The sequence below is a fragment of the Myotis yumanensis genome, unplaced genomic scaffold (assembly GCF_028538775.1).
Source record: "Myotis yumanensis isolate MYYU_CA2020_CCGP unplaced genomic scaffold, mMyoYum1.0.hap1 SCAF_19, whole genome shotgun sequence".
In the NCBI taxonomy this organism is placed as follows: Eukaryota; Metazoa; Chordata; class Mammalia; order Chiroptera; family Vespertilionidae; genus Myotis; species Myotis yumanensis.
In genome coordinates, this window is record NW_027223770.1 from 25,391,896 (window position 1) to 25,653,346 (window position 261,451).

Consider the following 261,451-nt stretch of genomic DNA (forward strand, 5'->3'; position numbering starts at 1 on the left):
TAGAGCCAGACGGCTCGGAATAGGAGCGGCACCAAGCTGGCGCCAAGAGCCACTCGGACCAGCAGGACAGACCAGCCTGTGCCCAGTGTCTACCAGCCGCCAGCACCGAAGAGAAAGTGAAATAGACTCTGCAACGTAGAACACGAGGCCTCGGAATATACCCAACAAGTGCAGAAGGTCTTCACGGATAAGCTTTCAGACTCTGAGAGAGAGGGCGAGTGAGCGGGGAATGCCGCTCCGTGGAGGGGCAAACTCAGTCAGTTCTTCCCAAATCTACAGCCAACACGGGCCAAGTCCGAATTCTCCCAGTATTGTTTTTAAAAAACTTAATTGATTGTGAAATTTACATGGGAGAGTAACTGCACAAGAAATGGCTAAGGCGATTCTTAAAAAGAGGAACCGGGCGGGGCGGGTGGGACTTGACCTGCAGACACCGACATGCGGGAGCCACCCCCCACAGCTTCCTGTTCCCACGGCACCGGGCACAGCACGGATGCTGCCGGCTGACCGTGTCCCCAGCCTCGTGGGCTGTGAGCGTCATGAGATGGGAATCTTGACTGTTTGCAGCATCCCCAGGGCGGGGCAGATAGCAAGTGCTCCTTAAACAGGGATTGAACGCATGAGTCTCCGGCCGGGAAACCCAGCTGGGGCCAAGGCCAAGGCGATGCCCTGGGCAGCCGGGGCGTGTGGCTGCCGCCTCCGACTGGGAGCAGGGCCTCCAAGACAGAACTGGGGAGAGCTGAACCCCGCGCCAGGACACTCCTGCTTCCTCCACACTCGAGTCCAGGTCACTGCCCCCGACAGGCCCAGGGAGAGGCCCAGGTTCCTCATCCCCAGGGGCGGGTGGGGCTCAGCATGAGGGTGAGGAGAGGGCACTAAAGAGGAAAACGTCAACGTGCAGCACAGAGGACAGGGCGACAAGAGCACCCTTTTTATGACGCTCGCCAGCATGATTTTAACGACAGAACCTGTAGTTCGGTCTCACTTAAGAATATAATCTTCCTATGTCCAAATACGACAACAGCAAACGGAATCCAGCCACAATCAGACTGGTAACTCTATGCCCACGTTGGGTTTACACAGAAATGCAAGGATGAGTCACTGTCAGGCAGCTTTTCATTGTAAATCATAGCAACCAGTTCAAGGAAGACTCTCCTGGCATATGGTGGACTAGTGCCTGACAGAGCCCCTTAAAGGCACCCATGAGCGGGAAAGATCACCAACAGGCAGGCCGGAAACCAGGTGGGTGTGGGAACCTTGGGGGGGGGGGGGGGGAGAGAGAGCGAGTGCTCTGAAGTCTGCTTCTCCCTCAGCCATTTACGGAGCCCACCGAGCCGAGCAGTCAGTCTCACTGCCTCGAATGGCCATCCCAAACTACGGCACCTCCTTTTGGACGGTGTCCCCCAGAAAGCTGGTCCCCCCCAAAAGCTATGCCTTCAATGTCATGGTGAATCAAAACTAAAATATAAGTAAACTTGCTTGTTTTAATAAATGTTAGTCCTAAGCAGAGCAGGAAAAAAAATCCCCTAAGAACCTGTAATCAGGGGTGGGCCCTCACTTGGTTTTGAGCCAATAAAACCTCAAGCAGAGAGAGAAGCAGAGGAATCCTTGGGGGGCGGGCGGGGAGGCCTCTCCTTCGTTCCAGGCCGATGGAGCCCCAGGTGTGACGTTGCAAGAAAAAGGAGCAGCTCACAGTATACTATGTCTAAACACACAAACAACACACAAGCTGCTGACCGAAATAACAGCAGAATGAGACATCAAACTCCTCCGTGTGATGAAACGATCAGACAATAGAAAATAAGCAGGTTAAACATTGAGTACAGTATTCAAAAAACACTACAGAACATCCAGAAATTGGAAAAAATCAGTAAAAATAACTTTATAACAGATCACGCAACTACAGAGTGTTAGTGACGTGGATATGAGATCTGAAGAAAGTATCCAGAATGCAACACTGACACAAAGAGGTAAAAAATGTCAGAGAGAAGTTAGAGACATGAGGCTGAAGCGAGAAGTCCCCACGCGTGTCTAATGGAGATGGAGCAGGAGCAATCTTTGAAGAGTTACTGGCTAACAGATTTCTGAGCACTCATGAGAAATACAATCAATCCCAACAGATCCTCATCATGGTAAGTAAACAGACAGCCACAGCTAAATACAACGCAGTGAAAATGCAAGGCCCTTAAAACACCAAAATCTTACAAGCAGCCAGATAGGGAGGGGAAACAAGATCACCTTCACGGAGCATCAAACTGAGGTTGACCCCCAAGGAAAGAAGACAATGGAGTGATAACGCCAAGCAGAGGAGATGTTAGCATCGCCAGAGACAAACAAAAATGTAGGAAAACAATAGTGTCTGTGCAGTTAGACTTTGGTGAGTTAAATATCATGTAAAACATCTTACAGGAATCACAAAAGGAATCAGAAAACTAAATTTCAAAAACGGGAAAAACATTGTATGTGACGGAGAAAATTTCTATCTAAAAGAAGGCTGGGAAGGAGTGGAAAAAGGGATGCAGCTACGGTGGATTAAAATTACAAAATAAGAGGATAGAAATAAGTCGATAATCAATGCATCAATCATTACACAAAATATAAGTTAAATGCTCCAGGCAAAAACAATATATGGAATAAAAACATCATCCAACTATATGCTATTTACAAGAATACGCCCAAACCGTAAATACAGGCATACCTGGGAGATACTGTAGGTTCAGGTCCAGACCACATCGATACAACAAGTATCACAATAAAGTGAACCACACAGGTTTTCAGGCCTCGGCGCCCATAAGAGTTGTTCACACTACACTGTCGTCTGTTAAAAGCATTCCATCCAGCAAATGCACATATCTTGATTTTAAAAATACTCTCTTGCTAAAAAATGCTAAGCATCATCTGAACCTTCAGCTAGTTGTCACCTTTTTCTAGTGGAGGGTCTTGCCTCCGTGCTGATGAAAATGCAGCTCTGTGACGTGCAATAAAGCTAAGCGCAATAAAACGAGGCACATGTGTGCAGACAAGACTTTAAGGCAAAAAACAGTACTAGATGCCAATTCCCAGAAAGAAAAACAGTCGCTTTATAATGATCAAAGGTAAAATTCACAAAGTTCTAAAACTCTTAGGGCACCCAATAGCATCTCAAAATAACGTGAAATGGACTTTCACAAGGAGAAACAGGTGAACCCACAATCATAATGGAAGACTTTAGCGTCCCTCTCCCAGTAATGAGAGCTCAGAGAGACAAACATATCAGCAAGGTTTCAAATAGCACAGTTAACAAACCCGACGTATTGAAAACAGCATGACACGTAAGTGCAGAAGATGTTTTTAAACACACATGGAACGTTGGTGAATATTGATCACATATCTGGGCTGGTCATAAAGCCTCAGCAAACTTGAAAGCAAACAGACCACATTCTCAGAACACAATGCAGGCATTTAAAAAGCAATAACACACAGATAATCAGGACGAAAACAGTTTCCTAATGCTAAGAAATACCATTTTAAGTAACTCATGGATCAAAGAAGAAAATAAACCAGAAAATACAGTTAAAAACTAAGCCCAGCTGGTGAGCATCATCAGGAGATTGAATTCCTGGTCAGGGCACATCCCCACTAGGGGAGAGCAGGAGGCAGCCGATAGATGTTTCTCTCTCTCCCTCTCCCTTCCTCTCTAAAATCAATAAAAAAACATATTCTTAAAAAACTAAAATACCATATAGCAAAACTTGTAGGATTTGAGTACTTAGAGGGAAATTTATAGCATTAAAAGCTCGCATTGTAAAAGAAGAAAGGCTAAAAAATGAGCTAAACATCTAATTTGAGTAAGAAAATAAATATCAGGATAAATTCAAAGGAAGGACAAGAAAGGAAATAAAAATCAGAAATTAATAAAAGAGAAAACAAACATAATAGAGAAAACCAAGAAAGCTGAGGTTGATTCTTATTAAAACTAAAATTGACCAACTTTATTGATCAGCAAGACAGAGAAGGGGAGGAAGAGAAGGAAAGAGGGAGGAAATGAATGAACCAAAAAACAGTATCTGGAATGAAAAGAGGAAATGAATACAGATGCTACAAACATTTAAAAATGAAGATATTATGAACAACTTTGTGCCAACCTTATTTGAAAACTGAGATAAAAATCCTAAAGTTATTGTAACTTAAAACTGACTCAAAAAAAAACCCCACAGAAAAACCTGAGCAGAATTATAACCATTTTTTAAATTTAAATCAGTGAAAAATCTTCCCTCACACAAATGCACACAAAACTCCAGACACTGCTTACCAAGAAATAACCAATCTTACAGAAACTATCAAACCCTCAAACCTAACGACGTTTACCTGCATGAAGGAGAGATGGCACATATGTACAATGGAATATTACTCAGCCATAAAGAAAAGAATGAAATCGTACCATTTAAGACATGGATGGACTTAGAAGGTCGTAGGCTAAGTGAAATAAGTCAGACAGACAAAAACAAATACCATATAACTTCACCTATATGTTGAATCTAAAGAAAAAAATAACAGAAACAAACTGATACAGTGAACAAACTAATGGTTGCCAGAGGGGAGGGGGGTTGGAAGACTGGGTGCAAGAGGTGAAAGGATTAAGAAGTATAAATTGGTAGTTACAAACAGTCACAGGGAATATAGTCAATAACATTGTAATAACTATGTGTGGTACCGGGTGGGTACTAAATTTACCGAGGGATCCCTTCACAAATTATATAAATGCCTCATCAGTATGCTGTACACAGGAAGCTAATATAAAATAATATTGAATGTCAACTGTAATTGAAAAATAAAATTTAAAAAACAGAAGAAAACTACTTCCACACTTTAAAGGCCATTTGCCAAAACCAACAGCCGACATCCTGCTCAGCTGTTCACAGGTGATTTCCATCCACAACACACATGGCTTTCAATCCACCTCAGGAACAAGACCGGGCTAATTGTTTAATTGCCAGCAAGCTAGCAATTAAATTGGTATACTGGCAAACAGGCAGGCTGTATCCACAAAACAGGTTTGTTTTTTTAAACCCATCAGAGTTCATAAGATAGAAAAGTAGATCATATTAAATCATTAGCTTTTTCTATATTAACAATCAGGAATAGAGATGGAAAAAATATCCCATTCACAATAAAACCATAAAATAGGAGTAAATTTAATAAGAAAATTATAGAACCCATATAAAGAAATTATAAAATCTTATTGGAGGATCTAAAAGAAGTCTAACAAATGGAAACCATTTTTATCGTCTGGGGAGCTTTAGGATCATAAAAATGTCAACGCTCCCAAAACTTACATCTAAATTTAATGCAATTATTTAAATCCCAATAGAATTTTTGGTTTGGGCAAGAATGGGAGAGAACTGAATAAAGTGAGTTTAAATTTCATGTGAAAGAATAAATTCTAAGAATAGCCTGGAAAAGCATTTTTAAAAGAAAAACAGGAGATCGACCCATCTAGATGCTCGTGGTGCCCTAAATTCTAGTTTCAGCTAGAATCTCACCCCTCACGTTGGAATCGCCTGTCCAGCTAATAACAGGATGTCTCCATTGGCAGGTCTAGGGGACATCTTAAACCCAACAGGTCCAACATCAAATAGAGCGACCAAGTAGTTCACTTAATAAATGAAGCTGGCACAAGTGGATTTCCATTTTGGGGGGAAAAAAACAAAAAAAACCCCAAAACTTGACTCCTGCCTTACCTGCTTATACCAAATACATCCCACAGGGCGCAATGGCGCAAAATAAAAACATTGCAACAAAATATAAGAGAACGTATCAGGGTGGCGGCGGGCAGGACTTTTAAAAGCATGAAAGGAAGCCCCCCAAACCCCCCAAAATGTTGACCTTTCAGAAACACCATACACCAAGCCAAGAGCAAACCAGCAGAAAACGAGCCAAAGTTGTGAAACCCAGAGGCCTCGGTGCAGAGGCCAGCAGGCCTCACCTGCAGGGTCACTTACCTGGAGCCGGGCTTGCAGCCTCCTTTCCGGTCTCCGCCCGCAGCTGTCAGCGCACCGCGCCACGAGGACATCCAGACAGAAACCCCAAAAGCTGGAGCACAACCTGGGGAAGGTCTCATCTACGCTCGGGCTTAACAGGCCGACTCCGGAGGGAAAATCCCCCCTTTCCTGCTTGGTGTGTGAGCCAGCCATCGGGCCGCAAGGCCTTCCACTCACCCTGGGGTCAGCCATCCTCCACGGGGGTGCGGGGACCCCGCCGTCTGGCCACGTTGCTCTCCCTGCACCAGCGCTGGGGCGCGGACGCCCGCCCATCAACCACGGGCACGTGGGCCGCCTCGATACTCCCAGGGCGCATGCGCAGGACGCAGGTGCACGTGCGGTGCAGCACATTGCGCAGGCGCCACTGATTGTGCAGTCACTTCCGGGGCGTGGAGAAGGGCACAGGGCGGCCTGGGAGAGGCCGGCGCCCGATAGGCCTCTGGGGAGAGATGGCCGGGCCCTGGCCAGTTTGAAGCCAGCGCCCGGGCTCCTGTTCTGATCCTGGATTTGGCAGGAGGAACGCAGAACTCCTCCTTCCGACAAATATGGTGTCAGACCAGCGCGGCCCCCAAGCCCGGGGGTAGCGGATGGGTCTGTGCGGGGCACAGCGGAGGGCAGCGAGCGCCCAGAGCTGCAATAGAGGAAGTGGCCGCAGGGAAGGAGGGACAAGCTCAACGTGTGGCTTAGAGTGGCCTCAGCTGCCCACGGAACCTGCCGCTGTCGGAGCAGGAAGTGGCCCCCGAGAATCCCACGGCGGAGTGGACAGGAGAGGAGGGCCGTGTCCTCAGGCCGTTCCCCTGCACGGACTCCCCACCCTCCAGGCCTGGCTGGCAGCCGCTGAGCACCCAGAGCCCGAGCCCGTGGAGGCTGGAGGAGCCTCCTCACCCTCGGGGGACACCGAAACCCGCCAAATGGTTAACCAGCCAGGAGGATGGCTATGGGGCTGAGGGAGCAGCGGAGCAATGGAGACGGTGAATCTTGGGGCCAGGGAAGCAAGGAGCCACTCACTATTCCAACTTCAGTGCCACCAACTCCGCATGACGGGCAGTCGTATGGGCCTCCGGATAAATTCCGGGTGGAGAACCGGCCTTGGGCTAAATAAGCTGGGGGACCTGTTCTACCACCGACGCCTTTATTTCCAGAAGGAATGGGGAGCCAGGCTGCAGTGATTTGCCGGAAGCCTTGGGAGTTGAAAGGAAGCCCTAGTTGGGCCTGGCACATTCCGAGTTCCCAGGTGGAACAGCCAGGCTGCGATGCCGTCGGGGAGCGGGATGTGCCTGGCCAGGCCCTCTGTCTGTCGGATCTGTCGTGCTTACTCTGGAAATGGCGCGCCCGGCAGCGCTGAGAATGGGCAGAGGACAGCCTGAGCTCCAGCCTGGGGAACGCATGCTCCGCCCCTGGCCAAGCTGCCCTTCATCTGCTCCGGAACCAAGTGCCAAGTGGCCTCTTGGTTCCCAAGGAAGCCACCAGGGGAACCGGAGGGAGCTCCAGGGGCCTAGGTGACTGCCAGCAGCTCCCTTCCAGCCTGGCCCGGCTGCAGAACCACCTTCTGCGGGGACAAGAGCCAGCGGAGGCACCACCCAGAGGCCAAGCCTTGTGTTCTCTGCACGTGGCAAGTCAGTCTGAGCTGCCATCAGTCGTGAACACTTAGAGGTCCTGGAGCTGTGACCTGTGGCCAGCACACGGGTCTGAATCCCGTAGACCTGGGGAACTGACCAGGAGGAGCCAGCAAGCTGTCATTCAGATGGATACCAAGGAGGAACCAGAGGTTTTCCTCAGCCTGTTACTAACCCATACCTTTTAGGAAACAAAAATGTCAAATCCTGCTCCCAATCTGGCAATAAACACAGTACTGATCCTAAAGTGGGGTTTTAATCCTAAATCCACGGGACTCTCTGGGGCGGAGGGGGAGGGGGGGATCATGTAAGGTGATCACTTTACTGAGGCCTTTGTCCCTGTTTTTCATCTGATTTTAAAAAATTGGTTTTAAGGGGGAAACATCGATCTGTTGCCTCCCATACGTGCCCAGTGAGGATCAAACTAACAACCTAGGTATGTGCCCTGACCAGGAATCAAACCCACAACCCTTTGGTGTAATGGTATGACATTCTAACCCCCTGAGCCACACCAGCCAGGGCTTCATCTGATTTTTTGTAAACTGTTTTGTAGAGTCCCTAACTCAAAATTCAGAATTACGGGCCTGTACCAGAAGAGAAATACAACTGGACAATGAAGATGCTCAATCTCACTTAAATTAGTTCAAACCAATTTAAAAATCCATCACTTTTTACTTTTCAGATTAGTAAAGGAGACTGCAGAATGAAGATGGTAGGTGCAGACGTGTGTGGGAAGTTGAAATTGGAAGTCTTTTCTGGAATGTATCTTAGAATTTTTAACAATCCACCATCTGACAGCCATTTCTCTTTGGGATTTACCCTATATACAGATGAGTTAACGAATATATACACTCAACACAGCATTTTTCTTAAATGTCAAAAACCGAAATGTTTATAAATAGGGGACTGTTAAGTGACAGTACACCCGTCAGTGAAGTGCTATGTGGTTGTTCAGAATAACACAGACCCATATGGGCTATTCTGAAGCAGCTTCCAAGACACAGTAAGTGGGGGAGAGAGAGCAGGGTGTGTGTGTGTGCTCGCACGCTCAGGATGGGTATGGTCTCCAGGGAGAAGTGGGAATCAGGGTGGAAGGGAACCTTGCTTTTCATGGTCCAGCCTTTTGTACTGTTTAAATTTTTACCATGTGCATGTGTCACTTAAAAAAATGCTCAAGAAAGCTCCCCATCCCTCCCCCACTCCTTAAAACCAAGGGCTGCTGCACTCATCCACCTCCTGCTGCCTGAACTAAGAAGGCTCTTCCTACCAGCCAGCCCATCTCCCTCCTCCCAACCAGCTCCACTGCGTTTTATCTTCTCACCAAGAATGGCAGGAGCTCTCCCGGCAAACGGGCTGCAGCCAGCACAGTGGGCGCAGAAGTCAAAGGTAAAACGTTAAAGAAATTCAGTTTCTGTGGGTGTTGACGATGAAGACATAGAACAATGAAGATGGTAGGGATGAGGGAGAATTTGAAGACAGTTTAAAGCCATCATGGTGGGAAGAAGAAGGGGAAGGTACTAGATTTTACTAAGAGAAGAAAACAGACTGAGTTCAGGAGTCTCACCAGTAGAAGTTTATAGTATTGCACTTTGATTACAGTGTGTAAATAAAAAATTTGAGTATTACTCTCTGGTAAAAACCAACTTCCTTTTAGATTAAAACAGGTTTGGGGGAAAAATGGACCAAATGCTGCTTGGGATGGAGAGAGAGCACTGGACCAGGGAGGAATCACCAGCTCAGAAACCCCAAAGCTCTTAGAGAAGCTTCCAAAGCAGCCAGGGTCACTCTCAGCGGTATTTCCCCAAACAACCCTCTCCCCCAGGGATATGGTTTGGGGACGCCTCTGGCCATGCACAAGAGGACAGACCCCCAATTCATGGGGCCTGCTTCCCTCCCCCGTGCCTCCCAGTCCTGAGACCTCAGGGCGGCGTGTGAGCCACCGCTGACATGGGGTGGGAGGTGCTGGTGTGGATCACAGACCAGTGGTTCACGGCCTTCAGAAAACCCCAAGTCTCCAAACAGAGGGGGGACAGTGAGTTGGGGGGGGATGAAACTGGAACTTTTCCATTAGCTCTTAAAGAGAAAACTCAGCAACTCCTGCCTTTGTATTGGACCCTGAGAGGCTGCTGGAGGGACAGCTGTATGAGGCTGGGACCAGGCAGAAGGGAAGCATGGTGCCTCTGGGAACCTAGGGCCCACCTCTGTGCCTGTGGGCAAGTGGGGCTCAGAGATCCCCTTCTGTCCGCCCCACAGCAGGGGCCTTGCTGAGCATGAGGGGGCCAGGCGGGGGAGCCATAAAGGAAAAAGCAGCATCAGGCTCTCTAGACCCTGCCCCACCAGAGTCGGAGGCCCCACCGCGTCAGTACCAGGGCTCTCCCACACACGAGGTCCTTTCCCAAAAGCAGCCCCGTGGAACCCGTGGAACCCGGGCATGTGGTGTGCTACCCAGGACAGCAGTCTGCAGCGTCCCGTCTGTCTGCTCTTCCACCTCAAGGCACCGAGGCGGGAAACTCACTGCCAATGACAACTGAGGAAGTCACTCCAGCAGCGGGGACATGAGGTTGAATGAGAGGGTCTTTCTTCCCAAGCTCTTAGACAAAGACCACCAAGGTGACAGCTGCTCAGGCCACACATCCCTGACCCGACAGGAGCCACACCTCCTCCTGACCCCTGGCCCCCTGAGCGTCCCCTGGATCAGCATCCCTAGGGGAGCGTTACTCTGGGGGGCTCTCTCCCTCCTCCATCCCTCAGATCCCACATGGCTCATCTTCTAGGAGAGAAGCCAGCCCTGCTGGAGCCTCTCCGGCTTCCAGATGCTGGACTTGCACCTCAGGAGCCAGGAGCCGAGAAGCAGCTCAGGCCGCACACTCTGCTTCTCTTTGCCCCAGAGCCACACAGAGAAAGCACAGTCTCACAGCAGGCGCAGCATCTCGTTTCTTTCAAAAAATAAATATTTATAAACTTAGGGAGGAAGATTCAAAGAATCAGAGCATTTTCCCTCCAAAAGCACAAATGTCCCATGTGAGTAAACCAATGTAAGTCCACCGACCCACTAATGCAACAGCCCCCACCCCCGGGAACTCTGCCTGAGGCAGGAGCCGGGAGCTGGTCTCTGGCTCTGAGCCCCTTAGTCCCCCTTGGTGATCAGGTCTTCGATGTAGGCGTCCAGCTCGTCATCTGTATTGATGTCAATGTCCTGAAACAGAGCAGGGCAGGGTCAGCTGGGGGCCATCAGGTGGTGGGGGGCCTGCCTCCCCACCCTTCTGTGGGGCCTGAGGAGTCCCCTCCTCTCCCCCACCCCCCAGCTGTTACTCCTGTCCCCTCTTGATCATCCCGCCCACCCCAACATCTGTGCACAGATGATGCCACATTCCTTCCCTCTGCCCAGCTCCACCCCAAGTTCCAGGTTGCCGTAGACGTGTTGCAGGCTTCTCGGGCTCAATAAATCCAAAACACAGCCATACCCCCCACCCCAAGTTGTTCCCATCTCAGTACAGGCCACCGCCTTCCCTCCGCCCACGGGCTCAAACCATAGGAATCACCCTTGTTTCCTCCCTTTCCCTCAGATATTAGAGATCTGCCCACTCCCTCCCTCCTCACTGTCATCATCCAAGGTTAAGGCCGCCAGCATCTCTCACCCAGACAACTGTGGGAACCTCACTGGAGTCCCGGATTCTAACCTCTAGCCATGCCAGGCCCTCCTACAACCAACCAGAGTAAGTGTCTTAGAGTGTAAACTGGATGATGCCAGTGACTTCCCACCTCTACAGGCCCACCGCGTCCACAGCCCACAACTCCTGCCTGAGGTCTGGGCCCTGGTCCGTCTCTGCCAGCAGCACTCACACTCACTCTTGCATGACTGGTTCCCCTCTCAGCTCAAATACCTCCTCAGAGAGACCACCCCTCAAGCCCTGGGAAAGTGGCCTCCCGTCTGCCCTGTTTCCTGCATGGCACTTCCTGCCCTGGAGTGTCGGGCTGTGAGGGAGGGGCCTTATCTTGCCTGCCGGTGGCCCCAGTACCCACAGGACAGGCGGAGCAGGCCCTCCCTCAGTGCTCACTGCCCAGGTGAAAGATGGAGACCCTACGGGCACTCTCCACTTTGGGGCCACCCAACCCCATCTGGGCGTCATCTGGAAAAGTGAGAACTTCTATTTCATGGCTGGGAGGAGTCTCAAACCAGGTTGTCCATTGAAATGTCTAAACAAGGGCAGAGTATGATACCGTGGGCCTGGCTGGGAGGAGGCCTAGGCAGCCGCACCACCTCAGCCCTCCTGGTCAGGATGCTGTGCAGCCAGGGTTGAAACCACAGATTCCTGTGAGTGGGGAGAAGGCAGCAAGAGGTGCCCAAGCCCCGCCCCCCGTTCCCCCAAGAGACCAGGTGGTCCAGCTGCAGAGAGAGAGCTGCCTGGCTCACCTCCTGCACCTTTTGCAGGAGAGCCACGATGTTGGTCCTCAGCTTCTGCAGCTTCTCCTCGGTCTCGCGGAGCTTCTTCTCGGAGGTGCGCAGGCTCTCCTCAGAGGCCTTGGCCCGCGAGTCGGCGCGGCTCTGGTAGGAGTGGCACAGGTTCTGCAGCCCCACTTCGTACTGCCTGAAGTACTCTTTCTGTCAGGGGGGAAGCCAGAGGGGGTGCATGAGCTCACAGGGGTCCCCAGGGCCCATCTAAATGAGCGCTGGTTTCCCCAGCTGGCTCAGCACAGGGCTCTGAACCGGAAGGGGTGTCAGACACAAGGGCCAGCAGCCTCTGGCTCCGGAGCAGAGAGACTGCGATGCCATCTTGTGGGGCTGCCACAGGACAAGGTCAGGATCACACAGGGAAGCACTTAGTGAAGTGCTCTCGCCCACAGCACGCCAGGAGTGACTGTGAGGATGATTCCGCCCATTCCCGGGGGCAGAAAGGACCCAGTCCCCGCTCAATCGTGCCTTTCCAACTTCACAAAAGCCCTGTCAGCAATCCGTGCCAAGCCATACCCACAACGTCGGACCAAAATTCTCTTCTACCCATTTCAACAAGCAGCAGGAGCAGCTCCAGGTGTGTGTAGCATATTTAGGCAGCATCCGTTTTTCCCATCTTCCCTGAGCCCCTGGCACTTCCAAAGGTTGGGGTGGGAATGTTAATAGTCGTTTTGGTGGACAGGGTAGCAGAGTACTTGTTTCAAATGAAACGTCACCTGGAATCCCAGTGAAGTTATTTAGGTCGTATGTCTTTGGGCTTTATTCCTTTTCTAAGTTCAACTTATAACATGATTTACTCATAAGTCACCAATAAGAAAGATAAAGCCATTTTAATGAACACGAAGTCATAACCAACAGGTCCTGCCTGACCAATACAGTCTTACCCACTCTAACCTTTCTTTCTTTCCAGGAAGATGTATGAAGTACCTAGCACCATTGGGTGGCTCCTGTCTACTGTTCGTTTGTTTGCTTTTTAATCCTCTATTGATTTTAGAGAGAGGGGAAAGGAGAGGGAAGAAAAGGTGGAGGGAGAGAAGGAGAGAGGGAGGGAAGGAGGGAGAGAGGGAGTGTAGGAGAGAGGGAGCGTGGGAGAAAGGGAGAGAGAGAGACATACTGATGTGAGAAACATTGATCAGATGCTTCGCACATGTACCCCGACCAGGGATTAAACCCACAACCTGGGTAAGTGCCCTGACTGGGAATCAAACACACAACCAGCCCTTTGGTGCACCAGATTGCGCTCCAACCAACTAAGCAACACTGGCCAGGGCCTGACTACTGTCTTTAAAAAGTGTTACTGGCAAGTAACTAACTGTGTTATTCACCTGACAATCTAGAATATTATCCTATTAAACCAAGATGGCAAAAGAAATCCAAGCTCTACATGATAAATACATTGGCAGCACAAAATACCCGTTCCAAAGTATTAAAGTTCAGTATATAATACCTTGAGTCTAACTGGGATTTACATTAGTTTTTTTAAATGTTTATTTTAAAGTAATTATAGATTTCCAAGCAGTTGTTATATTACCGAATGTATATGTACTGGAATCTAATTATCTGCAGGACCCCTGTGGCCTTATGGAACTCCTGGTCCAGCATGGTGGGAAAAATGACCACCATTTAGACTAACAAGAACATAATGAACACAAGACTCTGCTGTGTCCCTGATATTAAAAAAAATTAAAGTTTGAGCTATTTTAGGCATCATAATCAGGAGATCATGAAGTGACACACCTCTTTGTACAGAATAAGCTCACAGACTATTGTAGGCTCATCCGCTGCTGCTGACTCTGTTTCGTTGGAGCAGATGAGCCCGCTGCAGAGCTCCCACTGCATCCCGGCTTTGCTCTGAGTTTGGCAACAACTTTAAGCTAAAGCACCAAATCTGACAAGATGTCAGGCCAACCCAGCCGGTCCTATGGGCTGTCTGTAGAGTTAGGGCACGGAGCCTCCCCCGAGGCGTTCGTAAGTGCCAGCATCTTCTAGCCTCCTCGCTGGGCACCACCCCTCTCATCTCACAGGGAAGCTGGACGGCACCGTGAACAGGAAGACCCGTGTCCGCAGGAGCACCTGGTTCAAATCTGGGCTCTATCACGACAGACTTCACCTCTTGAAGGCTTAGTGTCTTCAAGTCCTCACCTCATTTCCTTTTTTAAAGTGGGATGGAGATTAAGCCCCATGTTTTTGACTTTGGAAAAGCTTATCAAGAACACGGCTGCCACATGAGGGCCCCACATGTTGAATATACTCATCTTGCAGTTCCAAGTCCAGCTCTCTAGAAAACTTCACGGTTCCACCATGAAACAGCCCACTTGATAAGGGTGACTCCCAGGTCCCCATCTCCAGCCCTGACCCAAATGCTAGTCCCCAGTCTCCACCTGCCCACTGGCCTTCACCAGAAATTTTAGTGCCAGTACTTCGGCCCAACACAATTAAATCTCAACTCATCACCTTACTCTGATGAAAGCCCTGCTTTCTCTCCCAGGTAACAGCTTTGTCATAAACCTCCAATTCCCTCAGGCTTGAGACACAGGAGGCATGTGGACTTCTCTCCTGTACTTGCCTCAGGCAATGACCAGTCTGTCCACGGCCTCTGACATGGCCTTCACCTGCTGGTCCACTCCCACCACTCTGGCTTCCGTTCCCTTTCCTCACGTCTGATCTTTACAACTGGACCAGCCTCCTTGCCCTGCATCTCCCATCCACCCACCCAACCCAACATGCTGCTACGCTCTTAGGGGCAGGGGCAGCACACTACGGCCCATGGACTAAATTAGCTTGTTGCCTGTTTTTGTAAATAAAGCTTTATTGGACCACAACCATATCCTTTCCTTTATGTATTGTCTATGGTGGCTTTCAGGCTACAATAGTGGAGTTGAGTAGCTGCGAGACACTGTGTAGCCTACAAAGGTGAAAGTACTTGCTAACTGGCCTCTGCAGAAAAAGTGGATTGACCGATGCCCAAGACATGGTTTAGATGGACAACTTCATCAGCTCAACCATCTGGCTGGCTCTCCCATTCCATAGTGTAAGTCACTGTGCTTTAAGACCAGACATTCAAGACCTATCACATCCTTGCCCTCAGGCCCCCTTCCTTCCTAAATACTCACCCACCCCCTCCCATCTGCTGCCTTGACCTCCCCTACATGCCCTCTCATCCCCGAGTCCCCCTGCCACTCTCTCGCCTCCCCCAGACTGCCCACTTCCACAGCATGTACCGCTCTCCACCTCATAGCCAGGTGCCCGGCAAAAACTCAAGTCTCCACTGACTCTTGAGCCCCTGGAAGCAGGACTCTTGCTGCTCCTCCCAGCACAGGGCCCCTCAGGGTAGGCGCCACATACGACAAATACGACTCGGTGCTCATTTCCACACCACAAGCTTCTCTCTACGTCCCTCTGAGAGTCAAGTTTTAAGCACTTTGAGCTCAAGTTCTTCACTATTGCCTGTGCCAGGTTTACCCCCTCTGCCCAGGTAGAGGAAGAGATGTATTCATCATAAAACGTCAAACCAGGCTACTGTCCGTCAGTGAGGACTCAGGCCAGGGTTTCATGACACCAGAGTCCTGTGCAGCTAAGCCACTTCTCTTCCCACTGTGTAGTCTCCTCCCCGTTCTCTTAGCATAAGAGGGGGAAGCTGGCTGGGAGGCACACAGCTGAGAGCTGGCACCACAAGCAGCACCAAGGGGGGCACGCAGCGTGCAAGATCCAAGGTCAGGGAGACTCACCAGAGGAAAGGATATCAGCTCATCTGAACTCATAGCACTCAGCTCCTTTTTGGAGATGGGGAAACTTGGAGGCAGGAAGTACCGTAAACAATTCCTAAACGAGAAAGCGGTGGGGGCAAGACGTCAGAATGGCAGGAGAGGAGAAAGCCACCGCTGGCCCTGGAGCAGCACGACACGCACCGGAGGATCTGGACGAGCAGGTCGATGGTCTCGTGGTTGGAGCTCGGGGCGGTGGTGTCAGGCTCAATGCGGGTGCAGTCAGAAGTGGAGGGATCTGTCACGGCCACAGCCGGCTGGGCCTCAACCGGCGGGGCTTTAGTGGACTCCTCCTCGCCACCGCCCTGCTGGGTGTCAGGGCTCTGATACTCCGGGGAAGGAGGCTTCATCAGCCGCACATCTTCACTGTCTTTCTCCACCCTGGAGAGGACAGTGTTTCTGTCGTGTATCCCCAGCTCCAAGGATGGGACACAGCCACCCCCTGCCCTGGCCAACTCAGTCCACCCAGCCTCTTCGAGGGGCATTACCAGCGGTCTCTTGGTGTTGTGTCTGTGGGCACGTAGTCAAACTTCACCTTCCACCGCACCGCATGCTTGCCCGCCTCCACAGCTGTGACGCGGCCGGTGTACCACTCCTTGTTCACACGCACCTCCACGTGCAGACCTTTATCTGAGAACGGGATGGAGCCCAAGTCAGAAAACTGACTAGAGTCCCCTACTCACTCACACACCTCGAGAAAGGTCATCCCAGGGTTTGCAGGGACAAGAACTCCTGGGTGCTTGTCCCCACTATGCCAGGGACATGGGACCCAGTGACCCTGGTCTCCTCCCCCATCTGTCATAAGAGTTCTAAAGAGCAGCAGGATGAGTGCCAGAGGTTTTAGTTCTAAGAATGCACACAAGGGTGGGCTTTCTTCAGAATTCTTGGAATTAGACTTGAAGCTACTGGAGCACCAGAGCCCAGAGCCCGGAGAGCCTCCGTGAGCACTGAAGGTCACGGCTGCTGGCTGAGGCCCCACTTCCCGCCTCCCCCACCGGCGGCCAGGTACCTCCCTCCACTCACCTTTCTGCGCCTTCTTGAGGTCAGCTGAGTCCTCCTCAGCACTGTCTGACAGCTGTGAGGAGAACAGAGGGTTAGAGCCCCTGAAGAGCAGACTTCTGCATGGCTGGCTGCCCAGGGTCATCAGCCGTCACCGCCATGCTGATTACATGGCAGTTTAAATCACCAGGACTTGCCAAGTGCCACTTATTAAACCACTATCTTAGGTGTCTACGCTTCTGTCACCTTTATAAACAAGATAGCGGGCGAGGGACAGAATGTCATGAACACAGAACGCAGGGGTTTAAACCTCCCCGATTCTGCGTCAATGTGACCTCCGACCTGGCACCCACTCTCCCGCAGGGTCCTACCTGCAACCACGTTTCCGTCATCTTTGTAAACTGCGCTGTGGAAGGCTCACGTCACAGCACAAACGGAGCTGTGCAGACTGCAGAGAACTTCCCCTCGACCACCTACCTCACTCAAGTCCTTCTTTTCCTCCTTCACAGTAATTTTGCCCCGCTTGGGTCTCTCCTTCCTCCTCTCAGCCTCTTCCTCCGCTTCTTCCTCGTCAGAGGCATCAAGAGCCCGCTTCCGACCAGGGGTGGCCTAGAGCGAGGCGAGAGGGAAGAGAAGGAGCCACGTCAGTCCCTGAGGTGCAGGAAGCTTCTCTCCGGCCTGAAGGAGCTTCAGAGCGAAGCTTGTGTGTCTCACTCTCCACCAGGGCTCAGGACACCTGACATCGCTCAGTGTATAGCAACTCCTGGCCCCGTGCCCCGAGGACTTGTGCTCAGAGCGGTCACCGGGGAAGGCTCTTAGTTCACTCCATACGGCCAGCTGTGACCTCCCTGAGACACAGCACCCACTGCTGAGCTGAGCAAGGCTGTGTCACCAGACCACAAACCTATGCTACAAGCATGAGGAGCCAGTGGAGGCCGTTCAAGTCTGTGACAGCCCGCACCTTGGAAGGAGCAGGGAAAAGCTGCCTCAATAAATAGAGTCACTTGCTCTGAGCCCCTGAGAAGTCAGTCCCTTCAGCTCTGGACACTGACTGCCCAGCTCCACTCCCACCCCACCGAGGGGAAGAGCATCTCACCGGGGGCGGTTTACTAGGGGGCTCCGGCTTCTTGACCACTGGCATCTTGACGGCTCTGGGGGTGGGGACCTCCCGCGGGCTCTTGGAGTTGGGCAGTAGAGATGGTGACAGCGGCTGCACCGGAGGGGTAGGCCGAGGCACAGTCTTGACTGCAGTGTTAACAGGCTTTCGGGGTGCCTCGGGTGGCTGGAGGAGCCTGGATGTACAGGCCTCCTCCCGGGCTGCCAAGGCAGGCGGCTTTGGGGTGCTGCTGATGGCAGGAGCCTTTCTGGTTGGCCTGGGAGTGTGAAGGGCAGGGGGTCTGCTCGGGGCATTCTTGATCACAGCAGGTAAAGGAGGTGAGCGAGGACGCTGAGGTCTACGTGCAGGTTCCTACAAGAAGCCCAAACAGAGTGAGAACACGGTCCTAGCACACGACACCCGAGGAAAAGCCCCTCCTGCCTGGGCTTCACTTCACCTCAGAGGAAGGTCTAGTGGTTACTTCCAGCGGCAGCTTCTTCAGGTCAGCCTGGGAGCGGATGGGCGTGGTCTTCTGCAGGACAAATGCGATGATCAGGTGTTACCTACCTTGGTACACTCAGGGAGACGCTCTTTGGATCCGCACCGTCCAGGTCAGTGGGGAAGAAAACGGGGGCCCAGCCCTACTATTACAAGCCTCCCGTTCTCACTGGGAGGACCCAAAAAACACAGACACCAACCATCTGCAATGGCAGGATTCTATATGATTAACCCAGCAACTCAGAGACTGGACTAAATTCTCACTAAAGCAGCCAAAAAATAAATAAATATATATTTAAAAATAAATATACTGCTGGTAAAAATTAACAGATCTTCAGAAGAATAACTTAGAAATAGTTTTTTAAAGCCACAGAATTTAATTATCCACTGAAAATATGTGTGTGTGTGTGTATACATCATATGACATCATAATCTCCTATCCCTATTAAAAATATACAGTATATGTATCTATGTGTATGCAGGCAAGTCAAAAAAAGCTGGAAGGACATGCAGTTAATGGTTGTTACCTCTAAGGTAAGCTATTCATTTTCTGAAGTTTTAAAACATTCATAAATGAATGGGACCACTTTGTAATATATAAATAAAAGTCTGCCTGTCTAAAATAATGATCAGGGCCAACATGAGACCAGTGAGCCTGGAGATTGGGGCTGAAAAGCCCTGGCAGTTCTCCTGGGCGAGTGGAGAGTGAAACTGAGCCCGAGGGAACAGGGGAGCCACTGAGAGATACACTCAGGGAGACGCTCTTTGGATCCGCACCGTCCAGGTCAGTGGGGAAGAAAACCGGGGCCCAGCCCTGACAGACATGACTCAGCCTTGCTCCGCCCAGGACCACGCACCTGCATGGCCTCCAGCCTCTCCTGATGTTGGCGAATTTTCTCTGTCAGCTGCTTCTGCTTCTCTTCCGGCGTCTTCAGGTCCTTTTTTAATGTCCCCAGGGGAACCTTCTGCTTCTGCTCAGAAGCCTCACACCTGTACAGAGAAGGTGCTAAGGAGACCGTGGGAAAACAGGCTCCACGTAGGCAGGGACCTTCCTCCTCAGCCAACTCACACCTTTCATCAGAGCAACCACCTCAGAATTCCCAAGTTCAAGGGATTAATACTCACTGCAGGACACACATATATTCTTATTTCTGGACACTTACTACGTGCAGCAAGACAGATGTAAAGATGTGAGCACTGATCTCAAGAAGCGTAGCGAGTTATTTACCCAAAGAGCGGAAAAAACATGGTGAGAGGATGGAGATACCCACAATCGCGTTAGAGAAAAGTGCTCACCGGTCCTGCTCAGGATCAGGGTTCATGGAGCAAACCCAGGTGTCAGGATACTCTTTTTCCACAGAATGCAGCTGGAAGGGGAGGGTCCGCCACTTCAGACACAAATCTGTGACACAGAAATCACACCCGCAACCCCAAAGTCAGCCGCGCCTACCAACAGTATCTGTGGTCAGCATCTTGGGCCTCCCAAGCCAGGCCCAAGGCACAGATGACCCTACTCGCCATTCAGAGTTTCATTCTGGCTCCCACTGTGCCTTCCTTACAGAACAGTAACTCTTCTCAGGGACAGTGACACCAGCAAGGACGGGAACTTCGTATCATGGACTCTCCACGCCCCCAGCCCCTCTCCCTCAGCACAGCCCTAAGACTTAGCTCCCAAGGCCATCACTGAACAGACTCATATCCCCAGTGGGACTATAAGACCATGAATGTCAGTCCGGCCAGGCCAGCATGGGGACAGGGGGTCATGGACTATGACGGGAAGGAGTCAGGAGGAAGTTCTGACACCAACTCACCACACTGGATGGTGGTGGGGATTTCCATAGACCTCCGGCGTTTGTAGCGCACATCACTGGATGGGGGATGGTTCCAGTTGGCAGAGAGGTAGCCATATTCATCCCAGAACTTGACGATTCCCCGCTGGGCTGGAAGGCAGAACCCACACATCTTGTTAGAAGGCAGCCTCTCCCTCTTCCTAATTTCACGCCCTCAGGCAGTGACAGTACCCTAAGGCTGGAGGTAAAGAGAAGCGGCATTACCGATGGCGATGTCCTTCCAGTACTGCGCCAGGTGATCCCCCATCGCCCGCAGCAGGTGCCGGTACTCCTTGGCATCAGCAAAGTCCTGCTTGTTGTGTGTAGGCTCCAGGACCAGGTAGGGCACATCAACGACTCCAACAACCCCGCCACATGCCCTGCAGGGAGAAAGACGACAAAGCCCCGTCACCCCACTGGCTGAAACCCCCCCAGCACCGGCCTTGGAAGCTCCCCTGGGGCAGTACTCACATGCCCCCTTCCAGCTGTGGTCCCACTTTCTCATACATCTTGATCAGGCGGCTGCAGTTGTATATGAACATGCCGTCCAGATCCCGGTGTTCAATGTTGACCCCAAAAATAAAATTCAGTTCCTTAGGTTCCTTAAGGGCTCTGAGAAGAAGAAAGATAAATTCTAGTAGACCAACCCAAACACCATGGTGTTTAAGAGGTGTTAAGCTTAAACTTGAGACATGTTTAGCAAAAAGCTTTGTATTTTCATTCTTTTTGACAAATATGTTTTTATTGATTTCAGAGAGAGGGAGAGAGAGATAGAAATATCAATGAGAGAGAATCATCAATCAGCTGCCTCCTACATGCCCCATACTGGGGATGGCGCCCACAACCCGGGCATGTGCCCTGACCCAGACTCAAAGCATGACCTCCTGGTTCATGGGTCAATGCTCAACCACTGAGCCACGCTGGTCGGGCTGTGTTTTCATTCAATGTGTAACCTGTTAGACTTGATAGGGACCGACACTGCGCAGTGACTCTAAGCATCCCTTACTAAAAGCATACGACTTTGGCCTTTGGTAACAAAACAGAGTTGTATTTAGGTGTGAATGGGATACTGTGAAGCTGCTGCTCCATGGTGAATAAACACAGGTTTTCTGCATACCTACTCCACTAATGTGACAGTAATAACTTTGAAAAGGCAAAAACTCACAATGAACAGGCATGTGACAGAAGAGACCATCATGTGATAAATGTCAACAGTATCACAGAAGCTGCAAAGCAAATGGAAGAGCAGTGGGCTCACTCAGGAAGAAACCTGAAACCTAGGCCTGTGTCAAGGAGCCAAGGAACAAGCCAGGAATGAACTCAAGGCCCAGAGCCCAGAGAGGATCCAGACACAGAGGTGGGACAGAGAGAGAATTTACTGAGCCAGGACAAATGCCCATTCAAAATGAAAAAGACCCAAAAGTCAATCTACAGCGTTATTCCGATAGCACCAGGTGGTAAAGTATAGGCACGTTTAAAACATTTTTTAATGTCCTATATAAGTTTTATACAATTAGCATTTTATATACTCTTTAAATGAAGGGGGGGGGAAGGAAAGGAAGAGAGGGAATAGGAAAGAGAAATAAAAAGAAGAGAGAGGGAGGGGAAGGGGGGAAAGAGAGGGGAGGAGAGAGACACAGACAGACAGGTGCCAGTGAGAAAGGTTTGGTGTTCAATTCAAGGTGCTGGCACTGCCCTGCCTTTTCCTAGCTCAAAAAGAACTGAACGAGGAAAAAACTGTTCTCCTACAGCGAACATCTGACCAGCATTAAGATTACAACATTGATGGTTTTCTCAAAGCAATCTTGGTGACAGAATAGCAACCTTGCGGGGTGGGGAGGGATTCCTCAAGCTCTTTGTCAACAATCAGTACAAAAGCTCCCTAATTTTAAAAGGTCGAAGGCCAGCCCTGGCACTCACCGCTGCTTGGCATCCTTGATCCGCTTCTTGACATCCGCTTCTCTGCGCATGGTGATGGCCGTGTTCTGCACCTGCCGCAACATCACCTGGGAACGAGCGCCAGCACCAGGTGAGGGGCGGAGCTCTGGCCACAGCAGGGAGCATGGTAACGCATCTAAAACTTCCCACTGCCCATCACATGGAGGCAACACCACCCCTGGAGACTTATTATTTTCTACAGACAATGGGGACAAACTCAAAAGCTGTGTTTCCCTTCGCCGGGCTTACTGACAACTGAAAGTCTACAGAGGTGTGTGTCAGCCTGGGAGATCAGAGAACTGCTCGGACCCGGATTGCTGTGTGACCTGGGACAAGTGCTGTTTTTCATTTCAATTTCTCTTTCCATAAACTGAGGATACTAAGTGTCCATACCTCATGCGGTTTGGGGATGTTGAAATGATTAGCCAAGATTTTACCATATGGTGTGTTCAATAGAGGTTATGCAAACATCATTCCATTTTTCAGCTTTAAGGCAAGGGGTTCTTGACTGTCTTAGGCTGAGCAAGGCCAGCTGTGGGATCCTACGGCCAGAAATGCTAGAGAACAGCTGCACTAGGCTGAGCCTCACCCTGGAGTCCCGTGTGAGGTCTCCACCCAAGCGTAGTTCTAATGCCCGTGCTTTGCTCTCCGCCTCCCGGGCCTTATCTTCAGCTGAAACACAGAAGAAACCATGATAAGGAATTCAAAGGCTTAAAACTCTCAGTCATCACTCTTGGATCCCACAGTGAAGTTCCCACTGGACAAGGATGGTGGTGGTGTGTGTGAGAGTGTGTGTGTGTGTGTGTGTGTGTGTGAGTGTGTGTGTGTGTGTGCACACTGCTGAGGAACAAGTGAGCTGGTGAGCAACTGCCCCACTTGGACTGCACGGTCAGTTCAAAAAGGAAAATCAACGACTCAAGGAAACTGGTACTATTCACATCTGAAACATGCTTTTCAAACATTCCAAGTGAATCAAAACAGGTCAAAAACTGCCCAAGGCAACCCAAGTTAAACCCTCAGCAGAAGCTAGAAGCTATGGGTCCTCAGCCAATCATTCTCCATGAAGAGCCAGGAAGCCCTGTTATCAGGACAGACCTTGAGATTTTTGCCCTGGAGTCATAAACACCAATTTCACAAATATTTGGGCCAGAGGGCACTGTGGGATTCTTCACTCTGGGCAAGCCCAGCAGTTGACATTGTTTTAGATGAAGAAGAGAGTGTCCGGAGAAAAACTGCTGAGAGGACTGGCCAGCACGGGGAGGGCTGCAGGAGGAGCTGCCTCAGTGGTGGATGGAGCTTTTTCCTAGATCTTGCTTTGGCGATAAGCCGTGTCCCAGGCGACTCCCACCTAACCCCTCCCGCACAGGGGACATTACCAATCCGTGCTACGTGCTCAGCTTTCTTCACTTCCTGCTCTGCCCGGGTCTTGAAGCGGCTTGATGTGTACTTGTACATCCTGAATGGGGAAAAGGCAGCCTAAGGGCCCGAAGAGTAGGGGGCAGGGTGGCAACCCTAGCAGCTCAGGAAGCGCCCTGACTTCCTGCTTCCTCCCAAGCTGCACTGTCCTGGCCCCTCATGGTGAGCCAGAGCCAAGCTTATTTCAGCAAAGAGACTCAATTCCGTACTCTACTTGCCGCTTGCCTCCGGATGCACTTTGATAAGCAAGCTCAGTGCTCCCCAGTTGTTATTAATCCCACGGCATAAACAAACCTCAGTAATAGGCCAGGGTTTTTGCTTTTCTCCTGTGTAGTGTCTACAGGCCCCTCGGCCCTGAAGCCAAGAGGCTCCAACAGCTCACTGTGCCAGGCAGGCACCCTCCACGTCACCGAGGGCACTCACACTCAATGAGCTTTGCCAGCCAATCTCCACAGCCCTTGGCCACCTGCCACCTCTATCCCTCCCTCAGGACCCACAGTAAACCGCAGGCAGGTAAAGGCCCCAACAGCCAACACTGTCCGAACCTGTCGCCTAGCATCTCTCCAAAACGTCCTGGGAGAGCGTGGCAGGGCGGGCAGGTCCCTACCTGGGCTTATACAGGCAGCACGAGAGCCTCTTGGTCTGCACCTTGTGCCCATGGATGAAGATCCTCATTCGGGGGTCGATATAGAGCACGGCAGCGTAGGCACGGAAGGAGCGCCGCTCCGGCTTCCTGGAGGTGACGGGAACAAAGCAGTGCGGTCACCCCCCCAACCAGCCCCCCAGGGTCCAGCAGGACCGCCTCTCAGCAGGCTCCCACCTCCCCACTCGCATCTCTACTTCTCCTGCCACCTTGAAAGTGTGCTCCCTCAGTGCTGGCACCACATCCTGGCCCCTCCCGTCCCCAGCACAGGCACCCAGACACCAGCCCCCGCCCTACCACTGCCCCACCACGGACCCGGCCACTCCTCTCCCCTCTCTAGGGCCTCCGTTTCTTCTGTCAAATCAAGGAGGTGCAGCAAGGAATCATCTTTTCCTTTGGCTTAGCTGAGGCCCTGCTGGCCTATTCATCCCTCTGCCTATGGCAAGGTGATGTGGAGTTCCCAGCTTCATGAACTCTAACACTGGGAAATCCAGCGAATGAACTCTTCCCTCTCTCCCTAAAGTCACTTCCTGAGCTTTCCCAACTGAGAAAATGGGTACCAGTTCCAGGACTTCCCTCCCTTCCCAGCCATACTCACGTGCCCTCTGGGGAAGTCTCTGCCATCTGGATATCTCTTGGATTTGAGACTATGTCTAGCTCTGGTTCTCCGTTATCCATGAGTTTGAGATTGAAGATGATCACCAGTGTTCCTGGGGAACAGAAATCCCTTCTGTCTGCCAGGTGCCCCCTGGACATTCCCACAACACCGTGGCTCTGGAGCTAAGGCTTCTAGGTGATGCGGGCTCAAAACCTACTTACCACTGTCCCCAGGAATCTTCATGAACTGAGTCATCACTTCCTCCTCGTTGTGGAAGGGCGAATACTTGTAGATGAGCTCTGTCTCTATGGAGAACTTTTCCAAGTTGTCTGTGAGAGGGTCCCGGGTCCGAGCATTCCAGGTGGGCAATGGGACTATCACCTATGAGTGAGCACAGGCAGACATTTCCCCTAACGTGTGCGTTCATTCATCTTATCCTTCCCCACACGTGAGGCCCAAGCTCCACAGCCTGGCACCAGAGGCTCTGTGGCTTCTGCCCCTTCCCAGGATCCAGCCTCACACCACTAGGTCCCCTGGGCATGCTGGGCTATGCCCTGGGGGCCTGTGCCAAGGCAGCTCCCTGCTCGAGATGTCTCTGGCCATTTTCCTAGTTTGGTAATAATTCTACTCTTTCCACTAAGGAAAGTATATTTGCAATTATGTAGTGAAACTGAAATTATACATAAACATAACTTACAACTCAGCAATTCCACTCCCAGGTACATATTCTAAGAGAAACTTTTGTACATATGTACCAGCCAACAACTAAGAACAGCAAAACAGCCACTACAAAGTGGATTAAACTGTAGCATATTTATACAATGGAATACTGTGGTGATGGAAATGAACAAAGGAACAGCTACCACCATCAACACAGATGAATCCCACAATGTTACATGAAAGAAGCAAAATAAAAAAACCTATGATGAGTGCATTTATATAAAACTCATAAATGCACAAAACTAAACTATTCAAGAACGCACATATGAGTGACAACATTATAAAGTAAAACAAGGAAACAGTCATCACAAAGTCACCTTAGGGCAGTTCCTTAGAGGTGCAACAAGCAACCTGATTGGTGGAAGTGCACTGGGGACTTCTGGCATCAGCTATGATGGTGGCTGCATGGGTGTTTGCTTTATTTATTCTCTAAACTGTACATACATTTTAACACACTCTTCTTTATGTATGGAATTTAATCTTATGTCTAAAGTATGTTTTAGAAATTTCTACCCTTGTCAATTATGCCTCAATAAAGCTGGGGGGAAATCCTACTCTTTCTTTAAAAACCCTCTCAAATGCCACTTCCCCAGAGGCCTCAGTGTGCTCTCCTCCCCCCACCCCCACCCCCAGTCAGCTTCTCAGGACAGTGGCTATCACATGGCCCACCGTGAGGAAAGAGCTCTGTACTTTAACAAGTGCCAGGGTGATAAACTGTTAGAGTTCTGGGACATTTTGCTGGTTTCTGAGAAGCTTCCTGCCTAGAGTATCCAACCCTAGGACTGGTTTGCACACATTCCGATGCAGCCAAAAATGTTTATTTTGAAATCTTGGCTGAGTTCGCACTGCAGTAACAATCCAAAACAGTGACCTTCTAGCACCAAGTAAGGAAAAAATTTCAACCTAGTTTTTTCACCAGGGAATTGAGCTCCATTTGTGTTCTGTGAGTTTGTACCTCACTCTGCACCTCCCATTCTTCACAGCAGTCCCAGGTGACAATGGCATTATTTCAACTGTGGGCATTCATTCATTCCCATTGGCACCCACCCCTGCCATCCAAACACTTCTCCTCTGTTCTGGTTCCCCCGACCACTCTGGCCACGCCTGTCTCCTGGCACGTTCTCCTCTCCCAGCCTTTAAATGGCCGCGTGCTTGAGATCCCAGGTCCTCTTCTCACTCCACGAGCTCCTTTAGTTGAGCTTATCTGCTGCCAAGAATCCGGGAGCCAGGCCTCCCCCCGACTCCAGACCCAGACTTAACCTTGAGTGTCCAGGACAAAATACTCTTCCCCTCCCAGCTGCACCCTCCGCCGTTCTTCCTCGGCTCCAGATAGCCTGCCAGGCCCAACTGCCACACCAGAACCAGAGTCAACCAGACCCCTCCTTCCCCTTTCCTCCCTCCATCAGTCAAACACCACATCTGTGGCCCCACGTGCTAGAGAGGAAGACTGCTCCTATTTCGCTCCTTCCCTGCTCTGAGTCCCTTCAGGTTACACACAGCCAGGTCTTTCACCTGGCCCACTCCAACACCCCGATCTTCCCAGGCCAATCACTACACGGTACACGGCAACCAAACTGATCTTTAAAAACCCCAAACCTAACACTGCCACATCTTCTTTAAACTGCCTTTTATGGTTGCTTTTAATCAAGTCCCACATACTCACCTCGGCCCTGAGGTCAAGCCTGCCCTGGCCTCCCTGCTCTGTGGAGGCCACCACTTCCCTTCAGGTGGCCCACGGCCAAGCCCCTTCCCCCAGCCCTCAGGGCCTTGAGCAGACGGTTCCTGAAGACCCCGGCCTGGGCTGAGCTCTCCTGCCTGCCTTTTCCCAGGAGCCTGCTCTTTCCAGCTGCAGGCTCCCCGCACATCAGGTATGCTGACACTCACCACAAAGGCAAGCTTAACTCGCTGGCTTATCAAGTAAAAATGGTAAAAAAAGATAGCCTTTTATTCCCAACATGAATGAATCTGTGATGATTTAGGCGCACATCTAAACAGGGCTAGTATAAATTTAATCTAATCATGGTTCACCAACAGAAATAAATTAGATTGAAACTGAATTCACCTACCTGTTGATGTGACAGCCATAGATTTCTCTCTACAGGTACTCTCAGCCCCTTCTTGCAAGCTCTGCCTCCATTTCTCACATATGAAAGGAGATCAGAGTCTAGTCTAAGGCTAGCAGACCAAGGCCTTCTCTAGTCCACGTCTCCCTCCACTCTCCCACCCCTGATCCCATGAGCAGCCAAAGGCCTCACCAGATCAGCTCTGCAGATCATCTGAAAACAGAATACTGTACATTCTGTAGGCCTTCCTTCCAGCATAGCAATAATCAGCTGAGGCTGAGTGCCAGCTGCCATTTAGCGAAGTACATACACTGATCTTTTCCATATGCTCACCAGCTTTAGTACCTACTGAGGCCCTATAGGTATCTGACTTGTAGCTTCTGACATAGATGGTTAGAGCAAACACATTTCCTCAAAAGAAAAATGTGCTACCCTAGCAGGTTTTCTCAGTGGTTAGAGCATCAGCCAGGAGACTGAAGGGTCTCAGTCGCAGGCTCAATCCCCTACCCCAGTCAGGCACGTGCAGGAGGCAGCTAATTGATGTGTCTCTCTCACATTGATGTTTTTCTCTCTCTGTCTCTCTCCCTCCCTTACACTCTAACAATTAATGGGGGAGAGGGGGGGAGTCCTCGGGTGAGAATTAACAAAAGAAGAAGAAAAAATGTGCTCACAGCACATTCCACAAAATCACCATAATATGGGAAAGGCAGTACTGTTCCTATTATTATTGCAGCTGTGGTTTCCACCCACAGTCCTGGAAGCCTCAAATCCTCCCCTCGATAAGACAACTTTCCATACTGACACCCACCAGATTGAATTCAAGCTGCAGATCTAGGGGAGCTGCATATCCAAATCTTGGTTCCGGCCACTCGATGGCCTGAAGCATTCAGGTTTTACTTCCTCTCACGTTAAAATATCTGCCTTCACCCCTCCACCAATTCATTCAACCAGCTAACCCAATTAACAGGGGCATGGCTGCAATCCTGCAACCCCAATGAGCCCGGCATTGCAAATGACCTATGACAGTGATGGCGAACCTATGACACGCGTTCAGAGGTGACACGCGAACTCATTTTTTTGGTTGGTTTTTCTTTGTTAAATGGCATTTAAATATATAAAATAAATATCAAAAATATAAGTCTTTGTTTTACTATGCTTGCAAAGATCAAAAAATTTCTATATGTGACACGGCACCAGAGTTAAGTTAGGGTTTTTCAAAATGCTGACACGCCGAGCTCAAAAGGTTCGCCATCACTGACCTATGAGAACAGCCGGGGCAGGCCCAGGAAATGTGGAGTGGAGGGGACCTACTTCGTCAATGCCTTCCTCCTCATGAAAGGTGCGAGACAGGAAGAGGCAGGTCATGGTGTCGTCCTTCTTGGTGAAGAGGATAAAATCCTTCCCGATGCGCATGGAGCCTCTGAAAGGGAAGCAGAACTGGGTCATTCTCCCAGGGACTCGAAGCTCATCTGAGAAAGGAGCAAGTCTACCCGTCGTGACTGAACTGCCTTGGAGCGCTCTCCTACAGGCCTCCTGCGGTCTAAGGACCCTGAGCCAAGTTCCACAGGCCTCATCCCCACTCCTGCCACCTGACACTCCTCCCTCTGCTCTTCCGTTATAACCTTCTCGACCACACTTACCGGCTCTCTCACCACCCTTCTAGGGCACATTCACTGCTGATCATCAGTTCTAGTTAGTCTCACCCCCAGGCGTTGTCACAATGTAACCGTGCTGCCCATGTGCCAGGTTCATCCCAGCCACACAAGGGCTGCTATCCTCTCCAGATTTCAGTCCAGTAACGGATACCTTTAACACATCAGCGTCCATGCTAACCACAACCAATTCCCATCCTGTCCTTCCTTCATTGACACAAACTCCCCTAGCATCTACTCATCAAATGGCAGCACCATCAAGGGAACAGCCCACTACCTACGCTCACAAGTCCTCAAAAAATAAAAATAAAAAACAAAACAAACAAAACCCAGTACGATCCCAAGGTTAACCATGTAAAATATAATTCTTCATCACAGAGGGGGCCTATAATTGACTCAGGTCCTGTAAGTACAGCCATCTTCTGTCTCAGAACTGTTTGACCCCCTCCAGCTCATTATGACACAGGCAGGTCCCTGCTTCTGGATGCAACTAGTTCCTCGGCAATGTGCCTCCAGGAATCGACTGCTTCCTTCCTGTCTGGCCATGTGAAACCACCTGAGGAACAGGCCAGGACAGGCCTTCCCAGGCGGTATGGAACAGTTGTCCGGCAGAAGCGTGAACACCCATGGGAGGACTCCCCACTCAACAATGGGGCTATTTAGTTCCTTTCTTCTGAGCAGCTTCTAGGACTTGATGACTATTATCTCATTAGTCCTCGTCATGCCCGAGGGAGGTGATGGCAATAAGGAGCCTTATTACTCTCATTTATGTATAAATACAAACCAGACTGGTATGCCAAACACACAAATGAATGCCATGTCCCATTATCCTAAATGCTCCGGACAACTCCCAGGACACTATCCAGAGACACCCTGGGGGCTGCCAGTTCTGTTTCTCCTCTTCCTGTTCCCGAAGTTCTGGCAATGCTCCTTCCCCGGCAATTTCACAGTCCTCCTTCCCTAAAGCTTCTGGGTGGCAAAATGAGGCACAGTACCTTGCCTTCTGCCAGAACTTACTCTTGCCCTAAATTGGCAAAAACTCCCAATTTGTGTCTCGTTCTTCCGCAGTCTTTGAACCTGATAGCAACAATCCCCAAATGCCACTTCTCTCGGCCCCCTGCTTCTCAGCCTTATTCTCACCACAAATCACTTCCTCCGAAAACCTTCTCAACTTCTGAATTGGTATCAAAATGAATTCACTCTGAACACTAGATGGCTCCATCTCAATGGGTCCTTTACAATTGTTCTACTAAAAATATGCTAACGACATCACCCTCAACTTCTGTACACTCTCCTTCCCGGTCTTCTAAGCGCTTTTAGAGTCCTATTTCATTTGCTCCTAAAACTTGCTCCATAAGAGAGAGAATGTCAGAGATTAGAATCCTATATCCTAGATTAGGAAATAGATATTCAGAGAGATGAAATGTTTATCTGAGGCCAGGGAACTGATAAAACAGGTAGGAGAAACCTGGCCTACAATCCAGGGGGCAAGTCAGGGTTTCATTACCATCACACTGGTATGTATGATATAATCCCAATTCAGAAAGGAGGAAGCTGAGGCTCAAATAACTAATTAAGTGAGGTAAGATTTGGATTTTATTTTATTTTTGTCTGACTTAAGTGAAAGACACAATTTGCAGTCAGAAATTCTGGTTTATATCTTTGCTCTACACTTGGGCACCTTTATATTTTTGGGCAAATCATTTCCCCCCTATAAACCTCAATTTCCGCATCTGAAAATGAGCATAACAGAACCGACACCTCACAGGACCACAGGGAGGATTGAACAAGATCAGTTAAGCTTTTAGCACAGTGCCTGGCACATGGTAAGTGTCTGTGGATACCATTTGGTTCCTGTCCTAAGAGACAAATCACAAAGTCCAGGTACCATGTCTTTGGAAGCACTTTCGTTCTTGCCCACACACCCAAAGCACACTGCATGTGAGGGACAACTAATGCTGTTGACTGGCCAAACCACCACTCTCTCTCAAAGAAAACACGTCGCCACAGCAGGACTGAAAACATGACACAGAATTCCATTTGTACAAACTCCAATTCCACCGCGTCTTATTCGATCCAAGGACACGTACAGCTGGGAGTGAGCATTTCAGAAATAGAAACCTTTCTCTTGGGGCTTCACTCAAAGCCAGAACACATTCCAAACACCAAACAAGTGGGAACCAAGGTCTGAGAAAGGAGTCCCATGGGATCTGAAGACATTAGGTGGGTCCCTGCCACAGGACCTAGCCGGGCATGCAAGTGGAGACCATGTCCCTTAGGATGGAGATTTGGGTCTCTCTGACTCACCCTGGATCCCCAATGCCTAGCACAAAGCATGACATATGGCAGGTGCTCAGGGAACACTGCTGCGCCATGAAGCACCTTCCTCCCTGTCTCAGATATATCCCAATCCCACAAAACTATCACGCTACACCTCAACTACAGGGTAAGACATTTTCAAGAAGAGAGGTGCAGTACAGGGCACAGTGCCAAGAGAAACCTACAGCTTCTCCCGCAACTGGTTTTGGGCATCCATACTTTTGTTCTGTAAAGTACACAAGGCTGAACAACAGTAAGTCCCCAATCCACTCCTTTCTGACTTTCCTTCTCTTACAGAGTTACAGTGATGGAGACAAGAAAGCGCTCATGAGACAGAAGCAGGAGAGCACTGCTTGATTTTGTTTTGAGTCCTGTGACAGGCTTCCAGGATACTTACGATTTTAACCCATTCCCATACTGCCCAATCTGGGTGGACTCAGGCGTTCGTTTGGCTGACTTCCCAAACTGGATCACACTGGCAGCATCGTCTGAAATGGCAAGCGTAAGTGAAAAGTCTGCATTTCTTTTCCAGGCTCCTCAAAAATCAAAGGTTTGAGCCTTGCTAACCCCAAGTAGGGCTGTGTATCTACTGAAAACCTCTGACCAAAGAAATTCACAACCATGAGGCAATTGGACACAACACCTAACTGGCCTGTCAGTTTCAGTTTAGCCATCACTATGACCTTGTTTTGTTACCCAAACATGGTAATAAGGTGTGTGTGTGTGTGTGTCCTGTAGTTTCAGCTCTGGGATGTTGTGCAAGCTGATAAATATAATGTCAAGAGACAGGTAATCTGACTGACCTCAGGCTGCCATTCTGATGCTATCTCCCATGCTAGGACAAGACCCAGCAAATCCACATGTGAAATTATGCCTGGTATGTTGCAACACACTCCTCTCTCTCCTGCTGGATCTTTGAGTCACAAAAATGAGGCCACAAAAAAACAAGTTAACACAGCCGGTATTTATAAAAATGGTTACTTACTTGGATCCATTCCTGCTCCATCATCCAAAAAGCAAAGCATAAATCCCCCTCGAAGATCCTCTCGCCTTTCTGTAAAAGAAGAGGCCGTCATTACTGGGTGATTACCCTCCAGAGAGCGGCAGCATGGGTAGGGTAAGAAGGGGGATCAGTGTGAAGGTTAGTTCAAAAAGGTCAGGTCAAACCTAGCTTCTCCTTGTAACAGACCTAGCTAGTATAAGTTAGGGCCCTTGGGAGTGGAAATCCCAAAGCTTCTCCAATTCCTTCTAGTTCATGACAAAGCTTGAGAGACTCGATATGGAGGACACAGAATACCTGGCCCAGTATCCAACCAAACCCAGGACCACTGACTACACATGTATTTCACACATACCTCAATCATCCCTCTGCTTGTCTCCATCTGGGTTATTTCCACGCTACCTTCTGCTGTGAACCTCAAGACACTGAAGCACTCCCACTACTGCATGCTAAACCTTATCAACACTGCTCAAACCCAACATGGCACATCCTTTGTGGGTTAAGTTCAAAGTGATCAAGCCAGTCATGCTGTGGGTATAGTGGTGGCAGCTGCTATCTAGAAGATGAATTCCTACGTCTCTATGCGACTATCCCCAGGCTAACTCCAGTTTCTGGGCTATCTGTATTCACCATCGCATCCTCTGTTTGCTGTGGGTCCTTGAAATGACTCCTCAACCCAAGAGCGAAATAGTACAGGTGCTGCGAAAGTGCCTGGTTCCCAGCTGGATAGGCCTGACTGCAAGGAGGAAGAGTCCTTTGAGGGTAAGTGACAGCAGCCATGGGAGAGCCTCTCGGCTAACAGGAAGGGAATGCAACAGGCTATGGCTGCCATTCCAGCGAGGGGAAGACGCTCTTCTTTCGGGAGCTGTCTTCTGCAGTGGCACGTGGTTACTCCGAGTCTGGGTCATGTGATACTAGTCAACACTGGAGAAGGAATCCCCAAATAGGGAAAGGGCCCATCCTAGAGTTTCCAAGAGTTTGCCTTCTGACCCAGTGAGGACGAGGTGGGCAAAGGAGGACCAGCTCAAGCACTGGAATCAGGAGAGAACTTCTACTAAAAGGAAGGTCTATGTAAGGCACCACAGGAACAAGCCCAGCACTGCTCTAAGCTTAGTTCCTAAGTGAATACGTCTTTTTCTCCCCTAAGCTGCAGTTCACCAACTTCATAAAATTATCTAAGCGGAGGAATCTGTTTAAAATGCGTGTCCTCCCCTCAGGCTAAAGATTCAAGTGAGTCATGACCGCCTTCCATTAAATGGACTAGTTAGTGCAATTTAAAATGCTATTTCAGAAGTACTATAAACCACAGATTTTCAAGTATCACTGAGTGTTCAGGAAGCTAAACTTTGCTGAAACATTAATAACAAGTGCTTCTTGAAAGTTCAAGAGCAAGGACGTCCCTGGAAGTACTAATGGTAGATAAGAAAATTTCTCCTCGTGGCAGAGCCTCTCATCAAGGTCTCTAGAGAATCCAAATGAGACCTAGCAAGCAGGAGCAAATGCAAGTAACGTGCAAAAAGGCTTCCAAGTTTATTCTAGAAGGAGCAAAGTGTCATGAAGACGCGAACAGGCCAGGTACAGACCATGGTAACAACGTGCTGAAAGTGGCCATGGGCCACTGCTGTGCACTTCAGCCATGAGCTGTACATGAAGATTGCTTTGGGACCTAGAACCTGGCTGGAGCCAAGTGCATTCCAAAAGTCCCCAAAGATCACTGGTGGCATTTCTTGAATGCTACCTAGGAAGTTACTTTTAGGCCCTTGTGTTTCTTATAACAGGACTTGCAGGCTGTTTTAACACACAATCAACCCTTAACAGTGGGTCTGAGATCCCTTTCTGGCTCAAGGACTTCATTTCAAAGATTTTCCATTTGATTTATGAGGGTAAGAAACCACATGTGGAGGATCCTCCTGGCCACACAGTGACCGACACTGTGTAAGCAGCTAAGAGTGTCCAGAACCATGGTCATGTGCAACACTACTTCAGGGCCAAGAGAGACGAGCCAACACAGCAGTAACCTCTTCAACCCTGTAAGCAGACAGTGTGGCATCTTTACCTAGCTACAATGCTTATCCCAATCGTTGGTTTATTCGATGAATATTTACTGAGCACTTCCTTTGTGCCTGACTCTGTGATGAAGATAATTGCAGTGAACAATGCAGATGTGATCACTGCCTCCAAGAAGCTTATAGTCCAATGGACTCTACTCCCTGTAGCAGATCAGGTAAGCAGGAGACTAAGAAAAGTATCAGCTAGAGCAAAATGTAGTGTGCATACAAATCACCTGAAGAACTTGTGAAAATACAGATTCTGGGCTCCACCCTAGAGTGTCTAATTGTGTGGGTCTGAAGTGGTACCTGAGAATCTGCATTTCTAGCATGCTCCCAGGTGATCCATCGGTGATCCATTCTGAGAAGCTAGTCAATTTTATCTAAAATATTACCTCAAACTTTTCAGAAGACTTCAGAAAAACAGATCATGCTATCCAAATTTGGATTTAAAAGCTGTCTTCCTCTATTCTGCTTTCAGATTGTTAGCATTCAAATGATCCAAAAGAAGTGCTAGCACAAACATTAAACAGGCAGAAAGCAAACTATTTAAAAAAAATAAAAAAAAAAAGGGGCCAATGATAATGCCTAAAAATTCTTCCACTGTTGCACTCCCTCTAGGAAAAAAAAGGGGGGGGGAGGGGACTCTTACTGCCAAACAACAGAGCCAATTAAATACGCAAAGCAGTACATGCTTCAGTATCTTTAAATTCCAAGCAAAACAGCCTTCCTTCCTACCTGACACCTTTGCTTGAAAACATCTCCTCTGCAAACCTCAGTGCCAACCCAGTTACCCAGCTGTTTTATGCAACTGACATAAAAGCTGGGACTGGTCTTCGCCACGGTGGAAGGAGAAACTGGCCTCCAACCAGATCTCTCTCTGGCTGCAGATGCTATAAACCTGGTCACCTGCTAACTCCAACCAATAAAACCACTAGTGGTTGTTATTACACTCCCCCCACTACCCTGTTCCATCGGCCCTATAAACCTCCTGGTGGCTTTTTGAATAGATCTAGATCTGGTCACCCTGTGTTAGTTTCTTGGTGTAAACTAATTCTTGGTTTCTATTACATGCCTAACCAGGGTGCCCTGTTCCTACCTAAGACCTAGAGTAATTGTGCCATATCCTCGGGCTCCAGAAATCAGTTATTTCACACCCATTTCTTCTTAGGCATAGCAATAAGTGATTTAAAAGGAACTGGGCATTAGAAGAAAAGACTGATGTGTGTCTTACCTGCATAAATATCCATTCTGGTGGCATCAGCATCTCTGCAAAATTAAAAGGAAAAAAAAAATCAAGATCCAAGTGAGAATCTGAAATGCCACCTATGCATAGTATTATGAAATGGGTACTATTTTGAATCTATTTTCAGGAATTCATACAGTCATTCTACATACATTAAAGCTATACTTTTTATACCTGATAACACTATTTTCCTTTTCTGACTGTAAAACACCTAGAGCAGCTCCAAATTATTTTAAATAATCACATGACAGACAGAGCCTGGATATATATTTTTAAATACAAATTTCATAGTGAAAACATCTAGAAGTAAAAACATTCCCCTTTAGATACTAAGAACTGACACAAATCTGTGTTTCTCTCAATCAATTACAATCATAAAAAATGTTCCAGCCCTAGCCGGTTTGGCTCAGTCCACAGGGTGTCAGCCCGAACACTGAAGGGTCACAGGTTCGATTCCTGTCAAGGGCATGTACCTCAGTTTCGGTCTTGATCCCCAGCCCCAGCATGCAGGAGGCAACCAATTGATGTGTGCCTCTCTCACATCGATGTTTCTCTCTCTGTGTGTTTCTCCCTCTCCCTCCCAACTCTCTCTAAAAATCAACGGGGGAGGGAGGTTGGCTGAGGGGAGGTCAATAGGGGGAAAAGGAGACATATGTAATACTATATGCAATACTTTAAACAATAAAATAAAACTTAAAAAAAAATCAATGGGAAAATGTCCTCAGGTGACGATTAACAACAACGTTCCAGCCCTGTCTGGTGTGGCTGTTGGTTGAGCATGCTCCTGTGCACCAAAAAGGTCACCAGTTCAATTCCTGGTCATGGCACATGCCCAGGTTTCGGGTTCGATCCCAAGTTGAGGTGCATGTGGGAGGCAACCAATCGATGTTTCTCTCTCACATCAATGTTTCTCTCTCTTTCCTTCTCCCTCCCTCTCTAAAATCTCTAAAAACTAAAAATAAAAATGTGCCAATAACTTGTGCATTTCCCCTTCTCACCAAGACATTGAGAAAAAAAGAAAATAAGCTGCTGTAAGGCCTATGAAAAAAATCAAGTCCTATGGTATACATACTACAGGCAGCAGACTGATTCACAAGCCCATAACCTTATCCTCCCTAACCAGTAAAGGAAGTTGAGGTACCCACTATATTCTATCCATCAGCTGATATGCAAGTTCAGTCATCAATGAAGGCTTCCATAAAGGTTTGGAAGTAATCTAGCCCAATTTGGCAACTGCAAGCACGGAAATCATGCAGTCTCATTGATTTTAAATGCAAAAATTCAACTCAAAACCATGTAACTCCACATGTACTTATTCCCAAATACATAAAAACATTTTCAAATGTGAGAGAAATTGGCAAAATGTATAAGCAAGAACACATACTCCCAAGAATCTCCAGTTCATCATCATATATAAAAAAAGTCAGCCACAACACACCATGGTCTCACTAAGCTAACAAGTGGTAAATTCAAGCATAGTTCCATTAAGCTACAATATTTTTAAACTGATAACAGATATTACACTTTTTCTTAGCCAAAGGCCAAGAAGCGATTACAATATTTTTAAAAAGAACAAAAATTATGAGTCAACCAGGATTGAAACAAAATAGAGGAGTTTGGTGTGTGTGTGTTGTTGTTGTTGTTTTTTTGTAAAATAACTTGTTAGCTGGCACACTTCTATGAATAGTCTGGTGGAAAATAATGAAAGAAATAATAGTATAGGTTTATAGTATAGACATAGGCAGACACAGAAGATTATCAGCAAGCTCATTAACTGGGCATCTGTTTAAAAGTACTAGTACTTCTACTATTAACTCTTATCCTCTTCTTCCTTTGTTAGTCATCAACGCCTAGTCAATAAACAATGTCTGAATTTTATGTTTGCATTCAGAAACAAGACTGAAACAATATATTCATAATAGAAAACAGAATGCTGTTTTGCATTTTTATTTGCTTATCTTTGAACCAACTTAAAACTTTTCAGTCTTATACAGTAACACTGATAGGCTTTCAGCACTCAGAAGTCCATATAACACAGTGCTAAAGAATAATTTCTTCCAAGCACAGCTGCTCACAATGGAAAGATGCTTTGATCAACTGGAGTCATCTGACAATAAAATAAACACTTTGGGAAGACACAAAACTCTGGAATAATTTTAAAGACATTAGATAGTGTACTCTCCTGATAGCACCAATTAAATCAAAGCTTGTCTGTCTCATTAATTTGATTCCTAAATTTCGATCTTAATTCCCTGTGTTTCACTACAATTATCTTGCTCTAACACACATGGGAAGGTAGCTTTGGAGGTTAGAAGTTCATTATTTTTATGCTAGAACACCGAGGAATGAATGGATTAAAGTTAATCAAATAAAGTGGAGTTATCAACTAATGTGCAATTAAAAATACTCTTTTGGGTAGCAAGCCTCTTAGGAGTGAGTCATGGCTGCTACAGAATTGCCTTCCTCCCATGTCTTCAGAGAGCAAAGGTCACAATGGCCCAAATGTTTTCAAGCACATACTACATGCCTGCAGAAGACTACGTACCTTGCATTATCAACCAGTTCAGCAAGAGCACCGAACAAGAATTCATGAGTAGTTCTAAAATGATAAACAGAATCAGCAAAAGAATTATGGGAAAAAATCAAGGTTATAAAATACTAAGTTTGTAGGAAACAATCTAAAATCACGATAAGCATTGTCAATTTATACTCCTGAAATTTAAACTTCATCATTATCTCCCTAATCTCCTTCAAGTATTAATCAAGTCCTGATATCTACACAGAAATGTTTATTCTTACTATGTTGAGAAACCCACCCCAAAGCATTAAAATATTCCTATGTATACAATGTATACTAAAAGCAGTGTTTTTACTACTCATATTCCGTCTAGAAAAATACATGTAATTTATTTTTCATTGCTTTAACCAGCTGTTTCTGCCTATCTCTAAGCATGCTCAATGGACATCTTGTTAGCATTTTGCTTTACTAATACTTGTGTATGATTTACTAGTTAAAGAAGAAAATCCATTCAATGTTGTGCAATTTATGAGCACAAATATTCCATTTGAAAGTGGAGGAGAAAGAAGAGAAAAATCCACTTCCTTTCTCTTACTCTGGCTAAAAAAAACAGAACTTTCTACACATTAAAGGAATGCAAGACCCTCTAAGGACAATTCCTTCTAGGACAAAAGCATGGTATGGTCTCTTAGGGCCCTTGTTAAAGTTAACCCCTTCAGAGGAGAGAAGTTTACAGTCTACTCCTTGGAGGCTGCTCAAAGTTTGGGCTGGTAAGTATACAATTACCATGTTATTCGAAACTGAATAGAGATTTTATTTATGGGGGAAAAAAGATAAGATTTATCCTTAAACTTATTCCTCCAAATACACTCTCTATAATTTCCCATAATAGTATTCATTAGATATTAGATATAAAAGTAGGACATGTCCACTCAGAACCACCTAGAAACTTTGACTTCTTTTTTCAAAAATAACCAAATTATCCCAGCTAATTTTTTTTTGTATACAAAGTTTCAGCCAGTAGATATACTAAAATTTTCAAATATTTCAGAATGAAATAAACCATTATTAAATAACCAGCATCTAAGATCTCTGATCACTAACTATATTGTTTAAACAAATTTTAAAATGTTTATAAAATAAATACCCAAAACTGAACTGCTAAAAACACTGATTTTTTTCATCCTCAGGTAAATATTCAAATTTTTACAAATGCAAATTTTGAATTAAAACTACCAGTTCTGAGAATTTTAGGAAGAACTTTCCCCCATGAGATCAGTGAATATATGCTGCTAATCCAAAAGTGACAGCAGTAAATAAATTTTAACAAAAAGTAGAAAATTTATCTCCAATTCAAGTAGAAAGTAGGGCTAAAATTGTTCTAAAACCCAATTCTTAATTATTTTACATTAAAAAAACATTTTCTAAGAGAAAAACATGTATAAAACATCCATACCTTTAATTATTAAAAATTCTTAGGTCTTTAAAATCATATTAAATTCTTCAAATTATCTCTTTTTTTTAATGTTTTTATTGATTTCAGAGAAAGGAAGAGGGAGAGATAGAAACATCGATGAGAGAAACATCTATCAGCTGTCTCCTGCATACCCCATACTGAGGATGGAGCCCCCAACCTGGGCATGTGCCCTGACTGGGAATCGAACTGGTGACATTCCTGGCACATGGGATTATGCTCAACCAACTGACCCACACCAGTTGGGCTAAATTCTTCAAATTACCAATTGAATTTTTTTTTAAAGTATTCTGTATATTACTCCACTAAAAAAAGAGAGATAAAAAGTAATAAGCTAGAAAATTAAAGTGATTTGTTGAAGGTAACGTAAGTTAAAAATAAACCTAACATTTGCTCTTAAGCTTTCAACCAATCATTTTCCTAACTTAGAATTTACAAAGTGAATTAGTGTTCTGTACTCTAAGTTAAAGAATGAAGTATCTGGTCTTTTAGGGAAAATGTTGAATCTGAATAGTTTGGAAAACTTATTCTAATACCCTTTTGCCTTCTCAGCAATACATATTTCTTTTTTAAAAATATATTATTGATTTCAGAGAGGGAGGGACAGGAAGAGAGATATAATAGGAACATCAATGATGAGAATCATTGATCAGCTGCCTCCTGCACACCCCACACTGGGGATCGAGCCTGCAACATGGGAAATATGTCCTTGACAGAAATCCAACCTGGGGCCCTTCAGTCCACAGTCCAACGTTCTATCTACTGAGCCAGACAGGCTAGGGCAGCAATACATATTTCTGATCACTTCACATGAAAATGAAAGAGGTTTAGAATTCAATAGTAAGATCTCAAAAGAGCAAGCACAAACTGTCTCTGGCTGTTTTCACTGCTTTCTTTATATTGTTTAGAAATGTGCCTTGTACATTTAGAATTTTTAAAAATCATTCCAAATGGTCTTCCTTGTTCCACACTTATCAATGCTGTTCCACACTTCCATATTTCAGGTAAGTTAACAAGTATCTTTAAAATGTAACTAAGGAATACTTTTGTGATGTGTACTGATACATCAAAAAAGGTGCCTTTTGTGACAATCCTATATAATAAAAGCCTAATATGCTAAGTGTCTGGTTGTCTGGTTGTCCATTCAACCAATCAAAGCATAATATGCTAATGATATGCTGAGGCTGCTCAACTGCTCACTATGACGTGCACTGACCACCAGGGGGCAGATACTCTGACCAGTAGGTTAGCTAGCTGCTGGAGTCTGGCCGATCGATTGGGACTGAGCAAGATGGTCCAGACACACCCTGGAGCCCTCCCACAGTCCCTCCCCGGCTGGCCAACCTCCCTCATCCCTCCCGGGCCCTGATGGTGCACCAGTGGGATCCCTTGGCCTGGCCTGTGCCCACTTGCAATCCTGGACCCCTCAGGGGTGTTGGAGAGCTGGTTTCGGCCCAATCCCACAGGCCAGGCTGAGGGGCCCCACTGGTGCACGAATTCATGCACTGTGTCTCTAGTCTATAATAAAAGCATAATATGCTAATTAGACCGGAGAGCCAAACAACCTTCTGGACGTCCTTCTGGACGAAGCCGGGGCTGCAAGGGCCAAACCCCTTGCATGAATTTCATGCAGCGAGCCTCTAGTTGTTGATAAATTCAGAGACAACATTTGCATTTTCTCCAGCCTTCCAACTGATTAATGATGGATCCTACTATCAAATACTAAAGCCAGAGTTCAAAATATCTCTTAAAATGGTAAGAACCAAAAACATACCAATTGTACAAGTTCTCCTTTTTTCAAATAATACTCAAAGAGATACACTAGTTTTTAGTTAGTATCTGAGATAGAGATATTTGAGTAACTATCAAAGAAAATTCTTTTCTTCACATACCTAACAATTCCCTACATATGATTCAAGAAAAATCAACCATCTAGAAAAAGAAAGATTTTTAACAAGCTCTCACTTTCAACTGATCAAGGCTTTTATACCATTTGTGCTGTGAAGGAAATTGTTCTGCAGCTCAACATTTCCAGTGACAAATTCATAGGAAAATCTACTCATTATGTAAGAAAATGTTCTCCCTATTCATATTCATCCTGCATTTAAACTATATAAATACTTGGATATGTTGACAATAGTTAATTGCCCTAATCGAAACAAAATAATCTAGAGAAATTCTAGAGCAACCATTTTACATTCATATTGCTTTAATATATTTAGAGTAAGAACTCTACATTTTACAGAATTATAAATCATAAGAAATATTGTCTCTAGAATTGACAGTTTACTCTATATTCACTTCCAATATAGATAGAACAACCCAAAAATATCATATGGCCAATATAAAAAGTTATAAAATGTGCCAACAGGAACATAGAAAGCAGGCATCTTATATTTAAGCATTCTGCTCTATCAGACCACTTAGCAGTACTGCAGAGTGACTTAAGCTATGCATCTTATGCCAAAGGAACATTACTACGACCAGTACACCTAGATTGCTCATGAACTTTTTACTATCAGTCACAAAGCCACCACCAAGAGCAGTAACAGCATGAAACTCCTTTAATCTAAAAACCCTAACTTTTATCATCTCATACTAGCAATATCCAGTATTAAAACAAATTATCCTGACTTTCACGTATCCTAAGAATTTTCCATGCCTGCTTAAACCTTCATGCTAATGTAACCAAGAGAATAACCACCAGTAGTTACCGTAGATCTAAAAAAAAATTAAAAATCAAGACAGATGCTTACTATCTTTAACAGATGGTCCAGAATTTACTAAAAACTTAACTGCATGACTAGCACCAAACAGCAAATTGCTACCATACTTACCAACTTTGGCGTTATATAAGCTTCTATAAGTAGAATAATAATCACCCATTCAATGTTTACCATGTATCATGTATGAACTAATTATTTTATAACCATTACTTTACATAATACTCAAAAACATTGTCAAACTAGCCCCATTTTACAGATGAAGACTCAGAGAATTTGACCTCTGCCCAAGGACATAGCCAAGAAGCAATAAAATCCAAGCTTGGCAGGCTCTCAAGCCCATGATCTTTCCACTGCATCACAATGATTTTCCATCCTTCTAGTTGGGGTTCTGCTTGCAAATCTACATTAAATAGGAGGTAAGGAAAGGGCCATTTCATAATTCACAATATGGCTGGCTATACAGTGGGGCCTTGACTTACGAGTGTCCGAGGTACCAGCTGTCTCTCTGCCGATTTTTTGCATTGAGTTGATAGAGTAATTTGAGTTAACGAGCTCCTTAACGAGCTCGGTCTCGGAACTACTTAAACTCGTAAGTCAAGGCCCCACTGTATTGTAGATGTAGATGTCAGGCAACCTAAAAAGATCTTTTTAACATTATAACAAAACAAAGACAACGATATGGTAGAACAAATTTCACCTTATCTGAAGGTGACACTGCACCACTTAACACAGAAGAGATACATCTACCATTAAGAGTATCAAGGCCGACCAGTTTGACTCAGTAGTTGAGTATCGGCCTATGAACCAGGAGGTCACGGTTAGGACACATGCCCAGTCAGGACACACGCCAGGGTTGAGGGCTCAATTCCCAGTGTGGGGTGTGCAGGAGACAGCCAATCAATGATTCTCTCTCATCACTGATGTTTCTCTCTCTCTTTCCCTTCCACTCAGAAATCAATAAATACATATTTTTTAAAAAATATCAAGTCACAGCTTAAGAAAATTTAAGGCTCTGGCCGGGTATTTCAGTTAGTTAGAAGCGTTGTCCCAATATGCCAACATTGTGGGTTCTATCCCTGGTCAGACCATATACAAGCAGTAACCAATGAATGTATAAAATAAGTGGAACAAATCGATATCTGTGTCTCTGTTTCTCTCTCTCTGTAAAACAATAAAAATTTTTTACTTTAAAATTTTGTTTCCTCTAGAAGTGAACTTCTAGTCAGGTCACCACATTAAAGAAATCTCTTTAAATTAGTTACAAACCAGAAACTTATCTTGTTATTCTAGGTTCATATTTTCTTCTGGCACAAGTGGACATATTCAAAAGTAGACAAATTCAATGTAATCCAGATATCCCAGAGCTTCCAAAATGATACATCCAACCTCAAATGTCCATGCAAGCAGGTGGTTCCAGTTCAACGCTGGTAAATCAAATTCACAGAAAATTCTCCAATATTGCTTTGGTGATTTAACTGAGGTTCAATTCTTTGCTTTGGCTCTGTCCACCAATTGTTATTAAGTTACTAGAGGCCCACTACATGAAATTCATGCACGGGAGGGGTCCCCACAGCCCAGTCTGCACCCTCTCCAATCTGGGAGCCCTCAAGGGATGTCCAACTGCCTGGGGATAGGACCTAAACTGGCAGTTGGACATCCCTCTCACAATTCCAGACCGCTGGCTCCTAACTGCTCACCTGCCTGCCTGCCTGATCGCTCCTAACTACCCCCCTGCCAGCCTATTCACCCCTAACAGCCTCTGCCTGCTGGCCTGGTCACCCCTTACTGCCCCCATGCCAGCCTGGTCACCCCCAACTGCCCTCCCCTGCTGGCCTGGTCACACCATGCAGCCTGCTGTTCAGTCATTTGGTCATCCCTCACTACCCCCCCTGCCGGCCTGGTTGCCCTACGCAGCCTGCTGTTCAGTCATCTGTCCAGTTGTTTCGGTCATGATGGCCTCTGGCTTTTTATATATTAGGATAATATAGCAAAACAAATAAGCAGAGACAAATATCCCAGATCCTCCAAATTAGAGGCTGAGATAAAATTGAAGACTTTTAAAGTGAGAAGTAAACCCTTTCCTATATAGACAAGGAAAAAAGACCTTAAAGGTAAAATTGGCCCTAGCCGGTTTAGCTCAGTGGATAGAGCGTTGACCTGCGGAGGGAAGGGTCCAGGTTTGATTCCGGTCAAGGGCACATGCCTGGGTTGTGGACTCAGTCCCCAGTGGGAGGCATGCAGGAGGCAGCCAACCAATGATTCTCTCACTTTGATGTTTCTCTCTCTCTCCCTCTCCTTTCCTCTCTGAAATCAATAAAAATATATTTTTTTATAAAAATGGTAAAACTGACTAGAGCCAGTATTGCCTAATGGTTAAAAGCACTAACCACTGTTGCCAGATAAATCTTAGTGCCTAAAATCTGCCACTTAGCAGCTGTGTAACCTTTGGCATGAAACTTAACCTGTTTCCTCAGATGCAAAATAGGAATAATCCCAGCAGTGTTGCTATAAAGATTACTTTCAGCCATGTTTAAAATAGTAGTGGCATGAAGCAATTAATTATTATTACTATTATTTTATAATCAAATAAAGTCTGGGGAAGCTGGAACAAGAACCCAGTTTAGAAGTCCCATTCATGTTCTTCCAAGATTATCAAACAGTCTGCTATTCCAAATTTGGCCCCTCATTGCAAAGCCTGATCATCTGTGAACATCTAGTGTACTTCAACTGCTGGTTCCGAATGTGACAGTTCAAACATAAAGGATAGCAAGGCTATGTTATAAACTAGTCAGCAACCTTACCTAACTGGATTTCAAGTTCACCAACCATTAAGAATTCACGTAGGTAACCTTTACAGTACCTATTCTAAAACACTCTAGTTCAATAAGCTTCTTAAATAAAACAAAACCAAGTTCTCATAGTTTGACAATTCACTCCACTTAGAAAAATTTTGATAGGAAAAATAGCAATCAAAAAAATTACAGACATGATCACAAAGACGACTCTGGAATTTAGGGTTTTGGTTTTGTTTCTAAGTCCTTTCCCATAAAAGGATAAAATTATACTATTAATGGATAACTGAAGTCTATATTCTCAGTCTTGAAGGTGATTCTTCAGATCTCTGGGCTATCATTTAGCTGCTCATCACCTCCCCACATACTAAAATGTTAGAATACTTACCTTTATCTCAAAAGTGACAAATTACCATATTAAAACACAAAGTAGTTATGAGCCTAACGAATCACTTCCAAGAGAGTGAACATAAGGATTAACCCTGAAACATTCCAGACCAATTTGGAGTGATGGTAATCTCTTCATGAACCCAAGAACATCGAACACCATGTGTTCTGAGATTTGCACACATTTTGGAGAGTGGCTATTTAAATCATGGGTTTAAACAAGTTGCTATTTCCTGCTTAGCATATGAAAACAATGTCGGATGTGGGGACGAATTTCCCAAGGAATATAAAGCCAACTGTTTGCTGGAGGAAAAAAATTAATACTTTCTTCTCACAAGCTGTCACTTGAATGTCTTCTTTTTTTTCCTCCCTTGTTAGAAAGAAAAAAAACTTGTTATAGCCCAACAGTTTTTGCTGTTGTCACTAAAGCGAATATGCTAGAATAGTCCAACTTTTGGTGATCCAAAGAACAGTACTTGGATTCCTATCAAACACTTCAGAAACAACTCGATATAGTGACCTCAAATAACTAGTTTGCATTTGAACAAGTAAGTTTTGATCCAATAAATGGTCATATTCTTCTGGATTAGCAAGAAATGTTTCACTGATCTCTGTTCTTCCATACAGAGCTCAAGGCTCATCCCCAAAAGTGAAAAAGCGAAATTTCCTGGGAGGTTTTCCATTCTAATATCAAGAAATGAGTTATCGGTGACGATAGTGGAACCTACAGGATACTTACGAATTTGTGTGCAGATATTCAAAGGTTAGCTGAGCTCGATTCAGACTGCTGTAATTTGTGAAAGCCATGATTGCAGTAAGGTTCGGGCCTTTACCTACGAACTGGGAAACACAGCCTTACAATGAAATAGATTTTCCAGGATTTCTTCCGGAAGGTTTGGTAAGTCTGTGGTCCTTAAACAAGTTTACTGCGAACCTAACCAAAATATAGCCAGAGATGTCTAAAACTACAATTGATTCCTCCTTTAAGTATTTTTTTTTTATCTTCTCAGACTATGACATAATATTTTGAATAGAATTGTCCTACACCTGTAGTCTTAGGAGCTTTTCCGGTTAAGTTGTGAGATAGTTCAATGAGTCGAAATGTGGATAATCTTGAAGTAGATGGTACTGGAGTGGGCGGTTTTATTACTGCTCCTTCTTCGTTTTCTTCTTGTTCTCGTTCTTCCAGGGAACTTCCCAATCCGGAAATGTACAACTTCTGTTATAAAACCCGACAATAACCCATGTCTTCGCCACCAATGATCCCAGGATCCTTACAAGGGCCCCAGCCTGGTGGGCATGATTTGGGTTTAGATGGCGATAGTTTGGTAAGTAAGGGCTTCACGAACTCCCAACTGAAATCTCTCTTAACCGCTGACAGCGGACTCCCGCGTTCAGAGCCCCACCCCGCTCTCCTAAGGGTAGTGAGTTCGATTACCTCACAATGACCCACTAAAGCGCCTCACAGCGAAGCCGCCCAAGTCACCTCAGACGGGCACGCCCCTCCCCCCACTCTCCTCAGACTGCGGCCTCGGCCCCTCAGGCCCTTCCCCGGGCCTCTGCTCCAGAGGAGGAGTTGGGCCCAGCTTTCAGAGCCCGGATGAAGGGCAATGGCAAGCGCACCACCCGACGGGGCGTTGCCCGGCGCTCGCGGCTGCCTTTGTCCCTCCCCACGGAATTGGAACCCAACAACCGCAGCTTGTTCTTGGAACCATGTGCTGCCGCCGCGTCCGCCGCTGCTGCCGCCGCCGCCGCCGCCGCCGCCGCCCAGACACGAGCCTTCCGTGCGCCGCGCAGAATGAGATGATGACCGGACTCAGCGCCACGAAATTCGGCCCTCAGGGTTTGCCTCACAGCCGCCTCTGCGGCCACCACAGCCACCGCTTTGTCTCCGCCTAAGCACACGAATCGGGCTCCCTCGCGCACTCCCCGACGCCCCGAACCCCCGAGGCCTCCGCGGCGCGTTCAGCCAATCACAGAGCCGCAGCTCCTCCCGCCCCCGCCCTGAAACGACGCGTCCTGATTGGTAGGCGAAATGAGTCCACGTGACCGGATTTCTTCGCTGGGCCCGCCCCTGTCACGTGACAGAGCGCGCCTCTCTTCCTGCTTTCGTGACCCTCTCCGCCATTTAAAGAAACAGTACCGGGGGCGGGCCGAGCGACGCAGCCGGGACGGTAGCTGCGGTGCGGACCGGAGGAGCCATCTTGTCTCGTCGCCGGGGAGTCAGGCCCCTAACTCGAAGAAGCCCTGGCGCGCCCTCCCCCCCTCCCCGGTCTGGTAGGGCGACGGAGCGGGCGCGCGGTCGATCGAGCGATCGGTTGGCGGCTCTTTCTCCTGCTCTGGCATCCAGCTCTTGGGGCGCAGGCCCGGCCGCCGCGGCGCGCGCCCGGTGGCCGTTGGCGCTCGCGCCGAGTCTTTCTTCTCGTCCGCAGGACTCGGGCGGCGGCCTATGCGTTTGCGATCCGACGAGGAGTCGTCCGGGTGGTTGGCGGTGGCGGGCAGCTGCTCCGCCCCGCTCCCGGGGAGGCGGCGGCGGGACTTGGCGCGGCCGGGGAAGCGGGGGCGGCCGGGGCCGGCCTGGAGGCCTGGCGCCACCCTTCGGGGCCTGCAAGGACCCAGTTGGAGGGACAGGAAGGGGCTGGGGGATGGTTGGTGGTGGGCTTTCTACTTTGCCTTTTCCTCCTTATGCCGCCTTAGTGAGAGGCGGGAGCCCTGGCGGCAGCTCCGGGCCGGGAAACGGGCTCCGGAGTCGGAAGAGCTGGGTTTGCTTCCGGGCCTAGCCACCAGCTGGCCGGGTGACCTTAGGCAAGTCCCTCTGTAATCTGCGCCTCAGTTTCCTCCTCTGTCGATGTTTGTGGGATTAAAAGCGCTTTGTAAACCACAAAGCGTCAGTGTACATAAGGGATCATTATTATTTGTAAAATTTTCTGATTTGTAAGAAAACAGCCATTGCCCAATCCATCGATTTTTTTGAACCTAGGAACCTTGGATTGGAGTTGGAAATCCCCAAACTCCCTGAAATTGTATGCAGAAATTAGTGGGAATGTGCATTTTAGGGGGATGAGGATCCATCGCCAACAAGGTTTCAAAGGGAGATGTCACCCCCAAAGAGTTAACCACAATCTCTCTATGCCACAGGGGGGAAACTGAGGCCTAGATGCCATTTGAGATCCTTCACAACCAATTTGAAGCCCCTGTTTGAATCCCTGGGATATGTGAGCTTTTCTGTGCATAATGGATATTGGGGTAACAACACTCCACTGCTTGGCTTTTTTCCTGAGTCCTTTCCTTCCCCATGGGGGGTGCCCGAAGGGTGGCTAATGCATATGGTACAGTGGCATCCAGTATAAAGCAGCTGAAACTAGGAGTGGATGTGTTCTCTGGTATCAAGAAGCCTATTTAATCTTTGGCCCATTAACTTTGTTGCTGCTTATACTGGTGCCTGACTACCTTTCTGACTCTTTCATTGACCATTTTTCACGACCATGTTTGCCATCTGTTACTTGCTCCTATTTTATACCCCTAGTCTATGTGGTTGGTAGTGAGCAGGCTTATTTTTAAATGGTGCTGCCAAGTCTAGCTAATTAATGGTGCAGGTGGATTTTTCGGAAGCTGGCTAACGAACAGACTGATCCAGGCATGGAATTCCTGAAGATGTTGGGGGGTTATCTTTATTAATTGAAGGTTAACATTTTCTGAAAAATTGCATTTGAACCTGTGCTGAACCTCAGAATCAGTAGATTTGGAAGTTTTCCCAAGCTTAACTTTTTCCTGGACTGCTTTGTATTCTATTTGCTTGCAAGTGTGTTGCTAAGGTGGCCAAAAATGCCAGTTTTTTGCTTCTTTGTTAATTGTCAGCTGCTTTTACCCAGCAAACACTATAGAAATGTTTGAACAGTTGGATTTCAAACATTTTTGTTTTGTGGAGTGGTGCAACTCGAAGCAAACGAACACACACGATTAAGTGTATTTTGTCTAGTTAGGTGTTACCCGGTTCTGCTATTGCATACAACTGTCTGAAAAAAAAAATCAGTTGACTGTTCCCTTTACCTAAAGGGCAGAGACAGATGATCTCACTTCCAGAGAAATAACTTATTTGGGGGGAAATGTGTTGGTCTTTTGTAATAAAACCTGGATGTACTGCAAACAAATCTTGATTGTGGTGAGAAGATGCTTTTCTCAGCAGAAAAGAAGGACACAAACATCTGGAACTCAAAGCTTGAAATTCTGTGACAAAACACGAGATGTCCAGGATAGAGTGTTGAAAGGGTTTCACTACAGTGTTTCGCACTAGCTGGAGCCGATGCCCATTAGTAGCCACGGCATGGACTCCAGATTTGCAAGATCTGGGACCTCGATGCGTTTATGAGGATGTGACAGGAACTCTGGAGCTGGATATGTTTACTTTGGGGACTATTGACCTCGCTTTCAGAAGAGAGACGACAACTAACCAAGCAATGCCACTAGCGCTGTTACTGGGAATTTGAAGACCTGAGTTTCTGCCAGACCTCAGTGCAAACTCTGATGACACTGCATCCAAAGTGAACTACGGTACTTGCCATTTTCCCAAATGACTCGTTCTTGACCATCTCTGCACTTTTGTTCATACTCTTCTCTACCCTGAAATGTCTTCCTCTGGTTCTTCACCTGCCAAAACTCGGCCATTTTCTCAGTATCTTTTATCCTTGTATCTGATGCCCTGTAAAGTAGTTATTTGCATGCTTTTTTTATTTGCTTTCTTGCAGATAGCAAGCCCCTTGGGAAAAAAGGGTCTTCGAATCTTTGCCCACACATACTACATGTGATGAAGCTTTTAATAGAAAAGAGGAATTCAGAGAGCAGGCTATCCCAGAATGAGCATTCAGTAAGTGTTTGCTTAATCATCGTGTGACAACCTGGTTACTCTAGATTAGGAAAAAGATCACTAGTTATGGGCCATGTTTCTTCCTTGGTTTCATGTTTTTAAATTCTGAATTTAAAAAGATTTTAGGAGACTTCAAACGGAGAGGAATTAATATATTGCATAGGGCATTACAGAAGGATGCATGCAGTAGGGCCTTATTACCTAGGTACATTATTCTTTCCCATTTGAGATTTTGTCAAAATGAATAAGACAATTTAGGAAAGGCGTTGGAAAGGGAGAAGGGCAATATCTCCTTTGCCTTGGTGTTAGTATGTAAACTTAAATTCAGTTCTTCTTGTGGTTCCTGTGGAGCCCTTCTTTATTCCCCACCAACCACTGCCCAGCAGCCTGAATACAATCAAATTACTCCCCTAAAGTATAAGACTGAGGGCACTTTCTAAGATGGTTATTTTCAAGAGTCTGGAAACCATCTTTGCCAGAGAACTCTTTGTTCTTATCATCACTGATTGTTGATTATAAAGCTCATTTTTTTCATTTATCTGTGAGCTTCTCAGTCAGGCTTATCAAGAATTAGTACACATCCGGCAGCTGATGTGCTGACTGCAGAGCCACTCCAGTGTTAGAGTCCTGTGTTTGTAATTCCATGCGTTTGTTATCTTACCTGTTTTGTCCCTGGACTTTCTGACCATCTTCCTTGTGTTGTTCACTCAGCCTACAGATTTGGTACCTGGATTTCTGTCCATGGTGATTTCTGTCACCTTACTACTGAAGAAGATACCATTCCAGTGGACCACTGTGACCCAAGGGACATTCAATCATCGTGATGTGGTCTTCACCTCCATTCCTGTCCTTCTCTACCCAGATTGAGCACCATCCTTTATGTGAAGTCAAACTCCTCAAGCCAAATAGCTGGAACTGTTTCATCACAACAGAGGCTCAGTTTGTTCCATGAATGTGTATTTTGTTTCTTCAGTTAAAGCCTTCAGAGACACATAATAAATTTGGACCCAGGGGATTCTTAGTTCTCAACATTGTCTGGAGAATGGTAACATCTTGAGAACAACATTGGACCACAACCCACAATCTCAAATGTTTATGAAGTTTTGAGGATCCCATGCAGGTCACTGGACGCTATTCTTTTTCCACGTCAAATCTGTAGTATCCTACTGAATGAGAAAGCAGATATTCTGACCCATTGGGATTAAAACAAAGGCCTAGTGAAGTCCTCATAGCATCTTTGGGATTATTCAGGAACCAGAACTTTTCACACAAATGTAAGGACTTTTACAAAGGAATCCTTTACCCAGCATCTCACAAAGCTTCAATCAGATTCCAGAAAAGGCCACTTGAGACATCCAGGTAGAACCTATATGGTAATCCCTTATGTTTTTATCGCACTTTACAGTCTCAAAGCACTTTTACATGTGTTAATATCAGAATCACACACTAGACTATAATCCTGTTTTGTAAATGAGGAAATGGGATTTGAAAGATTATCCAAGGGTATCAAGTGGTAGAGGCCAAACCTTCTGACTCCTGGTCCAGTTCTTTCCGTGGAATTAATTTAGCCTCAACCCACAGTGTTAAAATGACTGCAGGTTGGGAACCCCAGGAAAGTGTTCTCGCTTCCTGATCTGGTGACATCAACAGGATGTCATACATGTAATACTGTAATAGCTGTCCTAGACCAGAATTCCATGGAAACACCCCTAAGGTTAAGGAGCAGACTCTCTGTGGTGGTAGATTGTCCAGTCAACAAGACACATGTTCATCTGACAACACTACTCAACATGAAACAAAGCTACTGTTAGATTTTTTGTCTGTCTTTGTAGTCTTCACAAAGATGGCCTAATTGATTGGGGAATCCCTGTGCAAATCATGCCTTTGTTTTGTTAAGTCTTAAGATCTTACCGATGATTCTTTTATCCCCTAACTAATATTTGTACCATCCATTTCAATCAGTACTGTTCATGTATGTGTAATTGCATACACAACATATATGTCATATATACAGAGCTTCGTAGCCCAGTAAGGTAGTAAAAATACTATAAAATGTGTCCCCTCTCTAATTGATAATGCAGTGTAGTGTATTAAAGGATATCATAAGGCAGCAAAAAAAAACACACACACAACTATCATTTAGCTATTTAGTCTGGTATGTTCTAAGTTTAATCAAACACAGAATGTCATCTTGCAGCATTCCTTTCAATGGAATGAGGCAACTGCTTAAGAGTGGCATAGCCAGTGCTTCTTGAATGCCAACAGATTGCCCTGGAGACCCAGGAATAAACTGCATCTTTGACACACACATCCCTTTTTTCTTATCAATAACAGCTTTGAATTAGTATGTTTCCATCATCTGAGAATTCTTTATCTTGACCATTACCTTGATTTTCTGTCAAAGAAATCTCTAGATTTGTGGGAATACTGGGGAGGGGGTTGGGGGAAAGTTAATTCATCCAAATTTGGATGGATTCTATGACATACAGTGATGTATTTCTCTGTCCCTAGAATTGTGCTATAAACCTAGTTCAAGGTCATTGCATCTCAGATGGGTGAGAAGATTGGGAAGGGAAAAGAGGAAGTGGGTGGAAAGAGGAGGGATGAGGAGATATTTTCTTAGAATTTCTGACTTGTGGCCCACTGAGATCTTATCAGTGCTTGAAAAGAAGTCATCCAGCATGGACTTCTTGGAGTAATATTTACAAAGAAATGAATGCATTTTGCAGCTGTATTCTGACTGCAAAAACCCCAGTGCTGTTGTCATTTAAGACCTTGTTCTCTGATAGTCATAAGCCCAATTTCAGGAGATGAGAATTTATAACAGACTTGAATGTTAAATTTCATAATTCTATAATGTGGCCCACCTTAGGGGAAGAATGAATAGGAAAACACCTTGGCTTACCAAAGACTTTGCTTACACAGTTTCTGGTTTCTGTGACCTATTTTTTGTATTTCAGCATTTTGTGAACAACTTATTCTTAGATCATTGGTTTTCCAAAGGCTTTGTGGCCATGAAGCCCTTTGGACGAAAACTGTGTGGAAGCCCAAAGTAAAAGAGAAGTTGCTCTGGACGAAGCAGAGTGGGGGTCCTGAAATCTGCCACAAGCATCTTCCTTTATCGCCATGGTGACACCTAAGGAGAGACTTCTTTACAGCACCTAGAATTCTTCAGAGCACATTTTGAAAAAACAGTGCTCTAGACAACAATATGTTCGACCTGAATGATATTCTGATCTGTACCTCTACCCAACACAGTCCATGTTCAGTTGGTGCTGAACATTCTTAGGAATACTTACTATGGACAAACTCAGAAAAGTGCAAGAACGTTGCCCCTAAGTAGTTATATGGGCCAAAAGTGTATCAAATGAACCTAAATTAATCATGCTCTACCCCCATATGGACTTACAGTAATTCCTGGGTTTGGATATAGACAGTAAATCATACGTACTCTACACTGACAAACCCCCTTACCCAACTTCTTTCACAAACACCAGATGCTCTAGTGGTACTTGAAATACGTGAATCTGAAGTCTTGATCCTCCTTGGATACCTGAATTGCCAGGTATTGAAACTGATGCCTCATTGAGGCCATAGTAGACCAACTTGTTCATCGGACCTCCCATCATCAACCATGGTACTCTACTTCATGTGCAAGGGATAACCATTAACTATGAAAGCAGAATTCAAATTCTGTCAACGTTAACTAAAAGGGTACCTGGTTTTATCATTCATCTTATTCTCAAACTACAAGTCACTATGACTCAATCAGTGGCAGTAATACTACTGCTTGGTTTTTATTTACTTTTAACTGCTGTTTCCAGGATAAATGAGCTAATAACATTTAATAAGCTAAAATAATTCCTCCACCATCGGCATATCTGCTCGGCATATTCTGCTCTAAAATTATAAATACTCTGCTCTAACTACATGTAAGACCTGATCCACAGGAGACCATCTTTGAACATCTTTTCTGATGTGATTTAAAATGTGGCCATTTGGGAAGTTTTCTTCTAGCCAGTGAATGTTTTTCCTTTAAGATGGGTCTTGATGTCTAGTACCATCAACTGTAGATATTAGGGATATTTTGAGGTAGGCACTTGCTGAGAATCTCAAATTGTGTATAATCTTTTTTGCTGGAAATGTAGACTGACTTGAAAAAAAATCTACAAATCCTTCAGCTAAGGATTTTGTCAGTAGACTCAAGCTTCCTGTTGTGCTTCCTAATGTCACAAGACCACAGTCCCTTGTCCTTGTGGATATGTTCATGGAATTTTACCTGTCTTGATACTGTTTTAACACTGATTCAGAGTGGCCAACTTCATTCCTCAGGCATTGAGACAACTTACCTGTTTCTGCAGGAAGGATTCAGTTTGTGAACTTCCAGACCAAATCATGTTAAACAAGTAGACTTTGAAATCTTATTTACTTCACAGTTGACTTAAGGGCCAGATGTCCTCAACTACTTTAACGAATGCACTGGTTAAATGTTGGGAATGGTTTCTTTATATGTCTCTTATCCGCTAGATTAATTATGAGAACATGACTTAGTCTTCAAATCATCAATCTAGGCCTAAGCCTGATTACTCTAGACTGCTTACCATCAACAAATAAAGATAAAATAATGACCATCCTGCTTATATATACAACTGTTATTTGTAAAGAAGAAATCTGCAAACTCAACTTTTTTTACTACCTTCCAAATAGCTAGATTTTTCTTCTATACAGGAAAAGACATTGATCTACACTGCCAGTTATTCCTGTCAGACTCAGTCAAAATGAGGAGCTTAAGGTGAGGATGATCATCTTTCAAGAGTCTAATGAACACTGTGTATAAGAATTGATGTTTGAAAAGCAAAAAAAACTAAAATTCAAACCTAAGCTCTTACCTACTATCTCCATGCCTCAGATCTCATCTAAGTCTAGCAGCACCATTCAACCAGTTTGAGGCCTTGACTTGTGTTTGATTCCCAGAGATGTGCTGAATTATAGAAGATGGAGATTTTGATTACCAAAGAAAATAGTGCCAATCTTGATGAACCCTATTATTCCCAGGTGTAGGAACAGACACCTAAACAACCTCACGTCTGGACTGAGAATATAGCCTTCTGAGCTGAAAATTCTTATTGGGCAAATGAGCAGGAAGGTGAAAGCTGCTATACCCGACTGGCTATTTAAGATCTGAAAAGTGTATCCAGAATAAACACTATGGATTAAGCCTGGAGTAATCCAGGTAAAAACTAATTTACAGAACTTCAATATTAAACTACATGTTCTTCCTTATACCCTTGTCATTGGTATAGCTGGCCCTGCTGAAGGTACCCTACTTACCTATTTACCTGACTCAGCCCTTGCCTGCCTTTTTTGACACATTGCTGCAATCAAACTTGCTGTCCTGGAACAGACTACAACTGATCTCAGCCTATCTTACACCTAATTCCACCAAGGAGTTTTGAACTGAAGCAGCCTGCACCTCACTCCACCAGGACATCATGTTCTCAATAGGAAGGACCATGCTGTATACTTTTTGACCAGCATCAGTCCTTTTTTAAGTGCAGAGTAAGCCTCAGCCTATATATATTTGATCATTTTCAGCACCTGGAGCTCCTCCTACCAGATCTGAAGGAGTGTAGCAGATAAAAAGCACTGTCAATTTCTCTCCTGCAGTAATACAGAAGTTGAGTCTGAATCCACAGCACAGAAATGAGAAATGTTCAGCTTGGCAAAAGACTTGAACACAAAAGATTTCCAGGAATTTCAAATTTACCACTGATTTGAATAGCCTCACAGAACTACTTTCCATTGGGAGACTAGTCGTCTTGCATTATGTCAACTAGATCATTGAGCTCTCGGACTCTTAATACTTATATTGAAACTATGGTATCATCCAGAGTATGTTACTGGACATGATTATTCCATACAAATGGATTATAAGCTTCCTGACGACAGGACATACTCATGATGTGTGTGTTTTTCAGAATACTTTTATCAAGAAAGAATAATGCCAGCTGTTACAATTCAACTTTATGAGCAGAGATTAAGCTTTTTCAATATCCAGCGTTATTATTGTTATCAGTTATTTTTAATTGGCCAGCATTTATTCCATCTCATCCTAACAACTCCCTGATGTTTCTTGGAACCAAATTCCCTATTTTCAGTCCACATAGTCCAGACAGTCTGACCTAACCTTAGGGTTCATGTGTGGACGTGAAGTTCAGACCTGATCAATCGGCATAGTTCATCTCCTTGATCATAGTGATTGATTCGATTCAGGAATGGTCATGTGACTCAAGTTGATCCAGTGATACTCAACCCTAGGAGTTTACTGAACAGTGGAAGAGGAAATGCTCAGAAACTCTGTATTTACTGAGGTTGCTTACCTTTGTAGGATGAACAAGCTCAAACCAGCAGGGTCCACCATATAAAATGAGCCAGTCAGAGAATGAAGCCAGTGCAGAGGAAAGCGGAGCCAAATGATGGAGAGACTTGAGTCCTGATGACAATGTGCTCCTAGATCCATCCGTGCCTGAAGCGAGTATATCCTCTGGATTTTTCAGTTTTGTGAACCAATAAATACCCTTTTGTTTAAGTTACTTTGAGTTCGGTTTCTGTTGCTTGAAATTGAGTCCAAATAGTCTTCCTACCAATATTGAAATGACACATCCAAGTATTAAACTATTGGTCATGGTTACAGTGAAGTTACTTTACAAACTGGAAGTCAGTGAAAAAGGAACTGACAGTGCTTAAGACAGAAGCAAAAAATTACATGATAGAAAAATATAGGAGAAAACCTAAATTATCAGTAAGGGATTGCTTAAATAACATGATTTAACCATATTAAGAAAATTTACATGTGGATTAAAATGAGCAAGGTACCCTTATTGTGTATGGACATGGAAAAATGGCCATGTTATATTAAGTGAAACAAACTATTGGTAGAAAAACGTAGTATGAACTCATTTTAAAATTTGTCTTTGTTTATAATACATAGAAAAGTCTATTAATGGCTTTCTTTGAACAATGTAGATTACATGAGACTTTAAACTTGATACATTTCTATATTTGAATATTTTTCACTACTCTGGTTACTTGTAAACTTTAAAGTAAAGCATTTTTAAAATTAAGCTTAGTGCTTACTGTTTGACCTTGGCAAGTTACTTACACTGAGCCTGTTAACCCTCCTTTATCTTCGTGAGTATTTTGATAAACATATTCATCATCCATTACTCACAACTGACAGATTGCTGCATCTTTACTTGTTTGAGAAACTGAGCTCAGTAACTGTTCCTTAATTTTTCAAGCCCATCTCTTTAAATGTCCAAGTGTATTCAGAATATCAGAACTTCATCGTTTCAGTCATCAAAAGATTGTTTTAGTTCTCAACTGATGTTAATCTACGAAGACCTCTATCACAGTTTTCACACTAAACAGAGAGGGAAAAGTCCCATTTTCTTTTGAAATCTGATTATTCTGATCTCATTGCAATCAAGGTTAATAACCTTTTTATTGCTAAGTCTGTTGCATATGCATCATATCTGAACTTTCAGCAGCACAATTTCCCCCAGCATCTTGACATACTGCCTTTAGGTGTGAAGGCTCTCCATTTTCTTCCTGGCTATTAATCCACTGTAGGTTCTTCTCCCCATCATTTAAATAGTATTATTAGTAGACTTTTTTTTTTGGCCTCCCCCAAATCATTTTCCCTTTCTTTTAGAGATAGATCCACACTTTTCCTCTGGACTGCTACTCCTTCCCATTCTGTGGTGTTAATGGAGCTATAAATTACAGTTTTCTGGCCTTGTGCCCCTGGCTGAGGTTAGATCCTGTGCCCCAAACTTGTCCAATCAAAATTCCCCTCCCACCAGGACTTTGAGTCTTAAGAGAAGTGACAAACAAAATGATAGGACCTGAGTCATTCTGATAGTAGTGTCCCCAGGAGAGCATTTTGGGGTTCATGCAAAGACTCCCCACAGGTGCCGATTCCTATTGTCGAAGCCTGGTTATCCAGATTTTCCTTTGTGTAGAGTACCATATATCCTCTTCATGGCGTGTTTCCTTTTTATTTGTAAGCCAAAGAGGGTTGCTATTGCTTGCAACCCAATAATTATTATGGAAATTGATAACCATTAAATAGTAAGCTTTAGAACCTCAGGAACATGAAGGACCTAGAATTGATTATTGCACTGAGACTGAATTAAAGGCAGTAGCTTTTGTTCTGTATCCCTAGATGGAGGAGGTGGTGGTGAGCAATTTATAGTGAAAAAACAGCAAGTAAAGATACTTCCCCTTGTCATTTGGAATCATATGCCTGTTGCAGGCAGTGTTTGGATAGCTAGGTAGCTGTTGACAGTAAGACAGTTGGAAGTTGATAAGGAAGGCCAAGACCATTGAGTTAGGATGGTTAGCTACTTGGGTTACATTGGGTAATTTAAGATGACAAGCTCAAACCCAGAAACTTACCTGTCGGCTTCGAATAAAAGCCAAGGCCCTTCTGTGTCCAGAATGAATGAATCTCTGCTTAATTCCAAAACTACAACTTGGAGATTGATTCCACAAATTGCAAAATCACAATGCTGATTGGATTCGCAACTTTACTAAGATCTCTTTTGTGAGAATTAAGGCATTAACCAGAAAAGAGACTTGCAGAGTTTTGATATCTGGGAGGAATCAAAAGACTTGGAAAATCCCAACCCCTGTATATCTCAGGAATGAAAGTTTGGGTCTTCCAATTGGTAAAATAAAATAAAATAAAAACCACTTTAGCTGAAGAAAAAAATATAAGAGCTTATAATGAAAGAGGTGGTAAATACCAACTACAGCCCTGTAATTTATTGCAGAAATAAAATCAATAGCCTATAGCCATCTCTCTTAGCTTTGCCTGGTCTTTTTATCCCACTCTCCTCTTTCTCCATTTCAGTACTTTGCCCCTCACACCTGGCTGAAATGCAAGCATGATCCAAGTTAGACCAATCAGATTTCCCCTCTATTGGACCTGAGCCATTCTGCTGGCAGTGTCCGCCTCACATGTATATGGGTGTGTTGGTGATGGTTAAATATATCAGTTAAGACCACAAATTGTAGATTATCAAGATGAGGTTAAAAACTAGAGGAGAATGAATGTCACCCGGAAATCTTAGACTTGACACTTGGTGTGATAACTGGAAATTAAGTTATCCCCCTTGGGGAGAAGATGAGTCCATTTTCTACAGGATGTTGAATGGAAGCATTTATAAAATGGTTCATGATGAAGAATGCATGTACTGGGTAGCCAAGGGATAGAACCTAATGGACGGCTGCATTTGCCTACCTAGTATCTTTCCCCCACCTCCTTTGAGAATAGCTCCTCACCTTTCCTTTGGGAAGTTACCCCTCTCCGGTGCTACCAGAAGATAATATGTTAGAGGCATAGGAGTTCTTGTTACTGAGATTTCTTCAGTTGCCCACGTTCCTGGTTAAGCTTCTCTAATTTTTATGAACTGCCTCATAGTCTTTTAATAAATTACATTGGCTGAGCTGGCTTCTACATATGGCTGCAGAGGGTATCCCCATACAGTCATACACAGATTGTGTGGCAAGGGTTGGTTTTTGTTGCTTACAGTCAGCCCCAATGGAATCAGTCTTCTTCTATGCCTTTGGCCTTCTTGCCTCATAGACTCAAAACTTCATTCCCATGGCTTTAGTTTCCAACTGTATGTTGATAACTCCCAGATTCCTATCTTCAGCCCAAATAGATTTTCTGAGTTTCAGATCTGAATGTCCACCTTTCACTGGCTACCCGCCCATTTGATAAACTCAAATGCTTCACATGGACCCCATCATTTTCTCCTCAAAATCTGCTCTGCTTCCAGTGTTCCCTCTTCTTGATAAGTGGCACCACCCTTCACTGTTTCTCAAACCAGGACATTGCCATTATTCTTGATGCTCCCCTTCTCTCTCACCCCAGACATTCCTAATAATCACTAAATTTTCTTGGTGTATCATGTAGACATACTTCTTCACGTTTATCACCCTTGTCCAAGAGAACAGTGTCTTGCTAGGACTATTGTGATGCCCCTCTAGTGGTTTCACTGCCTCTACTGTTGTCTTACTATTCTTTGCAGAGCGGCGTAGTCTTTGATACACAGATCTAATTGTGTCACTCCCCTGCCTAAGATCTTTTAGTAGTTCCCCCGTCATTTCAGAATATAATCTAAATTTTTATTCCAAAATTTGTTTACAGGGCTCTTTGTTATCTTACTCCTCAAGCCTCCATCTTTCACCACTTTAAACATAATAACTCAGTTTTGTATATTGGAGTTTTCTGTAATATTTCATTTGGAAAAAAGAATTTCACAGTTTTAAAAAGAAGTTTCCATTTTAAAAAATTGAAACCCAGGCCCTGGCCAGGTAACTCAGTTGGTTAGAACATCATCCCAATACGCCAAGGTCGCTGGTTCAATCCCCGCTCAGTGCGCATACAAGAATCAACCAAAGAATGCTTAAGTAGGAAAACAGATCTATGTTCTCTGTCTCTCTCTTCCCTTCCCTCCCTCCTTCACTCTCAAATCAATTATGAAAAATCCAAACCCATTGATGTTCAGAACTACCCCGTTATTACCTGTTACTATGAATACTGTAATTTGTATTTTCTTCCAAATTTCTTTCCATGAAGTTTCTAAATTAAATCTGATATGTGTAACTATATAATTATATAAATGGAGCTACAGTAAGGTCACACACACACACACATACTCAAATAACAGAAGAACTACAAATTTAAAATGTTAAAATGAAATATTTGAAGATTTTTAGGAGACTTTTTATAATCGTGATGGGAGATCATAAGCAAAACAAGAAGCCTATGTACCCTAAAGGAAATTATAGACGTATTTGACTATATAAACAGAAAATTCGGGAAAACAGAAGTCGGTTCCATAAGAGACACATGATAGACTGGGGACATTTTTTCTAACTCAAGTAACAGATTGAGGATTAATGTTCCTAATATACAAAGAGTTCCTACAAATTGATCACTCCAAAACAACCACCCTAATAGAGAACACCCAATAGGTAACTCAGGAGAAATCTAAAAGAGCAGCAGTATTAGCCATTAATCACTCACTTGTTTGCTACGTACTAGACATTGTTTCAGGTACTTTATAAGTTTTATCTCATTTAATCCTCACAACTTACCCTCTGAGAAAGGTAATATCCCTATTTTACAGATAAGGAAACAGGCTCAGAGAAAGTAACTTGCCCACGTCATGTAATAGGGGGTCACACATCTTGAGCTATGACTCAAATTCAGCTGGTGTGACTCCAGAGTCTGCTTTGAACCATTAAGATGTTCTGCATTGCAAGAAGCATATGAAAGAGGATCAAGTGTACACACGGTCAGTGAGATGTAATTCAAAGCAATAAAATACCTATCAGATGGTGAAATTTCAAAAAGCAGTGACCTCCACTGCTGACAAGAATTAAGGTAAATGAAACATCGTGTACATTGTTAGTGGTAATGTGGTTTGTTCCAGTCTTTTTTAGAATGTAATCTGGCTGTATCAATAAAAAATTTTAAATGCTCCTTTTAACCCAGCAGTCTACATCGAAGACTCTCTCAAAGAACTAAAAGCACTAAGTACATGAAATCATCAGTACAAGAAACTTGCTGCGGCATGGCCTGTGATGACAGGAAAATGGAAATGACTTAATAGTCCATCAAAAGGAATTGGTTGGACGAGTTACAGAACAGCTATACTCCCGAGTATGACACAACTGCTAAAAAGAGTGTGTCAGCTCTCTAGCTCTGAACCTGTGATGTATTTAAGCAAAAACAAAAAGTGACAAAGTAATGTACATCTTGAGAACCCGTTTTTGTGAAAATGAAACCTACAAATGTGTCAAAATGAATGATCATGAAAAGAAGATGGAAGGACACACAGCAGGCTGTTACGATGGAAAATGAGATTGGAGAAACTTAGTACTTTATATACAGGGCATTGTCTCACTACTTGTGGGAAGCACATACATGCCCCCCCCCTTTTTTTTTCAAGAGAAATTTTACTTCGGAGAAAAAGTTCTTAAGAGGCAATTAAATTACAACTAGACATTTTTAAATGAGAATATGCTAATAGAAGAGTGATGATCCAAACAGAGGGCAACAAAGAAGAACACGTCTTACAGATTTAGGGCTGCCTTTTTATTTTTATTTTTTTAATCCTCACCCAAGAATATTTTCCATTGATTTTCAGAGAGAGTGGGAGAGAGAGGGACATACAGAGAGAAATATCGATGTGAGACAAACACATCGATTGGTTGCCTCCTGCACATGCCCCAACCGACCGACCAAGGCCTGGGAGAAGCCTGCAACCGAAGTATGTGCCCTTGACCAGAATCGAACCTGGGACCCTTTGGCTCTATCCACAACCCAAAAGGGCTAGGGTTGCCTTTTGAAGAAGATTGATTCCCAGGTGACTGGTCCTCAACCTGTAGATAGGCCACTTATTAAGGTCGAGAAAGGGCTGTCCACTAGGGCGCCACATTCTGGCAAAGACTGGTTGTCTCCCTGTACCTGTTCTTCCCAAGATAAATACCACATTTCCCAGCCTCCATTGAAGATAAACTAAATTTTAGCCACTGGGGCATGAGCAACTTCTGGGACCTGTCCTGAAAAGAGTGCGTGCCCATCTCCTGCCACTGACAGAACATGAGCTTGATGGCTGGAACTTGGGCATGTCAGTTGGACCATGAAAGAGAAGGAGCTGCGTGTGAATGGTGATGGAGCACCAGTGAGAAAGAGCCTAGGTTCATGATGAATATTGAGCCACCAGACCGGCCTGAAGTGTTTGCCTCTGGACTTCATTTACAAGATGAATAAACGTCTATCCTCTTTATATAGTTGGTACATGAAGTTTTTTCTTTCTCTCTCACAACGGAACTTAATTCGCCCACAAATAGCTTGATGAAAATATTTCTGAGGAACGTCTAATTCCACCTGTTCTGACTGTATATGATTGAAGCAACGTGCCCCTAGCTAGACTCACTGGCAGGAGGGCAGTGCCCTAGGTGGATGACTGGTTGGGTCATGACCAAGCATATATCTCCCATCATAAATTAGTAAATTGGCCCCTTGCGTTAGTAGCTAGGGGCCCCTCCCGTATTCTAGAACCCCCGCTGCTATCGACATCTGTTGTTTTTGTCCTCCCAGTATCCATCCCCACGTCTTGATAACTGTACATCATTGCCCTCTGGGTTTCCAGCCATCCTCCACTTTTGTCCGTATGCTAACACCCCTGGCTCCAGGCTGAGCCTATACCCCAGACTGACCTACCAGAGCCCTGCAGCCCCTTGGTCAGGGTAGCAGGAGTATGTGATCTAAGGCAAACCAATCTTCTACAAACAGCTAATTCAGGGAGGTTAGAGGGCAGGGAGTTTTAAACAACTGAAAAGGGCATTTTCTTTGGTTTTTAATCCACTGACTATAGACCCTGTAAGGTTGTAAGCCTGGCACTGCTGGCAACCATCTTGCCATGACAAGATTTTTTTTTTTTAAGTACAGGTTTAAGTCACAGAGTTAAGAATCCTGGTCCTTCACACCAACAAGAACAAAAGATGGTTTCTTCTGTTCATAGAATTCCAAATATCCCGGAGGACCTTAGGGCTTTTTCCCAGGTTGCCATCCTGACCTGCCTGGCCTTCGAGGCTTAGGGAGGGAGAATAGCTGACATCAGACCCAGTCATTAGGTCAGGGGAATGAACTGAAGCCAGATTTCAGCAAATGGCAAGCATGGGGCAGGGGGCGGGCTTAGGGAGCCCCCAGCTCATGCTTGTCATTCTCCTGAGGCAATAGCAGCAGAACAGAAACATCCGGGTCACTTTTGCCAGATTCGATGGCTAGTCTCTTTGGACAAGAGTTCTTGATTTCTCAGTTCAGAAGATGCTTGAGACTGCTTCCAGTTAATGATAAGGGAGTGTGCTAAGAGAAAGTATTCAAATGCAGATGCTGTTGTAGGCGGTCCAGAACTCCAGAAGACATACACATACACAGATAACGGCTTCAAAGCCTTCGGAGTTGGGGTGGGGATAGGATGGGGGGCCAATAAGCCCAGACTTCACTCCAGTCACAAAGATTTGCTGACATGCTCAAAAGACAACAATGACAGGCCTCAAAATGGCATTCAAGCTCAGTGGTTGAGCATCAACCTATGAACCAGGAGGTCACGGTCCGATTCCCGGTCAGGGCACATGCCAGAGTTGCAGGCTTGATCCCCAGTGGTGGGGCATGCAGGAGGCAGCCGATCCATGATTCTCATCATTGATGTTTCTCTCTCTCCCTCTTCCTATCTGAAATAAATAAAAATATATTTTTTAAAATGGCATTCAACTTACATCCCATCTTCAGAACACATCACTTGTAGTAAGTGCACTATGAATTAACATTTAAAAAATAAATCTTCTAGTTCTCTTCTAACTAGCACAATTATACTAAAGTATATTCTCTGTGTATTTTACAATATCCATTTCCAATGTAATCATTGAAGTTATACCACGAATTATGAAGAGTATATGACAAAGCAAGCATGAAATCAGAGTCCAGGGCCACACACACACACACACACACACACACACACACACAAAATCACACATCTATCACCACTACCGCTGGCAGGGACAGCCCAGGAAGCCGGCCTCAGAGGCAGGGCCTACCTGGGATCTTCATGAAACCACCTGTGGCAGAAGAGGATCAGACTTCCTCGAGGGTCACAGAGAGAAAACGAGTAGTTACAGGAATTCTTCCCATCACTTCCTGGCCCAGCGCAAGCCCCCACCACCATTTTGAGACGGTTCCCTCTCTAACGATGGGAAAAGTTGCGGTAATCAGAAGTGAATGTAGAAAAGTTTCAAGAAACCTCAGGTCTATAATAGCAGGCACCCTTGACTTTGGCCGAAGAGCAAATTGATACCAAGTTGTTCTTAGCACTTCGCCAGATGGATTGCTGTTTCCTCGTGCCCAGGGCACCCAAAAAGGGAACAAGGGCTCAGACTGTGCTTATGGCTCTCTGCCTGGATACCTCTCCCAGTTTCCTCTTTTAAGGCAAAGAGCCCTGCTCTAGCGGCATTCTGCCTCGCAGAGCCTGGGCTTGCCTATGTGGACCAGTTTTATAGTAACTAGATACTCTTGGCTTCACTTTCTGTACTTGTCCTTGGTCCTAACAGCCTCAGAAGAGGCAGAACCTGCTGTTCCTTGCTTCTGTCATTCCCTGGTCTTTTTTTTTTTTTTTCCCACTAAGAAAACTTGAGTCAAACTTCCATGTACCTCACACATGCGCCTTACAGGAAACCACTTCTTTTACACATCTGTGGGCACCGGGTCTATAGGAGAGGGTCCTCGTGCACCTCTCTCCAGCTCTGACTCCTTCTCCTTTTTCTAACTGGGTAGCGTCCACTTTCTCTTTCATATGGAGGAAGGTGATGAAGATATATCAAGACTCGTACAAGATAAAGGGCTGTAAGAAATTTGGAAACTTGATGTGTAGATTGCTACTAAGAACAGTCAAGATGTTCTTACAATTATAGAACCAGCTACAAAATTTGTAGAGTCCAGTGCAAAATGAAAATGTTCAAAATTTACCAAGAATTTCCATATAGCAACAGGTCTCCTGATCACGTGACGCTTCTAAGATCTGTGTGACTACACAGATCTCATGCCCAGGGATCTGGCCCTGGTGGTATATTTCATCCAAATATCCTTTGTTTAACAGTCTGAAACTTCCGTGACGCCCAGTCTCCCAGTTCTGGCCAGCATTTGGCATCATTATAATAAGTGGTAATAACTGTCACTTAGTAGAATTAGGAAGCACTCTGCCTTGACTAACTCAGTTACTACTCATTACACTCCAGTCATTACAGAGGAGGAAAACCAGGGTCTCTCAGCTTGTAGATGATTCTCTACCCACATTTCTCACCAAAGCTCCAGCCTCTAAACCAGGGGTGGGGAACCTTTTTCCTGCCAAGGGCCATTTGGATACTTATAACATCATTTGCAGGCCTTACATAATTATCAACTTAAAAATTAGCCTGCCATCTTTGGTCAAGAAATTAATTAACTCGTCCCTAATTCCTGAGCAGGGCCAGACCAGATGAGTTAGCGGGCCTTATATGGGCCTCGGGCTGGATGTTCCCCACCCCTGCTCCAAACCATGGATCTCTTTCAACTTGAAAAACAATGGGAACCGTGATAGTGGATAAATAAAGGAAGCATTATATGCACTCAAACTAGGAGATTTTGACATAATAGAATAATAACTTTTTTTTTTAATCCTCACCCAAGGGTATTCTTTCATTGATTTTTAAAGAGAGTGGAAGAGAAAGGGAAAGACAGAAATATCAATGTGAGAGAACTGCTTCAATTGGTTATACATCGATTGGTTGCCTCCCCCACTCGCCCCGACCAGGGCCCCGGGCCAGTGAGGAGCCTACAACCAAGGTACGTGCCCTTGACCAGAATCGAACCCGGGACCCTTCAGTCCCCAGGCCGATGCTCTAGCCACTGAGCCAAACTGGCTAAGGCATAATAAATTTTATTTATCAAACACTTAGCATGTGTCAGACACTGTGCTCTGTGATTTACATGCATCATTTGACACATTTCTGGTGTGAATTGGATTCCATAGCCTTAAGTATCCCTTACTTTATAGGTCATTTAATGCTGCCCTGAGTCAACATGCCCAAACATGGACTCTGTGAGTCCAGAAAACTGAGTCACCCCATGATGGTCACCACATGGAGGCTGATCCACCTGCTCATGGACACCATGGCCAAGACCTGCTTTTTTTTTTACTGGTGTCCAGGGACCTCAGAGCTACACCTGGACCCTCACTTTCTCCAGCCCTCAGTGGTATATTTCAGCACACCCCCCCACCCCCCCACCCCCTCGAAGGATCCATAAGTATAAGCAAGACCCAGGTCACCTCCATGTTTAAATATCTCCCAGATCCCTTTCTGCTTTCAAACTGTTCCATGGCCTTGAAACACCAAACGCTAAGGGCATGGGGATGGGGACATGAGGCAGCAGTTCCAGTCTCCTCCTGCTGGGGCTGGGCTGGGGAGAGGAGCTGCTAACAAGAGGGTGTTTTTTATTTTCTTTAAATAATTTTCCATGTTGCATCGGATGAAGAAACTTTGGCTGGAAGGAGGAGTCACTGATCTAAGGTCTTCTAGCTAAGAAGTGGTTGGAATTTGAAGCTGTTGGACTTTAAACCCTCCCACGGGGGCCACCTGCTCCAACACTGGAATCACCTCAGGAAAGTTCATTGAGACTTCCCAGACCCCACACTGGCTGACAGAATGAAAATCTCTGGGGAGAATCGGCATTTGTTTAATATTCCACAGGTTACCTAGACCCTTCTGGAGTTTCTATGTGGAATTTCTATTTGGAATTCCTGCCAACCTCACAATATTAAGTATGGCAGATAAATTCTAAGGTGCCCCTTACCGGGATTAGTGCCTCCTGGCATTCCCACCTATCTTAGCTCGGGCTTCCATAACAGAATACACAGACTGGGGGGCTCAAACACCACCAATTTATTCTCTCATAGTTCTGGAGGCTGGAAGTCTGAGATCAAAATGGTCAGTCCAGTTGGCTTCTAATGAGGGCTCCCTTCCTGGCTTGCAGATGGCTACCCTCTTGCTCTGTCCTTATATGGACTTTTCTCAGTGTGTATGTGAGAGAAGAGAGAGAGTAATCTCTTTGATCTTTATTTTTATAAGGACACTAATCCTATCTGATCAGAGCCCCATCTTTGTGACCTCATTTAACCTTAATTACTTCCTTAGACACCTATCTTCAAATACAGCCACACTAGAAGTTAGGGCTTCAACATGAACTCAGGGGTGGGGGCATAAACGTTGAGTCCATCACACCTTTGTGTAACTCCTTCTCCTTGAGTTGGACTTCATCCTGAGGTGGGACATGTGATTTGCTTCTAACCAATAGCATCTAGCTATTGGTGATGGGATGACACGCTGTCATTATATTACATTAATTATATAAGACTCCATCTTGCTCGAAAACTTGCTCTAGAGGTTCCCCTTGATGGTTTGTTGAAGTGGCCATGTTGGGAAAGCCCACATATCAAGGAACTGTGAGTGGCTGCCAAGAGCTGAGCGTGGCTTCCAAACAAAGGTCAGAAAAAAGCTGGGGCCCTCAGTCCTACAGCCACAAGGCACTGAATTCTGCCAACAACCTGAGTGACCTTGGAAACTGGTTCTTCCCCATTTGTGCCTCCGGATGAGAACACAACCTGGCCAACCCCTTGACTGTAACCTTGTAAGTCCCTGAGAGGAGGACTCAGTTTAAGCCATGCCTGGACTCCCAACCCACAGGAACTGTGAGATAATGTCTGCTGCTCTAAGCCACTAAGTCAGTGGTCATTTGTTGCAAAACAGTGGAAAACTAATACATTAGAAAGCCCCATAAGCTCTGCTAACAAGACTGCATGGATGATGACTCTCTTTTTCACTTCAACCTAGAAGCCAGTTGTGTATACTTACCGAGCATGACAAAGGGCCTGTGCCAAGTTGCCTGCTTTTATAAAAGATTTTAATTTCTTGCCCTGGCTGGTTTGGCTCAGTGCATAGAGCGTCGGCCTGCCCAGGTTCAATTCCGGTCAAGGGCACGTACCTCAGTTGCAGGCTTCTCCCAGGCCGGGGTGTTTGGGGCGCGTGCAAGAGGCAACCAATCGATATGTTTCTCTCACATCCACGTTTCTCTCTGTCGCTCCCTCTCACTTCCATTCTCTCTGAAAATCAAGGGAAAAATATCCTCGGGTGAGGATTAACAAAAAATGTTTTAATTTCTTAATTATGAAAAGTAATAGGTGTTCCTTGTAGAAAATGTGGAGGCATACCAAAAAGAAAATTAAACAAATTTACCAGGAATAATGTCGTCCCCCACCCCCCTCAGATAACACTTTGGCAAACAGCCTTCCCCAACTTGGTGCTGCGCAAAGAGGCCAGATAAACTTACCCACAGAGAACGCTCTGTGCTCTACACGCTCTGTGTTCTGTACAGACTGTTTTATAACTTGCCCTCTTCACGTGTCAGCCCACATTTCCTAAAGAATTTGAAGCACCGAAGGGGTGAATGTGTTCCTGGCATTTTGGGATGTTGCCAGACCCTACTTTTGCTGACCTTGGGCTTTTCCCAGGCTGGGCTTTGGCAAGGGAAACTCATAAAGAGGAAACTGAGGCCAGACCGCTGAGGACATACCGAGGCCAGAATAGCCTGTCGTCACCCAGAAAATTTTCCCCCTCCAAACTCCTCAAAATATTTTTTAATATATTTTATTGATTTTTTTTACAGAGGGATAGAGAGTCAGAAACATGAATGAGAGAGAAACATCGATCAGCTGCCTCCTGCACACCTCCTACTGGGGATGTGCCCGCAACCAAGGCACATGCCCTTGACCAGAATCGAACCTGGGACCTTTCAGTCCACAGGCCGATGCTCTATCCACGGAGCCAAACCAGTTAGGGCACTCCTCAAAATATTGTAGCTGAGCAGCTAGATCCCCAAAACCGTTATCCTTTAAATCAGCGGTCGCCAACCTTTCGGACCTCACGGACAGTGGTCCACAAACCACCGGTTGGCGACCGCTGCTTTAAATTATTGTCAGAGTTTAGTTCCCGTAAGCCACAGCCTCCTCCTTAATCAAGATAAAAGTGAAGACAAAAGACTCTTTTTAAAAAGATATATATTGATTTCAGAGAGGAAGGGAGAGAGAGCTAGAAACATCAATGATGAGAGAATCATTGATCGGCTGCCTCCTGCACAATCAGGATTGAGCCCACAACCCAGGCCTGTGCCCTGGCCGGGAACCGAACCATGACCTCCTGGTTCCTAGGTGGACGCTCAAGCACTGAGCCAACGCGGCCGAGCCAAAAGCCTCTTTGATTACCAAAAAAAGGAGAGATCACTTAGACACTCTGGGGAGACATAAGCTGTGCTGGGAAATCATGGTCAAGCTGAAATGTACATGATTTGGGACAACTGATAGTGATTTCAATAGTAAGGAACAGAAAGCACCAAATAGCAATCTGAATTTATTGCCTGGCAAGGAAGAGCCATAGCATTCAAACACAAGTTCCACAAGTCTGTGTGAGCAGACATTCAAGGAAATAGATAAGGGAGGGAGGAGGGGAAGAGAAATGCACCAAATAAAGAAATGTTCTGAATTACGGTCTCTAGCTGGCTCACCAAGCAGGTTGTCATCTTTGCAGGTGGTCACCTACAAGTTCTTTGTCACTGACACACAGAAGCTGACCTCAAGCAAGTCCAGGGCATGTTCTCAAAGATCCCCCTGGGCCTCGGGGCCTTCAGCCGAGGTGCTTGCGTGTGCGTGTCCAAAGCTTAGCGAGGCGGTTTTGTGTGTGTTTTGTTGTTGTTTTTTTACAACAATGAAGCAGTGCCCAACCCCTATGGAACAAAAAAAGTTTGAGGGAGAAGATTAATATCCTGAATTCATGATTAATTTTGTTGGGCTTATAATAGATAGCAGATGGAAGTGTCTTCTCAGGATGTCCTCCCCCTCCCCCTCCCCCTCTATAAGCAATTTGTCACTTTTATTGGATATTTTCTTGGAGATCAGCCTTTCTCAATTACTGTCTTCTAGTGGGTTCAGGTTTTAAACGTTGTTCCTTTCAATACATGTTAAAGATGTGTATGTGTGTGTTTATGGTCTATTTAGCCATCTCAGTTGTCTTCTGATTTTCATTTGGCAGGTGACAAAATTTTATTCCATGGAAATGGAAAGCTCTACCTATTAAGAAAGAAAAAAAAGTTTAACCAAAAACCACCATGTTCCCTTTCTCCTGACCCTATTTCACATTCTCTTTTTAGATATAGAAGACTTTCAGGGTAAAGGGAGACTAATTTCACATCAGTTCTTTTTCTTCTATTAAATTCTAGTCAAATCTTTGATTTTGAAAAACTGAGGCTTTATAGGTCATGATGATGGAATTAAATATTTAAACAATGAAAAAGGCCCTGGCCTGTGTGGCTCAGTTGGCCGGCTTCATCCAGGGCACTGAAAGGTTGTGGGTTCAATTCTGGGTCAGGGCAAATGCCCTGGTTTCAGACTCCACATTTCTCTCTCCTTCTCCTTCTCCCTTCTTCTTTCTCTAAAAATCAACAAAAATATTTTAAAATATATTAAAAGGAATTAAGGATGATCTTTTCATTTTTATGAAAATAAAAAATGTTATTTTCTGTAATTTTCTTTAAAAATGTAACCACAGAGATGCATTCTTTTTAAACCATAAAAAAGTTATTTTATAAAAGAAATCCAAGTATACGTGTAAAAGAATAGTCATGACAACATGAACAAAAAATGACAGCTGAAATGTCTGTCAGCGAGGGAATGGAAGTTAAATTATGGCTCCCCAAAACAGGGAGCTTGGGGAAAGATGAAGGTAGTCTTATGTGAAGGGACTTGGAAGAATATTAAAGAAAGCAAATCACAAAAAAATGTTCTCATTTTTTTGCGGGGGGGTAAGGATTTAAATTATAAAAATATAACTCAAAGAGCTTGAGGAAAAGAGAGGGAGGGAGGGAAAAGGGGGGAAGGAGAGAGAGATGTACGTGTATATGCAAACTGATTCTTTACCAAAAAAAAAAAAAAAGTAATCTGTTTCCTGATGTAGGAGAACTGGATGGACTTACTAAAAGAGAGAGATTTTTTTTTTAGGGGTAATTTTGACAATAATAAAATTTTACATATGAGCTGACTTTAGGCGCCATCACCTCACACCACATAACACATTACTTCACTCTATAAAGATACAAATGTGGTCCAGCAATCCTGGGAGGATGAAAGCCCATCACTTCACAGATGCCGGCGGCAGGCGGTTATTTTTAAAGCTTAACCCACATACGGTTCTATATTGTTTGGGTTTTGAGTTGAAGGCAATTGAAATGCTGGGGCTCACAAGAAACTTTTCTCTCTCCCGTAAGGAATGTGAATGTGGGGCCTTGCCCATAATAATAAGAGTGATTACCAGAGATCACCTTTTAGGACTATCTATGGGGGAGGGCAAACATCTACTGACTTAACGTTGGCTCTTCTAATCCTCCTGCAAATGACCTTCCACCCCTCTCAAGTCCCAGGGCACCTTATCTCATCTCTAGCTCAGGATGTCACCTCTACCTCATTTTAACTTTCTGTCTCCGAACCGCTCGCGTATGTAGGGTTCCCATAGGTATAAGTGCAATTAAATGTAGTTCTTTTATCTTGTTACTCTAACCCGTCTCATGTAGATTTAAGTATTAGATCAGCTGAAAGAAACTACAGAGTTGCTTCCTCCCCCACCATTCCAACCGGAAAACACAAAATTATACAGGCCCTAAAAGAAGCAGTGGATGCCCGGCGTGCTCGTGTGATTTATAATCAGAATTATATATTTGGTGCTCATCGCTGTTCAGGCACAGACTCTGAAAGCCCCTGGAATTTCCCAAGTGATGAGAGGATAAAACGTGTCTTTTGTGATGTTAACAGGTAACTTTTGGAAAGCCTCTAAGTAAGCTAAGCGTGGGGGCTGGTTGCCAAGGGAATCGACCCCGTGATAAGAAGGTTGGAATTTTCAGTCCCACCCCACTCTCACCTCCAGGGAGGGGAGAGGGGCTGGATATGGAGTTCAATCACCAATAGCCAATGATTTAATCAATCACACCCAAGTAATGATTCCTCCATAAAACCCCAAAAGGATAGGGGTTGGAGAGCGTCTAGTAGGGTAGATACATGGAAATGTGGGCAGGGTGGCATGCCCAGGGGGCATGGAAGCTCTGGGCCTTGTCCCACGTACCTTGCCTTGTGCATCTCACCCATCTGTCTGTTCATGAGTTATATTCTTTTTAAAAAAAAAAAATTTTTTTTTTATTGACTTCGGAGAGGAAGAGAGAGGAAGATGGAAACATCAATGATGAGAGAGAATCATGGATCTGGTGCCTCCTGCACGCCCTCTACTGGGAGGGTCGAGCCTGCAACCCAGGCATGTGCCCTTGACTGGAATTGAACCCGGGACCCTTCAGTCTGCGGGCCAACGCTCTATCCACTGAGCCAAACCAGCTAGGGTAGAGTTAGATGTTTTTATAATAAACCAGTGACCTAGAAAGTAAAATATTTCCCTGAGTTCTGTGAGTCTCTCTAGCAAATTAAATGAAACTGAGGATTGGGGTCAGGGGAACCTCATATCTATAGCAGCTTGTTCAGAAGCAAAGGTGACAACCTAGACTTTCGATTGGTGTGTGTTTTGGGAGGGGGTGGGGGAGAAGGGAAGTCAGTCTTGTAGGTCTGATTGACATTCCTTAACTTGTGGGAACTGGTGCTCTCTCCCAGTAGATAGTGTCAGAACGGAGTTACGTGCTTGGTGGTATTGGAAAAAGCACGCTCACATTGGACCAGGGGTTCAGAGAGAGGGATGAATAATGAAGCAGAGGGGATTTTCAGGCAATAAAATTCTATATGATACTGTAATGTTGGATACAAGTTATTATTGCACTAGAGGCCCGATGCACGAAATTCGTGCAAGGGACTCGCGCCCCCCCCCCCCCCCCCACCCCTGGCCTGTGGCTGCGGCTGTGGGCCTCTGCCTTAGTCCCCGCCTGCCATGGCTTCATCCAGAAGGAAGGACATCCCAAAAGATGTCCAGTGTAATTAGCATATTACGTTTTTATTATTATAGATTTCTCAAAACTGATAAAACTGTACGGCACAAAAAGTGAAACTTAATGTAGGCACATTTTCAAAAATCATTTAGGAGCCCCCCTACCCATCGTGGCTCAATGGTTGGCCATCGACCCATGAACCAGGAGGTCAGGGTTCGATTCCTGGTCAGCGCACATGGCCAGGTTGCGGGCTCGATCCCCAGTGTGTGGTGTGCAGGAGGCAGCAGATCCATGATTCTCTCTCATCATTGATGTTTCTCTCTCTCTTTCTCCCTTCTTCTCTGAAATCAATAAAAATATATTTAAAAAATAATAATTAAGGAACTGAAATGAAATAGAGCAAATTATCTTTTTTTTAAAATATATTTTATTGATTTTTTTACAGAGAGGAAGGGAGAGGAACAGAGAGTTAGAAACATCAATGAGAGAGAAACATCGACCAGCTGCCTCCTGCACACCTCCTACTGGGGATGTGCCCGCAACCAAGGTACATGCCCTTGACCAGAATCGAACCTGGGACCCTTCAGTCCGCAGGCCGATGTTCTAACCTCTGAGCCAAACCGGTTTGGCGAGGAAATTATCTTGACAAGGCACAAAATTGTTTTCCAGGCAGGTTACTTAAAAGATAACAATCATTTACTCTTAGGACAAAATTATTTTTCCTTTTGAAGAAAAAAAAAGCATCTCCAGTTTTCATACCTTCTTTTGCCAAAACATATAGCCTACATTTCATAAACAGTCACTTTCCTTTACCCCCATCACCACCAATCACCAGTCACCACAATCTCCTAAGCACCCATATCTTAACTTGTGTGCCTTCCTCACTTTGCTAAGGTATCTAACTTATTATCCTGTTTTTTCTACCTTGTCTGCCTGCCCCGAAGTTGGCAGAGTAGTGGTTAACCATCTGTTCTCCAATCTGAGCTCTTCTTCTAACCTTTTTTAAATTATTTATAAATTCTGCTTTCTAGTAAAAACTAGGAAGCAGGCGAATGTAAAATGCTAATCATATATTACAGCATCCTGTAGCAGACTAGTAAACCTATATAGTAAAAAAATTTTAATGTGTCATAAAAACATGTTTATCAATAGACCCTGATATCTTTTGTCTCTTTATAAAAGCATTAAAGAACTGAAAGGAGATATTTGGAAATGCTTTAGATAGTCAATGAATATCCATTATTTTGTTTAACTTGTTATACATTTTTATCTTATTTACATTCATTTAAATTACTTACTCTCCACACCATACTTAGGTGAGACATTAAACAGCTACCCATCACCTCAAGTTATTTTTCGCACTGGAAAATTTGTAAAGAGCTCTATTCACTTAGTTTAAAGACAAACTAGCACTATATGAATTAAGTGTACTCTCAGAAATACGGCAAGTTCACATGATCTGGGGTAATCTTTGATAAACAAAAGCTAGCTTAAGTTTGTTGCTTTAATAAAAACAGGCATGTCTTCAGAGTTGTCAATATTGAATGTAATTCTTTGTAGTAAGTTTTGAAATTGGGAAGTATGAGTCCTCTAACTTTGTTCTTTTAATATATATATACTAATAGATAAATAGATAGATAGATAGATAGATAGATAGATAGATAGATTTCAGAGAGGGAGAGAGAGGGAGAAAGAGATAGAAACATTAATGTTGAGAGAGAATCATTGATCAGCTGCCTCCTGCATGCCCCCTACTGGGGATTGAGCCCACAACTGGGGCATGTGCCCTTGACCAGAATCGAACCTAGGACTCTTCAGTCCACAGGTCGACACTCTAGCCACTGAGCCAAACTGGCTAGGGCTATAGTATTTTCACCCTTTTATCTCTTGGTTGTGCGAATACATTTTATTGACCTGTCTTCAAGTTCACTAATTCTACTCTCTGTCATGTCTACTACACTAATGAGTCCATCAAGCAAGACTTTTATTTTGGTTATTGCATTTTTCAGTTATATAAATGTTACTTGGTTCTTTTTATAAATTCTATTTCTTTGTTGAGATTTTCTATTTTTTGCATTTGTTTCCAGAGAATTTATAATTTTAGTTGAAGTATTTTTATGATGGGTGCTTTAAAATCCTTGCCAGATAATTTCAACATCGACTTCATCTTGATATTAGCATCTGTTGATTTTCTTTTTCATTTCAATTGTAATTTTCCTAGTTCTTGGCATAATAGATGATTTTTTTATTGTATCCTGGACATTTTAGTTATGTTAGGAGATTCCTTTTTTTAAAATATATTTTTATTGATTTCAGAGAGGAAGGGAGAGGGAGAGAGAGATAGAAACATCAATGATGAGAGAGAATCATTGCTCGGCTGCCTCCTGCACACCGCCGCCCCCTACTGGGGATCGAGCCCTCAATCCGGGCATGTGCCCTTGACCAGAATTGAACCCAGGACCCTTCAGTCCGCAGGCCGATGCTCTGTCCACTGAGCCACACCAGCCAGGTCCACATGGAGCTTTGTGTGCCCTGCCTGACAGTGAGGTGAGCAGCAAAAAAATCTCCCAACCGAGGACCTCAGGCCATTTGGTGCTAAGAACACTCTAGTCTGGGTCTCAGATGTCGTCACCTCAGCCTATTATCGGCCAAAACTGTGACCATGTTGAGATTCTGAAAGCAGCCCTGGTACATGTCAGTGCGGCGCGTGGAAGCGGCATGTCTCGTGTCCAGCAGCAGCCCAAACGCTCACACGCTTGCACATGTAGCCACTTACACGCTGCCCCATCTACGTGCGTGCCTGCTCCGTGCTTACTCATTTGTAAACGTTCTGCCTAAACAATCGCATGCGGATTCCCCGACCTAATTCCTCAGGGATGTGTTTATACAATGACTTGCTTACATGGACCCCTTTCCATGTTTACCTCCTTGCACGTGTGCCTTATACATGCTTACACGCACACAGGCTAACACAATCACACACTGGCTCATCATCTGTTTACCCTCCTCCATGCTTAACCTTTCACCTGCTTAGTCACTTACACATTTACACACTTAGCCACCTCTACTCGCTGCCACGATGACTCGCTTCTATGATGACACGCTTACACGCTTACATACTCATGACCCACTTATATACCCATCCAGGGTCTGACCTGGCGGGGTCCCGGCTGCAAAGGCACCCAGTTTAACCAGGAAAGGGCGTTGGGTTTCGGAGGAGGAAGGCTCTTAGTCATGCTCCCCACAGCCAGGCCCTCGCTCATCCCTGGCGTCTGCTTTATACCAGCCTGTTCTTGCAAGAGCCTCCGTCCACACCTCCGACCGCTGCCAACATATTTGCTGCGGTCGGAGCATTTCTGTGGGACTTCCCCCCTTCATCTCCACGCACGTCAAGTTGGAAAGGAAAACAACCAGCCACTGGGGCGCTTGCGCCTCTCGGCCTCCTGTGTGGCCCCCTTTGTATACACATCCTCCGCCCCGGGGCTGGCCACTGGCCCAGCTTCATGCGGCTCCCTCTGGGGTGAGTCAGAGCTGATTTGCAAACCGGTAGACGGTAGACATTGGCTTCCTGGAGGGTGTCTGCAGGGGAAGAACGCCAGGGTGTCTGCAGGGTCCCGGGTTCAATCTCTGCCAGGGAAGAAGGCCCTGCGTGTGTTGCTGGGGGCAGAGCACTGGACTGGGAGTCCACGGGCCTGAATTCAGTGTCCCGAAGGGCCCCTTCTGAGCTGTGTGACCGTGGGGTGTCGCCGTCTCCTCTGAGCCTCTGTTTCCTCATGCAGTGGAAGTCCTCACTTAACACCATCTGTAGGTTTTCGGAAGCCGGTTTTAGGCCACGCGATGCATGTTATAATGTCCCAAGCAACAAGGACAGGCGCTCTCCCCGTTCTGGGGGGAGGACACAGGAGTCAGCAATTGAACAACCTGCATAAGGCAGGGGAAGCAATTTCTTTTCATCACATGATGGATCCTGTTCATTCTTCAAGTGAGCTCTGACATCACCTCCACCATGAAAGCCTTCCTAGACTCACCCGGATAGAAGTAATTGCCTCATCCTCTGTGGGCTCACAAGTAAACTATCTTATTCACATTTGTGTCCCCAGTATCTAGCCCAGAAGCACAGAGCCGATGCTCGTATTTAAAAATAAAATCAAACCTCCTGTCCGACCGGCGTGGCTCAGTGGTTGAGCGTCGACCTATGAACCAGGAGGTCACGATTTGTATTCCCGGTCAGGGCACATGCCCGGGTTGTAGGCACCATCCCCACTGGGGGGCGTGCAGGAGGCAGCCGATCCATGATTCTCACATCACTGATGTTTTCGCTCTCTCTCCCTCTCCCTTCCTCTCTGAAATCAATAAAAATATATTTAAAAATAAAAGCAAACCTCCTTCTCTTGCCTATGAGGCCTTCCGTGATCTAATCCTCCCCCTTTCTACCCTCCTCCCACTCCTCCTGTCCCTCGTCAGCAATGCTCCCAGCAACCGGCCTTAATCAAACCGAGTTTCACCCAGCCTCTCGGCCTTTGCTCTCACTGCTTCCTGTGACTGATTCACGCTTCTTCCTTCAGTGTTTTTGCATGACTGGCTCCTTCCTGCTGCACATTCAGATCCAGGTCAGGTCGCACCTCAGAGTCACCTTCTCTGCGCACCCAACCTGAGGAAGTCCCCCAGCAACATGTCTCATCACCCTGTTTTTGTTGTATCAGGCATTTATCATTCCTGGCCATTTCTTTTTTTTTTTTTTTAATATATTTTATTGATTTTTTACAGACAGGAAGGGAGTGGGAAAGAGAGTTAGAAACACTGATGAGAGAGAAACATCGATCAGCTGCCTCCTGCACACCCCCTACTGGGGATGTGCCCGCAACTAAGGTACATGCCCTTGACCAGAATTGAACCTGGGACCTTTCAGTCCGCAGGCCGACGCTCTATCCTCTGAGCCAAAACGGTTAGGGCTCTGGCTAATTTTTTTAAAAAAAACATGTGTGTCTGCCTCTCCCCAGGGAACAGAAGCTCCTGAGATGAGAGATCTTCGTGAGTTTAGCTCCATGATTCTTAACCACGGTTGATTTTTAACCCCAGGGAACATTTGGCCACACGTGGGGACATTCTGGGCTGTCACCCCTGGGCAGGTGCTCCTGGCATCGAGTGAGTAGATGCCAGGAATGCTGCTAACCTTCTACAATGCACAGGGCGAAACAAAGAATTTTCCAGCCCCCAAATGACAGGCACGCCACGGCGGAGAAACCCCGGTCTAGTTCGTCTCTGAAGCTCTGGCCAATCCAATGCAGCTCAAACATTTTTGCAGCATGAACGAATGAAATGTTCAGATGTAAAGTTGGATCTAATTTGAAAGCCTAAAAGGCCCTTAGAGAACAATTAAGCCACAAGTTTTCACACTCTGCTTTTGAAAGCCTCAGGCTATGGGGCAGAGTTTCAGGAATTCTGTACACCATGAGGAATTTTTAGCTAAACGTTGAAGATGTAAACTTTATGACTATGATCTGTTTTCTATATCGGGGTCCCAATTGTCTGACAAGCTCTACTGCTTAAAAAAAACGGAGGGCCCAGCCGGCGTGGCTCAGTGGTTGAGCATCGACCTATGAACCAGGAGGTCAGGGTTCGATTCCTGGTCAGGGCACAGGCCTGGGTTGCGGGCTCGATCCCCAGTGGGGGGCATGCAGGAGGCAGCCGATCCATGATTCTCTCTCCTCATTGATGTTTCTCTCTCTCTCTCCCTCTCCCTTCCTCTCTGAAATAAATAAAAAATATATATATATTTTTAAAGAAACTGTAAAATAATAAAAATGATAATTTAAAAAAACACACACACAACGGACAGTGCCCTCGGCAGTCTGGACCTGTCTCCTGCTGCCGCAGTGCTTGGCTGGAACAGACCCAGGGACGCCCCTCCTTCCAGCCTCCGCCACTCTCCGCCACTCTCCAGCGTCTTATCCACTCACCACGTCGGAACCACCTCCGAGACCAGCCAACACACCGCTCTGTTTTATTTTTCTAATTAATTCCTTTGCCTGAGCCTCTCCCTGAGACCCCCAGCCATCCTTTTAACCACCTGAAGCCCACTCCCATGCATCGGACCAAACGGAAATAGTAAAGCCTTTTGCAGAAAAAGAAAAAAGAAAAAAAAAAGGAGGAAACCACTGCTCCAGACCATCCCCCTTAACTGCTCATTGCCAACAACCATGAGCTCCCAAATGCATCAGAATGATTCCCCTGAGGGGAAGGCTGCCTGGCCAACCTGGCCAACCTGCATCTGCCCCGCCCACCCCCCCCCACCCCCCACCCCCCCCCACCCCCGCACCTACCTCTCTCTGGGCCTTGATTCCCACCGACAATGCAGCTCTCCAGGGCGGGGGCCACCTCTTCCTCGAGTTGGTGGTGAGGGCGCTGGGCGTCTCTTAAAGAGGCAAAACCAGCGTGGCCGCCGAGTCCTCTCCAGGACTCGCAGGAGCCTCCCCAAGGCGAGGGGGCAGGACTCAGGACGCCATGGAAGCCGCCCTGGCCGAGGAGGAACCTGGACCAGGCCCTCCTGGACCCGCCGGCTCTGGGCTCTGTTACTCGGACTCTTCTCTGCGGCTTCCTGCAGAGCCACTGCCTGGATGAGCAGGTGAAACTGGTCAAGAAGATGGTTGACACCTGACTCACCTCCGCAGGCTGCTGGCCCCAGGCGGGGGAGTATCTCTTAGAAAGACTCACTCTCAGTGGTTGAGCATCGACCTAGGAACCAGGAGGTCACGGTTAGATTCCCGGTCCGGGCCCAGGCCCCGGTTGCGTGCTCCATCCCCAGTGTGGGGCGTGCAGGAGGCAGCCGATCCTGATTCTCTCATCATTGATGTTTCTTTTTTTCTTTTTTAATATATTTTATTGATTTTTTACAGAGAGGAAGGGAGAGGGATAGAGAGTTAGAAACATTGATGAGAGAGAAACATCGATCAGCTGCCTCCTGCACATCCCCCACTGGGATGTGCCCGCAACCCAGGTATATGCCCTTGACCGGAATCGAACCTGGGACCTTTCAGTCCGCAGGCTGACGCTCTATCCACTGAGCCAAACCGGTTTCGGCTCATCATTGATGTTTCTATCTCTCTCTCCTTCTCCCTTCCTCTCTGAAATCAATAAAAATATTAAAAAAGAAAAAAGTAAGGCTCCCCCTCAAGCATGACTAGAGCCTGTGGAGCCCAGCAGCTTTGAGGGGCCCCTCTGCCTTCCCCTGCGTCTGCCTTTGCCTGAGCCTCTCCCTGAAACCCCCAGCCATTCTCTTCACCACCCTGAAGCCCACTCCCATGCATCGGACCAAACAGAAATAATAAAGCCTTTTGCAGGTTAAAAAAAAAAGGAAAAAACCACTGCTCCAGACCATACACACCCCCCGCCCCATTTCACCGAGCTGGAAGCCAGGACCCAGAGATGCTGGGGGACCCCTCAATATTACACAGAGTCAGGCCGGGGTCTCCTGAGTGCCCAGCCGGCCTTGGTCACGGACTGGCCACAGCTCCGTGAGTCACCGAAGACCCACGTTAGGAGTAAGACAATGTGACGTAGCCGATACAAGCGCCAGAGCCACACTGGGTGGCTTTTCATTTGGCGCTGCCTCCAGCCAGCTCTTTTTTAAATGCCCTTGGAAAAGCCACTTAACCTCTCTGAGTGTTCTTTTCCCTGAGGATCTGTGAGATGAAATAATAACAGTACCTGCCTTATAAGGTGGTGATGCAGATTAAAAGAGAATATGTGAAAAATGTTGGTAACGGGGTCTGGCACGTAATAACTGCTGTGTGAATGGGTGGGGGACCCATTCACGCCCACGTGCCCGGGACTTGCCTGGTTGTACTGCTGAAAGTCCCGTGTCCCAAGAAACCCCTCAGGTCAGCGACGTGGAACAGCTGGTCATTCTAGCGGTATGTGTATGTCTGATTTTTTAAAAACAGCCCTGTTGGCGTGGCTCAGTGGTTGAGCGTTGACCTATGAACCAGAGGGTCACAGTTTGATTCCTGGTCAGGGCACATGCCCAGGTTGGGGGCTCAATCCCCAGGGTGGGGAGTGCAGGAGGCAGCCAATCCATGATTCTCTCTCATCATTGATGTTTCTCTCTCTCTCTCCTTCTCCCTTCCTCTCTGAAATCAATAAAACATATTTATTTTTTAAAATATATATATTTTATTGATTTTTTACAGAGAGGACGGGAGAGGGATAGAGAGCTAGAAACATCAATGAGAGAGAAACATCGACCAGCTGCCTCCTGCACACCTCCTACTGGGGATGTGCCCGCAACCAAGGTACATGCCCTTGACCGGAATCGAACCTGGGACCTTTCAGTCCGCAGGCCGATGCTCCATCCACTGAACCAAACCGGCTAGGGCAAAACATATAATTAAATAAATAAATCAAAATAGAAACAGTCAATAGCAATGTTCAGTCTTTTTAATTAACAAGTACTTCTCATTACTCTGCTTCATATACTGAGCATGATGGGAGGGTTACTGATGCATTCATTTTGCATTGATTTATGGAGTGATATTTCTTGGGTAATATTTTTTTTTACATTTTAATATTTTTCCCATTTAAAAAAATATATATTTTATTGATTTTTTACAGAGAGGAAAGAAGAGGGATAGAGAGAAACATCGATGAGAGAGAAACACCAATCAGCTGGCCCTGCACACCCCCTACTGGGGATGTGCCTGCAACCAAGGTACATGCCCTCAACTGGAATCGAACCTGGGACCCTTCAGTCCACAGGCTGACGCTCTATCCACTGAGCCAAACTGTTCAGGGCTATTTTTCCCAATTTTGTTGAGATAATTGACACAGAGCCCTGTACAAGTTCAAGGCGTACAGCATAGTGATTTGACTTAACCTACTTTCTGATAATGAAGCAAATGAAACTATTGGTCATTTTCTATCCATTCCTGCAGGAAGAGCCACAGCACTTCTACTTGGAAAACACTTTTATTTTTATTTATTTATTTGTTTTTTACACGCTGAAATCCCAAAGATGGAAGTAAAAAAAACAACTCCAACCCACCAGCCAGAATAACCAATCACATTTGGTGACCATCATTTTGGACAACTTAATATGCAAATACGAAAAGCGAAGCCTGGGTAATGAACAGATGGGCAGAGATGCTTTTATAAAACCATGACAATCATAGTTCAGATACAATTTAATTTTACTTGAATTTCACAAAAGAAAAAGAAAGAAAAGTTGATGGAATTGCTGAATTCATATAAATATTTCCTCTAGACAAGAGATACTTCCCCTAAAATATCCCTTCAAGATTAAAAAAACAACAACTGTGAGAACATTAAAGGTTGAAGTCATGATTTTTTTCCAAGGACGTATTTTCATTTTTGTTTGTACAGACTGACTTTCTGCTACGAAAGCTGAATGTGTGGGCCCAGCCACACTGGCATGAACGTTCAGTTCTGAAAATATGGGAGCCCTTCCTACCAGGTAGTGACTGTCAGCCCCCGGCCGCTCGGGCTCCCCTCCCTCCCGGCCGCCCCCTCCCGCCGCCAGGACCAACCCCAACCCGGGCTCCCCGGCTCCCGGCTCCGGAGCCACAGGGGGAAGGGACGCTGGTCCCAACACGCACCACCTCCCCAAGCAGGCGGTTCCCATTTGTTTCAGGTTAAGGCACAGACACAGGGATGACCTCCCTGTGAGCCCCGCAGTGAGAGGTCTAGGGGGTCCCCCTGCCGGGGCACAGGGCTCAGCTGTTCCCAGAACCCGGTCAAAGCCCCAAAAGGAGGGGCAAGGAGGGGTCTATTTCCTGAGGCTGCTGCTCCGATAACTACAGACTGGCCTCAACCAACGGGGACACGCGCTCTCCCCGTCCTGGGGCCGGAGCCTGAAATCAGGGTGTCCGGGGCTGTGCTTCCTTGAAGGGCTGCGGAGGAGGGTCTTCCCTGCCTCTAGCTTCTGGGGGCTCCTGGTCGCATCATTTCAATCTTTACATGGCCCCTCCACCGTCTTCGCGTGCCCACTCTCCCGTGATCACTTGGCCCTGCCCCTTTGCTACGTGCTCACTTACGGTTGTCCACGTGGCCCCATCCCCTTGTTCACGTGCCCTGCCCCCCTGTTCACGCGCTCACTTCCTGTTGTCCATGTGGCCCGCACCCTTGCGCTCACTTCCGGTTGTCCACGTGGCTCCAACCCCTTGTCCACGTGCTCCGCGCCCCTTGTTCATGTGCTCACTTCCGGTTGTCCATGTGGTCCCGCCCTTGTTCACATGCTCACGCCCCCTTGTTACGTGCTCACTTCCGGTTGTCCCTGTGGCCCCACCCCCTTGCTCACGTGCCCCGCCCCCTTGTTAAGTGCTCACTTCCGCTTGTCCACGTGCCCCCCCTTGTTCACGTGCTCACGCCCCCTAGTTCACGTGCTCACTTCTGGTTGTCCACGTGGTACCGCCCCCTTGTTCACGTGCCCACACCCGACTGTTCACGTGGCCCCACCCCCTTGAGACCGTGGATGGTCTGCTTCCGGGTGCCACCTCCCTGGTGGGCCCCTGCTCTCACACCCGTCCACAGTCCCTTTGCCAAAGTCCTTCCAGAAAATCGTGTGCGGGTCTCATCTCGTTCCTGCTGGGACTGTGATGCTGGGATTGAGAAGGAGACCGGAGAGCAGTGGCCCGGCCAGAGTCCGTGCGAGGGGTCCCCTAAGGCCCTTGTGAAGGGTGACCACACTTTGATAGCAGTTCGCTGGTTACTGGGTCTCCTCAAACAAGAGAACTCTGTTTCTTTTTTCAAAAAGTCTGTATTTCTAACCGTTCACTTCAGACTGAATGGTCCTCAGTCACACAGATTCTCAGACCTGGAACAAGGTTTCGGAAATATTTAGGACAATCGTGCCTTTTCCCAGAGAAGTCGGTTCCCTTTCCCAAGGCCTCCCACCAGGAAAGGACGGCCCTGGGCTCAGGCCCCGGTTCCGATCCCCGGGTCAGGGCGCCCGGCAGAGGTTCTCAAACTGGGTTCCACAGGCAGAGGTTCTCAAACTGGGTTCCACAGCCCGTGGCAGATTTCATAGGGAAGTGGGTGGCTTCACGCGGCCACCCCACTCCTCCTCCTCCTCCTTTTTTTGTTTTGTTTTGTTAATCCTTCCCCCAGGATATTTTTTTCCACTGATGTTTAGAGAGAGTGGAAAGGAGGGAGGGGAGACAGAGAGAAACATTGAGGTGAGAGAGACACATCAATTGGTTGCCTCCCAAATGCGGCTGCAACCGGCCCGTGCCCTTGACTGGAATCGAACCCAGGACCCTTCAGTCCACGGGGCCGTCGCTCTATCCACTGAGCCAAACTGGCTAAGGGCCAGAAGTTCCACTTTTACCGTCTGTACACTGAGCTGTCGCTTCAGCAGCCTCTGAAAAAGGGTTCATGTGCTGAAACAAATATTTTTGAAAGTCACTCCATTATATCAGAAGGTCCATGTGTTTTCTTCCCTGGAAAATTTGCTCCCATGGAGAAAACTATTTCTTTGAACCATATTTCCCCCCTCTCTAATAGATTTCTCGTGGCCAGAAAAACAGATGTATGGGCCCTTGAAAAGCCAGCAGTTAGAATAAAAGGCTCATTCACTCCCAGGAATGAGCTGGGTGAGTCAGGGCGCTGGTAACAACTGGCCCAGATGTGTAATCGCATGCCCATCATTTAGGAAAATGACAGAGAAACATCCATCAACTGCCGCCTGCACAGCCCCTACTGGGGATGTGCCCGCAACCAAGGTACATGCCCTTGACGGGAATCGAACCTGGGACCCTTCAGTCCACAGGCTGACGCTCTATCCACTGAGCCACACTGGTTAGGGCTATCATTTTAAGTTGAAACAGACAAGATCCAAAGCCAGGAAAACCTCTTGGATTAGATCGCAAAGTGGGAGAAAGACAACTAGAAATGGCAAAGTGCACGGCCTTTGTCTGTGGCGGTTCTGGGCTCTTCCTTGAGTGGGTCAAGGCTTACGGAAAGGCGAGGGGGAGTGAGCTGACTCCACAGAGCGGAGATGGAAGTTCAGGCTCGATACTCAAGAGGATGAGGTTTGAATCCCGCGCCTCAGCCACCCGCCTGCTGTGCAACCTCTGGAGAGTTAGCTTACCTCTCTGAGCATCCTTTCCTCATTAGTCAATGCAGATCATAATGGTACTACCTTAGACGGCCAGCGAAGGATTCGAAAAGCGGGCTCTGCTCCTTACGATGCTCCCACGCCAATGAAGTAGTCACAGTCACTGTTTAGTTGTTTTTTTTAAATATATTTTTTATTGATTTCAGGGAGGAAGGAAGAGGGAGAGAGAGATAGAAACATCAATGATGGGAGAGAATCATTGATCAGCTGTCTCCTACACACCCCACACTGGGGATCCAGCCCCCAGCCCGAGGCACGTGCCCTGACTGGGAATCGAACCGTGACCACGCCGGCCGGGCCACAGTCACTGTTTATTAAGCATCTACTAAGAGCCCATCTGTGGATGCCAGAGCCAGAGCTCCTCATCACTGGGCATGTGGTCTCTGTCCACGAGGGATCCTACCTGGTGCAGGGGGAGTTCAGAAGAGGGCTGTTGTCAAAGGGTTTGGGGTTCAGAGAAGAGCCTGGGAGACTCAGAATTCATCCGTCTTTGCCGTGGATGGCTGTGTGAGGTCAGCTCTCCCCGCACAATAGGGGCTCGAGAAATATTTGTTGAATGAGTGACTCCATGATGAAAGGAAATCAGCAAAGACTGAGTGTTGGTGAATGGCTCCTTCTGGATGGAGGGAGATAAAAGAAAAAAAAAAAAAAATCTCAGGAATTTATGAACATAATGTTGAACCAAATAAACCAGAGACAAGAGACTGTTCTGCGTGGTGATGTTTGTATAAAGTTCTAGAACAAGTGACATAAATCTATGGTGAAGAGGCCGAATAGTGGTTACTTGGGGCTGTAACAGACAAAAGCTGTTCCCCTCTCCCCCCTCCTTGCAGCCAGGGTAGCCACTTGCTAAAGTTCTGGTCAAGGAGACCTAAGGGGAACGGTCAGGTGACAGAAGGGGAGACCTTCTAAAGGCTGTTCATGGTCTTTGCCCCCTTGTCCCCTCGTCCTCCGTCTTGCTCTCTGACTCCAGATGTGATGTCTGGATCTCTGGCTGCCCTGTTGGACAGAGGACCAAGGCCACGCACTAAGGTTGGAAGAGATGGGAACTAGGTCCCTAACTACTCCATGGGGCTGTCAGCCCTGAGCTGCTCACCTGCTCATCTCTAGACTTCTTGTATGCGAGGGAAAGAAATGATTCTTACCCGGCCGGCACGGCTCAGTGTTTGAGCATCAAACTGTTAACCAGGAGGTCCCGGTATGATTCCCGGTCAGGGCACATGCCCAGGTTGTGGGCTCAATCCCCAGTGTGGGGCATGCAGAAGGCAGCCGATCAATGATTCTCTCTCCTCACTGATGTTTCTCTCTCTCCCCCTTCCTTTCTGAAATCAATTAAAAAAAAACACATTTTTTAAAAAAAATAAGTGAAATAAAACCTGTATGAACATGGATACTCATATATACAAAGAATCCATCTTGACAACCCTACTCACACTTCCCTGGGGACCCAATAGCCACCCTTCTGGGGAGGAAAGTAGGAATGGGGGACTGGAGAGAGCGCCTATTACTTTACAGTGAAAGGTGAGTCTTTGGGTAACTTTTTTAATTTAAAAAAATCAAGAGGAAAAAAAGAAACGAAAAAAGGAAGTCATGCAAGAGAGGCTGCAGCCCACCCCCCAGCACCTGCATGGGGCCCCTGGTTAAAGAACTGCCATTTGTAAGCAGTAAACTGCATGTGTCTAGACTTGGGGAGGACGTAAGGAATGATCTGTAGACCCGTGTCTTTGCTCTGCAGGTGGGGAAACTGAGGCGCAGGGCGGGGCGGGGGACCATCCAACGCCAGGGCTCATGGGGCCCGGGCCCGGGCTGAGGTCCAGGCCTCCGACGAAGCTCCCAGCTCTGCCCCCGCGCTGCACTCTGCACAGATGGCTTCGTGTCTCCGGGAAAGCGGAGTTTATAAATTTGGCCACATTCTGGAACAACACAGCCATAAATGGACATGCCCGCGGAAGGCTGGGACGTACCTGACCTTTCCGACTGGGGAGGGGGAGGGGAAGGGAGGACAAGGGGGGCAGGCAGCCCCAGCCGGCCTCCGGGGGAAAATAAAGCCGCAGCCAGAGGGAGGCTGCAGAGGAAGCTGGCAAACCCGGCAGACCTGGTCCGCATGCCCCCTTCGCAGCTGTCTGGCTCTGACCTTGGGCAAAGGCCTTCACCTCTCGGAGCCTCCCTGGTCACCAGACCTGGCGAAGGAGAACGTGTGAGAAGGCAGATGGCCAGGCCCAGCTGCAACGCAGACTCTTCCAGGACGGGGCCCAAGCCACCGTATTTTCCAGAAGCATCCTGGGCTGGTCTGCATCACCAGGGAACAGGAGTTCAGGAGTCCATGACATCCGGGCTCTCAGAATCGTTGGTTTTATTAGACTCTGTTACCGACAGGTGAAATCTGGACTCCTTAGCCGGGAGTTCAAGGCCTCCAGGGCAAGAGAGCAGCTTCACCCCCCAACCCCTCAGGCATCCCCTCCAGCCTTTCATCGCTGCAGTGTAACCGAGGTGGAGTGTCCTGCCTGCAGCCCCAGATAAAGCCACCAGCTCGGCCTTCCCTGAGGGCCCACCGTGGGAATCCATTGAATTCCACACACCGCAGTCTCCTTCTTTTCCAAAGGCATTCACACCCACGTTCAATCCATTGAATTCCACACACCGCAGTCTCCTTCTTTTCCAAAGGCATTCACACCCACGTTCAAACCTTTGCTCAGGCAGTTTCCTCAAGGTGAGCAGTCCCCCAACCCCACCGACCCCATCTGGCTTCTCCGTGATAGAAAACCCACCTCAAATCTTCTCCCTGCCCTGGAAGCTTCCTTGGGTCTCTGCACTCCTAGACTGAGTCACTATCCATTCAGCGCTCTACCCTCCAAATGAGTCAATGAATGAATTAGTGGAATTCCTGATCGATTTGCCTCCCCGCCCTGGTGCCCAGTTTGTAGCCAATCATGTTGGTTGACATGCAATGAAATTGGAATCTCTGATCCAACTCTGTTCTGAATGCAACAACCCCTGAAAAATATTCACCAAACATGTATTGAGCACCTACTATGCACCGGGCACGGTGAACAGACCATTTTAGATGTTGGTGAAGTGTGCTGAGTGCTTTAAGAGCGAACGTTTTAAATATTGAGAGGTGCTGTTCCCTAGAGAGTGGTCTGGAAGCTTCTTCGCAGAAGTGGCATTTGAGCTGAGACCTGAAGAATGACAGAACCAGCCTGCAGAGCTCCAGAAAGGGGGACCGGATTTGGGTTTGAGGAGAGCTCTCCAACCCGGCCAGTGTGGCTCAGTGGTTGAGCGTGGACCTATGAACCAGGAGGTCACGGTTCGATTCCAGGTCAGGGCACAGGCCCCGGGTTGCGGGCTCCAACCCCAGTAGGGTGTGTACAGGAGGCAGCTGATCAATGATTCTCATCACCATCATCATTGATGTTTCTATCTCTCTTTCCCTCTCCCTCCCTCTCTGAAATCAATAAAAATATATTTTTTAAAGAGAGGGAGAGAGAGAGAGAGAGCTCTCCAGCTTCTAGGTGGCGAGTGGAGGTACGTGGAACAGTGGCCAGAGCCAAGTGGTGTGATTAACAGCCAGCCACGTGCAGAGGCAGGGCCCAACCACATGAAGGCGGACACCACGGCGGGGCCTGTGCTTGGGTGGGACCGCTGACCTTCCACACCTTAGATCCTTTGATTGTCTGCGCCTTATCTATGTTTTAAACACACACAAATAAAGAAAACAAAACCCCTTAGAGCATCCGAAATTGGCTAACGCCCACAGAATTGTCTTTTGTTTTGTTTTGTTTTAAATATCATTTCCCACTGAATCTTCACTTTTATGTTTCCAGCAGCGGAGGGTTAACTGGGACAAACGGGCTTCCGTCCCTGTCCCTCTGTCATTGTCCTCTGGGTCGCAGCTCGTGGCTGCTAAGAGGGTCATTTCCTGTGGCCTCAGCAGGGTGAAGTGTGGGGGCCAGGTCTTCCCACGGATGCAGCTGGGTCAGCTGCATTTCCCGAGGGGACGCTGCTCTGGGCGAGGCGGGGGGGGTAGGGTGGGGCGGGGGGGGGGGGCAGGCAAATGGCAGCCCCAGAGGCTCAGCAGCCCCAGAGGCTCAGACAAGCAGCTCTGGCCCCTCCGTTCATTTTTTTAAAAATATATTTTATTGATTTTTTACAGAGAGGAAGGGAGAGAGATAGAGAGCTAGAAACATCAATGAGAGAGAAACATCGACCAGCTGCCTCCTGCACATCTCCCACTGGGGATGTGCCCGCAACCCAGGCACATGCCCCTGACCGGAATCGAACCTGGGACCCCTCAGTCCGCAGGCCGACGCTCTATCCACTGAGCCTTCATTTTTAAGTGAGTTACTTGAGGTTTAACAAAAAATGTGGTGAGATTCCCAAGCTAGCTCCCCAGAAGAGCCTGGAGCCCTGATATTGGAGTCATCTAACATGAGTGGAACCCAGCCCAAGAGAGGGTCTGAGTTGCCCTGGCCGGTTTGGCTCAGTGGATAGAGTGTTGGCCTGTGGATCGAAGGGTCCTGGGTTCGATTCCAGTCAAGGTGTATCTCGGCTGCAGGCTCCTCCCGGGCCCAGGCCCTGGGTGAGGATTAAAAAAAAAAGAGAGAGAGAGGGTTTGAGTCACCTGATTTGGGGGTTTGAGTCACCTGATTTCATGACTCACCAAATTCAGGCCAGGTAATCCTCTCAGGTGAAGCTGGGCTGTGACTGGAAGACAGAAAAACCCCTCTCCTACTGCAGACCAGGGCACCCTGACCCCAAGACAGGGGACCCCAGCCCTGGAGGGGACCACTGAACTCCACAACTACGCAAGCCACACACACACACACACACACACACACACAGATTCTGAGTTTCTAGGTTCAAAACCCCTCCTGGTTACTATCTGGTTTCTTTTTTTTTTTTAAGATATTTTATTGATTTTTTACAGAGAGGAAGGGAGAGAGATAGAGAGTTAGAAACATCGATCAGCTGCCTCCTGCACATCTCCTACTGGGGATGCGCCCGCAACCCAGGTACATGCCCTTGACCGGAATCGAACCTGGGACCTTTCAGTCCGCAGGCCGACGCTCTATCCACTGAGCCAAACTGGTTTCGGCCCATCTGGTTTCTTAACCTGGTGCTCTGCCTCCGGGTTAGAGTGGGAGTGAGGGGAGGGGGGCCAGGGCAGCCTCTGGCCTATACCCATCAAATGCCTCCCAGGAAACCCATGAATCTCGTATCAGGATCATGCACCCTCCTCTCATGCCACTCCCCCTTGCTCATGACCTCCAGTCACTCTGGCTTCTTTAGGTCTGGCCTTCCTGCCTCAGGACCTTTGCCCATGCTGTTCCCTCTGCCAGGATCACCAGGCAGAGTGCTCACGTCACCTTTAACCTTTCCTTCTTAGCACCAACCCCAACTAATGAATTGCACAGTGATTTTCATGACGTCTCCCTCCACACCTTCAAAGCCATTCCCTGATCTGCAACAAGGGGCCCTCAAAGTCGCCACAGAAAGGGGAAGAGAGAAAAAAGGATAGAGTGTGGGAGGTTTTTGAGACCCAAGCCTGGAAGAGGCGCACCTCCCTTCTGCTCATTGGCTGGAATCAGTCACATGCCCCCTCCTCGCTGCAAGGGAGTCTGGGAAATGTAGTCTAGGTGAGGGTGGAACCCAAGACAGGGATGTCGGTGCAGACCTGCTGGCTCTGCCCGCAGTGCGGCAACATGGTTGCCCAGCATGAGAAGAAAAGGGTGACGCCGGCCTGGACAGGCAAAGGCCCCCACCATTGCACTGCCCGCGGCCTCAGCATCCCCACCCAGGGAGAGGAAGACCTGTCTCCTGGGCCTGTGTCGGCCTTTCCTGAGCACGTAAAACCAATTAATGGGCGGCCCCAGGAGCAGACACCGCCCTTATCTCTCTGACAATCACCTCTCCCCAACAAAGGCTGCTCTCCTGCACATGCATTGTCCTGGCCGGGAGCACACTGGTGCCCACATGCACGTGGGAGAACCGCGTCAGGAAGGACGGAGAATTGGCAGACAGGTACCCCAGCTCCCTCCCCCTTCTCTGGGAAGACTGAGGCCCGCTCCAAGCTGCCTCGGAGAGTTCCCTGCAGGGGTTGAGCTCTGCTTGCCCACCAGGGCAACTGCCCTGATAACGCTTTTTCCAGGGGCTCCTTCTCTTCCCCGTCTCACTTCCCCGCTCCTCTGCGTGATCCCCTGGGATCGGCTCACAGATCCATCGCTTGCATTTAGTACTTGTCTTAGGGTCGGCGTCTGGGAGGCCCCACACCAAGCCAGCTCCCCAAGGACAGGACCATGGACCGTGCTCTTCTCCCCGTGCGCTTCCCGGGCCCACAGTCACCCTTTGGGTGACTTTTAGGAACACACGAAACATATGTCAGCGGCCCGGTCCTCTTGGCCAGGGCTGCCGCAGACTCACAGAGAGAGGGCCGCATGCACTTGAAAAGTCTTGGAAGAGGTGTCTGCTCATCCTGTTTCTTTCCCACACACAGGAAATCCCGGGCAGGCGGCGCTTCCGGACCCCGGGGAGGGGGCGGGGAGCTCTCAGCACTGGGCCCAAGCTCTCCTCCTCGTGAGAGGAAACCTTGGGTTATTGGAGGGTGTTGGCTTGCCTTCCTCGCTGCCTGGAGAGAGGGAGAGCTCAGAGTTCTGGATTCGAGTCCTCACCCCACCGCGAGGCGACCGGGTCACTTTGGTTGTTCCTTCCCCTCCCCTAGGGCCTCAGCTGCCATTTCTGAAGCACAGGGATGGGGGGGCTGTGCTTCGGGGTGTCTTACAGTGGCTGCGTCCTGCGTCTCCTCAGAACTCGGATCCAGGCCTGGCTACGCTGTGTCGCTTGTAAAAACTTTTAAGGGATTTGAGGATTCAAAGCAGACAAGTATCTGGGCTATTTTGGAAGGCAGCATTAGCAACCGCTAAGAAGAGTTAGAGTGGTTTGTCCCGTAGATGGAATTTTCCATGGAAAAATCATTTTAAATATTTTCTTTATAAATTGGCACTCACTAGCTAACTTTTCTCTTTTCCTTTTTCCAGGCTTGCTCCATCTCTACGTTGCAGCCCAAGTGACGTTGGTCCATTAGATCATTTTGCCCGTCTTGCTTAAAAACTCATCTATGGCCCTAGCTGGTTTGGCTCAGCGGATAGAGCATCGGCCTGGGGACTGAAAGGTCCCGGGTTTGATTCCGGTCAAGGGCACATGCCCGGGTTGCAGGATTTCAGAGAGGAAGGGAGAGGGAGAGATAGACAGAAACATCATCAATGATGAGAGAGAATCATGGATCGACTGCCTCCTGCACACCCCCTTCTGAGGATCAAGCCCACAACCCAGCATGTGCCCTTGACCGGAATCGAACCCAGGACCCTTCAGTCCGCAGGCCGACGCTCTATCCGCTGAGCCAAACCGGTTAGGGCAATAAAAATATATTTTTAAAAACCCCGCAGCCAGGAGCTATAGCCAAATGCACCTCTCTTTCCAAAAGAGAGAAAATGTACTAGAAAACCACTGGCAGAGCCTACGCCGGGCGAGGACAATCCTGCCAAATGCATGCGAGGTGCATGCGTGGGACCCGGGAGCCTCGCTGTGACCTCAAGCAAGGCCCCGCCCTCCGAGCCTCCCTTCCTGGGCTGTATAATGGGGGGCTGGTCTAGACCATCTCCTGGGGCCCTTTTACTCGGCCTCCGTGCCTCCCTCCCAAAAAGAAAAACGAGAGGGAACGTAAAGACATGGGTGGTTTCTCTTGTTCCATCTCCAAGGCCAACTCCCCGAAAATGTCCAGCGTGACATAGATTTAACATAAACAGCGGTGCGCTCACACTCCCAAATACCCCAAAAGGAGCCCCAGATGGGCTATTTTTATCCTTTTAAGACACATACACACTCCAGCCCCCGCCGCCCCCACCCACGAGTGTCTGTCCAGTTGATGTTTTATGAGAAGACAAGAGCTCCAGTTAAGGGTGCTAATTAAACAGCTTCGGCTGTGGGCAGGAGAGAGGCTGGAGCAGACCTCCTCTCGGGCATGATGTCACCCCAATAGTGCGTTTCTCATGACCCAAGAATGTGAGTGTGTTTGCACTGCACGTTGAAGTCCATGATGCAAGCGCAGCCTGGTAAACAGGCCCCAGACAGGCAGGCCCTGCGAGGCCTGGCGGGGGCCCAAGCCATGCTTAACTCCTTCCTGGCAGAACTGGCTGGTGGGCCGCCAAGATTTGGCCAAGACGCCTTCTCACCTCAGCCCCCCCGCCCCGCTTCTCTCGCAGGCGGGGTTCTTGGTCGGGAGGGGTTCGGGATTCGGGGCCTCTCGGGAGACCTGTACTCCCACACACCTGCGCCTTTCGCTTGCTCTAGGGCAGTGGTTCTCAACCTTCCTAATGCCGTGACCCTTTAATACAGTTCCTCATGTTGTGGTGACCCCCAATTTCATTGTTACAAATTGAACATAATTAAAGCATAGTGGTTCATCACAAAAACAATATGTAATTATAGATGTGTTTTCTGATGGTCTTAGGCGACCCCTGTGAAAGGGTCATTCGACCCCCCAAAGGGGTCGCGACCCACAGGTTGAGAACCGCTGCTCTAGGGCCTTGCAGAGGGGACACCTCTGCCCTGAGTCTCAGTTTTCTCATCTGTACAATGGGGAGAGGAACCAGGCCTCGATCCTTTATCATCAGCTCCACAGTCCGGAAAACCTAGACAACCGAGGGCTTTTCTCTGTAGTCGAAGAAAACACACTTGGAGGCAAGACCTGACCTGGACACGGACTGTGGCTATGTAGGACCTTCAGTCCACTTAGAGGCAATGCTCACACTCCTCACCACAGCAACAGTCATATGTTTGATTGGAGATGGGTGGGCTCACATCCCACTGGATCACCTTTTAATGCCGCCGCTGCCCACCCCCCCCCCCCCCCCCGCAAGATTCTGAATTCTCAAACCCATCCAGCCCCTTAATCAGGGGCTGAGGAACGGGGCTTAGCTCTGACCCTACTGTGTCCCAAGCAGCCAGCTCAACGCCTGGCACACAGCAAGCGCCCAAGCAATAGTTGTTAAATCAACAGCTGAAGTTATTCATACTCCATCAATGCCATGGCAGCGATAATGGGGAAACTGAGGCCCGGGCCTCTGAACTGGCCCTCCCTGTATCCTTTCCCAGAGAGGGAGTCCCGACTTTCCCCAAAAAAGGGAGCTGCTCACATTTCCAGGCCCAGCGGGCCGGCTGCTCACAAACAGCCTAGTAACCCCCCTCCCGCATTCCAGGGCGGCTTCCTCCCCGGCTGGCTGGTTTGCGGGCATCTCCCGAGTTTTCTTTGGCAAAAGGTTCTGATGATTAAAAAGGAGGGGGGCGCGCCGAAAGCTAGGGGTTGGGAAGGAGTGGTCCCAGGGCAGAGTGGGGGTGAGGGGTGTCTGGGGAAGATGGGATCTGTTGGCCGGCCTGAGATGATGGACCAGATTCTAGGATCCCTGTGAATGTGCCAGCCAGGCCCTGCTTTCAGCCTAGGGCTGGAGACTTATCCAGACCCGTGCAGAACTGCCAGGATGGAAAAGGTCTCCCCAGTATGGTCTGACCTACCCCCAACTGCTATGGGACCCCAAGAACCTCCTTTTGCCTCTCGGGTCTTAGCGTGCTCGGAGAACCCAGCACAGTGGAGCAGAGCTGAGGGGAGAGATACCGTCTTGAGTCCAAGCCCAGACTCTTCCTCTTGGCTGAGTGGTGAGTTAGGACAAGTCACTTTTTCTCTCTGAGCCTCAGTGACCTCATCCGCAAGATGGCACTGAGTTATAGGGAGGTGGTTCTGATGAACGTACCTGGCACACAATGAAGGAACGTTAGGTACCATCCCCCGTGGCCTGGATAAGCCTCCTGGTCTGATGTGCAATGACAATCTCATTGTCTCAGCTCTCTGTGTGGCCTTTGGACTGCCCCTTCAGTCAGTCTTCCCACCTGTAATAAAGATAAGGCCTCACCAGGACTGTAGTAAGGACAAGGCTTGGCCACGGATGTTGGTTGATCAGTTATCTCCTGGTGCCTGGTCTGCAATCCTAAAGGGGCTTCTAGTCTGGAAGGAGAGACCATATGGGAAGTGCCTGGCACAGGTAGGTGCCCACTGGATGGAAGGAAGGAAGGAAGGTGGGATGGATGGATGGATAGATGGATGGATGGATGGATGATGGATGGATGAATGGATGGATGAATGGATGGATGGATGGATGGATGGATGATGGATGGATGAATGGATGGATGAATGGATGGATGGATGGATAAATGGATGGATGGATAAATGGATGGATGGATGGATGGATAAATGGATGGATGGATAAATGGATGGATGGATGGATAAATGGATGGGTGGATGAATGGATGGATGAATGGATGGATGGATGGATGGATGGATGGATGGGTAAATGGATGGATAAATGGATGGATGGATGGATGGATGGATGGATGGAATAAATGACTTACTCCAGGCCACAGAGTTAGGAAGTAACTTTTCCTGATACCTCACAATGGGCCCTGGAGGATGCAGAAGAGCTGGTTTGAGAGAAAGGGGGGCACTCCACGTGGAGGGACTGCATGAGCAAAGGCTTGGGGTTAGGAATTGTTGTGGCTTGGATGAGACACTGTCCCACATCTTCTCTTTCAGTAACTTGCTCAACAAGACTCTAGAGGAGGATATCTGAATGGAGACTCTCCCAGAGTTCTCTGGGGCAGAGCCAGGAGGTTGTGTAGGGAGAGGGCCCCAAGCCCAGACGAGCAGGCAGGAGCAAGCCCAGACTGCAGGCCGGGCCTGGGAGGGACTGGTCTGGCCATATTTGGTTTTCAAGGAACTTGGAGGATTCTTGCTGGCCCTGCTGCCCACACACAGGAGTGAGGCCACCCACAGTTACCGAATCAAGCAGGCAGCTGGGGTCGGAGCGGAGGCCCCACAATGGAGTGACTGTCACACAACTGTTCAGAGCCTGGCCTCTACAATTAAGACAATAAGGGTCCACCCTAGCTGGTTTGCTCAGTGGATAAAGTGCCGGCCTGTGGACTGAAGGGTCCTGGGTTCGATTCCGGTAAAGGGCACGTTACCTTGGTTGCAGGCTCCTCCCCAGCCCGGGCCCTGGTCGGGGTGCGTGCAGGAGGCAACCAATCAATGTGTTCCTCTCACATCCATGTTTCTCTCTGTCTTTCCCTCTCTCTTCCACTCTCTCTAAAAATCAATGGGAAAAATATCCTCGGGTGAGAATGAACAAAAAATAAATAAATAAGTAACCCAAATATTAAAAAAAAGAAGAAGAATCAAGTGACTGAATAAGCTGTAACAAACAGTTCTAAATCAGAGCCTCTCCGCATGACAGGCAGGAGACCAGAACGGCTTTCTAAACCCATTAGCTCATCTCCCTCAGATCAGGAGGCACCTCTGGCCCTACCAGGAGCCAGGAGCTATGCGGGGAGCCAGGCCAGGGCCCTGGCCAGAACTTGCCAGACTTTAGGATTCCACATCCCAGTAAAGTGTTCTTTGCAGACGGAACACACAATTGCCAACATTTTGTAATTTGTCAAAGTACATTAAAAAAAATAATAATAAAGCACTACTTTCTACTGTCATCATAAAATTTAATAAGGACTAATCTCAGAATTAATCAACTTTTTAAAAATTACCTTTATCGTCCTGGCTGGGTGGCCCAGGTGGTTGGAGCGTGGTCCCAAACACCAAAAAGGTTGCGGTTAAATCCCCCGTTGGGGCGTGTATGGGAGGCAACCAATGGATGTTTCTCTCTCATTTTGATGTTTCTTTCTCTCTATCTCTCTCCCTTCCTCTCTGTGGAAAATCAATAAAATATATTTAAAAAAAAAAAAAACATATCTTCGGGTGAGGATTAAGAATAAAAAGTTTCCTTTATAAGTAACTCACCACACTGTCCTAGTTTTCTCACTAACCCCGGGCCAGGGAGAATTTTATCTAGAACAGGCATGTGGCGATCTCCAGATGAGCGGGAGAGATAGAACATTTATGCAAATAACTCAGAGTAGCCATGTTCATTTCGTGTCTTTGGGTTCAGAGACACATAAAACTATTCTGGCTACCTTAATAGCTACAGTCTACCAGTAACATTTATTGCTGGTAATATTAACATTAATGCCTTGGTTAAGGTGTCTGCTGGGCTTCTCTGCTGTAAAGGGTCTCTTTGTCATTAGTAAGTATCTTGTGGGGTGATACTAAAGGCTATGCAAAAATACAGATTTCTCATCATTTCCAGTTCTTTTTAAAAGTGCCATCAAATGTACACATTCTGCTTGTATTCCACAAACATCAAATGTTCACCACTATGTGCCGAATACTGGCCTAACGTGCACGGCTTGGCAATGTGTAGCCCTATGATCTTGCTGGATCTTAGGATCCTTACCTGCAAAATGAATATAATTATATCTGATGCCCTAGGCGGTTTGGCTCAGTGGATAGAGCATGGACCTGTGGACTAAAGGGTCCTGGGTTCGATTCTGGTCAAGGCCACATACCTTGGTTGCAGGCTCAATTCCGGCCCTGGTCAGGGTGCGTATGGGAGGCAACCAATCGATGTGTCTCTCTTCTATCAGTATTTCTCTCTCTGTCTTCCACCTCCCTTTCACTCTCTCTAAAACTCAATGGAAAAATATCCTTGGGTGAGGATTAGCTAACTAAATATACACACATTAATCTTAAAAATAATAATTACGATTCTATCTGACCACTCAGGGCTGCTGAGGAGAAAGGAGGACCGAGCTGGTGAGCATGTTCTGCTAACTGGGTTGTTCATTCTCCTCCCAAAGTGCCCAGCCCTGTCCTAACCTCCACCTATTGGCAGCCTCTGTTTCTGTCCTGCCCGAACCCATGCCTGCAGGCTTCTGTCTGTCCTCACTGGCCAGACTCCCTTTTCCTATGTGCCAAGCCTTGCTTGTGACGTCATTGAATACGTTTTGGAGACACTGGGCAAGCCTTGTGGAGACTGACCATTTCCTCCGGAGACTCTGCCTGCAATTTGGGGAGCTGCCTTGAGGCGCCAAGGGACGCCTGGCACCTGTGGGTGGCAGGCAGGAGATCCCTCCTCCCGTAGCAGAACCAAGGGGGAGAAGTAGGCATTGCCTTCCTCCAATAACGTTTTAGCCCTAAAAAAATGAAACTCTTGCCCTAACCGGTGTGGCTCAGTGGATAGAGCGTCGGCCTGCGGACCAAAGGGTCCCGGGTTTGATTCCCGTCAAGGGCATGTCACTCGGTTGCAGGCTCCTCCCCGGCCTGGGCCCTGGTCGGGGCTCGTGCAGGAGACAGCCATCAATGTGTTTCTCTCACATTAATGTTTCTCTCTGTCTCTCCCTCTCCCTTCCATTCTCCCTAAAAATCACTAGAAAAAATATCCTCGGGTGAGGATTAACAACAATAACAACAACAAAAAGTGAAAAGATGAGCTGGCCCCTGACCCAGCCTCCTAACTCAACAGCGCTTTTAGTTTGAGAACCGGATGTTAGTGGACCCAGAGGAAGGTACAAGTTAATCCCCTTCAATAGCTCAGAAGAGGCTTTCAAACCTTACCCTGGGGGTTCCTCACCGCCCTCTCTCAATATTTTCCCACAAACAGGCCTGAGGCTCCTTTTGACCGTCAGTCCCTCGCTCTCCTCCCGGCCCCTCAGCTGTCTTCTGCACCAATTAGCTGGTGACTAATTGCTCCTTAATTGTGAACCCGCTGGCCCATTCCCAGCTCCCACCTACACAGGCTGGCTTGTGCATCCTCCAGGGAAAGGTCTGGTGTGAGTCCCGTGGTTCCCAGGCCCCACTGCTGTGGGTTGAACCTCTTCTTAGGACCCAGGTCTTGTTCTAGGCCCCGAGGACTCGGTCGGTGGTGAGCGAGACAGACTCAGTCCTTGCCTTCTCAGAGCTCACATCTAGCGGGAGCCAAACAGCAGCAACGAAATAATTTCAGATAATAGTGGGTATGAAAATAAATAAAAAAAGGTAACACCGTACTGAGTACTGCTTGGTGCTTCCGATAGGTGCGCCGGGAAGGCCTCTCTATGGAGGTGACCTTGGAGTTGAGACGTGAATGGTAATCAGGACCCAGCAGGGGTGAAGGTGAGGAGGCAGAGTGGTCCAAGCAGAGAGCAAGGCAAGAGCAAAGGCTGGGGAGGTGTGTGTGTGTGTGGGGGGGGGGGGGGGTGGCGGCGGGACCAGCATGGCCTGAGAAGCACTCATTGCATCCATTCAGCCCCCAGGGATTCAGGAGTCAGACATCGGGTTAAAAAGTTGGAGCAGCCCTGACTGGTTTGGCTCAGTGGATAGAGCGTGGGCCTGCGGACTTAAGGGTCCCAGGTTCGATTCCAGTCAAGGGCATGTACCTTGGTTGCGGGCGCATTCCCAGTGGGGAGTGTGCAGGAGGCAGCTGATCGATGTTTCTAACTCTCTATCCCTCTCCCTTCCTCTCTGTAAAAAATCAATAAAATACATTTTTTAAAAAAAAGTTGGAGCAATGCCCTGGCCAGTTTGGCTAAGTGGATAGAGCATCGGCCTGCAGACCGAAGGGTCCCAGGTTCGATTTTGGTCAAGGGCACATGCCTGGATTGTGGGCTCAGTCCAATGTGCAGGAGGCAGCCAATCAATGATTCCCTCTTATCATGGATGTTTCTATCTCTCTCTTCCTCTCCCTTCTTCTCTGAAATCAATAAAAATAAATTAAAAACAAATAAAGTGGGAGCAAAACATCCCTCCCTCTCCGTGTTGGCAGAGACTGGGGGTGGGGTGTACTCCTCCTGGACCTGCCCTCAGAAGGAGAATTATTCATCTGATTAAGTCAGATTCCAGGGTCCTCATTGGTCCTTGGTGGTAATGAGGGTGGTGTTTCTTCAAGGTCTCAAACTGCACAGACCCATGGGGGCGGGGGGGGGGGGGGGGGAGCTTAGGGAGGAACCCCCAGAGGGTCTCCTTCAGAGGAAGCGGCTGCCCTGGAGGAATCCAGACCCAGGTTTGAGACCCCAGGGATACACAAATTTGGACTGTCACATGAAATTTCCTGATTTTTAAATGTTAACAACAAATTCAAAAAGATTTTTTTAAACAACAAAAAAATATATTTTATTGATTTCAGAGAGAGAGAGAGAGAGAGAGAGAATTCAATGATGAGGGAGAATCATTGATCGGCCCACCTCTTCTAGATAAGCCTGGAATCCTAGCCTCCCAGGGAAGGGGCACAAAAATCTGGGTCTTGCTCTAACCTTTGGGAGAAAAGGTTAGAAATCTTTCCAGAAACCTGAGGCGAGGGAACATCCTGTGCTTCAAGCCCAGAGAAGCTGTGACCTGGGGCCGGCCCTCCCACATCAGATGGCCCTGAGGTCTATGGCGCTGTGTGACCCAGGCATAGCTCACATTCCCTCTGCGCTGCAGTATCAGGATGCAAAGTGTGCAGAGATAAGAGCTCAGCCCCTGGGATTGAAGCTCTGGGCCCAACTCCTCACTCCCTTGCTGATGGCCCAGGGCAAGTTCCTTCCCCACTCCGGGCCTCACATTTCTCATCTATAAAACGGGTACAAGAAAAAAGCCATCCCTCCCCCCCAGGGGCTGCTGCGACAACTGAATGGGTGGATGCTTGGTGTGAATGCATGCTGTAAATGACCCCAAAGTGGGCTTAGTAGCTGGACAGGTGGCATTAGCATCATCTCAACCAAAACCCCATGTTTTATGTGTGTTAATCCTCACCGAGGATATTTTTACACTGATTTTTAGGGAGAGTGGGAGAGGGAAAGACAGAGAGAAACATCCATGTGAGAGAAACACGTCGATTGATTGCCTCCTGCACGAGCCTCAACCAGGGCCTCAGCCCAGGAGGAGCCTGCAACCGAAGTACGTGACCTTGACTGGAATCGATCCCTGGACCCTTTGGTCCACAGGCTGACACTCTGTCCACTGAGCCAAACCGGCTAAGGCCCAAACCCCATTATACGGAGCAGAAGACAGAGGCTCGAGCCAGTGATGCGACTTGCCAAGGCCACACAGCTAAGGAGCAGTGATGTCCCCGGCATACTCAGGTTTGTCTGATTCCAGAAGCCCAAGTCGTAACCTTTCTAAAGTTAGAGGGTTCTGGGTTCGAGTCTCAACTCTGCCCCTTGCAGTCACAGGAGCTTGAGCTATTCCCTTTTTCCTCTGGGTCTCGTTTTTGCCTCATCTAAATACATGACAATCTGCCCAGGATGACTTATGTATTTTCCTCAAATGGGAAAATACACAGGAAGTGCCTCGCACAGTGCCCAGGATGGACATGTCTGTGGCCAGCAGTTGAGGCTGTCCTAGTCATCAGAGGCAAGTTGCTTAACTCTCTGAGCCTCAGTTTCTCTATCCATCAAGTAGGACTAATAGCAGTCTCATCTCACTGGGGTGGTCGTAAAGAATAAATGAGTTACTGTGGGCTAAGCCTTAGCACAATGCTGCCCATACTATTATTTTTTTTTTTTTTCACAGAGAGGAAGGGAGAGGGAGAGACAGATAGAAACATCAGTGAAGAGAGAGAATCATTGATTGGCCGCCCTCTGCAGGCCCCCCACTGGGGATCGAGCCTGCAACTGGACTCAAACCCAGGACCTTTCAGTCTGCAGGCAATGCTCTATCCACTGAGCCAAACGGGCTAGGGCACTCAGTATTATTTTTAAAGTTCTGAAACCTGTTGTAGGCCAGCATGAGGCTACGGGGGACCCCAGTCCCCGCACTGGCCGCGGCTCCAGGCATTGCCCTTGCTGCCAGTCAGCTATTATTAGGCCCCGAGTCCTCATCTTAAATCCAGATGGGGAGCCAGAGGGGCGGACAGGGCCGGGCCGGGCTGGTGGAGGGCTGGGAACAGGCTGGAAGGCTGGTTTGGGTTTGGGCCCCACCCTGCCTGCAGCCGGTCCAAGCTGCCACGTCTGCACTTGGCTCCGAGGTCTGCACCAAGCCCGCCTCCCACCATGGCCGCCTCCTTGGGGAAGGTTCGCAGTGTTTCCACAGCCTCAGCACTTTTCTTCCCGCCCCAGGGAGGCCAGGCCTGTGTGGAAACTCTGAACTGGACACGGCTCGCCTCTGCAGCCTGCAAAGGGGCTGTGCACTCTCTCGTCTCCTGGGGAAAGGTCCCGCACAACTGGGTTCAAGTCCCAGCCCTACAGGCAGCACGCTGTGTCAGCTTGAACAAGTGGCATTTCCTCTCTGAGCCTTTTCTTTCTTTTTTAAATTGATTTCAGAGAGGAAGGGAGAGGGAGAGAGAGAGAGAGATAGAAACGTCAATGATGAGAGAGAATCATGGATCGGCTGCCTCCTGCACACCCCACACGGGGGATGGAGCCCCGCAACCTGGGCATGTGCCCCGACTGGGAATCGAACCGGGACCTTCTAGTTCATAGGTCGACGCTCAACCACTGAGCCACAGCGGCCGGGCTGAGCCTTTTCTTTTATGTGTAAAATGGATATAATCATAGCACCTACCTCACAGGGCTGTGGTGGTGATTCAGTGAGTGAATGGCACATAGTAGGCACTCAGTATGCACCGGTTATTGTCATTTCATGCTTGGGCGTGCCGGGTCCTGAGGGGGAAACAAGGGATTTAGGAAACTGGGGACTTGGAGTGCAGAGTGGCTCCACTCCTACTTCTGTGCGACCTGAAGCCTGTGCCCGAGAAGGCAGGGACTCAGAGTACCCATTCGGACCACAAAGTGGGCATCTAGGACTCTATGGTGCCAAGATCCCGCTCCTGTGCTCACAAGTTCGATTCCCAGTCAGGGCACATGCTTGGGTTGCAGGCTCCATCCCCAGTGTGGGGCCTGCAGGAGGCAGACAATAGTGATTCTCTCATCATAGATGTTTCTCTCTCTCTCTTCCTCTCCCTTTCTGAAACCAATAAAAACACATATTTTAAAAAACAAATATGACAAGGCCCCATGTGGGAAGAGATTCCAAATGGTAGAGGGCAGGGTGCCAAGGGTTCTGGGTTCGAATTCTGTGTGAGGTGCTGGTGTGGCTTGGTCTCACTGAGCCTGTCTTCTCATCTATATGACAATAGTCCTACCTCACAGGGCTCAAGCTGTGAGGGTCATGATAATAACAAATGGCCACTCATGTATTAGAAGGGTGATCTGGAGCCAAGTTCCAACCCAATGGACAGCAATTACGCGGGGCCCCTGCCATGAGTCTCGATGACATCAGGCATCAGGGAACCCCCAGAAGTCACAAAAAATCCGGACCGGCCCATAAGAACCCCGTCCTATGTCCAAGAGGGTGGCCTCCTGGGGTTCATCACAGCTCAGTGGGCATCTCAAGCCCCCTAAGGTCTTCTTCCCGGGGCCCACTTGCCTCCGAGTTTCCTACATTGAAGAGCCACTCTGGCCTCGGCTGAGTAGCTCAGTTGGTTAGAGCATTGTCCCAATACGCCAAGGTTGCGGGTTCGATTCCTGATCAGGGCACCTACAAGAATCAACCAATGAATGCATAAGCAAGTGGAACAACAAATGGAGGTTTCTCTTTCTCTCTCTCTCTCTCTTAAAAAAAAAAAATCAACAGTCATTCCTTTCCCATCCCTGGGCACATGGGGCCAGCCCCCTTCTCCTCCTCCAGGCCGCAAGTTTATCTGGCACTGTCACTCAGAGGACACAGCAGCTGGATGACATCATGGAGGAGACCGCCTTGCCAAACTGGTTTTCCAAACAGGTCTCCAGCCCTATTCCTGGGGCTGCTGGCCATGACATTAGGGGCCTCCAATTCTGCCTATTTGACGAGGGAGGATCCAGCCAAGCCCAACAAGAACCAATTCTTCTCCTCTGGAGAGCCCACGCTCCTGCCTCACCTACCGGAGTTTTCCCCAACAAAGTCCTCACAGTCCGACCTCCCTTCCTTTGCCCATGCTGTTCCCTTCTCCATGCTGCCTTTCCCCATCCCCTCAGATGCCAAACAGCAAGTGAGGGCTTTGTTCTTGACGCCATTTAGACTCCACACACCACGTCTCTCTCCCTTCTGCCACTAGGCTCTGAGACCCCAACAGCAGGACCAGCCTGGATCCACTTCTAGCCCCTCCAACCCTCCCAGTGCCCAGCAGCCCCCGGACTCCCTCATAGGCCCAAGGTCTTGGCCTTGGCTGACCTCACAGCCACTTGTGAGCACATCCCAAGTGGGGTCTCCCAGAGAGTCCTGGAATTTTTTTTAAAAAATATTTTTATTGATTTCAGAGAGGAAGGGAGATAGGGAGAGAGAGAGAAACGTCAATGATGAAAGAGAATCATGGATCGGCTGCCTCCTGCACGCCCCCTACTGGGGATGGAGCCTGCAACCCAGGCCTGTGCCCTGATCGGGAATTGAACCCTGACCTCCTGGTTCATAGGTTGATGCTCAACCACTGAGCCACGCCAGCCGGGCCAGTCTTGGAATTTTAAGGTGTCTAGTCTGGCAGGAACGGACTTAGAGAATTGAGGCCACAATCGCCCCATTGTGAAGATGAGGCAACTGGGGTTTCCATGGGACCAGTACTTAGCCTAGGGTGGAGCCAGGGCTAAGATTCGCCACCCCTCCTGAGTCCTGACCCCAGGCCTGGGCTTTCCCCGCAGAATCCTGGCTGGGGAAAATGGGGCGTGGAGGGTGTGGGGGGGAGGGGAAAGATCACAGGGTGATTCAGGGATCTGGCACTGCCAGCCTGGTACAATATTTATTCTCAAACTCAGGCACTGGAGCAAAATATTACCCTTGGCCCCCTGAGCTGCTCCAGCTACTGCCCCACTCTGCCAAGTCCTAGGTTGGACCTGGAGGAATCCGGGCCCTTCCTGTTACACCCCCTAGCCCTGGGAGGGCCTGACGTGGGCCAGTCCAATTCCCCCATTTTACAGATGGACAGACTGAGGCCCAGGCCTCCCCAACGCCCATAAGGACTGTTCACCCTGCTCAGCTGGTATTCAGGGCACGTCACAGATAGAACCACCCCATCTCCATTTTCTGCTCCATCGATGGCCCATCTCTCCTCCCTTCCCCATTTACATACAAACCTCCCGGCTTCTACTCACGCCGTTTCTCGGTCACAAATGCCCTTCCATGCCTTTCCCCTTCTATTCTTCCATCCTTCCTCAAGGATCAGTTTGGACATCACCTCCTCCGAGGAGTCTTCCAGGATTCCCCCTATCCTAGAGGCAGCAAGGCGGAGGAAAGGGACTTGGACATGGGCAGAATGCCACTCAAGTTTGAATGCCATTACCAGGCCAAGGTGCCCTCGCCTCCCAGAGCTTCTTCCGCTTCCTCCTCTGCCGAACCCGGGTCAACTTGCAAGAGGGCAACCCCTGTGTCTGACACGCAGCAAGTGCTCAGTAACCGCCAGGACCCTCCACTCAGGATGTTTACGCGTCCCGGGGTGTGGCTGACGCTTCCCCAGCCGCGCACGGAACTGCCCTCTGATCTTTATTTCACCGTCAACACCATCCCGCCCCGCCCCTTGCAGGGAGGAAGGGCAGAGGCAGGCAGGTAGGAGGACCCCAGCCCTGAGGGCTTAAGGCACCAAGAATTCCTGAACTTGTGTCAGACCCAACAAGTCCGGACTCAGACTCACCTGTGCGGTTCTTCCCAGCTTCGCGGGGGGGCGGAGCTAGCAAGAAGCAGGCCATTCATTCGAGCCTGGAGCTGCCCCTCAGGCAGGGCGGAGAAGCCCAGGTAGCCTAGAGGTGTGCCCCGCCCCAAGGGGCTGTGCCAACGGGCGTGCGCGGTTTGAAGTAGGACCGAGTCGGCCTTGGAGGGCGCTGACTCATGCTTCCTGGATAAGATGGCATCTGGGTCACGTCGAGAGGGTCTAGACGGGGCCTGCCCAGGGGAAGGGGGCCTGGCTGTTTGCTCCTCCTCCTGTGGGACTGAACAAGTCCACTCCCCTCTCAGCACCTTGCTTTTCCCATGGGTAAAAAGGAGCCACCTGGCGAGGATGTGGGGATGAAAGAGGACACTTTTAAAAGAGTATCAGAGCCCCAGCTGGTTTGGCTCAGTGGAGAGAGCGTCGGCCTGCGGACTGAAGGGTCCCAGGTTCAATTCCCAGTCAGGGCACCTACCTGGATTGTGGGTTTGATCCCCAGGGTGGGTTTGATCCCCAGGGTGGGTCCCAGGTTCGATTCCCAGTCAGGGCACATACCTGGATTGTGGGTTTGATCCCCAGTGTGGGCCGTGCAGGAGGTAGCCAATCAATGATGATGTTTCTCTCTCTCTCTCTCTCCCTCTCTCTCCCTTCCTCTCTGAAATCAATATATATATATTGCCCTAGTTGCTTTGGCTCAGTGGATAGAGCGTCGGTCTGCGAACTGAAGGGTCCCAGGTTCGATTACCGGTCAAGGGCACATGCCCGGGTTGTGGGCTCGATCCCCAGTGGGGGACTTGCAGGAGGCAGCCGATCCATGATTCTCTCTGATCATGGATGTTTCTATCTCTCTCTCCCTCTTCCTTCCTCTCTGAAATCAATAAAAATATTTAAAATATATATATATTTTAAAAAAAAAGAGTATACTGGACCTCTCTAAATACGGGTAGAGGTGGTAGAGGTGGGTGGATGTGTGGGTAGTCACAGAGGATCCTCTAGAGGTGGTAGAGGTGGGGTAGAGGTGGGGTGGCACCCAAGTCTAAGAACCACACCACACATAACCAGTCCCCAAAATGGCACAGAGATGGCATCAAGAAACCCCGATCACAAAGATTCGAATCTCTTAAGCGGGCAGACCCTAAGTTCCTGAGGAACATGCGCTGTGCCAAGAAGCACAACAAGGAGAGCCTGAAGAAGATGTAGGCCAACCGTGCCAAGGTCACGAGCGCATGAGCAGAAGCTATCAAGGCCCTCGTCAAGCCCTAGGAGGTCAGGCCCAAGATCCCAAAGGGCGGCAGCCGTGAGCTCAGTGGACTTGCCTACGTGGCTCACGCCAAGCTTGGGAAACGTGCTGGTGCCTGCATCGCCAAGGGTCTCAGGCTCTGCAGGCCAAAGCCAAGGCTGAAACCAAGCCCCAGGCTCCGGGTGTGGCTGCAGCACAGGCTCAGGCTCAGGCTCAGCTGTGAGGACAGAAGGACTGATGTGATCCCTGGGCTGCTGTCTACATGGAGCTGGTGTCCTCCTGTGCTATGTGTACAAATAAACCTGAGGCAGAATCTGCCTAAATAAATAAACAATAAAAATAACATAAATGAGGTGATACTATTATTGTTTTTATTTGACAGACAGGACACCAGACCCCACCTCCCCGGCTCCAACTCCTTTTGGTCTCCATGGAGACCGGTGGGAGGCTCCCGGGTCTCCAGCAAGGGCGATGGAGCGGCTTTCCCCAGTGGGTCTGAGCTCTGGGGGTCCCCTGGCTGACTCCTTGTGTAGTCTTGGGGCATGTTGGCTTTCTCTGGGCCTCAATGTCCTCCATTTGTTGAATGAGAGTCTGAACTCCATATTCCCAATTTTGGGGATCCCAACACTGAAAGAGGCAGCTCCTGGAGGGCTTGGAAGGGAGACGCATGGCAGATGAGGGCAATGTCTGCGCCAAGATGTGGCGGCTGAGAGAGGGTTGCCGTGTCACTGATCCTGCTCCATCTGCGGGGATCCCTGAGATGCGCCAACATGGGGTCAAGATGCCGCCGATTACGCAGTCGCTCCTCGGAGGTGGCCCCGACCAGGTGTCCCCCAAAAGCAGCCTGGGGGCGGCGACCCAACCCAGCCACTGACGCGAGGAGGGGGCGGAGTCCAGGGAGGGGACGTGGTCTCGGGAACAAAGAGGAGGGCTGTCCCGAAGGCGCCGCGACGCGGGCGATCCCGCGCCTCTTACCCCGGCGCTGGGCGCCCTCCTGGACTTTGGCGCAACACTGCGTCCTCCTGCCGATGCCCACGCGACCAGCCCGGCCCCGGCGGCCGTGGTCCCACGACTACAACCCCCTACGCTACGGGCCCGCGAGGGGCGTGGCCGGCAAATTGAATTTCCCCAATGGGGCACGAGGGTGGGCGGGACCCGCCCCAGGGTTGGCTGGCGCGGCGGCGCGGGGCGGGGCTGGCCGGGCTGCTGGCGCGGCTGGACAGACAGCCCTGCCAGAGTCCGGAGGACGGTTGCGGCGCGGGCCTGGGATCCCAGGCGTCACGCCTTCTGCCTGACCCATTCCTAGTCCAACTGTCGGATCCCGAGCCACCTACCCTGACCTGAGCCCGCGCGCGGCTGGCGAGCCGGACTGAGAGGTGGGTGTGCGGACCTCCGGGTCCCGGAGTGGAACCGGGATCTCTGGGCGTGGGTTCTGGGACTCTCAGACCTGGGAGCCCCCACCCGTCCGCGGGGCTTCTAAACCCTGGGATAAGGTTCGGAGGCCAGGAGGCTCCACCACCTCCACTGGGCGGGGGGTGCAGACACTCCGGGGAAGTTCCCCCATTCCTCCGAGGTCCCCCACAATCGCCAGGAACCCAAAAGTGTGCGACAGAGAGTGTGGGCCAGCAGTGGGAATACCTGAGGAAAAGGACTTCCTACAACCCCCTGGAAGCCCTAGATTACGGATTAGGGACCCCTGCCCTCAGAAGTCATGGAGGTGGGGGGAGACTCAGAGTGTCCACAGAACCTAAATCTGGTGATGGGTGACACTCTTGGGGGTGCGGGGTTTACCCCAACGTAGGTAGATAAGAAGCAAGGACTCCAACAGAGGGAGGGTGGCAGGCTGACATCTGTGCGAGCCGACAGGGAAGGGAAAAGCCAGCAGCAACTTGAACTGGCAGGGTCCAGCGAAACCAACAGTGTTGACTGGGACCCTGCCCACCACCCCCAGACCCATTCACCGGATTGGGTGACTCAACAAGTGACTGTTCTGGGGACCGGGAAGGGTTGAGTGAGGGATGAATCAACAAAATGGGGGAATCCTGGGGCCATTTCGGTCCCCATACATTAACTAAGCACCAGGCTGTGGACCCTCCGATGCCAGGAAAACATTGGGGCTGCAGGAGGGAGGAACGAGCTGCACTGGGGGGCTGGGCCAGGATGTAGGGGGCTCCTTTGATGGGTAATGATGGGGCAGAAGGGGGCTGTCCTGAGTCCCCGGGGGCACTTTGGAAGGGGTCTTCAGAAGCCAGAGGCAGCTCAGATTTTCCCCCTACCCTCTGGGTCTTTGGGATCCTCCTCCCCCCCGCCCCCTGGGCAAATCCAGGGTCCCCTCTAATCCTCAGTTTGTCTAAGTCCAGAGGTTGGCCGGGTCAGTTTCTTAAGACCTTTCTGGCCGGGGAATTGGATTATTAGTGTGTGAATTTAGCAAAAGGAGCTGGGTGCCTGGACCCCTTGCTTCAGGGCAGTTGGCATCAGGGGGAGGGCAGAAAGGGGAGGCGTGGAGAGGGCTGTTTACAGAGGGCTGTCCTCGGGAATTGAAAGACAGGGTGTTACCTTCAAGGCCTAAGTCACCAAAGGGAATGAGAGTGGCAGTAGCAGCGAGGACTTGGATATGGGCTCAGCCCACAGCCAGAGGCTGAGCTTTTGGGGGGTAGTGGAGCTGGGCAGGCCCTGGGGGTGGGTGGGTGGGGCAGGAAACTGTGGAGTCTGGCGAGCACCCCCTGGTGGTGATCACAGCTTGGGTGGGCCTTGCTGGGGCCCAGCTTCTCAATCCAGTACACTACTCTAGGGCAGAGGGCAACTCCCAACCAGAAGCCACATCACAGTTAGCAAGGATAGGACAGCAATGAATGATCATGGGTAAGAGGGGAAACTGAGGCACTGGAAGAGGCCCCCGCAGGCCTGACTTATGTCTGTCCCCTGCAGAATTCCCTGAGCTGGTGTTAGGTGCCACGGGCACTGAGGATCTCACCAGGAGGGGACGCACGGAGCTAGGGGCCAGCAAGATGGCGGACGAGGCCTTAGCTGGGCTGGATGAGGGAGCCCTGCGGAAGCTGGTAAGTGGCCCCATCGTCCCCAATGTGAGGCCAGAGAGGCAGGGCCTACTAGGCTACCTCTCATCGGACAAGAGGAGGTGATGGGGTGCGGGGAGGAGGAGGAGGGCTCACGGGAACAGAGCTCGGCCTGTTCCACATGGTTGATGCAGAGGCCTCCGTGGCATATGCCTGTCCGTGCCAGGTGCTGAGGCCTGATCCCGCCCAGCCCCCCACGGCTACCACCTGTTTAAACAGTAACTTGCTCAGGACTCACCCATATGCAGCCACAAGTGTGGGGAGGCTAGATGGGGCTCTTCCCGGCAACAGCCGGGGCACTGCCCACCCCTGGACGCTGGCCCCATGATAATAGCAGCAGATGCGATGAATAATGCCAGGGCACAGCAGGGGGGCAGGCTGGGTGCTGGGCACACCATCTCCCAGAATGGACACAGCAACTCTGAGAGCAAAGAGGACTCTGCCTCAGAGAAGTGAAATCACCCGCCCAAAGGCACCCAGCTGGGAAGAGGGTGTGCCAGGATCCAAACAAACCTCCAAGGGGACCCTGGAGAACCTTATGAGCTGTGACTTCTAGTGTCATTGCTCCACTCTGAGCCTCAGTTTCTTTACCTATAAAATGGGTGTGTGGACCTAATATCTAGGTCTGAGAGTTGGCACGGGGATGGAGTGAGGCATGGGTCCAGATCTTGAGGCGGAAGGGTGAGCCCAACCTATCCCCTTTCCCCAGCTTATTCCCGAGTACCCTAACCCCTGCCCCCCACCCCACCACGCACAGAGAGGCCGAGGGGCATTACAACAGGCCAGGCATGTGCCCACCAGCAAGGGCAGAGAGCAGCTGAACTGGATGAAGGACCAGAGCCCCAGCCCTCCAGCCCCTGACCCTTGTCCGGGGAAGAAATTAAAGATTTACCTTCCCTGGGAGAAGGCAGGTGACCCACCCGCCTCCTTCACCATCATTCCTCTGGAAGCAGGGGATGGAGCCGGCCAGCCCAACCCAGCCACTGGGCAGTGCCCAGCCGTTGCCAGGATCTACCACGGCCTGTGTGCCCTCAGACCTGCAAACACCTTAGACTCGCCAGGTGTTTGCCAGCGCCGCTGCCCGCCGCGCGCAGCCTGGAGGGTATGGGCTGGGTTTCCAAAGGTCAGTTCGACCTCCATTCAGGAAGTCGCAATGCTAATGGAGGTCGGCGAGGCCGAGCCTCCCAGCGAGAAATCCAGGTCCCCGTGCAGCTCCACCTCTAGGAGTTCCCTCCGGGGCTTGGGGTCCTCCAGCCGCCACCCGCTCCACCCGCTTGGGATTTGGGCGCCGGAAGAGTTTCAGGGAAGCCGCCGCGTGGCTGCAGCCGGCCCACCCCTATCCCCCTCCCCGGGAAGGGACTCCTAGGACCCCGCCCCTCACCCCTGGACCCTGAAGCCGCCCGAGGTCTCTGCCACCCGGGCCGGTGCCTCCACCGCGGGACGCGCGCATAGCTTCTCCCCGAGGGTCCCGCCCCGCGCGCCGGCCCGGCCTCGGCGGCCTCGTGGCAGGAACGGGGGCGTCCCGATCCGGACTCCTCCCCGCCGGCCCGGGCCTTATAAGGGAAAGCTGGCCCCCGCCCCGGCGTCGGGCCGATTCGGGGACCCGGGAGCCGCTTCCGGCCTGGGCTCCCGCACATTCCTGCGGCCGGGCGGGGACTGGGGCTGGATGGGGGCACCTAAGGACGCCGCGGTCTCGGGTTCGAGCTCGGACTCCGACATTCACTCACTCACTCGCGGGGAGGCCTGGGGGAGCTGCTTGCAATCTGTGAACCTCGGTTTCCTCCCCGTGGCGGAGGCTATGAGAGCAGCCGGGCCCTGCTGGTGTGGTTCAATGGGTAGAGCGTCAGCCTGCAGACTGAAGGGTCCCGGGTTCGATTGTGGTCTAGGGCATGAATCCCCAGCCCCAGCCGGGGAGCGTGGGGGAGGCAGCCAATCCATGTGTCTCTCTCACATCCATGTTTCTCTCTCTCCCCCGCTCCTTTCCACTCTCTCTAAAAAAAAAAAAAAAAAAAAAAAATCAATGGAAAAATGCCCTCGGGTGAGGGTTAACCAAAAAACAGCAGCCGGTATCGCGGTATTTCCCGTCTGCCTCCCCCTGGGCGCCTAGTGCGGGGCTGGGGGCGGGGCGTGAGGCTGGATGGGGGCGTGGCCTTGGAAGGGTCGGCGGTTCGGGAGTCTGCGGGCCACCAGCGCCCCCTGGCGAGGCCTCGCTCCACTGCCAGCGGGTCCCCCAGATGGGAATGAAGGAAGGCCCAGTGCAGTGGGTCTCCCCCGTTGTGCTAGTGGGGAGACGCCAGGGCCTGTGGGGTGCCCCCAGCAGCGAGGGCAGAAAGTACCCAGAGGCCCGCCCCCTGCCCAGGAGGAAGCGCCCTCCTTCCTCCCCGGAGAATTGCACGGGGCAGGTTCGGAAACGCCCCATCCCTTTCCCCTTCCCCCTGGTGGACAATGGCGCTTTGTACTTCCTTCCCTCCCTCCCACGCCCCCTCCACACGCAGCAGTGGGGCCAGAGGGGCCCCCAGGGCAGGACACACAGCAGGGACACTGGGGGCGGATCTTGGCCTCCAGGCCCAAAGGAAGGGTCATGTTGGAGGGTGGCCAGTGGAATGAAGTTGTTCATCCCCCAGCCCTGCCCTACCCACTTGGGGGGGCTCAAACGGAGGCCCCCGTTTTCCAGATGAGGACACTGAAGCTCCCAGGTGTTGCAGAGGTGGCCAAGTTTGGGCTTTTTTTCAGGGACAAGGACCCCACCTCTGGAGGAAGGGCGACCCAGAAGACAAAGGGCTAGTCATTACATCTAAGCCTACTTACCTCCGCATTGGGGGGGCTGGATCTGCTCTTTTCTGGCCCCCACCTCCAAGTGTACCCCAGAGGGCTCTGTGCCTGAGGCAAGGCCAGGACTGGGAGGTGGGAAGGTGAGCTTCATTCTCCCTCCCTCTGCTATCATAGCCCCCTCCCCCTTAGACCTGTTACAGGTATCTCTAGTCCAGGCTAGAAGGGGACCCCAACACACTGTCAAGGCCCTCAAGGTACCCACCGTGGCAGACAGACCCCAGCAACAGACCTATCCTCAGCCCAGGGCAGACCCTGGAGTCAGAGAGACCTGGATTCAAATTCTGGCTCAGGTCATTTGACCATAAGCAAATCGCTTCTCTTCCCGGAGCCTCAGTTTTCCCATCTGTCAAATGGGAGTAATAAAGTGCCAGGGTTTCTGTGAGTTTAGGACAAGTGAGGGGCTCAGCACAGGATCCGGCATACAGATTCTTCATAAATATTCCTGATACCTGGGTGTCTTGTACTCATTTGCCCTCAGTTCTCCCTCCTCCTAAGTGTCTGGGGGGGTGATGCTCACTGCAGCTGAAGCCGTGGCAGGTGTGGGGGTGGGGAGACTAGCTGTCCCCATCCCCACCCACCACCCTGAGTGGGAGGCATTGTTCCATCGGGCACGTGAGAAAACCAAGACACAGAGGTTAAGGACATGCCCCTGACCACCACGCCAGGACCAGACTGCTAGAGTCCGCTGGGAATTCCGGCCCGACCCTCCACAGATTCCCAGGAATGTGGAGCCTGAAGGAACCCGAAGTGACTCTGTCCCGGGTTTCCCCTGCTCTGTTCAGATTGGGACAAGTGAGCTCATGGCTCAGTTGGGCCAGCGCACACTCCCTGCTGAAACCTACCCCCCACACCCCATAGCTCCCCCATGGAGCAGGAAGGCATGATCAGGGAGGAGGCTAGAAAGGAAGGGGGTAGAGGGCCCTACTCCTAAGTCAGTGATGGCGAACCTTTTGAGCTCGGCATGTCAGCATTTTGAAAAACCCTAATGTAACTCTGGTGCCGTGTCACATATAGGAATTTTTTGATATTTGCAACCATGGTAAAACAAAGACTTATATTTTTGATATTTATTTTATATATTTAAATGCCATTTAACAAAGAAAAATCAACCAAAAAAATGAGTTCGAGTGTCACCTGTGACACACGTGTCATAGGTTCGCCATCACTGTCCTAAGTGATTTGGGGGTGGGGGCAGAGGAAATCACCTTTTCTATACTTGTTCCCGTCTGGCTCAGACCCACACTGGAGGCTTATCTCTGCCATTATCTTCCTGGGGGCCCTGGGGCAAGCACCGTGGGGGGCGGGGGGAGGCCACACGATTGGCTGACGCTCCCCAGATAAGGGAAGGTGCCCTTTCCTAGACCTGGTTAGACCAGCCACCCCAACTTCCCAGGGACTGAGAGGCTCAGGAACCTGTGGGAGCACCTGTCGTCCCTGGACACCCTGGGTGAGCCCTAGTGCATGCACTGGGAGGGTGGCCCTCCCACTCTGGGCCCTTTCACCCCTTCAATGGTGGCGAGGCCTGGCCAGTGCAGGGAAAACAATAGCCCCTGCCTCAGTTTCCCCATCTGTCCAATGTGGGTGAGGCTGCCCCCCCACTCCCCCCCCAGCAGGGCTGTGGTACTTTGGGGCTAGACAATGGGAGTCTCTCTTGCTCAGCTGCCTGAATCAACCTTTCTTCCCCAGGGACACTGTTAGGGGCCCAGAGGATGGCCTCCCTCTTCCTCCTCCTCCTCCCATAAGTCCCTGGCTCTCAGGGGTTTGATGAGTGGCTCTGAGAGGCAGGAGTCAAAGGAAGGCGTGCCCGGCTTAGCACTTGGCCCAGGTGGCCAATTGCTGGCTGCCCACTCTGTGAATCATGGCGGGCTGTCCAAAAGCCCAGGCTTCGTGAGCTGGGCCTCCCCCAGACATGCTGGGTGGGTGGGCGAGCGGGCCCGTGACAGGCCTGGGGCAGCGGGTGTGGAGACAGATCACTCATTGTGCCACAGGCCGAGCCGTGGGCAGCTGGTGCCCGCCCTCCGCCCCTGGCAGCCCAAATGACCTGCCTCTCGCCCCCGCCTGCCCTACAGTTGGAGGTCACCGTGGATCTGGCAGAGCGTCGGCGCATCCGCTCGGCCATCCGGGAGCTGCAGCGGCAGGAGCTAGAGCGAGAGGAGGAGGCCCTGGCATCCAAACGCTTCCGTGTTGAGCGGCAGGACAACAAGGAGAACTGGCTGCAGTGAGTGTGTGTGGGGGGGGGGGGGGCGTGGACATGCAGGTGCGGGGAGCATGTGCCAGGGCTCAGCTCAGGTGGTGCAGGCAGGCACATGGGTGTGCACATGGCAGTACAGGCGGAATACATAGGGATGTTTGTGGGCATGGACCACATGCCAGTCATGGTGTCCCGGCCACGCCCATGCGGACAGCATGTCTGAGTGTGCGACATTAGTGCTCACACCCACGGGCATGCAGGCACCAGCATGTAGCCAAAGGGTTTTCATAGCTCCATGCCCCTCTGCCAAGGTTCTGGGCACCCTGTCCTGGCCCCTGCCCTCAGCCCACATCCTCCATGACCTGGCCATGGCAGTGGGAGTGACAGGCCTGCTATCCCTGCAGCTCTCAGCAGCGAGACGCCGAGCAGCGGGCTGCTCTGGCGCAGCTGGCAGGGCGGCTGGAGTCCATGAACGATGTGGAGGAGCTGACTGCGCTGGTGAGGCCCAGGCCAGGGCAGGGGCTGGGGGCAGGGCAGGTGAAGCCCTGGACTCCGTGGCCCAATCCCTGTGGCCCGCCTCTCACCCACAGCTGCGAGGGGCCGGTGAGTATGAGGAACGCAAGCTGATCCGGGCTGCCATCCGCCGTGTCCGGGCCCAGGAGATTGAAGGTACGTGCCTGCCCTGGACCCCCACCCCCACCCCTCACCCCTGCTGCCCGTAGCACCACCCGGCCACTCACCTGAGAGTTTCCCTCTCTCCCTTAGCGGCCACCTTGGCTGGGAGGTTGTGCGGTGGACGTTCCAACAGAGGCTCCAGAGAGGACAGCAAGGGGCAGGCCGCACAGAGGCTGGAGCGGTGTGAGGTGAGAGGTGGCCAAGGTGCGAGGAGGGCCCAGGGCCCTGTGCCCCCAGATGCCAATAGCCCAGAGCACCTGTGTCTTTGCTAAACTGGTACTTGACTGAAAAGGGCCCCCAGCAGTGTTTGGGGGACACTAGGAGTCTATCTCAAGGCTCTGCCCACTCTCCCAGGCACCCTCTGGCCATATGTCCCCCCCCCCCACTTCCCAGTTGTCTATACCCAGGCCTTCCCCCCAAAGCCAGCCTGCCCGCACTGCTCCCAGGTTCCTGTCCGTTTCCCATTACCACCCTCGTTGACCTCCCTGCTGCCCTTCCACCCTCACGCCAGCCATTCGGCCTCCACTCAGCACACAGGGGATCCCCCAAAATGCAATCTGACCCTGGTACCTCCCCGGCTAAAACCTGTCTTGCAGCTGCCCCTCCCCCTCCAGACAGCCCACATCCTTACCTTGGCCTATAGGGCCGGCATCGCGGGCCCGAGCTGACTCATGGAGCACTGTTCACAGAGTGGACTCTGTTCTCCAGGGTGTGGGGGGGAGAGGTCAGGCCATGAAGGTCCCCTAAGTGGCCAGCAGAGGCGGCTGGGTCCCTGGCAGGACACCCACCCTCCCCCCTGACTAACCAGGCGGAGGCCAGTGTTCAGGGACCTCCGCTCCAGGGACCGATTGAGCCTGGGAGTCCCCAGAAGGTGTCCTGCCGTCCCCACCCCCTGGCATTTGGATGTGGGTTCTCTGAACTGCCCGTGACTAGGCAACACCAAGATGTTGGGAAGGAGGGTCAGGGCTGCCCGTAGCGTGCCAGTGCCCACGCCGGTGCCAGTGGGTCTGCAGGAAGCCGTGCCCGGCTCCTCTGCTTTGCATGCCCTGCCCTGAGCACCTGCCAGCCGGGGAGCCTTGGCTGCATCCTGTGGGTCCTCCGCAGGCGCCAGAGCCAGAGGAACGGGAGCAGCGGGCAGAGGTCCCGGAGCCACCCCCCGAAGTCACCAGTCGGGATGTGACCACCGTGACGCTCCTGCTGCAGGTGCCCCCTGGGAGCACATCCAGCTCACCTGCCTCACCTGACAATTCCCCCCCGACTGCCTCTCCTGAGCCTCCGCCAGAGCCTGCCGAGGCCCAGGGCCCTGCCGCTGAGGCTCTGCGTAGCCCCAAGCCACCCCCCAGCCCGCCCAGGGCCGCCAGCCCACCCAGGGCCGCCAGCCCACCCAGGGCCGCCAGCCCACCCAGGGCCGCCAGCCCTGAGCCCCAGGAGTCTGCAGCCCCCCGCAGCCCTGAGAGACAGGAGGTCAACGAGGTGAGTCTGGATGATGGGGAGGGATGCCAGGCAGGTGGGCTCCTTGGTCGGGGAGTCAGGCCCTGCCCATGCCGTGTCTCCCCTACAGCTCCTGCCTGCCCCCACAGAGCCCCCTGCGGCCCAAGGCCCCGCCAAAGGCCCTTCCAGCACAAAGAGAGCAGGTGAGGGTCCCAGCAAGGGGAGCCGCGAGCATCTGCCTTCCCTCTCTCTGGCCTCTCTTTCCCTGCCTGGGAAATGGGCTCTGGTGCCTAGACAGCTGCAGCCTCCTCAGGTCCAGGCAGTCCCCGACACTCCTCCCACTGGCCCTGAGGTGTCCCCCCCCTCCCACCCATGGCCAGAGGCCTCCCTGCAGCCTTGAAAGGCAACGGGCCTCGGGCACATTCTTTTCCCCAATAAGGGAGTGCGCCCATCTCCCAGCTGCAGCGTGGGCAGTGCTGGCCAGAGGGGGTGTCCTCCATCCCCATCTGCAGGGAGGATCTGGGCACCCTTCCTCCCGCCCACGCCTGGCCCCAGCCCCCAGGAGTGTCCAAGTCATCCTGGGGTCAGTGCAGGAAGTAGGGGGGGCTGTAAGAGAGAGGCAACTGAGTGGGGAGGCCAGGAGCTGTGGGAGGTGCAGGGAGGGGTTGGGAGGCTGCAGACGTGTAGAGGAGAAGACTATGAGAGGTGGACCCCCATCCACTCTCCTCTTTTCCCCCACCGGGCTGCTACTGCCTCCTGGTACCGTCAAACCCAGCTGGACCCCACCCCGGCCAACGCTCCGTGCTCAGCCCCCGCCAGCCAGCCCAGAACCGAGGTACTGCCTGTTCCACTACCCCAGGCTCTGGGCAGTCCCTGTGCCACCCAGCCACTGACAGCCCTCCTGCCCCTTCTAGAGCCCACCCCTCTCGCCAGTGGACCTCCCTCATTCCAGCGGGCCGGCTCCGTGCGGGACCGCATGCGCAAGTTCACGTCTGATTCTCCTATGGCTCAGGATGGCCCACCTCGGGCAGCTCTAGGTCCCTCGACCCCCGCAAGGCTCCCGGGCTCCTCCCACGTCAGCACCACCCCTGCCTCCTCCTCCAGCCGCTCCTCCACCCCGGGCTCCAGTGATACCTCCTCCCGGTTCAGCAAAGAGCAGCGAGGAACAGCCCAGCCCCTGGCCCAGCTTCAGAGCTGCCCCCGGGAGGAGGGCCCCAGAGGGCGGGGCTTGGCTGCCAGGCCCCTTGAAAATGGAGCAGGGGGGGCCGGGGCCTGCTCAGAGGAGCCCGGTGCCCTGCTGCCCGTGGCTGTCGGCACTGCCGAGCCAGGGGCCAACATGAAGACGACATTCACCATTGAGATCAAGGATGGCCGTGGCCAGGCCCCCACAGGCCGGGTGCTGCTGCCCACAGGCAGCCAGCGGGCAGGTAGGCCTCCCCGCGGCTGGAGACGAGTGCCTGCAGCTGCCCAGCCCTGAACCTCGGACAGGTGCTGCGGCCACGGCTCAGGGTGTCTCCAGAGGGGGTTCTGGGAGCGAGGGGGACATCATCCACCGGGGCTGCCGCTGTCCTCACCCGCCCTGATCTCTACAGTAGCCTCTCTCCCCTTCCAGAACTGACGCTGGGGCTGCGGGCGCCCCCCACCCTTCTCAGCACCAGCAGTGGGGGCAAGAGTACCATCACCCACATCAGCGGCCCTGGGACACCGGCCCGGCTGGGCGCTGTCACTCACGTCACCAGCTTCAGCCATGCCTCTCCCGGTGGCCAAGGAGGCCGCAGCATTAAGGTGAGCCCTTCCTCACCTCTCCACCATCACCAGCCACCTCACAGAGACTGCTTCCGGGTCCAGGGCTGGAGGGTGCCTCTATCCGCGCCTCTTCCACCGTGCACGTGGGAAACTGAGGCCCAGAGAGAGAAGGCGGCTGCCCACAGGCCACAGCCAACTGGTGGCACAGCTAAGGCCAGACCCTAGCCTCTCACCCACTAGCTGTCTCAGAAACGTATTCTGTTTGCCTTAAGCTCCCCACATGCTGATCTCTCATCCTTCCTGCAAAGTTGGTTGGTTCGTTCCTAATGAACAAACGGGAAAACTGAGGGGCAGGGAGCGTGGCACAGGCGGGCCCCCTCTTCCTGTGGTGGCTCCTTCCTCACACTGGACCTCAACTCTGAGGTTCAGAGCTGCTCATCTGCTCATCCAAGATCAGCCTGGCCCCTTAGAAGATTGTAGATTAGCGATTAGCATCTGCGTCAACATTTCAGGGGGAGGGGGTGCTGGGCAGAAGCATTGAAGGGGGACAGATAGGTGGGGAGCGGGGGGGCACCAGTCAGGTGAGGCAGCAGCCTAGCAGGTGCCACGGGAATTGAATCCCTTGCACCCTTCCATTATTCATCCCCGAGCCCGGGATCAGCTGGCTGGGGGCTCAGCTGGGGAAGGAATCCCCAGCAGGCCACTCGGCTGCCCAGGTAATGCCCTCTGTGCTGCACCGGGGACTAAATGGGACTTTGGCGGAGGTGAGGTAGCTAAAGACAGCTTTGGGCCTTCTCAGGGGTGACAGGGAGAGGGTGGGGAGGGCGAGAAGGCAGCCTTCCCCCATAAAGCAGGGAGCGAGGAGGGGAGGGGAGGGGATGGCTGAGGCCCTTGGGGAGGGTGGGAAGTGTCACAGTGAGCCCTGGGTCTGATACCACCACCTCGCCTCAGTTTCCCCATCTAGAACCAAAGGAAAGCAGATAACGCGCCTATCGTGTACTTGCTCAGAGTCTGTGGTGGATCCAAGTGCCTATCTCAGGGAGAAGGCACCTGCTACAGCAGGTTGCTCAACATCCTGCCTCTATTTCCCGCATCTGTTCAAGGCTTTCTGAAACAGCATGGCATGAGGGCAGAGGGGTGCGAGCTCTAGAGTCCAGCAGACTGGATCCTCGCAGCTAATGCACATGGAGGCCCGGGCAGGCCCCTCCCTTGCTCCTTGCCTCAGCTGTCCCACCCATGGGGCCAGGGACCCTGGCCTCGGGCATCCTTCCCAACCCGAGCACACTTGCTGGGCTTCGGGCGTGATTTCTGCAGGGCCAGGGCCAGGCCTAGCGGTCCAAGTGCTTAGGCAGGCCACCCCTCCCCCAGGCCCCCTCCACAGGCAGCTCAGAATAGGTTTCTATTTGGGCTGCAGCCCCAGCTGGCGGGTGGAGGGCTGGGAGGCCAGCAGGGGCGGGGCAGGCCCACTGCCCTTGCCTTCGCCCTCAGACCAGCTGCAAAGACTCTGACATACCAGCCAGAGGCAGCAGTCCCGGCCACTGTCCCCATCGTCACCCCGCCATAGAGCCCCCGCCAGCACCATGCCGGGGGTCCCGGGGCCTGCGTCTGAGCTGACCGCAGCCCTGGAGGAACGACTGAGCCGGGCCTTGGAGGAGCTGCGGGCAGTGGCTGAGGCCGGCCGGGTGGCGGTGACCCAGGCAGCCGAGGAAGCCGTCTCGGCCGTGGAGCCCGTGGCCCGGGCCACGGAAGAGCTGCGGGCAGAGACGGCAGCGCTGAGCCGGCGGCTGGATGCACTGGGCAGGCAGGTGGAAGTGCTGAGCCTGCGGCTTGGGGTCCCCCTCGTGCCCGACCTTGAGCCTGAGCTGGAGCCCAGTGAGCTGCTCCTGGCCGCCACCGATCCCGAGGCCCTGTTCCAGGCGGCCGAGGATGCCGGGACCCCGGTGGCCCACCCGCCTGCCTTCAGCACCCGCCGCCGCTCCTCTGCTGGTCCTGCCCACAGCAGCAGCCTCGTAAGTCCCTCTGGGCCGGGGGGTGGGGAGGCTCCGAGCCAGGCTCTGCTTCTGCTGAGTGACCTTAGGTGGGCCACCACCATCTCTGAGCCTCAGTTTACCTATCCGTGCAAGGGACTGAGGCACGAATGCTCTAAGACGGAGGCGAGAGGGTATGGGCTCCTGGCCCTGAGGCACTCGTGGTGACTTCCCCGGCAGCCCCTGGCCAGGGCCCAGCCCCCAGCTTCACCCCCACCTCCTGCCCCAGCCAGGGCGAGCCTCCCTGAAGCAGCTGCCACCTCAGCTCTCCTTACCCTACAGCAGACAGCGAGGCCCTGCCAGGAGGGGAGGGACTGCGATCTGGGCTGGGGACTTGTGTGCAAAGGGCTAGGGAGATGCCCTGGGTTGAGGCTGGAGGCCCCTCAGAGGGTGGTTCCCAGTGGGTGGCAGAGAGGACTTGGCTCTGGGCAGCCCCAGGCAGACACCTGGTCGGGAGCCTATGGGCCCTGGTCCAGCCTCCTCGGAGTGTATGGGGGGGTGGGGGGGTGTAAGTGCCGGGGGTGGAATGTGCTGCCTGGGCACTGGCCCAGGAGTTCCCAGGCCTTGGAAACTGGCAGGACAGAGCACAGCCTGCCTAGGGCTGGCAATGAACCAGTAGAAAGAACTCAGCTTCAAGCATTAGGCTAGCTTTAGCTCAGGCCCCATGCTGCATTGCGCTCATAGACAAGTCATTCAGCTGCCTTGAGCCTCAGTTTTCCCTTCTGTTAAATAGGGACAGTAGCCCTCGCTGGTTTGGCTCAGTGGATGGAGCTTTGTCGGTCTGCAGACTGAAGGGTCCTGGTTTTGATTCTGGTCAAGGGCACATGCCCAGGTGGCGGGCTCCATCCCCAGTAGGGGGCCAAAATCCTACAACGAGGCTCTCAATGCCTCTTCCCTGAGCCTGACACCAACATGGCCATCCTCGGGCGGGCAGTCTGGCTGGCTAGTGGCTATTTCCAGTGCTGTGCCAGCAGCTGCAGGGCCTGGTGCCGTGTCCATGGGGGCCATGTTGGTTTCAGCCAGTCCCCTGCTTAACTTCCATGCCCTCCCCACCCCAGATGGAACCAAAGCCAGCAGAGCCCCCCTCTGCTGCAGTGGAAGTGGCCAATGGCACTGAGCAGACCCAGGTGGACAAAACACCAGAGAGGCGGAGCCCACTGAGCACCGAGGAGCTGATGGCCATTGAGGATGAGGACATCCTGGACAAGATGGTACAGCCAGATCCGGTGGGATGGGGCGGGGGGGCGCAGGGGCAGGGACCAGCAGGCACCAGGTGGGCAATGACCAGGGCTCTGTCTGCAGCTGGATCAGACGACGGACTTCCAGGAGCGGAAGCTCATTCGGGCTGCGCTACGTGAGCTCCGACAAAAGAAGAGAGGTAGATAGATAGCCAGCTGCCCCACCAGATCCAGCTACTCCCTTCCCCAGCTGCTCCCTCACCCTGGAGTCCATTCATGGACACACCAGCTCAGTAACCGCCCTACTCAGCTTCTTCCGTACACCCAGCTGTTCCTTGGCCTCCTTTCCCCAGCTACTCCCCTCCCTAGCTGCTTGTCTCCCCCCCACCCCCCGTCTCTCCGGTTACTGTCCCCAACCAGTTTCTCTTCTCCTTCCTAGACCACGTTACTCTCTCTACCAGCTACACCTCCTTAGATCCAATTGCTTCTCTCAGTCCTGTCAACCACTCCTTCCCTGAATCCAGATACTCCTTCTCCCAGCTGCTCCTTTCTCCTTGAGGTCCATTGATGACCACCTTAGTCTCGACTCCCACCCAGCTTCCCCTTCTCTGGGCAAAGCTACTACTTCCTCCATGAACCTAGCTATTGTTTCCCTCGGATTCTAGATCCATTTGCTTCTCCAGACACTCTCAGTGACTCCCTCTCTGAGTCTAGCTGCTTCCTCCACGGCCCACTGATGGCCACTCAGCCTCTGTCTCCACCCACCGACTTCTTCTTTGGGCCTAGTTACCCCCTTTGCCACCTTCTCTCCCAACCACTGTTACCCTGGATCAAATCGCTTCTCAGGCACCTCCAATTTCTCCCTCCCCTGGATCTAAATATGTCTTCCTCTAGCCCTCTCCTCCCGGTTAAGACCCACTTGAAGGCCCACTCAGCTACGGCCCTCACCCAGTTTCTCCTTCCCTGGACTCTGCTCCTCCCTAGATCTAGATACTCCCTCCAGACTCAGCTACTGAGTTCCCTAGGAACTCCCATTTTCGGATCCAAATACTCCTCCTGTGAGTTCAGCTCTTCCATATTCCCTTGTTTCTTCTGGAGCCCATCACCCCCATCCCACACGCCCCCCACTCCCTGCCAAATTATGGCTACTCCCTCACCCCTAGCCACTCCTTGTACCCCGTGTCTTCAGTGTTTCTAACAAGCTGCCCTCCCCCCCATTTTATGTGCCCTGTGTGCCCCTGCGTGTGTGCTGTGTGGGTGATGGGCGGCCCTTCTGGGCATGCCCGGGGCATCTCCCGCCCAGACCAGAGGGACAAGGAGCGGGAACGGCGGCTGCAGGAGGCGCGGGCCAGGCCAGCGGAGGCCCGGGGCAACGTGGCCACCGAGACCACCACGCGGCACAGCCATCGGGCAGCCGACGGCTCAGCTGTCAGCACTGTCACCAAGACCGAGCGGCTCGTCCACTCCAGTAAGGAGCCAATCGGGGCTCAGGGCGGGGACACGCCCACCTCCCTGGCCCCTGTGCTGCTCACATCCTTCCTCTCGTCCCTGCCCTTCCAGATGATGGCACACGGACAGCTCGCACCACCACGGTGGAGTCGAGTTTCGTGAGGCGCTCGGAGAGTAAGGCCACCTGGCGACGCCCTGTGCCTACCTGCCCGCCCGCCTCCTCAGGCTCTTCCTCGAACTCTCTCTTCGTATTTCTGTCTGTGTGTTTCTCTGTCCAGTTGTCACTTTCTCTTCTCTGCCTGTGGCTACTGCCATTTCTCCCCAGACCTCCACCCCATCTCTTCACGTCCAACCCGGCCTCACCCTGCTCTTGTTCCCTTTTCTCGCAGATGGTGGTGGCAGCACCGTGGTACAAACCAAGACCTTTTCCTCCTCATCATCCAAGAAGATGGGCAGGTGAGCGCAGGTACCCACCCCCAGACCTCAGAGAAGTCAGCATCACAGGGACCTCACTGCACACCCATTCCACAGACGGGTAGACTGAGGTGCTGGGGGGTAATAAGGCTAGAGTAAGAATCAGACCGCTTCTGCTTGCCTTGTAGTCTCACCTAATCCTCAACTGCACCACAGGGGAGGCCAGAGACTTGTGCTCCGGGTCACACAGCTCTGAGTGGCACCAATAGCACTGAACTATCTGCCTCACTGAGCTGCCCGGTGGCACTGCCACTTCCCGGTGTCGGCCGACCACATCCCACGTCACAGAGCACCCGTGAGGGAGGGGGACACCCCTCTATCTATGTTACAGAGATGTCAGGGCTGATAGAAAGCAGGGACAGGAATCAGGATTCAGGCTGGGAACCAGAGGGGTCCAGGGACTGAGTCAGAGAGACCTGGGTCCCCCAGTTCCTGCGCTGTCCGCCAGGCCCTCTGACATCTGAGGACTGGGTCCTCCGTTTCCTCATCACTATGATGAGAAGGGTCCCTCTCTTCTCTTGTAAAGATTTAAGTGGCACACAGGACAGGCTCAGTAGACATGAGGTATTCTTCTTTTTTAACCCTCATCTGAGGATATTTTTTTCATTGATTTTTAGAGAGAGTGGAAGGGAGAGAGAGAGACCGATGTGAGAGAGACACATTGATTGGTTGCCTCCCGCATGCCCCCAACCAGGGCTGGGAGCCTGCAACCTAGGTACGTGCCCTTGCCGGAATAGAACCCCGGGACCCTTCAGTCTGCAGGCCGACATCATGAACTATTGTTATTGCTACCGTTACTATTATGCCAATCATCATTAGTTGATAGTGTCCAAAATCTGAACTCACCTGGAACTTAACAATACCATCAGCCTTCTCAGAGAACTCCCTGGAGGCCAAGTCTGTTGTAAAGAACTTGGCTCCCATCTTCTGTTCGTTTGCGCCTCGGTGTACTCCTCTGTGAAATGGGTGTGATGAGGCGACCTCCAGTGTAGGGTGTGGCCTGCGACCTGGCAAGTAGGGTTTGAGGCTTGGGAGCACCCTAATAGTCGCCTCCCCATCCCCCAGTATCTTCGACCGTGAGGACGAGACCAGCCCGCGAACCAGCACCCTGGCCGCGCTGGAGAAACGCCAGGCCGAGAAGAAGAAAGAGCTGATGAAGGCGCAGAGCCTCCCCAAGACCTCTGCCTCCCAGGCGCGCAAGGCCATGATTGAGAAGCTGGAAAAGGAGGGCGCTGCGGGGTGAGCAGCGGAGGGTGGGGACTGGGGGTGGGGTCTAGTGACCAGAGGGGTGGGGGGTGGGCAGCGATGGGCGGACAGAAGCGGTCCCCCTATAGTCCTGTGATCCAGATCCCTATACTACCCTTGCCTCTCTCCCCCACCCCCCACCCCCCTGCAGCAGCCCTGGCGGACCCCGTGCAGCGGTACAGCGCTCCACCAGCTTTGGGGTCCCCAACGCCAACAGCATCAAGCAGATGTTGCTGGACTGGTGCAGAGCTAAGACGCGTGGCTACGAGGTGAGGCCAGGCGGCGGGCGGCATCCCCAGCCTGCAGCTGGGCACCTGCCTCTTGGCACAACTTTCTCACCGACCTGTACCCTTCGCAGCCAGCGTGCTTGGCAGTGAAGATGGGAAGCCCTCTCTCTAATGAGATGTGGCAACAAGCTCAGAGAGGGCACAAAACGCGCCCTAGATTCCAGAATGGGTGGTTAAGTGGCAGGGCCAGCCCCTAACCCTTGGAATCCCCTCCTCCGTGCTCTCTCTGGGGGGCACTGGGAAGATTTCTATAAGTAAAAGGAGTGATGGGGACATGGCCTTCGCTGGGTGGTGCTGGGCCTCTTGGTCGCGCTGTTCCTATAAGTAGCAGCCGTGCGAGGGGACAGACTAAGTGGGAGGAGGCTCATGTTCCCACTGCTCACCTGCTGTGCAGCCTTGGACAAGCTGCAGGGCCTCTCTGATCTCTAAATGCCAAGATCCTGGGGGTAGAAGGCCTGTGGGGGAGAAGGGGGTTGACCGCTCCTCCCACCACCCCGTAGCACGTGGACATCCAGAACTTCTCCTCGAGTTGGAGCGACGGCATGGCCTTCTGTGCGCTGGTGCACAACTTCTTCCCCGAGGCCTTTGACTACGGGCAGCTCAGCCCGCAGAACCGGCGCCAGAACTTTGAGGTGGCCTTCTCCTCCGCCGAGTAAGTGTGGGCCTCAGCCCTGCTGGTGTTGGCTGGGCGTCCGGGGCTGGGCCTCTGGGCCAGGCCTAGTTGCTCCGAGGCCCCCCCAAAAGCTGGCCAGCTGCACTGTCAGACAGTGGCTGACCCGGTTCCCCAAGAAGCCCCTGTCCTTCTCCATCCCGCCCACCCGATGCCGAGTGTGCCAGGTGCCCGCCGGAACGAAGGAGCCACAGGCCCGCCTACCAGCCCGGCCAAGGCCCACCAGGTGGCCCTGTCCATAGCCCCTCCATCCTGCCTCTGCCCCCTTCTCCCTTTCTCTGTCCTCCTCTCCTCCCACTATCACCCACCAGAGCTTCCTGCTCCCACGGGATCCCAGCTGGAGATTCCAAAAGGGGGCTCCTGGCCCGGGCGCCGTGCCCGCCCAGCCTATATAGGTGTTGCCAGAGGCTTATATAGGAGATCAGCAAGCCCTCCACTTTGGAATCGTTGCCCCGTCTGCTCACCTCACCCTCAGCACCCTCTTCCATCTGTCTTTCTTCTCTGCCTTTCTCTTTCTGGTTCTCCTCTCACGCCTCCCTCACCCCCCCTCCCTGGGGCACAGCCCTCCTCTCCAACCTGGGGCGCCCACGTCATCGCCCCCCCACCCCGCGTCCCCGCTTGCCCCAATAGTTCTCTGCACCTGTGACTGGTCTGGCCCCCCACCCCTGTCTGCATCGCACACCATTAGTGATGGGTAGTGAGCGGCACGTCCACGATGGGGTGGGGGCATGCGGGGGGCTGGCAGACTGCGGCACTGAGAATGTAACTGAACTCATGTCTCTGTGTATGTGTGTGTCTCTCTGTTCTACTCCCCTCTCTCTTCTCTGCCTCTCCCCCCTCTCCCCCTCCCCCCCGGGCCCCGCCTCCCGGCCCCTTCCCGGCCCCCTCCCCTCCCCAGGACCCATGCGGACTGCCCGCAGCTCCTGGACACAGAGGACATGGTGCGGCTTCGAGAGCCCGACTGGAAGTGCGTGTACACGTACATCCAGGAGTTCTACCGCTGTCTGGTCCAGAAGGGGCTGGTAAAAACCAAAAAGTCCTAACCCCTGCTCGGGGGCCCCACGGTGAGAAACGCCTCTTCGCCCGCCCGCCTCGCCCGCCGAAATCTGCTCCGTGGGGGCACAGAGAGAGGTCTGGGAGGGGGGTGGTAAAGGCAGGGGGGCCCTGAGAAGCGCCAGAAGGAGCCCTAATTAGGCAGTGGTGACCCAGGTGAGCAGGGCTGAGATGGAGGAGGCACAGGAGGGACCCTGGGGAGGCACCTGGCCCAGCCTGCAGGTCCGGGACAGCTTTCTGAAAAAAGCGCACACGGGGCTGGAATAGGAAGGACAACGTTCAGGCTAAAGGAGGGAAAGGGAGCCCCAGACAACGGGGTGAGCCTATGGCCCGGGCTGGGAGCAAGAGATGGAGAGCATGGCACCCCCGGGAAAGGAAGGAAGTTTAATCTGGGCGTGAGGGGAAGGTGGGGGCCATGGTCCGGAGAGGAACTTCCTCCTAAGGACCAGAGTCATCTAAGTTTTCCAACAGAGGAGGGATGTACATGGTCTGATTGGCATTCTAGAACAATCCTCGAACGGGGGATGGGGAGAAGGGGGTGGACTAGATAGCTGGAGAAGCTTAATGAGAAGTAGAAGGACAGGCTTCTTGATGGATCCAGTTGGGAGGCAGAAGGTGGGGGGAAGGTCAGGGAAGCCTCCCAGGCCTCCACTTTGGGCACCGGGGACTTGGGGGTGCCATGCTCCATGCTGGGGAGCTCAGGACCTTGGTCCGTTTGACGGGAAGATGTTCCTGGTTGGGGTCCTGGATCCCTCAGCCAGCTGCGGCATTTCCTCTCTGGTCACCTCAGCTCAGGGCCACAGTAGAGAATTCCGATCCTGAGCGGACTGGCCATTCCAGACCAGCTCCAAGGGGGAGAGGGGCAGGCTCAGAGTCCCAGGGGGCTTAGGCCAGAGCTGGGCCAGAAACTGGAGCTCCTGACCCCTCCGCCCCCCTCCTTAGTGGCCCTTTACCTGCCCCATCAGGTTTCCTACCCATTTTGTAAAGAAAAGAAAAGACAGAGACCCAGAGGGAGCAAGGGGATTGAGTCAGGGACAGAGCTAGAGGTGCACTAGATGCCCCTCGGGGCCTGGAGCCATTGCGGGGGGGCAGCCCACACGTGCACACAGACTCAGAGAAGCTGCGCAGGTGAGGAGAGGATGAGCTTGGTGCTGTCCCCAGGTCATATATGGGCTTGGGAGCTGCTGCCCAGCAGGCTGGCCTGGAAGGAGAGGGGCCAAACCCGGCCAGGATCCAGCTGGAAAGTGTGACTCAGCTGTGTTGTTGCTCAAATTGCCTGGTGTTTGGCCTGTCACTAGGGCAGCTGGAGCCCTGAGCCGTGAGTCCCAGTGTCAACAATGGCTTTATAAGGTCTCCAGGGAAGACACCAGGGGTGGGAGGGAGTTCCACATGGGGGGTGGGGAGGCTGGGATCCCTGGGGAGATAGCCACAGCTGGGAGAAGAGACAGAAAGAGGCTGCCTCCCATCATAGTACAGCTGGGAAAACAAGCCCACTCTGGGGCAGGCTGACCCCAGGGGCACACAGCACATCACCCACAGAGTCAGAACTTCTCACTCATCCTAAGTGCTTCCAAGGTTTCAAATGAGGTCAAGAATGACTATTCTGTTGCTATAAAGATGGGGAAACTGAGTCACAGAACAGGGCAGGGCTTTGTCTAGCATCCACAGCTGGTCAGGAATAGAGCCTGGCCGGATGCAAAGGTCGCCTTCCTCCCAGGCTGCTTCTCGGAGGGAGTGCAGTGAGCTGGGCGTAGGCCTCAGCCCTGCCATGGTCCCAGGTTTGACCTTGAAGACACAAGAAAGGAGGTGTATGGCACCCCCGGGAAAGGAAGTTTAATCTGGGTGTGAGGGGATGGTGGGGGCCATGGTCGGGAGAGGAACTTCCTCCTAAGGACCAGAGTCATCAAAGTTTTCCAAACAGAGGAGGGATGTACATGGTCTGGTTAGCATTCTAGAACAATCCTCGAAAGGGGGATGGAGAGCAAGGGGGTGAATTAGATAGTTGGAGAAGTTTAATGAGAAGTAGGACAGGCTTCTTGATGGATCCAGTTGGGGAGGCAGAAGGGGGGTCAGGGAAGCCGCCCAGGCCTCCAGTTTTAGGCACTGGGGACTTGGGGGTGCCATGCTCCATGCTGGGGAGCTCAGGACCTTGGCCCTGTGGTGTCTTGGGAACAGGGGCACTTCCTGCCCGTATGCCTTCCCGGCCCAGGGAAACTCACGCAACCCTGGCTGAGTGCTTACTGTACACCAGGCCAGGCGTGGCAGACAGGAGGGAGAAAGGCAGAGGCGGGACTTGCTCTGGGAGAGGAGGGAAGGGGGAACCAGGGCACAAACTACAGCCTTAGAGGTTTGACGCTGTCGGTTGCTTAGTAGCTGCAGCCAACTCACCCCAGAGTAGGGAGAGGGCTCCTGCTGTCGGGAAGAGGGGGCTCCAGGCAGGTGCCAACACCCTGGGCTGGGGGCCTGGGCCCCATCAGGCCTAGCCCTGCACATAATGGGGCTTAAACAAACGACTCTGTGATTCGGTCTCCCTGTCAGTAAAGAGAGCCAACACTCTGGAAGATGGACAGAGCGTGGTCCCGCCCCCTGAGCAAGATGTAGTTGGTCTTGTCTATATTGATTGGAACCCTCATCTGCCTCCTTTGCTCAACCAAAGGGGGGTAATAAGGGTTAAAGAACTGCCCCTCCCCCTCCAACCCACATTCCTCCCTGGCCATCTCTCACAGCAGGGTTGTCCCCTGGGGCAAGGACAGGGCTTGGAGGGGTGGTGTGCCTTCAGCCCTGCGGGAGGTACCAGGCCAGAGAACTGGCAGATGCCGGGGCTCGGAGTGTCACTGGGGCAGGCCTGGCTGCAGGGAAAGATTTGCCAGGGGAAGGCCCCCCAGGGTGCAATGGCCCTGGCGTGTGCCACCAGGGTGAGCAGGGGGTGGCCCTCCAGAGAGGAGTGGGAGGGGTCTGTGGTCAGGACCTCCCCAGGGATGGAGTTAGAGACCTGTACCCCACACCTCCCCCTCCACCAGCCTGGCCTCGCTTCCCGCAAAAGTGCCTCCAGGCTTGGATGAGTGGAGCTTGGGGCTCCCTGCCTTCTTGGAAGGCTCCCCCATCCCCCCACCTTCTCCCTTCAACCCACAACGGAGAGTGGAAGACCAGCAGGCTTTGGCAGTGAGAAGACCTCACAGTAGGGGCTTCACCCCTCGAGCCCCCGCCGGCGCTGACCGCCGCCCTGTGCCCCTCCCGCAGGATGCTGGTAGACTGCGTGCCCCTGGTGGAGGTGGAAGACATGATGATCATGGGCAAGAAGCCCGACCCCAAGTGCGTCTTCACCTACGTCCAGTCGCTCTACAACCACCTGCGGCGCCACGAGCTGCGCCTGCGCGGCAAGAATGTCTAGCCTCCCGCCCGCACGGCCTGGGCCCGTCCCGCCCGCGGCCCGGCCAGCCGCCCCCACCGTCCAGGCACCCTCCCTCCCTCCCCGCCCCGTGCGCCTGCCGCCTGCCCACCGCTGCCTGGTCTGTCGCCACCCCCTCCCCGGCATACACAAGCGGCGTTTTGATAAATTATTGGTTTTCAAGGACCCTGGCTCCGTCTCTACCTCTTTGCGGGGGGGTTTGAATGGATGGAGGGCAGCTCGCCAAGGTGCGCCGACTTGCCCCCGCGGGGAGCTAGGCAGTTGGGGATCCTGCGGTATTTGGGGTGGGGGGTCTCCCACTCCCCACCCCCCTCCTGTACCCATCCCGCCCCCACCCCCACCCGCAGCAAGGAAGGAGTCGAGTCTCTTTTAAGACGGAAGGGGATTTAGTGGCGCTAAAGGGGGATCCGTGGGAGGGAATAACGGGGAATTGAGAGGAACCCTCAACTCCATCCCTGCCGGCTCCGGGGCGGGGCTTCGGCCCTCAGCGAGGGAGGGGCTCCCGGGACGCTGAGCGCTTCATTGGGCCCCCAGGGCTCGGGCGGGGGTGGGGGTGGGGGGCGCATTCCCCGACCTACAGGTCCCCACGGTCCGGATCGCCTTCGGCGGGCCTCGCGGGCGCCCGCAGGTACTCAGGGGGCACAGGCTCGTCCGGCGACGCCTTGCGGTAGAAGCCGAGCTCCTGCACCAGCGCGTTGATCTCCTCGCGGGTCATGTCGCTCAGTGGGATGCGCTGCGGTGGAGGGACTGGGTCAGCGCGCCCCGCCCGGCTTTCGCCCCGCCTCCTCCACGCCCATCGCCTCCCCAGGCCTCACCTCCAGCTCCTCGTGGCGGTGGCCCAGCAGCACGAGCTCAGGGTCGGCCCCAGGCAGGTGTTTCATCTCCAGGTTGTGGCTGGAGAGTTAAGGTTGGGTGGTGGCGGGACAAGGCAGCGACCCCCATGTACACGTGAGGAAATGAGGGTCCCAAGGAGTGAAGGGCCCTCCTCTCCATTCCTGTGTCTGTGACAGTCAGTCCTCATTGGTCAGTTTCTTTTGTTGTTGTTTTGTGGGTTTGTTTTGTTTTGTTTTGTTGGAAGGGAGAGGGAGAGTCAGAGAGAAATATCGATGTGAGAGAGACACATCGATTGGTTGCCTCCTGCACGCACCCCAACCAAGGCCAGGGAACCTGCAACCGAGGTACATGCCCGTAATGGACCCAGGGACCCTTCAGTCCGCGGGCTGAACTGGCGAGGGCATCGTCAGTCGATTTCATTTGCCTGCCCAACATGAAGACCACCTCGGAGTCCTCTGGGCAGCCACTGCCCACCAGTTCCACTTGTCATCCTATCCGTGAAATTAAGCGGAAGGAGAGTCTCCCAGCTTCCCCCCCCCCCCCCCCCCCCGGGCCCTCCCCAGCACGGAAGAAGGATACTAGAGTGGGATGTCCTGGGTGACGAAGGCCTTCACCTGGGGAGGAACCAGAGCGTCAGACCTCCACCCACTCCAGGTCCCAAAGGGGAACCGAAGCCTAGTGACCCAAGCCTAGAGTTCCTCCCCGACCGGATCACTGGGACCACGTTGCCCACCCCCAAAAGGCTCAGGGGAGACAAAACTGGGGATCCCTTCCTTCCAACTCACCTCCTTCAGGCGATTCAGCTGTCATCCACCACAGGTCTGGAGGGCGACAACATGGGATAGGTCAGGAGCAACCTCACACCTGCCCCAACCATGTCCCCAAGGCCACTGCGCTGCCATCTCCCAGGTGGGACAGCCTGTGGATTACCCCTAGAGCAGCAGTGCCCACGGTGTGGAGGTGGGGGCCTCTTGTAGGCAGAAGGGGGAACTCTGTATAGATGGGGAAACTGAGGCCTGGGAATACCAAGGGAAAAGAGGGCAAGGCCAGAGACCAACCCCAAGGGCACTTACGGGTCTTTGGGACTCTGGCCTGCACATCTGGCTGACTGTTGACTCACTCGCTCTCAGTGCCCAAGAGAAAGAAATGATCACCTACTCCTCTCAGGCAGTAGAGACCTGGGCCTCGATTTTGGCCCCTTGAGCCTCAGGGTGGGACAGAACAGAAGGAAACAGCTCAGAACTGCCCTGGGCACTCACCTGCCATCTGGTCCCTACCCTGCTGCCAGCAGGGTTGGCCCTCCCTGCCACGTGGGGCCCAGCCCTACAGACCATCTGGTAGCTTCCCCAACGTGGGAGGATGGGAGGTCCCCTCCCCACACTCCCTAAAGGTATAGGGGCACCTCCCAGCAGGATTCCAGACCCCAGGACCACCCACTGCAGTCCTCCCTCTTCCTCTTACCCCTCCATTTGTCAGAAAGCCAACTAAGGCCCAGAGAGGGGCTGTGATGATTCATGTCACACAGCAAGACAGGGACTCTGGTGGGGGATTTCCTGGCAGGGGTGTGGGGTGGGGAGGGCTGCTGCAGAGTAAGTATTGGTAATGAAGCTCCTAGGCCCCTTCTCTGGCTCCTGCATGGGGGGAGGGGGGCACCCAGAAAGCCTTCCCTCCCCCAGGCAAAGGGAGAGACCATCAGGAACTGGAGTGGGGGAGGAATTCCAGGAAAAAGTGTATCGATGGGGCTTGGGGGAGGGGGGGGGGGTGGCTCCAGAAGGCAGATTTGGGAGAGTTACAGGCCAAGAGAAGGGTTAGGGGACAGGGTCAGTGTGTCTGGGACCCACCATATGGTAGGGAGTTGGGGAGGAGTTCGGATTTCTAGGCCGCAAGATCGAGTGTCTCGGGCTTCCACGGTAGGTGCTAGGGCGTCCTGAGGCTTCGGAGTGAGAGGGATGGTCCCGACCCAATGGGGACCTGGGAGTCGGGAGAGTCCTGGGACCTGAACGGGGCGGTGGTTCCCGGGCTGGGGGCCGCCGACGCACTCACCTCCACCCGGGCTCGGGCCAGGCCATGCAGACGGTTCCAGTCGGGCCGGAAGGTGGTGGTAGCGGCCGTGAGTGCCGCCAGAAGCAGCAGCACGGGCGGCGGAGGCAGCGGGAGGCGCATCGGGACCCGCAGGAAGGTAATCCGAAAGCTGGAGGTGCAACGCCCGGCCGCAGCGCCACGTCTGGGCCTGCAGACTAGCCCCGCCCCTGCAGGCTAGCCCCGCCCCTGCTCGAGGCCCCGCCCCGCCCCGCCAGGGACCACGCCCCCAGCTCCGGGTCCCCGCCCCAGGGCCCGCGGGGGGCCCTCTGCCTGGCTCCGGGTGGGGTTCCGGGTCCTCACCGGCCCTCGGGCCTTTACTTTCCTTGTCCTGAGAGTGTCCACCCTCCCTCTGCCCCCCGAGGGCTTGGACGCTCGTGCAGGATGCGGCCAGACAGCACCGCCTCTCGCCTGCAGGGGGCGCGGGCGGGATGCGGACCGACAGGGGAGTTTCTAGGCAGACACGGATTTCAAGAAGAAACTGGAGCCTGGGGAGTCCTGGCTTATGGTGTTTTTTTAATTTCAATTAGGGTTTCAATTCCTAACGCACACATTGTGGCGATAGGAACATGACGTGCTCTGCAGGAGCTGCGAGGGTAGAAGGGTTTTGGAACAGTCCCTGGCACCGTGCTAGTTTTCATTATTCCATTCCTTACCTCACAAAAGGCCCATGAACTACTTCCTTTTGCAGGTTAGGAAACAGTCTCAGAAAAGGTCAACCATGATTAAGTTGTGGGTCTGGGATTTGAACCTGAAATGCCTCTGGGCTCATCTCACCAAGCCAAAGAGGACTGGATCCAAATACCACCTCCCCTCTTCTCACCTAAGACAGACACAGCAAATTGATCACGGTGCTTTCCCACTGGATTGAGACTGGGACTCAGGATTCTTCTCAGCGTCAAACCAAGGCTGCCTTAGGATTTTCATGGACCCCCTGGGCATTTTTTTTTTTGCCTTTCTGGGCCCCTTTCTCCACTAAGAAACCATATTAAAAATTGGATTTTACAACTGCTTTGATAAAAAAGAATATACTCCAGGCTGGATTCATTATTATATATTCATTTTTTTCTTCTCATTTTAAAATAAATTAAAACTATAACATTTTTGCCCTGGCCAGGCGGTTCAGAGCATCCTCTCGTACACCAAAAGGTTGTGGGTTGGATTCCTGGACAGGGCACATACCTAAGTTGTTGGTTCGATCCCCAGTTGGGGTACACACAGGAAGCAACTGATCGATGTTTTTTTCTTGCATTGATCTCTCTCTCTCTCTCTCTCTCTCCCCCCTTTCCTCTCTGAAATCAATAAAAATACATATTAAAAAACAACAACAATGTGCCCAACTGGCGTGGCTTAGTGGTTGAGCTTCGACTTACGAACCAGGAGGTAACAGTTGGATTCTCTGCCCACGCATATGCCAGGTTGCCATCTCGATCCCCAGTAGGGGGCATGCAGGAGGCAGCCAATCAATAATTCTCTCTCATCATTGATGTTTCTCTCTCTCTCTCTCTCCTTCTCCCTTCCTCTTTGAAATCAATAAAAATATTTAAAGAAATAAAGACTTCAATGATCATTTTAAAAAAAGAAAAAACAATGGGCTCCCTCTACACACACACACACACACACACCCACACACACACACACCCCATCCCAGCAAGAGCCTCAGAGTGGCTGAAGCCAGAGGCCCCATGGAGCCTGTGGTTTTCTGCTGACAGAACCAAGCCTCAATGCCCTTTGGGCCACGTCGGTCACTGGCGAGATGCCATCAAACCACTCTCATTGCATTAACCTGGATGCCGTGGCCTGCAGGGGCCACAGCCTGGGCTGCTGAGGGTTGACTAGCTAGCCGGTGGAACCAGTGAGAGAGACACTGGCCACAACAGTACCGGGAACATTCTGGCATTGGCAGCCATGGGAGGCCCACGATCTCCCAGAACAATCACTGCTGGTAATCCATTCCCTTATGTGGCAGTTTGTAATCTAGGCCAGCAGGCTTCCTCGGAGGGAGCTGGGCTTAGAGTTTAGTCTGTGATGAGGTCAGGCCCAGACCGGATCAGGCTCAGCCCTTAGCCTGGGGTCAGGGTTAGAACTGAATCTGGAGCAGAAGTCAGGGCTCAGCCAGTGATGATTAGGCTTGGGCCTCACTCTCCAGGATCCAGGCTCAGTCTGTGACTACACTCAGGGCTCAGCTTTCGGCAAGGTTCAATGCACAGGCTGAGGTTACGGGTCAGTGTGTGGCCAGAGCTGTGTGACCCCAGGTCAGAGCTCAGTTTATTGTCAGGATTCAGTCCATTGATTAGGCTCAGTCTTCCACCAGTTCCAGGGTTTAGTTCATGACTAGACTTGGAAGTTCAGTCTAAACTTGGGGTTAGGGCTCAGTGTAATGTCAAGGGTTAGTGTAGACTAGGGTTAGAATTCAGTCTGTGACTATGACTCAGCCTTAGGCCAGGATCAGGGCTCCATCTGGATCCAGAATCCAGGTCTCAAGTTGGGATCAGACTTAGTAAGGACTGGATCAGGCTCTGTATGTGACTAGAGTCAGGGCTCAACCTAAGGCCACGGGCAGAGCTCAGTCTAGAGCTGGGATAGAGAGGCTTAGTCTTGGCACGGGATCGGGGCTCAGTTAACACCAAGATTGGGGCTCAAGTTGGATCTGGGATCAGGGTGAGGCTTCAATCCGGCTTTACGCTCTGTTCTGAGCTCAAGAAAAAAAAAGTTTCTGAAGACCTGGGAGCCCAAGGCAGGTGGGCCTGCAAGGAAGAAGAGCCCCCCCGCCCGCCCGACTTGTAGGCAAGCTTACGTCCCTGCAACGAGCCTCTCCTTGCCTGTGAAAGCCGGGTGTCCTAGAGCCTTCTAACCTACATGGCTCTGCTGCCTGCGATCCCCTCGCACCAGAATAAAAATAGCCACTCACTTCAGAGCAGCTGACAGCGGGTGCCAGGCTGCCTAGGAGGAGGGGGAGAGGCAGAGAGGGAGGAGGGATGCCTGAGCGCGGCCCCTGCTGTGTGACCTTGGGAAAGTCACCCCTCCTCCTTGAGCCCATTTCCTGAGAGGCTCGACAGGAGGTAGAGATGTCACCTGCCCCGGGGGCACAGGGACAGTGACATAACATGTGGCACTTGGCACCAGTAAGGAACCCTGGCGTGAAGTCTTGAGTTCCTGATTGATGCCCAGTGTACTTCCTCCTCTGGGCAGCTCTCCCTGATGAAGGCTCCCCGTCTCCACCTCCCCCGGTGCATGCAGAATCCTCTACCTCTCCAGCTGTTTCTCAGTGGCCACGGTGTGGCCTCCCTCACTGCGTGGCCTTGGTCGGGGTGACCAGGACATAAAAGGAAGGACATTACCACTCACAGGAGCCCTGGGAGGCAGCTAGGGGAAGAGGAGGAGGGAAGAGGAAGGTGTATACACCTGCTTACGGTGTACTTGCTCTGAGCCGCAGGGCCATGCTGGCGTATGTCCAAATTTTGCATCCTTTCACGGACAGAACCTTCCACAAGCCATATCTTTGCACCTGCTGCTCCCTCTGTTCGCCGGGGCACTTCTCTTTTCAATTTGGCAACGTGGACTCACCTTCAAAGAAGGGGTTCAGTGTTCATCTCTGTGGGGGAAAATTATCTGCTATCTCCCTGGGAACCCCCTGCTCTGTCCCCTACCGGCTGTGTGGTCCCCAGGCCTCAGTTTCCTCCTCTGTCAAATGGGATCGTATTTCCAACCTTCCAGGGTTACTATGGAGAGTAACCAAGATAATCACCATGGGGGGAGGCGGGCACACTTCCCTATTCCCGACCCAAACGGCCTGAAGGTCAGCACTGAGAGCTTCCGGAAGGGGGCCGGACACGCTGTACCCTGTGCCTCAGTGCGCGCCCCATCCCCTGGAGTGCGGGGAGGGAGAGAGCCAGCTCTGTGCAGCAGGGGGGCGGTTCTCCCTGGCAGCTGCCCCCATCCTGCCGCCCTGAGCCCCAGAGCCTGTTATCAACCTCCTTAGTCATCACACCAGCAGCTCAAATATAGCTCCTACCCCACTCCCTTCTCAGCTGGGATCCGCCCCCCACCTTCTTCCCCCGGTAAAGCCATGTCTGGGTCTCAGAGTCCCCTTCCCCTTCCCCCCAGGGATACAACTACACTGGGCCTCAGTTTCCACATCCACCAAATGGGCAGGTTGGTGATGATACTGATGATGAGAACTCCAGAACTTACTTGTACCAGGCTCTGTACTAAACGCTCCGTGTGTACTATCTCGTTGAAGTTTCACAGCCACCTCGGGAGGTATCAGCTGTTTTTACCTCCTTACACACACCAGGAATCTAAGTGACTTTCCCAAGTAAGTCAAGACCAGAGGCTCAGGGAGGGGAAATCCGGAGGGCCCAGGAGCCCTCGGCACACTCATTTGCATGCCATTTGCCTGGCTTCCAAATGGCACTGATGCCTTCCCCGCCCCCAGAGCTGAGCCTGAGGACTGGTTCCAGGGGACCTGGATTCTCAGAAGCCGAGTACTCTTGGCGGGGGCAGGGGGGTGGGGGAGCCAGGCCTCAGTTTTCCCATCGATAAAACAGGAGTCAGAGGGCTGGACGAGATAAGTTCACATTTTCCTTCCCTCTCTGGTGGCCTGCACACCACTCTCATGTCTACTCTCACCTCCTTCCTCACCCGCACCCCCACCCCCACCTCCGACGCCATCACCACCTCTTCTCCCATCCACATAACATCCCACTACCTCTTCTGCCCATCTCTCCTCCACTTTTACCACCGCCCTCCTCACTATTACCCCCACCCCTTCATTCTACTACCTCCACTACCACCACCATCTGAGCCCTGTTATCACCTCCTCTATTGCCATCACTATGAGCTCCACTGCCCCCTCCATCACTGTCCGCCCTGCACCTGCATCATCATAATTACATATACCATCATCTCCACCACTACAGTCACTACCCCGTTACCACTATCATCACCTCCACCATCACCATCTAAACACCCTTCTGCCCCAGGGCCCTGAGGGGACCTGGGTCTCCCCCTCTGCGAATTCCAGCCTCGCAAAGTCGCTGGCCCAGAAACACAGATTAGACCCAGAGGCAGCCAAACAGAAGTGAAAAGCCCATCCAGGGGCAGAAAGGCATCTGTCCACATGACTTTCGTGTAGGGAGCCACACGGGCCTGTGAGAATGCAGAAGCACAAAGCTGAACATTTTCCTCCTAAGCTGAGCAGGATCCCGCTAAGCCATTCCGGGGGAACTGGGATTGCAGGGACTGCTTAGCAGATACGAATGGGAATAGGGAGGAAGAAGATGGAGAGGAACCATAGACATCCCGGAACGTGGTCACTCATTCCTTCTTCTCTTCCTTTTCTTTTCCTTTTTTTTTTTTTTAAATATATTTTATTGATTTTTTTACAGAGAGGAAGGGAAAGGGATAGAGAGTTAGAAACATCGATGAGAGAGAAACATCGATCAGCTGCCTCCTGCACACTCCCCACTGGGGATGTGCCCGCAACCAAGGCACATGCCCTTGACCGGGATCGAACCTGGGACCTTTCAGTCCGCAGGCCGACGCTCCATCCAGAGCCAAACCGGTTAGGGCTCTTCTTTCTTTCATGTGTTCCTTCATTCATTCAACAAACATTTCCCTGGGCCTGTTGAACATCAAGTCCTGTGCTAGGTTCTGGCCAAAGGAGCTCCCAGGGCCCTCCTGCCAGTCCATTCCCCCACTGCTGGCTCTTCTATGGCCCGATTCCCTTCCTCCGGTACCCCGATTGGCTCGTACTGGTCTTGGGTTACTAAGGGCGCTCCCTTTCCTCATTGAAACTCAGGAGACCTCCTCAGCTGACGAGGTGACCTTGAACGTGTCTCCCTCCCAAACCACACCCACCGAGTACAGGAGAAAGGAAAGCTGAGAGGTCCGGGGCTGGGACGGGCCTGGCTGTGGGTGGGGACGTCCCAGGGCGGGCAGCAGCGGAAGTGTCAGCAGAAGAGGAGGGGCCGCGCTGAGGCTGAGGTGGGAAAGGACTCCAGTAGCCAGAGCCTGGGTGTCTGGCCTCTGGGATGAGAAGGATAGAGCCAGGCAGGGGGCGGGCACCGAGGCCTGAAAATGGAGCAAGGGTGGGGGCCGAGGCAAGTCCTGAGCTGGCAGGACACCAGGAAGGTCACAGGATCAGGGTAGGGACTCAGGTGTCCCTGAGGCCCCGAAGGGGGTACTGACTTCCAGTGGCTTGTCTCTACTTTACCCTCAGGTGTGTCCATGCCCCTCCCTTGAGCAAGGGCCAGCCAGGCCTACTGGTGGGGGGTGGGAGGGGACAGACAGACAGACAGCTTACTCCATGCTGCCAGGTGGGACCCAGGCCAAGCCAATGAGCACACTTCCCCACACCCCCAGGACCGTTCCCCCTTCAGCAGTCAGCTGGAAGGGTTCCCAGGGGGTAGGCCACCTGGCCCTGACCACCTCTAGGTTGGGATGCCTGTGCCTTTAAATTCTCAGCAGGTTGAAGCGGCTGATGACATCACTGGTTCCCGGGAGCAGAGGAGCTGGAGCCGGAGCCTGTGGGAGCCCGGGCTGCCAGGGGCTGCAGACATGGAGGGCCACAGCAGCAGTGGCAGCAGGAGGCCAGGGACCCTGGCTGGCCTGGGCCCCCTGCCCATGCCCCACGGGGCTTTCCAAACTGGAGCACCCTCCAAGGTAAGACCCTTAAAGCCCAGCTTCTCCATTCCTGCTCCTTGGTCCCACACCCCACACACACACACTGCGGGCACCCCAGTGCCCCTGGCTGAGGGTTGGCACTCCCCGCTGTCCACTGAGCAGGGCTGGGTGAACAGGGCCCCCTGGGGCCTGCGGGGGCCCGTGATGGGACATCCAGCGAGAAATGGAGTTAGCTCTCTCCAGGAGCCCCCAGGAGGACACTGGGCTGGTGGTGCTAGGGGACCTAGCTGGGCTCCAGCTCTGCTGTGTGACCTTGGCCAAGTTGCTTGTTCTCTCTGAGCCCATGCAAAATGAGGAGGCTTGTCCCCGAAGACTAAAACTGTGACATCTGGGATGTCTAAGTTGTTAGTGCTGGAGGCGGTGTGGTGGTTGCTGCTGGTGGTGGTGGGGGTGCACAGCGGGATACCTGAAGCCAGGGAGGATGCCCAAAATGCAGCCTTAACGGGCTGAGTTTGGGGAGGGAGGTGGAGGCAGAGTTTCAGGTTCTCTGGACCGAGAAGGACATGGGATGCAGGCAGACCGCGTCTCTGGAGGCAGGCATGGGGCCACCCCGGGGCGAATGTAAATCTTCTGCCCTCGCTGGCAGAGGACAAGAAACAGGAGACAGATGGGGGAGAAAAAAAGAGGTCCCTCCAGGGGCTGGGTGACCCCCATTCTACCTGCTGGACAGAAGGAGGCTGCTTGCCGGTCCTCACGAGTGGGAGAGAAGGTGAGGAGGGTAAGAGGGCATAACCTGGGCACAGAGAGGTGTGACGCCGGAATCAATGAATGCCGGGCTGGCTCTGAATGTTAGAATCTCACTTGGCGAAGAGAGAATCTCACGTGGGGCTCAAGTAGAATCCTAGCAAACATTGGGCTCATAAATGCAGGGGGGAAGAAAAATGAGACTAAGGTATTCCAGGAACCAGGTGTGGCCAGGGACCCTTCACCAAGCTCCTTTGTTTTACAGACAGGAAAACTGAGGCCCTGGGCATGGAGGTACTTGGCTAAGGTCGCACAGAGCTGGGCTTGGGATAGATATGGCCATGCTCCTGCATGGGGTTCTGGGGATGGGTGAGGAGGACAGAGAGGGCCGTGACCACGGTGTGAAATGTGTGCTGGGGGGCCCTGAGGGCTCCTGGGAGCTGTGGAAGAAGGAAGGGATTGAGCAGGCTGGACCTAGGGTGTCCAGAGTGAGCAGATGTGGGGTGTCAGGCCAGAAGCCCTTGACCATGGGAGCAGCAGAGATGGCAGGGAATTTGCCCAGGAAAGCCGGCTCCAGCCCCCCGCAACACTCCAGGGTGGCCAGGGAGTGGGTGCCAGACAGGAAGGTTCGGACTGCACTCTGCCTCATTGGAGTCAGGCGTCTTAGTTTTCCCGGACTCTGACAGAGGTGTCAGAATTGAGGGAGGGGATACGGTTCAGTGTCCTGTTTCCCTGCCAAAGAGAAGCTGATTTGCAGCAGGATGGATTGAGGTAAGACATGAGGAAGAACTTCCTTGGAAAGCTGTACCTTTCTTAGCTAGATGGAGTCTTCTGGGGTCTCACATGGAAGTCGGGGCCCAAGCCACTGGCTAGGGTTACCCTGTGTCTTTACCTTGTCCTCTACAAGGTGGACTCGAGTTTTCAGCTCCCGGCCAAGGAGAGCGCAGCGCCAGTGCCCCTGGAACCGAGGCTGGCTCTGGCACCTCTGGGGCCACGTGCTGCTGTGCCACCTTCCTCCGAGGGGCCAAGGCTGGCTCTGGCGTCTCCTCGACCCCTCCTAGCTCCACCGTCTATCCCTGGAGGGCAGAACGCAGCTCTCATCTGCCACAGCTCCAGCCCGGCCCCGGCATGCGTGGGCCAGCTGGTAGTGTCTGCCGCTGCTGCGCCGAAGCCTCTTCCAGCTCCATCAGGCTCCATCCTGGCTCCGGCATCCCCGGGGCGGCTGGTGATGTCTGTCCCAGACGCACCACGGCTGCCCCCAGCCACCCTGGGGCCCAGGCTGGCTCCAATATCTAGGGACCAGAAGCAGACAGTACCTGCCTCCGTGAAACCCAAGCCAGCTCTGGCCACTTCCGGCCTGAGCCTGGCCCTGGCGCCTGAGGAGCAGCACCCGCAGCCTCCCTCCAGCTCTGCCCCAATGCCCAGTCCAATTCTGTCGCCCTCTCAGGAACAGACCCTGGCTCCAGCATCCATGACATCAGCCCCGGCCTCTGTGGGACCGACACCAGCTAAACAGAGGGATGCCCCCGCCCCTAGGTCTCTCCCCCCTTCTGAAGGGCATCGCCAGTCTCCAGCCCAGGCATCCAGTCCTGTGGTCTCCCCATCTTTGATCCAATCTCCCCCAGACCCCCGGCTCTCCCCCTCCTTCAGAGCCAGGCCCGAGGCCCCCCGCAGCAGCCCTGAGGATCCTGTCCTGCCCCGGCCAACCCAGATGCTGCCCCTGGATGTGAGCCAGGGCCCTGCAGAGGCTGGCACCCGCTCCCCAGGACTGCTGTCCCCCACCTTCCGGCCAGGGGCCTCCTCAGCTCAGACTGTGCCCCCGCCTCTGCCCAAGCCACCCCGGTCTCCCAGCCGCTCCCCCAGCCGCTCTCCCAACCGCTCCCCCTGTGTGCCCCCAGCCCCTGAGCTGGCCCTCCCCAGGCCTGGCACCCAGGGTGCAGGGCCTGGTGGGCACCTGAGCCCCAGCTTTCAGCCCCGAGAAATGCCAGCCCCAGTCACCACCTCATCTTCTACACCCACCTCATCGTCCTCCTCCTCTTGGTCAGCTCAGCCCACCTGCAAGAGCGACCCTGGCTTCTGGTGAGGGGCCTTTTCCAAGGAGGAGTGTGGGGGCTTGAGCCCCGAGACTAGCCATCCTTCCATCCTACTTTACCTCCCTTGGGAAGCATCCTTGGGGTGCTGGGCCCACTCGGGGACACTCGGAAGACAGCATGCCCTCCTAAGGGACTCGCCCACCCTGATCTCAATCGATTTCCCGTGGGAGGGTGTGGAGGGAGGGATACGAGCCCACTGAGGGTCCTTCTGAGGGCTTCCATCCACACCTGCCTCAGTTCCCCTCTCCACAAAGAGCCCTGTGGGAGGGAGATGGAAGATGAGAGGGTGGCACCCAGCAGTAACCCCTCCTATTCTGCCCCCCCCCACCAGGATCACTGTGGTCACGTGGAATGTGGGCACCGCCATGCCCCCTCACGACGTCACATCTCTCCTCCACCTGGGCGGTGGCAGCGATGACAGCGACAGGACAGACATGATCGCCATAGGGTGAGGGGACAGGATGGGTGAACCCTCTCCCCGGCCTCTTGTGCCCCCCTCCCCCCAAACCCTCACCCACGGGAGGTGCTGCTAGGGCGTCCTTCAACCCTACGGCTCACCTCACCCCCGACCCCAGGTTGCAGGAAGTGAACTCCATGATCAACAAGAGGCTCAAGGACGCGCTCTTCACGGATCAGTGGAGCGAGCTTTTCATGGATGCGCTCGCGCCTTTCAACTTCGTGCTGGTAAGGCCTCCCGGGCTCTCCGGATGGGCAGAGACCCCTGGAGGCCGGGCCCGATGGGTCTGTGGAAAGGGAGGATGGAGGAGCAGACCTGAAGGACGGGCCAGGGCCCGGGCCGGGGCGGGGAAGCGGGGGTCGGGCCGCGCCCCTCGCCAAGCCGCCTGCCCCGCAGGTGAGCACCGTGCGGATGCAGGGCGTCATCCTGCTGCTGTTCGCCAAGTACTACCACCTGCCCTTCCTGCGGGACGTGCAGACCGACTGCACGCGCACCGGCCTGGGGGGCTACTGGGTGAGCGCGCGGGAACGGCCGGGCGCGGACGGAGCACCAAGGGGTCCGCGGATGCGTCCCCAGGCGCCCTGCGCGGTCACGGGCTCCTCCCCACACTCCAGCCCTGACCCTGAGGCCCGCCGCTCCCTGGCCCCGCCCATAATTTCAGCCTATTTTCTAGACCCCGCCCCCTTTCTGTCCTTGCAGGTGGGGGTCCCAGGGCCCTGCCCCCTTTCCTAGCACCCACCCCTCTCCCAGCCTCCTCCGCTCCCCCGTGCGTCCCGCCCGGTGCCTCACCTCCTGCCGGGACCCCGCCCGTGACCTGCCCGACGTTGCCTCCCAAGGGCAACAAGGGCGGCGTGAGCGTGCGCCTGGCGGCCTTCGGGCACATGCTCTGCTTCCTGAACTGCCACCTGCCCGCGCACATGGACAAGGCGGAGCAGCGCAAGGACAACTTCCAGACCATCCTGAGCCTCCAGCAGTTCCAGGGGCCCGGGGCGCAAGGCATCCTGGACCACGAGTACGGGCCTGGGCGGGGCTGGTGGCGGAGCGTGCCCCCTAATGGGCAAGGGGGAACTTGATACTGTCCTGGGTGGGCCTGGAGGGGAAAGGCGGAGCTGATGAGGTGGGTCACCTCGTCTAGGAACCGGAATGCTGGTAAGTTTGATGGGCCCGAGCCTGCAGGGTGGCGCATTGCTGAGGGGTAGAGCCTTATTGAGGGTCTGAACCTAGATTTCCAGATGCACAGCTCACTGCTACTCCGTGATGGGCTGGGGGTTATGCGGCCACCCAGCCACTTCGCCATCGCTAGGGGCATCCAGCGCTGTCGGGTTGGATGAGGGTGGAGAAGGATCCGGGTTGGGCTCTTCCACCCCCATGGACCCCCTGACTTCCATCCCCCCCGCCCCCCCTCCGCCCCCCAACAGCCTTGTGTTCTGGTTCGGGGACCTAAACTTCCGCATCGAGAGCTACGACCTGCACTTTGTCAAGTTCGCCATTGACAACAACCAGCTCCACCAGCTCTGGGAGAAGGACCAGGTGCGGAACCCCAGCCTGCACCACCAAATCCCTAGCACACCTGGACCCCCTCACCTGCCCTGCCCAAGCTGTGGTCCAATTCTTCCTTTCTGGACCCTCACAGCTCAACATGGCCAAGGACACCTGGCCCATCCTCAAGGGCTTCCAGGAGGGGCCCCTCAACTTTGCACCCACCTTCAAGTTTGACGTGGGTACTAACAAATACGATACCAGGTGAGCTCCGCTCTGGGATGAGGTGGGGGGGGGGGGGGGCTGTGGGCTGAGGTCTTCAAGATAAGGACGCCGGGGAAGAGGGACGGGAGGCAAGGCTGAGGGCTGTGCCTCCACCCGCTGCCCACCGCAGTGCCAAAAAGCGGAAGCCAGCCTGGACAGACCGTATCCTGTGGAAGGTCAAGGTTCCAGGTGGCGGTCGAAGCCCCTCCGGACAGCAGAGCCACTGGCTCCAGGTGACTCAGCACAGCTACCGAAGCCACATGGAATACACTGTCAGTGACCACAAGCCTGTGGCTGCCCAGTTCGTCCTGCACGTGAGTCCTGGCCTCACCCTCTTCTCATGACGTCCCCAAGCCCCGCTCAGCATTCGACAGCCCACCCCTCGTACCTGCCCTTGGCCGTCCCCATTTGGTGAAGCCGAGTGGGAGTGGGTTACGATCTCCGTTTTCATATGAGGAAACTGAGGCTCAGAGACACAGCATCACGTGCCCAGGGTCACACAGCTGGTCAAGGGAAAAGTTAGGAATTGAACCCAGTTGAGTCTGGTTTCAGAGCCCAGGTCTTTTCCACTAATCTCTAACTCCCTTCTTCCAAGAAAGGTTTAGGGCAACTTATGTTAAAATTCAAACATAAATTAAGGCCAGCAAACTCAAAATGTTTACTTTAACCCCATGCAGCATTTATTCATACTTATTTTATTTTTAATCCTCACCCGAGGATATTTTTCCATTGATTTTTAGAGAGAGTGGAAGAGAGAGGGAAAGACAAGAGAGAAACACTGATGTGAGAGGAACACATCGATTGGTTGCCTCCTGCACGTGCCCTGACCAGGGCCTGGGCCGGGGAGGAGCCTGCAACCAAAGTACATACCCTTGACCGGAATCGAACCCGTGACCCTTCGGTCCACAGGCCAACGCTCTAGCCACTGAGCCAAATCAGCTAGGGCTATTTTTTTTTTTATGAACCATCATAACATATGGCATTATAACATGCCAGGCATTATAAGAGTAAGGTAGTTAAGGGGAGAGGGTGTAGAGATATAAAAAATACAAAGCTAAACTCTGAATAGTTACTATAATTGAGCATTGTGTTGAGGGTTGAGGCCCTAGTTGCCAATGTAAAAAGAGGGAGAAATGGAAGAATGTCAGAACTGGACCCAGAGACGATGTAACCCAACCGGATAGGGAAACTGAAGCCTCTAGTCGGGTAGACACGTGCCCCGAGTCGCACACAGGCTCAGTGGCAGAGCTGGGTAGATTCCATCCTTCCAGCTCTGAAACCCAATGCGAGGCTCTCCGATCTCTTGATCTGATAAGGGGGAGCCCAGCAGGCCAGAGAATGTGTTCCTTGATAACTTTGTCACATGGTCGGTCAGTGGGACATTGGCCAATATTCGCAGCTGGGAAAGACAGTCTGCCTGTGTCTGGCCCCCTGTGACCTTTGGTAAAGGGCTGAGGTATGAGGTTTAACCCTCGCCTCGAGAACCACTCCTCTTGGATGTCCTTCCCTGACCCCCCCTCCTCATCTGGGACTCTGTCCCCTGTAAACATTACCTGTTGAGCACCGACTACATGCCAGGCCCCGTGTGGGGCACCTGACATATGTCATCCCTTTGAATGCCTTGAGTAGGCCCTGCGATGTCCAAATTCTCCTCCCAGTTTCCTTACCGGGAAAACTGAGGCTCAGAAAACTCAAGTCTCCAACCCAAAAAGCAACCCTATCAGAATGAGGGTTGGGGTGGGGGGAGGGAGGTGAAGGGGGTGTTAGCGGAAGTTTTGATCCTGGAGGCCATTCCCAAGAGCCCAACCTGGCCAGACTGGCGATTTGGAGCCCAGGGGCAGGGAGAGGATGTGCTGTGTTGGGTTTTTTTTTTTTCTGGAACAGTTTGGCTCAGAAGCCACGGGAGGGAAACCTGAAACCAGATCAACAGGAAGCAGACAAAAGACTGAGGCTGGCACCACTGGAGTCCTTCTCTGAGGGACAGAGGAGGGGCCACTACCCTGGCCATCTGCCACCCCGGCAACCCCACCCATGCGGGTGACCCTGGGAGGAGGGTGCCCGTGGCTATAAAGTGTCTTTATGGACTGATGACAGGGTCATCGTCACCTCTTTGCTATACGGAAGGGGAAGCTGGGAGTTGGGTTGGCTAGGGGCCTTCCTTGAGGTCAAAAAAATAAGCGAGTAGCAGAGCCTAGAAGTGACCTGAGGTCTCCAGCGTTTTACCCGGGCTTTTCTGGCCCACTCAGGGGTGTTCGGCTTACCCCGGAATACCCAGCACATCGTGTCTCCCTGACTAGCATATAGGCAAATCGCTAGGTGGGCACCTGCTGTGGACTGGGAAGTGTATGGGACGCTTCATGAATGGCATCTCATTGAATCTGCTGAACAGCTCCAAGAGTTCAGTAAGATCATCCAAGTGTATAGACAGGAGCCCTGGCATTCAGAGAGGTTGTAAAATTCACCAAGCCCTCGCCGGTTTGACTCAGCGCATAGAGCGTCAGCCTGCAGAGTGAAGGGTCCCTCCCAGGTTTGATTCCGGTCAAGGGCACATGCCCAGGTTGCAGGCTCGATCCCCAGTAGGGGGCGTGCAGGAGGCAGCCTATCAATGATTCTCTCCTGTCATTGATGCTTCTATCTCTCCCTCCCACTCCCTTCTTCTCTGAAATCAGTAAAAATATATTAAAAAGGAAAAAACTCAACAAAGGTCCTGTAGACTGTCAGTGATAGAGCCAGGGCCAAACCCATGGTCTACGAACTTCAAAGCTGCGTTCTCATTCACGCCTTAAGGAGGCTCTGAGCAGAAGAGCCCTGGGCTTGGAGGCAGGAAGTCTAGCTGTTATCCTAGACCTGCTCTGCCTCAGTTTCCCCGTCTCTGCAGTAGCTTCAAAGGCCCTTATCTCAGCCTATGTGTGCTGGCTCAGGCCCAAGGGTGCATGGAATGCTACAGGGTCTTCGCTGATGTTGCCCCCGCCCCTGGGCAGTTTGCCTTCAGGGACGACATGCCCCTGGTGCGGCTGGAGGTGGCAGAAGAGTGGGTGCGGCCGGAGCAGGCTGTGGTAAGGTACCGCGTGGAAACCGTGTTCGCCCGTAGCTCCTGGGACTGGATCGGCTTGTACCGGGTGAGCAGGGCGAAGTGGTCAGTGACTTGGGGAAGGAAGGGCCTGGAGGAGAGCAACTGGGTACCCAGGTGGGATCACGGCTTCTCCAGAGTTTGATGCCACCCAGGGAGGGTGCTGGGGTCAGGCCCTAGAGGTCAGAGCCCTGATTCCTGTCACCCCAGGTGGGTTTCCGCCACTGCAAGGACTATGTGGCTTACGTCTGGGCCAAGCACGAGGATGTGGACAGGAACAACTACCAGGTACTCAAGGGAAGCGGCGGGGAGGGGAGGAAGTCCCCACTGCCTTTGGGTGGGGGGTGTTCTGTGGCTACCGCTCTGACCCCAACCTGGGCTTATACCCTGGGCCCACCAGGTGACATTCAGTGAGGACTCGCTGCCCAAGGGCCACGGAGACTTCATCCTGGGCTATTACAGCCACACCCACAGCATCCTCATTGGAGTCACTGAGCCCTTCCAGGTGAGTAACCAGACTGCAGGGCCAGGGGTGCCAGAGATCCGGCCTCTGCATTTAAAATATATATATATATATTGATTGATTTCAGAGAGGAAGGGAGAGGGAGAGAGAGATAGAAACACCAATGATGAGAGGAAATCATTGATCGGCTGCCTCCTGCATGCCCCCTACTGGGGACCAAGCCCACAACCCGGGCATGTGCCCTTGACCGGAATTGAACCTGGGACGCTTCAGTCTGCAGGCTGACGCTCTCTCCACTGAGCCAAACCGGCTAGGGCACGGCCTCTACATTCTGCTCCATGGCCCCCTACATGTACCCTGACCTCCTCGGGTTTAATGAGGAGAAGTTGGGGGCTGGGGAGAAGAAGTTGGTGGCCGGTTGGGGATTGGGGCACTCCAGCGACCCACCTCCCCACCAGATCTCGCTGCCTACCTCGGAGTCGGCCAGTAGCAGCTCACACAGCTCAGGGACCAGCTCGGAGGAGGAGGATGACAGCACCCTGGAGCTGCTCGCACCCAAGTCCCGCAGCCCCAGCCCTGGCAAGTCCAAGCGGCACCGGAGCCGCAGCCCGGGCTTGGCCCGCTTCCCAGGCCTGGCCCTCCGGCCCTCCTCCTGTGAACGCCGGGGCACCAGCCGCAGCCCCTCGCCCCAGAGCCGTCGCCTGCCCTGTGTGGCCCCCAACAGGGGCAGCAGTGATGGAGGCACCCAGAGCTGTAGTGAGGAGGGGCTCTCTGGGCTGCCTGGTCCCTGGACCCTCCCCCCAACTGTGCCTCGGAGCCTGGGCTTGCTGCCTGCCTTGCGCCTAGAGACTGTGGACCCTGGAGGTGGTGGCCCCTGGGAACCTGACCAGGAGGCCCCGACCCCCGACAGCCTGTCTCCCAGCCCTCAGGGCCGGCAGAAGCTGGAGGAAGGGGGCCTGGGGCCCTGAAGCTGGGGTGGGCTCCCGCTCCGGCCCAATCTGTAAACCCACCTGCCTCCCTCCTGCTGCTGCTCCAGCTTTCTCCACACCTGACACTCTGTCCCGGCCAGGAGTGGCCAACTGGGGTCCCTCAAACTCAGTCCTGACACCTCAACTGTGACAATCAGCAAAGCCCTACCTAGGCCCCCATCTGGGATGGGAGCAGGGCAATCCTAGATCGATTAGGAATTAAATTCTCTAGCCTTGCTCCTGACTCCTTCTTAACTTGTTAGCAGTCTGGGGGGGGGCGGGGGTGGGGAGTCAGAGAAAGGGACTCAGGGGAGGATGTACGCATCTGACAAGCACCAGGCACCAGCTGTATACATTACACATGCCATCCCCTTTAATCGGCACCACAGCCCTGAGTGGTGGTGTTGAGTCCGGTGCAGTTCTTAGTCCCATTTCACAGGTGAGCAAACTGAGGCCTCCCAGAGGTTGCATGAGGCCTCTCAAAATCAGACACCCGAGCACGGTTTGGCAGTGCGTTGGAGGGAGGGGATATTTACTAGGTCCTAAGCGCTGGCCATGCATTGGCTCACTTAACCCTCAACAGCCCTCTGAGGTAGGTAGGTCCTGTTTATCCTGCTCTTTTTTAAGGAGGAAACAAAGGCTCGGGTTGGGGGAGGAGGCCCCTTGCTCAAAGGCACAGGGGAGATTGGAATTTGGGGTCGGGGCAGAATGAGTGGGCCAGCAGCTGTTCAGAGAAGGGGTCTCCCGGGAGGAGGGGAGCTGGGAAGTCTCTCTCTAGTGCCTCCCCCCCCCCCCCCCCCCCCCCGATCTTGGATTCAGACACAGGCACTTCTGTGGCATCCCTCATTCCCTGCCTGCTGCCTCGGGCCTCAGCACGCAGGCGCTCAGGTTCCCCTGGGCAGGACCCCGAGACGTGTATTCCCGTTGCAACATGAAGGTACGGGCGCCTCCTCCCAGTACCTCCCGAGGAGGCTGCTGCAACTCGTTACCCCCGCCCCGTGCCCATCTGGAGTCAAGTGCCCTGGCAAGGCCCAAGCCCAGGGCATCGGAATGAGCCTCCTGAATACCACAGTCCAAGCACAGAGGGGTTGGGTCACCAGCCCAAGGTCACCCAGCACAGCAGGAGACCTAGTTCAGTGTTTGGGCCTTGGCCCCCTCGTGAGAGCCCGTGCCATGCTTCAGTGTGACACATGGAAAAGAGGCCGAGACCCCCGGGGCCTAGCAAAGCCACGGGCAAAGTCCAGTCCGGGATGGTGAAAGCTGGAACTGACGTCACTGGTTCCAGGGTGTCTGCTGCTCTTGGGTCCTCAGAGCTGCCTGGATCTGCTGCAGGCACCGGTCATAGAATGACCTGGGGGCCTTGGGGGGCTCCGGAGGCCGTGCCTGCCCCTCCTCTGTGCCCGTGCTCCTGAGTCTCTGCTGGAGTCGCTGTAAGTGCCGAGCTGACACCCTGATGGCCCTGGGGCCCCTGGAACAGCTGCGGGAAGAGGAAAGTGGGGCAGGCGTTCACGGCTGCCAAGGACTCCACTCTGCTCTGGGGACACAGGAGCAGAGGCCCCGGGGAGCAGGGCTGGAGCTGGGGAGGGGGTGGTGATACCAGAAGGGGGCAGAATAAACCAGCCCGGCACCCAGAGGCCGGGGTTCTGCCGCTGGCCGGCTGCTGGAACCCGGGCCAGTCTGGGCCGGTTTCCTCACGTGGGAAATAGGACAAGTAGCATGGGGCTGGCTTGGAGAATCAGACTCCAAATGAGATTGTGAGTTAAGCAAGCGTTTTAACGACATGTCCACAGGCCTTAGGCTGGGTACACCTCACACACACCGTTTCCTTGGCTTCTGTGACCATTTTACAGATAAGAACATAGAGGTGTGGTGAGTTGACTCAACTTGTCAGGTCACATAGGAAGTAAATGACAGAGTCAAGATGCAACCCAGCCCGGCCGGCGTGGCTCAGTGGTTAAGCATCGACCCATTGGGTCACGATTCGATTCCCGGTCAGGGCACATGCCTGGGATGTGGGCTTGATCCTCAGCAGGGGGCGTGCAGGAGGCAGCCGATCAATGATCCTCTCTCATCCTTGATGTTTCTATCTCTCCCTCTCTCTTCCTCTCTGAAATCAATAAAAATAATTTAAAAAAAAAAAAGATGCAGGTAGGGAGAGGACAATGGAGCTCAGAGGTCCCTGACCTCTGCCCCATTAACTTGGCCCAGGTGCACAAGGCGGGCACAGGCTGCCCCACCCCCTCGGGAAAAGTGCCCCTCCCTCCTGGCTCTGCTCCCACTTACTCTTTGCTCTCAGCACAGTCCAGGGGAGGGGCCAGCTTGAAGCAGGTCGTGCCCAGCAGCTCCCAAAGCATGTTGGCACCTGTGGGTGGGCTGTGGAGCCTCAGGGATCGTGCTAGTCTGAGGGCAGAGGCAGGCTCAGGCTGGGGAAAGGCCTCGCCAGCCAGGTGCCCCTTCCCAGTGCCTGGCAGCGGGCAGCCCACCCCCAAGGGTCCCAGCAGGCCTCACCGGCGCGTGCAGTTGCAGTGGAAGAGGGGCTCTCGGGCACCATTGAGCAGCTGGAACTTGATCTCCTGGGGCCCGATCTGGTGCTCACACCTGTCCAGGTGGCGGAAGCTGCGGCAGACCTGGCGGGCGACTGGGGGCGGTGTGGTGGTGAGGGGAGCCCAGTCCCCCAGGAGGCCTCCCCACCCCCATGCCCACTGCCATCCAGAAGAAACACCAGCACATGGGCTCAGACACACACACACACACACACACACACACACACACAGTGGGGTCCAGAGCGCTGAGGGTGTTCAGAAAAGGCTCCTGGAGGCAGAGGCTGCTAAGCTCGGCTGGGAGAGAGGATGAGGAGGGGAGAGTGCTCCGGGCAGAAGGAACAGCATGTGCAAAGGCCCAGAGGTGGGAGAGAGCAAGTTGCTTTTGAGGAACCAAATGAAGTTTGTGAAACTCAAGTTTCGACTGAGGAGTAGGTTTCACAGAATCAGTGCCCGAGGGCCCTGGGGTGTCGGGACATTGTCAGTTCAGGTAACAGGAGCCAAGGTGGGGGCTCGGAGGGCAGCGACATTGTCGAGTTGGAAGCTTATGGAAATCCCTCTGGCTGCAGTGTGACTTGAGGGAAGGAGAGACCCCGAGAAGAGCGTGGAGCAGGAAAGGGAGTAACACAGGCACCGTCCCCCCACATGCACAGAGGCCGGGACACCTCCTCACCTCAGGAACCCCACCCCCACCCCCGAGGTTAGGTTCTGAACTCACCATGAGGTTTTAGGGCACCCGGAGGCCCCTGATGGCCCGAATGGGTGACCTCCCGCCAGGCTGTGGGGGCCAGATCAAGCTTGGGGGAGGCCACGGGGGCCTGGAGGGCTGCCGCCTTGTCTTTGCTGGGGGCTGGGCTCTGGGGGCTGGGAGTCAGGGCCATGGCTGGGGAGCGCCAGGAGGTATTGTAGAGGGTCTTTGGCTGGAGGCGGGCGAGGGGTTTGGAGCCATACGTCTTACACCTAGGAGGTGGCAATTGATGGCAATTGGTAACCCAGAATCCTGGCTTCCAGAAGCTCCCCCGCCCCTTCATCTCCATGGAGACCAAGGCTTGGTCAGTCCCACCCCTCATCCCACTGGGTTGTGTGGGGGAGGGGGGAGGGGGGAGGGGGATGTTTGCCTCCTGGGCCCCACCCTGAGGAGAGGACAGAGAGAACGAGGTATCATTCCCTGGAGGACAGACAAGAAGCCTCCCTCCCTGGGAAAGGGCTCAGAGGAGGCTGATACGTACCCACCCCACCAGTACCAGGCCACACACGCCTCCTGCTCCTCCAGCACAAAGCAGGGGGTCTCCAGCACATTGAAGAAAGCCACACCCACAAGATCTGAGACGGAGTCCCGCTGGTTCTGCAGGCACTGCCGGAACCTGCCACAGAGCCGGCACTCAGGTCCCCGGGCCACAGAGGGCCCCTGGCTCCTCCCCAAGCCCACCAGCCACTACCAGCAGGTGGCATGGGTCCAAGAGTTCCTTCCCTTGCCCAGTCAGTGTGGTTCAAGCGTTTGAGCATCGACCTACGAACCAGGAGGTCAGGGTTCGATTCCCGGTCAGGGCACATGCCCGGGTTGTGGGCTCCATCCCCAGTGTGAAGTGTGCAGGAGGCAGCCAATCAATGATTCTCAACATTGATGTTTCTCTCTCTCTCTCTCTCCTTCTCCCCTCCTCTCTGAAATCAATAAAAATATCTATCTATATAAAAGCCTAATGAGCAAAGTGTCCCCTCGGGAGTTCGACCGACTGGGAGTTCGATCGCTTGTTATGAGGTGCGCTGACCCCCAGCGGGCAGTGCGGAACGAAGGAAGGCCCCTGCCAGCAGCTGGCAGCCAGGGAATGGAGGCCCGGCTGGCAGCTACCAGGGACCTTACCCATGCACGAATTTCATGCATTGGGCCTCTAGTATTTTTTTTTTAAATGAAGAGTTTCTTCTCCACTCAGCCCTCAGCTTTCCCACTTGCATGGTGGTTCCGGGCTGTCTGAACCCGTTAAGATGCTCTGGAATCCCAGTCTCTGCACCCAGGAGCTGAGTAACTCTGCCCCAGCCCCCTGCCCACTGCCCACCTGGCATCACAATCGCAGTGAGAGATGGTCTGGAATCGGTAGTTTTGCATGCCGTAGTTGTACTGGAAAGGCGGGATGCTCTGAGGGCAGTGGTCATGCTCCCGGCAGCAGAGGTCAGGGCCCCGGAAGACACCTGTAGGGAGTGGAGGGGGCACCAGCTCATCAGGGTCCCAGGAACCACACACTGGCTACGCCCATGTGATGTTGGGACCAGAGACCCGGTGGCCTCAGGCAAGTCAGTCTCCCTCTATGGGATTCACAGTTTCTTTTTTTAATTTATTTAATATACTAGAGGCCCGGTGCACGAAATTCATGCACTCGAAGGGGGCGCGAGGCGCAGGTGTCACTCAGCCAGGCCTTGGGAGCCCTATGTAATAAAAGGGAGCCTTTGGGCCCTAACTGGTTTGCCTCAGGGAATAGAGCATAGGCCTGCAGATTGAAAGGTCCCAGGTTCGATTCCGGTCAAGAGCATGTACCTTGGTTGCGGGCACATCCCCAGTAGGAGGTGTGCAGGAGGCAGCTGATCGATGTTTCTCTCTCATCGATGTTTCTGACTCTCTATTCCTCTCCCTTCCTCTCTTTAAAAAATCAATAAAATATATTTTTTTTAAAAAAGGGGAGACCTTGGGGAATGTCCAACTGATGGCAGTTGGACGTCCTTAGCGCTGCCTTGGAGGCGGGAATGCACTGAACACCAGGGGCAGCTCCTGCATTAAGCGTCTGCGCCCTGGTGGTCAGTGTGCATCATAGCGACCGGTCATTCTGCTGTTCGGTTGATTTGCATATTAGCTTTTTATTATATAGGATTTTTGTTGCTTTCAGAGAGGAAGGAAGAGGGAGATAGAAACATCAATGATGAGAGAAAATCACTGATTGGCTGCCTCCTGCACACCCCCTACTGGAGATTGAGCCCACAACCCGGGCATGTGCCCTTGACTGGGATGGAACCCTGGACCCTTCAGTTCACAGGCCAACGCTCTATCCACTGAGCCAAACCGGCTAGGCCAGGACTCACAGTTTCAAAGCTTAAAGAGAACACCCAGACCCAGCCTGTGCTGTGCAACTTCAAATGCAGGGCAGCCTACCCAGGAGCCCAGGCCCACGGAGAGGTCTGCCTGGGAGGAACTGTGGAGGCAGACCCACGCTCACACCCAAATACCACGACAAGGCCATGAACGTGTGTGGAATGGAATGACAAACAGGCAGGGTGCGACCTTGGGTGCTGGCATGATGAAACATTGAAGGCCAGTTTGCCCCAGCTCAGGGGCCAAGTCCTCCCCTGGCCCTCCGCACACACACAGGCCCAGGCAGCTGTGCTGAGAGTGCAGAAAAGCCATCGGAGCAATAATGCCTTTTACAGAGTGTTTCGTAAGAGCCCGGCTTCCCACACGCAAGCTCGCGGCAGCCCTGGCAGGCAGGTGCCACTTCATGATCCTGGTGAGGGAACAGGCTTGCAAGAGCGTGATGGGCTAAACTGGTATTTGAACCCAGGCCCTTGGGTCCCAGCGTCCACCCCACTGGCCACTCTCTGCTCACAAGGCCTCTTCTTAGGAAATGGCGATTTGGTTCGGCTGACCCCGGATCCGCCCCAGCCTGTCCCCTCCCTGACGGTGATTAACGAGGACTCCCCGCGGTGAGTAGGACCTTTCCCATCCATGACCTCATCGAAGCCTCCCATGATGAGACGTAGGGTCACCCTCATTTTACAGATAAGGACACTGGAGTTCAGAGTGGTTAAGACACTCCCTCAAGGACACACAGCCGGGGAGAGTGGAGGCCAGGGTGACAGCCTGAACTTCCCCCACCCCAGCCCCCCCAGCCCACACCCCCGTGGCTCACCCAGCTCCGTGGAGTTCCCGGCAGAGTCCCCGAATCCACACCACAGTGTGCCGGGCACGGTCCAGCCTCTCTTCTCCCGCGGGGGCCCTGGGCCGGGTGGTCCACGCTGCCCCGCCACTCGCTTCTCCCTCGCTCCTGCTGGCCTCCCGGCAGACGGTGGGCAGGCCCCCCACTGGCTCCGAAGGGTGGCCAGGGCTCTCCGCAGCTCAGGGCCAGGGCTGTGGACGAAGAAGTCCCGGGAGCTCTCGCCCGCACACAGGGCGCTGAAGGCTGCAGTGAGCTCCGGCTCCTCCTGCCGGCTACATGCCCGCAGCCTCCCGTGCCCATCCCAGTGGGCATGGAACACAGCCAGTCCCTGCGCATCCTTGCCCAGGAAGCTCAGGGACCCCGAGGGGCTGCCGGGGACGGACCTGGCCAGGTAGCAGGAGGTGCTGTGCCAGCGGGGGGCAGGAGAGCCCTCCAGAGCAGCCCCCAGGCAGCTCAGCACCCCCAGCAGCCTTCCCAGCAGCCTCATCCCGCCCGGGCCCAGCCCCGTCAGACAAAGCCCCCGGGATGGGGTGCCTCCCCCCAGCCCACGAGGCAGCAGCACAGGAGCTGACGGAAACCGTGCCCAGCAGACCCGGTGCAGCGGGGCCAATGAATGGAGCTTGGGGAGGGGTAGGAAGGAGGTTGGCGTATGGGGTGATCTCCAGCTTGTAACTGAATACACCAGCTGGACAGGCCGCCGATTGGCTGAGAGTGCACTTGCCGAGGCCCACGCCCCCACTCACCGCGGCTTTCTCACTGCCATCCAGTCACCTGCCGGCAGCCCCGCCTGGACAGGGACTGTGGGAGCCAGAGCCCTGGGCCCCGGGGCGGGGCCAGGAGAGGTCTACACCCCCTCTCTGGGGAGGGAGCAAGCTCCCGGGCTCCGAGGAGGCTCCTGGAACTCATCCTCATCTCCCTACCCCGGCGGAGGCTGCCACAGACCCCGCCTCCATGAAGCTGCAGGGCCATGCATTGGGTGAAAGAGGTGAGGGCAGGCCTGAGGCTCTGTGGCCACAAACTCTCCCTCCCCCACCTCCACCCCCCAAATTCTGGGAAAGGGGGCAGGTGTGCCCGGGCCTGGCCACCTAGGGCGCTCCCTCCAAATCCTGGCTCTTGGCATAGCCGGGGGTCAGCGCCCCAGGGATTCCTGGAACTCCAGGCAGAGGTCGAGTTCAGAAGTCATGCCCCTGGTCTAATAGACAAGTAGGCAGAGACACAGCCAGAGCAGGACGTGAGAGCAACATGGGGCAGATGTTGTTCCACTTTCCTCATTTTAAAACAAATTTCCTCTTTTTGCTTCTCTGATTGGGTGTTTTCTGCTACCTTGGCCTCCAAATCTCTGGTTTGGTCCTCTGCTTCATCCAGCCTACTATTATTCCTTCCAGTGTATTCTTCATTTCTGACTGGTTCTTTTATATGGTTTCTATGTCCGTTTTCAAGTCTAAGTTCCATGAGCATCACTATAACCTTTTTTAAAAAAAAACAAAACTATATCTGGTCAATTACTTGCCTTCATTTCATGTAGCTCTTGTTTTCTGGAGCTTTCTCCTGTTCTTTCATTGAGGGCATGTTTCTTTTGTCTACCCATTTTGGCTGCCTCTTTGTGTTTGTTCCTAGGTATCAGGTAGATCTGCTATGACTCCCAGCCTTGGTAGGGTGGCCTTAGGTATTTGATGTCCTGTGGGACCCAGTGGCACAGTCTCCTTTATAACCGGGGTTGGGTGCTCTAGGAATGTCCCTTATGTGGGTTACACGGGTCCTCCTCTTGTCATTGCGTCCTTGATTGTTATTGGCCTATTTGTGGGTGGGGCCCCACAGGCTGGCTGACTGTGAGGATCAACCCTGACAACAGCGTGCGAGCTGCTGTGCAGGTGCTGACCACCCGAAGCGGGATAGGTTGACGCTCAACCAGCTCCGCAGGGCCAGATGCCCAGAGTTCTGCTGCTTATCCACCCTGTCATTCCACACAGGGCTCTTTGGCGGAGGTTGGAGCCTGGATTTGTTTGTTGGCTTTCACTTAGAGACCTTAGCTCACAGCCTCTCCCCTCTTGGGACTGACCTGGCCCTTGGGGCCCTGGAGAGGCCCTGGGAGTCTAATTCACTCAACAGGATGAAGAGGGTGGGCAGGGAGCATAACAAGGAGGATCAAGAGGCTCAGAGGGAGGTCTGACTGCAGAATGTGGCCCCTGCTAGACTAAATAATAACTCCCCCATATCTATAGTCAAGGACTCAAGTTTCTGAAGCACAGTTTTATCTGTGAATTTGCCCAAGGTCAGTGGCAGAGGGGGACTGGAGCTAGGATCAGGCCTTGAGCCTCTTGACACCCAGGGATCTCCTTGCTGCTCTGGGATTTAGACTAGAGGGCCCAGGGAGCAGCCCCTTTATGCCCGGACCGGGAGATGAAAGCAGGAAGGCCTTCGGGGTCAGCAGCCTGGGCCCTGCCTGAGCGCTCAGAATTTGGTCCAGTCTCTGCTACCACCTAGTGGGCACCCAAAGCCAGCACCATCTAGAGAAACTCCTGAGGAAGGAACGCTCTTTGCTCCTTTCCTGGTCCCTTCTTGCACCTGCCTGGTCTTTCTTGTCTCCCCTCTGACTCACTGTATGATCCTGACAAGCCCTTTGCCTCTCTGGCTCTCAGTTTTCTGTCTTAGAATAAGGGTTCTCCAAAGAGCAGCAGTCCTGATCTTTCCAAAACACAAGCCCGGCCAGATCTGTCCCCTGCCCCTCTCCTGGCCACCAGGTTGAAGCCGGACATGCCCTGCAGGATCTGAGCCTGGCTGACCTCCCCAGCTCCCCCCTTCTCTGCTGCAGCCACACAGAGCTACTCTTATTCCCTCCATCACCAGGCCCTCCTAGGCCCTTTGCACATGCTGTGCCCTTTCCCTAGAACACTCTTCCCTCTCCTTCACCCGGCTTGATCCTACTTATCCTTCAAGCGTCAGTTTAATCACCTCTTACAGGAAGCCCTCCTCCCTGACACCCCCAACCAGGGTGGGCAAGTGTACTTTAGGTCCCCACTGAGGATGATTGAAGTCTCAAATGGGATATGGCCCTGGAAGAAGTCAAATAGCAGCCCATTAAAGTCAGGGAACTGGAGGGGGGACACTGTGGGGAGCCATGGGCTCAGGGTTCAAACACCTGATTTCCCACCCAACTCAGACAATGACTCCACCTCTCTGAGTACCTATTTTACATGTGAATAAATCAGATCCTGTCTGCTCTAGCACTGAACAGAAGAACTCTAATGTGAGCCATAAGTGTAATTTTAAATCATCTAGCCACCGTTTAAAAAGTAAAAGAAACAGGATAAATAAATTTCATAATACATTGTAGATGATATCCATGTGTAAAGTGTTATTTCAACATGTAATCAGTATTTGTAAATTATTGACGAGGTCCTTTATTTTACATCCTTTTTTAATATACCAAGTCTCGGACATCTGGAGGGTATTTTGTACTTACTGTGCATCTCCATTCGGATTCCACATTTCAAGCACTCAGCATCCTCCTGAGGCTAAAGTCCGCTGTACTGGACAGTACAGCTCTGCGAGATGTTTATATGGGTGTGTATGTAAAAATTTATGGAGCTGAACACCTAAGACTGACCTTTTTTGTATGCAAATTACATGAGAGAAAGAGAGAGAGAGAGAGAGGAATTCCCAGGTTTCTGGCCTGAACATGGATGAACGCAGGGTGGGGGAATTTGCTGGTATGGGGGAGGCTGAAGGTGAACAGGGCGGGTGCAGAGTGGGGAAAATCTGAGAGGCTGAGGATCTTTGTCCCTTGGGTCCTGGTTGCCCCCAGGCCTTGGGAAAGTTTCCAGTCGCCACATCAGAAGCTGTGCATACCTCGGCTGCCCCCTGGTGGCCACGCAGCAGGTGGCAGGCACCAGTTGGCCTTGGTACCTAGGCCTTCTCCCCGAGAGGGTAGAGGGCATTGAAGTGGCATTCAAACTTCTTTTCTGGACCCCGAAGTCCAACATCCTGCCCATTTTCACTGTTGGGGGCCATGGACATCACCTCTATCAAGGATTTCCAGATGAGTAAAAATGAAAGTCACTGACTTAAGTTTGAATTTCAGATAAACAGCAAATAATTTTTTAGTACAAGCATGTCCCATCTGTTGCGTGTGTGAAGTTCAGGTTTCACTGGGCACCCTGTATTTTACTGGGCCACCCGACTTCTAGCTCATCCTCCGGGACTCAGAAGCATGAAATCCAGCTCTACTTCCTCCCGGTGTGACAGCTGACCACGTTTCTTCACCTCTCCGAGCTTCACTTTCGTCCTCTGTAAAACGGCCAATAATTCTTTCCTCAATGACCTATTAAAAGGACTCACTGAGAAAAATATAAGGAAGAGATCTCCCCATAATTCCTGGCATGTGGCAGGCCCTAAGCAAACATTCCTTCCTTCCTTCCTGGGCTCCTGTAGCTGCAGGGCAGAGACGTCCTGTTCAAGCAGTGCCCTGCCTCCCTCTCCACACAGCCCAGGGGTTGGACCCCATGAATTCTTACTGCCTTCCAGATTTTCTCTCCTTCACTAGTCTTTCCCTTAGCGAGTTTCCTAGATTTTTGTCCATGCCTCATGTGTGTTGGGAATATCCCAGAATCCTTTGGGAAGAGTCTACTCCCAGGAATAGGGTCCTCCTGACCCAGCTCTCGGAAGATTCCAGAATATGGCCTTGATACCACCTAATGGCCACGTCTCTAAACTAATAATACTCTCCAGACCCGAACCTGGAAGTCAGGCTGGTTCACTCTGCTCCTGACCCAAGTGAGACCCTGCCCTTGGTCAGCAGGGCCACCCTGTGGACAGTGCCCTGGGGTAGGCTCCCTGTGGGGAGGGGGCAGAATTAATGGACCCCGAGCTGTCCTGGGTCAGAAAGCTTGACGGCAGTGGCCTTTGGCCTAACCTTAGGACCCATGCACAAAGAATGAGAGGAGCCTGAGGCCCAGGGGTTAGGTAACATGCCTGAAAGCACACACCAGGTTGGGTAACCAATGAGGCCATGATCCTAACCAGCTCACCTCTTCCATGGAAGGGTTGGGGTTGAGGAGGATTCGATGGGACTTCCTCTGGTGTATTCTCCCTTCTGCCTGCACACATGGCCTTCCTCTCTCTGAGCTTCTTGTATGGGAAAGGACAGACTCACCCCAGAGTGGAGTGGGAGGCGGGTGGGGGTGGAGGTAGGCCAGATTTGGAGATCTGAATGCCTCAGCATGGACTTCCATATGCCTCTGCCCAGACCCTTCCTTTCTTTTTTTTTTTTTTTAATATATTTTATTGATTTTTCACAGAGAGGAAGGGAGAGAGATAGAGAGCCAGAAACATCGATGAGAGAGAAACATCGATCAGCCGCCTCCTGCACATCCCCCACTGGGGATGTGCCCGCAACCCAGGCACATGCCCTCGACCGGAATCGAACCTGGGACCCCTCAGTCCACAGGCCGACGCTCTATCCACTGAGCCAAACCGGTTTCGGCTCTTTTTTAAAAATATATTTTTATTGATTCAGAGAGAAAGGGAGAGGGAGAGAGAGATAGAAACCTCAATGATGAGAAAGAATCATTGATTGGCTTCCTCTTGCATGCCCCACACTGGGGATCCAGCCTGCAACCTGGGCATGTGCCCGTGACCGGAATTGAACTGGAGATCCTTCAGTCCACAGGCTGACGCTCTTATCCACTGAGCCAAACCCGCTAGGGCCTTTCCTTCCTTCCCAGCCCCATCCCTTCCTCCATCTCTTCACAGACCCCTGGCCCAAGGTGGGGAGCGGCATTTCAACAGGGGCAGATTTTGTAGGCAGATTCCAATCTTGAGACTGTTACCAGCTATGTGGATGTTGGGTATGTTGCTTAATTTCACTGGGCCTCTTGCTCCTCATAAGTAGTAATACTTGCTTCACAATTTGGGGTGAGGGTTAAATTGCATAAATCCCTGTAGCACATTAATGAACATTCAATAAATATCAGCTGCCAATATTAGTATTAGTATTAGAGGAGTAAGTGGGGATGAAGGTGGGGGCGGGGGGTTAGGGCTATCCCAATGAGAACTTTCAGATGCTCAGAGCAAGCAGGGAAAGGAATCAGAACATTTACAATTATTTTATTTTTTCCCACTGGAATGAATATTTTTTCATTCGGCACAATTTGTTGTAGGCATCAAATAATATGAAATCCACGCTGGGTTCTAGTAAGCTAGATGCAAACATCACCAACAGGGCTGCTGGGGTCTGTAAGTACCTTAGTGTGCTAAAGCAGAGAAGATATTTAATATATTTTTGAAGCTGAAGTTTTCCCAAATGTGTTAGTTCCAATTCTGTTATTTCTTGGGAACGTTTCTAATAACAAGAACATGCAGAAATAAACCGTGCTGATTCCCCAACATGAACGTTTCAGGAATGTGGTTATCACTTTCCAGAAGAAAACACGAGAATGACCTCGTTTCTGACAAAGGAAAAGTTCAACTCTCGCCTTTAGTCTGCCTTATAAACCCAAGGAGCAAAGGGGAATATAATCAGCAAGTTTGTCTTTAAAATATTTTTTTTATTGATTTCAGAGAGGAAAGGAGGAGAAAGATAGAAACATCAATGATGAGAGAGAATCACTGATTGGCTGCCTCCTGCAGGCCCCACACTAGGGATCGATCCCGCAAGCCGGGAATCAAACTGTGACCTCCTGATTCATAGGTTGATGCTCAACCACTGAGCCATGCTGGCAAGTTTGTCTTAATTGAAGCTGATAGCTTCAATGTCTGTTCATAATGATGGTACTCTGTGACTTTTTTGAAGAAGGTAACAGCTCAAGCAGAAATTTTTTTAAAGTATACTGAGCTGCCCTGGCTGGTTTGGCTCAGTGGATAGAGCGTCGGCCTGTGGACTGAGGGGTCCCAGGTTCGATTCCAGTCAACGGCATGTACCTTAGTTGCGGGCACATCCCCAGTGGGGAGTGTGCAGGAGGCAGCTGATCAATGTTTCTCTCTCATCCGATGTTTCTAACTCTATCCCTCTCCCTTCCTCTCTGTAAAAAATCAATAAAATATGTTTTTTTAAAAAAAAGTATACTGAGCTAACTCAGTGCTAAGCCTGTTCTGTACCCTTACAACAACCTTCTGAGGTTGGAATAAATCTCTTCAATTTTACCAAATGAGGAAACAGAGACTTCTAAGTGAAACTTCTGTCTAAAGTCACATAGCTAGTGAGCATGGGAGTTTTCAAAGCTCTCCAATTAAAGACCTCTAGGACACACCCTTGGTTGAACAAGTTGGGCTTATTACTTCTTACAGCAAGAGGGTGGGGGTAGGTAATGCAAACCATGAGAAATGATGAGGCACCTCAGTAACAGAGTGTTAGAAAGAACATTTATGATTTAATTTGGAAGAGGATTAAGGAAGCAGGGTTTTAAAATTTTATTTTGTTATTTATTGTCTCCTTTTTCCCTGATTGCCCCCCCCCCCCTTCCCAGCCATTCCCACCCCAGGCACGCCCCCACCACCCCAGGGTCTGTGTCCATTGGTCATGCCAATATGCATGCATGCAAGTCCTTTGGTTGTTCTCTAACCCTCCAAAGAAACAGGGTTTGATCTAGGTTCGATACTGTCTATGATTGGGTATCTTGATAAATCTTGTTTAGAATGAGGGAAGATTAGACTGCGTCTAAAGCTGTATTGGTGAATAAGTAGCAACCTCTTTATGAGCCAGGATAGGGAACTGTTTGGTCATTTTTGTGGTTTGGACAATCTTCATGTTTTGTCTGGCTCAGACACGATTATGGAAGATTATGGGGAAGGTCTTATTATTTGTTTTGATTCATCACCATCACAGAGTGGCCTTGTCTGATGTTCTGTAGACATTTTGTTTTTTGTTTGTTTTGTTTTTTTTATTCTGTGACATTTTTATATTCACCAGAATGCCAATGCCTACTTGTTAGTGCCAGACCAGCTCCCGGATATCAGGGACTACTTTTCTCTTTATCAGAGCCTGGACTCAAATCCATGTTTGTATGACTGGAAACACCTTGTGTTACTCCCTTGTCCATAGGAGCCTGCGAAGAGGGCTGGCAGATGAGGAATTTCATCTAGGAGTTTATTTCATCTACTACCTTCACCCCCTACTCAGAACCAACCATTAATACAATCCCTGAGACAACTGCAGGCACTGAATAAATGTTGGTTGAGTTAATGAAACAATGAAGATGGGTATCAATAATTCTAGAGAACAGCCCTGGCCGGTGTTTTCAGTGGTTAGGGCATCGGCCCTCGCTAGGGCTCCACTTCTTTATTTATATCAGTAAAGACTCATGGGTTTCCATTTTGCTCCATTAAACTCTATTGCTAGCATTACCTATTTTGATGCTCAAATTGCTCGGATTTGGCCAATGGGATCTCCTTCAAGTTAGCTCCTGTGTCTTCTGACATATTCCCGCCTTTCGGATTCCCATCATCCTTACGTTCTGGTGCTACAAGTTGTTCCAAGCCTACGCCGTGCTTCCCCTGCCCAGACCGAAGCTCTTTGTAAAGTTTTTGAGAGCCCCTATAGGTTGTTCCTCCATTTCCTGCCCGCAGGCGGAACCTTAGAGCCCGGCTCTGGGCCCGGACCACAGCGCCGGGGACCAACCCCTTCCGGTTGTGGCCGGAAGTACCTCGGAAAGGGGCGGCTCCAGGTCAGGTGACCGGAGTCCGCGTAGGAGGGTTCCGAGGTCTCATCGTAGAGATTGACTGGGCGGAGCGGTCGGCGCACGGAGAGGCTGGGTCGGCCTCGGCGGCTTTAGCTGAGCGGCGGCCGGTATGTACCGGAGGGGCTGGTGGGGAGCAGGGGGCCGGTAGGGGCGGTCGAGGTTGAGAGGCGGGGGACCGGGTTTCTCCTTCGCGGGGCCCGCCGGCTGCGACACCTGAGTCCAGGGTCACGGAGACATCACGCCGGGTTCTGCCCGGGGCCCTTGGCTTCAGAGGAGAGGTCGGACTGGCGTTGTGGTCTTCCGGCCCGTGATTACAACTTGGGGAAACTGAGGCCCCGAAAGGCAAAAGGCTCCCCACGAGCTCCCCGTTTCTGGCAAGGACTCACTCCAACTCCTTCTGCCCCCCCACTCCACCTCCCCCTCGGGGCTGTTCCTAGTACTTTTTCATGAGTTTGCCCCGAGTGCAGAAGCCGAGGCCGGGAAGCTGGGTGAACAGAGTTGGGCTTGGGAGTGAGGGACCCGGGTTCGAGACTTGGCCGCCTCCAGCCACTTGTGTGCTCCGGGCCAAATCCCTTCCCTGTGCCGGGCCTCCGTTTCCTCATCTGCCAACCTGGGCAGTGTTTCTCCGAATGCAATGCCGGTCTCACACCATCTTCGTTGAAATGCCCTGGGCGTGCAGGCTTTCGCCAGGGGGACTCAAAATAGGACCTCGTATTTGCAACCTGGGTGGGAACCTGGGGGTCCTATGCCCACTGATGTCTGAAGCTCACTCACCTTAAGTGCTGTGGGTACTGGGTTTGCTCTGAGGCAGTGAGAGCCTAGCCTGTCCGGGCTCTTTGAAGGAATTGGGATGTTTATCCCAGAAAAGAGAGCAATGGAAGGGAACTGTCTTTTAATAACTGACAAAGTTGTTGCGGTAAAGAGGGTTTCCACATCATCTTCGGATTGGAAAGGGGCTGAACTAGGACCAACAGGTGGATTCTACAGGAAGCCAAGATTTCCAGGTAATAGAGGAACTCAATGCTGGTCAAAGGTGACCAGGAATGGAATTGCCTCCAAAGGTGGTGAACTCCCTGTTGAAGGAGGGATACAGGTGTCAAATGGCAGCCCTTTCCAACTTTATTTACTTTATTATTTTTTAAAAATATTTTTATTGATTTCAGAGAGGGAGAGAGAGCTAGAAACATCAATGATGAGAGAGAATCATTGACCGGCTGCCTCAAGCCCGAAACTCAGGCATGTGCCCTTGACGGGAACCCAACCTGGGACCCTTCAGCCCACAGGCCGATGCTCTATCCATTGAGCTCTAACCACTGTAGCTCCTCCCAACTCTAAAGTGTCTGAATTTGAGTAATTATTTTGAATCTTTCTGGTGCTGGCTGACTTTTTCTCTGCCCTCTTCTGGACGCTTCCAGCCTACATCTTGGGCAACTGAGGCCAGTGAGCCTGGATGTAATGCATCTTATGTAATCTTTTCCTGGGAACCATCCAATGGCTCAGCTGATAAGGGCTCCTTAAAAATGGTTGTTGAATGAATTACCGAGCAGGGTCCGCACCCCATGGGTTTGTAGCTTCTTTTCTCAGAACACCTTGGAAATGCCTCTAAAAGAATTTGTATTTGATCAGAAGCCAGGAAACTCTTCGAGTCACAGAATTGAGGCGTCTCAGACAGAAGGGTCCCTTGGGGTTGTTCAGGCCAGTGTTTCTTCCTGGGACATAAATCCCTCTGTAAGCCTCTCTCCAGCACTGTGTTGTATAGATGGTGTTATCTACCAAGAGGATTTTTGCAGTCTGTTAGCTAACATTCCATGTAACATTTAAAGCAGTCCTTTTATGGACTTGACTTGCCAGTTCATCTTCACATATGGGTAATCTGCAGATAGTTCTAGCGTAGCTTTAGTTTTCTAGTCAAACATCAGAGCGCCTTATTTTGGGATTTCTAAAACCCCAAGCAGGTTGCTTTGTCAAAAGCTGATAGAATGCTTACATTGTCCTATGGAACAAAGATTCCATATTATGACCCAATTCTGCTGACATGCTTCCCACCCCCAAAAGGTTGGGTTTCAGCCAAGACTCCCTGTATTTATCTTCCTGCCTTGTGTGTGTTTCCTAGGGTTAAAAAAAAAAAAAGTGAAATGCTTATTCAGATATTTTTCAGATGCTGGGTAAAATGATTTTAACTTGGTGGTGGTGTTTTTAAAACTTCTCAATCTGAAAATTTCTTTTTTTTAGAAAGTGTCAAATTGGCATTTACATAGTGTGTTTTTTCAAGCCACTAGTCTGAAGAGATGTCTCTGAAAAAAGTGTTTTATGGTTATAATAAGTTTGGGAAAAGTTTCATAGCACATCCCTTTTGGTGGTTTCTCATTCTATAGTACCACATTAAAGGCACTGCAACTGAGGCCAGTGAGCCTGGATGTAATGCATCTTATGTAATCTTTTCCTGGGAACCATCCAATGGCTCAGCTGATAAGGGCTCCTTAAAAATGGTTGTTGAATGAATTACCGAACAGGGTCCGGTGCAATAAAGAAATGTGCCTTGCTCAGCCGGCATAGCTCAGCGGTTGGGCATCGACCTATGAATCAGGAGATCACAGTTCGATTCCTGGTCAGGGCACATGCCCAGGTTGTGGGCTTGATCTGCAGTCTGAGGTGTGCAGGAGGCAACTGATCAGTGATTCGCTCTCATCATTGATGTTTCTATTTCTCTCTCCTTCTCCCTTCCTCTCTGAAATCAATAAAAAACATATATATATATTTTAAAAAAGAAATGTGCTTAACCTTGTTTAATCTAGTGTTGCCAAACTTAATTGATGTGAAGCAGTTTTGTTTTTTTTAATTGGAGTAGACATTGGCAAATTCTGACCTAGAGCAGGAGCTTGCAGTCTATGGACTATGGTCCAAATTTGGCTCCCACTGTCTATTTTTGTATGGCCTGGGAGCTGGGAATGGTTTTTTGCATTTTTATTTATTTTTATGTTATTATTACTTTTTAAATAAATGTTTATACCACATTTTGCTTACCCATTCTTTCATTGATGGACATTTGGGTTCTTCCACATTTTACCTCTTGTGAATAATGCAGATATTAACATGGGTGCATAAGTATCTCTTTGAGGCCCCACTTTCAATTCTTTTTGGATATATGTCCAAAAGCAGATTTGCTGGATCATATGATAATTCAATATTTAACTTTTTGAGGAACCACCAGACTGTTTTTCACGGCAGCAGTACCATTTTACATTTCCACCAAAAGTGCACAAGGGCACCAATTTCTCCACCTCCTTACCAACACTTGTCATTTTTTGTTTTGTCTTGTTTTGTTTTAATAGTAGCTTTGATACTGTGATATATAAGACAGTTTGTCTTCACCACAATTTCTGGCTCACAACTCCCCCAAACCCTTAGGATTTCCCGAGCGGGGTGGGTGGGGTGGATGGAGTGTCTCTTGTTATGTTAATGAGGTGACTTTTGGAAGGCTCCTGTGAGCTGATTGCCCATGGAGCCAACCGTGTGATTAGTGGGTTGGAACTTTCAGTCCCACCTAGCCTACCGCCTCCAGGAAAGGGAGAGGGGCTGAAGATTGAGTTCATTTGCTAATGGCCAATGACTAATGAAGTCCCCATTAAAACCCGGGAGGACACCTTATTGGCCCTTCTTCTTTTGGAGAGCTTGCACATTTTGGAACCGGAATGCCTCCCTGTGCCACCACGCTGGGCCGCGAGCCAGGCCTCAAGTCAGGAGATCAGAAGCAGCAGCCATGCCTGTTTCTTTGGGAATGGCCTAGGGCCGTGGTCGGCAAACTGCGGCTGGCCCACATTACACAGCCCGCTCTTTGGCCCCTTGAGTGTGGTTCTTCCTAAGCCTTAGGAGTACCCTAATTAAGTGAATAACAATGTACCTACCTATATAGTTTAAGTTGAAAAAATTTGGCTCTCAAAAGAAATTTCAATCGTTGTACTGTTGATATTTGGCTCTGTTGACTAATGAGTTTGCCGACCACTGGCCTAGGGGACTATCTGGCCATTCCACCCTGGAACCAGTCACCACGTTGACTCCTGTGTAGTCTCTGACTCTTCAGTATTCACACTCCCAGTTGTTTGTCAAGAGCATCTGGTGCTGTAGGCATGGCGGGAGGTTTTAAGGATGGACAGCTCTCTGACTATGGGAGTGGATCCTGGGCAAAAGCCCAGGAAAATTACTTGTTTTTTCTTAACATCCCTGCAGAGCCATTTCTCAGTGTGAGGTGCTTTTTTAAAAATAGCAGTTAAGTTCTGACTAGAATTCTTGAGGGCAGGGAAGCTTGTCTGATTTATTTTCATCATTGGCATTCTTTAAATATTTTCCAGACTGCAGTAACAATTAATATCAGGTGGCTCTGGACACAGCCTGATTTTGATTTATAAAATTCAATATTAAAGATTATTCAAAATGGTGTCATTTTGGTTTTATTATTTTTGACCATAATTGGACTGTCTTATGGTATATGCTCCCCTGATGGTCCTTAGGGTCTCCTGTTGAAAGAGAAGTGAGGTCATTGTTTTGTCAAGGATATGCTGATATTATTCAACTCTTAGGAAGTTTTCTCCTTACTTGGCTAAATCTTGTTGACCTTATTCATTTTCTTTTTATACTTTACTGTCAGAGTATGTTCGAGGTCTTTAGCTCAATCTCAGATAAAATCTGAATTAAAGAGATTTTACAGAATCTGAATTTAAAAGGATTTACTGACAATGGAAACAAAAGCAAACCTCTCGTTTTGAAACTTTTCTCATAACAAGGGCAGACACAGTTACCCCATTTGCAGGTGACGATCCTGGCTTAGCCAGTAGCAGAGCTGAATCTCAGACTAGGTCCTCTAGTTCCAGATTGTTCCTTTCAGTGTATGATACTAGAGATTCACAGCCCTTAACCAGGATCTCTTCAGTCCGAAGATCTTTTCTTTGACACAATATTTTACCAGTTATATTGGTTTGAATTGAAATTGGCAAATCATCATTCATTTGCATACAAATGTCAAACATTTACTTTGTCAGGCATTGTGTTTGTGGCTCTAGGAGATATCTAACTAGAGTAAGTGCATTTAGTGAATAATTAATACTCTGTGTTAATGTTATTTCTAATAGAGGTAGGTACCAGTTTGGGAAAACGCAAACCTTTTTCTGGTTGCCAGGTTTCCCTGATCTTTTCCTTTGTTTAAGAGTTTGGGGCGATACTTTAAGAATTTTTTTTTTTTTAATGTATTTTATTGATTTTTTTTTTTTACAGAGAGGAAGGGAGAGGGATAGAGAGTTAGAAACATCAATGAGAGAGAAACATTGATCAGCTGTCTCCTGCACACCCCCCACTGGGGATATGCCCGCAACCAAGGTACGTGCCCTTGACCGGAACCGAACCTGGGACCCTTCAGTTCACAGGCTGACACCCTATCCACTGAGCCAAACCAGTCAGGGCAAGAATTTTTTTTTCTAAAGTAGTGATGTAACGTTTCCAGTTCTGAAAAAACATCACTGAAGAGTGCCTGGTTCTTTTAGGATACTGATTTTCCACAACTTAGTTGGCTAAATTGATTCACATTGAGTTGTACGGTTCTAAGTACTTCTGGGCATCAGATCCATCAACCCACACACATTTATGAGGTGCTCGTGAGGTGTGTGGCCCTGTGTTGAGTAAAGCAGCTGGAAGGTGGGTCCAGGTTTGAAGAGAGACACATGAACACATCACTCAGGCACTGTCTGTTAAGCACCCTGGCTTGGGAGTTGGGAAGCTTTGCCTCTGACTGGCTCTGTTTCCATGGGCCAGTGACCTAACTACTCCGAGCCAGGGGATGCTGACGACAGCGTGGTGATGTTTACCTCAAAGACAGGCTATAGAGATGAAATGAAACAATTCCTGTAATGCACTGAGCAGTGTTAGTTTATGCTATTCATAGTGTAATAAACATAACAGGTACAGGTGCCTCCTGACTGTAACACCTCCGGGGGGAAATCTGACTTTGCCTCGCTCAAACTAAGTATGTTCCATTCTGGATTTCCTCATTCACAATTCTGATGTCTCACCTACTATGCCTTCAAGGGACGACACTCAGTCAAAAAGGGAAGTTGTGAATCATCCACTCAGCAGATTAACCAAGTACCTGCTGATTGCATAGCTCTGTGGGGAATATACTAAAACACTACACTCCAGTGTACCCCGGGAGAGACCTTCCTGTGAAGGGGGATGTGAATTAAACTTAGGCTCAGGGGGAGGATACTGTCTGAGTCACAGAGTGGCAGAGCTGAGATCTGAAAGCAAAGCCATCAAATTCTTCTGTGGCCTGTGGCATGCTGGTTTTCAGGGACAAAAGTTCCAAGTAAAAAGTAATATTATAAGACAGTGATATAAGAGATGGCAAAAGACAGCCTCTTTAGATGACCCTTAAATGCTTTTGCCAGGGCAGTTCAAATCCTACTTCACCCTTTCTCATCAAACCTGATAGGCTTTAAGAGAAAGCATTGAAGCTTAAAAGAAAACAGACAAACAAAAAACACTTTTGGTTCAGAGATAGTGGAAGAAAATGTGAAAAAGAAGGCACAGCTGACCCCAAGCCCCCACTCAAATGTGAACGTTGTGCCGCACAAGGCCTTTCTTCCTGCCTAAGTCCTGGCCCTTGCTGTCCTACCACCTCCATATGTGCCCTGGGCTCCAGCCACACTGAACGTGACACAGTGAATTATCCACTTGTTTTGTGTGCTGTGTCTGCATCCTCCCCAGCAGGCCGGGCCTTCCCATACTCTGTACACACCTGTCAGTGGCCAGCACACGGGGCTGCTTTGTTGGTTTACATGTCCATGTTCCCCCCATGTCCTCCTTTAGACTGAATCCTTTATCTCTGTATCCTGAATGCCCGGCCAAGCGGGTCTTTAGTAAATCTTGGAAGGTAGGAGAGGGGTTGGTTGAACAGACAGGGAGATGAGATAGTACAGAGGAAAGGACCCGTGTAGCGCCAAGGAAAAGGTGCTGGCCTTGAGCCTGCTCTGACCTGCTGGGCCCGAAAGGCCATTCATGCCCGTGGTCCTAAATTTGCGGGCCAGGCCTCTCGGAGCTAGCTTTGACCTAAACTCCATTTAGACTCTAACATTTTGAGCCTCATTTCTGTGTCTTCCAAGTTCCGATCGGCTTACTGAGATCTCTTCCCACCGCAGCCCCCTGTGAGTGTGATGCAGACATTCTCGGAATGCAGGTCCCGTCTCTGTTCCACGGGGGCCAGCAGCCGCCTAGTGACCAGCGCAGGCAGGCTCAGGCGCACCACGGTTCTTGGCATGTACGAACAAGCGCATGCCCAATAGGACGAAACCTCTGCTAGATCCCCTCTCAGATCTTGCCAGTTGTTTATCACCCAAATTTGTAAGCTTCCTAACTGGGATTATCATTTCTCGATGCCTCTGTACACCCTGACCCAGGAATTCTTAAAGAGACAGAAGGCAGATGGTAAATGTCTGCAGTACACTTAGAGCCTGAAGATGGCTTCACCAGGTTGAGTTCCCCAGTGGTTCCTGCAGGGATGGGCATCGCTTCCCTTCTCTCCCTCTCCCAGTTCCTGTGAAGTGGGCCAGGCCAGCTCCGGGAAGGTAATAGGAGTGAGGATGCTGCATCAGTCTGCTGGTCCGTGTTAGCTTCCAGGCTCCGCATTCCTGAGGGATCATGAGGCCCTGCAGATCTGCCTTCATCCTGTACCACATGTGCCACCCTGGCCATCTCAAAGTTAGGAATGTTTTTCAAAGCGAGGTGTGAACTTGTTGTTCAGCTCTGCCCTGGACGGACTAGGTAGGTGCTGGGTGGTGTGAGGTCTCAGCAGACTTGTCCCTCACCTCCCAAGTTTATCTGACCTCTTCATGGTCCCCAAGGTCTGTAGTTAGGGGTCATGTATTCTGAAGGACAGGACCTCCCATACTCGGGGCTGTGCTGGATTGCTTTTGCTTTTGCTCGTTTTATCCCCTGTTTGAGAGCTGGATTTCTAAAACTCTTCATCAAGGGAACATCTGGCGTAGAAGATGGGGGACACAGGTTATTGGGCCCTATCCAGTCCAGATTCTAGTTAAACCCCCCGCGGGGATCTAGGAACCAGAGCTCTGTGAAGATGCCTTATTTAGGAAAAAGAGGCAAGTTTAATGGAGCCCCCTGGTAAGGATTCTTGTAATTATCCCTGTATCTTCCTTTACTCCTGTTCTGGCTTTCAGAGCTTCAACTTGGCCTTGTTCTTCTTTGTGACCCCCTCTCACCCCCATCCCCACCCCGCTCGACCTCTGGCCTTGAATGTAGTTGGTACTAGAGTTCTGTTGGTAGAATACATAAGTGGATGAGTGATTTGCATTGCACAATGAATTCGAGAGCAAACAAAAAGCAGGTATTTAATTTTGTAAAGCTATTAAAGGGGGAACATGTAAGAGTGAAAAGGGTGCTGATATCATGTTGGAAAGTCTGAATTTAGCACTGTTTGATGGCCTGGCCTTGGGCAAATCCTCTAACCTCGCGGCTGATGTCCTCTGTAAAATGGAGTGGAGGTCAGAAATGGTAATAGGTGTGAATGTGTTTTTAAAACTAGAAAGTGGATTCAAATCAGGAGTGAAGAATAGTCATGGTTGGGACCAGGGCACAGAACCAGCACAACAAGGTTGCAGTGTAGTCAGGTCCAAGGCCTTAGGCTCTACAGGGACCAGGAAGGAATTTGAGTGGGATGGCAGCTCAGGCGTGCTCGAGGCCTGCTTCCCTTTTATTCTGTCCGGTTCCTGCACCAACCAGGGCCCTCCATTCTGTGAGCCACTGTCCTAGTCCTGCTGGGCCCCAGAGGCCGTGGCCACATTTTGCGGTTTCACAGGTGCTCCATGGACAGTCCCCAGGGAAGGCTTTAAGGCGAGGTTCCTGTGCTTTAGGGTGGGGAGGAGGTGAGGAGAGGAAGCTCTAGGGATGGGTGAGCAGCTGGCCTGGGAGTTGACCAAGACTAGTCATGCATGCCTGTACCCACTCAGCAAATATCTGAGTGCCTCCCAGGATGAGACTCTAGAACCTAGTCCACGTGATCAGTCTACTGAGAATTCGAATGAGAGTGATGCGAGCTGCCTAGAGTTGGGACGTACAGGCCTGTCCCAGTGCCTGGCCTCCCTGCAGTCTCTGGGCTGACCTGTTACTGTCCTCTGACCATTCCCACCTGATATCTGCCTTAACCCCGATTGTCTCCGTATGTGTACGAGCCCACACCATGCAGAGCTTTGTTGGGCCCAGGGAATGGAGAGGGCACTGGACCAGAGTAAGTGGCGTGTATGTGCATCTCCCTAGCAGCAACAGTCCTCCCGCCTTCGTGGGCTTTTCAAGTCACTGTGCTATCTAGGGCCACCTTAGCAGTCTCGTAGGAGGCATGACACCTCACTTTTCAGGTGAGAAAAACAATTGACGCCATCAAGGTATTGACCCTGAGCCACATGGCTAGTCAGTGGTGGAGCCAGGACTTGAAGTCAGAGCTTTACAGATTGGGGAAAATTGGAATATTGGGAAAAATTTAAAAACATGTACTCTTTGTCTGCTTTCACAATCAATACATGTAAAAATGTCAGTTTTATAAATGGGGAGGACTTATAAAGTGTAAGTCACTACCTCTAAACCCCCACGGGTAGGAGATAATCCCTGTTCACAGTTTGTTATGTTGTCCACATTTTTAAAGACATTCACTGTTATTTCACTCATATTGGAATCTAATGAACAAACTGAACTAACAACCAAAATAGAGACAGACTCAGAGAGAGCAGGCTGCCAGCTGTGGGGTGTGTGTGTGGAGGGATTGAAGAGAAAAATAAAGACATTTACTAATATTTATATTCCTTCTTCTTGTAGCAAGTGTAATATTATACACATATTTTACAATTTCCTTTTATTTGTTTATCCTCACTGGAGGATATGTTTATTGTTTTGAGAGAGAGAAAGAGAGAAATATTAGTGTGTGAGAGAAGCATTGATCAGTTGCCTCCCGTACACATCCTGACCGGGGAATCACACCCACAACCTAGGTATGTGCCCTGACCAGGAATTGAACTTGCAACCTTTTGGTTTATGGGATAGTGCTCCAGCCAACTGAGCCACCCAGCCAGGACTTCAATTTGTATATATTTTGAAATAAAGACAAAAATATTTTTAAAAAATAAAATAAATTTAAAAAGTGAATCCCCATTCATCATCAAGCTCCAACAACCATCAATTTTCCTGTTCTTATGTAATCTTTTCTCTCCACTTTCACTTTTCCCCCTGGATTAAAGCAAATCTCAAACATCTTATCATTTCTTCATTAATACTTAAGTATGTTTCCAGAGATGAGAATTTTTCAGAAACATTACACAATACTAAACAAAATTATCATGCTAAACAAAATTTAACAATTCCTAATATCAACTCATATCCAGGTTAAGTCTAATTTTTGTCAGTCATCTCACAAATGCCTTTTTACAGGGGTTTGTTTGGTTTGGTTCCCGTGAGCCCCTCACACTGCTGCTGGGTGGCATGTCTCAAGTGTCAGTCTCTATATACCCCCACACCCCTCCCGTGCGATTTGTTTTCTGGAGAACTTGGGCTCTTTGCCCTGTAAAAAGTTCCGCATTCTGGATTTGCTGATTGCCTCCTCCTGGATTTGTTTAACACATGCATCGATGCCCCACATTTTCTGTAAATGGGTAATTCATTTAAAGATTCGATTAAACTCTGTTGCCTTTTTGAAGACAAGAATGCGTCATTGTTGGAGCTGTGTACTTCTTATTGCATCATTTAAGAAGACTGTCATTTAAGATTGGTCCATGAACCTGACTTTATGGTTATCTTTCTGCATATGTACACACAAAATCCTTCATGTTATTTATTTTTAAAATATATTTTTGTTGATTTCAGAAAGGAAGGGAGAGGAAGAGAGAGATAGAAACATCAATGATGAGAGAGAATTATAGATTGGCTGCCTCCTGCATGCCCCCCTGCTGGGGGTTGAGCCTACAAACCGGGCATGTGCCCTTAACTGGAATCGAACCCGGGACCCTTCAGTCCACAGGCCGAGGCTCTATCCACTGAGCCAAACCAGCTAGGGCAAAAAAATCTCTCATTTTAAAAGTTTGTGTGTTTGTGTGTGTGGTTGTTTTGTGTTTTTGTTTTTTTTAAAGAAACATGTGTTGGGTGGTTGAGCTAGAATGACAAAGAAAGGCCATGATGTGGCCCCCACAAGCAGGCTTCATTCTGTGTGAGGAGGGGGAAGCACCGATCGTGGGGAAGGTCTTGGAGCCACGGCCAGCAAAGCACTGGTGCTGCCGGCAGCCAGCGAGCTGCCCTTCTGGGACCTCACGTAAAATGATGAAACTGAGTGAAAAAGTGGCGGTGAGCCGGTTCCTCTCCGAGCTCAAGTCACTGAGCTGCTTGTCGTGGGGAGGGATACCCGTGAGTCCAGAGTCCTGGGTGGTGGTGTGCGGAAGGCTGCTGGGTCTGAGAGGACTGGCTTCTCGGTCCTTGCCTTCTCATACTTTGGGAGCTGAAATCGGGGTGGCCCTCTGGTGCTCCAGTGGTGAGTCTCGGATTGGGGCGGGCTGTCTGCTTGCAGAGAGTGGGTAAGAGGACCCTTCGCAGCACAGTTTCGGGGCTGGAAAGGGTGCCTCCATTTACAGATGAGAAAACTGTGGCCCAGAGAGGAGAAGGGAGGTTCCCCAAACCACCCATCCCCTGGAACCAGCATCCAACCTCCGGTTCTCCGACTGTGCTGGCCAGCTGGCCTTTCCTCCTTGGAATTTCTGAGCTGGTGAGGGTGGCCGATGAGGTTCTTCACCATCTGCACCCAGAATGTCTGAGGATCCTTTGGTGTTGGCCTTATCGTCCTTCTTGTTCAATTCCTGGCAGAGTCTTTGATTTGGAAGAGGTGATGAACGTGGTGGCTTTCTCCCAGCATTTGGTGGCCAGCGTGGGCTGTGGTTTGAGTACAAACGGGGTGTCATGAGTCCCAGCCTCAGCTCCACACTAATCAGTTTGCTGAGAATTCTCAAGCCACAGTTTCCTAAAAAGATTGGACCAGGTTTGCCCAAAGCATGGTAGGAGTGTGCCAAATGGTTTTCGGTGGTATGAGGAGAAAAGGTTTCCTTTCATTATATTTATATTTATTTATCCCTATGGTAAACAGTACTGGTTTTCCATTTTCCGCAGTGTCATAAGCCTCCGCTTTAAAGGTATTGAGTTGGTAGATTTAGATAAAATGAGGTAGGTGATATTCTAACCTGGCAGAAGGCGGACTGCAGAGATGGCAGTGTGGAAGGCATTGGACCACATGACCTTCCTGGTCCTTCCTCGCTTCCTCACTTCTCACAGTTACAGGGTTTTCTTCATATTCTGGCATATGCCAGTCACAATCCTCCTGGCCTGAGCAGACTCCCCTGCCAATATAGAGGCTCTCCAAAGTTAGGGGACAGCCTGCGAATGTTCAGTTTGACTGAGCATGTCTTTATCAGCCGGGCGTTATCCTGGGAGAATGTAGGGACAGGGAGGTCCAGTGCCTATGGAGTCATCGGAAGCTGCTCTGTATTGTGCGGTTTGTGTGGTAAATTCTGGGCCGTGTTCATTGAAAGTTTCTGAGTCCTTGCTGTCTGGGTAGTGCCCCACGACTATCATCCTCTGCAGCTCCTGGGAAGTCTACTTGGGGGTTCAGTCCTAATCTGAACATCTGGAACTGAGAGAAGATGGTGGGGGGTTGGCATGGAGGGGAGGGGGTGAGCTGCAGAAATGGCAATCCAGGGCTCTCTGCCTTTCAGGACTTTCCTGGGAGCGTCTTCTCTCAAGAGTTTGCTGACAGCCAAGCCAAGGATGGCAAGCAAGGGGCCCTCAGCCTCTGCGTCCCCTGAGAACTCCAGTGCGGGGGGACCCAGCGGCAGCAGCAATGGTGCTGGCGAAAGCGGAGGGCAGGACAGCACCTTCGAGTGCAACATCTGCCTGGACACAGCCAAGGATGCCGTCATCAGCCTATGCGGCCACCTCTTCTGGTCAGTGCCCCCTCCCAGAGCACACACTGCTGGTTTGGGAAAGCTCATAGCCCTGCACAGAGCTGGGGAAGGTTCCCACACACTTCGGGTCCTGCCATACTCAGGTCCAAAGACAGGCAACCTGGGTTCTCATCCCAGCTCGGGGGCCAATCCAGTCCCCACCCTGGGCTCCGTATCCCCATCTCTGAAGTAACAGCTCCCCATTTAGTGAGCACTTACTGCTTGCTACTTGCTTGTTAGCCAGGAGGCAGGATAGTGCAATGGTGTTGAGCAAGGACTGTGGAGCCAGGCTGCCTGGCTGTGAATCCCGACTCTTCCACTTTCCTATGGGATGACCTTGGGCAAGGTACTTACACGCTGCCTCATTTTATAGGGTTGTGAGCGTTAAATGATGTGAAACACGTCAAAGGCTTAGAAGAGCACATAGCACAGAGTAAATATTGTGTGTTAGCTGGGATCCTAATAATTGCTACCATATTTTACGTAGCTTATCAAAATGAAGTGGCAGAGTCGGTGTCCGTTCCAGCCTCGATGGTTACAGAAGCCCCTCTTGGCTCTGAGAATCTGGGTAAATGTTTAGATCTTAAGAATTAAGCCAGGGTATCATTGGAAAGAGCACAGACTCTAAAATGAAACAGGTGCTTCTCATTGGAGTGGTTTGTCTCTGGACAGATCTGCTGCCCTCTCTGTCCCTCGGTTTCCTTATCTGTAAAGTGGAAATAATTGCACTTCCTCAAAGGTTAGTGTGACCATCTAGTGATATGAACAAATGCAAAGCTATTCAGCCACAGGCTGGCACACAGTAGTTGCTTTATAAATGGGAGTAATCATCATCATTGTTACACTCTTTCATTTTCCCCTGAGGAGGTTACCTCCACCTCCCCCACAGCCTTTGTGGGAAGTTGCCAGTGGAGATCTGCCATGATTTAGGGTGTCTCAGGCCCAGTTTGGAGTGACAATGCAAGATTAATGTTGAAGACAGATGTCAGGTCTCCGTTATGTCCAGGGAGATGGTGTATCTGGAATGTGAGGCTAAACTGTGGTACAGGAATTGGGAAAGGAATTATCCTCTGAGTCTAAATTTTACTCAGGTAAAGAAACGTGGTATTTGAGAAGCAGAAATCATATCCATATTTTCCACTGTCCTGACACGTAGTAGGTGTGCAATTGACATTTGTTACTTGAATGAATGAATCAAGAGAGAAATAAAAGTTAAAAATCTGGAATTAGAGGGACTTTTCCTTCAATTCTGTAAATGTCTTTTTTTTTTTTTTTCTTCTTGCGCCCAGGGCTGGGTGATAGAGGACAGTAAACTGGAAGTCAGGAACTTATTTTTTAGCCCTGGTTCTATAGGCAAGTCATTTAATATTTCTGAGCCTGGTTTCCTCATTTGGAAAATGAGAGATTGGGCAACAGCCTATGGAGTGTAGCTCACTAAGCTGAAGGTAGCCCCACCCTTCTCGTTCCTTAAAGATGTTTTTAACAGTAGACCTGAACTTGAAGCTACTTACTGCCGGCCAAGCTCTCAAGGCTGAGGACAGCCTGAAAATGTTAAACTGGATCTAGATCCACACGTTCCTTTTGAGTCTGAGGAAGCTATGAATCCACTAAAATTGAGTCCAAAATATTACGTGTGTACATGTGTGAATGAGAGCATGAGAATGTTCCTATGAATTTTTCTACACAGAGGGACCTAGCTTTTTTTAAATCCTCACCCAAAGATATATATTTTAATTAATTTTAGAGAGAGGGGAAGGAAAAGAGAGAGAGAGAGAGAAACATCAATGTGAGAGAGAAGCGGATCGGTTGCCTCCTGTATGCCCTGACCAGGTTTTGAACTTGCAACCTGGGTGTGCGCCCTAACCAGGAATCAAACCCGCAGTCGTTTGGTATATGGGATGATGCTCCAACCCACTGAGCCACACTGCTCAGGCCTGGCTTCCTTAGCTTTTATTGGATTCTTTTAGAGGCCGAAACCCCTCAGAGTTTTACTTGTAGAGAAGTTGGGCCTGGGATGGTCTGACTGTGGGCGTCTTCACAAGTAGTAGGATCCCAGGGGTGGAGGTGGGCGTCTTGACTCCATGGCTTCATTTTTCCGTGTTTGTAGCCCAGGCTCTTCTAATTTCTGGCTCCAGTGAGTCCCCTGCTCAGTGGGCTGGCAGTGCTCCACACTTCTACCCAGTTTGCCCATTTTTCTGCCCCTGCCCCGATGTTTCTGCTAATGAGAACATTTTATTTTCCTTTCCCCTCTCTCTTTTCTCCTTGATGGCTGGTTGCCCTGGGGACTCTGACAGTTGGCCGTGTTTACATCAGGTAAGGTGCATTTCATTTTACTTTGTCTTTCATCACCTGTGGTTGCACAAGACACTCCTGGTCTCAGGAGACTGCTGTCAGAAACTGCAATCTCCCCTGCTTGTGGGCTCATTGGCTTGCTTTCCCTCAACCCCCATTATCCACCTGCCCGCTGACAGGCACGTGAGGAGACGGATCAGTGTGGTACCCGGGATGGTCCTGACGGCTGCCAGTGGCTTTTGTGGCCTTCGCAGGCCACTGCCTCTCGGGGTCTCAGTACCTCAACTGGAAACTGGGTTGGATTTGATAATATGTTAATTTTTTATTTTTGAGATTGTGCCTCTAGAAAGTGTCTCCTATCATATCAACCTTCCCCCTACTCTTAAACGTCTTGAAAATGTTAGGAAGGGGAAAACATTTTGGTCTCAACAGAGAGCTGTTGTGACAGGAAGAACATCTGTTTTCCCAGCTTTAGATTATTATGAAAACCAGGTAGTAAGTATTCACCAAGACTCAGGCCTGGCATTCACAACAGCCTATGAGTAAGCACTGCAAGCTGGCTGCCTCCACGGTGGTTGTCAGTGGACCCCCACACTAGGAGGGGGCTTAGGAACGTGGCGGGAGAACCGAAGTTCCAGAAGTTAGAGCCTCAGCATCTGGATGGGAGAAGGTAGGGGAAACTTACCTGCTAAGTTCAGGTTGTGCATTCTGGTCCCAGTGGAACCTGGTGAAACGTGTCTGCTGTAAATTTATAAAGAGCACAGTATACATAAGTTTTGCGGCTTTGACAGTAAGATAAAGGAAATAAGATATAAAACCATTAAACACTGCCTTTTCCTTGGCTCTGAAGTCCTAGATTCACATTTATAGAACGCATTTTTCTCTCCTGCTTGCAGTGGTTGGAGACCAGACCTAACAGACAGGTGTGTCCAGTTTGCAAAGCTGGGATCAGCCGAGACAAGGTCATCCCCCTCTACGGCCGGGGCAGCACTGGGCAGCAGGACCCCAGGTGAGGCCTTGGAGCACCTCTCACACCCAATCTTCCCCTTTGGACATGAATTCACTTCCATTTAGCACCGACTCATCCCTTGCTTTACTTAGTGTTCGCAGACCCTCAGTTCTGAGGCAGTTGGAGTCCAGATGGAAGTTAGCCAGGAGGGGAAGGGAGCCAGGTTGCCACTTGCTGAGCTATAGTACCGATATCCACTGCGCGTCTGCCAGGGGCAGGCGATGTACTCGGTGCACAAGACATCACAGTTGCAAGTGTGCAAAGTGCTGTGAAGGAGCAGCCTGGGAAGCAAGGTCCCAACAGGAGTCTGCAAGGAGGTGGCTTGCTGTAGCAGTGCCATATAAAATATGGGGGGAGGAAGGGACGGGGGTCTGGGAGGCTTGTGGAGTTGAAATTTCTGGAAATGAAGGTGTGGGTGGGTCTGGCATTCTCCAGACACAAGTACTGAGAGCCCTTTGTGATGTGGCGCGTACACACACACACACACACACACACACACACCCAAACTCCCCAGCACACCCATTGGCCAGACACATTGGACTTCTCTTAAAGGGTCTACCCTTTCACGTTCATGAGCCTTTGTATTTGTTGTCCCTTTGCCTCTTCTGCCTGCCCCGTTCCACCCCTCCTCCTCCTTAAACTTCTGCCCATCTGGAATGAGCAGCCCTAAAGCTACTTCCTCCTTGAAATGGCACTTATTCCCCACAGTAGCTGCTCTCACCCATGCTCCCACCCCATTTGATTCATACCTATATAAAGAAGTCCCTCCCACACTGTATTGTGATTGGTGGTAGCCCCCTTTAAACCATGAACACCTCAACAGTAGGGTCTGTCTTCAGCCTTAGTGTTGGTAACAACCTACCTTGTGCTTGATGGGTAGCAAGTCCTCAGTCCGGTATTTGTGGGACGCGTGATGGAAGAGGCTGGGGCCCAGAGGCAAGACAGAGCAGAGGACGTGCCCAAGAGGAGTGGGAGGTGAGGCTGGAGTTAACGGGCGGCTCAGAGAGATCATGAGTCTCAGCCCTCTCTGCCGACAGGCCACTCTCTGTTTCAGTTTGGATTTGGGATTTTTTTTTTTTTTAAATATATTTTATTGATTTTTTTACAGAGAGGAAGGGAGAGAGATAGAGAGTTAGAAACATCCATGAGAGAGAAACATCGATGAGCTGCCTCCTGCACATCTCCCACCGGGGATGTGCCCGCAACCAAGGCACATGCCCTTGACCGGAATCGAACCTGGGACCCTCCAGTCCGCAGGCCGACGCTCCATCCACTGAGCCAAACCGGTTTTGGCGATTTGGGATTTTTTAATTTTATTTCATGACCGCTATATCACACTGGTCCAGGGAGAGGTGTCTGGCTGGCATTCTGGGTCGTGCTGTCTGTGAGAGGGGCCGGCTCAGTGCAGTCTGATGAGCATCTTATAACAAGCTGATTTTCTCCTTGGTTCTCCATAGGTAGAGAACAGTTGCAGGTAGAACAAAGAGTTATTTAGTGTTTGGTTTATTTTGGCACAGGTACGTGTGCTGGGCAGGAAGCAGGCGGGGCCCTGGTGAAGAACTCCCACTTCACTTGGGAGCAGCTCAAAGCATTATGTAATAAACCTGTCTACACCGTTTCTGTTTCAGAGAGAAGACCCCGCCCCGTCCTCAAGGCCAGAGGCCAGAGCCAGAAAACAGAGGGGTGAGGACAATGCTAGGGGAAGCTTCTAGAAATAAGTGCATGGCTTCAGAAGTTTCTCTGTTGGCCCTATTCTTTTTCCTCCTTGATAAAAAGTAAAGGAAATTTTGTAGAATATGAAAGGATAAGGGAGAAAAAATTGCTTATAATCCCACCATCCAGAGATAACCACTGGAAACATTTTGGTCTATTTTCTTTTTTATTTTTCTATAATTATATGTGTGTGTGTATATATATATATATATATATATATACACACACACACACACACACACACATTTTATAGAGCTTTTTATTTCTATGTGTTTTATTTATAGATTTGTGTGTATATACATATATATATATTTACTATTTCGCTCCTGTTTTATAACCCTCTTTTAAAATTTCATTCATTTTATACTAAGTGCCTTCTGTGTGCTGGGCATCATTCTAGGCATTGGTGATGTATCAGTGAACATAGCAAAGATCTTGCCCTTACGGAATTCACAGTCTCAGAGAGGGGTAGATTTTCATTGCTATATCTTGAGATTTTACATGACAGTAATATTTTATGTAGCTGTTTAATGCTCCAGTGTATGGATTTCACGTAATTCATTTAATTCATTTTTGGACATTTAGCTGTTTCCTTTTTTTTTTTTCTAACCTAAAAATATTCTGATGAACTTAGAGATAGATTTTTGAGTAGGTTCATGATTATTTTACTGGGATAAATTCTTAGAAGTAGAATTACTGGCTCAAAAATTTTGTGCACTTAAATCAGGCATTAGCAAAATATTTATTCATACTTCCAGAATCGCACAAATATATTTTTATTTCCACATCTTTTAAAATATATATATATTTTTATTGATTTTAGAGAGGAAGGGAGACGGAGAGAGAGATAGAAACATCAATGATGAGAGAGAACCATTGATCCGCTGCCTCCTGCGCGCTCCTATTGGGGATCGAACCTGCAACCCGGGCATGTGCCCTGACCGAAATCGAACCCGGGACCGTTCAGTCCACAGGCCGACACTCTATCCACTGAGCCAAACCGGCTAGGGCATTTCCACATCTTTTTTTATCTGTATGCTGTGTGTGTGTGTGTGTGTGTGTGTGTGTGTTTTTGTGTGTGTTTTATGTAGTCGTCACCAGTCTGTTGCTTAAATTTTAATTTTGGCAATATATTCCGTGATGCTCTTTCCTGTCCTCTTTATTCTATTTATTTTGTTGAATACTGATGCATTATAATTTAGGTTTTCACATTGAAGGACCTATTAGGTTCTTCTAGGTTTTGCTGTTATAAATAATGCTATAGTGACCAACTTGGCACATTTCCCTCCTCCCCCCCCCCCCCCCCGCCCCGCCCTCCTATTTAAATTATGGCATTTCCTTAGGATTCCCAGGAGTGTGATTATTGAGTCAGGGATCTTGAAATTGAGGGTCTCTTCTCCAGATTACCCTCAATAGTAACAGCAACAAACACTTGTTGAATGGTTATTATATGCATGTGTAGCTTATACTGACGTTCCCTTATTATTGGGCATAAGGGTTATCTCCCACTTTGCTGTTACAAAACATGTAGAAACTTTGACTGGCTAGCGTGGCGCTCTGGGAAAGAACCGGGAGCTCTGAGAACCTGCCTTGCTTCAGCAGAGAGTTTTACTTTGGGTAGAGCCCGATCTTTCTGGCATTCAGATTTCCTTCGCTGGGATTCCTCGTAGGCTAGATGGGCCACCAGATTCCTCTGCCTCGGGATCTAGATGGGAGGAAAAGATGTTCCCCCCTTGGAAACAGGCGGCAGAGGGTAGGGAGGAGAGGTGGATGCCACATGTAAGGTGACGCGTTTAACAGGTGCGAGAGAGACCTGCTTGTTCACTTCTGAATTGCATTTCTTCTGCACAGGGATTTCAAGGATTTGGATTTGGAGATGGTGGCTTCCAGATGTCTTTTGGAATTGGGGCGTTTCCCTTTGGGATATTTGCCACAGCATTTAACATAAATGATGGGCGGCCTCCTCCAGGTAAGACCCTGTTCCCTTGGGAATCCTGCTTGAAGGCTCTCTGGAATCCAGCAGTATGTAGGTGATAGATAATTGTTACTATAATCAGCCTTCAAAATGTGCTAAACTCTTTCCAGGTTACTGGTAGTTGTGCTAACGATAATACATACTTAGCAAGTATCAGGCATGTTCAGAGTGCTTTCTGTTACAAATTCAGGATCCCCATGAGAACCCTTGGGACAGATGTGCAATTAGCTCTATTTTACAAATCAGAAAATACTTAGTAATGTTTCCCAAGATGTACTCCGTGCCATAAAATGAAAAGGTATAAACCATACCCAGCTGAAGAAAAGCCTAGTTCTGCACATCTATCCCATCCTCACTTGGACCTTTGGGGGCTGGAAAGGGCAGTGTGTGACCCCAAGGAGTCAGGGCCTCTCTGTTCTCTGGCATCTCTGTCCAGTTTCCCCCCGGACACACATGGGGCTGGTCCCAAACCCCAACCCTTTGGGAACTATGCCTATGTCTGCCACCTGCTGCTGCTTTTCTGCCTCCAGTCAGCTTGAGAATGCCCGCTGCAGTCTGTATAGAGCAGGGTGACGAGGTGGGTGCTCTGTACTCTGTCACAATATGACACCCAGGCCAGGATCCTTACCATGGAACCTGCAGAACCGCCAAGGTCAGCTGAGCTCTGCTTCAGTCCTAGGAGCCTTATGTGTGCTGGGCGCAGTAGGGACCAGCACGTACTTCCTGGCCAGGAGCTTATGCTCTAGGGACAGTAACCCACTCCCGGGCCATCCCAGGTGTCCCCTGGCCTCACCCTGGTGCCTAGCAGGCAATCACTGAGTCTTTGTTCACTGCCTGCCTGCATGAATCCATCAGAGCACCTCATTGGAGAAGAGTACAGCACCAAGAGGTCATGAGGAAGGAGGCCCCAAAGGGTAGGGCCCCGTGAAGGCAGCAGGAACCTGCCTAGTAGCTCGCTTCCTTCTAACCTGGTCCAAGGTTCACCTCGCGTTCCCCAGGAAACCAGGCTGCCCTCTGGATCTCTGGATCCTCCCGCCACAAGCAGACAGTTTTCTCCTATCATGTTAGCGCTTGCTCATTGGGGTGGAGGTGCTCTTAACTCTCTTTCTCTAAGAGTCAGGACAGGGGAGCTATACATAGCAGCTTTCTCAAAGCCCAAGTCCTCAGCCCACTTCTTCCCCTAGTTTGCCGGGCGGCGAGGGAAACCGGTCATTTTGCCTGTCTGGGCCCTAGCGCTCTCCTCTGGAAAAGGAAGGCACTCCACGCCGGGCTCTCTGAGACCCTCCGGGTTCAGCAGCGCCAGAATCTAGAGACTCCATGACTCGGAGGCGGTGCTTCGGTTTCTTTTTTTAATTGAATTTATTGGGGTGACATTGGTTAATGAAATTATATATGTTTCAGCTCTCCAGTTCTATAATACATCATCTGCATATTGTATTGTGTGTTCACCACCAACTTTGATTTCTTCCTACAGAAAATGGGAATAGTACTCACCAAGCAATAATGTGCGTGCAAACACTGTTCTCACAGAAGGTGCTTAACAAACGTAGCTTTCCTTTGATTATTCCCTCTAAGAGTTTCCCCACTTACTTGCACCTATAGGCCAAACCCTCTGAGGATCCATTGGAGATCTTGTCCTCGTTGTTATATTATTCCACATATTTCCATAATTCCAGTTTTGTTTTGCCTGATGTTATTTGGGGTTTGGAAATCTTTTTAGTGTGCAGGATTCTGTAAAGAGATGAAGGTTGATGCTTCTCGACTTCGGTCCCAAGTGGGCGTGTGCACAGCTGCAGCACGCTAACACCTCTCTTCTCCCTCCTGTCTCCAGCTGTCCCCGGAACGCCCCAGTACGTGGATGAGCAGTTCCTGTCACGCCTCTTCCTGTTTGTGGCCCTGGTGATCATGTTCTGGCTCCTAATTGCCTAATGCTGGGCTCCTGGCCTACATCCATGGCAGGGCCTCTGGACTGGTGCCACACCACCCCCACTCTTGATGTTTGGCTTCCTGGATAATCCCGAGCCCTGGAATCAGTGGGGTCCATAACACATCAAGGAATCTTGCTTCTCCATCAGCTTTAGGACTCAAGACTGTTGTCGAGAACCCTGGAGTGTGGCCACTGCCATAAACCCTCAGGCCTTGGCACTGCGTTGTCTCTCCTGGGTTACAACATGAAATCCTATTCCAGCCAGCTCAGTAGCTCCTGACTCTGCACCGGGAAGAGGCAGAAGAGAAACTATCGGTGCAACTTCACCTGCGTTTAATGTTATAAGAACAAAGGGATGAACCAAATGTTGATTGTGGAAACTTCCTCTCATCTCATTAAATACCCTTGGTAAGTGGCCTCTGAGGTCAGTGGGGGTCCTCATACAGAGAGGTTCCCCTGCCAGATCTCAGTGCTGCTTTGCCCTATTCCCTCCTTCCTCTCCCTCCTCAGCAGAGGTGCCAGAAACTGCTGTCCTATAAAGATCCTAATTGCAGCAGCTGAAGCTGGAGGCGCATCATGAACTCACCAGAGACCCAAAGATCTTCTATTGGCTCTGGCCATCCTCAGCGTCTTTGGCCCGAGAGCAGCTTGAATGACCTTGTTTTTTGGCATAGATCATCCTGGGAGACGTGTCTCCACTCACAGATTTCTCATCACCTTTCCCCCCAAAACCACACACGTGTTCCTCTCTGCCAGAGGGCACAGCCTCCACTGCTGCTGTGCATGAGGAAAGACCTGCAGTTGGGGCTGCAGAGGGGTTCAGAGCTCCGACGCAGGAACAGCCGCACAGCAGCCCTGTCCCCAAGGCCGCAGAAGCTCCGCGTGCATCTCCTCGCAGACCTGCCCAAAGGAAACGGGGGTTTGTCAAGTCAGCCCCGCTGTATGTTGAAGACCATCCGCCAAATTGTCCTTAATGAAGAGGCGGCAAAGGGGGAAGCCTCTGATTTGATACGGATTGTGGACACCTCCTTGAACATGTGCTAAATCCCGGGAAGCCTGTTCCTCCAGAGCAGGCAACCCGGTGCTTTGTTCCAGTCGGGCAGGGGGCCTGGGGGCCTCACACGGTGACACATGGGGTGGCCTTTCTGTGGGAATCATGCTGCTCAAGCCCTTGATTTGTGTTTCAACTTCACAAGCTTCTTTGTCCGAATCTGATGGAGGGAGTGTGGTCCAGGCAAGAAGACGGTTCACTTGGTGGAATAGTCTGTCAGGCCTCTTCCTAGAAATCCAGTCTATTCCAGAGACCCCAACGCTGGGAGGAGATGGCCTTCCTGGGGGCCTCTGTCTCATCACTGGGCCACAGTGCTCCTGGCTTACCTCCAGCAATAGCCAACAAAGGGTAGAAAGCCCAACCTAATGGTTTGTTTTTCTTTCCCAGATATGGCTCTGCATAGCATATGGAAACCAGGACCTTATCCAAGATGGGAAGCCCTCTTTCCCTCTCCATAGCCCCCATCCCTTTCTCCTTATAACCTGTCAATGCCAGAGTTCAGTGTTAAAAGACAAAATATAAGTATTGAATAAGTGGTTCATTTGCTGAATCCATTTGATAAGAATAAGCCACCAGCTTTACAGTGTGCCTCATGGATTTTAAATACCTTGGGGGCACCCGCTCAACCGTGCTCTTTTTATCACCTAGAAATCCCCAATAGTGGAAGGTGCCCCTGGAGTATCTCAGCTGGAGAAGGCCGGTGGGATCCCTCAGTGCAGTGCCTCCACCTAGTGGTGGGGGAGAGCACGTCAATCTATTGGGCCCAACAGAAAATGGGTTTCCAGAAGAAAGGTTAAAGAAGCGATGTGGGTAGGAAGATGCATCACTTGGACTCTTTAATGAAATGGAGCGAGTCAGGAAAGCTCTACCAACAAAGGTATAATCACTTGGACTCTTAAAGGAAGTGAGCCCAGATGAGCTCTACCAGCAAAGGTATCCCAGGAGCCTGTTAACAAAGCCAGGCTGGCTACCAGCCCTTTGATTTTTCATCTTATAGGTCCCCACTCATGCTCTGCCAGGGGCTGGGGCAGGAGAGCCGATTTGGGACTGCTGGCCCAGCCCTGATAGGGAGCCCCCCTCCCACGACCCCTCTGCAGGCTCACCCCACCCCCACCCCCACCCCAACCCCCACCAAGGCAGTTTTCCCTTCTTTTGTGTGTGTTTTCTATGTTCTTAGTCTCTACTCCTATTCCTGCCGCCTTTGCGGATCAGGACCAGCTCCCAACCACAGACAGAAAATGATACCATGTACAGCGGCACACCTTGACCAGTTGCTAATTTTCACTGTTGTGAAAGTGATTTGATTTAGAATTAAATGGTTTTACATTACTGCGAGCTGTGGGCTTCTTATCCGTGTCACGGGGTCAGGGGGACGGGTTAGGGAGGAGTCGCACTGGCCTGGCCCCTGGAAAGCACTTGTGTGTCCTTGGGAATGTCACCCTGAAGACAGTCTTCAAACAGCCATCGAGGAGTAGGCTGGAGGCCTGGCCTCATCCATCGCCCTGCCCAAGGGGTGACCGGTCTGACAGGCAGCACTGGCCCCGACAACTAGGGAATTCCTAAGCTCGCAGGCTGCCACACGGAGCTTAGCTGTGGCCCATCAGAGCCGGAGGACAGACGTTACTGTCAGCAGCTTCCTGCAAGCTCTGTGACAGGGCAGGCAGCCTGCCCAGCAGGGTGTGCTGCTCCACGGAATTCCTCGGTAGCAGAATGGGAGATGGAAGATGGTGAGGTCACAAACCCGGCCCAGCCTCAGGCTTCCCAGCACACCAGAGCTACAGGTCATCCCTCGGAATGGAGCTCTTTTCTCCCTTACACTGTGACCTAACAGTTATCAAGTTGATGAGTAGCGTGGCTCAGTGGTTCTCAAGGCCCCTCAGCCAGCTAGCAGCTGCCAGAAGCCAGTCTGCTGTCCTAACTCCTGGTCCAGTGCTCTCTCCTCCATAAAGAGGAGCCTGCAGGACAAGTCCAGTAGACAGGTGTGTTTCCTTTGGCCTACATGGCATTTTCAGAACTTTAATGTTCCCAATATTTTAAAAAGTGGAAAATTTCACCTAAACATCTGGATTTTGATTTGTCTTGAAAAACTGGGAAGATCGGATGTGCTGAGTTCATTTATATCCTTCCTTGGTCTAAGGATCTGACCCTGGAGTGGTGGTTGCACCCACCCCCATTATGTACTGAGTGTCTGTTTATCCATAGTGGCGCAGAGAAGTGGCTTCTCTGAGCTGGAAGCTTCTAAAGAAAGTCCACGCTTAAGCCCCTCCCCCAAAGCTAGTTAATGGAGACCTATTTTCTCCATATTCCTATTCTTGATTCCAGGAGTGTTTGAGGGTCAGGAGACCTGGGCTCCCAACCCAGCTCAGCTCCTCATGAGCTGTGCCATTTCGAGGAGTGGAGCGTATCCTCTGGGCCTCAGCCGTCCCCATCTGTAAAATGGGCTGAGTCCTCTGTGTTGATGCCTCCCGCCCGCGCGCGCTAGGGGGCGCTAGGGCCGCCTCCAAGTGGCGGGGCCTGCACGTGGGGCGGGGCCTGTGCGGGGCGGGGCCTCGGCGGGCGGGGCCTCGGCGGGCGGGCCCGGGTGCCAGGTGCGGTTTGGTCCTCCCGGGGCGCCGTAGGCGGTGCATCCCGCTCGCGCCCGGGGCCAAGGTCTTGCCGCGCCTGAGGCGACAGCGGCGCGGAGCCGAGCGGCTGCGGCCCCCGCCCCTTCCTCCGCACTTCCGCGCCCGGGACCATGGCCGCGCCGGCGGGTAAGGAAGGCCCGCGCCATCCTGTCCGCCTCTCTCTCTCTCTCTCTCTCTCTCTCTCTCTCGGAACCCGGGCCCGGGCGCTAGAGGGGAGCCGGCGGCCTCTCGGACCTTCGGGCTGAGGGGACCCCCATGCGTTCGGGCTCCTGAGAAGGAGAATTGGGGGAGTGAGCCCCGCGCTCCCCGAGCCCCGGAGGTGGTGGGGCTGGGGCGCTGGAGACGGAGGGCGCCCGGGGCGGGCGGAGGACCCGGGGGGAGGGATGCTGGCTCCGCCGGGGCTTTTAGCTGCACTTGGCGCCCGCAGATCCCCAAACTAACGCCTTTCAGAGGAAGCCGGGGGCCTGGGTCCCCGTGGAGCGGGGATTTGTGGGGTGTGGGGAGTGCGGGAATCTGGGGTTCGGGGCAGTTCAGAGGGGATGGAACGTTCCCTGGGGTCCGGATTTTCTGTGGGAAATGGGGGAGAGGCTGACTCCCCGACGGGCTCCAAGCTCCTCGCCGCGGGTGCCTGGGGCGCTTTGCAGGAAATCGGGGAGTGGGGCTCCCCTTGGGGTTTCAGGCACGGATTGGCGGTGAGGGGTCGGGAGCGTCCTCCCTGGGCGAGGGGGCCCCTGGGGCGCGGGGTGCTCCCTTGGCCTAAGACAAGACACGTGGCCAAACACCTGGAGGGGGAGGGAGGGGGGGGAGCTGGGCCTGCCACCCCCCCACACACACCGCCCCGCAGCTTCCTGCCCCCCCCCCGCCCGCTCCCCCTCCCCCCGGGACTGGTGTTGCCGGGGCTTCCTCGCCACTGGAGCGGGTGGCCCGGCCCGCAGGCCGCCCGGGTCAGCGTCCAGGGGCTCTCTAGAGGCAGCAGGAGGGAGCACGGGGGGGGGGGGGGGGGGGGGGGCTGGTCCTGCATGTCTGCCCCCCACTTCCTGGCTTTCAGCCCGTGGACAGTCACTTCCTCCCTCCTGAATGCAAGGACCAGGCCCCCGGCGGTCACTTCCTCCGCGTGGGAGCCTGGGCTTCTCCTCGTTGTTGATGATGGGCTTCTAGAGAGAGAGGGATGGGGGGGGGGGGGTGCACCCTGTCCGTTTCGTTTCTTTTTTTAGAATTCAGAGTTTTTCAACTCAAGTGATTTTCTTTCTTTTTTTAAAGATATTTTATTTTATTGTTAATCCTCACTCGAGGATGTTTTTCCATTGATTTTTAGAAAGAGTGGAAGGGCGGGGGAGGGACAGATAGAGTAATGTCAGTATGAGAGAGACACATCGATTGATTGGTTGCCTCCGACATGCACCCCTGACCACATGCACCCCCGACCTGAGCTGGGGATCAAGCCTGCAACCGAGGTCCTTGCCCTGGACCGGAATGGAACCTGGGACCCTCAGGCTGCAGGCGGATGCTCTGTCCTGAGCTCCACCGGCCAGGGCTCAGATGGTTTCCGATGACGTTTCCTAACCTCTGTGTAACACAGGCTCCGTCTTGCACCTCGATTCTCAGAAATGTGTGAAAGATCTTGGCGTCCAAGTGTCGGTTAGGTTTCCTCTGAGTGAACGAAAAAGCTGTCCCTCGGTGCATTGGTCTATACGTTCTGCCGTCAGAATAGTTGTTGGGTATTTCTGTGCCGTGCACTTAGCCAAGCACGGAGGAGCGTAGTGATGAACTACACAGACACAGGCCTTGCCTTGGTGGTGCCGACAGTCCTAGAGATGGACAGCAAATAATCGAGGTGTAACAATGCAGATAAATGCTATCATAATTGAAATTAAACAACGAGGTAATAGGAATGCACCTGGGCTGAGTGGCTAGGGAATGCTTTTCTTTAAAAAGCAAGTTTATGCTATGCTTCCCCCTGAGACTCAGTAGAAATTCGTCCAGCAAAGAACACTCCAGGCCGAAGGGACAGGGTAAAAAGGCCCCGAGGTAGGAAGGCAGGGAGTATCTTTGAGGAGCCGAGAGAAAGCCAGTCTGGCTTTTTTATGGGTGAGGGGACCACGGCTCAGAAACCACCTCCCGGTTCCATAGCCAGCTAAGCGGCGGTGGTCGGAGTTCACGTTTTCCAACTTGAAATTGAGGGCTTCATCCTCTCTATTACAAACACCAGAACCAGGTTGCGCGGGGAGTCAGAGAAGGAAGTGGGGCTTCAGCTTTCCCTGGTTCTGGCCAAGCCGTCTCAAGACAACTCCGACTCCCGTGTAACAGGAGAATCAGCGACAAGGAAATCAAATATTTACCGAGCGCCTGTGATGTCTAAGGCACTGGGCCGGGACAAGGTTTACCTCTCAGGCATTTTAACAGATGCTAGAGCCAGGGAGAGACGGGCTCGTGTAACTCTCCTCATTTTACAGAGGAAGAAACGGGGGCCCAGGGATGAAAATGGATTTGTCCAGGCTCACTCAACTAGCGGTAGAGCCAGGACTGACCTAGGACTTACCTGTTCCCGTTGTAATATTCCAGGCTGCTTGAGACATGTGGAGTCTGGCACACAGTGAGCCCTTAATAAATATTTGTAGAAATAAATGTGTGATTTGTGCCTTTGAGAAATTCCCTGTCTGCTTAGAGTAATGAAGGGGAAAAAAAAACCCAGACAAATCGCGACAAGCTGTATAGCGCACGCTCCCTCCCAGGGGCATGCCTTTCCCCTCCCCCACAGGCATCGGCTCCCAAACCCTAAGGGACCCCACCCCACGAGGCTTGCAACCAGGGCAGCAATGGGCAGTTCATCCCTGCCAAACCCCTGAACTCGTCCCCAGGCCCCCTTTTCTCGCGGGGGGTGAGGGGGGGGGGGAGGAGACAAGCTATATAAAGCCTGTATGTGATAACATTATGGAATTTCAGAGGTGAGGGAGAACTCTATTCATACATTCATTCTACAAATGTATATTGAATTCGTACTGTCTGCAAGCATTTCTAGGCCCTGGAGGTACTTAGGGAACGAAATAGACCAAATCCCTTCCCTCTTGTTCTGGTGGGGAGAGATGGACAATAATGAGCTAGATGAATATCACAGGTCAGGGATAAATGCTCCGAAGAGAAATAAAGTAAGATAAGGGCGTAGGAGCAGTGGGAGGTCAGGGAGGCCTCTCTGGTCAGTGACATCTGAGCAGAGAAAGGAAGCAAGGACTTGAACCATTTGAATATCTGGGGGAAGAACATTTTAGACAGAATAAAAGAATGAGTAAAGGCCCTAAGCCAGGAATGCGCTTGGCATATTTGAAGACCAGCAAGGTCTCCAGGATGGCTACCAGGTCTGGTTGGGGAACGCTGCTTAAAGGAGGTAAAATTGAGAAGTCTTAAAAAAGGGTGGGGGTGGGAGGGTTAGTATCCTGGTGGGGAAGAAACTGGAGTAGGAGTCAAAGCTGGGCAAGGCTCAAGGTCTTCCCAAAAGATGGTGAATTGATACATGTAGAGGCAAGGCCGGGGAGGTGGGGGAGTCATAGGAAGTGGAAGGTGAGGCTCAGAGGGTGGCTGAAGCCAGACTGGAGTGTTTTAATGCTAGGCTGGTGGAATTTTCCCGCCTGCAGTAGAGACCAGAGGTTTAGAGGTAGGAAGAGTCATGATTAGGGCATTTGTTTTTATAAACTATCAATCTGGCATTGATAGGCAGAATGAAGTGGACAAGAGTAAGGAAGGGCACTAACCTGGAGGTGGATTCAGTGGGCCCTGAGCTGGGTGTCAGGGATAGGAACGGAGAAGAAGGCACGGACCTGTAGGAAATGCCTCATGTCGTGGGGCAGGGCAGGGTGACTTGAATAGCTCTGGGTATGTGATAGAGGGGTCAAGGTAGGGTTCAAGAAGACTATAAGGCTTTAAAGCTGCACAGAAACCCATCATGTTCAAGGGGCTGCGTTAAGCTTCCCACATTGATGCATCTTTTGGAGGCTGGGTTGATTCCCAGCGCAGAGCTAGCTTCTGATCAGTGCAGCCTGGAGGGGAGCTAAGTTTCAGGAACAAATTAGCAAGGGGTGGGGCATCGAGTTAGCATTTCAGTGAGAAGACCTGCAGCTGTAGCAATCTCTTACAAGTCTGTCCTTTTTCTTACTCTTGACCTTTCTTTATACAGTAGCAAGAATTAGGTGTTTGTTTGTTTGTTACCTATTGATTTATATCCAACAGTAGCTAGAACATGAAACCATTGCTTGGTTCTATTCAAATATACCTTGAGCGTCCATCCTGGGATTCTGTTTTGGCAGCTCCTACTGATAATTTATCTTTTCAGGAAAGAAAGTCTAATATGTAGTCAGATACATAGACTTTGGAGTTAGCAGACCTGTGGTCTCATTCCAGCTCTAACACTTGTTAATTGAGCATTTTCGTTTCCTCTTTAGTAAAATGGGAACAATAATAGTTCTTCAATACTAGTCCTTACCTCATGGTATCTTTATATTCGATTAATTCATGCTTGCATGGTGCTTAGGACACTGCCTGGCCCACAATAAGAACTTAAGCAGTTGGGATTCCTCCCCTCCCTCCCCTCCTGCCCCCATCATTGATAATGGGTAGAGAACTGCTGCCTGGGGATGTATGCATTGGTTAACCCGTTCTCTGATAGAGATTCTTTGTAGGCCTTCCTCCAGATAAGAAATTGCCAACTCATTCACAGCTAAGTGAACGTATGGTTGGAAGGGAGAACCCGAGTGGCCCAAAAGCCACAGGAACCACCTGTCTTGTTTGTTTCTCTACCCAGTATCTTATTACTCTACCGAGCTTGCCCTGCCCCCAGCACCTGGTTCCTCCCTCTCTGACATGGGTGATTTCTGCATACCTTTGTCCCTCACACCCCAGGAGTACTCACCAAGGCCCCCCAGCCCCCCCCCCCCCCCCCCCCCGCAGTGTGTGCCCTAGCCTGTGTCTTGCACATGGGCACATAGAAAACATTTTCTGAATTTGTTTTGAAAACATTCCCTCCAGAGTTTGGAGGTTAGTGTTGTCAGCTCAACCTTTTCCCCGGCCAACCCCCTAAATATACACGAAAGACAGAAGAAAAGCGACTCACAATTCAGCTGCCAGCTAAGTGCCGGGCAAGGGCGGGAGGTATTTTCACATAGATGACATTCTTTCTCTTAATCCTCTTTGTTGCCCTCTTTTTAGAGATTAAGAGACAGGCTCAGAGAGGTTAAACGGACACAGCCAAGTTTCAAACCTGGGTTGAAGTCCAGTTCTTCTGCTTGACCCCTTACACATGTTCCCTAAGAAACTAAAGGGCCGGCGAGAACAACAGCAAGAATGAAACCTTCTGAGATGCCTCTGTCTGAGCCTTCACTTGAAAAATGAGAGGCCCCCTGGTTTGGTGCCACAGGCTCTCAGAGCCAGAGGAATAATTGGATCCCTCCATGAGGGAAGAACCTAAGGTCCAGAGAAGTGCAGAAGCTCCTTTAAAAAAATCATCTAATCTTTTTTTCCTTAGACACTCCCTTGGGCAATATTTGGTAAGGTAGGGAGGAGGAAAATCCTTTGGGATACAGGGGAGAGTATCTAGGCAGTGGTTCTCAACCTTCTGGCCCTTTAAATACAGTTCCTCATGTTGTGACCCAACCATAAAATTATTTTCGTTGCTACTTCATAACTGTCATGTTGCTACTGTTATGAATTGTAATGTAAATATCTGATATGCAGGATGGTCTTAGGCGACCCCTGTGAAAGGGTCGTTCGACCGCCAAAGGGGTCGCGACTCAGATTGAGAACCACTGATCTAGAGACACCTTAGTCATTACTGTTAGTCTTTCTTGTTGGTAGCATGAAAATGTGGTCTTTTCTCTCTCTGCTGTTCCCCACCAGTGGCTGCCCCTGCCCCTCTGCTTTCCTGCTTTATCCCGGAACAAGTGGGATTTATTCACCTGACCTGCCCTTTCCCAGGGGGCACAGTGGTTACCCTACTTGTTGTTTTGTGCTGCCCTGAACTGGCTGGGTGTTGTTCCTGGTTCTCATTGTTTAGTGGAATATGAGAAGCACCAAGGATTTTTCTCAAATGAAAGGATAGGATCTGTGCATGTTGGTTCAGGCTAGGCTTTATGGTCTCGTGAGCTCTCCGGCCTTGGGGATTTCTCGCCACTTTGAAGTTTGGAAAGGACTAGTTTGCAGAAGCCCAGCTCTTAGACCAAGATTAAGGTGAATATGAGTGTCTTGTGGGAAATGGACTGGCTCTGAGCTGGGGTCCCAGGCCGAGCCCTGCCACTGAATGACTGTGTCGTCTTGAGCAAGTCTTACCTTGTCTGAGGCTGCATAGGGTAATAAAATGCAACTGATCTGGTAGTCTCAGAACCCTTTTGAGCCCCTCCTAGACCAGTTTTCTGATGGTTAGGAAACTTGATTCTCCTCCTCTAAGCCCATTTTTCTTTCAGAAGAATGAAAGGGTTGGATTAGAGTAGATGATTTTTATAAATTTTATCTTTTAATATATTTTCATTGATTTCAGAGAGGAAGGAAGAGGGAGAGAGATAGAAACATCAGTGATGAGAGAGAATCATTGATTGGCTGCCTCCTACACTCCCTCCCACCCCCCACCCCCCCCACTGGGGATCTAGCCTACAACCCAGGCATGTGCCCTTGACCGGAATCGAACCTGAGACCCTTCAGTCCGCAGGCCAACGCTCTATCTACCGAGCCAAACCGGCTAGGGCTAGAGTAGATGATTTTTAAAGGCCATTCTAACCTTACCATCCTGCCATCCTAGTGCCTGCCCATGGATTCACAGATTGTTGGAGGGGCACATCACTATTTATTTACTAAGTTGGGAGAGAGAAGTGTATATAAACTGAATATATTTTATACCAGTATCCAAAAGGTCCTGAAGGTAAGACCCTCTGTAATGAGCCATTTGTTACCATTTTTACCTTGTTTGCATGGCACATTTACTGCTTCCTAAAAGCAACAGATTCCCATAATCAAGTCATAGTTTTCTGATTATTAAGCACCTAATAAGCCCCCCCCCCCTTAATTGTTTGAGGCTGTGGGGGACATTTACTTAATCAAGCTTCCTTTCTGGACTCTGACAATCAGTAGCCACTGTTGATAAGTCTGCAAATATGAGAGGCAAACACAATGAAAGGAGCGGGTCAACAGCCTGGTACAATGAGGTCTTTTCCCAGAGGAAGAATGTCCCAGGCCGACTGCACTGGAATCTGGATTGGTCTTCCATTAGGCCTCATGGGACTCTCCATAAACTTCGTATTATTATATTTATCTTACATTTCCTAGAATGTAGGCTGTAAAAGAGTTAGGATCGTTGACTTTCAGGGCTGCGAGGAAGCTGAAAATTCCAAGAGTATTCTCTTGAAGAGTGTCCGGGCTTTGGGAGGTCAAAGGCTCTGGGTAAATATCTTTGCTCAAGTACAATATGATAGACTGAGGCCTGTGTTTCTACATAAGACTTCACCTGTAGGTAGTCACCCTGGGAGTCGGAGCACTTACTTATTTCTGTTTTTAAAAATATATTTTTATTGATTTTCAGGGAGGAAGGGAGAGGGAAAGAGAGAGAGAAACATCAATGATGAGAGAATCATTGATCAGCTGCCTTCTGCAATGGGGATCGAGCTCACAACCCGGGCAGGTGCCCTTGACCGGAATCGAACCTAGAACCCTTCAGTCCTCAGGCCAACGCTCTATCCACTGAGCCAAACCGGCTCGGGCTCAGAGCACTTATTCCAGTGAAATCATCCGTGTTAACCGTTGGAGCTTATCTTTAGAAAGTACCTTTATAGTTGACCAGTGGGTACAACTTTGCAGTTGGATTCACCACACAAAGGGTTGTCTGTACTGTGCCAGGCTTTATGCTAGGCCCTGGAGATTTGAAGATCTTCAAAATGTGATCTTTGCCCCTTTGAGCTGGAGGGAAGGGGACAGAGAGGGAGGAACTGAGGGAGGCAGAAAAACATAATGAACTGTAATTACAGAACCAATGATGTAAAATCGGTATAGGCAAAATGAACCAAACACTGCCTGCCTTTGGGGGACCATCAAGGAAGGATAGAAGTTTGATTAAGGGAAAAGATTGACAAAGTATTCTAAACACAGAAAGCCTTGAGATTCCCCCAAAGAAAACTATAAGGTTTTAAAGCTACATAGAAACCCATCATGTTCAAGGGGCTACATTAATGTTAGGATGCAAGAACATGAATGTGAGTGGCAAGAGTAGAAAATAGGTCAAGATGTGACTAGAGCATCCCTTTGTAAGGGATGATGAGAAATAAAACTTCTTTGGGGCCACTTTGTGGAGGGACATATTCCCTCAATAAATGTTAATGAGAAAAAAAAAATGTTAATGAGAAAAAAAAATGTTAATGAGGGGCTGTGGTAGGCCAGGGACGGGTCTTGGTTCCCTTAGTCCTTCAGAGCTAACAAGAGCCAACTTTAATGCTGTGTGAGGAGTTTGTGTTCCTGCCTCAGGACCTTTGCACGTCTCAGTCTCCAATGTAATCCTTCCCTCTTCCTTTTTTGCATTGCCTCCTAAATTTATATTCATTCTTTAGAGCTCAGCTTGGAAATTACTCCCTTGAGGAATATTTGTTTGCTCTACCCTAACCCCATTTTCCTAGTTAAGAACTTGATATGGTCTTCATACCACTTGCCCCACTTATAATTAAAATAATTATGTCATTGTTCAATATCTGCTGCTTAATCTCACTTTTGTTTGCAGCATAGTGTTAGACACATAGGTGGCATGCAATAAATATTTGCTTAAAGAATGACCAAAGCGTGTCCACTGAATTTAGCAATAAGCAGTCACTGTTGACTTTGGTGAGACAGTTTCTGAGAAATGGTGGAGGTGGAAGTCAGATTGCGGTGGATTGTGCGGTAAGTAGGAAGTGAGGAAATAAGGGCAGTTTTGTGTAGACAGCTTTTTAATATGTGTGCTTTGAAGAGGGAAGCGAGTGTGGTGCAGAGAGGAGAAAATGGGATCCACTTTTTAAAAAAATATTTTTATTGATTTCAGAGAGGAAGAGGGAGAGAGAGATAGAAACATCAATGATGAGAGAGAATCATTGATGGCTGCCTCCTGCACGCCCCCCTACTGGGGATCAAGGCCACAACCCAGGCATGTGCTCTTGACCGGAATTGAACCTAGGACTCGTCAGTCCCCAGGCCGACACTCTATCCACTGAGCAAACCCATCAAGGTGGGATCTACTTTTTTTTTTTTTTAAATGGGAAAGACTTGAACTTGTGTAAGTGATGATTGGAAGGAGCTAATGGAGAAAGGAGTGATGGTGGAGATAACTGGAAGTGCACATCTCCCGAGTGGGGGAATAAGGTGGACTGCAGAACAGCAGGGCCCTGCTAAGTTCAGCCTTTGCTCTGTAGACATTGGGTAGCCGGGATAAACCGGCTGATGTTGTGCAGTACACAGGGGAAGAGAAGCCAAAGACCTGCACTCGGCTCAGCGAAGGGCAGGGAAGAATTGGAGAGACACTTGGGAGGTGAAACCAGGTAAACGTGAGAGAAGGGAGCAGAGATCATTTTTTGTTTGTTTGTTAGAGAAATCTTGATTTCTGTGCCTGTAGTGCCTAGCACAGAGCAGGTGCTACATAAGTGTTAAATGGCTTTGAATTCCTCCGGACTGGAGAAAACAGGGCGGGCTCTGGAGGGTGTAGCAATAACAAGTTCTCTCTCGAATATCCTCATCATACAAAGTCCTGGTCCTTTTTGCATTTTGGGAGCAGCCAGAAGTCATTCCGAGCCAAGATATTAAAGTGTTGAGTCAGTGGGTGGTCAGGTTAGAGACTATTACTTTTGGGTTAAAAATTAAAAACAAAGAAGCAAGGTGTGGCTTAACATAATGAGATTTGCTGGGGTGGGGCGGCAGTTCACAAAGGGACTCGAACGGCCTTCCATGATATTGTTCCAAAAAATGTTTGCAGCTGGTACCTCCAGAACGTGGGAGGTTCATTTGGATGTCTGTGTTCATCCAAAACCCTCCTTCACGAATTCACTTTCTCACCCCCTCAACCTCCACCCCCATCCATAACCCATTTGAATGAGTCTCTCAGACTTTCTGCTTTGCAGTCTGTGAGGATGGGTGATGGTGCACTCTCTGGCCTCTACCACCCAAAGACCAAAGAGGCCCCTCAGGGGAGTCTGAGAAGCTGAGATCCTGGAGGCGATGGGCATGTATAGCCCATCACCATGGAACTAGAGGAAAGGAGCAGGTGGGGAAGGGTTCTGAAGCCTTCTGCCAGCGTGTTCAGTTCTCCTCTGGGGTATGAGGACAGCTGCCTGTGCCCTGGCTGCCCCGAATGCTGCTGACCAATCTTGAAATGCCCGGAGCCGTGCATTGTCTGTTTACGGTGGCTGTGCCCGTGGCAGTCTGGAGTTACCCAGAGAGAACAAAGCTGCATACACAGAGCACAAGGGAGTCTTGTAACAACCTGGTCCCTCTTTCTAGGGCTGAGGCAGGTACCACGGCTTGATCTCAGCTGCCCTCTTTATTTCAAGAAGTTGGCAGCCGAGCCACACCCGGCGTATTGTGTTTCGTCCTTTTTGGAGGGACATGGACCAATTCTGCTATTGTCCATCCTACTATCTCAGCTTGCACAGCCCTTCCCCACCCTATCTCAGCCTTCGGTAAATCTTTCCCATCTTTCAAGGCTCAGCTCAAGTGTCAGCTTCCCCTACAAAGACTTTCCTGGCTCCCCTAAGTGGAACGCGTAGGAATTAACATGGTGGGGCGGAAAGAGCGTGGGCTTTCCGACGAGCCAGACCTGGGTTGGGATACTAGATCTGCTGCTTGGCCTGTCACCGTGGCCCCAAGTTTCAATTCCCCCATCCATTCAATGAGTGTAGTAACAGCTGCCTCGCGAGATTCTTTTGAGAATTAAGTGAGAAAGCACCTGCCATAATTCTTGGAAAATAGGAGGCATTCATTGAATGTTTATTCTTTCCCTTCTACACCTATAAGGTCTATCTCCGAACTAAAATAGCACTTTGCTTCCACTTCAGAAAGAGCGTCTAAGGGAAAAATGACTACGTGGAAGGATGTTTCTTTTCCCAGTGGATGTGCATCCCAGTGGAGCAGGGATGACGTTATCCAACTGTCTCCAACCTAGAGCTTGGCGAGGACCCATGGGTCCAACGAGAGGACCCATGAAGCTGGTTGAATGAGGGAGCTCCTGGACTAGGTGGTGGAAATCTGCACAACCAGGGCTTTTGAGGAATAGCCAAAGGCAATAACATGATTAACCTAGAAAGGAGCCGTTTCTGGGTGCTGGTTGAGAATAGTTGCAGGAACGGCTGATCCAAAAAAAAAACAACCTTGTTCATTTCATCGACTCAGAACTATAAGCAGGGCTGACACTTCTAAAAAAAGGCAGATTTTGTTTCCGTAGAAAAAGGAACGATCAGAACCATTTTTTAAAACGTATTTCCTCTCCCTGGGGAGATGAGCAGGCAGTGCTTCCAGAGATGGTGTAGAAAAGGGAGTTGTGCATCTGGCCGAACATTGGATTAACCCTTTCAATATGAGAATCTGTTAACTGAGTCTTATTCCACACAGTAGGAGTCAGTGTCCCTTAACCCTTGGTACTTCCGGCCTCTGAACCTCCCTCCCCCTCGGTTTTGTGTGCAGGTGAAGATGCCTGGAGGTGTCGGGGCTGTGGGGACCATGTTGCTCCAAGCCAGAGGTTGTACAGGACTGTCAACGAAGCCTGGCACAGCTCTTGCTTCAGGTAAGTGGGTGTGTCCTCCTGTGTTGCCAGTGCATTACGGGCTAGGAACGATGTCATTGTCTGGAATCTACAAAAACAAGCTTTTGATTGGGAACTTCCCTTTTCAGTGGGGGTGGGATGGGGAGGGATGTGCCAAGGTGAAGGTGCAAGAGCCACAAATGTGCCAGGTGCAGCTAGAGGTGATGGGGGGATGAGAGGAAGTCTTCCCAGGGAGTCCCAGCATTCTCACTTAAATAAAAACTTCTTTATTGACTGATTTCAGACACACACACACACACACACACACACACACACACACATCCATTTGTTCTACTTGTTTATGCATTTATTGGTTGATTCTTGCATGTGCCCTGACCAGAGATTGAACCCACAATCTTGGTGTATCAGAATGATGCTCTAATCAACTGAGCTACCTGGCCAGGGCCACCCTCACTGTTTAGGTGAGGAAACTGAGGCCCAGGCCTGCACTACTGATTACGCAGGTGCCTCAAGCGTTGTTTGGAGTGCAGTTGGCAAAGCCAGCTCTTCTTCACAGCAGGCTGCCTGCCTAGGTTCCTGCTTTGTGTTTTTTTGTTGCGTGGTTTGTTTGTTTTTTTAGTGTGCCTGTCCGTGAACACTGTCCCAAAGAAGTGAAAAGGAGCTTGCAGTATAGAAAGAAAAAAATAGCTTTAAGATCGAGTGGGGCAATAAGGAGATGGGGACCCGACTCCCCGATAGGATGTAGGTTACAGAATACGGAGGGCAAAATCACAAGACACCTGTGGGTTAGGGGTTGGGGTCATGCTGGGAGCTGATTGGTCAAAAGTGAAGTAAGGGTAATAAATCATTTCTTCAGGTCTTAAGGACAGTTCTGAGGTCTTTTCTAGGTCCCTCTGTCTGGTCTCATGGACAAGTAGCCAGGGGATTGGGCTCAGGAGCTGAAATATAACTTAGGTCAAGATGTTATCTTTAGCCCAGCCAGCATGGCTCAATAGGTTCAGTAGTTGAGCGTAGACCTATTCAATTCCTGTTTGCGGCACCTGAATGGTTTTGGGCTCAACCCCAGTGGAGGGCATGTAGGAGGCATCCGATCAATGATTCATCATTGATGTTTCTCTCTCTCTCTTCCTCTCTGAAAACAATAAAATATATACATATGTATATCTTTTAAAAAGATGTTATCTTTAGCCTGCCAGACCTTGTGACTATTAGGTCCCGACTACTGGGTTACTGTCTTCTGCTCCTTGGGGGTTGTTGATTATCCTGTCCTGCTTTTTGTTATTAACTTTGTTATAGCTCTTATTGTTCAAAGACAGCTCAGTTTCTTGAAAATAACAGAAACTTTAAAGTCAGATTTGTTCCTGCTGTCTAAGGCTCCGTTTTCTCCTCAGGAAAATACAGATGTCCAGAATCTATCTCAGACTTACTAAGATTGAATGAAATAATACATGGCAAGGGCACCCACTGAACGGTTGTTCCTTTCCCCCGTGAGCTTAGAATCCGCAAGAGGGGGAGCTTGTCTTTGCCTCCTCCAGAACACAAAACAGTGCCTGGCCTGCAGCCATTTCTCTTCGGAAGCTGGGTGGGCATGTGGGGCCCCCGTGGCCTGAAGCTGAGGGGCAGTGCTCACATCCTCAGAATGAGACAGACGAGACAGGCACCACGCGCTCTGAATTCCAGCGCCCACAGACACGCTGATAGCAAGTAATTTAATTGACCTTTAAGCGCTTGCCTCCACCGGGAACTACGTGGGGGGTTAGCCTGGAGAGCTTGGGCCTCTGGAAGAGTTGGAGGGGAACCAGCTTTTTTCTGCCCTTTCAGCTCTAACTCAGAGCTCTCCAGTCTTCTCTGGATCTCATTGCCTTGGTTCCTCCTCCTCTCACTCCCAGGGAAGTTGATTGTCCCTTTACTCTGCCTGTTAGTGAGATAGCAGCAGAATGTCAGAGCTATCAAGGACCTTATAGATAAAACCTTGGGCTAGCCCTTTCATTTTAGACCCAAGGCTAAAGAGCAACAACATCAGAACCCGAGTTCCCAGGCCTTGGCATCTAACCCATATGGTCGTATTTGTCCTTGCTATTTTCCTATTTGTATGAATAGTTCCTATCCAAAATAAGCAAGACCAAAAGCTCTAAAAATTAGGGAAGCTAATCTTTGGAGTTTTGGGATTCTCCTATAGCTAAAGAACTTAAGAACTAGAAGGGACCACCTACTGTATGATATAACCCTTTCATATCAGAGATGAGAGGCCTCAAACCAAAAAGACAAAAAGAGTTATACAAACAGGCCATGGATGACAGGAGCTGGCCTTAGAACTGAAGTCTTGGGTTATTTGTAGGTCTGATCAGATACTAGCTTGTTAGATAGGACTGTGTGTGAGAGAGAGAAACACACACAAATACGTGTGCATAAACAGGTAAGGCACATTATCATGGTAGATCAGAGTGCAGGCTATGGCTGAGACTGTCTGATTTCAAATCCTGTCTGCAATTTATTAACTGGCCTTAGGTGACTTCCCCGAGCTTCAGGCACCTCATCTATAAAATGGGACTAAGAATGATACTCATGCCTCGCTGGCATGGCTGGCTCAGTGGTTGAGCATCAACCTATGAACCAGGAGGTCGTGGTTTGATTCCTGGTCAAGGCACTTGCCCACGTTGTGGGCTTGATCCCCAGTAGGGGGAGTGCAGGGGGCGGCCAATCAACAATTCTCTCTCATGGATGTTTTTATCTCTCTCTCTCCCTCTCCCTCTCTTAAATCAATAAAAAAATATATTTTTAAAAAACAGAGAGAATAGTCTCATCCCATAAGGTTGTTGAGGAAGATTAGATGTGGTAACCTATGTAAAGGGCTTAGCATAGCACCTGATACATAGAAAACTCTTAATCAGAAGCTGTTGCTTTCTATTGTGAGTGTGTGTCTACTTAACATTCATGTATTTATTTTTCTTATTACATACACACCCATTTGTCACCCGATGTGGAACCTCAGGGATTAAGGTTAACTTGGAGCTCCCCTTGCATAATTCAAGCAGAGATCATGCCTCAGTCTGGAAGTAGAGCATCCAGATTGTCTGCTGTTTGCAGCGTGGCCTCAAGGACAGATACCCTCTAATCCAGCTCTATGGAAGGAGCATAGCTCCCCACGCCTGAGCCTTCCCACACTAACTCAGTGACTGTAGAGCCTGGTCATTTGCACCGGGGAGAAAGGCTGCTTTGGAGCCCGCTTGACTTTTGCCCGAATGAAAGGAAGGACTGTATTGTCTGACTGAAGAAGTAACCTGGGTTCCGAGGAGCCTGAAGCATCAGCCCCGAATGGACTTTTAACACGTCTTCCACCCCAGCTCACCTGTGATTCTTTGTCAGAAGCAGGACCCTCTCCCTTCATTCTCCCCAAGGTATTCACTCTTCCAGACTCCCTTTCAGCCTTGCTCTTACCCAGCTGGGTTATAGTAACAAGAAAGGAAATGACTTTTCTTCTCCCCTCCCCCCACACCTTTGTTTTCCTAATCACAGGGTGGGGCTGGATATTGAATGGAGAAACTGCTGGGGTTTGGCTCCCCGTCTCCTCCCCTCCCCTTCTTCTTACACTGTCCTACCCTATCCTCCATCTGCAGCCACATCCTGAATCCTGCCTCTCACAGCCTTCCGCCAGTTTGTCAGGTCCCTGGGACAATAGGAAGCCACTTAGGGCTGGAACCCGGAACTGTCCCGTGGAGGCCAGCTGACAGATCTCCTGGAAGCAGCCCCGTCTGTAATTGTGCTGTTGCAGTTGGGCGCCTGGCCAGGGCCCCTCTGATCACTCTGGACGCCTGGCTGACCAGCCCTCTTGCTTCTTCTCCTCGACCTCTTTGGATTCTAATACTCCTCTGGCCTTCCCTTTCCTTGAGCAGTGCCATTGGTTCCAGAGCTGGGCCCATTCTCTCTGAAGCCCTCTGGAACTGGCTCCCTCTTACTGGGGGAGGCCCAGAAAGCAGCCGGACTGAACGTTGTTTTGTAGCTGAAGTTAAAGGATAGAGCTGTGAATGGTGACCTGGCCTCTTGGCATGTTTGCAAACCAAAGAACCTTGAGAAGTTTTCAGACTATTGTTCTTTCACCCTCATCAGAGGTGTTTGGCCCCGGGGGAGGGGTCGTGGGAGGAAGGAAAAGCTGCCTCTCTTAATCTTTGTGGCCGCTACCTGGGGCTCTATTACTTGACCTGGTTCCTAGCAGCATTATCAGAGGGGAAAAGCCACCATTCTTAAGGCTCCTGGGAACTGCTCAGGGCCTCCTTTCTCAGGATTATGAACGCAGACTATTGGAGCTTTCTCTTTTGAGAAGTGAGTTCTCAGGCCTATACTCTAGAAAAGAGGTAATGCAGATAGAGAGCTGTTATCACTTCATCAGACGACAAACCATTTCCGCTAAATTTGTGACTCCAGGAAAGTCCAGTGAAGAAATTGAAGGCGCAGCTGTGTGGCGACCAGCAACTGTGGTGTAAGAGGCTGGTGACAGTGGTGTAATAGCTTGGTGACAGTGTTTTTTGTGATGCTGAAAATCATGCTCGCTTTCTCACCCACACCCCCTTCGAAACAATGAAAATTACAGTAATAGGTCACATTTATTAAATGTTTACTCTGCTCTGGACACTGTGCTAAGCATTTCACATGCATTATCTTATTTAATTCCTACAACAACCTAATAACTGTAGATCTGGTCTTAACCTATTTTACAAATAGGGAAATGGAGGTTACTTGCTCACAGTCACAGAGTTAGTAAGTAGCATCGCTGGGATTTGAACCCAGGCATTCTGAATCCTTGCTTATAAGAGTCTCTTTGCATTCTTGAGTCTGGGTATGTCATTTATATGTCATTTAACCTCTCGGAGGCTTCCTCTTCTGTAACTTCAGGGTAAGAACACTCACCCTGCCTGCCACACACTGGGTATCAGATAACAATGAAGGGTTCATGCATTTTCAAGTGTCAAATAAAAGTGCTCTTAAATTTCTCCTGACTCCTGGATTGGGAGTCAGTGGAACAACCCTGCCACCTGCTGTTGTACTCTTGGTGCTGCTGCTCCATTTATGGACGCACGCCCTTGGTTCTGATGTGCTTGTTTGTCTAGTTTATTTATCTCCAAGGAAACAGCCGGCCAGCAGGTCATTAAGGCTAGCTGTCGGACAGGTGGCTGGGGCCTTCCTGACAGAGGAAGGGAAGGACAGACACCTGGGCCTTTCTCTGCCCCCATAAGAGACTCCAGCATTAACACACAGTGGGACTCCAAGTGTGTAGTAGCAGCATGTGACCGTCAGTGTGCCTCAATCCTGCTCTGTTCTTTGGGAAGAAAGAACTAAGACCTGATAGAAGCCCCACAGCTGCTATTCAGGGCAGAGATGGAGGGGGGTAGGGGTGGGGCCAGGGATGGATGATGGCTATTTATTAAGCACTGTATTAAGAGTTTCACTTATATCATCTGATTCAGCCCTCACAATAACCCTGCAACCCCATTTTATAGTAAAACAGGAAGATCCAGAAAGGTGGACTAACTTGTCCAGGTCACACAGAGCTGACATTTGAACTCCAGACCCCCTATCCCCCCCAGAGGGTCCTCTTTACACCGAGGCTCCCAGGAAAGAATAGTGGACTTGGAATCACAAGACCCAGATTTTAGTCTTAGCTGAGCCAGGCTAGTTGTGTAACCGTGGGCAAGCTCCGGTGCCACCTCGGTGACAGTAAATCCCCCCTCGGGGAGTAGGTGTGAGGCTTACGGAGGTCACGGCAAGGAAAGCACTCTGAGGACAGTATAACGACACGATGTGTAGGGTTAGCAGCAGCACATGGCAACACTGTGCTCCTTAAACCAACCAGCCGTTCACATACAATTTTGAGCACCATCTGCTCTATTAAAGGCACCAAACTAAGTGCTGTTGGGGATGCAGATTTGACCTACTGGCCTGGTCTCCTAACTGGCTCCCTCAGACCGCTGAAAAGCAGGTAATAGCCCTGGCCAGTGTGGCTCAGTTGTTTGGGCGTCATCCCATGTACCCAGAGGTCTCCAGTCCGATTCCCAGTCAGAGCACATGCCCGGGTGCGGGCTTGATCCCCAGAACCGGTGAACTCCTGGTTCATGGGTTGACGCTCAACCACTGATCCACTCTGGCCAGGCTTTACCATTGATTTTTAGAGAGACTGGGAGGGAGGGAGAGTGGGGTGGGGGGGAGAGAGAGAAACATTGATGAGAGAGAAACACATTGATTGGTTGACTTCTCCCTGTGCCCCCGACCAGGCCAGGGACTGGGGATCAAATCTACAACCCAGGTACATGCCCTTGAATGGTAATCAAACCCACGATCCCTCGGTGCTTAGGCCGAGGCTCTAACCACTGGGCAACCGACCAGGGCTCTTTGTCGCTCTCGACACAGTCTCTTTTCTTGGCTTTCATGTCATTCCACACTCTCCTGGTTTTCCCCCCACTTCTCTGGTCATTCCAGTTTGCTTATCCTCCTCTATCTAGCTGTGAGATGCTGCCATTTCCCCAGGCTTCTGTTGTCCTCCCCACACTGATAAACCCCAAAATTAGCATCTTCAGTCTGAACCTTTCCACTGACCTCTAGACCTATTTTTCCTGTCATCTTCACATACCCAGCTGAATGTCTTGCAGGCATCTCAGACCCAGCTAGGCTTTCGGTCTTCCTGGCAAATGGCTCCTCTCCCATTGTAGCCTGGCCCGTTGAATAGAGATACCACCCTCCGCTCACTACCCGAGTCGGGACCTGGGAGTCTTTCTGATACCTCTTCTCTCTCATTCTCCACATCCAAGCCTGTTAGTTTTATCTCCAGATTATATGTTTGAGTGCGTCCACTTCTTTCCATTTCTCCTCCCACCCCCTGTTCCAGGCTACCATCATCTTATGTGTAGGACCACAATAGCCTTCGTCCACAGTCACTCTGCACCTCCACTCCATTCCCCACAGAGAGGCAGCCACAGTGAGTGATCTTTAAAGAAAATATCTGAGCCCATCACACTCTGTCGTCTCTCTGTCCTTGAACACTTCCACAACTTTCCGGCGTTCTTGAGTAAAGACCAAAGTCCTTAATGTGGCGTACAGAGCCCCCAGCCCCCGCCATGGTCTGGCCTCTCCCCACTGCCTCCCGCTCTCTCTGCTTCAGCCTCACTGCTCTTCTTCACAGGGGCCAGCATGCACCCTTCTTCCTTCTGACGAGACCTTTGTTCCTGCTGTTCCCTCTGCTTGGAATGCTCCCTCCCCTCTCTGGCCTAATGAACTCCTGCCCATTCTTCAGATCTTTACCTGGATATCTCAGGGAAATAGTTACAGAATAAGTCATGGTCCCTGTCTTATGCCTTCATAAGGATCTTCCCTTTGAAGCTGCTTTTTGCAGTTTCAATTACATGTTTATTTGGTCATCTCCTTCATGACACCCTGAGACTGAGAATCCTCTGCAAGCGCACCTTGGTCAGGGACCAGGGGGATTTCTGCCCCTCATTGTGTCACCACCGAGCGCACTGTTGGATGAATTGCCAGGGTAGCCAAGAGCTATGATGTAAGAGAGGCCTTTCCCTGCCCTCCCCCTCCCCCACCGTCCTTTCTTTCGCAGTCACCACGGGGCAATTACTGTAAACGGCAGGGAGGAATTGGTTCCCGACATTGGGTTGTTTTGGAAAATTCCCTGTAAGTGTTGAGGTGAGAAGTTATAAAGATTTGTCTCCTGTCCCCAGAGGAGTCAGAGAGTCTCCTGGCCAACAGCACTTCTCTCAGGTACAGTCCAGACAAGAGCCAACCCTGGAGGAAGAGAGACAGTGGAAGGAAGGAGTTCAGCTGCTCTAGCCCAATCTAATTGTAAATTGCTCTGAAATGTGACAAGTCTTGTTGATAATAGTAAGTAGTTTTGTTTGTTTGTTTTTTAAAGTTTAGACATCTTTGAAGGATGGCATTAGCTAAAGATGCCCAGTAGGTAGAGTGGAGGAAATGGAATACTAACCAAGTGTCTTTTACCGAAGTGTGACTTATGGTGGGGAGCGGGTGGATAGGTTGGTGATTCCACAAGAATTTGCAAATGGAAATTTGTCCTCTGGGACTAAACCAGTTGGAGATCCATGTTAGGAGAGCAGTAACATGCGGTAGTTAAGAGCACAGACACTACCTTGGTTCAAATCCTGGCTCTGCCGTGTCTTAGCTGTGCATCTTGGGCAAGTTACTCACCCTTTCTGTGCTTCATTTTCTCATCTATGAAATGGAGATACTGACCTACTCCCTAGTTCCTAGTGTTATTGCAATGGATCAATGAGCCTTGTACAGAGTGAGCACTCATGAGTGTTAGCCATTTCTTATTAGCGGAGCCAAATGGCTCCCCGGGCTGAACAATATGCGAATTGGTGATTGTTATGCCTCTAAAGAAGTAATGATTTTCCCCCATTAAAAATCAGTTTAAAAAAGCCAGTAGAATATTGAGTGGCCAGCAGTGAAACAGAAAGTGAAAAGTCAGTGAGGCAAAACTAGTAGTGTGTCCAGATACTGAATCTGGATTTGGTTACCAGAAAGGGGTTCTTTGTTACAAGCAGGGCTAGTTTGGCTGGCTCACTCCTGCCAGCGTGAAATTTCTCTCCGTGGCTTCTCATTTCCCTTTAAGTCCATGCTCACAGAGGGACCTTCTCATGCTTAACTCGGCTTCCTGGAACTCTTGATAACAGAAAGGGGCTGGAGGTAGTCCCTGTATAAGGCATGTGGGTGTTCTGATTTCAAGTGTCAATTCGTAAGTGGACAGTGGGATTGCCAGATGGTAACGTAGAAGCAGCCTAGCATGTCTGTGCCTCTCTGGGTACTGCGAAGGCCTGTTTCTGGACCTATCAGGCCAAAAATGAGGCCTGGCTTCGAGTCCTTCTCCAGGATGACGCTCCCCTCTTGGTGGTCAGCCAGTCAGCCTTTCTCTGACCACAACCCCTTCCTCATGGCTACCTTCAGCATTGACATACTGGCGTGGAGTATTTTTGCTCACCTCACTCCTTCCCTTTCCAGAGGAATCAGTGGAAGCCCAGACAAGCTTAGTGGCTTCCCTCAGCTCACACAGCCAGTTTGTTTTCAGACGGGTCGCATTCTCGGGTCTTCTCTGCCAGCCCGGGCTCTTCTCCGGGCCTTCCGTGGAGATTTGTTAAGGTGTCCAAGGCATTTTACCCCCCAGGACAGCCAGGAGAAGACCATCGATGCAAACACTGCATTTGACACCGAGTGTCGGCTGTTCCATTTTCTAACGTTAGTATCACAGAGCAACAGTGGATGGTTATCTACAAGAGATTACGATCTCATTCTTATGAGCTTACAGCCCACACAGAAAAATCTCAGCTATTAAAATGACCAACTCAGTAGCAATGTGGCCTGAGGACGAAGCCATCGTCTACTGGTAAGGACACTCGCTGGCCAGCAGACCACTCATGTGGACATGGACACGGCCAAAGGTAGACTTGAGAGAGTCAAACGGGCAACTAAAGACCAGCGCTCTCTCTGGTGTTTCAGGCTTAGCATCCTATTCATTGGGAACCTCTGCTTGTGTAAACACCTCTGATAACTTTTCACTGCCTGTGGGCAGCTCTTTGGCCTGTCAGACCCTGCCCTGGGTGCTCTGCCCCTGCTCTCCTCCTCCATCCCAGACTCCTCTCTGGTTATCCCTGCACTGAAGCTTACAGGCCATACCCTGTTATGCCCTGTTGCGTTTGTTGTACATGTAGTGCCCTTCTGGATGAAATGTTCTTGTCTGCCTGGCGATCATCCTAAGAGTCAACCGGTACATTCCCTCCTCTGTGGAGGAGCCTCCCCACATCCACCCTCACCTCTCCCAACCAATCGGAGGAGACCTTTTCCTTCATCTTTGTTATTTTCCTCAGACCTCAGAGATAGCCCTGTCACTCTTAGAGTATGACATTCTTTAAGTCTGGAGCCCCGTATCCAGTTCGCTTTGTATCCCAGAGCTTAGTGGAGGACCTAGAATTCAGTGGGTGCTCGGTGTTTGCTGGGCGAATGATGTTTTTATCGAATGACCACCTTTCTCTTTGGACACTTGGGTCAAGCCCTTCTGGTGGGCATCATCACCATCTCTTTGCTCTGTAGTATTCTCCCAGGCAAGAGCTTTTCTTTGGAAGTGGGAGCATGGAATAAGACTTCTGTCTGTAAGTGTCATTTCTGAAGTCTAAAGTCGTCCAAGCCTTGCCCTAGCCAGTTTGGCTCAGTGGATAGAGCGTCTGCCTGTGGACTGAAGGGTCCCGGGTTCAATTCTGGTCAAGGGCACATGCCCGGGTTGCGGGCTCGATCCCCAATAGGGGGCATGATTCTCTCTCATCATTGATGTTTCTGTCTCCCTCTCCCTCTCTGAAATCAATAAAAATACATTTTAAGAAAAGGAAAAGAAAAGAAAAATGGTCAGTAAATGGAGGTGGCAATGCTCGCCTTTCAGGATTCAGAAGCCACAGTGTCTCCGGGAGCTCCCTTCCCTGGTCGGAGTCCTCCCAGCCAATAGCAGGCCCCAGGTGGACATTGTTCCTTGGGTCGCACCTTACCTGACCAGAGCCTTCTTCAGAGGAGAAGTTGGGGTTATTCGTTGACCACTCCTCCCCAGAGTGCTCGTGCTGGGCTGCTGGCCTCTCATAGATGCCTTCAGCCCTGTGTCTTAGCTAGTTCAGCCCTGCGTCTTAGCTGGTTCAGCCCTGCGTCTTAGCTGGTTCCGAGGAGTCAGTTTGCTTGGCATCTAGCCAGGTTCCCCACTTGTTAAATGTGCAGGAGATTAACACCTTTCCTGCCATCTTATCCTGTCCTTAACTGCCCATCCAAGAATCCGTGCGGATGCCTCTGGCGCCTATAACTGCTGAATCCCCTGCCAGCTGTTCTGGGGACCTAGAAGAGCAGCTTCCCATGCAGGACCCGTATCCAAGGGCAACAGGGGGAAGTGTCTCCTCCAGAGCAACCTTTCACCTTCCAGTTCAGGGTGGCTGGGGCTCTTGGAAGTTGGCCCCGAGGAACCACAACACACTTGGGTCTGAATGGCCAGCCGCTTGTCACATCTGGTGATCCGTCCTTCAGGGGTTCCTCCTGAAACCTGGGTTTACGGGAGGCAAATGGGTCCCACTTAGGCGGGGCTTCTGCTTCAGCTCAAAACGTAAGAGACGTGGCTGCCCCTCTTTAGGGGGAGGCAGTTTCTGTGGCCTTGAGACGACCTCTCACTGGTTACCCACCCACCCACCCACTGAGTCCTTTGTGCGGGGAGTGGGGGGAGCAGAGAACGCCTGCAGCCTCCTGCTCACATTCCTAGACACCGACTCACTGCGCCCCGCCACCGCTGGAACAGCAGAGCTGTGTGAAATGTCAGGAGGAGTTATGCTCATGGGCTCCCTGGCCCCTGTCTCTTTGTGGCTTGCATTTTCTTCCATCTGCATTCTGTTCATCAGATGGGAAATCAGAGGGTGCAATTAGAAGACCATTTGCTAGTTCCAGACTTAATTTGGGGCCCCCTTCTTGCCTGATAGAATTACAGGGGAACGGAATCGATCTTTTGGTGAGAAATAGTTAGCTCTGTGGCTGGGAGAAAGAGCTCCCAGCTCTCCAGCTGTGCAGCCCTTTCAGCGTCCTGTGCACTGTTCCCCCCTTGCGTGCTGCCCCACCTCTTCTCGTGTGTGGCCCCCAGGCCAGGATCCTGAACCCCTCAGGGCCAGCTCAAGGAGTTTGAACTCAACTTCAGACACAAGGAAAAGGGGAGCCCTCTGTGACCTCAGAGGGCTGAAAAACGTGGAAGCTGGAAGCTATTTAGAGACCTAGCCACGGCCCAGACAGCGACAGCGACTTGCTGAAGGCCACATGGCTGGCCTATAGTGGTGGCAACAATGGTCTTAATGATATTAGCAGCGAACATTTATCAACCCTTAATGCGTTCCAGACTGCGTGCCAAGGGCTTACGTGCAGTGCATTGTCGTATTCAAACCCAGACAGTCTGGCTCTGGGCCCAGGCTGGGCTCCAGCCTAGCAACGGTAGAGTTCAATATAGATAGTCCGGGTTCGAATCCTGGCCTCCCCTCTCACTCACACGGCTGGGTGACCTCGGGCAAGCAGTTTAAACTCTCCATGCTTCACTCCTTCCTCTAAAAAGGGGAGGCTCCGCGCTGCTGACTAGTGCAGGTTAACATTCATGTGTGTTAGTGCTGCGAGCCGTGTGTGGTGTAGGGTGAGCGCCTGTCCGGTGCTCGCTTCCCGCTGCCTCTGCAGCTGAAGTGCGATGCCTGTGTGACAGTAGGTAGATGTGGCGAGTCCGGGACAAATGCCAACGCTGGTCTTTACTATTAAAGACAATAAACAGCCCTGGCTGGTTTGGCTCAGTGGATAGAGCGTCAGCCTGCAGACTGAAGCGTCCCAGGTTCGATTCTGGTCAAGGGCATGTACTCTAGGAGAGTCTTAAAAAAAAAAAAAGACAATAAACAGAGTGGTTGAGTGCGTTGGCTCTGGAGCACAGATCGGCAGATTGTAGCCCCGCTGCCTGTTTTTGTACATCCTGTGATTTTCACATTTTTAAATGGTTGGGGGGAGCAAAAGAATACTTCAGAGCACATGAAGTTCAGATGTCAGTGTCCACAAATAAAGTTTTATTGGAACACATCCACTTGTTTATGTTTTCTATATGGCCACTTTTGTGCGGCAGTGACAGACTTGAGTAGCTGTGACAGGGTCTGTGTTTGTGTAGGCCTGCAAAGCCTAAAATATTTGCTCTCTGGCCTGTTAGAGAAGAAGTGTCCTGACCCCTGTTCTAGGACCACACTTACTAGGTTTGAAGCCCAGCTTCACCACTCACCAGTTGTTTGTCTTTGGGCCAGTGACATAACCTTCAGAACCTGTTTCCTCATCTCTTAGATGGGGATAATAACATCTACCCCATATATTGACAACTTAAGTATGATAGACAACAGATGCAGTCCTGGACCAGCTTGTGCAGTTGTCTTGGGGGTGGGGGAGGGGTCTGCGGGGCCTAATAGATAAGGTGTCTGATTCTGAGTCAGAAGATTGAGGGTTCAAGTCCCTTCATAGTTGCTCCTAGGCATGTTTTTTTTTTCTCCCTCTGCTTAAAATTTTCCCCTCTTGGGACTATGCCCTGCTTGGGCCTGTTACCCACTTTCCCATACCTCAAACATAGCCCTGTGACTGAAACCAGGGTGACCCCAAGGGCACTGCAGGACCAACAGGGGCCAGACTCAAGGAAGACTGTGCACCTTGAAGCCACTGGCCTTGAGTCCTAAGAACCCACTGGGAATTGGCTGCATCAACTAGAGTTCAGACAAAAAGAACTGTGATGGACGAGAGAACTGACAGACAAGGGGTTGGACTGGGATAGGGTAGAGGAGTTGCCAAGGAGGGTCAAAGGACAGGTGCATTTTAAAATATAAGAGATTATTGTGGTGAAAATGGTTTGGAAATAGTGGTGATGATTGCACAATATTATGAACGTCACTGATGCCACCAGGTTGTACATTAAAAATGGTTATGCCAAATGTAACATCATATATATATATTTACCACCATAAAAATATTTTGAAAAATAGATTCGGAGACTATAACACAGGACCTGAAACATATTAAGTGCTCAATACGTGGTAGCTTATACCAGGGTGCAAACACTATCTTATCACGTTCATTGTTATCCCTGTGCCCAATCAGTAGAGGAATGGGAAGAGGCTCCTTTGTAATCCAGTCACCACCACCTTTGCCACACACTTTCCTGTCACTGTGGCAGGGTGACCTCAGTGGAGAGGAGTCTGCGCCCGGTGGGAGAGAGCTGGTGTCACTCCCTCAAGTTCAACCTCGAGGTCTGGCCGTGCCCTAGTCCTCTCCAGCAGCCCTGCCTTTTCTCTCCATCGTCCTATCGGCAGGGGATAAAGGGCTTTTCCAGTGGTGGGCTCTGGATTGGGCATCCCTGGGGCTTCAGGCAAGCCTCCACTCCAGATACCGAGGCCCTTCGCCCCACAGTTTGAGAGGCCTCGTTACCATGGACACAAAGAAGAACCGCTGCCCACTACGGCCGACGGATGGCATTCTGGGAACGAGCAAATGAATGAGAGAGGGGGGACAGGTGACTTGGGCTCTCGTCCCTGTGCTCGCTCCTACTTGCAGAAGGGCGTGGAGGGAGACGTTTCCGGGGCTGAGGGCTCTGGCTCTGGCTCCAGAGTCACGTGGGCCTACACTGAAATCCCAGCCCCACCGCTGACTGGCTTTTCTGGCCTTAGGAAAACTTTCCCTATTTCTAAAGTGGAGGTCATTGCCACCTCAGAGCGTGCTTATGCAGCGCTTGCCACATGGAGCAACGTCAAGTGTCAGTTACCACCGGGCCCTGTTTCCTCATCCTCGGTGCACATCTTCCCAGAAGAGGAGTGGCAGCCCCCGTCGGCCAGTTCTGGGAGTTGTCCCCAGGCCAGGCAGTGGAAAGGGATGAATGGGGAGCCTAGTGCCAGGACCAAGGCGATGCCAGAACCCAGAGGGCATCTCTCCGGACCTGTCTCTCCGGCCAGAGAGCCCAGCCCCCCTTCTGGGGGCGTGGCTTGGCCTGAAACTGGTATCCTGGGCTTTTTCTGCACCTCCGAGCCGCGATACCATCCTTTGGGCGGCTTCTCGGGCTGGGGAAACATGGGGGCTGATGTGCGCACCCTCTCTCCTGCCCTGCCCTGCCCCCGGGCTCGGGGATGGACGCTCAGCCGGCCCTGGTTATTGTCTGCAGCGGCGCCTGCCTACAGCCTCCCTTCAGCCCAGCTCCACCCCTTGCCTGCAAGGTCTGTTTCCTAATAGCTGCTCCAACCACACACCTCGGTTCCGCGAGGAGCCCCTCCTCTTCCTCCCTCCCTCCCTCATCAGGGGTGGGGCCGAGGGGGAAGGCTAACTTGACAGCAGCGCCTCTTTCTTAGCTAGTCACCGGCCTGGCCCCAGAATGCCTGTGTGTGTGTAGCCTCCGCAGAGAGGTGGTCCTCCCGGAGTCCGAGGGGCCGCCAGAGCTGCTGAGAACTGGGCGGGGGCCGGGGGAGTGGGGGGGGGGGCAACCGTCCCTGCCATGAGCCCCTTCGGGAATCTGCAGGAGGCAAGAGTCCTCACGCCTCTTCAGCTGCTCCGGAGGGAGAGGTGAGCGCTGGGCAGCCGGCCCGCAGCCAGAGGTGCCGGGAGCCCCGGGCCTGTCATGGTGGCCGACTGCAGCCGGCCTGAGGCGCTCCCAGACGGGTTTGCAGCTGAGCTTGTTTGTCTGGTGTGGGAAGAAGATGGGGAGTTACTTGTCCATCTCGGCTTACTTCACCTCCAGAGACCCCTTTCGGTGAGTTGAGCTCTGAGTCCCTCCCTCCCCATCTCCTTTTCTGGGCCCCCCCCCCCGCCCCCCTGGTCCTGAAGGGAGGGCAGAATCCTCCCTGAATCTGCTGCTCCGATTTCGCTCCTCCTCTGACCATCGGTTCTGTCAGGCAGAAGCCAGTCGAATCTGTTCTGGCAACGGCAAGGTGAGGGATCTGCCCAGAAAGAAGCTCCCGGGGAACTTGGGCCCTCCTTCCCTCCCAGACACACCTGGAGCAGCTTCCAGAAGATGCTGCTGACCTGCCTGCGCTCGGTGCTACTGCTTCCGGGGAAGAGCCCCAACAGGGTGCTGTTCTCCCAGCTCGCATGTTACCTGCAGGCTGTGCTGCCTGCCCAGGAATTTGTCCCAACAAGCAGGATGGACAGGTTTTGCCAAAACCATGGAAGCTGACAGGATCTGGGTGTGGGCAGCCTGGTATACAGTAGGCATTCTTAATGGCAAGCACATTTGCCTCTGGCCTTGAAGGGTTCCTGAGCTCCCAGGTGAATACAGTTGCTAGGGAAAGGCCTGGGAAAGTTCTTCCCAGACAGGGACAATTGGCTTTGGAATGTTCCCGAGCTGCAAGGGCAGCCCCCGCGCATGCCGGGTCTCGGGCCTGAGTACCTCTGGGGCCCTCTGTCCGTGCAGCTCCTGGGAGGGGAGGGAAGTGTAGAAACTTTCTCACTACCTCACATCTGCCTTTCTTTGCTCTCCGCCCCACCCCACCTCCAACAGAAACTCCCCAGAGGGTTAGTGGCCCTCGGGGTCCCTCCTTGAATGGAGTCATTCCTGGCTGGGGTGGGGCTTGTTTTCATTCGTTGGGAGCAGCCTGTTGTTCCACGGGCTGCCTCCCCCTCACCAGTGGTCCTGGTCCACTTCTCCCTTCTGGCTTCCCCTGCCCAGCCTCATGCCCAGAACTCGGTGCTAGGATACTAGTCAGGTGGCCAGGCTCTGGGCAGAAAAGCAGAACTCCATGTGGTTTCACGGAACTACTGGACCCTGGTAAAGTGGTGGGAAACCTCTGGATTTGGGGCAGGGGCGGGGGGGACTGGTCCTCAGTGCTGACTCTACCAGGCATCCTGCTGGGCACTTCATTGTTTGATCTCTCAATGGCCCCATTTCTCAGATGAGGCAATCGGTTTCAACTGTTAACATGTGGAGTCCCTGGCCAGCCTTTCCATCTTCCTCCGTTTTTACATCATCTGAAGGCTGGTACCTCCCCCAGGGGTGCTCTAGGTTTGCTTTCCTCTCCCAGCAGAGAGGACAGAGAGCTTGCCTGGCATATCAAAGGGATGCAGAGATTCTTTTCTTAAGAGCAGATGGGGCCCTAGCCGGTTTGACTCAGTGGACAGAGTGTTGGCCTGCAGACCGAAGGGTCCCGGGTTTGATTCCGGTCAAGGGCACATACCTAAGTTGCAGGCTCCTCCCTGCCCCGGCCCTGGTCGGGGCTCGGGCAGGAGGCAACCAATCGAGGTGTCTCTCTCACATCGATGTTTCTCTCTGTCTCTCCCTCTCTCTTCCACTCTCTCTAAAAATCAATGGAAAAATATCCTTGGGTGAGGATCAAAAAAAAAAAAAAAGCAGCTGGGAATTGATCTTGAATTTAGAGGCAGGTTTTACCAGGTGGAGTCAGGGTGCCAAGTGTTTGAAGTAGCCACTAGTTTAAGCCGGGACCTCATTAATCCCTTTTACTCTTAATCCTGGACAGGCACTTTGAGGGAGGAGTTGTCCCCTTAGGAGCCAGGCTGCTGGGCCCTTTTTAATCTCATGGGGGTAGGACCACATTTCTCAGGAACTAGAGCAGATAATGAACTCCCAACCTGGACCTTTGAGGGCCAGGCTGCCCATGCTCCCCTGGTCTTCCTGTCCTTTGTCCCTGACAACCCCCACCTTTCCCAGCTCTGTTTGCCCAGCTGGGGGTGGGGGGTGCTGACTGACTCACTGACTCACTGTAGACCCTCTCCCCTCCCCCAAAAGAGAGGCCACATTCCTGAAGCCGCTTCCAAAGTGACAGCCAGCACTTTGGGCTCTGTGCCCCACAGGAGGGACCACCCAGACCCTCCGCTCTCCCAGGTATCAGTCTTAATCAGTCACCAGAAAGCCGCTCCCACCATCAGCCCCCTCCTTCCTTACAGGGTGTCTGCAAGGGCCGATCCCTGACCAGGTCCCTGTCCATTCCCTGGGCCTCAGTTTTCTTCTTTGCAGAGCATAGGGGGGCTCCCTCCACTTCCTAGGCTTCTGATCATGACCCTTGTCGGATTCCCTGGAACAAATAAATGTCCTTGACCCCAGGCCTCTGGGGGAGTACAGAGTCTGCAGGACTTCTGAGGCTGTGGTTGCAAGGAAAATGATGAAACCAGATTCCACGAAGACATGATGAGGCGTGACAGCCTCAAGGAGGGGGAGAGGGAGCCGGGAATGAAGAATGTAATTCCTGCACCCGGGCAGGTGGTGCTCGGCCGAGTGCACCGTCTTCCTCTGCCAGTGCCACTCGTGTCAGGGGTGAGGTGCAGTGACACATGGGCTCCCAATAAGAAAACACCTCAAATTGGAATTTAGAAAAAAGGTAAATTAAGGAGTGACTTTTGTCTAATGTAGTTAGAGGAGATATATGTATTTCACAGAGGAAGAGAGAGGAGGAGAGAGAGAGAAACATCAATCATGAGAGAGAATCATTGATTGGCTGCTCCTACATGCCTCCTACTGGGGGTCGAGCCCACAACCCAGGCATTACCCTGACCTGAATTGAACCACGACCTCCTGGTTCATAGGACAGTGCTCAACCACTGAGCAACACTGGCCAGGCCCCAGGATATTTTCCCCCCTTGATTTCAGGGAGAGGGAGGGAGGGAGGGAGACATTGATGTGAGACATGGGAGGGCTTGTTCTATAGCCTGTGTACATCCAGTGTAATAATGACTGTTTGGTTCCATTACCACATGAGGTTGAAAATGTACCTGCAAACATTTGGCCTGAATAAGTTGCTTGTGAGTGAGGACTGGGTCTATCATATTTCCCTTGGCATCTCCCAGCGTAGTCACTTGCCTGTTTGGTCTTGCACATCCAAGATGCACAGTAACTATTTCCTAATTGATAGGAACTGATTAGAATCTATCGATTTTCTAATTGACTGGATAAATAATTCATTTTAGGATCTTCTCAACTCACAAAAATCTGGTTCTGGGCCAAGAAGCAGGTCCATATTGCTTGGGCATGAGAGGAAAAGGGATCTGTCTCCGTTCACCCTTGGTGTTCTCAAATTAAAAAGGGGTCCAGCCTGGCCGGTGCAGGTCAGTTGGCTGAGCAAAGGTTTCATTTCTGGTCAGGGAGCTTGATCCCCAGTAGAGGGTGTGCAGGAGGCAGCTGATCGGTGTTTCTCTCCCTCTCTCAAATCAAGAAAAATATATTAAAAAGAAAAAGAAAGAAAGAAAGGCCTAGCCATGTGACTAAGTGGTTAGAGCATCACCCTGTGCACCAAAGGGTCATGGGTTTAATTCCCAGTCAAGGGCATGTACCTGGGTTTCAGGTTTGATCCCCGGCCCTGTTTGGGGCATGTGCGGAGGCAACCAATGGATGTCTCACATCCATGTTTCTCTCCCCCCTTCCTTCCCTCCCTTCTACTCTCTAAAAATCAATGGGAAAAAAATATCCTCAGGTGAGGATTAACGCCCCAAAAAAGGAGAGTGGGAGGGAAATGAACTCTTACAGGGTATCTGCTATGGGCCAGGCATCACGTTAGGCATTTGTCCGTAATAATTTAATTCTCATAACCCCATGAGATTTTATCATCACCAGTGTACAGAGGAGGAAACTGAGGCTCAGTCATAAAGTAACTGGCTTTAGGTGACACACAGTAAATGGCAAAGAAGGAACATGGACCCGTGGACCTTAAGAGTGATTTGTGAGAACCTGAACTGGTTATCTTTTTTTGAAATCTGTGAAGTTTACACCAGTTCCCCGCTGATGCAGAATACCTCAGTTTGGATCTGAACTGCCCACTGAGCTGGCTGCCAGGGTTTGGTTCGCTGAGTGGCTGCCCAGGCCTCTGTGGTGCTTTAGAAGAGGCGCTGCGAGGTCGTCCTCCGTGCGTGGGGGCCTCGCGGTGCTCTCCCCTGGTCAGAGGGTTTCACTCTGGCTGCTCAGAAGAGTGCGGTGACCATGCTTGGCCCTGGCTGCAGGGTACCCCACCTCCAAGCTGGGTGCCCTGGGGCCTGCAGCCAGGGCAGATTTTCACTTTCTCTTGAAACTTTTGAAAAACACCTTGGCTGCCCTAACCGGTTTGGCTCAGTGGATAGAGCGTCAGCCTGCGGACTGAAGGGTCCCAGGTTCAATTCCGGTCAAGGGCATGTACCTTGGTTGCGCACATCCCCAGTAGGGGGTGTGCAGGAGGCAGCTGATCAATGTTTCTCTCTCATCGATGTTTCAAACTCTCTATCCCTCTCCCTTCCTCTCTGTAAAAAAATCAATAAAATATAAAAAACAAAACAAAAAAAACCTTGGCTTTGGGAAGGACACATTGTGGCCACATGGCGGTTTCTGAGAATCTGAGGTGGGATTTTTGGTTTTTCTGTGGGGTTTTTTTGTTTGTTTGTTTGTTTTGAGTAGCACCTTACATTTCCAGAGTGTGTTTTGGGTTCTTTTCTTAAAAGGGCAGAGGCTGCTGGGAAACATAATGCTGTAGACTAAGTGAAGGAGGAGCGTCGTGCCATATGACATGATCACTTGGGCTCAAGGAAAAGCCTCCTGAAGTGTTAACACTGAAGGGACTTGAGCTCTCAGGGCCCCGGCCTCTTATTTTCACAGACACGGAGCCTGAGGCCCTGCCTGGTAGCTGTGCTGCCTCATGGGTGACGTAGTCCGGTGGACTTGGCCTCAGAGCCAACACATAGGTTCAGACTCCTGCTCCATCAAGTATCAGGGGACGTGCGGAGGTGACCTGATTGTTCTTCAGCCTTCCAGTCTGTAACACAAGGATAATCCTACCTCCTTGCAGGGTGTGGTGGTCAGGATTAGAGATAATCTGAGTGTGTAAGTGAGGCACCTCCTAGAGGGCCTGAAATATGGCTGGCGCTCGAGTAACAGGTAACAGGAGCTGTTGTGAATCATCTAAGCTAGGACGGCAAGTCTGCAGTGGCCACTCCTCCAGTGGCCCAAGAAGCCATTGTGTTCTGTTCTGCAGCGAAACAGCCTGGGAACCCACAGCCCTCCTGTCAGCTGTTCACCTCCCTGTTCTTCAGAGACACCTGCGGCGACCGACCCACGTTGGCCACGCTGCTGGCGGTGCCTCTCAGAGGCACAGATGTGTGCCCTGGTGATGTCGTTCCCCAGCAGGCTCACATGTCTCTCCCCTGCATGCCTGCACTCGTTTCCCTCACGGCTCCCTCTCCTGGGCCTGGCCGGGGCACTTGCAGCAAACAAAAGCAGGATATTGGCAATGGAAGGGAGGACGTGTTCTGGTGCTCCCGTGCCCTGCAGCGCACATGCCATTACAAGGACGTAACAGGGCCTAGGCGTGCAGCTGGGTGCAAATACGTCTGCGCTGGCTTTTCTCCACGGAAGCCACGAGACGGGCAGGACCTGGTGACCATGAGCCACAGAACCGTTGCGCTCCCACCTGGTCCGATGATGGGTCTCGCCACTCCCACTGTTTCCAGCACAAAAACCTTTGCTAAGGGCTTACTGACTGTCTCAAGCCCTTTGCTGGGCGCTGAGTCTACCAAGGTAAAATGGGACACTGTTCCCATCTTCAGGGAGCTCACAATCTAGTAAAGAAAGACAGGTACCCAGAGGGTGGGAGGCAAGAAGGAAGCCCCTCCTTCTAATGCGGGCCCTCTGCTGGGCACCTCATGGGCATGCAGAACCTCATTTAATCCTACCCTGAAGGTAGGTGGTGATGTTACCATGTCACAAACGAGAAGTGAAGCAGCTGGCCCAAGATCAGTTAGGTCAGCAACCCCTTTGGGGGTCGAACGACCCTTTCACAGGGGTCGCCTAAGACCATCAGAAAACACATATAATTACATATTGTTTTTGTGATTAATCACTATGCTTTAATTATGTTCAATTTGTAACAATGAAATTGGGGGTCACCACAACATGAGGAACTATATTAAAGGGTCAGAGGAAGGTGGAGAACCACTGAGTTAGGTGGTCAGCGGTGGTACTGAGGTTTAAACCTTGGGTCATCCAGGGGAAGACATACATGCACAGAATCGAGGGGATCTGTGGTGTAGTCTACATTTTACAGGTGGGGAAACTTAACCGAGAGAGGGAAAGGGGCTTGTCCAAGAGCATGTAGCACAGAAGCTCTTGAACCCGGGTCTGCCGATTCAGAGTTCATCCACGGTGCCTTCTACGCAGAGGAGTGTGAGCCGCATGCCCAGAAAGGGGTCTTCCCCTCGACCGCTTATAATGCCTGGTTTTCAGTGCACCATTCTAGGCACTTCATACCCGTACTCTTGATGCCATACTAAGCTCCCAACACCCTGAAATTCAGCATGATAGGACGAGCAGGAAATGCTGCGGGGTGGGGGTGGCTGATGGCAGAAGCCACCGGTGTGGGCTGAGTACCTAGGGGAGCTGGGTCCTCCACAAGGAGGGATTCTCAGGATCCTGCTTCTTAGACCTCCTTCGCTCCACAGACGTCTCCCTTTCCTTCCTTTCTCCAGCTGCTTCAAGTCGTTCCTGTCCCCCTCCTCGGCCTCCCGCAGTGCTTAAAAGTAGTAGTGCTCTTTGTGGATTCTCGCCTGGTATTGTTAAAATTGAGTTTTGTTTAGACATTTTCTTTTCCAGCTCATTATACATTCTTGGAAGGTGGAATGGGACCTTGTCTATTTATCTTTTAGGTCTGCAGCGCCTAGCAAATCACTCTAGTAATACACTTGTCTTACCCTTCACAGTGTGCAAAAGGCTTTCCCTCAACATTAACTTATCCAGTGTTCACACTGGTTCTTTGTAGTTGGATGCCGCTGGTCCCATGTTGTCAATAAGGAAAAATTACTGAGAGTTGTCCAGAGCTATCTAGCTAGTGGCAGGAAGTGGCCAGCAATGTGAGCTACCACTACCGTCCTTTTTCATAGTTAACCCTTGCTGAGTCCCTACTGTACTAGGTCTTTTATATGAGCGACGTGCACTTTGATACATATGATTTCACTGTCACCGCAGTTCATTTTACGGATGAAGAAACCGGGTCAGAGAAGTGAAATAACCTGCCCAAGATGACATAACTAAAACTAATCCAGGGTCAGGATTCAAACCGAGAGGCAGCGCTTCTGGGAAGCAGGGGTGTGGCCAGTGCTGGTGGTGTGAGGCCTTAACAGGAATAGAGAGTCTGTTAACTAGAAGGAAAGAGCTGGTCTCGGCAGGCCAGGGAGCTCTTAGCGAGGAGGCTCAGAAATGAGGAGGACCTGGTCTGTGCAGACATGGCCTGAGAACACATACCTGGCCTGACTGAGGCGGAGCTTCAGGGGGACTGGAGGAGAAAGGAGCTACATACATGGGTCTTATACAGCGTGCACAGTGCTAATGGAGTTTGTTCCCTGCCCCCCAATATGTTAATTTTGAAATTTTTCAAATACATAGAAAAGGTGAAAGAGCCCTGGCCGGTTTAACTCAGTGGATAGAGTGTCGACCTGCGGACCAAAGGGTCCCAGGTTCGATTCCGGTCAAGATCACGTAACTTGGTTGTAGGTTCCTCCCCGGTCCTGGCCCTGGTTGGGGCACGTGCAGGAGGCAAACAGTTGATGTGCTTCTCTCACATTGATATTTCTCTCTAACTTTCCCTCTTCCACTCTCTCTTAAAAGAAAAAAAAAAAAATCAATGGAAAAATATCCTCGGGGGAGGATTAAAAAAAAAAAAAGTTGAAAGAGTAGTTCAAGGATATCCATGTACCCTTCACCTAGATTCATCATTTGTTAACTTTAAGCCACTTTATCTGTCTATACACACCACAGTATTTATTTATTTTTGCTGAACTGTTTAAAAGTAAGTTGTAGTTATTTTGACTTTCACCTGTAATTAATGTGCTTCTTCTAAGATTCTTCTGTGTAACCAAAATATTGTTATTATATCTAAGAAAATTGACAGTAGCCCTAACCCGTTTGGCTCAGTGGATGGACCGTCGGCCTGCGGACTCAAGGGTCCCAGGTTCGATTTCCGTCAAGGGCATGTACCTTGGTTGCGGGCACATCCCCAGTGGGGGGTGTGCAGGAGGCAGCTAATCGGTGTTTCTCTGTCATCGATGTTTGTAACTCTCTATCCCTCTCCCTTCCTCTCTGTAAAAAAAAATCAATAAAATATATTTTAAAAAAAAAAGAAAATTGACAGTAAATTCACAATATAATCTAATGTATAGTCCAAATTCATATTTCCTCAGTTCCAAAAATGTCACTCAAAGCTGTTTTTTTGTGGGTTTTTTTTAAATCCAAGCTTTAGGCATTGCATTTACTTGCTATGTGTCTAGGCATTTTAAATCTCTGTAGCCCCTACTCCCCACGGCATTAACTTTTTGGAAGAGTCAAGCCCAGTTGTCTTACCAAGTGATTCACATTTTGGGTTTGTCTGATTGTTTCTTTAAAAAAAAAAATAATATAGCTTTTAAAATTTATTTTGTTTTAAAGAGAGAGGAAGCAAGAGGGAAAGAGAGATAGAAACACCACTCTTGGTTCATGGGTCGACACTCAACCACTGAGTCACACCAGACAGGCTAATTGTTTCTTTAGCTTAATATTTTGAGGGAAAGAATGCCATATCAGTCATGCAGTTGGTGAAGGGTACATTTTGAAAAGTGGAGGTGAACGAACTTCTTTGGTTACTCGAGATACCTGTCTAGCCCAGAGGTTCTCACCTGGGGCCATGATTAGGCTTCAATCCTTGATATACACGTTTTCCTTGGATGTGCATTTTTTCTGGGAGAGGCTTCTTGGCTCTTAATCAGATTCTCAAAGCGTTTCAAGACCCAGACAGGTTAAGAAACACAGGATCCGAGAAACGTGGATTCCGAGAATCCAGGAGAGACTCCTTATCTTGCCTCCCAGGTGTTCGGAATGCCAGGAGTCCCTCACCAACTGGTACTACGAGAAGGACGGGAAGCTGTACTGCCACAAGGACTACTGGAGGAAATTCGGGGAATTCTGCCACGGGTGCTCTCTGCTGATGACCGGGCCTGTCATGGTGAGTGAGTCCCTCCATCTCTGCTCCTCATGGCCACCAGAGTCCATTGACCAAGCCTCCAGTTCCCTGTGGTCATTCACCTTCTGGTCTTTCCATCAGCCAAGGCCTCTCTCTTCATTTCATCATCTAACAGGTGTTTGTTGAGCACCTATGAAATAGTGCCGGGTGGGATCCTACCCTCAAAGACTTAACAAGCCAGTGTTGGGTGTGGGTGGGTAGGCAGGCACAGAGGAGACACAACACAATGGGGTGAAAGCCTTAAAGGAGAGAGTTACAGGTTGAGAGGAGGATACATACATCCAAGCCGTGGCCAGGAAATCAGAAAGGGAGACCCTGGAATGAACTAGCAGAGAGAGTTCCGCCTCCCCTGCCTGCTCTAAGACAAAGGGCTGTGAGCCTAGTCGCAGATTTGCCAGCTCTGTGTTGGAGAAACTGTGAGCCTTTCTAATGGGGATGATTACTCCTGGGGACTTGGTCTCATGGCTGAGACCAAAACAGTTTTTTGCAATCTCGAAAATGATAGGGGGACATCAGTCTGGCACTTCCGGAAGCTCTAGGGCAGGAAGTGCAAAGGAACATTCTTGCCGGGATCTGCAAATCCTTGATCGGAGGTCACTCACCCACCTCTGCCCTCAGTCTAGCAACAGCGAGGACTCACTCTCTCCATCTGTCCATCTTTCTCCCCACCTGCTCCCAGGTGGCCGGGGAGTTCAAGTACCACCCAGAGTGCTTTGCCTGTATGAGCTGCAAGGTGATCATCGAGGATGGGGACGCATATGCCCTGGTGCAGCACGCCACCCTCTACTGGTAAGACATTGGCCCTGTGTCTACCTTCCCCTATAAGAATGGCCGAGAGAGGGACAGGGCAGCATGAGTTGGGCGGAAAGACTACTGGGGTATCAGAGCACTGGCTTCCTGTCACAGCAGTGTTCTTAGCCTGTTCTGTAAGCTGTGAGCACGACAATTAGCATCCCTCTGACCTCTGTCCTTACCTACTGTGAGAGTAACAACATTCTGCCCTGCAGTCCTCCCAGAGGGAGAGAATGGCTAGGAAGTCACTCTCAGGACCCCAGAGCATTAAAGGCAAAGGCCCCTTAGAGCTCACTCCGTCCAACTGTCTCCTTTGATAAAAGAAGTCGGGCTGAGGCCCAGAGAGGGGAAGGGTTGGATTCTCAGTGGGTCGGAGGCAGAGCAAAGAGAACCCAGGCTTCTCATTTCGAGCGGCCAGCGGGATCATGGCAGGGACAGTAATCGTGGGGCTGTGGGTCCTATTGCTTGAAGCCACGTGGTGCAGTGGTTGCTGGGGCTTCCGGGGGGGCGGGGGGCTCCGGGACCTTAGCCCCCTTCCTGCTCCTCTCCCCAGTGGGAAGTGCCATAATGAGGTGGTGCTGGCACCCATGTTTGAGAGGCTCTCCACGGAGTCTGTTCAGGACCAGCTGCCCTACTCCGTCACACACATCTCCATGCCAGCCACCACCGAGAGCCGGCGGGGCTTCTCCGTGTCCGTGGAGAGCGCCTGCTCCAACTACGCCACCTCTGTGCAAGTAAAAGAGTGAGTATTTTGAGAACCCCAGAGCAGGGGATCTTGAGCCGAGGCCATAGATGGGCCTCAAAGGGGCTCAGAACTCCAGAGTCTTATGCTGAACCCCCTCCATCCTCATCTTCTGTCTTCCTCCTGGCGCTCACTATGCTGTAACCACACCTGGGCCTTGGCACTTACTGTGCTGTCTGCCCAGGCTGCTTCCCCCCAGATACTTAATGCCGGAACCACTCAGCCTTCACGTGTCAAGTGTCAGATCGTGTTAGCTCTTTGAAATTACCTGGCTTGATTATGTGTATTAGTTTGTTTATCATTTGTCCTCTCCACGAGTTCCTTCTGGAACTTGTCTTAGTCTTGTCCAGTACTGCGTGCCCAGGGCCTGGAACAGTGCCTGGCATATGGTAGGCGTTCATTGATTATTGTTTTGTTGGTTGAGCGAATGAACGGAGGGAAGGGAGGAGAAAGAGATTAAGACTCCACCCTAGGTCCAGGCCAGAGATCAGCTGGGGAAGGAGTCTGTGTCGCCCTCAGTACCAGTAATGAGGCGCCTGTGGCTGCTAACTCTGTAAAATCGTGATTGTGCACTTAACGGTGTGCTGCGCACTGGGTGCTTACATTGTAGGTGAGGGTTACTAGGTTTGGGGAAGACAAGAAGAGCTGAGGTCTGCTCCAAAGCCTCATTAGATGAAGAGGGGAGGGAATTGTGTTCGGGGCAGAGGTAGGAGTGTGTGGTTGTGTCTGGTATAGGTTGGGTGGTTGGGAGTAGCCAGAGAGGGAGTTGTTAAGTCATGGAGGGCCTGGATTATGAAGACTCAGCAGGTCTATTAAGGGATTAAAGCAACAAAGTGATGCAATCAGGTTAGCATTTTAGAAGGATCGAGGGTGTGGAAGTTGGGTGGGAGGGGAGCAAGCCTAGAGATGTAGAGACCAGTTAGGAGGCTGTTGCATGATCCAGGTGAGAGACGTTGGTAACTGTGGCGATGGAGAGAAGGCAGGGTTCTCCAAGATGGTGAGGGTTGGGGGCAGGGAGGAAACTCCGATGGGGAGGATGGCGCCCAAGTTTCTGGCTTAGGCCAGCCCGTTCTCTGTGCATGGCCTGGGCCTTGGGGGCCCGCTGACTCTTCTCTGCACAAGTGAAATTGGTCAGGCTTGTTTTTAGGATTCCTTCACCCGCCTCAACTCCCGTCTGATCCTAGGGTCAACCGGATGCATATCAGTCCCAACAACCGCAATGCCATCCACCCTGGGGACCGCATCCTGGAGATCAATGGGACCCCCGTCCGCACACTCCGCGTAGAGGAGGTAGAGTGTGTGTCCAGTCTGTCTATGGGTGTGGGGCATGGAACAGACCCCCTGGGAGATCACACTGTGACCTTCACCCCTCTCTACCCCTCGTCTATCTCTTTGTCTTGCCACTGAGCCCGTGACCACTGGTGACCTCCTGTGTCAGCCTGGCATGTCCCCAGGGCTGCAGGGATGGCCTGACAGATGGGGAAGCTGACAGGATGCCAGGCAGAGGGCACTGTGGGGTACTGGCATCTGGAGGCCACTGTTAGCCAAGTTGAGCCTGGGCCACACTATGCTTGGATCCTCTGGGCTGACGGTGGGTGGCCTGGGGGGAGCCAGCCGGTGGGATCCAGCCTGACGCTGCTCCTTGGCCGCAGGTAGAGGATGCAATTAGCCAGACGAGCCAGACACTTCAGCTCCTGATTGAACACGACCCCGTCTCCCAGCGCCTGGACCAGCTGCGGCTGGATGCACGGCTCTCTCCCCACCTGCAGAATGCTGGGCACTCGCACACCCTCAGCACCCTGGACATCAAGGAGAACCTGGAAGGGACTCTGAGGAGACGTTCCCTAAGGTGCCCACGCCCATCACCCTGGTTCCGTGCAGCCCCAGGCCTGTCCCTCGGATGAGGCAGAGCTGGCTTTCGGAGACCAGCAGAGTCAGGAAGGGAACCAGCTGGCCAGAGACGGGCTGGCTCTGAGGATTGTGCTGACCCAGCGCCCCGCAGGGAGATCACAATTTCATAACCAGGACCTGTGCGCGATCTAACCCAGCTGTCGGCCAGGTTCCCATAGGAACCAGAGGGTCAGACTGTCCACTGCACTCCTGAGCTGGATCCCGAAGGGCAGCGTGGCCCGAGGGGAAAACACAGAGCTTAGGGGCTGGAGTTGGGGCACAGGTAGGATTAAGAAATATAAATAAGGATGTCGAAAACTATAAAACAAGAGAGGAATGCAAGTTGTTTCGGATTTGAGGGACCAAAACCAAGTATGTGGGGAGGCTGAGAGAGCAGGAGCTGGAGCACTGGCTCTCCAGGCAGGCACACCCCGACGGCACCTTCTAGCTGAGCTGCCTCCCTTCGCGTATCGCCCCATCTCGCCTGGCCTCTGTCTGCATCTGTGAGGTGGAGTCGCAAGATAAAGGTGGCTGTCTCCCCAGTTATGTAAGGACTCGGTGTCAGCAAGGATGCAAAGCAGCCCAGTGTCAGCACTCAGCAAAGGCGAGGTGCTGTTAGTGTTACTAGGAGTCAGGTTCTTGATCCGCCCTCCTGACCAAACAGGCCGAATCGCTCAGGGCCCTCTTGGCTGGCGTCTGTTGGAAATAGGGCCCTCCCCCAGCAGGTGGCTCCTGTCACTCCTGGCTGCCCTCTTGGCCTCAGTCAGCATGAGCGAGCTGGTGGCGGCACAGCGCCAGAAGGCTGAGAAGGCCTGGGAAGAGGGAGGTGTGGGTGGGGGTGGCCAGAGAGCTGCTCAGATACCTAGAGGGCCGTCATGCACGAGAGAGGCCAGCTCGCCTGGGGTGCCCCTCGGGCACACTCGGCAGGAGGCGGGGCGGAAGAGCAGGGGCTGGGAAGCTGCCGGCCGTCCTTGCCGGGAAGCCCAGTGACACAGGTGTGTCCCCGGAGAGGAGGTTGCAGGGTTGCAGTCCACCTTCAGTGCCGCAGACTCAGCGTCTCGTCCTTCCTTCAGGAAGTCAACGCAGCAGTCACCAGCCATTACTGTGACCGGCGGCTCTTAAACATGGAGACATACTGGCTTTATTGCTGTAGAAATGATACACGCTGATTACTTTTAAATGTAGGAAAGGTAGCCAGATACAAAGATGTGCAGAATATCCCAAATCCCACGTGGTCATTTTGGGGGATGGCAGTAGGCTAGCACTGTGACCCCGTTAGTGCCTCGAATGGAGCAGACATGGGCGGCGGGTCACCATCTACCGTGCTGTCCTGTACTGAGCGCTATGAGCCAGTAGCATGTAGTCATTCATTCCAGGTGAGAAGTACTCAGGGTTCCCACTTTGCATGTAATTAAATACTGATGTTTGCAGCCTCCACATGGTACATCTGTCTGACATGAGAGTCCCCTTCCCCAGTCATATAGGTCCTGAACTACATACGTTGGAAAGGTCAGGCTAGCCCTGAGGTGCCTGCTCCCAGGGTTTCCTGGCAAGTCTCTGGGGGCTACCCTATCCCTAGCACCATTTTTCCTCATCCTCAGGCGCAGTAACAGCATCTCCAAGTCCCCCGGCCCCAGCTCCCCAAAGGAACCCCTGCTGTTTAGCCGTGACATCAGCCGTTCCGAATCCCTTCGCTGTTCTAGCAGCTACTCCCAGCAGATCTTTCGGCCGTGTGACCTGATCCACGGGGAGGTCCTTGGGAAGGGCTTCTTTGGGCAGGCCATCAAGGTAAGCACGGGCAGCAGCTGTTCTGTTCCTCCGCCCCTCTTCCCTCCCTCGCCGCCTTTTGGGGAATTCTTATCATGTGGTCTCACCGTACGCCCTGCAGGACACCAGGCCTCCTTCCTGGCTGCAGGTGGTGGTATAAGGGCTGCACCTGCCACCCCAGTCCTCCCAGGCTACCTAAGGTCAGCGTTGCTGTTGCAGTGAGCTTGGTGAACCCGGAGTCCCGGGTTGGGAGGAGCTGTGCCTGTGGCCCGCCCTTATCCAGGCAGTGGGTGTTTTTAGGCGCCCAGAAGCCCCAGTGTTGGGCATGCTGCAGGGAGCCCACGGGGGAGTGGCTCCTGCCTCCCTGATGAGCAGTCTCGGGGACTAACCTCTCTCTCTTTCTTTCCTCCTCCTCCTCCTCTACTGAGAGCTGGGAGGGGGGGTCAGGTAAGCCATGTGTCTCAGCTTTTGGAGCATTGGGGCTGGAGAGCTCACCCCAACCCCCTCAGCCTCCCTAGCGCATGTCTGTGGCGTTGGCCTTCCTGCCCCTAGATTTCTGTTCACCTGAGGGACTCACTCCCTTCTCAGATGACCGGAGCCCCTGCCTGGCTTGACAGCCCCTCCTGCCTCATCCCACACTTCCCTTTTCCGGGTTCTCGCTTCTCTGTGCATGCCCAGCTCTCCAGGGATGGGGGTGTGCTCCTCTCCGAGTCCCCTGGTGCCCCGTGCTGTGTCTTCTGCACATGAACTCTGTCCATCTGACCTGGCTCGGCGCCTCCCCCAGGGGACGGGATGGCCAGCTGCGCTGATTTTTACACAGTTCTCCAGAACTGCCTCCGGTCTCTGCACCCATGACAATCGCCCTCCTTGTAGGTGACACACAAAGCCACGGGCAAAGTGATGGTCATGAAGGAGCTGATTCGGTGTGACGAGGAGACCCAGAAGACCTTTCTGACTGAGGTAAGAAGAGGGCGTGGAGTTAGGAGTTTGGTGTCACTGTTGGAAGAGGGAGGAAGACCTTACGAGGTGCTCACAGATAATGAGGTGATGGACATGAAAGCAAACGGATTTCGTACAACTAGATGCTACAATTACCACCTGAACACCCTGCTGAGGGAGCCTAGCGGGGCATTCCAGAGAACTGACACACTCCCGGAGCATCTCCATCGCCTCTCCCGGGTTGCTTCACTAATGCAGCTGGGTGCACCTGTGGTCCAGGTGCTGCCCTCCCACTCCAACACCCACCCCACCTCCCATGCAATTCCTAAAAAGGCAGGATCCTGAGGGTAAGGCCCGTGGGGCCCTCCCCATCCACGTGGGCGTATTCCTCCCCATCACACACCATAGGAGGTAGGAGATGCAGGTAACACTGGTCATGCTGACCGCCTGGAGGCAAAGGGGTGAGGAAGACACAGTGGGAAGTAACTGCCCGCCCTTCTTGGCCTCCCCACCCCCAGGTGAAGGTGATGCGCAGCCTGGACCACCCCAACGTGCTCAAGTTCATCGGGGTGCTATACAAGGACAAGAAGCTGAACCTGCTGACAGAGTACATTGAGGGGGGCACGTTGAAGGACTTTGTGCGCAGTGTGGTGAGTGTGCCATCTCCGTTGTCCCCAGGAGCTTGGTGGGTTGTCAGTGGGACACCTATGTCACTACCACCCTGAAGCCATGCTAGCCAGAGAGACTCACTGCTTTACCTGCAAAGGGCCATGATGGGTGGGACTGGGCACAGGCAGAGACCATGTTGGGGCCCACTCGTGGTCCAGGGACCAACAGCCTCTGATGGACATTCCCCCATCCTGCAGGACCCGTTGCCCTGGCAGCAGAAGGTCAGGTTTGCCAAAGGCATCGCCTCTGGAATGGTGAGTCTTGGCCAGGGGTGGGCAAACTTTTTGACTCGAGGGCCACAATGGGTTCTTAAACTGGACCGGAGGGCCGGAACAAAAGCATGGATGGAGTGTTTGTGTGAACTAATATAAATTCAAAGTAAACATCATTACTTAAAAGGGTACAGTCTTTTTTTTTTTTTTTTTTAGTTTTATTCATTTCAAATGGGCCGGATCCGGCCCGCAGGCCATAGTTTGCCCACGGCTGGTCTTGGCACTAACCTTGCCAGCGGGTTGGCAGGGGAAGAGGGGGCGGCAGTTGGAGGAGATGCAAGGATTGCGGGCAGGCATTGGAAGGCAGCTCGTGTGGGCGGGGCAGCTAGTGCTGAGCTGCTCTCTGTGCCAGTGGAATTGACCCCCGATGGCTGTTCTCAGCTCACAACCCTGCTCTCAAAGAATCCAAATCTTCAAGGGCAAACAGGACACGGGCAAGGCGAACTGGACAAGCAAGCTAGCACAAAATGGCCTGGCCTTGCAGGCACTGGGTGTCCAGGTTCTGAGGGCCTCTGGAGCCTGCAGAGAACCTCGCTGCCTAGGAAATCTGAGGAGGGGGAATGCGTTCGAGTTGAGCCCTGAAGGATGGGCCAGAACTGGATGAAAGTTCCTCTGGGCAGAGGAGCCCCAGGCTGAGGAGGAGGAAGCAGCCTGTGTTCCTGGGAAAGAATGATACCAACGATGGCAGTAACTGACCATTGCTGAGTGCTTTCTGTCCGCCAGGCAGGAACTGAGGGACTAGCTGCTAGTTCTGTCCCACAAAGGGACAGAACCGGAAGCTTGGGAGAGTCAGTCCTGAGATTTTAACCACTGCTCTTCATGTGGGTCCATGAAGACCATATTAGTCTTGGGGTACATTAAGGCCCCTGTATCTTAAGCTAAAGAGTCAGGCTTTATGTAGGAAGACAAAAAGACAGGTGTAAAAGATTTTTTTTTTTAGTATGTTTTTATTTAATTCAGAGAGAGGAAGGGAGAGGGAGAGAGAGTCAGAAACATCAATGCTGAGAGAGAATCACTGATGGGCCCCCTTCTGCATGGCCCCTACTGGGGATCGAGCCCGCAACCCAGGCATGTGCCTTGACCGGGATTCGAACCATGATCTCCTGGTTCATGGGTCAAAGCTCAACCACTGAGCCACACCGGCCGGGCTAAAAGATTTTTAAGAAAGCAAGCTTTGTGGCCAGAGCTCTTCTTTTTTTGCAGAGGACTCTGGTGTGGTCAGAAGTTTGGGGTAGGATTGGGAGAACTCGGCGCAGGGACACCTGGGTCGGGGGCTAATGAAACATTTCAGGTTTCTGAATTTTAGGGGATGGCTGGGGGCGGACAGGAGATTGGGAGGCAGAGTGGAGTCTGAATGGAGAGAGGGGTTGGCAGTGAGGGAATAGGTGAAGGGAGAAAGAAGAGTTGGGTTGGTTAGAAGAATGTCAGTGTCATTTAGCTGATGTTTGGGGGGTGGCAGTAACAGTTGGGAGACATGTTTGGGAAGAGCTAGGGTAGGTGCCTGCCTGGAGGGGGAAATAGCAAACAGTCCTGTTTGGAAACATTTGGTTAGGAAGAAAGAGAGGTTAAGGTGCAGACAGAGAGCAAGGAGGGTGCTGCGTCTCGGGGAAGGGGAATGTCAGGAATACGGGACCCACTGGCTCAGGAGGAGGTCGCTGATTCCCCGCTCACAGGCAGGAAGGATCCAGGGTAGCTGAAACCAATCATTGGGATGAGGGAGCCAGGCCTGCTTACTTCAGAGGTCCCGGATCTGCGTAAATGGGTAAAGGAAATGGGGACATGCAAGAGCCAGGGCCCAGGACGTTTGGAGATTTCAGGAGACAGCAGGGAGAGCTTAGAGCAGCCACTGGGTTCGGGCCGCCCAACTAAGGATGGGCAGGAGGCGGCAGCAGGGAGAGAGGAAGCCCAGGCGGCCTTTGGCTTTCTGTTGGTGTTGGGACAAGGCAGTGACGGCAGGGGGCCTGGGCTCTGGAGTCCAGGTTGGGTTCTGAAGGCGGGTGGGGTTGGCCTGGACGAGAGCCAGTTCGATGGCCCAAATCCAGAGTCAGCAAATGGTTGGTTTCCTGGCCATCAGCCTCAGCTCCGACTCTGTTTCAGGCCTATCTGCACTCCATGTGCATCATCCACCGGGACCTGAACTCACACAACTGCCTCATCAAGCTGGTATGTCTTGCTGTTCTGGGTCTCCCCTGGGCCAGCCCTCCAGGCTTCCTGGTCGCAAAAGAATTGACTGTCCTTCGCCTAGGGCTCCTGTCTTGCCCTTCCGGCTGCCTGCAGTGCCCTTCTCTGTCTTCTGAGCTCTCAGACACTTGCAGATACAGCTCCAGCCTTTGAAATCCTTTGATTGGAAGTGTTTCTGTGCAGACAGCCCCGTCACGTTCCTGGTTTTGCCCCCTGATGGTTCTGTAAAGCAGCTCTGGCGCCTGAGGCCACAGAGCTAGTGCATTTGTAGTGACCGGGTTGGGGGCCTGCATTCCTCCCACTGGTGGGTCAGCTCTGATTGTTACAATGTTATTCCTCCTGTTGACTTGCAATCTGGCTTCCTGGGTGCCCACTAACTGTCCCTGGCTTCACCTTCTGGACCCAAACAATCTTAATCCCTTTTCCACATGACTACTCCATAGCTGTTTATTTATTTTTTAATCCTCACCCAAGGACATGTTTTTCATTGATTCTACAAAGAGAGGAAGAAGGAGAGAGAGAAACATCGATTGGCAGCCTCCTATATGTGGCCCCACCAGGGATCCAACCCGAAACCTGGGTATGTGTCCTGATCGGGAATCAAATCCGAGACGAGACCCTGCAGTGCATGGGACAACGCTCTAACCAACTGAGCCACACCAGCCAGGGCCCCCAGAGCTATTTGAAGAGCTTTTCTCCCATAAGTCCCCAGCTGACTGCCTCCACCTTATCTTTTTTCTGTCTTATCCTGATTCTAGCCATGGCCTAAATCTTGGTGGGTGTGACTCAGTTGGTTGAGTGTCGTCCCATGCACCAAATGTCACCTGTTAGATTCCCAGTCAATAACATGCCTGGGTTGCAGCTCGATCCCCAGTAAGGGGCATGCAGGAGGCAACCAATGGATGTTTCTCTCTCTCTCTCTCCCCCTCTCTCCCCTTCTCCCTTCATTTTTTCCTAAATTCAATAAAAACGTGTTTAAAAAATATTTTGGGGGACAAGGCAGGATGGGGGACAAACAAAACGAAAGAAATCCCCTGCCCTGCCTCTGAGTCCCACTCTCTAGTTCTCAGAGCCTTCTCCCTCCAGGCTCCAGGCGCTCTGCTGTGAGCACCCCCAGGTCTCGGGAATCTGCTGTGTGGAGATACCAAACTGTTAGCAAACAAAATGCTGAGCCTTGTCTGTCAGTGAGGACTTCAGCTGGGACTCATTCTCCTTTGCTGCCCATCTTTTCTCTCCTTCTCAATGACTCCTCTTAGAAATGTCCCCACCAAGTCCTGACCTGGCCCTTGTCCCACCAGGACAAGACCGTGGTGGTGGCAGACTTTGGGCTGTCACGGCTCATCGTAGAGGAGAGGAAAAAGCCCCCAGTGGAGAAGGCCACCAGCAAGAAGCGTACGCTGCGCAAAAATGACCGCAAGAAGCGCTACACGGTGGTGGGGAACCCCTACTGGATGGCCCCTGAGATGCTGAATGGTGAGTACCTGGTGCCCTGAGGGGCCATGCCTCCAGAGGGGTGTGGGGGGCCACTTCTCACAGCAGAGCCCTGGGAGCTCCCGGGGAGGCCTGTGAAGGGTAAGGCCAAGTTCCCGGAGCTGAAGGCTGCATTTCTATCCCTCGCCAGACAGACGGGGCCTCGTAAACTACTTCCTCCCCAAGCGCAGGTCCACGAGCTAGTCAGTGTCCCCTCCGAGGTTTAGGGTGAGGTCTGGCTGAGACTTTGTGCCCCAAGGGTAGGTGAGGGCTCAGGCTACCTACTGCCTGATTCAGCCTTTCCTTCTCTCTCTCTGTGCTGAGAACTGAAGTGTGGTGCCCTCTTGTGGATAATGCTCACACCAGCCAGAGGTGCTGGCTGAGAGTCTTGAAACCCACAGGGTTGTGAGGCCTCAGAAATGAATGGTCTGATACAACCCTTTTTGGAATCTGAGGCCCAGAGAAGCTCAGTGGTTTGCCCAGGAGCACACAGCTGGCTAACGGCAGAGTCCAGGTGAACCCGGGTCCCGCACAGTGTCATCATGGGCAGTGTTGGTTTATAACATCCTTCCAAGGCAGCTCACCCAGGGCCGAGGAAAGGCGACTTCCAGGTGGTCCCAGTCCCGGGAAGCCTTCGGGGCGTCCCCACGGATCCTGTTCTAGTCCTGGTTCTCGGCTGTGGCCTGGCTTGGCCCGAGACTCGGTGCAGAGCAGGTAAGGGACCAAACCTAACAGCCCGCTCTCCTGTGTTCCCCAAGGAAAGAGCTACGACGAGACGGTGGATGTCTTCTCTTTCGGGATCGTTCTCTGCGAGGTGAGCTCCCGCACGTAGGCAAGCCCTGAGGCAAAGGCCCAGCAGCTCTGCCCTGCCTCCAAACGGAGGCTCCTCCTTCGAAAGATGAGTAACTCGCCATAAAGTCAACACGAGTGTAGGGTCATCTGGTTCATGACACGTCTCTCGCCACAGTCGGATTGCATTGGTCCCATAGGCTGGGGCAGGATTTTTTTCAGGTGAGAAAACAGTCTCAGAAAGGGAGAGTGGCTTGCTCTTCGTCACACGGTCAGTAAGGGGCGGGCCAGACGTGGAACTCCACTAGGAAAGGCAGATTGTTCATGTGGCCGCCTGTCTAGCCCGAGGCAACCTTTCCCCCTGCCTCAGCCTGGAAGTGGAAGCAGCCACTCCAGGGAGTGCCAGCCCGTCCAGCACAGTGCCAGGCACTGGAGGGGACAGAGTGAGTCCTGGGAACAGCCCTGCCCTTAGGAGCTTAGTTCAGTCGATCTCGAAGCAGTCGGCCCAACACATACATTCAAGGGTTTCTGTAATTCCTACAAAGTGGTGAGTGAGAGAGAGACAACGGACGATTGGAATAATGAAGAAATGTTCTTTTAAAAATTATTATTATTATTTTTTAATTGATTCCAGAGAGGAAGGGAGAGGGAGAGAGAGATAGAAACATCAGTGATGAGAGAGAACCATTGATCGGCTGCCTCCTCCATGCCCCCTACTGAGGATAGAGCCTGAAACCCGGGCATGTGCCCTTGAACGGAATTGAACCCGGGACCTTCAGTCCGCAGGCCGACACTCTATTCACTGAGCCAAACCGGCTAGGGCAAAAATTGTTTTCTTTAGTAGAGATCAATTGAGTATCTACTATGTATAAAGCAGTAGGCTGGTGTCATAGGATTTCAGACATGCATCAGACCCAGCCCCTCATTTCACAGAGCCTGAACTCTGGCAGGGGACACTGCAGGGCAGGGGGGGATGTGTGGAAACTGCCCCTCCAGATTTGGAACACTGTGCTTCCACTGCAGTAAGACCTTCTAAACCCTCCTCAGTATTCAGACTCTCAGTCAGGAGACAAGTCTGGATCAACAAGACTTTGAGAGGCAGGGCTGGGGAGGGTGGCTCTTTAACCTCGGTTTTCATCTTCCTCTTCTGCCCGTGCTTCCTGTGCACACGCCAGCATCCCTCTCCCCTACCGTGGGCCGCACCCTCCATAGTCCCTGTCTGACCAGCCACCTTCTCGCCTGCAGATCATCGGGCAGGTGTATGCAGATCCTGACTGCCTGCCCCGCACACTGGACTATGGCCTCAACGTGAAGCTTTTCTGGGAGAAGTTTGTCCCCACAGACTGCCCCCCAGCCTTCTTCCCCCTGGCCACCATCTGCTGCAAACTGGAGCCCGAGAGCAGGTTGGTATCCGCCCCTTTGCCCCAGCCCACAAGGTCCTGGGAGGCTTGCCCCGCCTTTGGCTGTGCCCATGCCCTTCCCAGGCACAGGGGTGGCGGAAGCTTGAGCTCAAGGATGTGACTGTCAACCACTGAAGGCACCAGACAGCTGACATACCAGGTGGGGGTGGGGAGGATGAGAGCACAGTTGCAAGTGACCTGGGTGTAACACAGAGACAGAGCCATGAAAAGAAATTGTAATAGAACTCACCCCAACCTATATCTTTCTACCAGAATAAGTGTCTTCATGTCTCCATACTCCCCTGTCCATGTTCACACACACCACACACACATTTTTTATAGATTTATGATCTCAAATAGAGAACAAAATTTTTTTATTTTACCCTGTATTTTCCTTGTTACTAACCAGGCTTCCTGTTTAGCATTTTTGTTAACTACATGAAATTCTATTCTAGGAAACTCTCTGAACATATTGTAATATACATAATGTAGATGTTCAGGTTTTTCCAGTTTCTCTTTACAGTAGATATTACTACAGTGAGCATCTTCATGCATTTAGCTAATTTCTTCCTTGAAAGAAACCTTTTTAAAATTACCTTCATTTCCTCAAGTTATAACTTTCATTAATACCAAAGTTACCCCGGGACTTTTCAAGTTTGTGCATTAGAAACCTAGAATCTTTGTGCTTTTTTTCTGCTAACAAAAATCATGTTCCTTTTAAAAGACAGATTCACAGATTACCAAAACACCTAGCATGGAAATTATGTATCTTCTATAATCTCCTAATTAATGTGTCCCTCAACACTCTCCTCACTCCCCAACTCCATCTCCCCAAGGTAACCAGTTAGCACATAATCTTTATTTTTTAAACTAGTGACCCAGTGCACAGATTCATGCATATTGAAAGGAAATTAGTAGAAATATTTTAATATCGCTATTCGCCCTTTCTCTATAATAGAAGTGTCAGAGATGAAAGAAAATTAGTAAAATGTATATGAAAATAATATATAAATTGATTAATAAGTAAACAATAACAACATGATGTAACAACAACAACCACGGGAGGTTGGCCTACCAGGGAGGGACCCGAGGGAAGGCTCGAGGGCGTGTCCAAACCGTCCCACCCAGTCCCCATCGGCCAGACCCCAGCAGCAAGCTAACCTACTGGTCAGAGCGTCTGCCCACCCAGTGGTCAGTGCACATCATAGCGACTGGTCGAATGGTCACTTAGCATATTAGGCTTTTATATATATATAGATGATTTACAAAAGTCTGCTGTAGAGTCGGGATTGGCTGGTGGGGAGCTCTAAATCTTGTTCCTTCATGGGCCCAAAGACCATAGTCCTTTAGTATAATATACCAGAGTAAGAGCAGGAGGAAAAGATGTGAAACTATACAATATTTGTTTGGTAATACCCTTTCTCAGTCATTCTAAATGTCTGTCTGTCTTGCACTCAGAAATATTTACTGAGTGCCTGCCATGTGCTAGATTTGTCCTAAGCACGTGGTTACAGTGGTGAACAAAAGAAAGGTGCCTCCCCTCCTGGGACTCATATTCCAGCAAAGAGAGATCAACTATTCTGAATATCAGAAAGTGACAAAGGCTGTGAACAAAATGTCAAGGAGAGACAGTTGTTTGGGACACAAGTTGTCATTTGAAATATGGTGATCAGAGTAGACTGAGAAGGTGACGAGATGTTTAAGTAAAGACATGGAGGAGGTGGGGGAGGAAGCCTGAGATGTCTCAGGGTCCCAGGGCACCTAAGCTGTTTCCGCAGCACTAGGAGCCCACTGTTTGCTTCCTCCTGGGGAGAGTTGCTGCGCCCATGAAATGCCCTTCCCAGGCAGATCCAATGGTGTGGAAACAGTCTGAGGACTGGAAAGGATCTTTGAAAAGGCACTTAAGCCCTGACCGGTTTGGCTCAGTGGATAGAGCATCGGCCTGCGGACTGAAGGGTCCCGGGTTTGATTCCAGTCAAGGGCATGTACGTTGGTTGCGGGCACATCCCCAGTAGGGGGTGTGCAGGAGGCAGCTGATCGATGTTTCACTCTCATCTGTGTTTCTAACTCTCTCTCCCTCTCCCTTCCTCTCTGTAAAAAATCAATAAAATATATTTAAAAAAAAAAAAAAAAAAAAGAAAAGGCACTTAAGTCCTGGACTGGGTAGCTCAGCTGGTTAGCAGCGGTCGCCAACCTTTCGGACCTCACAGACCACCAATGGTCCACAGACCACCGGTTGGTGACTGCTGAGTTAGAGCATTGACCCGATACGCCAGTGTTATAGGTTCCATCCCCAGTTGGGGCACATACAAGAGTCAACCAATGAATGCATAAATAAGTGAACAACAAATCTATGTTCTTCTCTCCCTCTCCCTGTCTCTCTCTCCCCTCTCTCCTTCTCTCTCTAAAATCAATGAATGGATTTTTTTTTTATAAAAAGGCACTTAGCTCTGGCCAGCGTGACTCAGTGGTTGAGCATCGATCTATGAACCAGGAGATCACAGTTCGATTCCCGGTCAGGGCACAAGCCAGGCTGTGGGCTCGATCCCCAGTGTGTGGTGTGCACGGGGCAGCCAATCAATGATTCTCTCTCATCACTGATGTTTCTCGCTCTCTCTCCCTCTCCCTTCCTCTCTGAAATCAATAAAAATAGATTTTTAAAAATGAAAAGAAAATTTTTAAAGACACTTTTAGTCCAATCCCACCTTTAATGATTGCGTTTTCTCCAAGACATGGGAGGAGCTTTTTTTCTCCTGCACTTTCTGTTTCTCCGCTGTCCCTTAGAACCAAACCAGCCTTCTCACAGTGTTATCTCTGACCTTTACAGCAATCCTGTTTCCCATGGAGGCCCAAAGGCAAGGGGCTTGCCCAAGGTCAGACAATTAGAAAGTGGTGAAGCCACAGGCCTGGGTGCTTTCCACACCACCCCATGGCCCTTCCCATGTTTCACCCGCCTCCAACCCCCTTGTCTTTCTAGACCGGCATTCTCAAAACTGGAGGACTCCTTTGAGGCCCTCTCCCTGTACCTGGGAGAGCTGGGCATCCCGCTGCCTGCAGAGCTGGAGGAGCTGGACCACACTGTGAGCGTTCAGTACGGCCTGACCCGGGACTCGCCCCCCTAGCCCTGGCCCAGCCCCCTGCTGTGGGCAGGGCCATCCCAGCTTCCTGTGGATCGGCAGCTTGTTTAGAAGCAGAACAAGCCATCCCTACTACCTCCCCAGGAGGCGAGCCGGGCGCAGCACCAGGGAAATGCCTCTCCACTTGTTTCGGGGCCTGGTTACTGTCTGTACATCCAACACTCGCCTGAAAGCTGTGAAGAAGAAGAAAAAAACAGGCTGGTCCCTGGGCCAGGAGGAATCTGTTACTCGTGACCTCTTGGGAATTCCCTGGGATTCCAGGCTCTTGCTTACACTAATCAGCGTGATCTGGACCTGCCAGGCAGGATTCCAGGGTGAACCAGCCGCTGGGCTCCGAGGTCTCGGGTCCAGCTGAGGACTGGAGCACTTCAAGCGGCCGGCCGGTCGGTCGGTCGGTCGATCGGGTGGATGAGAGCAAGACTGGGGGCCAGGCTGCAACCCAAGGATGTGAACTGACAGTGGTGCTACCCTCCTTTCACTCCATGTCCCGCCCTTCCCTGGGCAGGGTCGAGGCAACAGGTTGCGAAGAGGCCCTTACTTTGTGGTGGAACTGGCCAGGAATCCAGGGAAGGGCTGGTTTCTGTTCACCTGCCAGGTCAACACAAGGGGGAGCTTTCGCCTCATGTTCTCACACTGCACTGCCGGAGACTGGCTGAGGACTTGTGCATCGGCATCTCTGCCTGTGACAGGAAGTCACCCACCTGCAGGAAGAGGCTGGAGGCAGGAAAGAGAGGCTCTGCCCTCCGGAAAGCCCCTATCCTGGCTGCTGTCCCTCAGCCTGAGACAGGTTGCCTGGAGCTGGATGGATTCTGGAGGAGAGCATGGCTTGTCACAAGCCCAGTGTGTGAGGCTGAGGGAGTGGGAATCTCAGTGGCAGCCACTGCCCACCCTTCACCATGCCGAGGTCCAGGCACCACTTGGGTGGGAAAAGAGGTGGCAGAGTCCCAGGGCTCAGATGCTGGGGAGACAGCTCCCTGAGCCGGGACGTCTGTCTCAGACTTCCCCTGCTGGCTAGCCCACCTCACCAGCTCCTGGCTGCAGCCTCCTGAGCCACAGCCATAGGTGCTGACCAGCCCTGGGGGCAGCCTCTACCCTTGGCTCCCAGAACTCTAGGGACTCAACACAAATAGACTTGTCTCCTCCTAAGTGTCTGTGAGCGAGCTTGCGCCATATTTAACACATTGGGAATGGGTTTGGGATATTACTGCGATGTGTGGTGGTTGTGTTGGGGGTGGGAGGGAGGAGGTGGGTGGGAGCGATTCAGGAGAGTGGTTGCTGTTAATACTATCCTGTTCTATGTGTTGGGTGATATGTGAAATACTGTTCATAGACCTGATGAGTTGTGGGATTAGATGTCATCTCTGGCTACGTGACACAGGCCGCACTTCTGTGTGGAGTGTGCTAGCTTGTGGGGTTGAGCCCTGGGCTCCCGGCAGCAGCAAGGTCCGCGCTGTGTGGCTGGCGGTGCCTCAGCTGCCCCCTGCAAGCGTGGGAGTGGTGGGCCCAAGTTGGGCCGTTGAGCAGACCAAATAAATTAAGCCGTTAACATAACCGACGACACAGAGAGTAAAATGTGACTTGGGGTCTGGCTCAGGGAGATACACGTCGGGGGTCTGCTGGCCTGTCTGCCAGGAAGTGCAAGGCCTCCCCTGCTCCCTTCCAGAGGAAATGCTACTGGCCTGTCCAGGTCCGGGTCACGTGACTCCCCACAGCAGGGAGTTCTCACGATCCCTAGTTCCCATCCCCTCCCCTAATGTAGACACCAACCTGCTCCAGAGAACATGCTCATCCCGCCGGAGGCAGCCCATTCCTTAAAACAGGTCTGACTCCCACCTACCAGCTGAGTCGCTCCTTTGGGGCCCTACACACCCGCCTTCTGCGCTCATTCCTAAAGCCTGGCTGTCCTAGCGTCCTCTCCACAGGACTGGGTGCCCCTTGCTGATAGAACTGTCCAGTGTCTGGCCATGGGCAGAGATCACGGGGTGTTCTAGAGGCTGAGAAACCATTATTCCAAGTCCAACAGACACTCCCATTTGTAGCTGTTCCTGGGGCCCTAAGGAGTCACCCCCACGGGGACGTTCTCAGCTCAGAGCGGTTCCTGGCAGCCCAAGGACTCATCCCCCTCTGCACACCCATCCCTCCTGTGGCTCCTACAGCACCATCTCCACTGCCAGTTCCCAGCCCCAGCCAAGGGTGGCCTGGACGTTGAACTACCTCCACCTCCGAAAGAATGCCCAGGGCAGAGGATCTGCAGTGACCAGCCGCCCACTGAGATGCCCGCACATTCATCTTTACAGCAGCTTCACCCTGGAAGATTCCTGGGGGTGACTGCGGTCACCAACCACTCTACGGTGGCCACTTCCCAGGGACAGGCCCGGGCCACACAGGTGTTGACAAGGTAACCAAACGTTCCTCAACTCATGGGAGGAGTATTCACGACACCCCATAGACTTGGCAATGTGCAGTCCTTTCTTTTTTAAAAAATTTATTTATACAAGTAAAATGCAGAGCAATTTCCTGCGCTTTATATGCAAGTATCAGAATGAGGTATATAAAACATGTACACAGAGAAATGTTTTCATAGAAAAGTAGAAACCAGTGATGTTCTCTTCAGCATCACTGAACCCCAAAGGACCCCCTGAGGCCTGGGTTCCCTCAGCAAACCACCCCCAGGAACAACCACTTGCTAGAGAGAATGGGCCCCACAAACGCCCCCACGCTCTCCATGAGGGGCAGAAGGGCCCTGGGGAAGGAAGCTCTGTGGCATTGCTAAGGCCTCCAAATTCGACGTCAGGACTGGGAGGCCCTGCCGCGCCGCTGGCACAGTGTAGCACAGTGGGTGGGGAAATGTCCTCTCCTCTGGCCCATGCTGGTCACTTTATGACTTTGGGTGTCCCTTTCGCCCTCTGGGCTTGGGGAACCCTAGGGTCTTGTCCAATGATTTTATGACTGTTTTACAAGTTAGGGGTCGTGACCTCGCTCCATTCTCAGAGGCAGCTCACAAGGCCCCGCAGTATAATTCCCACAGGTAAGCTGTTGTCTTAACCCCACAAAAGGAAGAGGTCACTGTCCACCTTGGTCAGAGACTGTCTGGGGGGCACCAGGCCCACCTCAGGTCCTGTGCGGCCTGAGGCATCCTTCACCCTCTTCCTAAGCGAAATGTTCAGTGCAGTCCTTCCTGTCCTTTTTTTAAAAAAAATATGGAACTCTTCACGAATTTGCTTGTCGTCCTTGTGCAGGGGCCATGCTAAATCTTCTCTGTATCGTTCCAATTTTAGTATACGTGCTGCCGAGCACCTTCCTTTCAAACAGGAAGTCACTGGGCCTAGCCTGGCCCACTACTGTCAAGGCATGTCACCGCCAGCAAGTTGGGGCACACCTAGTACCCCCAGCCTGGATCCCATTCTCAACCCACACTTGATTATTGTACAAACTCATTTCTGGTTCTCAGAGGTCAGTAGGGAGTTCCATCCCAAATACTGTTTAAACTAAATACAGTTTTTTAAATGTTGCCTCTCAAACTGCTTGGCCTGAACTATGAATAACAGCGTACGCCACTCAAGACAGCCGAGAACAAACGGAAAGGTGGAGACTGAGGCCACACTAGATCATAAAGCTCAGAGGAGCCCAGGGGAGCTCCCTGTCCGTCCCTGATTCAGTTCCAGGACACAGGCAGTGTCACAAGCCCTTGTCGGCAGCACTGCTGTGGCAGCCGCCACTGTCCCCATCCACGGACAAAACCCTGCTGCAGGGGTTGGAGAAAGAGCATTGGTAGCAACCTACCCAACTTCACCTTCAGTTAACGGTGCAACCCGCGTCTGTCTTAGGGTTCACCAAAAACCAAAAGGGGGAAAAAAGTGGGGGGAGGGTTTTAACCACAACAAAAAGTGTAGATCTTCCCAGCTGTAGGAGGGTAGGCCATCCTGCACCAGTGTCGGCACGGGGCTCCTGCCCATTGTGGGGGGCTCAGGCCCCAGGAGTGCCTGCCTGGCCCATAAGGGGGGCATCACCCTCCTGAAGGTCGACTGGAGTCTGACTGGCGTGGACCACAATGGTCTTCTCATCCACGATGTCACAGGTGGCGTTGGTGAAGGCAGACAAGGGCAGGGTGATTGGCTGCATCTCCCGCTCATACATTTTCTGGTCATACTGCTCTTTCAGGCCCTTCGCCCTGGCAAGAAAAGAGGGACGCGTTCAGGTTGTGTCTCTTGCATGGCTTTGCTCATTCGACAGGCCCAGGCAGGGCAGGTGCTAGCTGCAGTCACAGCAACCCAGTGGCTGACGTACTAGATTTCTCTCTCTTTTTAAATATATATTTTTTTATTGACTTCAGACAGGAAGGGAGAAGGGAGAGAGAGAGAGAATGATGAGAGAGAATCATCAATCGGCTGCCTCCTTTACGACCCCTACTGGGGATCAAGTCCCCAACCCGGGCATGTGCCCTGACCCGGAATCCAACCCAGGACCCTTTAGTCTGCAGGCCGACACTCTATCCACTGAGCCAAACCGGCTAGGGCCAGCCTTCCTTATTAAGAAAGCATGCAATAAATGTTGGCTGCTACTGTAATTGTTTAACCTGATGGGTGCTCTGTTTACATTTAAAACTTATGATACTCTTGGGGTGGGTAGGTATGGTGTGTGTGGAGGAGGGATATATCCCCATTTCACAGTCAAGAAACCGAGGTGCAGAGTAGCAACATCTATACTCAACAGCTCTTTCCAAAACAGTCTTTTCTCTGATTCTGGGGAGAGCTTGCCTTTAGCCCAGGTGTGGTTTCCTGCTCTATAGTCTGTACTGTACTCAGTGTACTTTTGCAGAGGAAAGGGAGGAGGGGGTCTTGTGGTTAGTAACAGGGAGTCTGGTGACTCGTGCCTTGCCCTGAGTTTACCCTGCCTTGCCCTGAGTTTACCGGAAGGTAAATTCTAGGCCTCAGGGAAATCACATGACAGTCTGAAGGAGTGAACCTGCAAGAAAGGCCTGGCCCCCTCACCGGCATGAGAAACCAGCTCAAGATGAATAATGTTTAGCCCCGGCCGGTTTGGCTCAGTGGATAAAGCATCCGCCTGGGGGACTGTAGGGTCGTGGGTTCGACTCCAGTACCTTGGAAAAATGTTTAGCCAGTTCACCTGGAGGCCTGGAAACGGTCACAAGATTGGAAGAGAGTCCACTGCGGCCAGTGGCTGAGGAAGGAGGGCTACCCTCCGCCAACATGGTTTGATTCTGCCAACAAATTGTAGGTCAGGGCCACCGCACCATTCCATCTAACACTCTGAAATGAACAAGCCAACCGTCCCGCCGGCACATCCCAAGGGCAACAACCTTAGACTGGCAATCAGGAGAATCCTCTCACTCGGGTCAGTACTTCCCCTCTCTGTACCTCTGCTTCCTGAATCACAGAAAACCAGAGAAGGAAGAAGGCTTGGCTTGGAGGGCACTAGTAAAAGTGCCCACATTTTACAGAAAAGAAAAACAGTTTATGACCACAGAGCTAAGCCGTCATGTGCCTCAGTCACATGCCTTAGCCACAGCAATGCTCTGGGGCAGGAAATAGAAGCACCTTGCCCACAGTCACACAGATAGCGAGTTCGAGGCAGTGCTAAGAGTTGGCCTCACCAAATGCTAGGGGTGTGATCTCAGGCAAGGTACACCTCCTCTCTTGTCCCAATTTCCTAATCTGTAAAAGCGGGGGGGGGGGGGGGGGGGGGGGGGATAATAACAGTACAGTACAGACTATAGAGCAGGAAACCACACCTGGGCTAAAGGCAAGCTCTCCCCAGAATCAGAGAAACCACACCATTTGTTAAGGTGATGGTGAGAATGGAGTTACAGCCTGTAAACTGCCTGAAGCAATGTCTGGCATCTGCTGTTTCCTATTGTTGCTTTTGTTGTTATTACAAACACTTCCTTTTTTCATCTGTAAATGAGCAGACTGACTATGTATCACCTCTAAGGACACCTGAGATTTATTTAATGCTGGGTGATCACTGGGGCTACCGGCTCAGACATGGCTCTGGCCACTGGGAAATGCAGGCTACCATGTCACTTCCCTTACAGAAAGCCTCCTCAGACACTGGAGAGAAATATTACACTCGGGGCTGAGGTCCCCTGATTTTGACCAAGAATGGCAAATAATTTCCCCAAAGTCAGACAGTCCTGTAGAAAGGAACGCAACTCGGCCTTATCATCACGCACCTGTGACGGACTTCGATAGCCTTTCCACATGATCGCTCAAACAAGCATTCCTCCTCCTGTGTCCCAGCCACGGGTCACGTCCCTGAGTTCCCCAGGTAGCCTCTTTGGCTCCCTATGCTATGAGGAGTGAGCAAACAGGCTCTCTGTCCTCCAACTCACTTTCTTCCTCCTGTCCTAGAGGAGATCCTTACGGCTCAGGAAATTCAGGCCCCAGTGGCAAAAGTGGTGGCTGGGGAGCTCTTTAGTAGCAGAGTTTTCTAGCTCCCAGAAAGAGTGCAATCTCTGGATCCCTGCAGTGAGTGTCGGGCCTGATTTCTGCAATGCCACTCACGTCCACACCAGACACACCGGATTACACATCGGGGAACTGGGTGTCAGAAAAGCTGGGCTTCAATCCATGTTCTGCCACTCCCAGGCAGAGTGGCCCTGGGTGAGTCACTTCACCTCTCTGACAAAGGTTTCCTCGTCGGTAAAATGGGGAATGAGAACTCCTACCTCACAAGGCTTTGGGGTCAGGAATAAACGCATCAAAGGAAGGGGTTTGTGGACTAGAACCAAGTGTCTACTAGACATCTTGAGCTGGTTTCCCCTTTTTCCACACTTCCCTTTCTCTTTTTTTTTTTGTTGTTACTCCTCACCCAAAGATATTTTTTCCATTGTTTTTTAGAGAGAGTGGAAGGGAGAGACAGAGACAGAGAAGCATCGATGTGAGAGACACATGTCGATTGGTCGCCTTCACACGTGCCCCTACCAGGGACAGGGATCCAGCCTGCAACTGAGGTACATGCCCTTGACCGGAATCGAACCTGTGACCCTTCAGGCCAAAGGCCCACGCTCTTTCCACTGAGCCAAACAGGCTAGGGCCTCACTTTTTTGGGGGGTAAGAATGCCATAAAGGAATCTGATTCGACTTTGTGTACCTTTCTCCCCTCCTCTGAGGGACGCCCAGAAGAGAAGCTACTGACCTCTTGTAGGTGTATCCAAAGATGATGCCAACTCCGATGGCAATGATGATCACTATCATGCCCATGCCCAGCACATTGCCTGCCAAGGAAAGGACACAAGTCTGCATTAGCCATGCCCCGGACAATACGCAAATATTCCTTCATGAATCCCATATAAGGACAGGGGTGGAGCAGTCATACCCAGGATCCCCAAGTCCTTCTCCTTGGAGTTCGCCCGGACCCCCTGCACGATCCCAATCACGGGCTGCACAGTTGCGGCCTGGCTCCGGACGGACAGGGAATTGGCAGGAGCAAACAGCTGCCCCTCATCTCCACTTGGCACTGCAAACGCCTCCTCCGTTTCTGTCTTGGAGGTTGGCAGGTCCTGGGACACAGTTTCTGGAGGAGAAGTGGAAAAACAACTCTCATCAGAGGGTGGTCAGAGTGAATGCCGCAGCCAAACCTTCCGTCGCGTGTGCTGGGGGAGCTGAGGGATCCAGCTCAGAATGACCTGCACACACTGACACCAAACTCCCCTTTGGGCAAGGCCAGGCCTGCGAGGGCCACACCATCGCTGGGACAAGGCCAGTGTGAGAGCAAGGCCCTAAGAAAGGGCCTCTCCCGCCTCCCACGTCTTCATTTGTCCTCAGTGGTTCTCAACCTGTGGGTCGCGACCCCTTGGGCGGTCGAACGACCATTTCACAGGGGTCGCCTAAGACCATCCTGCATATCAGATATTTACATGACGATTCATCACAGTAGCAACATGACAGTTATGAAGTAGCAACGAAAATAATTTTATGGTTGGGTCATAACATGAGGAACTGTATTTAAAGGGCCAGAAGGTTGAGAACCACTGGTCCAAATCCTTGCCATCTTCCAACACCCAGCTCCATTGCCATCCTCTGCAAGCGTCACCCCCGACTCCCCTGGGCAGCTCCCATTTATGGAGCCCACGCTGTGTGTGTGCCAATCCCCAGGTTGCATCTTTACACGTATCCATTGGAGCCTAGAAAACTGTCTGGCTGCCTCGGGAGCAACACGCCGGCGCCCTGGAATCTAAGAACCTGGGATTCAAATCTGAACGCTGCCATTCACTGCCTCCCTAAGTCACTTCTCTGATCCCGCCCCCCCCAATTACTTCTTCCCGTGGAGGCGGGTTGTGAGCACAAGATAACACACAGCAGGGAAACCACAAACTTGTTCAGTCAAGGCTGAACGGATCGCTAAGGGCGCCGGACCGGGCCCGCGGGGCTGGGCCTCGCCCGCTTCCGTTGTTTACAAGGCGCTCCCCCGGAAGCTGAGCTCACTCAGGGCGGCGGCAGCAGCCAATGGGCTTTGCGCCCCGCGGCCTGGAGACAGTCCTGACCAATCAGAGGGCGTGGGGCCAGCGGGAGCGGCCGCCCCTCCACAGCGCCGGGCACGGGGGTCCCGAGTGGGTACCTGGGCAGCGCAGGTCCTCGCAGGGCCGCTTCTCGGGGGCGCCCGTCTCGCCGCTGACGTAACACCAGGGCCCGCGCGGGTCCCGGTCCGGGTTGCGGCAGTAGCTGTGGTTGCCGGCGCCTGAGAGGGGAGAGAAGGCGCCATGGGCCGGGGCTGGGGACTGGGGGCCGGGACGGAGGCCGCCGCCCTCCCACCACCCGCCCGGGGCGGACACTCACCCGCCTCGGGGGCAGAGGCCAGGCGGCTGTGCGCATCCAGCCAGTTGAGGCAGCGGAGGCCCGGCGCCGGGGAGGACTGGTCCGCCCGGTACAGGTGGCCGCTGTCCGACAAGCAGCCTGTGAGGAAGAGGAGCCCCCTCAGACACTGGAGCCGGGGAGCTGGGGTCCCCTGGGCTGCGAGACCCTGGACGCGTGGAAAACCGCGCCAGGGCTGCATGAAGCTCTCGCTTTTTTTTTTTTTTTTAAAGCCGGAAAGCACTACACACGTGCCGAGGGTCGCTGTTCTGGACCCTGTGGCCCCCGTGGAGAAGGCCTGGCTGGGGGTGTCGGTGAGGTGGGCAGCCGGGCCTGAAACTCATCCCCGTGTGGTCGTTCCACGTTACATAAACTCTGGTGGTGCCTTCTCCGCGGCTCTGGCCATCCTGCCCTAGGGACACTCCCTCCTGGGAGAAGGCTGCAAAAGCCTGGACCCGGGCGGGCGGGCAGGCACCAGGGGAGCCTCGTACGCTGCCTGGAGGTAACTCCGAGCTCCCACTGCCCGCAGCAGGAGAGCCCCAGGAAGAGGCTGGGGGAGGAGGGCTTGTGCTCTGGCCACACCATCCCTGGAGGCCTCTGGAAAAAAAAACAGGCCTCGGGGAGTAGGGGGAGAGGAACCCCCCACCCCCACCCCCAGTTCCATCCACTCGTGAGCCACAGGCAAGAAAAAGGAAAGAGAAAGTAGCCACTTGCCTTTGTTCTTAATGGCAAAGATGGAGCTGCAAGCCCCCTGGCCAGGAAAAGAAGCGGGGGTAGCTTTTAGAATCTGGCTAAAAGCTTCCTTTCCTGTCATCTGTGAGGCCTGGGAAACAGGGGGCTTGCCCCTCCCTGCTGCCCTGAGTTGCTGCAGGAAGGAAAGATTGTCATCTTACCTCCAGATGCATAGGCTTCTGCGAGGAGCAGGTTGCTGAGGAGGAGTGTTTGCAGCCAGGCCAACAGCATCCTCACCGCCTTCATCTTGCAGGTGATTGACCAGTTGGGGTCCCCTTGGTGGCAGTTGAAGCCTCGCGGTCCCAGCCTTGCAGCCAGACCTGCCCTTGTTATGTATGCTCTTCTGGTAAACAGCCTCTCTTTAGAACTGGGAGCTTCCCAGCTCGCTTGCTGCAGGGAGGTGTTTTTATTTTCGCTGAAAGGCGTCCCCTGGCGCCCCCTGGCGCCCTGTGCCATGCAAGATCACTAACCCTGAGCCAAAAGAGGAAGGAGCTCCGCCAAGGCCAAGGGAAGAGGGGCAGAGAAACCCAGCCTGTGCTCCCCAGGGAATCCGTCTGAGACCTGCATCGGCTGCATCCGCAGGGCTCTTCACCTCTCCTGTTTCCCTCTGTGAGGGTACAGCAAGAGCAATTCTGCCAGGAGGCGTTATGGGGGACGGGGGGCGGGGGCAGGTCTGGAAGTATAGTCACCCAGGCAGAACAACTTAGGGAGGACATGCTAGCTTCAACCAAGAGGGACTCAAAACCACAGAGAGGGCACAAATAACAGTATCCGGGTAGAAGTAACTCTTTATACCCCTTCATACATATATATATATATAATTGATTTCAGAGAGAGGGAGAAGGAGATAGAAATGTCAATGACGAGAGAGAATCATTGATCAGCTGCCTCTGCCTCCTACACAACCCCTACCGGGGATCAAGCCCACAACCCGGGCATGTGCCCTGAACGCGAATTGAACCCAGGACTTCTTGGTCCATGGGACAATGCTCAATCCACTGAGCCACACCAGCCGAGCTGTACTCCTTGTAAAAGAAAAAGGGCCTTTGTGGGTTACACATGTTTATGAACACTGACTTTAAACCAAAAAAAAAAAGTGTATCTTTATCAGGCTCAGATCAGTCATATTCCTTTGCTTGTATTTGGATTTTGGGGTGTCATATATAGTAGGAATACAGAAGGGGTCTTTTTAGTTGAAACTAAAGGAAGAGGCCAGGGAAGGAGGGCTGTGCTCTGGCCACACCATCCATGCAAAGCCTCTGAAAAGAAGACTTAGGGAGTAGGGGAGATGAATCCCCAGTTCCATCCACGCATGAGCCACAGACAAGGGAAGGGAAAGAGAAAGTGGTTACTTGCCTTTGTTCTTTTTTTAAAAAATCCTATATAATAAAAGGCTAATATGCAAATTGTCCCCTTGGGAGTTCGACCGCTCACTATGATGTGTGCTGACCACCAGGGGGCAGCGTGGAATGAAGGAAGGCCCTGGCTGGCAGCAGGAAGGCCCTGATCAGCCCTGATCGCCGGCCAGGCCTAGGGACCCTACCTGTGCACAAATTTTGTGCACCAGGCTTCTAATATATATATTTCAGAGAGGAAGGAGAGAGAGAAAAAAACATCAATGATGAGAGGAAATCATTGATTGACTGCCTCCCCTTACTGGGGATCATGCCCTCAACCTGGACATGTGCCCTAGATCAGAATCGAACTCAGGACCCTTCAATCCACAGGCCAATGCTCTATCCACTGAGCCAAACCAGCTAGGGCCTTGCCTTTGTTCTTAATGGCAAAGATGGAGCTGCATAATATCTCTGTGTTATTCAAATATTGAGGTATTTGCACAGCTATACTTAGTAGTCTGTCCTTCTAGTCCTGAATTCATATAGAGGAAGTTAAATGTTTTCTCTTCCCCTTCCCCCACCCTGTGGGAAATCCATTTGCAGTGATTTATGTCCATCATTAAACCTCCCCACACCCTTATGACTTAGGCCTTTTGGAGTTAGGACAGTGGTTCCCAATGTGAGGCACATGCCCCATGCGGGGGGGGGGGGGGGGGGGGTGCAATTTGAGAATGAGTTATCGGCAGTGAATTTTTTGCATTTCCCATGGTTCTAGGGGACTCGCATATAGTATATAAACATATATTGTGACATATTTATGCATTTCAGTTCTCTATTATATGTTTTGAAACTTTATTTGCTATTTTTTAATATCACTTCATATTATTATTTTTTTAAACAATTTCTTGGTGATTTCTTCCTCAGTAGTTCAACTGTCTTTTCATCCTTTTATTTTTCTCTTTCATAGATACCATGTTCTTTGGAGGCTTGTTAAGAAGTGGAGCTGACTAGGGGACGAGCAATGGATGTGGCCTCACTCGCTGGTTTTGGCATAAGGCAAGACGTGCGTGTAGAAACGCCCAGCAAACAGTTCGATGTGGGACTAACGGTGGACCAACTGGACAGAAAATCAAAGTAAGGCTCGAGTGAGTGCAGTGGAGTTAAGGGGGTCCTAGGATAGAGGCAGGCTGGCAAGAAGGCATAAGAGAGCTTTGGGTCTAGCCTTAGCATTCGTGAATATAAAGAGTGTGTGAACTCCGCGAAGCCTGATGCGGGCGGGGTGGGGAATAACCTCAGATCCAGACTTCGTAGCTTATCAAGAGCATGTGCAGTCAACGGGGGAGTTCAGAGATGAAGCCCAGGAGTGCCGAGCTGTCAGGAAAAGGGGACAGGATGCTAGGCCCAGTCTAGGCGGTCACATGGCATGAGGGGCTCTGTGGGTTAACTTCAGGGAATGCAGTCCTTTTGCCCTGAGCTTTGCTCTGTCTCCAAAATGTAAAAAAAACAAAAACGCTCATCTGTGCATCTTAGGTATGCCAAGCCCTGGTTGTGGTGTTTGTTGTGAGTTCCTTTGATCATACACAGTTGTAGTTAACATGAGTATTTATGTAAGCACTATGTAAAATCAGATGTTTATCTATTAAATATATCCTGGTGGGGGAGACACAAGGTAGCTGGGAAAATGCCTCTAGCCCATCTTTAAAACCATGGTATTTCGTTCTCCTCTTACAGTTTATGCTGTCAGGCAGCCAACAGTTACTCAGCCTTTCTGGACCTGACTACCTCCTGTGTCAGGGACTGCTTTTCCTTTTAGCATCATCCCAGTTCCCTACTGGCCATCGCTCCCATTCTGCTCTGTTGTGTGGATTACTCCCTTCAAAACTTTCTTCACCCATCTTTTCCCATGGCTTGTTTCATCCCATTTCCTCTTAAGAGGTATACTTTAGCCCCAGCTGGTTTGGCTCAGCTGGTTTGGCTGCGGGTTTGGACCCGCAGACTGAAGGGTCCCGGGTTCGATTCCATTCAAGGGCATGTATCTTGGTTGCAGGCTCGATCCCTGGCCCTGGTCGGGATGCATGCGGGAGGCAACCAAGCGGTGTGTCTCTCTCACATTGATGCTACTCTCTCTGTGTCTCTCCCCGCTCTCCTTCCATTCTCTCTTAAAAAAGCAATGGAAAAATATCCTCAGGTGAGGATTAACAAAGAGAGAGAGAGAGAGACCCTTTAAAGAATCTGTATGTCAGGAAGTACTAATGAATTTTATAATATACTTCTGTCTCATAGTCAAATGGAGAGAGAAGAAAAAAAGAATTCAAAACAAGATCATAGAGTAATTGTGGCTGAAAGGAAATGTAAGGACAAGAGAAATGGACATCACTATGAGGCCCAGCCCTAAGTTCTGATCACTGCCCTCTCGCCCTCTGTGAAGACCAGACAACAGAAGTGAGCAGTGTTACGGGTGGTATCATAAATGGACTCCGATTGACCCCAGCATGGGCAGACCCGCGGTTCAATAGTAGAAGATTAAGTACCGGCTTCAAATACTTAAGTGTGTTCTCTGAGTTCCCGAGGATGCTATTTTCTACCTGGAGATTTCTTCTACATTTACTTTGATGGCTCAGTTGGAAGTCCGCCATCACTGCTAAGTGTTCTTGAGTTTTATGCAGTATTGGCAGCAGCATCCTTAGTATCCTGATGTTAAAAATAAAGAAATCCCCGCCTTGTTGCAGCGAGGCTGCTGCTGCCCAGGCAATGGTGGAATATTTCTACTTTCTAGGATCTTGTCCTCTCCCACACTGAGTGGCCTAACCTTTTATCGCCTTCAAGAGTCATCAGGCGTATGAGAAAGCCTCCCATTCCTAGAGTGGCTCTGCCATCAGCCAGTAACATGCTTTTGCTCCGAGTTTCTAATCTCTTGGACATAGTAGGAAAACCTGCTCCAGTAAACATGAAATTGTTAATATATCTGAAGCATTTGGAGGAGCACTTCACACATGTTAAGAACATGTTAAGAACTTGTGCTATTATCTATAATAATAAAAGCATAATATGCTAATTAGATCAGATGTCCTTTCAGACGACCTTCCGGATGAAGCCGGGGCTGTGAAGGAAGCCCAGGTCCCGGGTGCCAGAGGGAAGCCCGTGCCGGCAGCCGGGGGATGGAAGGCCTACTCTTGCATGAATTTCATGCATCAGGCCTCTAGTTATTAATATTATTGTTATTGCCACCATCTAGGACCAGAAGCTAGCACCTAACTAAGCCTCTACTTTTTCTCTTGTTATGCTGGTTAAGCAAACCCAAATTATCTGGAAATAGGCTTGATAATATTTGGTGTCTTCTCAATTTTGTGAGCATTGTCAGCTCAAAGAATCTTAAAAAGGCCAAAGTGTTGTCACTTTAGTATTTTTACTTTCTAGAGCTTTCACTTCCCTTTTCTGGATTCCTGAGGGATTGAGCCTACAACATGGGTCGATGCCCTTGACCGGAATCAAACCCGAGACCCTTCAGTTCGTAGACAGACGCTATCCCCTAAGCCAAACCGGCGAGGGCAATGTATCTTAAATGAGGAGAAAATTACCTGAGCCTTTTGAGTAGTAGCAGCTTTTATCCTTGACCCTTTTGTCTAGCTCAGTGATGGCGAACCTGTGACACGCCACCAGAGTTACGTTAGGGTTTTTCAAAATGCTGACACGCCCGAGCTCAAAAGGTTCGCCATCACTGGTAGCTAAACAATCTGAAAATTTCTGGCTCCCCCTGCTGGTCCCTCCTGGGCAGTTGCATGTACTAGTAGGTGCATCTGGGGACATACGATTGGAGCCAGAGCCAAGTTCTGCCAAGGGAAATTAGAACATTGTTGTGGAATACCCTAGCCGGTCCAGGCAGGCCCGAGGAGGAAGAGAACAGCTTGTGGAGAACAGTTCTGGGAAGTGCAGCTTTCCGTGTAAGGGGCAGGGTATAAGATGGCCCGCTGCCAACTCAAGTCAGGAGGGCAGGGTTGGTGCCTGCAGCACTGAAAGACTATATCATGACCACATGGGCCCATAATGAGCTAGTCATTATGTGGGGATCAGACCCTATATTGATCACAGAGATGGGCAAAGACAAAGCAGTCTGGGCTCAAACCTGGTCCCCATGCACACAGAGGGGGAGATACAGTTTTATTTTGGCCTCCGTGGAAGTTGAGGCAAGGAGGATGGTGAAGGTGGATGCGAGTGTCCCCAGGGTTCATGGTCCTATGTGATGTACACGATCCCACCTCCCAGCTCTTAAGACCAGTAACAACGCTGTGGATCCCTGGGCGGATGTTCTGGTAGGGTCTCCTCCCTCTGTTTCTCTGTTGATTGGCAATAAGTTCCCTATACCTGCCCCCCCCCCACCCCCCCAGACCCATTTCCAGTTGTTTATATGTATTTGGCTTTTCCACAACACAACTTTCCAGAAAATGGGCTGGGGCCTGATGGATCTTACCAGGCTCTAGTCAGCTGTAGGCATCTTTTTTTTTGCAGGCATCTTTTTAAAGGGAGTTAAAGATGGTAAGATACTAAGGGCAGATCCCCTCCCCTTCTCTCAACCCCATTCCCCAAGCACAGTGTACAGTGGGGCCTTAACTTACTCCGAGACCGAGCTCGTTAAGGAGCTCGTTAACTCAAATTACCCTATCAATTCAATGCAAAAAATTGGCCGAGAGACAGCTGGTATCTCAAAAAACTCGTTAGTCGGGACACTCGTAAGTCAAGGCCCCACTGTATTTCCATTTAAAGTTGAACATGGAGAATAGGCTTGTGTTCTCCTTCAGGACATAGAGATAAGCATGTGACTTTCCCCAGTACACAAGGAAGGGAGCCCACTCCAGAACCCCAGGGTATGAAAATTGCCATTGGACTTGGGCAGGTGTAACTATGCCATGGTCATAAAGAAATATTCGGAAGAAATTCATTTCTGTAGTGGGCGTTGGGGATGTGGCTGGCAGTGGGCAAAGTCCTACATTCTAATAGGAGAAAGCAAACCATAAACAAATAAATATATAATATGTCAGGGCCCGGCCAGCATGGCTCAATGGTTGAGTATTGACCTGTGAGCCAAGAGGTCCCGGTTCAGTTCCCGGTCAGGGCACATGCCCAGGTTGCAGGCTCACTCCCTAGTGGGGGACGTACAGGAGGCAGCAGATTGATGTTTCTCTCTCATCATTGATGTTTCTATCTCTTCCTCTCTCAAACCAATAAATACATATATATATATATTTCAAAAAATAGATATTTCAAATAATAGGCTTCTCAAAAGAATATAATAATAGCTACTAATGTGTACATAGTGCTGTACAGTTGACAGTGTTCCCGCATATACATTACCTTACTGTTTTCACGTCACCCACATAAGGAAATTTGCTGTCTTTCCATTTTACAGATAAGGAAGGTGAAATTCAGAAAGATTGCACAAGAGAGCCAGTTTTTAGCTGCCATATGGAGGAAGACACAGCCAGTTAGTCCCGAAGAGTAGCAGCCAATCAACAGAGAAACAGCTGCTTCTCCAGGGCTGTCAGGTAGGAGGAACTGCACCTCCCAGCCCTGTCCCAGACCAACCGCAGAGAGGAAAGGGTGGGGACGTGGTGGACAGACCACGTTCTCCCACTCCCCACTCAAACCCTCACGGCCACGGCCAGGTCCAGCTTCCCTGGGAGGGGGCAGAGCAAGAGCTTTGAAGGGAAGCTTGAGATGAACATTTAAACTTTTTTTATTATTGATTTTAGAGACAGAGGAAGGGAGAGAGAAACATCAATTTGTCAGTTCACTTATTTATGCATTCATTGGTTGATACTTGTACATGCTCTGAATGGGGATCGAGCCCGAAACCTTGTGTATCAGGACAACACTCTAACCAACTGAGTTACTCGGCCAGGGCAGATATGAACATTTGTAAAATGAATGTTTTTACTTGTGTAAACATTTAAAACAAATCTTAAATACCAGGAGGTCACAGTTCGATTCCCGGTCAGGGCACAGGTCTGGGTTGGGGGCTTGATCCCCAGAGTGGGGTGTGCAGGAGGCAGCCGATCAATAAATGGTGATGATTCTTATTAGAATGATATTTGTTATTTTAGGAGCTGGCTGTGGAATTCCTCTTAGGTAATTGTCTTTATTCATCCAAACTGGCCTCGACACTGGGTCAGTCACCCAACTGAGCCTCGTGGTCTGCCCTGACCAGCTCTTCTTCACAATCTGATTGCTGGCTGACTTGTCCCAGCAGCTCCTACACACTCTGAAATGACTCTTTTCTTCCTCAGTGACCTGATGGGACTTGTCACGTTGATCATCAGCTGGTATTTGGACTTCAAGGGCAAGTTTGCCCATATTTTCCCTTCTCTGAGCTACCTTGCTTCCCCCACACCCAGCCTTCTATGTCCAAGTCCTAAGCATGCTCCAGGGTCCTTCTCTGATGCCACCA

The 261,451-nt window shown here is 50.9% G+C and overlaps 9 protein-coding genes, 1 long non-coding RNA gene and 1 other non-coding gene across 27 annotated transcripts; 5 read left to right on the forward strand and 6 right to left on the reverse strand.

The window, feature by feature from the left end:
- Positions 1-10,566: 10,566 nt before the first annotated feature.
- On the reverse strand, positions 10,567-47,746 carry MORC2 (MORC family CW-type zinc finger 2). Of its 5 annotated transcripts, XM_070399346.1 has the most exons (28): positions 46,863-47,746; positions 46,555-46,655; positions 38,464-38,517; positions 35,907-35,941; positions 32,610-32,678; positions 32,022-32,112; positions 28,965-29,073; positions 25,092-25,251; positions 24,871-24,982; positions 24,237-24,362; positions 23,590-23,669; positions 22,803-22,885; positions 22,196-22,281; positions 20,747-20,887; positions 20,501-20,655; positions 20,258-20,386; positions 19,743-19,848; positions 19,304-19,436; positions 18,406-18,480; positions 17,949-18,320; positions 17,330-17,461; positions 16,877-16,928; positions 16,342-16,483; positions 15,998-16,234; positions 15,818-15,911; positions 12,051-12,239; positions 11,275-11,337; positions 10,567-10,832 (listed from the first exon to the last, which is right to left on the reverse strand). In XM_070399346.1, the coding sequence occupies exons 2-28, from the start codon at positions 46,620-46,622 to the stop codon at positions 10,764-10,766; spliced, it is 3,162 nt and encodes a 1,053-aa protein (XP_070255447.1). In that variant the 5' UTR covers positions 46,623-46,655; positions 46,863-47,746; the 3' UTR covers positions 10,567-10,763. The 5 variants fall into 5 exon arrangements, with proteins under 5 accessions (XP_070255447.1, XP_070255448.1, XP_070255446.1 ...); XM_070399347.1 differs by having other exon boundaries at positions 12,060-12,239; positions 46,555-47,746; XM_070399345.1 differs by having other exon boundaries at positions 46,555-47,746.
- Positions 47,747-48,050: 304 nt separating this feature from the next.
- On the forward strand, positions 48,051-57,272 carry TUG1 (taurine up-regulated 1; the record flags this gene model as incomplete). The annotated part of the gene is made up of 3 exons (XM_070400169.1): positions 48,051-50,366; positions 50,561-50,679; positions 51,391-57,272. A coding segment is annotated over one exon (462 nt), but the record flags the coding sequence as incomplete, so codon positions are not given.
- Positions 57,273-84,736: 27,464 nt separating this feature from the next.
- On the reverse strand, positions 84,737-107,065 carry LOC138997734 (uncharacterized). Of its 2 annotated transcripts, XR_011469012.1 has the most exons (7): positions 106,994-107,065; positions 106,458-106,574; positions 103,900-103,997; positions 96,251-96,386; positions 86,851-87,063; positions 86,421-86,550; positions 84,737-85,145 (listed from the first exon to the last, which is right to left on the reverse strand). It is a non-coding gene; the product is annotated as an uncharacterized lncRNA (long non-coding RNA). The 2 variants fall into 2 exon arrangements; XR_011469011.1 differs by lacking the exon at positions 106,994-107,065 and having other exon boundaries at positions 106,458-106,845.
- Positions 107,066-109,465: 2,400 nt separating this feature from the next.
- SMTN (smoothelin) lies at positions 109,466-132,151 on the forward strand. Of its 5 annotated transcripts, XM_070400128.1 has the most exons (21): positions 109,467-109,621; positions 111,174-111,304; positions 116,221-116,369; positions 116,747-116,840; positions 116,933-117,011; positions 117,108-117,205; positions 118,122-118,490; positions 118,579-118,651; positions 119,224-119,283; positions 119,363-119,875; positions 120,061-120,233; positions 123,280-123,432; positions 123,524-123,599; positions 124,703-124,867; positions 124,960-125,022; positions 125,238-125,304; positions 126,388-126,561; positions 126,719-126,836; positions 127,355-127,506; positions 128,423-128,588; positions 131,818-131,906. In XM_070400128.1, exons 2-20 carry the CDS (start codon positions 111,254-111,256, stop codon positions 128,565-128,567), a joined length of 2,772 nt encoding a protein of 923 aa, XP_070256229.1. In that variant the 5' UTR covers positions 109,467-109,621; positions 111,174-111,253; the 3' UTR covers positions 128,568-128,588; positions 131,818-131,906. The 5 variants fall into 5 exon arrangements, with proteins under 5 accessions (XP_070256231.1, XP_070256229.1, XP_070256228.1 ...); XM_070400127.1 differs by lacking the exon at positions 128,423-128,588 and having other exon boundaries at positions 131,818-132,151; XM_070400131.1 differs by lacking the exons at positions 109,467-109,621; positions 128,423-128,588 and adding an exon at positions 122,111-122,203 and having other exon boundaries at positions 111,178-111,304; positions 131,818-132,151.
- Positions 132,152-132,353: 202 nt separating this feature from the next.
- Positions 132,354-135,058, reverse strand: SELENOM (selenoprotein M). Of its 2 annotated transcripts, XM_070399251.1 has the most exons (5): positions 134,864-135,058; positions 133,606-133,641; positions 133,400-133,434; positions 132,802-132,880; positions 132,354-132,719 (listed from the first exon to the last, which is right to left on the reverse strand). In XM_070399251.1, exons 1-5 carry the CDS (start codon positions 134,981-134,983, stop codon positions 132,561-132,563), a joined length of 429 nt encoding a protein of 142 aa, XP_070255352.1. In that variant the 5' UTR covers positions 134,984-135,058; the 3' UTR covers positions 132,354-132,560. The 2 variants fall into 2 exon arrangements, with proteins under 2 accessions (XP_070255352.1, XP_070255354.1); XM_070399253.1 differs by lacking the exon at positions 133,606-133,641.
- Positions 135,059-140,872: 5,814 nt separating this feature from the next.
- On the forward strand, positions 140,873-151,301 carry INPP5J (inositol polyphosphate-5-phosphatase J). Of its 5 annotated transcripts, none has more exons than XM_070399566.1 (14): positions 140,873-140,887; positions 141,368-141,565; positions 143,178-144,349; positions 144,695-144,811; positions 144,939-145,047; positions 145,217-145,333; positions 145,657-145,832; positions 146,239-146,350; positions 146,454-146,563; positions 146,694-146,877; positions 149,545-149,682; positions 149,844-149,921; positions 150,034-150,138; positions 150,555-151,301. In XM_070399566.1, the coding sequence occupies exons 2-14, from the start codon at positions 141,461-141,463 to the stop codon at positions 151,062-151,064; spliced, it is 3,033 nt and encodes a 1,010-aa protein (XP_070255667.1). In that variant the 5' UTR covers positions 140,873-140,887; positions 141,368-141,460; the 3' UTR covers positions 151,065-151,301. The 5 variants fall into 5 exon arrangements, with proteins under 5 accessions (XP_070255667.1, XP_070255665.1, XP_070255666.1 ...); XM_070399564.1 differs by having other exon boundaries at positions 140,881-141,122; XM_070399565.1 differs by having other exon boundaries at positions 140,881-141,122; positions 141,371-141,565.
- A 572-nt stretch (positions 151,302-151,873) lies between these two features.
- PLA2G3 (phospholipase A2 group III) lies at positions 151,874-158,011 on the reverse strand. The gene is made up of 7 exons (XM_070399661.1): positions 157,498-158,011; positions 155,659-155,791; positions 154,834-154,968; positions 154,323-154,564; positions 153,573-153,702; positions 153,348-153,464; positions 151,874-152,541 (listed from the first exon to the last, which is right to left on the reverse strand). The coding sequence occupies exons 1-7, from the start codon at positions 158,009-158,011 to the stop codon at positions 152,337-152,339; spliced, it is 1,476 nt and encodes a 491-aa protein (XP_070255762.1). The 3' UTR covers positions 151,874-152,336.
- An 8,202-nt stretch (positions 158,012-166,213) lies between these two features.
- RNF185 (ring finger protein 185) lies at positions 166,214-190,520 on the forward strand. The gene is made up of 7 exons (XM_070399471.1): positions 166,214-166,306; positions 178,997-179,224; positions 181,519-181,537; positions 182,413-182,525; positions 184,154-184,208; positions 186,090-186,207; positions 188,045-190,520. Exons 2-7 carry the CDS (start codon positions 179,049-179,051, stop codon positions 188,140-188,142), a joined length of 579 nt encoding a protein of 192 aa, XP_070255572.1. The 5' UTR covers positions 166,214-166,306; positions 178,997-179,048; the 3' UTR covers positions 188,143-190,520.
- A 1,297-nt stretch (positions 190,521-191,817) lies between these two features.
- Positions 191,818-245,685, forward strand: LIMK2 (LIM domain kinase 2). Of its 3 annotated transcripts, XM_070399882.1 has the most exons (16): positions 191,818-191,941; positions 203,480-203,579; positions 227,926-228,061; positions 228,759-228,868; positions 229,425-229,613; positions 230,798-230,903; positions 231,266-231,462; positions 233,105-233,291; positions 234,144-234,230; positions 234,728-234,859; positions 235,076-235,132; positions 237,248-237,313; positions 238,630-238,804; positions 239,560-239,615; positions 240,836-240,993; positions 243,968-245,685. In XM_070399882.1, the coding sequence occupies exons 1-16, from the start codon at positions 191,926-191,928 to the stop codon at positions 244,110-244,112; spliced, it is 1,917 nt and encodes a 638-aa protein (XP_070255983.1). In that variant the 5' UTR covers positions 191,818-191,925; the 3' UTR covers positions 244,113-245,685. The 3 variants fall into 3 exon arrangements, with proteins under 3 accessions (XP_070255983.1, XP_070255984.1, XP_070255985.1); XM_070399883.1 differs by lacking the exons at positions 191,818-191,941; positions 203,480-203,579 and adding an exon at positions 218,566-218,690; XM_070399884.1 differs by lacking the exons at positions 191,818-191,941; positions 203,480-203,579 and adding an exon at positions 218,706-218,877.
- Positions 245,686-246,595: 910 nt separating this feature from the next.
- Positions 246,596-254,057, reverse strand: PIK3IP1 (phosphoinositide-3-kinase interacting protein 1). The gene is made up of 6 exons (XM_070399886.1): positions 253,834-254,057; positions 252,926-253,042; positions 252,708-252,827; positions 251,466-251,663; positions 251,286-251,364; positions 246,596-248,298 (listed from the first exon to the last, which is right to left on the reverse strand). Exons 1-6 carry the CDS (start codon positions 253,916-253,918, stop codon positions 248,094-248,096), a joined length of 804 nt encoding a protein of 267 aa, XP_070255987.1. The 5' UTR covers positions 253,919-254,057; the 3' UTR covers positions 246,596-248,093.
- On the reverse strand, positions 247,322-247,424 carry LOC138998208 (U6 spliceosomal RNA). The gene has a single exon (XR_011469081.1). It is a non-coding gene; the product is annotated as a U6 spliceosomal RNA (small nuclear RNA).
- Positions 254,058-261,451: the final 7,394 nt, after the last annotated feature.

Excerpts from the sequence above, each read along its gene's own strand:
- MORC2 (XM_070399346.1), bottom strand. The coding sequence starts at position 46,622 with ATGGCTTTCACAAATTACAGCAGTCTGAATCGAGCTCAGCTAACCTTT. Across the intron at positions 24,983-25,091 it reads GAAGATTCCTGGGGACAGTG|GAACACTGGTGATCATCTTC; the intron begins GTAAGTAGGTTT and ends TCTGTTCCCCAG. Across the intron at positions 19,437-19,742 it reads CCTGATCCTGAGCAGGACCG|GTGTGAGGCTTCTGAGCAGA; the intron begins GTGAGCACTTTT and ends TTCTCTGTACAG.
- SMTN (XM_070400131.1), top strand. The coding sequence starts at position 111,254 with ATGGCGGACGAGGCCTTAGCTGGGCTGGATGAGGGAGCCCTGCGGAAG. Across the intron at positions 123,600-124,702 it reads GCTCCGACAAAAGAAGAGAG|ACCAGAGGGACAAGGAGCGG; the intron begins GTAGATAGATAG and ends TCTCCCGCCCAG. Across the intron at positions 127,507-131,817 it reads GTGGCCTTCTCCTCCGCCGA|GATGCTGGTAGACTGCGTGC; the intron begins GTAAGTGTGGGC and ends CCCCTCCCGCAG.
- SELENOM (XM_070399253.1), bottom strand. The coding sequence starts at position 134,983 with ATGCGCCTCCCGCTGCCTCCGCCGCCCGTGCTGCTGCTTCTGGCGGCA. Across the intron at positions 133,435-134,863 it reads TGGCCCGAGCCCGGGTGGAG|GTGAAGGCCTTCGTCACCCA; the intron begins GTGAGTGCGTCG and ends GTTCCTCCCCAG. Across the intron at positions 132,881-133,399 it reads ACCCAGGACATCCCACTCTA|CCACAACCTGGAGATGAAAC; the intron begins GTATCCTTCTTC and ends TTAACTCTCCAG.
- INPP5J (XM_070399563.1), top strand. The coding sequence starts at position 141,344 with ATGCCTGTGCCTTTAAATTCTCAGCAGGTTGAAGCGGCTGATGACATC. Across the intron at positions 149,683-149,843 it reads ACTGGATCGGCTTGTACCGG|GTGGGTTTCCGCCACTGCAA; the intron begins GTGAGCAGGGCG and ends CTGTCACCCCAG. Across the intron at positions 150,139-150,554 it reads GAGTCACTGAGCCCTTCCAG|ATCTCGCTGCCTACCTCGGA; the intron begins GTGAGTAACCAG and ends CCTCCCCACCAG.
- PLA2G3 (XM_070399661.1), bottom strand. The coding sequence starts at position 158,011 with ATGAGGCTGCTGGGAAGGCTGCTGGGGGTGCTGAGCTGCCTGGGGGCT. Across the intron at positions 154,969-155,658 it reads CACTGCGATTGTGATGCCAG|GTTCCGGCAGTGCCTGCAGA; the intron begins GTGGGCAGTGGG and ends GCTCTGTGGCAG. Across the intron at positions 153,465-153,572 it reads CACTGCAACTGCACGCGCCG|ACTAGCACGATCCCTGAGGC; the intron begins GTGAGGCCTGCT and ends CTCTGCCCTCAG.
- RNF185 (XM_070399471.1), top strand. The coding sequence starts at position 179,049 with ATGGCAAGCAAGGGGCCCTCAGCCTCTGCGTCCCCTGAGAACTCCAGT. Across the intron at positions 182,526-184,153 it reads ACTGGGCAGCAGGACCCCAG|AGAGAAGACCCCGCCCCGTC; the intron begins GTGAGGCCTTGG and ends TTTCTGTTTCAG. Across the intron at positions 186,208-188,044 it reads TGATGGGCGGCCTCCTCCAG|CTGTCCCCGGAACGCCCCAG; the intron begins GTAAGACCCTGT and ends TCCTGTCTCCAG.
- LIMK2 (XM_070399882.1), top strand. Across the intron at positions 228,869-229,424 it reads CAGCACGCCACCCTCTACTG|TGGGAAGTGCCATAATGAGG; the intron begins GTAAGACATTGG and ends TCCTCTCCCCAG. Across the intron at positions 238,805-239,559 it reads GGCCCCTGAGATGCTGAATG|GAAAGAGCTACGACGAGACG; the intron begins GTGAGTACCTGG and ends GTGTTCCCCAAG.
- PIK3IP1 (XM_070399886.1), bottom strand. The coding sequence starts at position 253,918 with ATGAAGGCGGTGAGGATGCTGTTGGCCTGGCTGCAAACACTCCTCCTC. Across the intron at positions 251,365-251,465 it reads GAAGGACTTGGGGATCCTGG|GCAATGTGCTGGGCATGGGC; the intron begins GTATGACTGCTC and ends TTTCCTTGGCAG. Across the intron at positions 248,299-251,285 it reads TTTGGATACACCTACAAGAG|GGCGAAGGGCCTGAAAGAGC; the intron begins GTCAGTAGCTTC and ends TTTTCTTGCCAG.